Source organism: Molossus molossus, unplaced genomic scaffold (assembly GCF_014108415.1).
Source record: "Molossus molossus isolate mMolMol1 unplaced genomic scaffold, mMolMol1.p scaffold_m16_p_6, whole genome shotgun sequence".
Classification (NCBI taxonomy): Eukaryota; Metazoa; Chordata; class Mammalia; order Chiroptera; family Molossidae; genus Molossus; species Molossus molossus.
The window spans coordinates 46,216,840-46,505,197 of NW_023425399.1; the positions used below are offsets into that span (position 1 = coordinate 46,216,840).

The following is a 288,358-nucleotide window of genomic DNA, read 5'->3' on the forward strand; positions in this document are numbered from 1 at the left end:
CTCTTGCTTTGGTCTCTCCTGTTGTTTTTGATCTTCACTGAGGACTCTTTCTTAAATGGAGTCTGTGCAGCTTTCCCCCCCAACAATTCACTGTTACTATGCTGGAGCCCTGCTGATGTGGTGAAAAAGTGTGGGGGAGGGGAAGTGTTCTATAATCTTATAATTAAATCTCAGTCTGTTTTGGGACCCCTGTGCCTGGATGTGACCTTCACAAGTATCGATTAGCTCTCCCCCACCTTTTGGTGAGGCAAGAAAGCTAAAGAGGGCTGGAGTTGGAGAAAAGCCCTTGCCTCAGATTGGATAAGTCTCTGGTAAAGTTCTTCCCTCTGAAGAGTAGTGGGCATTTGTAGAGGAATGCTCTGGGTTTATTTCACAATAGTCACTTTCTTCCACCCCACTCCCACCAGATTCTTGACGGGATCTTTCTTGGCTTTTTACCATAAGAACCTGGTGGGATTCTTGGAGATAAAACCAACAGAAGTATGAATCCCCCTGAGACTTCAGTGCCCCCAGAGATTCTCACTTTTATGCTATTCCACCCTCAGCCTCCAGTAATTCATCAAATTTTCCACCTATGTGTTCCTGCTTGTGTACCGCCTTAGCACTTCTGCTCCAGGTAGGCTGATGATCTCATACGTGACTATCTGGATTCTCCCAGCTTGCCACATTTCATGCTGCCAGATAGCTTTGCATTCTCAATTTTCTAATGGGTCCAAGAAAAACAATAGATTTTCAGTTTGTTAACTTTTATCTTGTAAAGAGGAGATGGATGACTTTCAAGCTCTTTACATGTTGGAGTTGAAATGTGCTGAGCACTTAGTAGCCACTAAATAAACTGCGTATTAGACAGCAGAATTTTATGTATTTGTTTAAGAACTTCATTTTTTTATTTATTATTTTTGGTTCTGAGAGTTGCCAGCTTACATAAAAAAAATATTTAAATGAAAAATTAAAGCTGTCTTTAAAAAGTTAGACAGTTATAATAATGTAAAATAGAGACTTGCTTTGTTTTTTTTATGACATCAAAAGATCTTGTGGGAATTTTATATATGTGGGCAGATATTAAGATTTTTAATTCAATATAAGAAACTTCTAGCAAACTTATTCAATAGTGTTAGACATATAAGTGGTTGTTTATGAATTTGAAAATCCATTTCTAACTGTGAATTGATTTGGAAATGCACTGAGTTTTTCCTACTTCCCTGTGAAAGAAGCAGCTAAGTGACCACTCCGTGGGTATTATGATAGGTTAAACTGTCTTGGATGAAGGGTGGCTCTATGTAACCTCCATTGTGGAGATTGATTTTTCAGACAATGTGTTCTTTAAACTTCCCAAAGGAGAAAAAGTTCACTTCTCTTCCAAATTTTTGTCTAAATAGAGTTTAAATCCATTTACAAACGTGATGGTGTTGGCCTTTGAGGACACTGATAGTGTCTTGAACTCCATTCCAGGTTTGCAGCTAAGGCTTAGGCATGGAACTCCTCTGAAACAGGAGATTGTATATGAGTTACCAGCCCAGTCCATAGCCATGCACCTAAATGAGACCTCTTTGGGCAAATTTGCATGTACGTGTAGTGCTGGGCTATTGTGGCATTCTTACAAGTGTGTCTGTGAGGTAAAAAAGAGAATGTGCCTTGTGTACAAGCTTTTGTAAGTGACTTTTCCCTTCTGCAGGAACTTATCTGTGGGGAAAAGATCGACTCAAGATTTCTTTTTTAAATGTTTTGTATTGATTTTGGAGAGAGAAGAAGGGAGAAGGAGAGTAAAACATTGTTCAGCTGCCTCCTGCACATGCTCTTCTGGGGACTGAGCCTGCAACTGGGGCATGTCCCTGATGAGGAATTGAACCAGTGACCTCTCAGTGCACAGAATGAAACTCAGCCAGCTGAGCCACACCAGCCAGGGAAACTCAAGATGTTTTCAGATTTATCTCCATTCGGAAAAATTGCTATATGTGGTAAGCTTGCTGAAAAAATAAAGCTTGTATGTGGTATAGTTACTTTATACTGCTTTTACACTAAAATCTTTATTGCTAATGATATAACGGGAAAATGTTGGTCAGTTGTTTTACATCTAACTGTTTTATTTTGTGATTTTTTTTTTTATTCCTCACCCAAGGATACTGTTCTATTTATCATAAGATGGGAGGTGGGGAGAAACATCGATGTGATACAGTCACATCCACTGGTTGCCTCCCGCACGACCCGACCAGGGCTGGGGACAAACCGCAACTGAGGTATGTGCCCTCGACTGGAATCAAACCTGTGACTCATTGGTCCATGGGCCGATGCTCTAACTGCTGAGCCAGACCGGCCAGGGTAATTCTGTTTTATTTTGAAGAAACATTTATAGTCCCAAAGGTTAAAAAAAAACAACCAAATATTTCAAAAGTTGTTTTCAAGGGCTAAGACATGTTATTTTTAAATAATAATATTTCTGAATTTTATAATTCATGATATCAGAACTCTGTATTATTCATTGTTTTCTCCTCACCTCCCCCAACCAAGATGTATTCATGAATATATTTTTACGTGTTCCAGGAACCACTTATACTGAACTTCATTGAACTTATTAAAGAGCTGAGCCCAGAAAATGTAGGTTTTTGCCCAAGTTACATATTATGATTAGTGGTAGAGTTGATAGGTTTTATGTAAAGAGATCCTTTTTGATTCTTTCATAATTTTTATAAATTTTAAATTAAGGTATAAAATACATACATTGAAGTTCAGTTCTGTGAACTTTGACAAGTGCAAACACCACTACAATCAAGATATAGAATATTTCCATTAACCTAAAATATTCAATTGCACATTTTATTTTATTAAAAAAATTTTTTTTCTTTATTAATTTTTTTTGAGACAGAGAGGAAGGCAGAGGGAGAGAGAGAGAAAAACATTGATGAGAGAGAACATTGATTGGCCACCTCCTGCATGCCCCCCACTGGGGATTTGGCCCACAACCTGGGCATGTACCCTGACCGGGAATCAAATTGGCGACCTCTTGGTGCATGTCAACCTCTTGGGTTGATGTCAACCACTGAGCCACACTGACCGGGCTCAATTACACCTTTTAAAGTTTTATATTTTACTTTTAGGTCCATGATTCATTTCCAGTCAATTTTTGTGAGGATATAAGAAAGTATGGATCTAGTTATTTCACTTTTTAATTCATTTTTTTCCCTCCTTTCCTTCTTCCTTCCATTTTTGAGTGACTGTCCAATTATTCTAGAACCAATTGTTGAACTGCCTTTTTGTTTTGTGGAAAATCAATTCACTGTGTAGGTGTATAGGTAAAATTTCTGAGCTCTCACTTCTGTTTCATTTATCTATATGTCTATAATTCTCATAACTTTAAAGTTCGTCAGTGTGGTTAAAACCTAACACTGCCATTACTATCTCACTACTTACTTAAGCTGTGACATGTCAAAAATTACAAAGCAAAGCTTCATTTATGTGTGTATTCTTTTTACTTTTAAAAATGTCTCTTAGGCAACTGTAACTCATTGACATTTGTATTTCAGAGCTAAAATACAGAGATTATGTTTGGATTAACACCTTTGGTACTTACATCTGAAACTAATTATGTTGCCAGTATAATGAAATGAAAATGTTAGCATGTTTAAACCTGTAATGTGAAAAAATTTCAGATATAACAATGAAATTATTTATGCAATCCTGGTTTTCTCTGGTTTCAAAATTACTTCCTATTTTCTAGAAAAGCTGTTTTAATATTAAAACTATTCAAGAGTAAAACATTATTAAGAAAGTTGAGACATTTCTTTCCCTGAACTCCTAATAAAAGTCTCATTGTTTTTGTCTAATTTCATCATGCTTGGCCTGAATTTGAGTTGCAGAGTGTACTTCAGGACTGGGGTAATTCCAGCTTCTCCCTTGCCTACATCCAAAGCAAGACTTCTCTGGTTCCTTTGACAAGAGCTGTAGTCCACTAGGTATTCTGTTTCTAAATACTCCCTCTTTCTCCATGCCCAACTTTAGCTGTAGGTAGATTTTGTCTCTGTTGTTGGGATGGTGGCATATAGGGAGTAAGGGATGGAGCACCAGCCACTAAAAATTGTGCTCCTCCCCACACCTCAAGGGTCTTCAGTTCTAAATTGTATTAGTCACTTATTCCTGGGGATAACCGTGGCTGTGGAAGAGAGAGGAATGAGAGGGGAAGTTTTTCTACCCAGAGAACCCTGATCTGTTCTCTTCTCTTCCAAAGTGACTTATTTTCTAACTACCACTGGGTTGGCCTTTTGTAGCCTTGGAAATGTTCGCTATATGAGCATGGTCTCTCACAGATCATAGCTACCTCCTATTCTGTACCGTGCACATGGCTGAACACCAGATTCCAGAAAGTTGCAGCTGGGCTTAGAGATAGGGATAGTCACTGTACCTGCTAAGGGTCGCACTAGGTTGCTTTCACTATACCGTAGGGTTTGTCATTTCCACTCCTCTCTGATAAAATGAGTAATTCTTCTTACCATCCCCTCTGCCTAGGTCAGAGCACAACTCATTAAACCAGCCTTGAGGAGTTGCAGAGTTCCTCAGCACTTTGTACCACTTCCACTCCACCCTAGTGTTACAATGTACATTTTCATCTTCCTTTCTTGAGGGCATTACAGCCAGGGATAACTAGCTGGGTGATATTACATGAAAATGTATTCTAAGCCTTCTGGGTCAGTGACCTACCCTCATTGTGTTCATGATACCATATTTATAGTGACTGCTATATTGGAGGACATCTTCCTGTATCCTTAATGACTCAATCATTGGAGCAGCAGCTAGCTAGAGCCAGAGGAGAAGATGATTTTACCTGCAGGTCTCATCACTCTGCTTTGCTTTCCAAATTTGTCTTTTAGGGAGGCACCTGTACAAATGATCTCAGGATCTTTGGTCATGCCTACCTTTGCCTTCTTTTCTAAGGTGTGACTCCTAGAGTACTGGTTTAAAAATTTGCTATGTAGCTTTTAGATTCTTTCATGTATTTTTAAAAACACACATGGAGTTATATACAAAGACTGTACTCTTCTTTGTTTATTTAGTCTTATGTTGATGACATTTTCCATGTTCTCAGCTGCATGAGATTTTATTTTATTGTTACAGCATGGTTTACTTCACCAGACCCTTAACTGACTGAAATTCATGTTGCTCCAATTTCCAGATACTGTGAACAACATTTCCTATGAACATTCATATTTATACATCTTTGTGCATCTGAACAATGATTTACTCAGGATATATCCTTAGAAGTAGAATCAATGGAGTTTATATTTTGACACACACTACCCTTTAGAAAAGCAGTACCACTTATGTCACCCCCAGAAGTACACAAGAATCACCTTTTCCATACACTCTCGACAGCATTTGGTTTTATCATTCTTTTCATCTATCTTAGACCATACCCATACCAGGGAAAACAGTATTTTATTGTTTCAGTTTGCATCTCTTTGATTGTTAGTGAGGTTGAATATCATTTCATATACTTAATAGTCATTTGGATTTTTCTATAAAGTGCCTGTTCATATCTTTTTTCTACTGTAGTGTTCATCTTTTCCATATTGATTTGTAAGAGTTCTTTCTTTATATAGTAAAGACATTAACTCTTTGTCTTGTGTGTATATTGTAGTATTTCCCCTAGTTTGTTGTTTGTCATTTAATTTTGATTCTAGAGTATTTTGCCTAATAGACTTAATTTTTTTTTTTTTTTTTATAATCAAATGTGTTGGCATTTTCCATTGTGGCTTCTGGTTTTTCACTCTTTTCCACTCAAAGATTATGAAAATATTTAAATATATTTATTGCTTTTAGTAATTTTTAAAAATATTCTAAGCATGGAGAATCTATTTTATTAAAGGAAGGAATATTTTGTTTTCTTTTTAAAAAAATTTGTTTTCTTTATTGATTACAGAGAGAGAGGAAGGGATAGGGAGAGAGATAGAAACATTGATGAGAGAGAACATCAATTGGCTGCCTCCTGCATGCCCCCCACTGGGGATTTGGCCCACAACGTGGGCATGTGCCCTGACCAGGACCTCTCAGTCCATGGAACGATGCTCAATCCACTGAGCCACACCTGCCAGGCAAAATCAGCAGTGTTTTAAAAATGCTTTGTATTTTTATTAATGCCAACAGCATCCATACTTTGAAAGGTACCACAAATGTGTAGGAGTCACTAAACCTATTTATTCTGAAGCGGTTATTTTGTGTGCATGTGCTTTACAATAATATGCAGATCTCCAGAAGGATTATAGGTGTGGGAGGTAAAGGCCCTTTGGGACTTGACCTGGAAGCTCAACCCTTGTAAGGTGGGAAACATGAACATCTTCCGTCCCTTCTACTTGGTCACTCTCCATAGCTGGGATTGCTCCCCACTCTTTAACTTTCCTGCTTCGTTTTTTTTCCAGCCAGAAGCTATGAATGGCTTATTTGGAGCCTTTTACTAAAGATCAGTAGGTGAATCTATGAGAGTAGACCCTTATTTTTGGGATCTACTGATAAGAAATGATATAATATGATAGGTGTGTAACTTGCTGGAGCTCATTTCTTCTTTGTTTTAAATTTTGTTTTCTTTATTGATTTTAGAGAGAGGAAAGGAGAGGGAGAGATAGAAACATAGATGAGAGAGAATATCGATCTGCTGCCTCCTGCATGCCCCCATACTGGGGATTTGGCTCAAAACTTGGGCATGTGCCCTAACTGGGAATTGAACTGGTGACCTCTTGGTGCATGGGTCAACACTTAACCACTGAGCCACACCACCTGGGCACTGGAGCTCATTTCTATTTATTTATTGTTAATCTTCACCCAAGGATATTTTTCCATTGATTTTTAGAGAGAGTAGAAGGGAGAGAGGGAGAGAGAGAAACACTGAAGTGAGAGAGACATATTGACTGGCCACCTCGCAAATGAGCCTGACTGATGGGGCTGGGGATTGAACCTGCAACCCAGGTACATGCCCTTAACGGAAATCAAACTCACGACCCGTTGGTCTGTAGGTCAATGCTCCAATAGCTGAGCCAAACTGGCCAGGGCTGGAGCTCATTTCTAAATCTGACTCTTTAATGTTCTAGATGCTCCCTTACCAAACCAGTGCAATAACTACTATATTCCTCAATGCCAAAAATGGCTTATTTTTTACCTCCTTTGTTCTGGCAAAAATGGCCCTATGATTTCCAGAGGGTCCCCAGAGCATCTGCTATCTTAATCTGAGAGGAAAAAATTACTAATCAGCATTCAGTTTCCTGTGTGTATTTCTGTATTTTATACACCATGTCTTCGGTGTAGCTTACTTTTTTTCCATGTTTAAAAAAAAATTCTTTTTTTAAATTGATTTTCAGAGGGAGAGGGAGAGAGATAGAAACATTGATGAGAGAGAACATCGATTGGCCACCACTTGCATGCCCTATACTGGGGATTGGGCCCACAACCTGGGCATGTGCCTTGACCGGGAATTGAATTGATGACCTCTTGGTGCATGGGTCAATGCTCAACCACTGAGCCACACTGGCCAGGCAAGGGAAGGAATATTATAGGATGACTTCCCATGCTGAATGGGGAAGAGTAATATAAAGTCACTTCTTGATGGGTCTGTTGAAATAGAATCTTATGAGCACCACAGAAGTTGAGTAGAACCACAAGCCCAGTTTAATGACACGGATTGTGTCTATACAGTTGTTAGCACAATTGCCCCAACTATGTCATACGTAAATGAAAAGTAGAACTATGATTATCATATTATTAAGTTGAACAAATCTTTTGTTTCCAGCTTTGACCAAATATGTAACTAGCTTTATAATTTTTAGGCTACTAACCCAGTTGACCTAGATTTTTCTGTGTAAGTAAAAAGAGGACTGTCTAGCAATGTTATTAACTACTGTTGTAGTCACTTTGAGAAACAGAATGGACACCCTCTCAAAATTTGTTTCAGATATTGAGATTGATGATTCCACATAAACACCAAGAGGATATAAAAAGCTTAATTTTGTACATAATAGAGGTCTCTGGGGATAGCAGGGCAGGCATCCAAGGAAGTCTCAAGTGGCATGAGAGTAAGGAAAAGAGACTAGCATAGTTATTGTTGTCAGGGTGACTCTAGGGAGAGGGTTCCTGTGTGTGGGAAGGGACTTGCCTAGTTTAAATCTTCCTCTGATGATGTCAAAGGAGGGAGCACCCAGGCTTCTTATTGGTTGCCCAGATATGGAGAAAAGGAGGAGAGGGAGAGGTGTGGTTTAAAAGGTGATAGAAATCAGATTCCTTACAGTAACCACCAGCCATTGAACAGTCACATTTACATATCCTTAGGCTCCTAGAAGTGTTGAATGGTGGGAGCACCCACCTTTGATATTGAAGAGTTTACTCCCCCACTATGCTAATTTATGCCTAAAGGTGTTTATGTAATTGCTGATAGCCAAAAACAACCAACCAACCAACCAACCAACCAACCAACCAAATACCTTTAAAAAAATACTTGTGTCGGAACTCCATATAGTTATAATGTAGGTGTTCACCTAACCTGAGGGTCCTTGATAGCCCAGGCATTTGTGTTGAGACAGGTTTTAAATGACTTCCTCAGCTACATGGGAGTATATGACCTTATACTCCTCTAGCAATAGTGCCTCAGTGCTGAGTTTTTCCATTACATGGTGAGTAAGCTACTAATGTCCTATGAATCAGATGTCAGCAATGCATTTGTTTTTCAAGATATTACTGAAGTGCCTTTCACTGCATAAATCCTTTTTATTTCATTTTTTTCTGCTTGTTGGAATTTCAAACCAGAGATTTTTGAGAGATCAACAGGAATCTCAGAAGTTCATGGAGTTGAGGGATTACTTTACTAGACATATTTGGTAAATATAAAAATATTAACATAAAAACTTCAAAAAATAAAAATAGGAAAGTAACAGTCCTTGGTCCAGCTTTCCCAGATCCCCAGCCCCGATTCTTTTTGTTTGTCCGATATATATTTTTTTTTCAGATAGAGCTGGAGGGAGAGAGGGGGGAAGAGAGAGAGAGAATCATTGATGTGAGAGGGACACATTGAGTGGCTGCCACCCACACGACCCCAGCCAGGGCAGGGACAGACTGTGACTGAGGCATGTGCCCCCAGCGGTAACGGAACCCAGGACTCTCTGGTCCGAAGGCCAACGCTCCAACCGCGGAGCCAAACAGGCCAGGGCTCTTCATCCAATTTTAAAGACAGAAGCCCCATCCCCCTTTTGCCCCACCCCCCTCAGGGGACTGGTACAATAGTGGGTGTGACAGGGAATACAGAAGTCAAATTAGCATTATTTACTGGGCTCATGATTTGCAGTTTTCAATACTCAGAAACTGCAAATACCTCCCAACACGTGGGAAAACTATAACCTTAGGCAAAATTTCGTTATTTCTAGGGGTAATTAACCTATTATTGAGAGAATATCGAGGAAGGTCCATTGATAATAAAAATGGAATCATTTAGTTGCCTTAGTCAAGGGGCCTATATAAGAATGGAATCTGGTTGCCTTAACCTCGGGGCCCAGGTCATTCTCCACTGGTTTTCCTGACAAGTCAAATCGTTGACTCGACTTAGTTTTTTTGTGAGGTCGTTTATTAGACATGGCCCAAAGGCCAGGAGTAAACATAATATAGTGAGAGGGCTAACAATGGTGGATAATGGTGTTGTAAACCAATTTTTAGATTGTCGCCTTTTTCTTGTTCCTGGATATTTTTTTTAACTAGTGATAAACTTTCTTGAATAATTCCTGAATTATTTGCATAAAAATAGCATTTTTCTCCCAGTGCAACACATAATCCTCCTTCCTTAAGAAATAAGATGTCTAATCCTCCCCTGTTCTGTAGGACCATTTTGGCTAAGGAGTTTTTGGGTTTTTTTTAGGTGTTTTTTTGTTATGTGCCCTTAGTGGGAACTGAACCCGGGACTCTCTGGTCTGCAGGCAGATGCTCCAACAGCTGAGCCAAACAAGCCAGGGCTCGGTTAAAGAGTTTTCTAAGTGGCTGAGATCTATATCTGGAGACTGAGGTCCCTTAGATTCTGGTCATTCTTGATTAGGGCAGTAATACCCACAGCTGTAGATAGTTGGGGTTGGTCAGCGTTTCATTTTTTTTTTTTTTTTAATTTTTATTGTTGAATGTAGAATGTATTACAGATGTTCCTCATTTTTCCCCCATTGACGCCCTCCTCCCCACTCCTGCCCCTCTCCTGCCTTTTCTCACACTATTGTCTGTATCCATTGGTTACGCATATAAGTTCTTTGGTTTATTTCTTCCCACTCCCTGCAACACCTTTCCCGTTGAGGTTTGTCAGTCTAGCAATGAATTTGTACTTCTTAATCCCTTCACTTTTTTCACCCATTTCCCCCACCCCCCTCCCATCTGGCAACCAACAAAATGTTCTCTGTATCTATGAGAATGTTTCTGTTCTACCTGTTCATTTTGTTTGTAGATTCCATTGTTGATAGATATGTATTCATTGCCATTTTGTTTGTTCATATATTTTATCTTTTTCTTCAAAAAGACCCTTCATCATTTCATATAATAATGGTTTGGTGGTGATGAACTCCTTTAACTTTTTCTTGTCTGAAAAACTCTTTATATGGCCATCGATTCTAAATGACAGCTTTGCAGGATAGAGTAATCTTGGTTGTAGGTTCTTGCTTTTCATCACTCTGAATATTTCTTGCCACTCCCTTCTGTCCTGCAAAGTTTCTTTTGAGAAATCAGCTGACAGCTTAATGGGAACTCCCTTGGAGGTAACTAGCTGCCTTTCTCTTGCTGCTTTTAAGATTGTCTCTTTGTCTTGAACCTTTTGCATTTTGATGATGATGTGTCTTGGTGTGGGCCTCTTGGGGTCATCTTGTTTGGGACTCTGTACTTCCTGGACTTGTATGTCTGTTTCCTTCACCAAGTTAGGAAAGTTTTCTGCCATTATTGTTTCAAACAGGTTTTCCATTTCTTGTTCTCTCTCTTCTCCTTCTGGCACCCCCAAGATGCGAATGTTGGCACGCTTGAAGTTGTCCCAGAGGCTCCTTACACTATCCTCATTTTTTTGGATTCTTCTTTTCTTTTTGCTGTTCTGATTGGGTGTTTTTTGCTTCCTTATATTCCAAATTGATGATTTGCTTCTTGGCTTTACCTACTCTACTATTGAATCTGTGTAAATTATTCTTTATTTCAGTTAGTGCCTCCTTCATTTCTGACTGTGCATCCATCATTTCTGACTTGTCCTTTTTTATGCTCTTGAGGCCCTCACTAAGTTCAATGAGGTTCTCACTAAGCTCATTGAGCATCCTGATAAGCAATATTTTGAACTCAGCATCTGTTAGGTTATCTCCATTTTGCTTAGTTCTTTTCCTGGGGTTTTGTTCTGTTCTTTCATTTGGGACCTGTTTCTTTGTCTCCTCATTGTGGCTGCCTCCCTGTGTTTGTTTCTGTGTATAAATTAACGAGAGGTATGGGGCTAGTTGAGACCAGATGCTGCTCATTTGAAAGAATTTAGGAAAAACCTGAAGCAGGATCCAAGACAGGCCAATCCTATGGTTAAGCAAGTGGTAACAACTTGGGTGGGCCTGAAAGTTGGGTGGGGCGGGGCCTCAGGGAGTCACCAGGGCTGGGCTACCAGTGTGAGTTTGATTTCTGGAGTCCCAGATATGGTGGCTGTCTGCCGGCCCAGGGAAGGGCTCACCAAAGGAACAAAGGCCTCTGACAGCACGTTTGTCCCGGAGAAAGCCCTCTCTCCAGCCCTCGCTCCAGTGCCAAACAGCTCAGTTCTTCCCTGTATGTCTCTGGTGCCCCTCGAGCTGCCTCCCCTCCAAACTTAGAGGGAAAGAGTCCAATAAGTGTGTGCATGGGCCCTTTCAGAGGAGTTGCCTGGGGCTCCAGCCTCTTCAGCTTCCCTGAGCCTCAGTTCCTGCTGGTTTTTCCAGCCAGAAGTTATGGGGACTTCTCTTCCTGGCACTGGACCCCTGAGCAGGGCACCTGGTGTGGGACGGGGACCCCTCAGTCCTCAGGAAGGACCTTCCCAGCCGAGGGAGCCTCGTGATTTTTATCTGCCACACGTGGGTGTGGGACCAGCCTGTTGCGCCGCCGCCCCTCCTACCAGTCTGGAGGTGGCTGATGCTTTAATTTCATAGTTGTAGGACTTCCATTCAGCTTGATTTCAGGCAGTTTTGAATAATGGTTGTTCTGTAGTTTAGTTGTAACTTTGATGTGGTTGTGGGAGTACACGATATCGTGTTTACCTATGCTGCCATCTTGACCGGAAGTCCTGGTCAGCCTTTTAAAATTTATATGTGGATTCCTATTTCCAAGATAGCCTGTAATAAGAGATATTGTTTCACAACCCCAAGAGGGACAGAAATATTCATTAGCATTAATTCTTGCCACCTCCTGGGCAAATATAAATTCCCATCCCTTGTAATAGCCATTCTGCAGCAGATGTTCCACAGCTCCATGCTGGGGTGTCTTTTAGTTGTGGGCTGACCCCTCCATATGTGACCCAGACATCAGGGACCTTTGTGACCCCAACGGTCCCCTTAAGAGGTCACATAGATCAAGGTTGAAGACAGTTTTGTGTTTTTTTTTTAAATTTTCTTTGTGGTAACATTTCTTAAGATCTCCCCTGATACTCCATTTCTAAATTCTCAGTTCTGTAGGGACCCAGGTTTGTAAGGATTCCCCTGTACAGTCATAACCAGAAAAATCAGAGTCCCAATAAATTCAAGAGTCTTATCTGGAGAGGCCTAAACCGTCCATTTTGCTTTTTCCTTCCTCAGCCAGGAATGGTGCAGCCAAATCGGGATGCCATTGACCTTGATAGCCATTGGTGCAGGCAGGATGACAGTGTATAGTCCCTTCCAGGCTGGAGTTAGTCCCTGGGTGGCGAACTTCTTTATCCATATTGAGTCCCCATGCTGGAAAGGGTGCACAGGGTCCAAGGTGCACACAGGCAGGGCATCGCAGAAGTACTTATGGATGGCTTTATGGGTGGACTGAAGGGCCTGCAAGAACTGTAAGAGGGTGAGGGGGAGCAAAGTGGTTGTTTTCACCAGTTTCTAAAGTAAATTTGGTTAAGGTTTCCTTTAAGGTCTTGTTCATGTGTTCTTTCTGCCTGGAACTCTGTGGGTGCTAAGCACAATGGAGCTTCCAATTTATATTTAACCCTTTAGAAATATCCTGTGATCTCTTTGCTATAAAAGTGGGGCCATTGTTTGATCCAAGGCTCAGGAGTAGCCTAAACCTGTTACTCCCTTTACTACATCCCAGACTGTTACTCCATCACCAGGGGCAAGCTCTCCCTCTCTCAGGGTCCTATTTTCTTCCCTTCTTGTGTATTCCTTTAATGTCCTGTCTTTCTGTAATATGTATATCCCTTTCTTTTATTCTTTTCTATTTTTTTAATTTGCTCTGTATAATCCTTCTCTTTATATTTCTTTCCTCTACACAATCCTTCTTTAACTTGTATAGGCCCTTTGCGACTTTTCCAGGCCTTCCCCTGACATTAACCTGAGAGCTTGCTCAATCTATCTGCAGTCAGCACATTCCCCAGTTTTTCTTTTCTTCCTCCCTACTCAGACCCATACATTCCTGCTTCCCTCCACCTTCTCCCTTTCCTTGTGACCTTACTGGACATTGCCTGCCTCTCAGGAGTTCAGTAAGCTTGGTGTAACCTAAGTGGGTAGTCTGGTGCAGCTGGTTGACTGAAGTCTGACCGAGAGCCTCTGGGACTACCTACCTCCCATCAGGCAGTGTCCACCATCCATTGATATCTTTTATGGCTTGTTTTTGCTTGGCTAGGTCATTTTCTGACCTAGTGTATCTGGAGAGGTCCCACTGGTTTTAGGGCTGCCTCCTAAGCTTTCTGATCTGCAGCAGATTTTCCCATGCCCCACTGGAGAGCCTGGATTAAGGCTATGAGTTCAGCCCATTGGGCTGAAGTTCCCCTATTCAAGGACTGTGACAAGACAACATATAAATATCCTGTGATCTCTTTGCCCCAGCATACCTGATTTCTTCCTGGACATCGTCCATTAACAATACCTTATCTGATGATGGCAGTGGGACATCCTTGAGATCTGGGCAGGCTGTCTGCACTATGTCGATTACCTGCAGGCAGTCCTGTAGAGGTTTCTTCGGGTCATTGTCTGTAGGTAGGCTGGCAGGATTGATGGCCGTTTTGTGAAACTTGATGTGGGGCTGGCCTGGAGTGGCAGTGGCCAGCAATTGAACACTCACTGGAGAAGATCATGTCCGAGTAGGGGGTATGGGCACTCTGGCATGACCAGAAACAAATGAGTCACAGTATTTTTTCTAAAGTCTATAGTTCTCTTTGAAGTCCAGAACTAGGTTAGGGGCCCATTGGCTTGGTCAGCACTGAGTCTGCTGCACCAGTAACTACCAAGAAACTAACTAGTTTGTCCCCTATTGTCTTGTTATTCTTGGCTCCTGAGGGCTCAGTTGGAAGAAGTGATGGCCCTATCATTTTTCCAAGTTAAAGATTTTACTCTGTTCCTCTATACTTGACTTTGCCCTTGTCTTTTTATCTCTAATCGGGACTTAGACCTGCCATTCTTACCCTTCTTAGGGTGATCCTTCCCCATGGGCCCTGTTTCCCTTAAGGCTGCTGCTATCACCTTTGCTATTTTATTTTGTTTTTCCCTGGGGGTGTCACTATTATTATATACCCTTCGAGCTATTTCAACCAACCTGGCTTTTAGGCCTAACAGGAGAACACAGTGAGAAGTGTCCAAGGAAGCCCTCCCCCCTGCAGTATTTGGGTCCCACAGCAAGCGGAGGGATGGGAATATTTGCTCTGACCCCAGGTTTTCAAAAGGATACAGGAAAGTGGAGCATCATCCTAGCGTGCATATTACGCAGGGCAATATGTTTTCAACTCACCAGGAATACTTTGCACTCACTCCTGGGATCCCTATTTTCAACTCCCCAAGGTTCAGAGAAGCTTGTTGGAAACTTGCTGCCACCAATCCCAGGGCAGACAGATGAGCCAGCCAGGGCTGGCACCGAAGGAACACGCCCTTCCATGGCCTGACCGCCCTCCCCGGGGAACCCTGTGGCCTCTGGGTGAGTGCCTGTGTGCCTGCCCACCACCCACTGCCCCCGCTTCCCAGGATGAGAGGCTCTCCAAACCAGACCCCCGTCCCAATGTACGGTGCCATGCAGGATGCACAGGCTGGCCCACTGGCAGGGATGGCCCCTGAATCACGTATTACTCTGTTAACTGCCTGTAGCAACCAAGCTACAAAATCTTGATATGGCTCTTCAGGTCTTTGTCTAATGGATGTAAGATCTAGCAAATTTTCCCCTTTTGTTGGAAGCTCTTTCCAGGCCTTCAAAGCACAAATATTAATCACCACAAATATTAATCACAGCTGTAGCAGAAGACAGTGCAGGAGTATTTAAGGACTCATAGCCTTTTTCAGCTTTCCTCGAGTCTTTCACTACACCTTGCTTCCCCACCTTATTAGCTTTCTGATCAAGGCAGTCTCTAATTAGGGCCCAAAGAGTAAATGTTTGAGCCAGAAACTTGTTCGGGCCTTTTGCTGTATCTCTGCCTTGCAGGCACTCCCTTTGCCCAGGTTTCTCTTGGGGTCCAGTCTGGGGCGCACTACCAGTGTTTGTGCCCTAATGAGAACCTTCCTCAAATCCTTTTCTTTCTTTCTTTTTTTTTTTTTTATGAATTTTTATTTATTTTTTTGTTACAGATATTTTACCTTTTTACCCCATTGGCACCCCCTACCCCACCCCACCTCCGCCCCGTCCCCGGCTTAGTTGTCCATGTCCATTGGTCATGCATACATGCATATAAGTTCTGTGGTTTATCTCTTCCCACCCCCCCACCCCCCATCCCCTCTTCTGAGGGATGTCAGTCTGGGCCCTACTTCCATGTTTCTGGGTCTACTGTATTCCTCAGACTGTTATGTTCATTATATTCCGTATAGAAGTGAGATCATGTGGTATTTGTCTTTTTCTGCTTGGCTTCTTTCACTTAGGATAATACTTTCCAGGTCCCTCCATGTCGTCTCAAAGGATAAGAGATCTTTCTTTCTTTCTTACAGCTGCATAGTACTCCATTGTGTATATGTACCACAGCGTTTTTATCCATTCGTCTACTGGTGGACACTTGGGCTGTTTCCAGATCTTAGCTATTGTAAATAGTGCTGCTATGAACATGGGGGTACATATATTCTTCCTGATTGGTGTTTCAGGCTTCTTAGGGTATATTCCCAGCAGTGGGATCACTGGGTCAAATGGAAGTTCAATTTTTTTTTTTTTTTTTATCCTCACCCAAGGACATTTTTTTCCACTTTTTTGTTGAGGTAGAGTGGGAGGAAGAGAGAGAGAGAGAGAGAAACATCAATGTGAAAGGGACACATCGAGTGGCTGCCACCTGCACGACCAACCAGGGCCGGGGACAAACTGCAACCGAGGTACGTGCCCATAGCGGGAACCGAACCCGGGTCTCTCGGGACCGCAGGCCGATGCTCTAACCGCTGAGCCAAACTGGCCAGGGCTGGAAGTTCAATTTTTAATTTTTGAGGTAGCACCATATTGTTTTCCATAGTGGCTGCACCAGTCTGCATTCCCACCAGCAGTGTATTAGAGTCCCCTTTTCTCCACACCCTCGCCAACACTTGTTGTTTGATGATTTGTTGATGGCGGCCATTCTGACAGGTGTGAGGTGATACCTCATTGTTGTTTTAATTTGCATCTCTCTGATGATTAGTGATGTTGAGCATTTCTTCATATGTCTTTTGGCCATTTGTATGTCCTGTTTGGAGAGGTGTCTATTCAGCTCCTCTGCCCATTTTTAAATTGGGTTCTTTGTCTTCCTTTTGTATGAGCACTCTATATATATTGGGAATTAACCCCTTATCTGATACATCATTGGCAATGATGTTCTCCCATACAGTGGGTTGCCTTTCCATTTTGATGATTGTTTCTTTTGCTGTGCAGAAGCTTTTTAGTTTGATGTAGTCCCATGTGTTCATTTTCTCCTTTATTTCTGTTGCCTTAGGTGATGTATCAGTGAAAATTCTGCTCCGTATGATGTCTGAAATTTTGTTGCCTACATTTTCTTCTAGAATTTTTATGGATTCTTGGGTCACATTTAAGTCTTTTATCCATTTCGAGTTTATTTTTGTGTATGGTGTAAGTTGATAGTCTATTTTCATTTTTTTGCATGTAGCTGTCCAATTTTCCCAACACCATTTATTAAAGAGGCTGTCTTCACTCCACTGTATCCTCTTGCCACCTTTGTCAAATATTAATTGAGCGTATTGCCTTGGGTCCATTTCTGGGTTTTCAGTTCTGTTCCACTGGTCTATATGCCTGTTCTTGTGCCAGTACCAGGCTGTTTTGGTTACAGTCGCTTTGTAGTATAACCTGATATCTGGTATTGTGATCCCACCTACTTTGTTCTTCTTTTTCAAGATTGCTGTGGCTATTCGGGGCCTTTTTTGGTTCCATATGAACTTTTGAAGTATTTGTTCTAGTTCTATGAAATATGTCGTTGGTATTTTGATGGGGATTGCATTGAATCTATAGATTGCTTTGGGTAGTATGGACATTTTAATGATGTTAATTCTTCCAATCCATGAACAGGGTATGTGCTTCCACTTTTTTATATCTTCCTCTATTTCTTTTTTCAATGACCTGTAGTTTTCTGCAAATAGGTCCTTTACTTCTTTGGTTAAGTTTATTCCTAGGTATCGTAATTTTTGTGGCGCAATGGTAAATGGGATTGTTTTTTCAGTTTCTCTTTCTGTGAGTTCATCATTGATGTACAAGAATGCCGTCGATTTCTGTAGGAATAGAGGGATCATATCTAGACATAATAAAGGCCATATATGAAAGACCTACAGCCAACATCATACTCAATGGACAGAAACTAAAAACATTTCCATTAAGAACAGGAACAAGACAGGGATGTCCACTTTCGCCACTCTTATTTAACATTGCACTGGAAGTCTTAGCCACAGCAATCAGACATGAAGAAAAAATAAAAGGGATCCAAATTGGAAAGGAGGAAGTGAAACTGTCATTATTTGCAGATGACATGATATTGTCCATAGAAAACCCTAAAAACTCCATCAAAAATCTATTAGACTTAATAAATGAATTTGGCAAAGTAGCAGTATACAAAATTAACCTCAAATCCTTTTCTAAGAATGTTTACCAATGAGGTCTTCTGGGCACTAGGGCTGCTATCTATGATTAGACTAACCGTAACAAAGTTGAGGGAGACACAATAGGGAGGCAGACGAGGACAAAACCAAGGGAAGACACACAAGACAGAAATTTTTGCTTCGTCCACCTGGCCGCTCCCCGCGCAAGTTAGGACTCACATAGGCTCCATAGCAAGAGTCCTGGAGCATGGTCACTTACACACAATTACATTCACAGTCACACTCACACACTATTTGAATTTTCTTCCAGAAATTTCCTATCCTGAGTGGTGCCTATGCCACTTGGGAGGTGATCAGTTTCCCCTTCCATCCCATTTGTGGGTCTGAATAAACAGAATTTGCCAGATTTGAACCCCACCTTATGTCTTAAGGAGATTCCCAGGAGAGGAGAGGCTGCACCGCATCCAGCCCTATCATTCTCACCCAGATAGAGTGGTCATCCAGAACTCACCTCCAGAGGCTTTTATCAGGTCTTCTTCCATCTTTTGGGGATGTCTTGGTGTCTCCCAGCTGCTCATCAGAAACCCAAGAAGGATCTTCGGGGCCCGGAACTCAGGGTGTGCCTCCCCTCAGATCTATAGGGGTCTAGCAGACAGATCGGGAGAGGCTGCCCATCCTAGACATCTAGCCCTTGGTGTCCCCAAACACCAGGAATCTCTCTGGGGCCTCCAAATGTTGTAACAAGTCAGCGAGATAACCAGAGATGCACAGTTGAATTGTAAAGGAGCACTTTATTACACTGATGGGCTGGGAGTACAGCTTCCTCAGATCCTCAGCGCTCATTCTTCTTGCTCATCTGATTTTAAAGACAGAAGCCCCATCCCCCTTTTGCCTCGCCCCCCAGGGGACCAGTACAGTAGTGGGTGTGACAGTGATTGCAGAAGTCAAAATTAGCATTATTCACTGGGCTCATGATTTGCAGTTTTTTTTAAAAGGATTTTTTTGTTTTTTTATTTAATTAATTTATTTTTGTTACAGATGTTTCTCCTTTGATTTGCAGTTTCTGATCCGAAACTGCAAATACCTCCTAACATGTGGGCCAACTATAACCTTAGGCAAAATTCCTTTACATCTAAGGTTAATTAACCTATATTTGGAAAAATATTGAGGAAGGTCCATTGATGATAAAAATGGAGTCATTTAGTAGCCTTAGCCAAAGGGCCTACATAAGAATGGAATCTAGTTGCCTTAGCCTCGGAACCCAGGTCACTTTGTCACAAATCTAGGTTTGGGTATTAAAAAATATTGCATATATATTGTATATATATAATACTGCATATACATATATATATATACATATATAAAATTTTGGAATATATATATATATATGTATAAAAATTTGGAATAGCAATTCCACTTCTGGGTATTTGTCCAAAGGAAACAAAATCACTATCTACAAAGTATATCTGTACCCACAGTTTTATTGCAGCATTATTCATAATAGCCAGGATAGGGAAACAATCTAAGTGTCCATTGATGGATGACTAAATAAAGAAAATGTGATGCAATGGAATATTATTCATTCACAAAAAAGAAGGAAATCCTGCCATTTGTGACAACATGAATGGACTTTGAGGGTATTATGCTAATTAAAATAAGAAAGAGAAAGACAAATACTGTATGATCTCAACTTATATGAGATCTAAAACAAACAGAACAAAAAGCAAACTCATAGATAGAAAGAATAGATCAGTGGTTTACAGAGGCAATGGGTAGAAGTGGGTGAGATGAGAAAAGGTGTTAAAAAGGTACAAAAACTTCAGTTATGAGATAAGTTTTGGGGAAGTAATGCACAGCATAGTGACTATAGTCAACAATACTGTATTATATCCTGAATATATATATTGCTAAGATAGTAGATCTAAAAGTTCTTATCACAAGAAAACATTTTTTTTTTAACTATGTGTGGTGATAGATGTTAACTAAACCTATTATGGTAATCATTTCACAATACATACATATATCAAATTATTATGTGGTGCACCTAAAACTAATATAATGTATGTCAGTTATATCTCAATATTAAAAAAAACAAAAAACTACTAGAACTGATAAGTTAGTTTAGTTAAGGCCATAATAATGCTGTTGCAATAATCTGATTATTATTTAATAGAAAAGGAATAAATGGGAGACTGGCAGTTTAACACTCCACGTCTGTTCCCTGCTGATCAATGGGGGAAGAGACTGGTCAAAGGCAGTTTAGATGCATGACCAGTAAGGTCTGAGTGATGCTGGATAGTGCCTACCTGTTCATCACACCCGGGAGCTAGCAAGTGGCCAGAATAGGCATGGCTACTGCAAAGGTGAGAAACCTGAATGTTTAATCTCCTAGACAAAAGAAAGTGCACTCCCACCCCCAGCACTTGGCCCTCCTGCCCTCTTGGGATTCCTGTTGTAAGGGCAGCATTTCTTTGTATTTGCCTACATGGCTCATAGCCATGTGGACTCTATACAATGGACTAATGGACTGAATTTATACTGATGCTGATTTGGACCTGGTTTCATCATGGAATGGATACTCTGGACTCTGTCCCTGTCCCTGTTTCTAGTTCTACTGGATCCAGAGCTGCCCCTTTCCAGGACTAGGTTAAGGGAACTGGGATGTTACACCAGGAATATAACTCCATGCCAATAAAATCTGTTCATTCTCCTGTGAGAGTCTTACAAATGTTATTTTTTGAAGATATCATAAGAACCACCCCTTTCCCAGGAGTATTGAGGGAATTTGGCCCCCTGATCCCTTCGGTAACAATAGGATACAAGGTCAATAGAGAAATATCAGTTATATTCCTATACTACAAATGAATTAGAAGTTGATGTATTAAAAAGGTACCATTTACAATAGCACCAAAAAGAAATATTTAAATGTAAATTTAACAAAATATGTGCAAGATTTGTATGCTTACAGCTACAAAACACCGATGAGAGAAATAAAAGCTCTAAAGAAATGGAGAGATATATAATGTTCATTGAAAGGCTCAATATTGCTAAGATGTTACTTTTCCCCACATTGATTTAATACAATTTCAATCAAAATTTCAGAACTATTTATAGAAATTGATAAGCGGATTCTAAACATTTATAAAAAAAAAAAAAGACAAACAATCTAGAAAGCCATGATTTTGAAAAACAAACAAACAAATAAAAACACCAAAACAAAACAAAAGCCACAAAACAACAACAACAACATCAAAACCCCACCAAAGTTGGAAGGACCCAGTTTCTGGTTTCAAGACTTAAAAAACTACAGTAATCAAGACAGTGTGTGACTTTAGTGAAAAGATAGACACATAGATCAGTAGAACAGAATAAGAACTCCAGAAATAGACCCACACATATATTGTCAATAAATTTTTGACAAAAGTGCAAAGACAATTCAATGAAGAAAGGATAGTTGTTGGAAAAAGTGGACAGTCATATGTAATAAAATAAACTTTGATCCATACCTAGCACTCTACACAAAAATCAAGACATAACACAGATCATAGTCCAAAATATATGTAAAATTTAAACTATAAACTTCTAACCATTTCATTTTTTTTTTAATCCTCACCAGAGGACATTTTTGCATTTATCTTCAGATAGAGTGGGAGGGAGAGAGGGGGGAAGAGAGAGAGAGAAACATCGATGTCAGAGAGACACATTGATTGGTTGCCACCCACACGACCCCAACCGGGGCCAGGGACAAACTGCAACTGAGGTATGTGTCCTTAGCAGGAACCAAACCTGGACACTCTGGTCCTCAGGCCGATGCTCTAACCACTGAGCCAAACCGGCCAGGGCTAAACTATAAACTTCTAGAAGAAAACATAGGAGGAAATTTTTGTGACTTTGAATTAGGCAAAGATTTTTTGGATATGCATAATTCATAAAGAAAAAAGATAAATTGTTAAATTTATCCCAAAATATCCCTCAACTGGGGAATGTATAAACAAACTGAGGTACATTCTACAATGGAATACATACAACAACATGTGTGGATTTCAAATACATTATACTGAGTGAAAGAAGCTAGACTCAAAAGGCGACATCCTGCATGATTCCATTATATGTCATTCTGGAAAAGACAATACTATAGTTGACAGAAAACAGATCAGCATAAGATTCGAGATAAAATTCAACTACAAAGCAGTGGAATAAGGGAATTTTTTAAAAATAGAGGGTAATGAAATAATTCTGTATGACTATACATTTGTCAAAACTACACTTAAAAGGGTGATTATACTATAAGTAAATTATACTTAAATTTTTTTTTTTTTGGTATGTGCCCCTAGCGGGAACCGAACCTGGGACTCTCCGGTCCACAGGCTGACGCTCTAACCGCTGAGCCAAACTGGCCAGGGCTATACTTAATTTTTTTTAAAAAAACTTCTACAATGGGAAAAATTCATAAAAGTAGAATTGCTGAGTCATCTCATGTGCATATTTTTTTTATTCAAATGCAAAACTGCCTTCCCAGAAGGTGGTCCATTTAGATCCTCTTTCTCCATTTCTGCCAGATACCACCCATTCTGTGTAGCAATGGGTAAAAAATGATATCTTAAGTTTTCATTTCTAAAAATTTAAGGGAAGCTAAATATCTTTTATATATTTATTAGTTATGAATAGACTTAATTTTTTTCATGTCTGTTTATGTCACTTTTCTGATAAGGTATTTGTCAACTTTTTCTTTTTTGACTTATATGCCCTTTTTGTTTGTTAGGAACAGTAGTGTTTTGCCCTGGCCAGTTTGGCTCAGCGGTTAGAGCGTCGGCCTGCGGTCCAGAGACCAGGGTCCGGTTCCTGCTAAGGGCATGTACCTCGGTTGCAGTTTGTCACCGGCCTTGGTTGGGTCGTGCGGGTGGCAGTCACTCGATGTGTCCCTTTCATATCGATGTTTCTCTCTTTCTCTCTCGCTCCCACTCTATCTGAACAAAAAATGGAAAAATGTCCTCAGGTGAGGATTAATAACAAATTAAAAAAAGAACAGTAGTGTTTTGTTTTGTTTTTTATCACTTGACTTTAGCTTTGTTATTATGGACTCTGTTTTAAAATATTTTGTCACCTTTGACATGACAGGGAAGAACCTGGAGTAAGCGAAATACACCAATCAAAGAGAGGCAAATATCACATGATCTCACTTATTTGTGGAATATAATGAATAAAATAAGTTGATGAACAAAATAGACCCAGAGACATAGAAGTAGAATACAGACATCTCAGAAGAGGAAAATGGGGGGTCCGGGGGGAAGGAAGAGATAAACCAAAGAACTTGTATGCATGTATGCATAACCAATGGACATAGACAACAATGCTGGGGGTGGGGGTGGGATTGGGAGGAGGGTGTCAATGGGGGGAAAAGGAGAAAAATCTGTAGTAAAAATAAATTATAAAATAAATAAATAAAATAAAATATTTCACCAATGCCCTGTCTGGTTTTGCCCAACTGTTAGACTGTCATCCCATGGACCAAAGAGTTGCGTGTTCGAGTCTGGTCAAGGGCACATACCTCGGTTGCAGTTTGACCTCAGTCCTGTTCAGGGTCATGTGGGAGGCAACATGTCCCTCTCATGTAGATGTTTTTCTCTCTCTCTCCCTCCCTGCCACTCTATCTGAAGATAAGTAGAAAAATATCCTTGGGTGAAAAAGATTTAAAAAATTTTTTTTTTACCAATTAGTTATTGTCCTATTTTGTAACTTTTATAATTATTTTAGGGTAGCATCATCAAAGAATATGCTTATAATTACCTATGTGTTTTCTATAACCTAATATTTTATCAAATTTTATAAATGTTCCCTGGATGCTAGAGAAGTGGGTAAATTTCTTTGTCTTAACCTTAGAAGAGAGGGGGGGGGGGAGATGAACCACAGAACTTATATGCATGAATGCATAACCAATGGACATAAACAACAAAGCTGTGGATGGGGCAGGGTGGGAAATGGAGAGGAGTGTGCCAATGGGGGAAACAAAAATAAATTAATAAAAAATTTTCTTTTTCTTTTTTAAAAGAAGTTTCATTAGGTTTACAACAAAACTGAGAGGTAGGTACAGAGGTTTCCTATGTATTTCCTGCCCCCACACATTCATAGCCTGCCCCTTATCAACATCATTCACCAGAATGGTACATTTTTACCAAAGATGAACCTACATGGACACATCATAATCACTCAAAGTGCATAGTTTACTTTAGGGTTCACTCTTGGTGTTGTACATTTTATGTGTTTGGACAAATATAAAATGACATATATCCATACAGAATATTTTCACTGCCCTAAAAATTCTCTGTGCCTTTTCATCTCCCCATTCTCTCATCTCTGGCAAACACTAATCTTTCATTTTATTTTTTCTTTATTAATTTTTAGAGAGAGAGGAAGGGGAGGGAGAAAGAAATAGAAATGTCGATGAGAGAGAACATCGATTGGCCGCCTCCAGCATGCCCCCCACTGGTGATTTGGCCCACAACCTGGGCATGTGCCCTGACCAGAATCAAATGAGTGACCTGTTGGTGCATGGGTTAATGCTCAACCACTGAACCACACCCGCCAGGCAGCACTAATCTTTTTATTGTCTCCATAGTTATACCTTTTAAAGAATGTCATATAGTTGAAATAATGCAATATGTGGCCTTTTCAGATTGATTATTTAACTTAGTAATATGCATTTAAGTTTCCTCCATGACTTTTCATGGTTTGATAGCTAATTTCTTTTTTTTTTTTTTAATCCTCACCCGAGGATATTTTTTCGTTTTTTGTTCAGTAGAGTTGGAGGGAGAGAGAGAGAGAGAGAGAAACATCGATGTGAAAGGGACACATCAAGTGCCTGCCACCCGCACGACCCAACCAGGGCCAGGGACAAACTGCAACGGAGGTAAGTGCCCTTAGCGGGAACCAAACCTGGGTCTCTCTGGACCGCAGGCCGACGCTCTAACCACTGAGCCAAACCGGCCTAGGCGATAGCTAATTTTTTTTTAACCCCGAATAATAGTCATTTGTCTGGATATACTATACTTTACCTACTGAAGAACATCTTGCTTACTTCAAAGTTTTGGTGATAATACATAAAGTTTCTATAAACATTCATGTGGAGGAATGCAAGTATTCAACTTATTTGGATAAATATCAAGAAGCATGATTGCTGAATATTATGGAAGAATATATTTAGTTTTATGAGAAATCACCAATCTGCTGTCCAAAGTGGTTATACCATTTTTCATTCCCATCAGCAATGTATGAGATTTCCTGTTGTTCCACATCATTGTCAGCATTTGGTGGTGTCAGTGCTCTGATTTTGGTCATTCTACTAGGTGTGTATCTCATCATTGTTTTGATTTTCATTTTCCTAATGACATATGACGTGGATCATTTTTTTGTATGCTTGTTTGCCATCTTTATATCTTCTTTGATGAGGTGTCTGTTAAGGTCTTAGACCCATTTCTTAATTGGGTTTTCATATTTTTTAGTTGTAAGAGTTTTTTGTATATTTTGGATAATAGTTCATGCTCAAGTGCATCTTTAGCAAATATTTTCTCCCACTTTGTGGCTTGTCTTCAAATTTTCTTAACATTATCTTTTGCAGAGTGTTACTTTTAATGCTAATGAAGTCTAGCTTATCAATGATTTTTTTCACGGTTCACTGTCTTTGATCCTTTTTAAAAAATATGTTTTTTATTGATTTTTGTATAGAGAGAAAGAAAGGGAGAGGAAGAGAGAGATAGAAACATTAGTGAGAGAGAAACATCAATTGGTTGCTTCCTGCACACCCTCCTTTGGGGATTGAGTCTGCAACCCTGAGCATGGAATTGAACTGGCGACCTCTAGGTGCATGGGACAATGTCCAACCAGCTGAGCCACACCAGCTGGGCACTGTCTTTGGTCTTATATCTAAAAAGTCATCAGCACATAAAGAAAAAAATAAAAGGGATCCATATTGGGAAGGAGGAAGTAAAACTGCCATTATTTGCAGATGACATGATATTATATAAAGAAAACTCTAAAAACTCCATCAAATATCTACTAGAGCTAATAAATGAATTTGGCAAAGTAGCAGGGTATAAAATTAACATCACGAAATTGAAGGCATTCTTATTCACCATTAATGAATTCACAGAAAAAGAAACTTTAAAAAAATCCCATTTACCATTGCAGCAAAAAAAAAAAAAAAAAAAAAAAAAAAAAAAAAAAAAATTAAGATACCTAGCAATAAACTTAACCAAAAAAGTAAAGGATCTGTTTGCAGAAAACTACAGGACATTGAAGAAAGAAATAGAGGAAGATATAAGAAAGTGAAAGCACACACCTTGCTCACAGATTGGAAGAATTAACATAATTAAAATGCCCATATACCCAAAGCAATCTATAGATTTAGTGCAATCCCCATTAAAATGCCAACAACATATTTCACAGAACTAGAACAAACACTCCAAAAGTTTATATGCAACAAACCCCAAATAGCCATAGCAATCTTGAAAAAGAAGAACAAAATAAGAGGGATCACAATACCATATATCAGGTTATACTACAAAGCCACTGTAATCAAAATAGCCTGGTACTGGCACAAGAACAGGCATACAGATCAATGGAACAGAACAGAGAACACAGTGATAGACTCGAGACATTATGCTCAATTAATATTTGACAAAGGTGGCAAGAGCATAAAATGGAGTAAAGACAGCCTCTTTAATGGTGCTGGGAAAATTGGACAGCTACATGCAAAAAAATGAAACCAGACCACCAACTTATGCCATACACAAGAATAAATGCAAAATGGATCAAAGACTTAAATGTGACTTGTAAATCCATAAAAACCCTAGCAGAAAATGTAGGTGACAAACTTTCAGACCTAATATATAGTGGAATTTTCACTGATACAATACCAAAGGCAAGAGAAAGAAAAACATTAATAAATGGGACTACATCAAACTAAAAAGCTACACAACAGAAGAGACAAGCATCAAAATGGAAAGGCAACCCACTATATGGGAGAGCATAATTGCCAAAGATACATCGGATAAGAGGCTAATTTCCAAAATACAACTCAATAAAATAAAGACAAAGAACCCAATTAAAAAATGTGCAGAGGACCTAAATCGACACCTCTCCAAATAAGACAAAGGACCAAGAGACACACACACAAAAAAAATAAAAAATGTTCAATGTCACTCATCATCAGAGAAATGCAAATTGAAATAACTATGAGGTATCTCCTCACACCTACCAGAATGGCTGTCATCAACAATCATCAAACAACAAGTGCTGGTGAGGGTCTGGAGAAAAGGGGACTCTAGTACACTCCTGGTGGGAATGCAGACTGGTGCAGCCACTATAGAAAACAATATGGTGTTACCTCAGAAAATTAAAAATGGAACTGCTGTTTGACTCAGTGATTCCACTTCTAGGAATATATCCTAAGAAGCTTGAAACAAAGCAGAAAGAATATATGTACCCCTATGTTCATAGAAGCACTATTTACAATTGCTAAAATCTGGAAACAACAGCCCAAGTGTTAATCAGTAAATGAGTGGATAAAAAAAGCTGTGGTACATGTACACAATGGAATACTATGCAGCTGTAAGAAAGAAAGGTCTCTTATCCTTTGAAATGACACGGAGGGACCTGGAAGGTATTATGCTAAGTGAAATAAGCCAACCAGAGAAAGACAAATATCACATGATCTCACTTATTTGTGGAATATAATGAACAAAATAAGCTGATGAATAAAATAGACCTAGAAACATAAAATTAGGGTACAGACTGACAATCCTCAGAAGAGGGGTTCGGGGGAGAGGGAAGAAATAACAAAAAAATTATGTGCATATATGTATAACCAATGAACAGAGACAACAATGCCATGTGGAGGGGGGATAAGGAGGAGGGTGTCAATGGGGGAAAAAGGAGAAACATCTGTAACAAAAATAAATCAATACAATAAAATAAATAAAATAAAAATAAAGTAAAAAATAAAAAATAAATAAAAAGTTATCACCAAAGTTGTCTAGGTCTTTTCCTATTTTATCATCTAGAAATATTGTAGTTTTGCATGTTACATTTAGGTCTATGATCCAGTTTGAGTTAATTGTTGTGTTGGATGTAAGGTCTGTATCTAGATTCATTTTTAGGCATGTGGATGTTCAGTTGTTTCAGTTCCGTTTGTTGAAGAGACAATCGTTCCTTCATTATATTACCCTTGCTTTTTTTTTTTTTCTTTACTGATGTTAGAGAGAGAGGAAGGGAGAAGGAGAGGGACAGAAACACCAATGAGAGAAAACATCAATTGGCAGCCTCCTGCACATCCCCCACTGGGGATTGTGTCCCATAACCTGGGCATGTGCCCTGACCGGGAATCGAACTGGTGACCTCTTGGTGCATGGGTCGAAGCTCAACCACTGAGCCACACCAGCCAGGCTGCCCTTGCTTCTTTATCAAAGATACATTGATTATATTTTGAGAGTTCTATTTCTCGGCTCTTAAGTCTGGCCCATTAATCTATTTGTTTATTTCATAAATGCCACACTATCTTGATTATACTGCAGCATTGTCATAAGTCTTGAATTTGGATATTGTTAGTCCTCCAACTTTGTTCTTCTCTTTCTATATTGTGTTGGCAATTCTGAGTCTTTTGCCTATGTTCTTGCTTTATTGCATTAGCAAAGGCTTTCAGCATGATGTTGAAAAAGATTGGTAAGAGAGAACATTCTTTTCTTGTACTTGATCTTGTACTCACTATTAAGTATGATGTTAGCTGTAGAATTTTTGTAGATAGTCTTTAATCAAGTTTAGAAAATTCCCCTGTTTCTAGTTTACTGAGATTTTTATCTTGAATGGGTATTGGATTTTGTCAAATTCTCTTCCTGCATGAATTAAAATGATCATGTGATTTTTTTCTTTTTTAGTTTGGTGGTGATGAAAAAAAAATTAATTGATTTTCAAACATTAAATCAGCCTTTCTTATTTTACTTAAAATTTTTTAATTGAATTTACTGGGGTAGCATTGGTTAATAAAATTAAATATTTTTCAGGTGTATAAGTCTCTAATATGCCATCTGTATATTGTATTATGTGTTCATCACCCAAAGTCAAGTCTCCTTTCATCACCATTTATCTCCCTTTTACCTTCTTCTACATCTCCCCAACCTCCTTTCACTCTGGTAATAATCATACTGCTGTCTGTATCTATGAGTTTTTTGTTTAATCTCTGCACCTTTTTCAGCCAGCCTCCAACCCCCTTCCCCTCTAACAGCTATCAGTCTGTTTTCTGAATCTATGAGTCCATTTATATTTGGTTAATTTTTTCATTAGATTCCACATACAAGTGAAATCATATAGTATGTATCCTTCTCTGACTGGCTTATTTCACTTAGAATAATACTCTACATGTCCATTCATGCTGTCACAAAAGGTAAGATTTTCTTTTGTATGGCCAAGTAGTATTCCTTTGTGTAAATGTACCACTGCTTTTTTATCCACTCGTCTACTGATGAGCACATGGCTACTTCCAAATGTTGGGTATGTAAATAATGATGTAATAAACATGGGGTGCATATAGTCTTTCCAATTAGTGTTTCGGGTTTTTTTGGGTATATTTCCAGAAGTAGAATCACTGGGTCATAAGGTAGTTCCATTTTTCATTTTTTGAGGTAACTCCATACTGTTTTCCACAGTGGTTGTGCTACTCTGCATATCCACCAACAGTGCATGAGGGTTTCCTTTTCCTGGCCAACACCTGTTGTTTGTTGATTTATTGATGGTAGCCATTCTGACGGGTATAAGGTGGTATCTCATTGTGGTTTTAATTTGCATTTCTCTGGGTCACACTGCTTCGACCTGGCTCCTCACAGCTTCACCACAGGGGCAGGTGTGGAGGGGCTCCCTGTCTAACTACTGCAGCTGGGCTGAAGTACTCCAGGCTGGGCTTTCGCTACTGCCACTAAAGAGCCACCACCTGGGCTTGAGGAGGGAAGAGGAGTGGGGTTGAGAGCCTTGAGGCTCGAGTGCAGCATAGAGGGAATCTTCTTAAAGTTTTGACATGCACATATCTTGAGCAGGGGCCAATTTTTTTCCTTGATTTTTAAACTGCCTAGCCTACAGAATTAGAGAAGGAAATTTATAATCAAATGAATGGCATATTAAAAGATGCAGAAGACACCTTAGAGGACTTGCAGTCATATAGAGGAGGTGGCCAAGAAATTTGAGAGGCTATCCAGCATCCAGCAGATAAGAAGCTACAAGAGAAGGCACGGGGTTCTGTTGTTCCACTAGAAGGCAAATTAAATACATTTTATAAATTTTCTAGGAGGTTGGAAGCAGCTTGACAAGTATTCTGCCACCTGAAATCTAGTGTGAGAGTAGGCTCTTGCTAAGCAGCATGCAGAAATTCTTTATTTCACTTGTCGGTTTGATAAACTTAAGATGATATATCCTGCCATACAGAATGATTTCAGCTATTGTAGAAGAACCCTGAGTTGTATGAGAATTAATAATGTTCCAGCAGAAGGAGAAAATGAAGTAAATAATGAATTGGCAAATTGAATGTCTTTGTTTTATGCTGAGGCAACCCCAAAGCTAAAAAGCTCAAGTGATGCCACATTAAAATTTTATAAGAGAATAAAAATTTATCAATAGAAAATACCATGAATTATCTAAGCACCATGGCTATTGTATATAGAGTCATGCTGGAAACAACAGAATATAGAAGCAGATTTACAAATGAAGTTACAGTGTCATTCTGCTTGAGGGTAATGGTGGAAGTCATAATATTCTATGATAATGTACATCTGTGGGAGCATTTGCCAAAACTTCAAAGATTGATATGAAAGGTTGTATCAAAGTTTTTAAGAACCAATCTACTAATAGTGTAGAAGTTCTTCTCAATGCTCTCAGGTACACAACAAAGCATTTGAAAGATGAGACTAGCTCCAAGCAATTAAATCCATGCTGCAATGACACTTCTGGGATGAGCATTTGCTATAGTTGGAAGACAGATTCTGCAGTGACTGAGAATGCAGTTTTTAGTGATTGCAATTATTCTCACATTTACTTTTTTTTTACTTTTTATTTTTTATTGTTGCAATTAATACAGATGTCCATCTTTTTTCCCCATTGACCCCCTCCTTCCTGCTCCCACCCTGTTCCTGCTTTTCCTAACCTAATGTCCATGTTGATTGGTTGTGCATATATGTGTATAAGTTCTTTGGTTTACTCTTCCCACCCCTCCCAACTTCCATCCCTCTGAGGTTTATTAGTCTGTGTTCCCTACTTCCATGACTCTGGATCTCTTTTGCTCAACAGCTTATTTTGTTCATTATGTTCCACAAATAAGTGAGATCATTGGTACTTGTATTTCTCTGACTGGCTTATTTTACTTAGCATAATACTCTCCAGGTCCCTCAGTGTTGTCTCAAAGGGTAAGAGATCCCTCTTTCTTATAGCTGCATAGTATTCTATTTTGTATATATACCACAGCTTTTTTTTTTTTTTATGCATTCATCTACTGATGGGCACCTGGGCTGTTTCCAGATCTTTGCTGTTGTAAAAAGCACTGCTATGAACATAGGGATGCATGCATTCTTTCTGATTGGTGTTTCAAGCATCTTGGGATATATTCCAAGGAGTGGGATCACTGGGTCAAATGGCAGTTTCATTTTTAATTTTTTGAGGAAATATCATATTGTTTTCCATAGTGGCTGTACTAGTCTGCATTCCTATTAGTAGTGTGCTAGAGAACCCTTTTCTCTACATCCTCACCAGTATTTATTGTTTGATGATTTGTTGATGGCAGCCATTCTAAGCAGGTATGAAGTGATATCTCATAGTCTTTTTATTTGCATCTCTCTGATGATTAGAGATGTTGAGCATATTTTTATGTCTCCTGGCTATTTGTATGTGCATCAGATAATGGGTTAATATCCAAAATATATAAAGAACTTATACAGCTGAACAGAAGAAAGACAAATAATCCAATTAAAATGGGCAGAGAGGTCCCAGTTTGATTCCTGCTCAGGGCACATGCCCAGGTTGTCTGCTCAATACACAGTAGGGAGCATGTGGGAGACAGCTGATTGATGTTTTTCTCTTATATCAATGTTTCTATATCTCTCTCCCTTCCTCTCTCTCTATAAATAATAATAATAATAATAATAATAGGCAGAGGGCCTCGATAGTCACTTCTCCAAATAGGATATACAAGTGGCCAAGAGACACAAAAAAATGTTCAACATCACTAATCATCAGAGAAATGTAAATTAAAACTACCAAGAGCTATCACCTCACACCTGCCAAAATTGCTGCCATCAGTAAATCAACAAATAACAAGTGCGGACAAAGATGTGGGGAAAATGAACCCTAGTACACTGTTGGTGGAAATGCAGCCTGTGCAGCCACTGTGGAAAAGAGTAGGGAGTTTCCTCAAAAAATTAAAAATGGAATTACCATTTGACCCAGCAATCCCACTTCTGAGAATATATCCTAAGAATCCTGGAACACCAATCCAAAAGAATATATGTAACACTATGTTCATAGCAGCATTATTTGGAAACAGCTCAAGTGCCCATCAGTAGATGAGTGAATAAAAAAAAAAGCTGTGGTACATTTACACAATGAAATACTATGCAGCAATTAAAAAAAAAAAAAAAAAAAGATGGTCCTGGAAATTATTATGCTAAACAACATAAACCAGTCAGAAAAAAACAAAAATCCCTTATATGTGGAATGTAATGAATGAAATAAACTGATGAACAAATAGGTCCAGAGACATGAAGCATGCAATAAACTGACAGATCTCAGAGGGAATGTGGAGGGCAGGAAGAGAATAACCCAAGTATTTATATGCATATATGCATAGCCCATGAACACAGAAAATACTGTGGTAAAAGCCAGTAGTGAGGCAGGAGCCATGCAAAGGGGGACAAATTTAGGGAATATGGGGGACATCTGTAATAAAAATAAATTTAAAAAAACTGTGACGTATGCACTGGCCAGGTGACTCAGTTGGAGCATCATCCAGTACACCAAAAAAGGCTGTGAGTTTGATTCCCGGTCAGGGAACATACTTAGGTTGCAGGTTTGATCCCAATCAGGGCATGTACAGGAGGCAACTGATTGGTAATTCTCTCTCTCCCTCTCTTCCCTCCTTTCTCTCTAAAACATATCCTTGAGTGAGTACTTCAAAAACTGTGATTTGTATGTAGAGTATGATATATGCATGTTCATGTTTAAAGAATGACTGTTAATAAAATAAAAGTCAGCTTTCATTTTCCTAAAATGTTTGCATTTCTTTGATGATTAGGGATGTTGAGCATATTTTTATGTATCTATTAGCCATCTGTATGTCCTCTTTGAATGAGTGTCACAATATTCCAGCCCTCTGCTTATTTTTTATTGGATTGTTTGATTTTTTGGTGTTCAGTTTTTTAAAAAAAATCTTTATTGTTGGATGTAAAATGTATTACAAATGTTCCACATTTTTCCCCCATTGACCCCCTCTTCCCCACTCCCGCCCCCTCCCACCTTTTCCCACACTATTGTCTGTGTCCATTGGTTATGCATATAAGTTCTTTGGTTTATTTCTTCCCATCCCCCCCAACCCCTTTCCCTTTGAGGTTTGTCAGTCTAGCAATAAATTTGTACTTCTTAATCCCTTCACCTTTTTCACCCATTCCCCAACCCCCCTCCCAACTGGCAACCAACAAAATGTTCTCTGTATCTATGAGAATGTTTCTGTTCTATCTGTTCATTTTTTTTGTAGATTCCATTGTTGATAGATATGTATTCATTGCCATTTTGTTTGTTCATACATTTTATCTTTTTCTTCAGAAAGACCCATCATCATTTCATATAATAACGGTTGGGTAGTGATAAACTCCTTTAACTTTTTCTTGTCTGGGAAACTCTTTATATGGCCATTGATTCTAAATGACAGCTTTGCAGGATAGAGTAATCTTGGTTGTAGGTTCTTGCTTTTTATCACTCTGAATATTTCTTGCCACTCCCTTCTGGCCTGCAAAGTTTCTTTTGAGAAATCAGCTGACAGCCTAATGGGAACTCCCTTGTAGGTAAGTAGCTGCCTTTCTCTTGCTGCTTTTAAGATTGTCTCTTTGTCTTGAACCTTTTGCATTTTGATGATGATGGGTCTTGGTGTGGGCCTCTTGGGGTTCATCTTGTTTGGGACTCTCTGTGCTTCCTGGACTTGTATGTCTGTTTCCTTCACCAAGTTAGGAAAGTTTTCTGCTATTATTGTTTCAAACAGGTTTTCGATTTCTTGTTCTCACTCTTCTTCTGGCACCTCCAAGATGCGAATGTTGGCACACTTAAAGTTGTCCCAGAGGCTCCTTACACTATCCTCATTTTTTTGGATTCTCTTTTCTTTTTGCTGTTCTGATTGGGCATTTTTTGCTTCCTTATATTCCAAAGTGATGGTTTGCTCCTTGGATTTACATACTCTATTATTGAAGCTGTGTAAATTATTCTTTATTTCAGTTAATGCCTCCTTCAATTCTAACTGTGTATCCATGATTTCTAACTGGTCCTTTTTTATGCTCTTGAGGCCCTTCCTAAGTTCACTGAGGTCCTCACTAAGTTCATTGAGCATCCTTATAAGCAGTATTTTGAACTAAGTATCTGTTAGGTTGCTTATCTCCATTTCGCTTAGTTCTTTTATTGGGGTTTTGTTCTGTTCTTTCATTTGGGACCTGTTTCTTTGTCTCCTCATTTTGGCTGCCTCCCTGTGTTTGTTTCAGTGTATTACTTAATGAGAGGTATGGGGCTTGCTGAGACCAGATGCTGCTCGTTTGAAAGAATTTAGGAAAAACCTGAAGCAGGATCCAAGACAGGCCAATCCTATGGTTAAGCAAGTGGCAACAGCTTGGGTGGGCTTGAAAGTTGGGTGGGGCGGGGCGGGGCTACCAGTGTAAGCCAGGTTGCTGGAGTCCCAGATATGGAGACTGTCTGCCGCCCCCGGGAAGGGCTTACCAAAGGAACAAAGGGCTCTGACAGCACGTTTGTCCCGGAGAAAGCCCCATCTCCAGCCCTCGCTCCAGTGCCAAACAGCTCAGTTCTTCCCTGTATGATCTGGTGTCCCTCAAGCTGCCTCCCCTCCAAGCTTAGAGGGAGAGAGTCCGACAAGTCTGTGCGTGGGCCCTTTAAGGAGCTGCCTGGGGCTCCAGCCACTTCAGCTTCCCTGAGCCTCAGTTCCTTCTGGTTTTTCCAGCCAGAAGTTATGGGGACTTCTCTTCCTGGCACTGGAACCCTGAGCGGGGCACCTGGTGTGGGACGGGGACCCCTCAGTCCTCAGGAAGGACCTTCCGAGGGAGCCTCCTGATTTTTATCTGCCACACTTGGGTGTGGGACCAGCCCATCGCATCGCCGCTGCTGCCCCTCGCGCCGCTGCCCCTCCTACCAGTCTGGATGTGGCTGCTGCTTTAATTTCGTAGTTGTAGGACTTCCATTCAGCTTGATTTCAGGTGGTTTTGAATGATAGTTGTTCTGTAGTTTAGTTGTAACTTTGATGTGGTTGTGGGAGGACGCGATACTCTGTTTACCTACGCCGCCATCTTGACCGGAAGTCTGGTGTTCAGTTTTATACATTCTTTATAAATTTTGGATATTAACTGCTTATCAGATGTATCACTGGTGAATATGTTCTCCCATTCAGTGGATTGTTTATTCATTTTGTTGATGATTTTCTTTGCTGTGCAAATCTTTTTAGTTTGATGTAGTCCCATTAGCTTTATTATTATTATTATTATTTTTTATCCTCATCCAAGAAAATTTTTCCATTTATTGTTTAGATAGAATGAAACAGAGAGAGAGAGAGAGAAACATCGACACGAAAGGTACATATTTAGTGGCTGCCACCTGCACGACCCAACCAGGGCCAGGGACAAACTGCAACAGAGGACGTGCCCTTAGTGGGAACCGAACCCGGGTCTCTCTGGACCACAAACTGATGCTCTAACCGCTGAGCCAAACCAGCCAGGGCCCATGCCCATTAGCTTTTTAAATTTTCTTTTGTTTTCTTACCCGAGGAGACATATCAGAAAAAATATTGCTATGAGAAATGTCTGACATTTTACTGTCTGTGTTTTCTTCTAAGATTTTTATTTTTTTAAGTTTATTCTTGTGTATGGGTAATAAGATGTTCTTGTTTTATTATTTTGCATGTATCAGTCCAATTTCCCCAACACCATTTATTGAATAGACTATATTTACCCCATTTTATATTTTTACCTCTTTTGTCAAATATTAATTTATCATAAAAGCATCGGTTTATTTCTGGGCTTTCTATTCTGTTTCATTGATTTATATGTCTGTTTTGTGGCTGATACCTTGTAGTAGTTTGATATTAGGCAGCATGATTCTTCCAGTTTTGTTCTTCTTTCTCAATTGCTATGGCTATTTGGGGTCTTTGATGGTTCCATATAAATTTTTGGAATATTTATTCTAGTTCTGTGAAATTTACCATTGGTGTCTTGATAGGACTGTGTTGAATCAATAGATTGTTTTGGGTAGTATGGACATTTTAAGGTGTTAATTCTTCCTATCCATAACCATGGTATATGCTTACATTTATTTGTATCTTCTTCAGTTTCTTTCTTCCATGTCCTATAATTTTCCAAATACGATCTTTTACATTCTTGGTTAAATTTATTCCTAGGTCTTTTATTTATTTATTTTTTGATGCACGTATAAGTGTGATTGTTTTTTCAGTTCTTCTTTTCTGATAGTTCATTACTGGTGTATAAAAGTGCAATCAATTTCTGGATATTTATTTTGTATCCTGTTAGTTTACTGAATTTATTGATCAGTTTTAGTAGTTTTTTGATAGATCTTTAGGGTTCTCTATATACAGTATTATGCTATCTGCAAACAATGACAATGTTACTTCTTTCTTTCCAATTTGGGTGCCTTTTATTTCTTCTTCTTGTCTGATTGCTATGGCTAGGAATTCAAGTACTATGTTGAATAAGAGTGGTGAAAGTGGACATCCCTGTTTGTTCTTGATCTTAAGAGAAATGCTTGTAGTTTTTCTTTTCATTGAGTATGATGTTAGCTGTAGATTTGTCATATATAGCCTTCATCGTGCTTAGGTATGTTCCCAGTTCTCACTTTGCTGAGAGTTTTTGTCATAAACAGGTGCTGTATTTTTTTTTTTTCTTTTCTGATTTTAGAGAGAGAGGAAGGGAGAGAGGGAGAGAGAGACAGAAACATCAATGAGAGAGAACACTGATTGGCTGCTTCCTGCACGCCCCCCACTGGGGATTGAACCCACAACTTGGTCATGTGCCCTGACCAGAAATCAAACAGGTGACCTCTTAGTGCATGGGTCAATGCTCAACCACTGAGCCATACCACCTGGGCTGGGTGCTGGATTTTATCAATGCCTTTTCTGTGTTTAATGATATGACCATGTGATTTTTATTCTCTATTTTGTTATGTGGTGTATCACGTTTATTGATTTGTGGATATTTACCAATCTTGCACCCCTGTAATAAATTGTACTTGATCATGGTGTATGACCTTTTTAATGTATTGCTGGATCTGGTTTGCTAATATTTTGTTGAGGATTAACATCTATGTTCAACACAGATATCAGCCTATAATTTTCTTTCTTTGTAGTGTTCTTATCTGGTTTTGGAAGTAAGATAATGTTGGCTTTGTAGAACCAGCCTTTCATAACTGGAATAAAATCTACTCCGTCATGTTGTATGCTTTTTAAAATATTCTTTTGGATTTGATTTGTCAATATTTTGTTAGGATTTTTACTTCCATATTCATAAGAGATATTGGTGTTTAGTTTTCTTGTCTTGTAATGTCTTTTTTGGTTTTGGTATTGGGGTAATGGTGGTCAGAGAGAATGAGTCAGGAAGGGTTCCTGATGCTTTTATCCTCTGAAAGAGACTGCAGATAATTGGTGTAATTTTTTCTTTAAATGATTGCTATAATTCACCAGTGAACCCATCTGAGCCTGGTTCTTTTTGTTGTAGAAAGTTATTAATTATTGATTCACTTTTTAAAATGTAGGCATGTCTATTCAGATAATCATTTTTCTGTGTGACTTTAGGCAGATTGTGCCTTTCAAGGAATTGGTCTATTTCATTTAGGTGATCAAATTTGTGATCATAAAGTAGTTCATTGCATTACTTTATTATTATTATTATTATTATTGATTGATTGATTTATTTTTGTTGCAGATGTTCCCCCCCCCTCCCCCCATAGACACCCTTCCCCAACCCCAGCATTGTTGTCTCTGTCCACTGGTTATGCTTACATACATATAAGTTCTTTGGTTTATCTCATTTTTCTCCATACCCCCTTCTCTGAGGTCTGTCATTCTGAACTGTACTCTTTTCTATGTCTCTAAGTCTATTTTATTCATCAGCTTATTTTGTTCATTATATTCCACAAATAAGTGAGATCATGTAGCATTTGTCTTTCTCTGATTAGCTTGTTTTGCTTAGCATAATGCTCTCCAAATTCCTCTATGCTGTCTCAAAGAATAAGAGATCTTTCTTTTTTACAGCTGCATAGTATTCCATTGTGTACTTGTACCACTGCTTTTTTATCCACTCATCTACTAATGGACATTTGGGCCATTTCCAGATCTTAGCTATTGTAAATAGTGCTGCTACGAACATGGGGGTACATATATTTTTTCTGATTGGTGTTTCAGGCTTCGTAGGGCATATTGCTAGAAGTGGGATCACTGGATCAAATGGCAGATCAATTTTTAATTTTTTGAAGAAACACCATATTGTTTTCCATAGTGGCTGCACCAGTCTGCATTTCCATCAACAGTGTGCTAGAGTCCCCTTTTCTCCACACCCTCACCAGCACTTGTTTGATGATTTGTTGATGGCAGCTATTCTGGAAGGTGTGAGGTGATACCTCATTGTTGTTTTAATTTGCATCTCTGGTGGTTAGTGATGTTGAGCATTTCTTCATATGTTTCTTGGCCATTTGTATGTCTTTTTTTTGAGAGGTGTCTATTTAAGTCCTCTGCCCATTATTTATTATTATTATTATTTATTTATTTTTGTTACAGATGTTTCTCCTTTCCCCCCATTGACACCCTCCTCCCCCTCCCTCCTCACCCCATCCCCAGCTTTGTTGTCCATGTCCATTGGTTATGCATACATGTGTATAAGTTCTGTGGTTTATCTAATGCCCCAACCCCCTCTTCAGGGGATTGTGAGTTTGTACCCTACTTCCATGTCTTTGGGACTACCCTGTTCCTCAGACTGCTATGTTCATTATATTCCACAAATAAGTAAGATCAAATATAATATTTGTCTTTCTCTGCTTGGCTTGGTTCACTTAGGATAATACTTTCCAGGTCCTTCCATGTAGTCTCAAAGAATAAGAGAGCTTGCTTTCTTATAGCTGCATAGTACTCCACTGTGTATATGGACCACAGCTTTTTTATCCATTTGTCTACTGATGGACAGTTGGGCTGTTTATAGATCTTAGCTATTATAAATAGTGCTGCTATGAACATGGAGGTATATATATTCTTTCTGATTGGTGTTTTAGGCTTCTTAGGGTATATTCCTAGAAGTGGGGTCACTGGGTCAAATGGCAGTTCCATTTTTAATTTTTTGAGGTAACACCATAGTGTTTTCCATAGTGGCTGCACCAGTCTGCATTCCCACCAGCAGTGTACTAGAGTCCCCTTTTCTCCATACTCTCGCCAACACTTGTTGTTTGATGATTTGTTGATGGTGGTCATTCTGACAGGTGTGAGGTGATACCTTGGTGTTGTGTTAATTTGCATCTCTCTGATGATTAGTGATGTTGAGCATTTTTTTTATGTCTCTTGCCATCTGTATGTCCTGTTTGGAGCAGTGTTTATTTAGGTCCTCTGCCCATTTTTAAATTGGGTTCTTTATTTTCCTTTTGTTGAGTTGTATGAGCACTCTATATATTTTGGAAATTAACCCCTTATATGATGTATCATTGGCAATTATGCGCTCCCATCTTGTGGGTTCCCTTTCCATTTTGATGGTTGCTTCTTTTGCTGTGCAGAAACTTTTGAGCTCGATGTAGTCCCATGTGTTCATTTTTTCCTTTGTTTCTCTTGCCTTAGGCGTTATATCAGTGAAAATTCTGCTGCATATGATGTCTGAAATTTTGTTGTCTACATTTTCTTCTAGGATTTTTATGGGTTCATGAGTCACATTTAAGTCTCTTATTCATTTTGAGTTTATTCTTGTGTATGGTGTAAGTTGGTTGCCATTTCTCGGCCTGCTGGGATCAGTGCAATGCTATGAAACTGCAAGCACATGCTGCTTGGAGTGAGGGGGAGATTTGCAAGGTAGCAAATGCTCCAGAACTCTGGACATAGTCCCATTTATTTGCAGGCTGGTACCCCCAGGTCACAAATGGATTTCAGTAAATTATTTTCTTGAGATGGCATTACTGCATATACCCTAGCTTTGTCTCTTGCTTTTTACAGGCATAGACCTTGAAGCCAAAAGATAACAAACTTATTCACTTGCAAATGAAACGCTCAACACACCTGGGTGGCCAAGTCCCCCCCACTCCCGCCCCCCACCAGGTTTCCAAGAATGTATTAACACAAGGTTTAAAAACATCCATCTTATTCATCTTCTGACCCCTAACCCCACATCGGTGGTCTAGTTTTATTTTTCTGCATGTAGTTGTCTAATTTTCCCAACAGCATTTATTGAAGAGACTGTCTTGACTCCACTGTGTGCTCTTGCCACCTTTGTCAAATACTAATTGTGTATAATGTCTTGGGTTTATTTCTGGGTTCTCTGTTCTGTTCCACTGATCTATATGCTTGTTCTTGTGCCAGTACCAGGCTGTTTTGATTACAATGGCTTTGTAGTATAACTTGATATTTGGTATTGTGATCCCTTCTACTTTGTTCCTTTTTCAAGATTGTTGTGGCTATTCGGGGTCTTTTTTTGGTTCTATATAAACTTTTGAAGTATTTGTTTTAGTTCTTTAAAATATGTCATTGGTATTTTGATGGGGATTGCATTGAATCTGTACATTGCTTTGGGTAATATGGACATTTTAATGATGTTAATTCTTCCAGAGCAAGATAGGTGCTTCCACTTTTTTATATATTCTTCTATTTCTTTTCAATGTCCTGTAGTTTTCTGCATATAGGTCTTTTACTTCTTTGGTTAAGTTTACTCCTAAGTATCTTAATTTTTTTTTGCTGCAATAATAAATGGGATTTTTTTTTTTTTATTTTCTCTTTTTGCGAGTTCATTATATGTGTATAAGAATGCCATCTATTTTGTTGTTTTTATCCTTACCCAAGGAAATTTTTGCATTTATCTTCAGATAGAGTGGAGGAAGGGAGGGAGGGAGGGAGGGAGGGAGGCGGGAGGGGGAGAGAGAAAGAGAGAGAGGGAAACATCAATGCGAGAGAGACACATCAAGTGGTTGACACAACCCCAACCAGGGCTGGGGACAAACTGCAACTGAGGTATGTGCCCTTAGTGGTAATTGAACCTGGTCCACGGGCCAATGCTCCTACCACTGAGCCAAACCAGCCAGGGCAGAATGCCATCTATTTCTTGATGTTAATTTTGTATCCTGCTACCTTGTCAAATTTGTTTATTAAATCTAGTAGGTTTTCGATAGAGGTTTTAGGGTTTTCTATTTACAATATCATGTCATCTGTGAATAATGACAGTTTTACTTCCTCCTTTCCAATTTGGATTCCTTTTATTTTTTCTTCATGTCTAATTGCTGTGGCTAAGGCTTCCAGTACTATGTTAAGTAAGAGTGGTGAAAGTGGGCATCCCTGTCTTGTTTCTGTTCTTAAGGGAAATGCTTTTAGATTTTGCCCATTGAGTGTAAAGTTGGCTATAGGTTTTTCATATATGGTCTTTATTATGTCAAGATATGATCCCTCTATTCCCACATTGCTGAGCATTTTTATCAGAAATGGGTGCTGGATTTTGTTGAATGCTTTTCCAGCATCAATTGATATAATCATATGGTTTTTATCTTTTATTTTATTTATTTTGTTCATTATGTGCTGTATTACATTTATTGATTTTTGAATATTGTACCTTGCATCCTTGGGATGAATCCCACTTGGTCATGGTAACTAATTTTTTAAATGTATTGCTGTATCCCATTTGCTAATATTTTGTTGAGGATTTACTTTCCTCTTGGACTGCTTTTGCTGCGTCCCATAAATTTTGTGTTGTTGTGTGTTCATTTTCATTGGTTTTCAGCAAGTTTTTAATTTCTTCCTATATCTCCTTGGTAACCCATTCATTGTTTAATAACATGCTATGAAGCCTCCATGTATTTGAATTTTTTGTTGTAATTGATTTCTAGTTTCATGCCATTGTTTTCTGAGAAGATACTTTATATGATTTCAATCTTATTGAATTTATGGAAATTTACTTTGTGTCCTAACATGTGGTCTATCTTCGAGAATGTCCTGTGTGCACTTGAGAAGAATATATATTCTGCAGCTTTGATGTTTAATTGATATTTGCAGAACATATTGGTATTCTGCAAATACCAATTAAGTCCAGCTGATCTAATTGGTCATTTAAGGACTGTGTGTTCCTTTAATTTTTTGTCTAGAATATCTATCTTGTGGTGTCAGTGGAATATTAAAGTCACCTGCTCTGATTGTATTGCTATCAATCTCTCCTTTGAAGTGCTCCAGAAGTTTTAAACATATTTTGGTGCTCTTGTGTTTTGTGCATATATGTTTACCAGGGTTATATCCTCATAATGGATTGTTCCTTTTAATATTATGTAGTAACCTTCTTTGTCTCTTATTATGTCCCTCGTTTTGAAGTCTCTCTGTTGTGAGGTATATCTCTTGTAGAGAGCATATATATGGGTCTTGTTTTTTATCCAATTAGCTACCCTATGTCTTTTGATTGGGGCATTTAAGGTTATTATTGATATATTTTTATTAGTTGCCATTTTTATTTTATTCCTGTGTTCCTATCTCTCTCTCTACTTCTTCTTCTTACAGCAGTCCCTTTAGCATTTCTTGTAGTGCTAGTTTGGTGGTGATAAATTCCTTTAGCTTTTTCTTGTCTGTGAAGCTCTTTATTTCTCCTTCAATTTTGAATGATAGCCTTTCTGGATAGAGTTGTCTTAGATTCAGACCCTTGCCTTTCATTACTTTGTACCCTTCATGCCACTCCCTTCTGACCTGTAGTGTTTCTATGGAGAAATCTGCTGACAGCCTAATGGGAGCTCCCTCGTAGGTAACTTTCTGTCTTTCTCTTGCTTCCTTTAAGATTCTTTCTTTGTCTTTAATGTTTGCCATTTTAATTATGATGTGTCTAGCTGTGAGTATTTTTGGGTTCATCCTGTTTGGTATTCTCTCTATTTCCTGGACTTGTGTGGCTTTTTTTCTACACCAAACTGGGGAAGATTTCTGTCATTATTTCTTCAAACAGGTTTTCTATCCCTTTCTCTCATTCTTCTCCTTTGGGTACTCCTATTATGTGAATGTTGTTATGCTTTGTGTTGCCCCAAAGTCCCCTTAAACTCTCCTCCTGTTTTTTTAAATTTTTTCCCCCCATTTGCTGCTTTATTTGGGCATTTTTTTTCTACCTTGTCTTCTAACTCACTGATTTGATCTTTGGCTTCTTCTAATCTACTATTGAATCCTTCTAAGATATTTTTCATATCAGCTATGTTGTTCTGTATTTCCTCTTGATTTATTCATAGCTTCTACTTCTTTTTCTAAGCTGACGTAGTTCCCTCTGAGCTCTCTGTAATTCTCATCAAGTTGCTTGTAGTTCTCGCTGAATTGTTTGAGTACCCTTAACATCATTGCTTTGAATTCTTTTCTTTTTTTTTGGTACTTGCACCTAGCAGGAACTGAACCCGGAACTCTCTGGTCCACAGGCCGACGCTCCAACTGCTGAGCCAAACTGGCCAGGGCTATTGCTTTGAATTCTTTATCTGACAAATTGCTTTTTTCCATTTTATGTAGTTCTTTTTCTGGTGATTGCTCCTTTTCTTTTCTTTGGGTGTTATTTCTTTGTCTCCCCATTTTAGCAGTCTGGTAGCTCCAGACCTGGTGAGGGATGTTGGGATGTGTAGGCAGCTCAGTGTGTATCAAATAAGCCTGCTGTACCTCCCAGACTGTTCTGGTGCCCATCACCTCTTGCCTGTTGTGTGTCCTGAAAGATTGACTACTGTTAGCTGGTATTGGTTTGTCCTGGTAGGTGCTGCTGCTGGATTGCTTGGGCCTCTCTGAAGCTGTGTTCCCCTCTGGTCGCAGGTGCCACTTGCAGGTGTATCGCTCAGGCCTTCTTGGAGCCCTGGCTCCCTGCCTATCCTGTGGGCAGCTGGATAGCACAGGCCCCACTGGAGCCCCAGGTTCCATTGCTGGTGGCTGGGGAGCACTGCTGCCCGGTGGGGCTCAGCTCCTGTTCAGCCTCTGATGAAGCTTTTGGGGATGGGTCTCAGCTGCTGATCTGTGCTGCTGTTGTCTGGGGACAGATTTCTGCTCCCAAGCCTCTGTTGCTGGAGGTGTGTCTAGGCTCTGATCAGGCTGCTACTGTGGGGGATGGTGCTGGGCTTCCAGTCGTTTTCAGCTTCTGCAGCAGGCACTTTGACAGCACTGCTACTGTGCATTGGCCTGTGTTGACACAGCAGGGTCCACTGGTCCAATGGTGCCAGGTATACTGGTGGGCTCAGGTTGCTGGGCCCTAGCTGCTCCCACTGCCTCCTCTCAGATAAGACCAGGGGTCTTCCAAAATGGCAGGGCCTCCCAGGCAAGCAGGTATAAACACTCTGAAGAGCTGCTTCCTGCAGTAGCCGCTGCTCCCTGTCCATGGCACAGAAACATTCTGCTCTGTGTTTCTGCTCTGCTCGAGGTTGCTCGTCCACATTCACGTCCACTCACACTCTCTCTCACACTCGCTTACTCTCTCATGCACTCACCCTCCCTCCTGTCCTGCCTGCCACCATCTTTCTTTTTTATTATTTTTTTTTAGTTTACATGGGATCTATAGTGATGTCCTCTCTTTCATTTCTGAGATTAGTAATTTGTGTCCTTTCTCTTTTTTTCTTATCCAAGAGGCTTATTTATTTCATTAATCTTTTCAAAAACAAGCTTTTGGTTTTGTTGATTTTCTCTATTGATTTTTTGTTTTGAATTTTACTGATTTCTGCTTGAACACTTACAATCATCTCCTGCCCCCTGCTTATTTTAGATTTAATCTGCTTTTTCTTTAGTTTCCTAAGGTGTAAATTTAGATTATTCATTTTAGACCTTTCTTCTTTTTTAATATATGCATTTAATGCTATAGATTTCTATGTAAGCATTGCTTTCCATGCACCTCACAAATTTTAATAAATTGTATTTTTATTTTTATTTAAAAATATTTTAATTACTCTTCATATTTATTTTTTTACTCATATTTTATCTAGAAGTCTGTTGTTTAATTCCATGTATTTGGGGATTTTTTGGTTATCTTTCTGTTATGGGTTTCTAATTTAATTTCACTGTGATCTGAGAGGTGACATTGTATGATTTTGAATCTTTTAAATTTGTTACAGCATGTTTTATGGCCCAGAATGTAGTCTGTCTTGGTGAATTTTTCCATGTGAACTTGAAAAAAACAGGTGTTTTACTGTTGATAAATGAGGTAGTCTATAGATGTCAATTATGTCCAGTTGATTGTTTGGATTGTTAAGTTTAACTATGTCCTTACTGATTTCTGCCTGCTGGATCTATTTCTGATAGATTGGTGTTGAAATCTCCAACTGTGAAAGTGTATCATCTGTGTCTCCTTGTAGTTCTATCAGTTTTTGCATCATGTAATTTGATGCTCTGTTGTAAGATTTATACACATTAAGAATTGTTATGTCTTATAGAATTGTGCACCTGAAACCTATATAATTGTATTAACCAATGTCACCCCCAATAAAGTCAATGCAAAATAACTATTATGTCTTCTTGGAGCATTGACCCTTTTATCATTATGTAATTCCCCTTATTATCCCTGAAGACTGTTCTGTCTAAAATCAATATGGCTTCTCCTGCCTTCTTTTGGGGGCATGGTATATTTTTCTACATTCATTTACTTTTAATCTATATGTCTTTACATTTAAGGTGTTTTTTGTTTTTTTTTTCATACAAACTCATATACTTGGGTGGTATATTTTATCTACTCTGACAGTCTGTCTTTTAATTAGTTCATTTAGACCATTGACATTCAAAGTGATTGTTGATATAGTTGGATTAATATGTCCCATATTTTTCACTGTTTCCTATTTGTTGCCCTTTTTCTTTGTTCCTATTTTTGTTTTTCTGCCTTTTGTAGTTTTAATTGAGAATTTATATGATTGTTTTCTCTCCTTTCTTAGAATATCAGTTATACTTCTTTCTTTGTAAACTTTTCTTAGTTGCCCTGGAGTTTGCCATGTACATTTACAGTTAATTCAAGTCCACTTTCAAATAACACTATACCACTTCACAGGTATTTCAGCATACATAAGTTAATATAATGTATAATATAACTAATATATGTAATCAAATACATTGTTGCTATTATTATTTTCTTTCTTTCTTTTTTATTTTTCTTTATTGACCCTTAGAAAGAGAGAAGGGGAGAGGGAGAAAGAGAGACAGAAACATTGATGAGAGAAAACATCAACTGGTCTCCTGCATGCCCCCCACTGGGGATTGAGCCTGAAACCTGGGCATGTGCCCTGACTGGGAATCAAACTGTGACCTCTCAGTCTATGGGACGGCACTCAATCCACTGAGTCACACCAGCTGGGCAGCATTCTTCATTTCTTTTTTTCTTTTTTAAATATTCACCTAAGGATATGTTTTTATTGATTTTAGAGAGAGGAAGGGAGAGAGAGAGAGGGAGAAACATTATTGATTGCTTGCCTCCTGTATGTGCCCCAACTTGGGGACTGAATTCACAACCTATGTATGTACCCTGACTGGGAATCAAACCCACAAACTTTTTGGTGTATGTGAGGCACTCCAACCACCTGAGCCACCTGGACACAGTGAAAGCATTCTTCATTTCTGTTAGTGTTTTTTATCTCCAGCAATTATTTTTGGTTCTTTCTTAGGCTTTCCGTCTCTCTGCTTACATTTCCCATCTGTTCTTGCACACTACTTTATTCATTAGAGCATTTAGAGTACTAATCATAGTTGTTGTCTGATCACGCCAATATCCCTGCCATGTCTGATCCTGATGCTTGCTTTGACTCTTCAAAATTGTGTTTTTTGCCTTTTGGAATGCCTTGTAATTTTTTCTTGATAGCCAGACATAATGTACAAGGTCAAAGAAACTGCTATAAATAGGTCTTTAATAATGTGGTGATGAGGTAGAGTGGAGGAGAAGCTTTCTATAGTTCTATGATAAGGTCTCAATCTTTTAGTGAGTCTGTGCCTCTTGCCTGTGAACTTTATAAGTGTGTCTCAGTTTTTTTCTCCCCCCTTAGTTGGGATAGCACAGTGAGAGATAGCTGAACAGAACTCTCTTGCCCAAAGTTAAGCCCCATCCTGGGAGCAGTCTGTAGTGAGTGATTGATTGATAGATACAGGAATACAAAAGTCTGCCTGTTTTGCCTCAGTAAGAAACTATTTTGAAGGGCCATGTCAGCTCTAGAGTTTTTTCAGGATCTGTCAAGGCCTTTGCTGTGCCTACAATATGGTTCAGATTTTTCTTGTGCCAATTCTATTTCTACCATTCCTTTACAGGTATTATTTTTGAAAGTACTCCCCAGTGTACCTCCCTCATGCAACCCCTGTCTCAGAGTCTGTTTCTAGGAAACCTGACCTATGAAAATTACCTTTTGTCTACCTGATCTGTCAAAGATAGAGGGAGATTCACTAAAAGATTTTTTTTTTTTTTTTTTATCCTCACCCGAGGACATTTTTCCATTTTTTGTACAGATAGAGTGGGAGGGAGAGAGAGGAAGAGAGAGAGAGAGAGAGAGAAACATCGATGCGAAAGGGAGACATCGAGTGGCTGCCACCCGCACGACAGGGGACAAACTGCAACCGAGGTACATGCCCTTAGCGGTAACCGAACCCGGGTCTCTCTGGACTGCAGGCAGACGCTCTAACCACTGAGCCAAACCGGCCAGGGCTCACTAAAAGATTTTATCCTGCTCTTATTCTACTTCCTGCTGCCCCTTCTCATGTGAAAATTTGGTAAATTTATTGTTATCAATATAAGGTACAAATACATAACTTTTGTATTTTTTTTTGTTGCAATTCTAACAGAAAGTACAGGTTCATGAAAATAATTCATTTTGAATTACGCTCTTTTAGCTGCTCCGATACTCTTTGTTCATTTATTGTTTTGCCTTAAATTCTAATCTGCTTGATATTAATATTGTCTTCCTGATTTTTTATTCTTTGAATCTGTGTGATAGACATTGGCCTCATCTTTTGGCCTTTTTGGTGTCACATTGTTGTTACTAAGTTAGGGAATTTGTCTTTTAATTATTATTATAATTATTTGAATTTGTATATCTTGTCTTGCTTCTGTCATCTTGTTTTGTGTTTTCTGGTTTTTACCCTTTTTTCTTTTGCTCTTTGTAGATGATTCTGTGTGTGCACAGTGTGTTTTGCATTCATTTTCAGTGATCTGAAAGGCATATAGCCTGTTTTAAATACCAATCATAGTTGGCTTTTCATTGTCCAGACACAGTATTTAACCTTTATTTCTATAATCTTCAGGGACAACAGAAAAATCCCATATATTGAAGTCTTTTATATTAAGCAAAAGATTTAGCATAATATTATTCTATTCTCTCCTTGTTTCCATTTTTATGTTTTTGTGTTACTAAGTTTTAGATCCAAATAATTGGAACATATTAAAATTATATTTTATAATAATTTTTGAAAGGTAATGGTATAATTTTATTTTTGTTTATAGATTTTTGAGGTAACAAGTAAAATTTTTTCTATCATTTTTTTAATTGTGATATATACATCATATAACATTTTATTTTTTTAGAGTGGAAAGGAGGGAGGGAGGAGAAGAGAGAGAGTGAAGAAAGAAAAATATCAATGTGAGAGAGATACATAAATGGGTTGCCTCCTGCATGAGCCCCCACTAGGCTGGGAATTGAACCTGCAACCCAGGTACATGCCCTTGACAGAGAATCAAACCTATGACCCTTCAGTGCACAGGCCGATGCTCTAACCACTGAACAACACTGACCAACACTGACCAGGGCTACATCATATATTAATTTTTTTACATTTAATTTTTATTTTATAGCCAAATGTTTAGAATTTATTTTATTTATTTATTTTGGTGTAAACTACCAGTTTCCTATACCATTTCTTTTTTTTTTCTTCCCTTAACAAAGTTGAACTCAGGACTTATTTCAGTAGGTCTCTCTGCAAAAATTTAAAGGGTTAGATATACAATAACAGAAGAAAAAGTATACTAAATCAGGCAATATTCTGAATTGAGATATCTGGTTAGGAGATTATAAATATTACACATTTTTCTTTGACAGTGGTCATTCTTGTTTCAGGTCATTGATGATGGGAAACTGGTTTCAAAAGGATCCGGGATAGACTGTGTAAAATATTAACGGGTATGGGATCATTTAACAGATATACTCAATTTCAACAACACAGTTGAAAAAGAAACCAAAACAGTTAACTGGGATTTTGATTGGAATTGTGTTGAACCTATAGATTTGTTTGTGGGGAATTGTCATTCTGACAATATTGATTTTCCTAATTCTTAAACAATATTTAAGTCTTCTCTAATTTCTATCAGTAATGTTTTAGGATTTTCAGTGTATACATATTGCATAGACTTAACTAAATTTATTTCTAAGTATCTTATGGTTTTATTGCTATTGTAAATGATATATTTTAACTTTTGATCATTCTTAGTGTATGAAATACAATTTAATTTTGCATATTAAGTTTGTATCCTGTAATCTTGTGAAATTCATTTGTTAGTGCTAGTAGTTTTTTGTAGATTCTTTTGGAATTTTTACATATATGATCATATCTATTAATAAATACAGTATTATTTCTTCCTTTGCAATCTCTATGCTTTTTATTTTTTTTTCTTGCCTTACAGCAAAGATTAGGAAATCTAGCCCTAATAGAATATTGCCTGATTTGGTATACTTTTTCTTCTTTTATTGCATATCTAATCCTTTAAATTTTTGCTCAGAGAGACCTACTGAAGTGACACCTGAGTTCAATTTTGTTAAGAAAAGAAAAAAGAAAAAGGGATGGTATAGGGAACTGGTAGTTTGCATTAAAAATAATAATAATAAATCATAAACATTTGGCTGTAAAATAAAAATTAAATGCAAAAAAATTATTATATGATGTACATTTGAATAGAGATGATGAAGGAGATATCCTGGCCTTGTTTCCAGTCTTAATGGAAAATCATTCAATTTTTTATTAAGTGTTATGTTAGCTATAAGTTATCTGCTATTACTCTTCATCAATTTAAAGAAGTTTTTTTTTTTCTTTCTATTTTAAGGTTGCTGAGAGTTTTGTTTTGTTTTTTTTTTGGTTTGATTTTGTTTTTTAGAATTATTATCTTGAATAAATGTTGAATTTTGTTAAATGCTTTTTCTGCATATTTTAAAATTATATATGGTTTTCTTATTTATTCTGTTAATATGGTAAGTTACATTGATTATTTTAAAACAATATTTAGCTAGTCTTGCCTTACTGGGATAAAGCTCACTTAATTATAATATATTATCTTTTTATAAAATGATAGATTTCATAAACTTTTATGGAATTTTGCATCTGTGTTCAACTTTTCTATTTTTGGACACTTGAGTTTTTTCCCCATATCTCTTAGTCTGCTGGAGTATAACTCTCAATGCTTCTTTTTATAGGTGTGCTTTTAAAAATTATCATAATAGCCCTGGCCGTTTTGGCTCAGCGGTTAGAGCGTTGGCCTGTGGTCCAGAGACCCGGGTTTGGTTCCCGCTAAGGGCATGTACCTCGGATGCAGTTTGTCCCTGGCCCTGGTAGGGTCATGTGGGTGGCAACCCTCGATGTGTCTCTTTCATGTCCATGCTTCTCTCTCTCTCCCTCCTACTCTATCTGACTAAAATATGGAAAAATGTCCTCGGGTGAGGATTCAAAAAGAAAAAAATTTACCATAATACTATTAGCAGACATAAAAATAATCAATAAATCTATAAGAAATACCCAGTCGATATTTATATATAATATATATTTTAATATATATTTACATATATATGCTGTTATCTTTATTGTTGAGAATATTGCAGGTGTCCCCCTTATTTTTCCCCCATTACCCCCCTCCACCCAGCCCCCCACCCCAGGCTTTCACCACCCTATTGTCTGTGTACATGGACAATGCATATATGCATGTAAGTTCTTTGGTTAATCCCCCCCCACACCCCCCTTCTGAGATTCATCACTCTGTTCCATGTTTCCATGCCTCTGGTTCTAGTTTATTTATCAGTTTATTTTGTTCATTAGATTCTACATATAAGTGAGATCATGTGGTTTTATCTTTCTCTGACTGGTTTATTTCACTTGGTATAATAATCCCGAGATCCCTCCATGCTGTCTCAAAGAGTAAGAGATACTTCATTTTTACAGCTTTATAGTCTCCCATTATGTATATGTACCACAGCTTTTTTATTGACTCATCTACTGATGGGCACTAGGGCTGTTTCCAGATCTTAACTATTGTGAAAAGTGCTGTATGAACATAAGGGTGCATATATTTTTTCTGATTGGTGTTTCAAGAGTCTTAGGATGTATTCCTAGAAGTGGAATCACTGTGTCAAATGGCAGTTCCATTTTTTAAATTTAGAGGAAACTCCACACTGTTTTCCATAGTGGCTGTATCAGTCTGCATTCCCACCAGCAGTGCACTAGGGTTCCTTTTCTCTACATCCTTGCCAGCAATTGTTTGTTGATTTATTAATGGTAGCCATTCTGGCAGGTGTGAGGTGGTACCTCATTGTCCTTTTAATTTACATCTCTCTGATGATTAGTGATGTTGAACATGCTTTCATATATCTCTTGGTCATTTGTATGTCCTTTTTGGAGAAGTGTCTAGTCAGATCCTCTGCCCATTTTTAATTGGATTGTTTTCCATTTGTTGGGTTGTATAAATACTTTATATATTTTGGAAATTAACCCCTTAGCAATGTATCATTGGCAAATATGTTCTCTCATAGAGTGGATTTTCTTTTAATTTTAATGCTGGTTTCTTTTGCTGTGCAGAAGCTTTTTAGTTTATTAATTTTTTCTTTCATTTTATTTATTAATTTTTTTCCTTTGTTTCTCTTACCCTAGGCAATGTATTGGTGAGAATTCTACTACATGAGATGTCTGAGATTTTGCTGCCTATGTTTTCTTCTTTTAGATTTTTTTATGATTTCATGACTTACATTTAATTCTGTATCTATTTTGAGTTTATTCTTATGTATGGTGTAAGTTGTGGGTCTGCTTTCATTTTTTTGCATGTACCTGTTGAATTTTCCCAACACCATTTATTGAAGAGACTGTCTTTACTCCATTGTATACTATTTTTTTTCACAACTTCATGACACTCCATTATATGGATGTACCTATTCAACTAGTCCCCTATTGATGGATGTGTAGGTTATATTCAGTCTTTTGATATTCATGGTTTTCCTGATTACCTGAAAAATGAAATTTTTGTTCTTATGTTTTTTCTCAGCTGGCTAGCTTCTGTTTAACTTTTCAATTGCATTTCTTTTTTTAAAAATTTTTATTTATTAATTTTTTTTGTTGCAGATGTTTCTCATTTTTCCCCCATTGACACCCTCCTCCTCTTCCCCTCCGCCCCATCCCCAGCTTTGTTGTTTATGTTCATTGGTCATGCATACATGCATGTAAGTTCTGTGGTTCATCTCTTCTCCCACAAAAACCCCTCCTCTGAGGCTTGTCAGTCTGTACCCCACCTCCATGTCTCTGGGTTAATTTTGTTCAGCAGTTTGTTTAGTTCATTATATTCTACAAATAAGTGAGATCATGTGATATTTGTCTTTCTCTGCACAGCTTGTTTCACTTAGTATAATACTCTCCAGGTCCTTCTATGCCATCTTAAAGGATAAGAGGTCTTTCTTTCTTACAACTGCATAGTATTTCATTGTGTATATGTACCACAGCTTTTTAATCCACTCATCTACTGATGGGCACTTGAGTTGTTTCCAGATCTTAGCCATCGTAAATAGTGCTGCTATGAACCTAGGGGTACATATATTCTTTCTGATTGGTGCTTCAGGTTTCTTAGGGTATATTCCTAGAAGTGGGATCACTGGGTCAAATGGCAGTTCAATTTTTAACTTTTTGAGGTAACACCATAGCGTTTTCCACAGTGGATGCACCAGTCTGCATTCCCACCAGCGGTGTACTAGTGTCTCCTTTTCTCCACAATCTTGCCAACTCTTGTTGTTTGATGATTTGTTGATGGCGGCCATTCTGACAGGTGTGAGGTGATACCTCATTGTTGTTTTAATTTGCATCTCTCTGATGATTAGTGCATTTCTTACTTCCTCAAATTTGGGAGGTGGCAATGCACAGTAAGCAATATTGATATATAACACAGAATACATGGACATATCAAGAACCAGCGTATCCATCAATTATTCAGGTTCAGTGTGATGCTTAGATTGGATATAAATTTAGAAGGGCAGTTGCTCCTTCCTTCCTTCCTTCCTTCCTTCCTTCCTTCCTTCCTTCCTTCCTTCCTTCCTTCCTTCCTTCCTTCTCCAGCTCTTACTCTCTTTCTTCTTTCCTTTATTTTATATTGAGTATCTACCACATGGTACACTTTCTGCAGGTGATGCAATAGTGATAAAAAATTGGCATAAAGTATTATAGCAGAAACTGTTGGTGCCCTGCCCATATCTCCTTTGCACTTACTATCCCTGCTTATGTTGACCCTACAGCTTCCAACCACCAGCACCTTGACTTTTTTGCTGAAAGTTTTATTTAGCCTCAAGACTGAAATATGAGATGTAAATGCCTCCCCACCCCAGCAACCCACAAGCTATGCCAGATGGGGATTGGTTGGTATGTAAATCTCCAAGGGGGTACAACTCTGAGACATATTCTACATAGTATTCCAGAAGTCCCCAGCAGGGTTGAGCCCAGTGGCACGTGGAGACCTGCTCAGTAATGCACACTTTACTGACTTCCTTCTTTTCTCTGCTCACTTTCCCACTCCTAGAGGTGCTTCCTGGGATCATCATCTCCCAATAAACCACTTGTATTAAATCCTTATCTCAAGACCTACTTTTGGAGGAACCCAAACCAAAGTAAAACATTTGTGCTTATTGATTCTTCATGTCGAGTGAGAGAGACAAACCATCACGTATATGATCATAATTAATTCATATTAGGCATCACTGAACTTTTATTTGTAACTGAATGACTTTTTAAAAATTATATCTTGATTGTTGAATGTATTACAGATGTTCCTCATTTTTCCCCCATTGACCCCTTTCTCCCCACTCCCACCGCCTTCCTGCCTTTTCCCACACTGTTGTCTGTGTCCATTGGTTATGCATATATGCATATAAGTTCTCTGGTTTATTTCTTTCCATTCTCCAACCCCCCTTCCCTTTGAGGTTTGTCACTCTAGCAACCAATTCGTACTTCTCAATCCTTTCACCTTTTTCAACCATTCCCCCCTCCCCCCTCTCTCTGGCAACCAACAAAATGTTCTCTATATATGTGAGAATGTTTCTGTTTTGCTTGTTCATTTTGTTTGTAGATTCAATTGTTGACAGATATGTATTCATTGTCATTTTGTTTGTTCATACATTTTATCTTTTTCTTCAAAAAGACCCTTCAACATTTCCTATAATAATGGTTTGGTGGTGATGAACTCCTTTAGCTTTTCCTTATCTGGGAAACTCTTTATATGGCCATCGATTCTAAATGACAGCTTTGCAGGATAGAGTAATCATGGTTGTAGGTTCTTGCTTTTCATCACTCTGAATATTTCTTGCCACTCCCTTCTGGCCTGCAAAGTTTCTTTTGAGAAATCAGCTGACAGCCTTATGGGAACTCCCTTGTAGGTAATTAGCTGCCTTTCTCTTGCTGCTTTTAAGATTCTCTCTTTGTCTTGAACCTTTTGCATTTTGATGATGATGTGTCTTGGTGTGGGACTCTTGGGGTTCATCTTGTTTGGGATTCTCTGTGTTTTCTGGACTTGTATGTCTGTTTCCTTCACCAAGTTAGGAAAGTTTTCTGCCATTAGTTTCAAACAGGTTTTTGATATCCTGTTCTCTCTCTTCTCCTTCTGGCACCTCCAAGATGTAAATGTTGGCATGCTTGAAGTTGTCCCAGAGGCTCCTTACACTATCCTAATTTTTTTGGGTTCTTTTTGTTTTTTGCTGTTCTGATTGGGCGTTTTTTGCTTCCTTATATTCCAAATCAATGGTTTGCTTCTTGGCTTTACCTACTCTACCACTGAATCTGTGTAAATTATTCTTTATTTCAGTTAGTGCCTCCTTCATTTCTGACTGTGCATTCTTCATTTCTGACTGGTCCTTTTTTATGCTCTTGAGGCCCTCACTAAGTTTGCTGAGGTTCTCACTAAGATCATTGAGCATCCTTATAAGCAGTATTTTGAACTCAGCATCTGTTAGGTTGCTTATCTCCATTTCGCTTAGTTCTTTTATTGGGGTTTTGTTCTGTTCTTTCATTTGGGACCTGTTTCTTTGCCCCTTCATTTTGGCTGCCTCCCTGTGTTTGTTTCTATATATTACTTAATGAGAGGTATGGGGCTAGCTGAGACCAGATGCTGCTTGTTTGAAAGAATTTAGAAAAACCTAAAGCAGGATCCAAGACAGCCAATCCTATAATTAACCAACTGGCAACAGCTTGGGTGGGCCTGAAAGTTGGGTGGGGCAGGGCCTCAGAGAATCACCAGGGCGGGGCTATCAGTGTGAGCCTGATTTCTGGAGTCCCAGATATGGCAGCTGTCTGCCGCTCCAGGGAAGGACTCACCAAAGGAACAAAGGCCTCTGACAGCACGTCTGTCCCTGAGAAAGCCCCCTCTCCAGCCCTTGCTCCAATGCCAAGCAGCTCAGTTCTTCCCTGTATGTCTTTGGTGCCCCTCGAGCTGCCTCCTCTCCAAGCAAAGAAGGAGAGAGTCCGATAAGTTTGTGCGCGGACCCTTTCAGACGAGCTGCCTGGGGCTCCAACTGCCTCAGCCTCCCTGAGCCTCAGTTCTCTCTGATTTTTCCAGCCAGAAGTTATGGGGATTTCTCTTCCTGGAACTGGGTACCTGGTGTGGACGAGGACCCCTCACTTCTCCGGGGGGACCTTCCCAGCCAAGGTGTCCCCCTGATTTTTATCTGCCACACATAGGTATGGGACCAGCCCATTGCGCCTCCGCGCCTCCGCCCCTCCTACCAGTCTCAATGCAGCTGCTGCTTTAATTTCGTAGTTGTAGAACCTCCATTCAGCTTGATTTCAGGTGGTTTTGAATGATGGTTGTTCTGTAGTTTATTTGTAATTTTGATGTGGTTGTGGGAGGATGTGATACTGCGTTTTCCTACGCTGCCATCTTGACCGGAATTCCCCTGAATGACTTCTTTTAAGTGCTGTAGAAGACATTTTATTTTGGAAATGGCTCATTCATTGTTTAGAAGATTCATTTATTAAAGAATATTCGTTTTTTTTTTTAAAATAAAGCATGTAACCCATGCCAAATATAAGAAGTAGAAAAATATATTTACATGTGTTATAGGAAGGTAGTATTAAGTAAAAGTGAAAAAAAAAATAAATAGTTTCTGCCTTCTTTGATTTTTGAATTCTAAAGAAGACAGAATAAACAAAGATACAAAGAAGTTTGAATTTTGTGTTTTCCAATCCTGCTTTCTGTTTGTTGTGCTTTTATGATCAGAAAACACCTGAAAATGGTAGTGCTTATACAATCAGACTTGACAATAATCTCAGGAAAAGTATCTTCATGTTTCTTTTATAATAAATTCCAGAAACAGGTCAATGGAGAATCTTAAATGCTGCTGAGAACTACCAATTTTGTGACAATCATTGAAATTGTGCTGCATTATAGCCTCTTTGAGGACATACAAAGCAAGCAGGATATAAGTAAACTTTTTTTCTCATTTTAGCTTTGTTTTTTTTTTCCATGTTAATCAAACCCAGTGTTATTGAAGACAATATGGCATGGAAAAGTATATTTGATTTTTTGCCCCAGGTAATTATTATTTTACAGTTATCTGGCAAATTAAGTACCAATATTTAGCCAGTTCCCATATGTGAGACATTGTCCTTCTGTGGTATTTACAATATATTAAAACCTACTTAGCCAACATAGAATAATATAAAACATTCTATAATCAAAAATTGGATCACAGCTGCCTGGTCCTAAATGAGATGAGCTAGGGTTGTAAAATGGACTTTTATGGGGAGACTTTTATAATCATGAGTGATGATATGTAAACCTATCTTTTCAGAGGCAATGTAATGTGGAAAAGCGGTTATACTCAAAAGGCTGCCGCCACCTGCTTAGATGACCTTAGACAAATCTGTTCATGTCTTTGGGTCTCAATTTTCTTATCTGCAAATTGAAGGGTTTCTACTAGATGCTCTTCCCATCCCTCCCAATTCAAGATATAATCTACCTCCTCTGGAAGCTCAGATTCTGAAGAGGGTAGGAAAGAGGAAGACATTAGGATAGGTCATGGTGCCTGAACAGCAGTTGGGCAGGGCAGGTGTAAAAACCAAAGTGGAGCCCTGGCCAGATTGGGTCAGCAGTTAGAATGTTGGTCTGCAGACCAAAGAGTTATGGGTTCAATTCCGGTCAAGGTCACATGCCTTGGTTGCAGTTTGGTCCACAGCCCTGGTTAGGATCATGTGGGAAGCAAACAATTGATATGTCTCTCTCATGTCGATGTTTCTCTCTTTCTCCCTCCCACTCTATCTGAAAATCAATGGAAAAATATCCTCTGGTGAGGATTAAAAAACAAACAAAGTGGAAGCCAAGACCTATGTATGGAGCCAAAATTGAGTAGCAGAGAAAGGAGTGAAGAGCTGTTACTGGGCTGCTAACAAAGGTTCTTCAGAATAAGATCAACAGACTATGTTAGAAATGTCTCAGGACAACTAGCATAGTCGCAGCATGCAAAAATGAACATTCTTTAAAACATTTATTGGGAGCCTATCATGTGCTTGGGAGTTGATGTAAATAAAAAAATGAATCATACATAGCCCTGTCTTCTAGGAGTTTAAAATGTAGAGGGACAGGTATATACACCACTAACTAGGCTGTACTTTAGTTTGCATATAGCACTGAAACAGGAGTTTAAATCAAGTGCTGTGGGAGCTCAGAGAATTAAATCTTATTCAACTAAAACTAGCAGGAGAGATAAGAAAAGGCTTAGTAATATAACTAATATTTAAACTTGGTCTTGAGAGATAAGTAAGATTATCAGGTGGATAATTAAGGAAGAGGAGACAGAACAGCATGTGAAGTGGAGTGAAGAGTAAGACGACATGATGTGCCTGGTGTCCAAGAGAAGCTGAGTGTAACTGGAGCATGAGGAGTACTGCAGAAGTGGTAGGGGTGAAGCTAGTGATTGAGAAGGGTTTTAACTCTTGTGCTATGAATATGAGCCACAATCCAGTAAGAGTCTGGATGGTATCATTAATACCACCCACTCTAGCAGGTTTCTAGTAGTCAGCCAGGCTCAGACCCTGTTAAAAGCCAAGCAAGAGTGGAAGAGAGGATGAGTTGACAAAGCGAGGAAGGGAGAAGAGTTAAAGCAGTCTTGCAGTTCCAAGCTAAACTGAGTGATTATGGATTTTAGTGATTGAGATATGGACTACAGAAGAAGGTTTGAAGGGAGAGGGATGATTGATAAGATTTATTTGGTAAAATTGGGAACATTCATAAGAAGCTCATAATTAGGCTATTAATAATCTATTTCTGGAATTTGAAAGAGAGCCAGGCTGCATTTAACTGCTTGGGAGAAAGCAGTGGGACTGGATGGAATGCCTGGGAAAGAATAGTGAATGGAAAGAGAAGAAAGTGAAGATGTCTTGAGGCATAACCACCTGATGAGTAGTCAGTGAACATACTAGGAAAGATGAGAAAGGTAGGGTAAAAATAAGAGAGAGTTGTAATGTGGAACCCACAGGAATTAAGATTTTACAAGAAAGTTGGGGTTTTTTAAAAGCTCAAAGGAGCTCAAGATGGATGAGAAGTAAAAAGGTAATTGGAATTGGAACTTATATAAACACAAAATGAGAGAGTGAAGTCAGTGTAAGAATGAAATAGGAGAAGAGAAAAACAAGTTGTTACTTTAGGCGAAGCTTAAGTCTAAGTGACGTTTTACTCAGATATAATTTCAGACTTGCAGGAAGGTTGCAAATATAGTACAAAGAACTCCCATAAACCCACACTCATCATTCACCATTTGTTAACATTTTATCTCATTGCTCTCTCATTCTTTATCTTTATCTTTTTTAATGATTCGAGTTGCAGGCATCATGCCCCCTTTACATCTAAGTATTTCAGTGTGTATTTCCTAAGAACAAGGCCATTATTTTTCATGACAACAGTACAACTATCAGACTGAAAATTTTTATATAGATATAATACTGTTATCTAACTACATTCCATATTTAAATCTTAGTTATTTTATGCAAAATGTCCTTTATAGATGTTTTTTTCCCCATTCTGAATCCAAACCAAGATTGTGAATTTCATTTACTTTTTTTGTGTCTGTTTTGTCCCCTTGAATCTGGAACAATTCCTAAGACTTTGTCTTCCATGACATTAATATTTTTTGAGGAGTACAGACTTGTTATTTTATAGAATGTGTCTCAATGTGGGTTTGATAATGCTTCAACATTTGATCAAGGTTGCAAAATTTTTTTTTTTTCAGGAATACCTGAAAGGTGATGTTATGTCTTTCTTGGGGCATCATATCAGGAGGCATGTGATATGTTTTGCCCTGTTATTGGGAATATGAACTTAGATCACTTGGCAAGGTGATGTCTGTCATGTTTCTCCCCTGTAAAAGTAGCCATTTTCCTTATATAATTAGTAATTTGTGAAGATGTACTTGGAGAATATGTAACTATTCCACTTCTCATTATAAAATTATCTACTAGTTTTAGTATGCAGTGATGATTTTTGCCTGAATTATTACTTTGTTTACAAAATGTGTTTTTTTTTTCTAAAGAACTTGTTCCTTCTGCATCTATTAGTCGGTTTATTACTATAAAGAAGGATTATCCATTTATTTATTTAATTGTGGATAAAAAAGGTTTTTTTAAAAGGATGTGGGAAGACTTGGACTTACTTATAGATGGGATAAAAAGAGCCAATGGACTCTGGCCAGTTTGGCTTAGCTGTTAGAGCGTCAGCCTGCGGTCCAGAGAGACCCGGGTTCAGTTCCCACTAAGGAAACGTACTTCGGTTGCAGTTTGTCCCTGGCCCTGGTTGGGTTGTGCAGGTGGCAGCCAGTCGATGTGTCCCTTTTACATCAATGTTTCTCTCTCCCTCCCACTCTATCTGAACAAAAAAAATGTCCTCTGGTGAGGGAAAAAAAATAAAAAGGAGCCAATGGGTTAGGTAGAGACTATAGGGGATAATTGAAGCAACCAAGTCTAAAGATGGGGTGAGATTAAGAGTGCAGATTGAAGGAGCTGTCCTGGACAGGTGTGGGGACTATGCAATCTCAAATATGAAAGGGAACTTACACCTAACACCCCTCACTGCTTACATGGAGTATGTGGTGATGTCAACCACATATGTGACTGATTCTATGAAAATGTCATGATCCCTGCCCTTAGGTGGCTAGTGAGATAGACGATAAAGATTAACTTCAATCACAAATACTGCAGTGAACACTAGGTATAGGTCCACAGTTTTACATCCAAAACCTTTGAGGCCAGAGGTATTATGGAATCCAGAATTTAAGACAATATGGTACATATACCATTTACATAACACCTCCAGCAGGAATCTGGGGCAGCATATATTGATCACACCCAATTTTTACTTCTTAAGTGGAGTCAATATTTCTAGAGTGCAACATAAATTTTTACACTGACTATAGTTTCATTGTCAATTTAAGTTAGGCTACCAGAAGTTGCATCAAAATTACAAAAAGAAGGTTTGATTATTCAGAACACATTGTATTTCTGAACTGTGACTGAAGGAGTGTGGACCTGTGTAAATAGTCTTATGAGAGCAAGTACTTCCAACTTAAGGAGTCAAGGAGGCTTTGCAAAGGAGCTGATGATTGATTAAGATCTTGAAAAAGGTGTAGGCTTTTTTTTAAATCCTTACTCGAGGACATTTTTGCATTTATCTTCAGATAGAGCAGGATGGAGAGATGGGGAGATAGAGAGAGAGAAATATCGATGTGAGAGAGACACATCAAGTGGTTGCCACCTATATGACCCCAATCGGATGGGGACAAACCACAACTGAGGTAGGTGCTCTTAGCAGGAACTGAACCTGGGACTCTCTAGTCCATGGGCCAGCGCTCTAACCACTGAGCCAAACCAGCCAGGGCAAGTGTAGGCTATTGATTAGCAGAAAATGGGAATTGGAGGTAGGATAGAAGAAAGGACATTCCAAATAGAGGAAAGAATTTGACCAAAGTCAGGAAAGTCCCTGCTTGTCTGGGTAGTTAATTACTAGTAATCTCGGGTTACTAGACCATGGGTTGATGGGAGGAAATGGCAGAAGATGGGGAAAGGTGGGTTGGAACCTAAACTCCAAGAACACTAAATATCATTTTCAAGGTTTGAAATTTGTTTTACCATCAGTGGGGAGTGACATGGTCACATCCACCTGTTGTTAGGTGGAACCTGAATGATTGGGTTCTTGCTTAGTGCCAGTGCAGAGGATTGATTGGAATGGGTAGACTAAGACAGGAGGCAGTCACAGTCATGGAGTAGAGATTTGAGGAGAGCTTGTGCAAGCTCAGTCATGCAAGAATGTTGAGAGCGGTGTTGAGAGCCAAGTTAGAACCAATGAGACTTGAGTAATTGAATAGAGAGGGTGGAGGAAAGAAATATTCAAAAATTGGCTCTTGCCTGAAACTTGAAGATAGAACATAAGAGAGAGCATTGTGAATGATAAAGACTGAGGGTTTAGGTATTCATCTGCCTGGGTTTATACAACCCAGCTCCCATCTCCCACCTGTGAGAATTGCAGCCAAGAGATTACTTAACCTCCTCCTCCTCTGCAAATGGAAATAATAACATCTTACTGAAAGGATAATAGTGTGGCTTAAATGAGTAAATTCACATAAATACTAATCACAGGACCTGATACATAGGAAACATACCACAAATATTTGCAAATCTTGTTGATGATTTTGATGTTGACATTGAGTGGGATAGAGATCCCAAAAACATGTTTTAATTCTGGAATTGTCTGTAGATTGACTTGGAGTTATAAGGTCATTATATGAAAGTTCCTTTCTCATTTTTACCTCCTAGAATATTTAATATCCTTTGTTCTAAAAATTTTATGCAGAGTAAAACAAAACCCTGTTAACATTCCTCAAGATATAATAATAGAAAGATGTTTCCTGGTCTTAAGATAAGATATATGCTGTATTCCTCTGTCTATTATGACTGCTTTTAAAAATAACCAATCACCAAAACCCTGCTATTAACTGAGAGAAAAGGCTCTAGACGGGCACAGTAAAAAAAAAAAAAAAAAAAAGAAACTGCTCATGGATAGAATTTTATCGAAGTGAAATTTATAAAATTAGTCACAGATATTCAAAATGCTATCAATATCGCAAATGTCAAATAAAATTTTGAATTTCAGTCTGATCGGAGAGCTGCCTATAAATGAGGTTTTCACAAAAAAAGCTCTGTGTAGCTTGGCTACTTTAAATTCTTCAAAAGCATTGCTTAGTCTTCTGGATTAAAATATATGTATATTTATATATCATTGAATTCCTTCCTATCAAGAAATGTTCAGCTTTCCTAAGTCAGTTGACTTAATGTTCAGCCCTCTCTGAAGCACAAATGTGATAGAGGCCTTGTGAGTGATCATCCTTCAGAAAGCATTGTTGCAGGAAATGGTGAGAGTTGATACAGACATTGATCAACATGTGCCTGAAGTGGAACTTAACAAACTATTGATGGGAATGCAGACTGGTGCAGCCACTATGGAAAACAATATGGTGTTACCTCAAAAAATTAAAAAATTGAACTTCCATTTGACTCAGTGATCCCGCTTCTAGGAATATACCCTAAGAAGCCTGGAACACCAATCAGGAAGAATATATGTACCCCCATGTTCATAGCAGCACTATTTACAATAGCTAAGATCTGGAAACAGCCCAAATGTCCATCAGTAGACGAATGGATAAAAAAGCAGTGGTACATATACACAATGGAGTACTATGCAGCGGTAAGAAAGAAAGATCTCTTATCCTTTGAGATGACATGGAGGGGCCTGGAAAGTATTATCCTAAGTGAAACAAGCCAAGCAGAAAACAACAAATACCACATGATCTCACTTATATACAGAATATAACGAACATAACAGTCTGAGGAATACGGTAGACCCAGAAACATGGAAGTAGGGCACAGACTGACATCCGTCAGAAGAGGGGGTGGAGGGTGGGTGGGAAGAGATAAACCACAGAACTTATATGCATGTATATATAACCAATAGACATGGACAACAAAGCCGGGGATGGAGCAGGGGTGGGATGGGGAGGGGGGTGCCAATGGGGTAAAAAAGGAGAAACATCTGTAACAAAAAAATAAATAAAAACAATAAAAACAAACAAACAAAAAAAACTGTTGAAAACCTTCAAAAATCACTGACCACAATCAAGTACTTAATAAAGAGTTGTAGTTGCTGAGACTCTAGGTAGAAAATTCATGTAAAGATTGCGAGACATGTGGGAAAATGTCTCTGTGGCAGTTAGAGTCCATGTATATTGAGATATGTAAACTTGTAAGCATTTTAAATAAGAAACTAGTGTTATCTATAAAACATCTCTCTTCTGTGCCATGTTGATTGTATAATTTTTTTCAAGTATTGCCTTATCTTTAGCAAAGTGTTCTGCATTTGAAAGATTTAGTTTCTCGTAATTGAATATAATAAAAGTTTTCTGATATAAAGAACGATTATTATACTTTCTAGATTTGAAAATGTTTAAGAAGACTTTTTTTTTTCATTCTAGGATGTAATTCATACATACACCTATTCTATAAAGAAGCCAGTGGTGACACTCATTTATTTAATATTAGCAAATATGTGTACCTGCAATTCTCCAAGAATGAGTTGAAAACATCACTAGCATCAAGTGCAAATTCTAGGGACAGTGAATCTCCCTGAAACATAATCATTTTGGAAGATTACTAATATAAAATAGTAATAGAAAACATATAATACATTGTTATATATCCATATAGACCCCCGCATGATGAAGGAAATATATTCTCAGTGGCTTTAATATCAGGGAGTCCAAATAAGGCAAAACCTAAATGCTTTTGAAACTATTTGATAAAGGAATTATTATCAGGAACTCAAATACATCAGAAGAAAAGCTATATTCCACAAGCACTTTGAACATTTAACTTTTTACATTCTACACAAATAAATCAACATTAAGCTAGAATATCTATCACAAAGTTAAGTAGAGTATATCTGGTAATAAACTATATCTGTTTATGAAAAGTTAAGGTAAGGCCTGGACAAATAATCCAGTTCAAATAAGCAGCACTCTTCTTTCCTTTTTATCTGAAATATCCATGTAAATGTTCTTTTGGTCTTGAATTTGTTTCTTCATTATATTTTGCCTGTATAAATAGATCCTAAAAGAGATAATGAGTTAAAGTTGTTGAAATTAACATGCAAATACATACACATGCATGCCAACCAGGAAAAAAAATTAACTGAACTTTTGAGATCTTTAAGACTATTCATTTAACATCTATTTTGAAAATATTTTAGGTAACAGGAGTAGAGTATTTATATTTAAAAAACAAATCTCTAATCTTAACAAGAAATTTTAACAATAAAAAGAAATATAAAAGCATCAAATAAATGAAGATTCTCGTGTTTCTGGAAAGATAGCTAATTTAGGTAATGAGATAAAATTCTTGTCAAATTAGATAAGTTATTTAAGGTAATTTAAGATTTGTTTTTGAGGATGTTTAGAAGTAATTCTAAAGTTCATAGGAAAGAGATAAAAAGGCAGGTATTATCAAGCCACTGATATGAGATTCCCTATAAATGTAAAAGCATGCTTTAAAGTTACACTATTTAAAACAGAGTAGTTAAGACAGAGTAGATAGCTACATGATTGTACTTATATATGAAAACAACATTTTATAAGGGAAGCATAATCACAAAATAGGTGAAAAATAGATAATTCAATAAATGCTTTGAGAAATTTTGCAAGCTATTTGGGAGAAAATATAGATTCTTCTCTGCTAAAACCTTATATAAATTTTGGATGAATTTAGAATTAATTATAAAAGAAGTAAGTTATAGTAGTATTTGAAAAATATTGCTAAATATTTAACTGATATCTAGAAGAGGAGACATTTTTAGCATAATGGAAAAAAACAAAAGATGAGTATTTCAAAATAATTTTGTATATGTTTTTATTGATTCCAGAGAGGAAGGAGGAGGAAAAGAGAGATAGAAATATCAATAAAAGAGAAATGCCTATCTGCTGCCTCCTGAATGCCCCTACTGGGGACAGAGCCTACAATCAGAGCATGTGCCCTGACTAGGAATTGAATAAGCAGCCTCCTGGTACAGGGGACAACACTCAACCAATCGAACCACACTGGCTGGGCAAAAGATCAGTATTTTTGAATTTATAAATTTTTATCTTTATGCCTAAAAATGATAAATACTAAAAAGTAAACTAAATATATGGAAAATATAATTTCCAAATATGATGGCTTTAAATTGTTAAAAATTCATAGATTAGAATCCCTAGACACACATGGGTAAACAATAGATAATTTTGCAAAATAAGTATATATGACAAAGATGTGAAAAAATACAGATTTATCTGTAATGAAGGAAATGTCAATTAAAACGGCTATAAGATACCATTTTGTTTATGAAATTCTAAAAGATTGAAAATAGATATGCTATTAATGATGTGTTGACTCTGGGGCTTTCATAATGGCTGGTGGGAGTGTGAATTGGTATAACCAACCTGGAAAAGTACTGGGTAGTGTTTACCAAGAATAGGAAAACATTCATAGCCTTTGACCTGATAATTCCACTTCTAAGAATACATACTGAGAAATAATCCAAAATGCAGTCAGAAATACAGAGCTTTTCACAGCAGTATTATTATTGTTGTTTTATCAGCAAGTGTCATTATTTGGCTCATTAAAATACAACATATTGTGTTTTACCAAATACCAAATATTTTTTTAAAAATCAAAATTGCAATAGTTTGAAAATTTTGGCTTCTTTAAGACTTCCCTGGCATAAAAAACTGAAAACCTAAGGAAATCAACACTGTTTACAATCTTTCACATAATGCCAGTTAACATTTAAAAGTTAGAGTCCATGTGTCCCTCTTCATACTTCTTTAAATGCACTGTCAGTTGAGAGTAAAAGGTATGTTTAAATCTAGACTAGAAGGAATTCTTCTAACCAAAGACAAAGACATATCCAGGTATCAACTTTATTTATTTTATTTATTTATTTATTTATTTTATTTATTTATTTTTTTATGAATTTATTTATTTATTTATTTTTTTTTGTTACAGATATTTTACCTTTTTACCCCATTGGCACCCCCCACCCCACCCCCCCTCCACCCTGTCCCCGGCTTAGTTGTCCATGTCCATTGGTCATGCATACATGCATATAAGTTCTGTGGTTTATCTCTTCCCACCCCCCCACCCCCCATCCCCTCTTCTGAGGGATGTCAGTCTGTGCCCTACTTCCATGTGTCTGGGTCTACTGTATTCCTCAGACTGTTGTGTTCATTATATTCCGTATATAAGTGAGATCATGTGGTATTTGTCTTTTTCTGCTTGGCTTCTTTCACTTAGGATAATACTTTCCAGGTCCCTCCATGTCGTCTCAAAGGATAAGAGATCTTTCTTTCTTACCGCTGCATAGTACTCCATTGTGTATATGTACCACAGCTTTTTGATCCATTCGTCTACTGGTGGACACTTGGGCTGTTTCCAGATCTTAGCTATTGTAAATAGTGCTGCTATGAACATGGGGGTACATATATTCTTCCTGATTGGTGTTTCAGGTTTCTTAGGGTATATTCCCAGCAATGGGATCACTGGGTCAAATGGAAGTTCAATTTTTAATTTTTTGAGGTAGCACCATATTGTTTTCCATAGCGGCTGCACCAGTCTGCATTCCCACCAGCAGTGTATTAGAGTCCCCTTTTCTCCACACCCTCGCCAACACTTGTTGTTTGATGATTTGTTGATGGCGGCCATTCTGACAGGTGTGAGGTGATGCCTCATTGTTGTTTTAATTTGCATCTCTCTGATGATTAGTGATGTTGAGCATTTCTTCATATGTCTCTTTGCCATTTGTATGTCCTGTTTGGAGAGGTGTCTATTCAGCTCCTCTGCCAATTTTTTTAATTGGGTTCTTTGTCTTCCTTTTGTGGAGTTGTATGAGCACTCTGTATATATTAGAAATTAACCCCTTATCTGATACATCATTGGCAATGATGTTCTCCCATACAGTGGGTTGCCTTTCCATTTTGATGATTGTTTCTTTTGCTGTGCAGAAGCTTTTTAGTTTGATGTAGTCCCATGTGTTCATTTTCTCCTTTATTTCTGTTGCCTTAGGTGATGTATCAGTAAAAATTCTGCTCCGTATGATGTCTGAAATTTTGTTGCCTACATTTTCTTCTAGAATTTTTATGGATTCACGGGTGACATTTAAGTCTTTTATCCATTTTGAGTTTATTTTTGTGTATGGTGTAAGTTGATGGTTTAGTTTCATTTTTTTGCATGTAGCTGTCCAATTTTCCCAACACCATTTATTAAAGAGGCTGTCTTTACTCCACTGTATCCTCTTGCCACCTTTGTCAAATATTAATTGAGCGTATTGCCTTGGGTCCATTTCTGGGTTTTCAGTTCTGTTCCACTGGTCTATATGCCTGTTCTTGTGCCAGTACCAGGCTGTTTTGGTTACAGTCGCTTTGTAGTATAACCTGATATCTGGTTTTGTGATCCCTCCAACTTTGTTCTTCTTTTTCAAGATTGCTGTGGCTATTCGGGGTCTTTTTTGGTTCCATATGAACTTTTGAAGTATTTGTTCTAGTTCTATGAAATATGTCGTTGGTATTTTGATGGGGATTGCATTGAATCTATAGATTGCTTTGGGTAGTATGGACATTTTAATTATGTTAATTCTTCCAATCCATAAACAGGGTATGTGCTTCCACTTTTTTATCTCTTCCTCTATTTCTTTTTTCAATGACCTGTAGTTTTCTGCAAATAGGTCCTTTACTTCTTTGGTTAAGTTTATTCCTAGGTATCGTAATTTTTTTGGAGCGATGGTAAATGGGATTGTTTTTTCAGTTTCTCTTTCTGTGAGTTCATCATTGATGTACAAGAATGCCGTTGATTTCTTGACGTTAATTTTGTATCCTGCTACTTTGCCAAATTCATTTATTAAGTCTAATAGATTTTTGATGGAGTCTTTAGGGTTTTCTATGTACAATATCATGTCATCTGCAAATAATGACAGTTTCATTTCCTCCTTTCCAATTTGGATCCCTTTTATTTTTTCTTCATGTCTGATTGCTGTGGCTAAGACTTCCAGTACAATGTTAAATAAGAGTGGCGAAAGTGGACATCCCTGTCTTGTTCCTGTTCTTAATGGAAATGTTTTTAGTTTCTGTCCATTGAGTATGATGTTGGCTGTAGGTCTTTCATATATGGCCTTTATTATGTCGAGATATGATTCCTCTATTCCTACATTGCTGAGCGTTTTTATCAGAAATGGATGCTGGATTTTGTCGAATGCTTTTTCAGCATCTATTGATATGATCATGTGGTTTTTATTCTTCATTTTGTTTATGTGGTGTATCACGTTTATTGATTTGCGAATATTGTACCAGCCTTGCATCCCTGGGATGAATCCCACTTGGTCATGGTGAATAATTTTTTTGATGTATTTCTGGATCCGATTTGCTAGTATTTTGTTCAGGATTTTGGCGTCTATGTTCATCAGGGATATTGGCCTGTAGTTTTCTTTCTTCATAGTGTCTTTTTCTGGTTTGGGAATTAGAATTATGCTGGCCTCATAGAACATGTTTGGAAGTCTTCCTTCTTCTTGAATTTTTTGAAATAGTTTGAGGAGAATGGGTGTTAGTTCTTTTTTGAATGTTCGGTAAAACTCCCCCGTGAAACCATCTGGGCCTGGGCTTTTGTTTGCTGGGAGAGTCTTGATTATCTCTTCAATTTCCTTAGTTGTTATTGGTCTGTTCAAGTTTTCTATCTCTTCTGGGAATAGTTTTGGGAGACTGTGTGTTTCTAGAAATTTGTCCATTTCGCTTAGATTGTCGAATTTGTTGCCATATAGTTGTTCATAGTAGTTGTTAATGATCTTTTGTATTTCCGTGGTGTTGGTTGTTACTTCTCCTCTTTCATTTCTGATTTTGTGTATTTGGGTTCTCTCTCTTTGTTTCTTGGTGAGTCTAGCTAAGGGTCCATCAATCTTGTTTATCTTTTCGAAAAACCAGCTCTTTGTTTCATTGGTCCTTTGAATTGTTTTTTTGGTCTCTATGTCATTTATTTCTGCTCTGATCTTTACTATTTCCTTCCTTCTACTTGCTCTGGGGTTTTCTTTTTGTTTGCTTTCTAATTCTTTAAGTTGTGAGGTTAGACAGTCAATTAGAAATTTTTCTTGTGTTTTGAGGTAGGCCTGTAGTGCTATGAACTTCCCTCTCAGAACTGCTTTCACTGCATCCCATAGATTTTGTGTTGTTGTGTGTTCATTTTCATTGGTTTCCAGGAAGTTTTTGATTTCTTCCTTGATCTCCTTGGTGACCCATTCATTGTTTAATAACATGCTATTTAGCCTCCATGTGTTGAAATGTCTTTGCATGTTCTTGTTGCAACTGATTTCTAGTTTCATGCCATTGTGATCTGAGAAGATGCTTGATATGATTTCAATCTTCTTGAACTTGTAGAGATTTAGTTTGTGTCCTATCACGTGGTCTATCTTTGAGAATGTCCCGTGTGCACTTGAGAAGAATGTGTATTCTGTAGTTTTGGGGTGTAATTCTCTGTAGATATCTATTAAATCCATTTGGTCTAGTGCTTCATTTAGAGTCTCTGTTTCTTTGCTAATTTTTTGCCTGGAGGATCTATCCAGTGCTGTCAACGGGGTGTTGAAGTCCCCTGCTATGATTGTATTGTTGTCGATTTCTCCTTGGAAGTCCTCCAGAAGATTTTTAATATATTTTGGTGCTCCTATATTGGGTGCATATATGTTTATCAAGGTTATATCTTCCTGTTGGATAGATCCTTTCAATATTATGTAGTGGCCGTCTTTGTCTCTAGTTATGGTCTTCATTTTGAAATCTATTTTATCAGATATGAGAATTGCTACTCCAGCTTTTTTTTGCTTCCATTTGCTTGGAACATTTTTTTCCATCCCTTCACTTTCAACCTATGTGAGTCTTTTGTTGAGAGGTGGGTCTCTTGTAAACAACATATAGATGAGTCATGCTTTCTTATCCAATCAGCTACTCTGTGTCTCTTTATGGGAGCATTCAGTCCATTTACGTTTAAGGTGATTATTGATATGTACTTATTTATTGCCATTTTTGTTTAGTGTGGTTCTATTTTTCTTCCCATTTCTACTGCTAATTACAGCAGTCCTTTTAACATTTCTTGCAGTGCTGGTTTGGTGCTAATGTATTCCCTTAGCTTTTTTTTGTCTGGGAAGCTCTTTATTTGATCTTCTATTTTGAATGATAGCCTTGCTGGGTAGAGTAGTCTTGGATTCAGATTCTTGTTTTTCATGACTTTGATTACTTCATGCCATTCTCTTCTGGCCTGTAGTGTTTCTTGTGAGAAGTCAGCTGAGAGCCTTATGGGGTTCCCTTTGTAGGTAACCTGTTGCTTATCTCTTGCTGCTTTTAGGATTCTCTCTTTGTCTTTAATTTGGCATTTTAATTACTATGTGTTTTGGTGTGGGCCTGTTTGGGTTCTTCTTACTTGGGACTCTCTGTGCTTCTTGAACTTGAATGCCTTCTTCCTTCACCAAATTAGGGAAGTTTTCTCTCACTATTTTTTTTGAATATATTGTCTATCCCTTGCTCATTTTCTTCTTCTTCGGGGACTCCTATGATGCGATTATTACGTTTCCAGTTGTCCCATAGTTCTCTTAAGCTGTCTTCCTGTTTTTTAATAGTTTTTTCCTTTTGTTTTTCTGATTGTTTGATTTTTTCTACCCTGTCTTCTAATTCACTGATCCGGTCCTCAGCTTCCCCTACTCTGCTTTTTAAACCTTCCAATGTGTTTTTCATTTCGGATATGTCATTTTTTATCTCTTCTTGTTGGTTTTTAATTTCCATTTGGCTTATTTTCAGTGTCTCTATGTCCTTACTCATGCTGTTCAGCTTCCTCAAGATCATGTCTCTGAATTCTAGCTCTGTTAATATGCCTAATTGCTCCACATTGATCTCATCTTCGGTGGAGGTGTCTTGCTCTTTCATTTGGCTTCTGTTTCTGTGTTTCACCATTTTAGCTATCACTGTGGGCTTTGGAGCCTGTCAAGTTCTCCCTGTGGGTGTTGATGTTCTGCTGTTTGTGGCTCCCTCTCCTGTGTTTAGATGAGCGAGGGAGGACCCACATTGAACACCACTGTCAAGTCTTACTTTCCTGGTTAAAGTTGCCAGCCCAGGAAACGTACTGTTATCCTCTAGCTTTTTGCCTGGAGGCTAGCAGTCTAGGTTAATTGATGAGTTTTGGGTTGTCAGTTGATTGAAAAACTTTCTCTGGTGCTCAGCCAAGGGGCTTTCACGAGGGTGGGGCAGATGCTGGTCGTTAGTGAGCCTCAATTAGCACTTCAATGGCCCCCAGGGTGGGGTTGGATCTCCGAGGGAGGGGCTGCTGCCTCTCCTCAGAGCCCTGGGAAGGAGCAATGTGGCCACCGTCCTCAGTGGCTGCACTCAGCCAAAGCTCTGAGCGCCCTCCAAACCCCGAGTGTCCCGACACAGTTCCAGTCCAGTCCGCCCTCCCTCTGCCGGAGTCCAAGGTGAGTGGCTGTGGCTGTTTCAGCCTCTGTCCCGGCTGCGCTGTGGGGCCGCCTGGGAGTGTGACCCGAGGGCGCCGCTTACAGCTAAGGCCGCTGCCGAGCTGCCGACCGTGGGCTCCCAGCCCCGTCTCGCGCCTTTGCAAGCCTACCGGGATGGAGTCAGTGTCCCTCGTTGTATGGTCCTCACAAGCTGCTTTTCTGTTGGTTTTTCCCGTCGATTTGTCTGTGTTATAGTTGTAATTCCAGTTTGGTTCTGGGAGACGGTCTGTGTAGCTCCGTTCACTCTGCCGCCATTTTTCGGTTCCCCGGTATCAACTTTATTAAACCATAGGTCTTAAAGCATATTTAATGATATCTAAGAGTACATAAAATCTCATCATGATCATTTCTATAAAGTGTAATATTTCCTGTCTTCCCCTTCCTTTGGATTTTCTCTTTAACCCGAGATGGGAGAAAAATATGAGGTAGGAGTAAGTACCCCCAGTTTTTTCGCCTCCTGCTCCCTCCTCTCCCAACTGGAAGGCAGAGGACACAGGAGCCCAAATGATGTAGCTTATAAAAGTTAGTCTCCCAGGGCACAGAGTAGAGCCCAGCAGAAGAGGGTGGAAAATGGGCCTGGGTGTCGGGGTGGGGGTGGAGCACTCAGAGAATCCCCAGCACAGAGATGAAGAACAATTGTCTTTTCCTCTTTTCCATATAGACTGCACTGTCTCAAACTATGCTTCTGCCATTCATGGCAGAAAGACAATCTTTGTGTCAGTGACATCTAAACTCCAGGTTTCACTCTCCTTTTCCTTCTTAATCTAGAAGGGAGAATGAAGCCCCAAACAGAACCCAGATGGTGATGGACTTTGGAAAGGAAACTCACATGTTTGCTACAAAAGGGACCACTGACCTTTGAGAAGAAAGTGCTTATCCACAGTGCTTAAGGGAATAAGGTCTGAGACCTAGCCAAGACTCAAAATGTACCTTAATAATGATTATAGGTTACTTATATGTGGAATTTAATGAACAAACTGAAATACCAAGCTAAATAGAGACAAACTCATAGACAGAGAGTAGGTAGACAGTTCTGGTGGTGGTGGTGGGTTTGGGGTAGGAGTGTTGTGGGATGTGGAGGGATTGAGCAAAAAGAAATGGACAAGGACAACAGTGTGGTGATTCAGGAGGGGAGGTGGGTGGGTAAAGGTGTGAAAGGGCACAGAGGGGATAAATGGTGATGGAAAAAAATTCTAATTAAAAAAAGCAAATTATATGAAAGCAAATAATCTCTGGGTTGTGGGCTAGGGAGGTTTTTCATGAGAGGAGTGAGGCTCAGTCCCTAGTCTGGGCTCCCCAGTCTGGAGCATCAGAGCCAAGAACAGCAGCCCACATAATATCCTGCCGTGAAGGACAACAGGGCTTCTGGCTGCTGAGGAGACCGGACCTGGGCAGAAATAAAGCCACAGTTTTTTTGCTTTTAAAGAGTGTGTGTGTGTGTGTGTGTGTGTGTGTGTGTGTGTGTGTGTTAAAAAAGAAAGAAAAAAGCAAAACACCCTTGTCCTGGCTGGTTTGGCTCAGTGGCTGTAGCATCAGTCTGTGGACCAAAGTGTCTCATGTTTGATTCTGGTCAAAGGTACCTACCTGGGTTGTGGTTTGGTCCCAAGCCCTGGTTGGGGTCTTGTGGGAGGCAACCAATTGATGTGTTTCTCTCACATTGATCTCACTCTTCCCTCCCCTTCCCTTCCCTTCCCTCCCCTCCCCTCCCCTCCCCTCCCCTCCCTCCCCTCCCCTCCCCTCCCTTCCTCTCCCCTCCCCTCCCCTTCCCTTCCCTTCCCTCCCTCACACTCTATTTGAAGATAAATGGAAAAATATCCTTGGGTGAGGATTTAAAAAAGAAAAAAATCCCAGAGCACAGGATTTTTGTTTACATCTACTCACCTGAGGCTACAGTAGAGAGACGGTGGTGCAGATTAGAGGTGCCTGAGGAGAAGCTGGGGTAGTAAGTATTGGCGAAGGACGTGAAATGGTGGCCAGTGCCAGGTAACCTGAATCAGGTCCTGCCTCTCTCAGACGGAAGTGGCTATTTCTCCTGAGAGGTGCTGGCCCCTCCCAGAAGCCACAGCTCAGATAAAGGAAAAGACCCTGCTCTAGGTTGTTTAATCCAGAGATTGTGGTGGGCAAAACCGGAGGGAGGGTGAGTGTGTGAGAGAGTGTGACTGTACATGAAGGTGGATGACCAAACCCCTGCAGTGCAGAGATGCAGAGCAGAAGATTCCTGTGTTGTGGATGGGAGCAGTGGCCACCGCGGTAAGTGACACTTCAGGGTGCTTCTCCCTGCACTGCAGGGAGGTCCCACCATTTTGGGAGATCCCAGATCTTCCCTGGGAGGAGGTAGTGGGAGTGGCTAGGGCCCAGAAACCTGAGCCCACCAGTGCACCTGGCACCATTGGACCAGTGGACACCCTGTGTCAACACAGACCAGTGCATAGTAGTGGAGCTCCCAAGGTGCCAGTCACGGAGGCAGCAGACAGCTGGGAGCCCAGCACCATTCCCCATAGCAGCAGCCCAATCAGAGTTGAGATATACCCCCAGCAACAGAGGCTGGGGAGCAGATATTCATCCCCAGGCAACAGAAGCACAGACCAGCAGCTGAGACCCATGCCCCAAAACTACAACAAAAGCTGAGCAGGAGTTGAGCCCCATAGGGCAGCAGCACTCCCCCCCCCCCAAAACACCAGCAGCGGGACCTGGGGCTCCACAGAGGCCTCTGCAGTACAGTAGCTTACAAGAGCAGTGAGAAGCCAGAGCCCGAGAGAGACTGGTGTGATCCAGTTCCCTACCCACAGGAATTGCAGGGTGTGGCCTGTGTGAGGACTGTGTGACCCAGCAGGGAATGCATGATCTAGTTACCCACGGGGCCTGTGGGGTGCTGAAACACCAGAGAGGCCTGCCCAACCCAGCAGGGACTGTGCCATCCAGTTACCCATGGGACCTGTGGGGTGCTGAAGCACCAGAGAAGCCTGTGTGACCCAGCAGTGACTGTGCCATCCACTTACCCGCAGGACCTATGGGGGGCTGAAACACCAGAGAGGCCTGTGTGACCCAGCAGCTCATAACATAGGCATAGAGCTGGGTCCCCAAAGAGACTGTGCAATCCAGGTACCCATGGGACCTTCAGGGCACTGGGACACCAGGAAGGCCTGTGCAACCCAGCTCTGCACAAGATAGGCATAGAGGGTGTGAGAAATGGAGGCGGAGTGAATAGAAGCTATGCAGATGAGCTCCCAGGACCAAGTGGGAACTACAACTAAAATAAAGATAAATTCTCAAAAAAAAAAAAAAAAAAAAAAGCAACAGAAAAGCAGCAGGACAGAACCATATAACCAGGGACACTGGTAGGATCTGCAGAGGCACAAGAGGGTGGTGGGGTGAAAGCCCACAGACAGCAGCAGTCTTAGCTGTGAATAGTGCCCTTGGGGAATAAAGACCAAGCCCCATCCACAGTGTAGGGAGCCAGGACAGAGTGCTAAAATAACCACAGCCACTCACCTGGGGGCTATAGCAGAGGGATGGCACACTGGGCTGGAACTCTGTGGGGAGACCCGGGATTTGGAAGGCACTCAAAATTTTTGCTGAGTTGCGGCCACAAAGAACAGTGGCCCGTGTGCTCTTTCCCAGAGCTGTGGGTAATAGCAGCAGCTCCCCCTCCTCAGAGATTCAGACTTTCCCAGGTGAGGCAAAGAAATGCAAATTGAGGCTCATTAATAACCAGCATCTATCCCACCCTCTGGAAATCCTCTTATGCAGAACACCAGGGCTACATTCCAAGGCAATGTGTAACAGACTACTGGCCACCAGAAAAAAGCTAGAGGATAATTGAACCTTTCCTGGGCTTGCAAATCTATCCAGGAAAGTAAAACTTGACAGTGGTATTTAACGTGGGCCCACCCAGGCTCATCCAAACCCAGTAGAGGGAGTCACAAAGAACAGAACACCAACACCCACAGGGAAAATTTGGCAACCTCCAAAACTCACTGAGATAGCCAAAATGGTGAAACAAAGAAACAAATCCCAAATGAAAAAATAAGAGACCTCTGTCTAAGATGAGATAAATGAAATGCAGTTAGGCAGATTATCAGAGGTTGAGTGCAGAACCATGATCTTGAGGAAGCTCCACAGCATGAGTAAGGACATCAGCACCATAAGCAAAGATATAGAAACATTGAAAACCAACCAAGTGGAAATGAAGAATGACATAGGAGAAATAAAAAACACATTGGAAGGACTAACCCGCAGAGTAGAAAAAGCTGAGGACCGAATCAGTGAAGTAGAAGACAGAGTAGAAAAAATCAACCAACCAGGAAACCAAAAGGAAAAAACAATGAAAAAACAGGAAGATAGCTTAAGAGAACTGTGGGACAATTAGAAACATAATAATATTCGCATCATAGGAGTTCCCGAAGAGGCAAAAATGGGCACGGGTGAGAGAATATATTTGAAGAAATAGTGACAGAAAACTTTTCTAACTTGCTGAAGGAAGAAGGCATTCAAGCTCAAGAAACACAGAGAGCCCCAAGTAAGAAGAATGCAAACAGGCCCACACCAAGACACATAGTAATTAGAATGCCAAAAATTAAAGACAAAGAAAGAAACCTAAAGGCAGTAAGAGATAAGCAACAGGTTACCTACAAAGGAAACCTCATAAGGCTCTCACTCGCTTCTCAACAGAAACACTACAGGCCATAAGGGAGAGGCATGAGGTAATCAAGGTAATGAAAAACCAGGATCTGAATCCAATACTACTCCATCCAGCAAGGCTATCATTATAAGAGAAGGTAAAATAAAGAGCTTTCCCTAAAGAAATATATTAACACCAAACCAGCACTGCTAGATATGCAAAAAGAACTGTTGTAATTAGAAGAAACAGGAAGAAAAGTAGAACTAGTCTAAACAAAAATGGAAATAAATAAGTACATATCAATTATCACCTTAAATGTGAATGTTTTGAATGCTCTGATAAAAAGACACAGTGTAGCTGACAGGATAAGAAAGCATGACTCACATATATGTTGTTTACAAGAAACCAACCTCACAACAAAAGATTCACATTGGTTGAAAGTGAAGAAATGGAAAAAATTTTTTCAAGAAAATGAAAAGCAAAAAAAAAACAAAAACAAAAAAACAAAACAAAAACTAGGCCCTGGCCGGTTTGGCTCAGCGGTTAGAGCGTTGGCCTGCGGTCCTGAGAGACCCGGGTTCGGTTCCCGCTAAGGGCGCATAACTCAGTTGCAGTTTGTCCCCGGTCCTGGTCGGTCGTGCGGGTGGCAGTCACTCGATGTGTTCCTTTCACATCGATGTTTCTCTCTCTCTCTCTGTTCCTCTCTCTCCCTCCCACTCTATCTGAACAAAAAATGGAAAAATGTCCTCGGGTGAGGATAAAAAAAAACAAAACAAAAAAAAAACTGGGGTAGCAATACTCATATCTGATAAAGTAGATTTCAACATGAAGGCCATAACTAGAGACAAAGAAGGTCATTACATAATATTGAAAGGATCTATCCAACAGGAATATATAACCTTGGTAAACATATATGCACCCAATATAGGAGCAACAGCATATATTAAAAATCTGCTGAAGGACTTCAAAGGAGAAATCAACAGCAATACAATCATACCAGGGGACTTCAATACCCCGCTGACATCACTGGATAGATCTTCTAGACAAAAAATTAACAAGAAAACACAGACTCTTAATGAAGTGCTAGATTAAGTGGATTTAAAGGATATCTATGGAGAATTACACCCCAAAACTATAGAATTCACATTCTTCTCAAGTGCACATGGGACATTCACAAAGATAGACCACATGTTGGGTACAAAGTCTCTACAAGTTCAAGGAGATTGATATTGTTTCAAGCATCTTCTCAGATCACAATGGCATGAAACTAGAAATCAATTGCAACAAGAACATGCAAAGACATTTGAAAACATGGAGGCTAAATAGCATGTTGCTGAACAATGAATGGGTTACCATGGTGATCAAGGAAGAGGTTAAAAATTACCTGAAAACCAATGAAAGTGAACACACAATAAAACAAAATCTATGGGATGCAGCAAGAGCAGTTCTGAAAGGGAAGTTCTTAGCACTACAGGCCTACCTCAAGAAACAAGAAAAATTTCTAGTAGACTGTCTAACCTCACAACTTCAAGAACTAGAAAGAAAACAAAAAGAAAACCCCAGAGCAAAGACAAGGAAGGAAATAGTAAAGATCAGAGCAGAAAATAAATGACATAGAGACAAAAAACAAAACAAAACAAAACAACCCAAAGAATTAATGAAACAAAGACCAAGTTCTTTGAAAAGATAAACAAGATTGTTGGACACTTGGAAAGACTCACAGAGAAACAAAGAGAGAGCACCCAAATACACAAAATTAGAAATGAAAGAAGAGACTTCCTGTCAAGATGGCGGTGTAGGTAGTAAACGCGTTATCACATCCTCCCACAACCACATCAAAGTTACAACTAAACTACAGAACAACCATCCTTCAAAACTGCCTGAAATCAAGCTGAATGGAAGTCCTACAACTACGGAATTAAAGCAGCAGCCACATCCTGACTCGTAAAAGGGGCGGCGGCAGCGGCGGCGGTGGCGGTGGCGGCAGTGGCGCGGCAGGCTGATCCCACACCCAAGTGTGGTGGATAAAAATTAGGGGGAAACCTCAGCTGGGAAGGTCCTTCCTGAGGACTGAGGGGTCCATGTCCCATACGAGGTGCCCCGCTGAGGGTTCAAATGCCAAGAAGAGAGTCCCAATAACTTCTGGCTGGAAAAACCAGAGGGAACTGAGGATCAGGGACGGTGACAAGGCTGAAGCCCCAGGCAACTCCTTAAAGGGCCTGCGCACAAACTTATCAGACTCTCTCCCTCTAAGCTTGGAGGGGAGGCAGCTCCAGGGGCACCAGAGACATACAGGGAAGAACTGAGCTGTTTGGCACCAGAGCGAGGGCTGGAGAGGGGGCTTTCTCGGGAACAAACGTACTGTCAGAGGCCTTTATTCCTTTGGTGAGCCCTTCCCTGGAGCAGCAGACAACCACCATATCTGGGACTCCAGCATCCTGGCTCACACTGGTAGCCCTGCCCTGGTGACTCCCTGAGGCCCCGCCCCACCCCACCCAACTTTCAGGCCCACCCAAGCTGTTGACACTTGCTTAACCATAGGATTGGCCTGTCTTGGATCCTGCTTCAGGTTTTTCCTAAATTCTTTCAAATGAGCAGCTTCTGGTCTCATCTAGCTCCATACCTCTCATTAATTTATACACAGAAACAAACACAGGGAGGCAGCCAAAATGAAGAGGCAAAGAAACAGGTCCCAAATGAAAGAACAGAACAAAACCTCAAGAAAAGAACTAAGCGAAATGGAGATAAGTAACCTAACAGATGCTGAGTTCAAAATACTGCTTTTAAGGATGCTCAATGAACTCAGTGAGGGCCGCAAGAGCATAAAAAAGGACATGTCAGAAATGATCGATGCACAGTTAGAAACAAAGGAGGCTTTAACTGAAATAAAGAATAATTTACAAAGATTCAATAGTAGAGTACGTAAATCCAAGAAGCAAACCATTGATTTGGAATATAAGGAAGCAAAAAAATGCCCAATCAGAACAGCGAAAAGAAAAAGGAATCCAAAAAAATGAGAATAGTGTAAGGAGCCTCTGGGACAACTTCTAGCATGCCAACATTCGCATCTTGGGGGTGCCAGAAGGAGAAGAGAGAGAACAAGAAATTGAAAACCTGTTGGAAACAATAATGGCAGAAAACTTTCCTAACTTGGTGAAGGAAACAGGCATACAAGTCCAGGAAGCACAGAGAGTCCCAAACAAGATGAACCCCAAGAGGCCCACACCAAGACACATCATCATCAAAATGCAAAAGGTTCAAGACAAAGAGAGAATCTTAAAAGCAGCAAGAGAAAGGCAGCTACTTACCTACAAGGGAGTTCCCATTAGGCTGTCAGCTGATTTCTCAAAAGAAACTTTGCAGGCCAGAAGGGAGTGGCAAGAAATATTCAGAGTGATGAAAAGCAAGAACCTACAACCAAGATTACTCTATCCTGCAAAGCTGTCATTTAGAATCGATGGCCATATAAAGACTTTCCCAGACAAGAAAAAGTTAAAGGAGTTCATCACCACCAAACCATTATTATATGAAATGATGAAAAGTCTTTTTGAAGAAAAAGATAAAATATATGAACAAACAAAATGGCAATGAATACATATCTATCAACAATGGAATCTACAAACAAAATGAACAGGTAGAACAGAAACATTCTCATAGATACAGAGATCATTTTGTTGGTTGCCAGATGGGAGGGGGGTTGGGGGAATGGGTGAAAAAGGTGAAGGGATTAAGAAGTAGTAATTCATTGCTAGACTGACGAACCTCAAAGGGAACAGGGTTGGGGGGGGTGTGGGAAAAAATAAACCAAAGAACTTATATGCATAACCAATGGACACAGACAATAGTGTGGGAAAAGGTGGGCGGGGGGCGGGAGTGGGAAGGAGGGGGTCAATGGGGGAAAAATGTGGAACATCTGTAGTACATTTTACATTCAACAATAAAGAATAAAAAAAAGAAATGAAAGAAGAGAAATAATAACTGACACCACAGAAATACAAATGATTGTTAACAGACATTATAAACAATTATATGGCAACAAATTCGACAATCTAAGCCAAAAGGACTAATTTCTAGAAACACATAGTGTCCCAAAACTGAACAGGGAAGAGTAGAAAACTTGAACAGACCAATAACAACAAAAGAAATTGAAGATGTAATCAAGACTCTCCTAGCAAACAACAGCCCAGGCCCGGATGGCTTCACTAGGGAATTTTACTGAGCATTCAAAGAAGAACTAATACCCATTCTCTTCAAACTATTTCCAAGATTTCAAGAAGGAAGAGTTCCAAACTCGTTTTAAGAGGGCAGCATAATTCTAATTTCAAAACAAGAAAAAGACACTACCAAGAAAGAAAACTACAGGCCAATATCACTGATGAACATAGATGCCAAAATCCTGAACAAAATACTAGCAAATCGAATCCAGCAATACATCAAAAAAATTTTCACCACGACCAAGTGGGATTCATCTCAGGGATGCAAGGAAGGTACAATATTTGTAAATCAATAATGTGATATACCACATAAATAAAAAGAAAGATAAAAATCATTTGATCATATCAATAGATGCTGAAAAAACATTTGGCAAAATCCAGCACCCATTTCTGATAAAAATGCTCAGTATTGTGGGAATAGAAGGATCATATCTCAATATAATAAAGGCCATATATAAAACACCTACAGTCAACATCATACTCTATGGGCAAAAACTAAAAGCATTTCCCTGAAGAACAGGAACAAGACAGGGATGCCCACTTTCACCACTCTTATTTAACATAGTACTGGAAGTCTTAGCCACAGCAATCAGGCATGAAGAAAAAATACAAGGAATCCAAAATGGAAAGGAGGAAGTGAAAGTGTTATTATTCACACATGACATGACACTATATGTAGAAAACCCCAAAGAGTCCATCAAAAATTTACTAGACTTAATAAATGAATTTGGCAAAGTAGCAGGACACAAAATTAACGTCAATAAATCAGTGGCATTTTTATACACCAGTTATGAACTCACACAAAGAAAAGCTAAAAAAGAAAAAAATTTCATTTACTATGGTGGCAAAAAAATTAAGATACCTAGAAATAAACTTAACCAAAGAAATAAAGGACCTATTTGCAGAAAACTACAGGTCATTGAAAAAAGAAATAGAGGAAGATATAAAACAGTGTAAGCACATACCTTGTTCATAGATTGGAATAATGAACATCATTAAAATGTCCGTATTTCCCAAAGCAATCTATAGATATAATGTGATTCTCATCACAATACCAATGACATACTTCACAGAACTAGGACAAATACTTCAAAAAAGTTCATATGGAACCAAAAAAGACCTCGAATAGCCACAGTAATCTTGGGAAAAAAGAAAAAAAAAAGATCAAAGTTGGAGGGATGATATTACCAGCTTTCAAGTTATACTACAGAGCCACTGTAATCAAAACAGCCTGGTATTGGCATAAGAACAGGCATGTAGACCAGTGGAGCAGAACAGAGAACCCAGAAATGGACCCAAGGCAATACTCAATTAATATTTGACAAAGGTGGCAAGAGCATACAATGGAGTAAATATAGTCTCTTTAATAAGTGTTGGGAGAATTGAAGAACTACATGCAAAAAAATGAAAGTAGACCATAAACTTACACCACATGCAAGAATAAACTTAAAATGGATAAAAGACTTAAATGTGACTCATGAATCCATGAAATCCTAGAAGATCATGTAGGCAACAAAATTTCAGACATCATACGCAGCAGAATTTTCACTGATACATCACTTAAGGCAGCAGAAACTAAGGAGAAAATGAACACATGGGACTACATCAAACTAAAAAGCTACTGTACAGAAAAGGATACAACCATCAAAATGGAAAGTCAACCCACTGTATGGAAGAGCATAATTGTCAATGATATATTAGATGAGGGGTTAGTTTCCAATATATATAGAGTGTTCATACAACTCAACAAAAGGGAGACAGAGAACCCAATTAAAAAATGGGCAGAGGATCTAAATACACCTCTCCAAACAGGACATACAAATGGCTAAGAGACATATGAAGAAATTCTCAATATCACTAATCATCAGAGAGATGCAAATTAAAAGAACAATGTGGTATCACCTAACACCTGTCAGAATGACCGCCATCAACAAATCATCAAACAACAAGTGTTGGCGAGGGTGTGGAGAAAAGGAGACTCTAATACCCTGCTGGTGGGAATGCAGACTGGTGCAGCCACTATGGAAGACACTATGGTGTTACCTCAGAAAATTAAAAATTGAACTTTTATTTGAGCCAGTGATCCACTTCTAGGAATATACCCTAAGAATACTGAAACACCAATCAGAAAGAATATATGTACCCCATGTTCATAGCAGCACTATTTACAATAGGTAAAATCTGGAAACAACCCAAATATCCATTAGTAGACAAATGGATAAAAAACTTGTGGTACATATACATAATGGAGTACTATGCAGCTGTAAGAAAGAAAGACCTCTTATTCTTTGAGACGACATGGAGAGACCTGGAAATTATTATCCAAATGAAACAAGCCAAACAGAGAAAGACAAGTATCATATGATCTCACTTATTTGTGGAATATAATGAATATAACAGTCTGAGGAATGGGGTAGTCCCAAAGACATGGAAGTGGGGTACAGACTGACAATCCCCAAAAAGGGGGTAGTGGGGGAGAGGTAAACCACAGAACTTATATGCAGGTATTCATGAACAATGGACATGGACAACAGAACTGGGGACATGGTGAGGAGGGAGGGGGAGTTGGAGGGATAATCAGTGGGGGCTAAAGAGAAACATCTGTAACCAAAATAAATTAATTAAAAAAAAAAAAAAGACTCTTCTCTAGGTGATACAGCTATCTCCACCCTCAGGAACACACCCTGCATTTCTACCAGTGTAGAGGAGACAGTAGCAGTGGGCCAAACCTTTCAGTTTCACCAGGCTCTGTGAGCATCAGTGACTGGTTGGGCTTATAGGCATTCACCCCACTGCTTCAGTAACCTGACTGGTGCTTTCCCCTCATAGGAGAGCTAATAGAGACTTCTGGTTTTCCACTGATCACCCTGGACTGCAGATGAGGATATCTTCCCAACCGAGAGCAGGGAAATGTTCAGGATCACCTTTAGAGGAGCTCTAGCTCTGGAGCAGAGGAATACACACCACATTCCTTGAAGACTAAACATTACCTCCCCCTCATGGGAGACCCAGGGATTTGATATCCTCGAGTCTGAATAAAGCCCTTTCGGAAACAGAGTTTTCAGTGACTATGATTGACAGCTCTCTGGCAAGTGAAGGTGGATAGAAGCAGAGCCTATGGAACCTGGGGAAGTTTGCTGATCCACCTCGGGGCTTCAAGCTGCTGACAGATTGGCTTTAGAGTGCAACTTGGCCCCTTTCCTGTGCAGCGAAATTCTGTGAAGACAGGCACAAACTGTGGGTAGTTTGAAGCTCCAGTTTGCTAAAAGCAAAAGGAGTTTATAACTGTGGCTAGCATTTAAGTAGAGCAGGAGCCAAAAAGAGCACCCAGAAGGCACTAAAACTCTGCTGAGCCTAACACCACCTCACTTTTTTTGCGACAAACAATACTTCAATTTTTTTTGCATTGTTTTTTTTATCTTTCTTTTTTTATTGATTTGATACTATTTTAGTCTCTGTTTTTTTCCCCTTTTCTCCCTCTAGTTTTTCTTCTTTCTCATGAGTACACTTCTTTTTTCTTTTCTAATTTTCTGCCTTTCTGCTTTCTCTATTTTTTTTCCATAATTTTTTCTTTGACTTTTCTTTTATACCATTTTTATTCCCCTTTTTCTCTGTTTTTATTTTATTTTCTTCACCTCTGCCCTTTCATAATATATTTTCTGCCCCCTTTCTTCTGTCCTAGTATTTTTCCTTTTCACTTATTGTTCTTGTTATCTCCTTTCTTTTCTAATTCTCCCTTCTTTTCTTGCTGTTTTTGTTGTGGTTATAGGGGTCTTTGGTATGTTTTGTTATGTTGTGTTGCATTTAGTTTTGTTCGTCAGCACCTGCACAACATCTCACATGATGTGGTTGGGAGTGAGCTATACAATCAATCAGCCTGAGAGGTGATCCCATCCACGAAAGGGACAATAACATTCAAGAATCAATTATAGATTCCAAAATGGCATCACAGTAAATGGAAGTTACAAAGACCATCTCCCAGGACCAAACTGGAATTACAACTAAAATAAAGAAAGCATCGGGAAAAAGCAACAGAAAAGCAGCTTGCGAGTACCATATAGCCAGGGACACTCATCAATCCTGGTAGTATTGTGGAGGCACGAGAGGGGGGCTGGGAGCCCATGAACAGCAGCAGTCTGAGCTGTGAGCAGAGCGCTCGGGGTTAATCTCCCAAGCGGCTCCACAGTGCAGAGCTGGGACAGATGCTAAAATAGCCACAGCCACTCACCTTGGGCTCTGGCAGAGGGAGGTTGGACTGGATGGGAATTGTGTGGGGACATTCAGGTTTGCAGTGTTCTCAGAGCATTTGCTAAGCTGTGGCCACACAGGTCCGCAGTCATCTTACTGCTTCCCAGGGCTCTGGGGAGTGGCAGCGGCCTCTCCTCTCCATGGGAGATTCAACCTCACCCAGGGGCCATAAAATGCAAATTGGGACCCATTAACAATCAGCATCTGCCACACGGGAAATCCCCTTACACTGAACACCTGAGGGAGATTTTCAGTCAACTAAGAACCCAAGGCTCTTCAAGTAACCAAGATTAATAGCCTTCAGGCAAAAGCTAGAAGCTAACTGAACCTTTCCTGGGCTTGCAAATCTACCCAGGAAAGTACAACTTGACAGGAGTGATTAATGTGGGTCCTCCTTTGATCATCCAAATCAAGTAGAGGGAGCCACAAACAGCAGAATGCCAATATCCACAGGGAAAATTTGGCAGGCTCCAGAATCCACTGAGATATCCAAACGATGAAACAAACAAATCCCAAATGAAAGAACAAGAGACCTCTACCAAAGATGAGATAAATGAAAAGCAGTTAAGCAAGTTAACAGAGATAGAATTCCAAGCCATGATCTTGAGGAATCTCAACAGCATGAGTAAGGACATCAACACCATGAGTAAAGACATAGGAACATTGAAAATCAACCAATTGGAAATTAAAAACCACCACGAAGCAATGAAGAAGGACATAGCAGAAATAAAGAGCCCTGGCCAGTTTGGCTCAGCGGTTAGAGCATTGGCCTGTGGTCCGGAGGAGAAATAAAGAGCACATTGGAAGGACTAAACAGCAGAGTAGAAAAAGCTGAGGACGGGATCAGTGAATTAGAACACAGGGTAGAAAAAATCAATCAGAAAACCAAAAGAAAAAAAAAATTAAAAAACAGGAACACAGTCTTAAGAGAACTGTGGGACAACTGGAAATGTAATAATATTTGCATCATATGAGTCCCTGAAGAAGAAGAAAATGGGCAAAAGTTAGAGAATATAATTTAAAAAATAGTGACAGAAAACTTCTTTAATTTGGTGAAGGAAGAAGGCATTCAAGTCCAAAAAGCACAGAGAGCCCCAAGTAAGAAGAGCTCAAACAGGTTCACGCCAAGACACATAGTAATTAAAAATGCCAAAAATTAAAGACAAAGAGAGAATCCTAAAGGCAGCAAGAGATAAGCAACAGGTTACCTACAAAGGAACCTCCATAAGGCTATCAGCTGACTTCTCAACAGAAACACTACAGGCCAGAGGGAGTGGCATGAGGTAATCAAGGTCATGAAAAACAAGAATCTTAATCTAAAACTACTCTACCCAGCAAGGCTATCATTCAAAATAGGACAAATAAAGAACTTCCCAAATAAAAAAAGGCCAAGGAAATACATTAGCACCAAACCAGTACTGCAAGAAATATTAAAAAGACTGCTGTAATTAGTAGAAGAAATAGGAAAAAAAATAACAACACTAAACAAAAATGTCAGTAAATAAGTACATATCAATAATCACCTTTAGTGTAAATGGACTGAATGCTCTGATAAAAAGACACAGAGTAGTTGATTGGATAAGAAAGCATGACTCACATATATGGTTTTTATAAGAAACCCATGTCACAACAAAAGACTCACATAGGTTTAAAGTGAAGGGATGGAAAAATATCTTTCAAGCACACAGATCAGAAAAGAAACTTGGGGTAGCAATACTCATATCTGATAAAATAGATTTCAAAATAAAGGCCGTAACTAGATACAAAGAAGGCAACTACATAATTTTGAAAGGATCTATCCAACAGGAAGATATAACCTTGGTAAACATATATGCAACCAATATAGGTGCACCAATATATATTAAAAATCTCTGGAGGACTTCAAAGGAGAAATGAACAGCAAGGCAATCATAGCAGGGGATTTCAATCCTTCTCTGACATCATTGGATAGATCCTCCAGGCAAAAAATTAGCAAGGAAACAGAAACTTAAAATGCAGCACTAAACTAAATGCATTTAATAGATATCTACAGAGAATTACACTCCAAAAGTAGAGAATTCACATTCTTCTCATGTGCACATGAGACATTCTCCAAGATAGACCACATGTTATAACACAAACTAAGTCTCTGCAAGTTCAAAAAGATTGAAATCATATGAAGCATCTTCTCAGACCACAATGGCATGAAACTAGAAATCAATTGCAACAAAAACAATGCAAAGACATTTGAACAAATAGAAGCTGAATAGCATGTTATTAAACAATGAATGGGTTACTTAGGAGATCAAGGAAAAAATTAAAAACTTCCTGAAAACCAATGAAAATGAATATACAATAACACAAAATCTATGGAATGCAGCAAAAGCAGTTCTGAGAGAGAAGTTCATAGCACTATAGGCCTACCCCAAGAAACAAGAAAAATTTCTAATAGACTATCTAACCTCACAACTTAAAGAATTAGAAAGCAAGCAAACAAACAAAAAACCCCAGTGCAAGTAGAAGGAAGGAAATAGTAAAGATCAGAGCAGAAGAAAATGACATAGAGAGCAAAAAAAAAAAAAAAACAATTCAAAAATTAATGAAAGAAAGAGCTGTTTTTTTGAAACGATAAACAAGACTGATGGACCCTTAGCTAGACTCACAGAGAAACAAAGAAAGAGAACCCAAATACACAAAATCAGAAATGAAAAAGGAGAAGTAACAACTGACACCACAAAAATACAAAGGATCGTTAACAAATACTCTGAACAATTATATAGCAACAAATTCAACAATCTAAGCAAAATGGACGAATTTCTAGAAACACATAGTCTCCTACAACTAGACGGGGAAGAGATAGAATATTTGAACTGACCAATAACAACTAAGGAAATTGAAAAGGTAATCAAATCTCCCAGCAAACAAAAGCCCAGGCCCAAATGGCTTTATGGGGGAGTTTTTCTGATCACTCGAAGAACTAACACCCATTCTCCTTAAACTATTTTAAAAATTTCAAGAAGAAGGAAGACATTCACACTCATTCTATGAGGCCTGCATAATTCTAATTTCAAAATAAGAAAAAGACACTACAAGGAAAGAAAACTACAGGCCAATATCCCTGATGAACATAGATGCCAAAATCCTGAACAAAGTAGTAGCAAATCGGATCCAGCAATACATCAAAAAAATTATTCACCATGACCAAGTAGTATTCATCCCAGGGATGCAAGGCTGGTACAATATTTACAAATCAATAAATGTGATAAATCAATAAATGTGATATACCACATAGATAAAATGAAGAATAAAAACCACATGATCATATCAAAAGATGCTGAAAAAGCATTCGACAAAATGCAGAACCCATTTCTGATAAAAACACTCAGTATTGTGGGAATAGAGGGCTCATATCTCAACATAATAAAGGCCATATATGAAAGACCTACAGCCTCCATCATATTCAATTGGCAAAAACTAAAAGCATTTCTCTGAAGAACAGAAACAAGACAGGGATGCCCACTTTTGCTATTTTTATTTAACATAGTACTGGAAGTCTTAGACACAGCAATCAGACAAGAAGAAAAAATACAAGGGATCCAAATTGGAAAGGAGGAAGTGAAACTCATTATTTGCAGATGACATGATTTTATACATAGAAAACCCTGAAGACTCCATCAAAAATTTACTGGATTTAATAAATGAATTTGGCAAAGTAGCAGGATACAAAATTAATGTCAAGAAATCAACGACATTTTTATACACCAGTGATGAAGTCACACAAAGAGAAACTAAAAAAACAATCCCATTTACCATTGTGGCAAAAAAAAAAAAAAATTAAGATACCTAGGAATAAACTTTACCAAAAAAGTAAAAGACCTATTTGTAGAAAACTACAGGACATTGAAAAAAGAAATAGAGGAAGATATAAAAAAGTGAAAGTAGGACTTCCGGTCAAGATGGCGGCGTAGGTAATCACGGTATCTGTCCTCCCACAACCACATCAAAGTCACAACTAAACTATAGAACAACCATCATTCAAAACTGCCTGAAATGAAGGTGAATGGATGTTCTACAACTACAAAATTAACGCAGCAGCCACATCAAGACTGGTAGGAGGGGTGAAGGTGCAAGGGGCGGCGGCGGCAGCAGCTGCAGCAGGACGGGCTGGTCCCACACCCAAATGTGGCTGATAAAAATTGGGAAGACACCTCGGCTGGGAAGGACCTTCCTGAGGACTGAGGGGTCCCCATCCCATACCAGGTGCCCTGCTCAGGGTTCCAGTGCCAGGAAAAGAAGTCCCCATAACTTCTGGCTGGAAAAACCAGCGCGAACTGAGGCTCAGAGAAGCTGACGTGGCTGGAGCCCCAGGCAGCTCCCTAAAGGGCCCGCGCGCAAACTTATCGGACTCTCTCCCTCTAAGCTTGGAGGGGAGGTAGCTGGAGGGACACCAGAGTCATACAGGGAAGAACTGAGTTGTTTGCCACTGGAGCAAGGGCTGAAGAGGAGGCTTTCTCCGAAACAAACGTGCTGTAAAAGGCCTTTGTTCCTTTGGTGAGCCCTTCCCGGTGGCGGCAGATAGTCCCCATATCTGGGACTCCAGCAACCAGGATCACACTGGTAGCCCCGCCCTGCTGACTCCCTGAGGCCCCGCCCTGCCCCACCCAACTTTCAAGCCCACCCAAGCTGTTGCCACTTGCTTAACCATAGGATTGGCCTGTCTCGGATCCTGCTTCAGGTATTTCCTAAATTCTTACAAACAAGCAGCATCTGGTCTCAGCGAGCCCCATACCTCTCATTAAGTAATACACTGAAACAAACACAGGGAGGCAGCCAAAATGAGGAGACAGAGAAACAGGTCCCTCATGAAAGAACAGAACAAAACCCCAATAAAAAAGTAAGCAAAATGGAGATAAGTAACCTAACAGATGCTGAGTTTAAAATACTGCTTATAAGGATGCTCAATGAACTTAGTGAGGACCTCAGTAAACTTAGGGAGGGCCTCAAGAGCATAATAAAGGACCAGTCAGAAATCATGGATACACAGTTAGAATTGAAGGAGGCATTAACTGAAATAAAGAATAATTTACACAGCTTCAATAATAAAGTATGTAAATCCAAGGAGCAAACCATCGCTTTGGAATATAAGGAAGCAAAAAATGCCCAATCAGAACAGCAAAAAGAAAAAAGAATCCAAGAAAAATGAGGATAGTGTAAGGAGCCTCTGGGACAACTTCAAGCATGCCAACATTCGCATCTTGGAGGTGCCAGAAGGAGAAGAGCGAGAACAAGAAATCGAAAACCTGTTTGAAACAATAATGGCAGAAAACTTTCCTAATTTGGTGAAGGAAACAGACATACAAGTCCAGGAAGCACAGAGAGTCCCAAGCAAGATGAACCCCAAGAGGCCCACACCAAGACACATCATCATCAAAATGCAAAAGTTTCAAGACAAAGAGAGAATCTTAAAAGCAGCAAGAGAAAGGCAGCTACTTACCTACAAGGGAGTTCCCATTAGACTGTCAGCTGATTTCTCAAAAGAAACTTTGCAGGCCAGAAGGGAGTGGCAAGAAATATTCAGAGTGATGAAAAGCAAGAAACTACAACCAAGATTACTCTATTCTGCAAAGCTGTCGTTTAGAATCGATGGCCATATAAAGAGTTTCCCAGGCAAGAAAATGTTAAAGTAGTTCATCACCTCCAAACTGTTATTATAAGAAATGATGAAGGGTCTTTTTGAAGAAAAAGATAAAATATATGAACAAACAAAATGGCAATGAATACATATCTATCAACAATGGAATCTACAAACAAAATGAACAGATAGAACAGAAACATTCTCATAGATACAGAGAACATTTTGTTGGTTGCCAGTTGGGAGGAGGGTTGGGGGAATGGGTGAAAAAGGTGAAGGGATTAAGAAGTACAAATTCATTGCTAGACTGACAAACCTGAAAGGGAAAGGGGTTGGGGGGGGGGGGAAGAAATAAACCAAAGAACTTATATGCATAACCAATGGACACAGACAATAGTGTGGGAAAAGGTGGGAGGGGGTGGGAGTGGGGAGGAGGGGGTCAATGGGAAAAAAATGTGAAACAACTGTAATACATTTTACATCCAACAAAAAACATTAAAAAAAAAAGTGAAAGCACACACCTTGCTCATGGATTGGAAGAATTTACATCATTACAATGACCATATTACCCAAAGCAATCTGTAAATTCCATGCAATCCCCTTCAAAATACCAATGACTTATTTCACAGAACTAAAACAAATACTTTTAAAATTCATATTGAACCACAAAAGACCCCAAATTGTCACAGCAATCTTGAAAAAGAAGAACAAAGTAATTGGGATCACAATATTAGATATCAAGTTATACTACAAAGCTCCTGTAGTCTAAATAGCCTGGTTCTGGCACAAGAACAGGCATATAGACCAGTGGAACAGAACAGAGAACCCTGAAATGGACCCAAGACATTATACTCAATTAATATGTGATAAAGGAGGCAAGAGCATATAGTGGAGTAAAGACAGCCTTTTTAAAAAATGGTGTTGTCATGGGACTACATCAAACTCAAAAGCTTCTGCACAGTGAAAGATACAATCATCAAAACGGAAAGGCTACCCACTGTATGGGAGAGCCTAATTGCCAATGACATATCAGATAAGGGGTTAATTTCCAATACATATAGAGTGCTCATGCAACTCCACAAAAGGAAGACAAAGAACCCAATTAAAAACTGGGCAGAGGAACTAAATAGACACATCTCCAAACAGGACATACAAATGGCTAAGAAACATATGAAGAAATGCTCATCATCACTAATCATCAGAGAGATGCAAATTAAAACAACAGTGAGGTATCACCTCACACCTGTCAGAATGGCCGCCATCATGAAATCATCAAACAAGTGTTGGTAAGGATGTGGAGAAAAGGAGACTCTAGTGCACTGCTGGTGGGAATGCAGACTGGTGCAGCCACTATGGAAAACAATATGGTGTTACCTCAAAAAATTAAAAATTGAATTTCCATTTGACCCAGTGATCCCACTTCTAGGAATATACCCTAAGAAACCTGAAATACCCATCAGAAAGAATGTATGTACCCCCATGTTTATAGCAGCACTATTTACAATAGCTAAGATCTGGAAGCAGCCCAAATGTCCATCAGTAGACGAATGGATAAAAATGCAGTGGTACATATACACAATGGAGTACTACGCAGCTGTAAGAAAGAAAGATCTCTTATCCTTTGAGACTACATGGAGGGACCTGGAAAGTATCATCCTAAGTGAAACAAGCCAAATAGAGAACGACAAGTTTCATATGATCTCACTTATTTGTGGAATATAATGAACATAACAGTCTGAGGACGGGGGTAGTCCCAGAGATGTGGCAGTGGGGTACAGACTGACAATTTCCAGAAGATGGGGTGGTGGTGGAGAGATAAACCACAGAACTTATATGCATGTATCCATGAATAGTGGATACGGACAACAAACTGCGGAGGGGGCAGGGAGGGAGGGGGAGGGGGAATCAGTGGGGGAAAAAGGAGAAACATTTGTAACAAAAATTTATTAATAAAAATAAAATAAAATAAAAAAACTATATTATCATTATTTTTTAAAAAATAAATAAATAAAACACCTTTAAAAAAAAAATGGTGTTGCCCTGGCCGGTTTGGCTCAGCGGTTAGAGCGTCCGCCTGCGGTCCGGAGAGACCCGGGTTCGGTTCCCGCTAAGGGCATGTACCTCGGTTGCAGTTTGTCCCCGGCCCTGGTTGGTCGTGCGGGTGGCAGCCACTCGATGTGTCCCTTCACATCGATGTTTCTCTCTCTCTCTCTCTCTCTCTCTCTCTTTCTCTCTCTCCCTCCCACTCTGTCTGTACAAAAAATGGAACAATGTCCTCGGATGAGGATAACAACAACAACAACAAAAATGGTGTTGTGAAAACTGGAAAGCTATATGCAAAAAAATGAAACTAGACCATCACCTTACACCATACACAAGAATAAACTCAAAATGGTTAAAAGACTAAAATGTGACCTGTGAATCCATAAAAATTCTAGAAGAAACTGTAGGCAACAAAATTTCAGACATCATATGCAATAGTATTTTCACTGACACATCACCTAAGGCAACAGAAATAAAGAACAATGAACACATGGGACTACATCAAACTCAAAACTTTCTGCACAGCAAAAGATACAATCATAAAAATGGAAAGGCAACCCACTGTATGAGAGAACATAATTGCCAATGATACATTAGATGAGTGGTTAATTTCCAATATATAGATAGTACTCATACAACTCAACAAAAGGGAGACAAAGAACCCAATTAAAAGATGGATAGGGAGCTAAATAGACACCTCTCCAATCAAGACATACAAATGGCCAAGAGACATATGAAGAAATGCTCAATATCACTAATCATCAGAGAGATGCAAATTTAAACAACAGTGAGGTATCACCTCACCCCTGCCAGAGCGGCCACCATCAACAAATCATCAAACAACAAATGTTGGCGAGGGTGTGGAGAAAAGGGGACTCTAGTACACTCCTGGTGGGAATGCAGACTGGTGCAGCCACTATGGAAAACAATATGGTGTTACCTCAAAAAATTAAATATTGAACTTCCATTACACCCAGTAATCCCACTTCTAGGAATATACCCTAAGAAGCCTGAAACACCAATCAGAAAGAATGTATATACTCCCATGTTCATAGCAGCACTATTTTCAATAGCTAAGATCTGGAAACAGCCCAAGTGTCCATCAGTAGATGACTGGATAAAAAAGTTGTGGTACATATGCACAATGGAGTACTATGCAGCTGTAAGAAAGTATGATCTCTAATTCTTTGAGACAACATAGAGGGACCTGGAAAATATTATCCTAAGTGAAACAAGCCAAGCAGAGAAAGACAAATATCACAGGATCTCACTTATTTGTGGAATATAATGAATATAACAATCTGAGGAATAGAGTAGACCCAGAAACATGCAAGTAGGGTTCTGACTGACAATCCTCAATAGAGGGGGTGGTTGAGGTAGGGAAGAGATAAACCACAGAACTTATATGAATGTATGCATAACCAATGGACATGAACAACAAATCCTGGTATGGTTTGGGGGGAATGGGGAATAGGGTGTCAATGGGGAAAATAGGAGAAATATCTGTAACAAAATTAAATTAATAAAACATTTTTTAAAAAGAACCAATTATAATACTAGAGGCCAAATAAGTCACATAAAAGTCATTCCTAGAGTACCCAGCTCAGGAGTTCTAAGAGACTGCACCACTGGGTCTCACAAAACATTTACTACATAATGCCACCCCATGAAGACTGGGAGGCATAAAAGTTTGATCTAATACATAGAAGCAAATACAAAGAGTCAGAAAAAATAGTGAAACAAGGAAACAACCCCAAGTGAAAGAAAAGGAAGAAACTCCAGAAAAAGACTAATTGAAATGGAGGTAAGGAATTTATGAGATACAGCATTCAAAGTAATGGTTATAGGGATGTTCAAGGAACTTAGTGAGAATTTCAAGAACTGTAGTAGAAATTACACCAGCAGAAAACAAGAAATAGAAAACTTAAATAAGAATCAGGTAGAAATGAAGAATAACATATCTTACATCAAACCACATTGCAAGTATTTAAAAGTAGACTGAATGAGGCAAAAGAACAAATCAGTTATTGGAAAACGGTAGAAAATCACACCCAATTGGAGCAGCAGAAAGAGAAAAGAATTTTAAAGCAGGAGGATCACTTAATGGAACTTTGGAACAATATGAAATGTAACAAAATTTGCATCATTGCAGTGCCAGAAGGAGAAGAAAGTGAGCAAGGAATAGAGAACCTGTTTAAAGAAATAATGACAAAACTTCCCCAAGCTAGTGACAAAAAAATCAAACAAGTTCATGAAGCACAGAGAGTTCCAATCTAGATGAACCCAGAGACCCACTCCAAGGCACATTATAATCAAAATGCCAAATAATAGAGAGAAAGAGAGAATCTTAAAACCACACTGCAAGAGAGATACAGAAAGTTAACTACAATGGAGTACCCATTAGAATGTCAGCTGATTTCTCAATGGAAACACTTCAGGCCAGAATGGAGTGGCATAAAATATTCAAAGTAATGAAAAAAACAAACGACTCAAGCCCAGCACTACTCTATCTAGCAAGACTGTATTTAAAATTGAAGAAGAAATAAGAGCTTCCCAGACAAAAAAGGCTAAATGAGTACATAACCACCAAAACAGCAAAAATGGCAGTAAATAAGTACCTATCAAAAATAACCTTAAATGTAAATGAATTAATGCTCCAATCAAAAGACTGAAGGTAGCATAATGGATAAAATAAACATGATCCATATATATGCTGTCTAAAAGAGACCCACTCATAACAAAAGACTCACATAGACTGAAAGTGAAGGGATGGAAAAAAATATTCCAAGCTAATGGAACTGAAAAAAAGGCAGAGGTAGCAATACTTATATCTGGCAAACAGATTTCAAAATAAAGGCCATAACAAGAGAGGCTGTCTCTTGCACACCTCCTACTGGAGATTGAGCCCACAACCCAGGCATGTCTCCTGACCAGGAATCAAACTGGGACCTCTCAGTCCATGGGACTATGCTTAATCCAATGAGCCATACCAGCCAGGCCAGATGTCCCCCTTTTTCTCCCATTGACCCCTTACTCCCTGCTTGGTGCACTGGCCTTCACCACACTGTTATCTGTGTCCATGGGTTGTGCATATATGCATATAAATTCTTTAGTTAATCTCTTCCCACCACCACCCCCTTGGAGATTCCTCAGTCTGTTCTATGCTTTAGTGTCTCTGAATCTATTTTTTTTATTAGACTCCACATATAAGTGAGATCATGTGATACTTGCCTTTCTCTGACTAACTTATTTTGTTTAGCATAATACTCTTCAGGTGCCTCCACACTGCCTCAAAGTGTAATTGATCCTTCTTTTTACAGCTGCATAGTATTCCATTGTGTAAATGTACCACAGCTTTTTTATCCACTCATCTACAGAAGGGTATTTGGGCTGTTTCCAGATATTAGGTATATTGTAAATAGCACTGTTATAAATATAGGGGTGCATATATTCTTTCTGATTGGTGTTTCAGGCTTGTTAGGAATATTCCCAGAAGTGGGATCACTGGGTCATATTGCCATTCCTTTCTTAATTTTTTGAGAAAACCCCATACTTTTCTTCACAGTGAGTGCACCAGTCTGCATTCCCACCAGAAGTATATTAGCGCTCCCTTTGTTCCACATCCTTGTCAGCGCTTGTTGTTTGTGGATTTGCTCATTGTACCAAACTGACAAATTTGAGATGATACCTCATTGTCATTTTAATTTGCATCTCTCCGATGATTAGTGACTGATCATTTTTTTATATCTCTCTTGGCCATCTGTATGTCCTCTTTGGAAAAGAGTTTATTTAGGTCACTTGCCTAGTTTTAAATTGGATTGTTTGTCTTCCTTTATTTAAGTTGTGTGAGTACTTTGTGTATTTTGGAAATTAACCCGTTATCAGAGATATCATATGGTAGAATCCCTTTTAGTTTTGTTGATGGTTGTTTTTGCTGTGCAGAAGCATTTTATTTTGATGTACTCCCATTTCTTTATATTTTTCTTTTTTTCTCTTGCTCTAGGCAGTGTATCAGTGAAAATTTGGCTAGGTGAGATGTCTGAGATTTTGCTGCCTATGATTTCTTCTAGGATTTTTATTGTTTCACAACTTACATTTAAGTCCTTTACCCATTTCAAGTTTATTTTTGTGTTTGGTGTAAGTTGCTGGTCTGGTTTCATTTCTTTGCATGTAGTTGTCCAATTTTCCCCACACCATTTATTGAAAAGACTCTCTTTAGACCATTGTATGCTCTTGACTCCTTATATCAATTATTAGTTGAGCTAGTGGCATGAGTAGATTAAAGGTTCCCTGTTCTGTTGCATTGATCTATATGCCTGTTCTTGTTCCAGTAGCAGGCTGTTTTGATTGCAATTACTTTGTAGTGTAGTTTGATATCTAATATTGTGATCCCTCCTCCTTTGTTCTTCTTTCTCAAGATTGCTTTGGCTATTAGGGGTCCTTTTTGGTTTCATGTATATTTTTGGAGTATTTTTTCCAGATTTGTGAAGTATGTTACGGGTATTTTAATAGAATTGCATTGACTCTATAGATTGCTTTGGGGAATATAAACATTTTAATGATATTTATTCCTCCAATCCATGAACACGGTATATGCTTCCACTTGTTTATATCTTTCTCTATTTCTTTTTTTACTGTCTTGTAGTTTACTGAGTACATGTATTTTATCTCCTTGATTAATTATATTCCTAGGTATCTTAATTTTTTGTTGTTGCTGCTATTGTAAATGGGGTTGTTTATTTAGTTGTTTTTTTTTTTTTTTCTGAGAGTTCATTATTGGTGTATAAAAATGCCATCAATTTCTGGATGTTAATTTTGTATCCTGCTACTTTGCCAAATTTATTCATTAAATCTAGTAGATTTTTTGGTGGAGTCTTTAGCATTTTCTGTGTACAATATGTCATGTGTGAATATGACAGTTTTACTTCCTCTTTTTCATTATGGATTCCTTTTTTTTTTTTTTCTTTTTCTTGTTATCTAATCACTATGGTTAAAACTTCCAGTACTATGTTGAATGAGAATGGTGAAAGTGGACATCCCTGTCTTGTTCCTGTTCTTAAGTGGAACACTTTCAATTTTTGCCCAAGTATGATGATGGCTGTAAATTTGTCAAATATGTCCTTTATTACGTTGAGGTATGACCCCTCTATTTCCACTTTGCTCTGAGTTTTTATAAAAATGTGTACTAAATTTTGTCATGATTTTTCTGCATCTATTAATGTGATCATATGATTTTTGTCTTTTATTTTATTTATGTGATGAATCACATTTATAGTTTTGCAAATATTGTACCAGACTTTCATCCCATGGTAATTAATCTTTTAAATATATTGCCCTGGCCAGTTTGGCTCAACAGTTAGAGCATTGGCCCATGAACCAGAGTCATGGGTTTGATTCTGGTCAAGGGCATGTACCTTGGTTACAGTTTGGTCCCTGGCCCTGGTTGGGGTCATGCAGGAGGCACTCAATTGATATGTCTCTCTCACATTGATGTCTCTCTCGCTCCCCCTCCCACTCTATCTGAAGATAAATGGAAAAAATATCCTCAGGTGAGAATATATATATATATATATATATATATATATATATAGTTGCTAGATTTGATTTGCTAAAGTTTTGTCTAAGATTTTAGCATCTATGTTCATCAGAGATATTGGACTGTAATATTCTTTTTCTTTTTATGTCTTTATCTGGTTTTTTAATTAGGATAATGTTGGTCTCATAAAAAGATCTTAGAAGTCTTCCTTTCTCTTGTATTTTTGGAGCAACTTGAGGATACTAGGTGCTTGTTCTTTTTTGAATGTTTGGTAAAAGTCCCTTGTGAATCCATGCAGACCATGACTTTTGTTAGGTGAGAGTTTTTTTGTTTTTGTTGTTAATCGAATTACATTAATGTTATTGGCCTATTCGTGTTTTATTATTATTCCTGATTAAGTTTTGGAAGATTGTGTGTTTTTAGGAATTTGTCTATTTCTTCTCAGTTGTGCAACTTGTTGGCATATAGTTGTTTGTAATATTTTTTTGCAATCCTTTGTATTTCTGTGTTATCAGTTGTTACTTCATCTCTTTTGTTTCTAGTTTTAATTATTTTGGTTCTGTGTGGTTTTTGATGAGTCTGGCTAGAGGTTCATTGATCTTGTTTAGCTTTTCAAAGAACCAGTTGTTGTTTTAATGGATCTTTTTATTGTGTCTCTATGTCATTTATTTCCACTCTGATCTTTATACTTCCTTCTTTCTACTTTTGGTTTTTTGGTATTGTTGTTCTCCTTATAATTCTTTTACTTGTAGGGTTAGATAGTTTATTATAGATTTTTCTTGTTTCTTGAGGTATACCTATAGTGCTGTGCACTTCCCTCCGTACTGCTTTTGCTGTGTCCCATAAATTTTGGGTTGTGAGTGTTCATTATCATTTTTTTCCAGGAAGTTTTTAATTTCTTCCTTGATCTCCTTGGTAACCCATTTATTGTTTAATAACAGGCTATTTGTCCTTCATATGTTTGAATGTTTTTTATTTTTTTTATTGTAATTAATTTCTGTTTCACGCCAGTGTGATCCAAGAAGATGCTTGATATGATTTCAGTCTTATCAAACTTGTAGAGACTTCTTTTGTGTTCTAACATGTATCTATCTTTGAGAATGCCCCATGTGTATTTGAGAAGAATGTATTCTGCTGCTGTGGTGTGAAATGTTCTATAAATGTCAATTAAATCCTTCTGATTTAGTGTGTTGTTTAGCGTCATTATTTCCTTGACTTTTTGTCTAGAAGATCTATCCAGTGATAACAGTGGGGTGTTAAAGTCCCCTACTATAACTGTATTGTTGTTGATTCTCCCTTAAATTTCTCCAAGTGTGTGTGTGTGTGTGTGTGTGTGTGTGTGTGTGTGTTTTAAGATATTTAGGTGTTCCTATATTGGGTGCATATATGTTTAGCAGTGCCAAATCCTCTTGCTGGATAGATCCTTTTAGTATTATATAGTGACCTTCTTTATCTGTGTTTATGGCCTTTGCTCAGAAGTCTATTTTGTATAAACTCCCTTTGTGTTGTGTGTGTGTGTGTGTGTGTGTGTGTGTAAAGCTCTTTATTTTACCTTCCATTATGAACGATAGCCTTGCTGAATAAAGAAGTATTGGTTTCAGATCCTTGCTTTTCATTACCTTGAATACGTCATGCCATTCCCTTCTGGCCTGTAGTGTTTCTGTTGAGAAATCACCCCACAGCCTTATGGGAGCTCATTTGTAGGTAACATTATTTATCTCTTGCTGCCTTTAAGATTCTCTCTTTGTATTTAATTTTTGGCATTTAATTATGATGTATCTTGGCATGGACCTCTTTGGGTTCTTTTTCCTTGGGACTTTCTGGGCTTCCTATATTTCTGTGAGTTCTTCCTTCACCAGATTACAGAAGTTGTCTGCCATTATTTCTTCAAACAGGTTCTCTATCCCTTCTTCACTTTCTTCTCCCTCTGGTACGCTTATGATGGCTGATACTGTTAAATTTCATATTGTACAACAGATCCCTTAAACTGTCCTGTTTTTGAATTTTTTTTTTTTCTTTTTGGTTCTCTGATGAATGCTTTTTTCTACCCTGTCTTTTAATTCACTGATCCGAAACTCAGCTTTTCCTAATCTGCTGTTTATTCCTTCCAGTGTATTCTTTTTTCCTGCTATGTCATTCTTTATTTTACACTTTTTTTTGAGGTTTTCTTTCTTCTTTTTTTAAATCTTTATTGTTGAATGTAGAATGTATTACAGATGTTCCACATTGTTCCCCCATTGACCCCCTCCTCTCCACTCCCGCCCCCTCCTGCCTTTTCCCACTCTGTTGTCTGTGGCCATTGGTTATGCATATAAGTTCTTTGGTTTATTTGTTCCCACCCCCCAACCCCTTTCCCTCGGTGGTTTGTCAGTCTAGCAATGAATTTGTACTTCTTAATTCCTTCACCTTTTCACCCATTCTCCCAACCCCCCTCCCATCTGGCAACCAACAAAATGTTCTCTGTATCTATGAGAATGTTTCTGTTCTGCCTGTTCATTTTGTTTGTAGATTCCATTGTCGATAGATATGTATTCATTGCCATTTTGTTTGTTCATATATTTTATCTTTTTCTTCAAAAAGACCCTTCATCATTTCATATAATAACGCTTTGGTGGTGATGAACTTCTTTAACTTTTTCTTGTCTGGGAAAGTTTTTATATGGCCATCGATTCTAAATGACAGCTTTGCAGGATAGAGTAATCTTGGTTGTAGGTTCCTGCTTTTCATCACTCTGAATATTTCTTGCCACTCCCTTCTGGCCTGCAAAGTTTCTTTTGAGAAATCAGCTGACAGTCTAATGGGAACTCCCTTGTAGGTAAGTAGCTGCCTTTCTCTTGCTGCTTTTAAGATTGTCTCTTTGTCTTGAACCTTTTGCATTTTGATGATGATGTGTCTTGGTGTGTGCCTCTTGGGGTTCATCTTGTTTGGGACACTCTGTGCTTCCTGGACTTGTATGTCTGTTTCCTTCACCAAGTTAGGAAAGTTTTCTGCCATTATTGTTTCAAACAGGTTTTCGATTTCTTGTTCTCTCTCTTCTCCTTCTGGCACCCCCAAGATACAAATGTTGGCACACTTGAAGTTGTCCCAGAGGCTCCTTACACTATTCTCATTTTTTTTTATTCCTTTTTCTTTTTGCTGTTCTGATTGGGCATTTTTTGCTTCCTTATATTCCAAATCAATGGTTTGCTTCTTGGATTTATGTACTCTACTATTGAATCTTTGTAAATTATTCTTTATTTCATTTAAAGCCTCCTTCGTTTCTAACTGTGCATCGATCATTTCTGACTGGTCCTTTTTTATGCTCTTGCGGCCCTCACTGAGTTCATTGAGCATCCTTATAAGCAGTATTTTGAACTCAGCATCTGTTAGGTTACTTATCTCTATTTTGCTTAGTTCTTTTCTTGAGGTTTTGTTCTGTTCTTTCATTTGGGACTTGTTTCTTTGCCTCCTCATTTTGGCTGCCTCCCTGTGTTTGTTTCTGTGTATTACTTAACGAGTGCTATGTGGCTAGCTGAGACCAGATGCTGCTCATTTGAAAGAATTTAGGAAAAACCTGAAGCAGGATCCAAGACAGGCCAATCCTATGGTTAAGCAAGTGGCAACAGCTTTGGTGGGCCTGCGAGTTGGGTGGGGTGAGGCAGGGCTTCAGGGAGTCACCCGGGTATGGCTACCAGTGTGAGCCAGGTTGCTGGAGTCCCAGATATGGTGGCTGTCTGCTGCCCCAGGGAAGGGCTCACCAAAGGAACAAAGGCCTCTGACAGCACATTTGTCCCAGAGAAAGCCCCCTCTCCAGCTTCACTCCAGTGCCAAACAGCTCAGTTCTTCCCTGTATGTCTCTGGTGCCCCTCGAGCTGCCTCCCCTCCAAACTTAGAGGGAGAGAGTTCGATAAGTTTGTGTGTGGGCCCTTTAAGGTGCCGCCTGGGGCTCCAGCCGCTTCAGCTTCCCTGAGCCTCAGTTCCCGCTGTTTTTTTCAGCCAGAAGTTATGGGTACTTCTCTTCCTGGCACTGGAACCCTGAGCGGGGCACCTGGTGTGGAACGGGGACTCCTCAGTATTCAGGAAGGACCTTCCCAGCCGAGGTAGCGTCCTGATTTTTATCCGCCACACGTGGGTGTGGGACCAGCCCGTCTCACCGCTGTCTCTCCGTGGCCCCTCACGCCTCCGCTCCTCCTACCAGTCTCGATGCAGCTTCTTTAATTCCGTCGTTGTAGGACTTCCATTCAGCTTGATTTCAGGCAGTTTTGAATGATGGTTTTTCTGTAATTTAGTTGTAACTTGGATGTGGTTGTGGGAGGACACAATACTGCTTTTATCTACGCCGCCATCTTGACCGGAAGTCCTCATTTTACACTTTTTGTATTTCATAGTTTGTATATCTTTTTTATGCTATTGAGCATCCTTATAATCATCACTCTGAACTCTATTGCTGATAAATTGCTTTATCTCCATTTCATTTAGCTCTTCTGGAGAATTCTCTTGTCCTTTCATTTGGGGCTTGTCTTTGTCCTCCCATTTGGCTCCCTGTCTGGATTTGTTTCTATGTATTAGGTACATCTGCTATGCTTCCCTGTCTCGGTAGGGTGACCTTATGTGGTAGGTAACCTCTGGGACCCAGTGATGCAGTCTCCCTGATCATCAAGACCTGGGTGCTCTAATAATATACTTCGTGTGCTTTGTGTGGTGTGGGCTCTCTTGTTGTAATTGAGTCTTGATTGTAATTGGTCTGTTTGTGTGTGGGCTTGTTCCTCAAACTCCCTGACAGTGAGGCTCAACTCCCAACAAAGCAGCAGGCTACTGTGCAGTTGCTTGTCACATGAAGCAGTAATCACCTCAGCAGGGTTTTGAGCCTGCCAATGTCTCCCTGTGTATATACTGCTTGTGAAGCTTATTAGATCCTGCTTTGTTGTTGTCTGAAACTGGACACTGGGTTTTGGGGTTCTTCAGAGGTTCTCTGGTGTAAGCCAATGTCAGTCGCTGTTTGTGACTGGCTCTGAATATACTGTTTGGAGCTATCAGTGTTCCACATCTGTGTCTTCCTCTTCTGGGGATGTGTGCATATGGAATGGACCAACCTGTGCACCAAGGTCTGCTCTTGCTACCCCTTGGGCTAGGAGCAGGTCAGGCAAAGACTCAAAGCCCACAGAGATCTGCATCTGCTTGCAGGCTGACTGTTAGTCTCAGTCACTTAAGGAGCCTCAGACTATAGTCTTCAGCAGGGTGTAAAATCCAGAGAGTGTGGTGAGAGGTTTTCCAATGGGTGAGGCTATTGCTTCCCCTCGGGTTGAAGCTGATTGATGGTAAAACTGTGCCTGAGAATGATGGCTTCAGCAGCATGAGGAAATGACTCAGCACAAGTATCCTATTGACTGTTTTCTCAGCTCTCTCCCCAGAGCCACCAGCTTCAGACTCTCCTCTTGTAGCTCTAGTCCACTTTGCCCTCCCTCTGCCTGAGCCCAAGGTGAGTGACTACAGATGGAATTTAGTGCATTGGTCCTTTAAGAGGGTGCATGTGTTTCTAGCTGTCTCTCCCTGCCAGATACAACCTCCAGTGCTCTTCACAGCCAAAAGTTATGTGGGCATCTTTCCCAGTTCTGTTGCTCTGGGCTGGGGTGATCAGCTTGGGGTAGTGGTCAAGAAACAAAATGAAGATCTGTTACAAGTGAGAAAGGGTATATGATTACAGATTCAGAGAACATAAATTCTAAGATGATACTGTTTTTCATAACAATAAAAAAAAAACAGATGACAAATATTTTCTATAAAATAGGTGTGAAGTTGGATGTATTTCTATCACCATGTACCTCAGTTTTTATAGAAATATGGGGAATAAAGAAACAAGTTTAAAGATATCAATAAGGAATAAACAGGAAATATAGCGTTAACCCAGTTATCTGGGCAAATGAATTGCAGGAGAAAGAAAGGAATGGGGACTGACCTAAATAAAAGGTATAGAGAGATAGCAACCCAGAGGAAGTGCTGGTTCCTTTTTGGATCCCAGTTTGAACAACAACTATCAAAAGAAATTTTTGAAACAAGAGAGGAAATAATATTATGGACTGAGTCTCAAATACCAGAGATGATACTAAGGTGAGGCAAGCCAGGTGCCTCAGGATGCAAACTTTATGGAGGTGTGCACTCTCAGGTGTTGACCCTGTACTGGCATGGCCTTAAGATCAATGCTTCCCTAAATTTTACACCCTTGACTCCTCACTTGCCTCGCCTGAGTCTCATGAGTTTATGGCATTGTGGAACATAACAACATGTCCATATTTTTTAGAGATGTGGATTACAGGAGGGAGGAGTGAAATGACATGCCTACAACAAGAGGAACTGGTTATAAAAAAGGACAGACGAAGCAAATGTGGCAACATTTAGGTAATTGTGGGAAATGGGTAATGCCTGTATGATGATTCATTGTACATCTTCTTTTGCATGTTTAAACTTTTTTATAATAAACTTTGTTTTTAAACTGAATTACAGCAGTTTCCATGGCCACATAAATAATGACTTTACCCAAATAGTATTTGCTGACCTTTCAAATCTTTCTGTTACCTGGCATCCTTTATTCTTGGCCCACTGTCCCCTTTCTAGGCCTGAATGCAGACTATGTGACTCCCTTCCCACCACCAGGGGGAAATTCTGCTCTGCTAGGAAATTCAGGGCATCAATGCCCCAGGTTTCTCCTAGTGACCTGGACAGGATGAGAGCCACTGTGGATATATATACTTTACCTGAAACTTTAAAATAAAAAAGGGGTTTTTATGGCTTCCCTCAAAGTAACTGTGAGTTGAAGTGGGTTCAGGGACATAGTGTCAGACCTGTTGGGTAAAAATCTCAACTCTGCCCTCAACAAATTAACTTTTCTGAGTCTTGATGCCTTTGGTTTTGAAAATAGGAATATTAATATTTATCCTAAAAGGATTGCTACAAAGATAAGAGATAACATTTGTGATAATCCCTAGTACCCTGCCTCAGACATGGCCGAGGCTTTCTTTTTTAATTCCTTCCTTAAAGGAGAGAAGTTCTTGGCATCTTTTGGCTTTAGTTGTGCATTATAAGGGTGAGATTTGCTTTTTCATGGGATATAAATGCTGCCTTTCCTGAGAAACTCACTTATAGTCTGAATGATGTTGAGTTCTGTGTTCATGACCCCCTGGTCAGTAGAGTTTTTCTTTGGGAGGATTCTGGCAATATCTGTAACCACCATGGTTCACACCTCTTGAATTCCACCTCCTTCCCTCTTCCTATTTCAGTCCTCCGGGACTGGCCTCCTCACCCTAAGACCACCACTGTGCTAGACATTCTCACGTTGCCTGAGAAGTGTTAACTCGACAACTAAACAAGATGAGTCTCTCAGATAAAAAGTCAGTTTGCTGGTGTCTGAATTGCCCTCTAGATCTTCCAGTGAAATCTTGCTGAGGCTTCTATATGACCTTTGTATGAGTACCTGATAGCTTCTAAGAGATCCAGAGGATTCTGATGTGCAGTGTGTGTTGAGACTTAGAACCTGTTTTCTCAAGCCACTAATTCTTGGGCAACAAAATTGTTCTTACTTTACATTCTCTCTCATGCCTGCACAAAAATAAGGGCACACAATATACATATTAATTTGTGTGGTTCTGAACCTAATAATAATAGAGTTCATAAACAGGAGGTATAGACCTTAGCTGGAATAGTTTGAAATGGCTTCAAGGGGAAGATGGCCTTGGATGAGGGGAAACTTGGAAGCTGAACAGATAAAAGAAAAGGAAAGATGGAAGGCATTCACAAGCTTGACTTTCACTCAAGAACCTATTAGATTATTCTCTATAATTTGTCATCATAAACCTCCAGAAAAGCTATCAGATGGGTTGGTGTCAGAGTAAGCTGAAAAACAGATAATGCTAGAAAGCTCAGCCCACAGTTCAGTATCATTTCTGAGCATTTGTGAAGGTAAAGTGTACAAAACCATGGGCAGATTAGCCTCATGATGCTCTGAGATGGGCTTCATTTTTTATTATCATACAGAAGATAAACCAAGAGGTAACATGATATTTCTGCCATTAGTACAGCTCATATTTTTAATCTTTCTTATTACAATGAGCCAAGACCCTAAGCATGTACTTCGATGTGCAGGTTTCTCTCTATATATGTGCGTATGTGTTTTTAATGATTTTTAGAGAAAGAGGAAGAAAGAGGGAGATATAGAAACGTTGATAAGAAGAAACATGGATTGGCTGCCTCCTGCACATCCTCTACTGGGGAACAAGCCTGAAACCTGGGCATGTACCCTGATTGGAATCAAACTGACAACCTCTTGGTGTGTGAGTTGGTATTTAACCAAGGAGGAGCTTTCAGCCACTGAGCCACACTGGCTGGGCAGCAGGTTTCTTTCAACACTATGATTGAAGCAGCAGGGTGAGCAGTCGGTGGGGGCAAGGGAAGAGGAAGGATTAGTGGAGAAGTTCATGCTAGGAAGGAGTCTAAACTCATTGGACAGAGTGGCTGAAGTGCCACAGGCTGGGGCACATGCTTTGTCCTGAAACACCCCCTCCTCCCTTGAACATTCTCCTGGGAATCCTTTGATGCCAGCTCCAGACAGCAGGTGCTCCCACAACAGCAAAGACAATTTCAAAAATTCCCGGTGCCCAGCAAAGGACATCAGAATCTCTGGGTTGGGACCCAGGCATTTGTTTCTTTTTTTTTTATCCTCACTCGAGGATATTTTTCCATTTTTTGTACAGATAGAGGGGGAGGGAGAGAGAGAGAGAGAGAGAGAAACATCAACGTGAAGGGACACATCGAGTGGCTGCCACCCGCACGACCAACCAGGGCCGGGGACAAACTGCAACCGAAGTACGTGCCCTTAGCGGGAACCGAACCCGGGTCTCTCCGGACCGCAGGCCGACGCTCTAACCGCTGAGCCAAACTGGCCAGGGCGCATTTGTTTCTTTTAAAGCCCTCTAGTTAATCTAATATGCAGCCAAGGCTGAGAATCTCTGCTCTAATTATTAACACTGTAGTCCCAGAATCTGGCTTTATCTGTTTTTCCAAACCACCTTTAAAAATTACCCAACCTTCTAGAACCATGCCCAGAGATTCTGATATCATTAATGTGGGGTGGGCTGGCTCAGGCATTGGTAATTTTAGAAATCTCTCCAAAGTGATTCTAATGAGCAACCAAGTTTGCAAATCACTGTTCTAATTTTAAAGAGAGCAGCTAACAACTAAAGCCAAAAATCATCCCCCTACATCCTGCCCAAGAAGCTGCAGTAACAGCTCATCACACCCTCCTACAAGTAGCTCAACCCCCTCCTCTTCTGCTAATGAGTACTCTGGGCCTTGGGGAAAGGAAATGTTAGTGGGTCAAATATCTTCTTTCTCTTTTTCCCTGTTAGAATGAGAGTGTTACCTGCCCCCATGGCCAAATAAGGAGGGAGGCTGCCATAGGACTTTGATAAAGATGGGGCCTGCAAGAAAGGAGAATGCAAGCAGTTCTTAGCAGAGTGACTCACATATCAGGGGACTTGGGAAGACCTGCTGTTACTGGTTGTCCCCCATATCTACCCAAGTGCCCCATGAGTGCTGGTACATGGAACTTGCCTCATTGAGAGCTTCAGAACCACGTGTTCTCAGTCAGGGGAGCAATGACATAGGGGTGAGAAAATGCCAACTGAGGAAGAGGTGTGGTTCTTCCTCTCTCTTCATCCCAACATCCTTTTGTACCCTATGTGCTTCCTGCCCCTCCACTTCATGCAGTCAGGGTGCCTGCTAAAGCCCGCACTGGAGACAGGAGATGATATTTCAATAAAGTTTTATGGATTAAATTTAATAACTAAAATTAACTGATGAAGATTTTTTAAAAATTGAGATATAATTGACATAAAACTTAAATAAATTTATGGTAGATAAGGTGTTGATTTGATACGTTTATATATTTCAACATGATTACCACCATAGAATTAGCATCATCTCCATCACATCACATAATTATCATTTTATTTTTGGTGAGAACAGTTAAGATACAGTTTCTTAGCATCTTTGAAGTAGATAATATAGTATTGTTGACTAATCTCTAGCACTTATTCATCTTATAACTCAAAATTGTACCCACATCTCCCCAATTTCACCCCCCTCAGCTCCTTTTGACCACCATTCTATTCTCTGTTTCTATGAGTTTGGCTTTTTTTATATTCTACGTATAAGTGAGATGATACATTATTTGTCTTTCTCTGTCTGACTTAACTCATATAACATAATGGCCTCAAGGTCCACTTATGCTGTTACAATTGAAAAAAATTACATTTTTTTATGGTTGAACAATTTTCCATTTTATATATACACTACATTTTCCTTATCAGTTCATCCACTGATGGACACTAAGGTTGTTTTCATGTCTTGGCTATTGTGAACAATGCTGCAATAAACATTACAGATAATTTTCCCTATCCTATTGTCATTCCCTTTGGCTATACATCCAGAAGTGGGATTGCTAGATGGTATTATAGTTCTGTTTTCAATTTTCTGAGGAACCTCTATACCATTTCCATAGTGGCTGAACTACGGAAGTTATGTGATATACCTAAGATGTTCAGATCATAACAGGGTCATCTGATGTGGCCCAGTTGGAAGCAGAGGCTGGAGAAAAAAAAAATCACTTTCTATCTGTAGCCTATTGAGTAAGGGACTGCTTGATACATTGATTATACCTGAATCATGCCCCACCACCAGATTTTAAGGTCCTTGAGGGCAGGGAATGAGCCTAATTCATTTTTTTTTTTTTCTTTTCTTAAATCCTCACCCAAAGTCATTTTTCTATTTATCTTCAGATAGAGTGGGAGGGAGAGAGAGAGAGAAACATTGACGTGAGAGGGACACATTGACTGGTTGTCTCGCACATGACCCTGACCAGGGCTGGGGATAAACCAAAACCAAGGTACGTGCCCTTGATCAGAATCGAACCCAAGACTCTTTGGCCCATGGGCAGATAGTCTAACCGCTAAGCCAAACTGGCCAGGGCGAACCTAATTCTTTTGAAGCAACCAAAGGCCAGCTTTGTGTGTGTACACACACACACACACACACACACACATAACTTTGCATTAATATATAACATAAATGTGTTCATGTTATTGGTCTTAATAAGCATAATTCTAATGGCTACAAAATGATTTTTTAGGTAATTTAAAATTATTTATTTAAATATAACCTTATGTAAGATATTGAGTTTGCTTCCAGTTTTATTGTTATAAAAATGGCCCTGGCTGGTGTGGCTTGGTTGGTTGGAGCATTGTCTTGTACTCCAAAAGGTCATGGGTTTGATTTCCAGTCAGGGCACATACCTGGGTTGAGGGTTTGGTTGCCTGGTTGGTGTGTCTACATCCAATTAATGTTTCTCTCTCTCTCTTCCTCTCTCTAAAATCAATTAAAAAAACATGTCCTTGGGTGAGAATTATAAATAAATAAATAAAAATGCCACTTTTGCTATTAAAATATTGTGTTTTAGTGATGTGCCTTTTTATTATATTGAATTATTTAAGAGTAGATTTCCAGAAGTGGAGTTTTGGGGCATAGTGCTTGAAATCTTTTTGTTCTTGATAAAATTGTCAAATTTCTTTTCAAAGTGATTATACCAATGCATAATTCTACAATTTACAGCTTTTTTTAATGGTCTTGTGCACTTTTTATATTATGGAGAAAAGGATGGAAACCACTTGTTTGATGATATGCAGGGTGCCCTAAATAAAAATAGAATTTGTACATATTTGAAAAGAGGAGAAAAGGTAGAGTAAATGCAGTATAGGACTATCTCAGTAGTGTGTGTGTGTGTGTGTGTGTGTGTGTGTGTGTGTGTTGGGCAGTGTGGAGAATTGGAGCTTAATGTACCTAACAAATGATTAATCTTTTGCCTGAAAACAGGCTGAGCTGACCAGATGGTGAGTGGGGTGAAATCACTTTCCAACCATTGTATGGAAGATTTCTAACTCTTTGTCATCCACTCTGTTCCTAGGCAGTAAAGTCAATGGAGATGCTAGATTGCAAATTACAGTAGGCAAAACCCCATTCTCACCTTATTTCTTCATCACCTGCCCAGTAACTATTCATTTAGACTTCTGTTTTTAACACATGTATTTTCCCTTCACAATAAGGGAATGTCCTTTTGGGGGGGTGGGGGCTTTCTTCCTTTGCTGTAATCATGATGCACACAAATGTAATGGACACAGTGTCCCTTCATTTGATTTTCTTTTATTCTTTTCATTCTAAACTGCTGCTTTTCCTGAAGGAGAACTGTGTCACAAAAGAATGGAATTTTCCAGACAATATTTAATACATACTAGTTTTAAGAGACTTCATGTTTGCAAAAGGCTAATTAAGCAGCTTCCTCTAATGTGTAGACAACATCTATTACACAAAGTCACCATTAATGATAACACTGGGATCTCCTTTGAGACTGATTTTTATCCAGCTGCACATACCCATAAAATGCACCAGCAAAGAGGGCTACACATTTATCTGCAGTTCATAATGAGTGGAAAACATCACTTAAACCCAAAGCAAATCTTTGTTAACCTCTCAAATTACAGCCTTCATAAAAGCACTGCTAAGGACAGTATATCACTTCCTCACAGCCAACTCACCATCTCTATTTGGTACTTTATAAGATGCTCCAAGTTTGAGAGTTGTAATACAGAAGAAAGCTACACAACAAGAAACAGCTTTATGGCACCACCTGTAAATGACCAACATCCCCATTGATCTATCAGTTACACGTTTTCATGCCAAAGCTCTACTCATACAATATTTCCATTTGTACCAACAAATCTATGTGGAACCTAATTGCTCATTGACTCATTTTCTTTAGTCATCACTAATCAGAGGTATATTTTCAAGTCTTTGTCCCATCTAGTATATTTCATTATATGTTTTATCCCTTTCTGGATCTGTGTCCTTTGCAATGTAACTTTACAGTGCCTGGTGTACTTTTCCACATCTTGACTCTGGCCAAATGACTTGCTTTGACCAATGAGATGTTGGAAGATTAAACACAAGCAAAAGCTTGGACAGCAAGCTCTTGCGGACTCTTGCTCTTTTGCCTTGCCATCAGCACAAGAAGGACATACCTACCCTAATGTTGGTTCCAGGAGTAAAATGAGAATGGAGTAGAGCTGAGTCAGCCTGGCCAAGCCCAGGCTAGTCAGGTGGTGCCCAGACATGCAGATTGGCAAGTGAAGTAAATGCTTATTGTTATATGCTCCTGAGACATTTTGGTGTATTTATTAGGCAGCAATAGTGAACTAATATGTCATATGGCTACCATACTTATAGGCCACTTTTAAAAAATTAAATTGGAAATCATAAAGTTATGTTCAAGATGTACCCATTTTGGGCCCTGATTAGAAACTGAACCCCCAATTTCAAATTTTATAACTGTGGCTGTTTATACTTCCTTACTGGTACCCACTCCAGCTTTTCTTTCAAAAACTGCCACAGCTGCTTGAAGAGGCCAAGTAGAAGAGGGTTGCACTAGTGTCAGAAGGGTGAAGTTTGTAGCCCTAATCTTATAATGCTGCGACACAGCCTGACAGTAGTATATGCCCTAGTATCCTAGCCTGACACAGGAATGCTAATGAAGGATACAAATTTTCTTTTAAAGTTGGGGTGCAAGCCTTAGAACCTTCTAAATGCCTGCAATTAATGTAAATAACAGCACATCAGCTGAACCTTGGGATGTACTTAATTACCCAGTGTGGCGCAGTCTTCAGTCCTGCCAGTTGCAGGAGGATTACTTGTCTTTGGTGAACTCAGTAGAGAGTTTTTGAAAGTAAATTTGCTTAAACAATAAGAGTTTAGAATGGGCATAACAGGAGAATCACAAATAACTGCTACTGAAATGTAAACTACAACCAAACCTAAGCCTGCTCCAAACCAAGGACTGCTTCCTGGAAGAAAGGAAAGCACCAAATCTCTTGATTTAAGGTGTTATTAAATGTAATGCAAGTCATGAGGAGAACAGCAAGTTCTATTTAAAGTAATAGGCTTGACCAAAGCAACATGACTATCATCTCAAAGCTACATTTCCTGGCACAGGGCTGGGTGTTGGGGGACAGAAGAGTTTTGCTAATCTTTAGTTTCACTGACCCCAAATAAATGGAAATGAGGCAGCCTTGGTTCTTAGCTCACAAATTGTTTTCTTTTTAAAAAGCTTTTTTTTTTTTTTTTTTTTAGTGCTATAGGTAGATGGTAAAATATCATTAGAAGGTAGTAAAATAATGACAAGGAATTAAACCTTCCTCATTTGCCCTTTATTTATTGTTTTTCTTTATTGATTTTTAGAGAGAAAGGAAGGGAGAGAGAGAGAGAAACATCGATTGCTCACCTCCTGCATGCCCCACACTAGGGACTGGGTCCACAACCAAGGCATGTGCCCTGACCAGGAATTGAACCAGTAACCTTTTGGTGCATGGGTCAATGCTCAACCACTGAGCCACACTGGCTGTGCTTGCCCTTTATTCTTTTTTTTTTTTTATTGATTAATTTTTGTTACAAATGATTCTCCTTTTTTTCCCCCAGTGGTTCCCCCCTCCCCCTTCCCTCCCCGCCCCTTCCCCCGATTGTTGTCCATGTCCACTGTTCATGCCTATATGCATATAAATTCTGTTGTTCATCCCTCTCTCAGCTCCCCACTCCTTAGGGGATTGTCCTCAAACTGTTATGTTCATTATATTCCAGAAATCAGTGAGATCATATGAAATTTGTCTTTCTCTGCTTGGCTTGTTTCACTCAGGATGATACTTTCCAGGTCCCTCCATGTAGTCTCAAAGGACAAGAGATCTTTCTTTCTTACCGCTGCGTAGTACTCCATTGTGTATATGTACCACAGCTTTTTAATCCATTCGTCTACTGATGGGCACTTGGGCTGTTTCCAGATCTTAGCGATTGTAAATAGTGCTGCTACAAAGATGGGGGTACATATATTCTTTCTGATTGGTGTTTCAGGCTTCTTAGGGTATTGCCCTTTATTCTTAATCCCTTAGTTCACCTGAGGTGAGTGGGTATCTTGTTCTTTGAGATACAGATAGAATTATTCGAAATTCTATAAAAAATTGAATAACTCTCTGCATTATTTAGCCTTTAGGGTTTTGTGACTCCTAAAATAAAATTTAGAGATTATTTTCTCAATACTATTATCAAGATAATTGCTTAACTTCAAACTGACAAAGGGTAAAAGAGTTATGAGTGTCTTCTCCAAATATAGAAAGCCACAAAGTGTTTTAAAATATAGCTAATTATATTCATAGATAAAATTATGTATTGTGAAGGAAAAAGTATTGTAATATCTTCATATATACTAGCTACTATGGAAGAATATTGTTTGTCTACTACAAACCTCTTTTGTTTTCTTCCTTTATAAAAGAAGCTCAATTTTTTTTCCCAAATTTTATTAATTTATTTTTGTTACAGATGTTTCTCCTTTTTCCACACTAGACACCCTCCTGCCCATTCCATCCTCCCCCCACCCCCAGCATTGTTGTCTATGTCCATTGGTTATGCATACATGCATAGAAGTTATTGGGTTCATCTCATCTATCCTCCCTGCCCTCCTACTTTGAGGTTTGTCAGTCTGAACCATACTCCTTTCTATGTCTCTGGGTCTATTTTGTTCATCAGCCCACCTTGTTCATTATATTCCACAAATAAGTGATATCAAGTGGTATTTGTCTTTCTCCGATTGGCTTATTTTGCTTAGCATAATACTCTCGAGGTCCCTCCATGTCGTCTCAAAGGATAAGAGATCTTTCTTTCTTATAGATGCATAGTACTCCATTCTGTATATGTACCATAGCTTTTATATCCACTCGTCTACTGACGGACACTTGGGCTGCTTCCGTATCTTAGCAACTGTAAATAGAACTGCTATAAATATAGGGGTACATATATTCTTTCTGATTAGTGTTTCAGGCTTCTTAGGATATATTCCCAGAAGTGGGATCACTGGGTCATATGGCAGATCAATTTTTAATTTTTGAAGAAACACCATGCTGTTTTCCATAGTGGCTGCACCAGTCTGTATTCCCACCAGCAGTGTACTAGAGTCCCCTTTTCTCCAGACTCTCACCAGCACTTGTTGATGATTTGTTGATGGCGGTCATTCTGACAGGTGTGAAGTGATACCTCATAGTTGTTTAAATTTGCATCTCTCTGATGATTAGTGACATCGAGCATTTCTTCATATGTCTCTTGGCCATTTGTATGTTCTTTTTGGAGAGGTGTCTATTTAGATTCTCTGCCCATTTTTTAATTGGGTTCTTTGCCTTCCTTTTGTTGAGTTGTATGAGTACTCTATATCTTTTGAAAATTAACCCCTTATCTAATGTATCATTGGCAATTATGCTCTCCCATACAGTAGATTTTCTTTCTATTTTGATGGCTGTTTCTTTTGTTGTGCAGAAGCTTTTGAGTTTGATGTAGTCCTATGTGTTCATTTTCTCCCTTGTTTCTGTTGCTTTAGGTGGAAATTCTTCTGTGTATGATGCCTGAAATTTTGTTGCCTACATTTTCCTCTAGGATTTGAATGGATTCACCAGTCATATATAATTCTTACTCATTTTGAATTAATTCTTGTGTATGATGTAAGTTGATGGTTTTCTTTCTTTCTTTCTTTCTTTCTTTCTTTCTTTCTTTCTTTCTTTCTTTCTTTCTTTCTTTCTTTCTTTCCTTCTCTCTCTCTTTATTTCTTTCTTTCTTTCTTTCTTTCTTTCTTTCTTTCTTTCTTTCTTTCTTTCTTTCTTTCTTTCTCTTTCTTTCTTTCTTTCTTTCTTTCTTTCTTTCTTTCTTTCTTTCTTTCTTTCTTTCTTTCTTTCTTTCTTTCTTTCCCTTCTCCTTCTCCTTCTCCTTCTCCTTCTTCTCCTTCTTCTTCTTCTTCTTTTGCATTTAGCTGTCTAATTTTCCCAACATTTATTAAAGAGGCTGCCTTTACTCCATTGTATGCTCTTGCCACCTTTGTCAAATATTAATTGAGCATATCTGTGGTCAATTTCTGGGTTCTCTCTCTCTCTCTCTCTTTTTTTTTTCATTGATCTATATGCCTGTTCTTGGGCTAGTACCAGGCTGTTTTGATTACAGTGACTTTGTAGTATAACCCGATATCTGGTATTATGATCTCACCTGCTTTGTCCTTCTTTTTAAAGATTGCTGGGGCTATTTGGGTTCTATTTTGGTTCCATTTAAACTTTTGGAGTGTTTGCTCTAGTTCTGTGAAATATGTTGTTGTTATTTTGATGGGGATTGCATTGAATCTATAAATTGTTTTGGATAGTATGGACATTTTAATGATGTTAATTCTTCCAATCCATGAACAAGGTATATGCCTCCACTTTTTTTTATATCTTCCTTTATTTATTTATTTTTAATCAATAACCCGTAGTTTTCTGCAAATAGGTCCTTTACTTCTTTGGTTAAATTTATTCCTAAGTATCTTATTTTTTTTCCCTCAATGGTAAATGGCATCATTTTTTTTGTTTGTTTCCTTTCTGTGAGTTCATAAGAATGCCAAAAATTTCTTGATGTTAATTTTGTATCCTGCCACTTTGCCAAATTCATTGATTATATCTAGTAGATTTTTGATGGAGTCTTTAAGGTTTCTATGTCATCTTCAAATAAAGGCAGTTTTACTTCCTTTCTAATTTGGATCACTTTTATTTTTTCTTCATGTCTGATTGCTGTGCCTAAGACTTCCAGTGCTATGTTAAATAAGAGTGGTGAAAGTCGGCATCCCTGTCTTATTTCTGTTCTTAAGGGAAATGCTTTTAGTTTTTGCCCATTGAGTATAATGTTGGCTGTAGGTTTTTCATATATGGCCTTTATTATGTCGAGATATGACTTCTCTATTCCCACACTGCTGAGCATTTTTATCAGAAATGGGTGCTGGATTTTGTCGAATGCTTTTTCAGCATCTATTGATATAATCATATGGTTTTTATCTTTCATTTTGTTTATGTGGTGTATCACATTTATTGATTTGCAAATATTGTACCAGCCTTGCATCCCTGGGATGAATCCCACTTGGTCATGGTGAATAATTTTTTTAATGTATTGCTGGATCCGATTTGCTAATATTTTGTTAAGGATTTTGGCATCTATCTTCATCATGGATTTTGGCCTGTAATTTTCTTTCTTTGTTGTGTCTTTATCTGGTTTTTGAATTAGAATTATGCTAGCCTCATACAACTGGTTTGGAAGCCTTATTCCTTACTTAACTTTTTCGAATAGTTTGAGGAGAATGGGTGTCAGTTCTTTGAATGTTCAGTAAGAGTCCTCATAAAGCTGTCTGGGCCTGGACTTTTGTTTGCTGAGAGAGTCTTGATTACATCTTAAATTTTCTTAGTTGTTATTGATCTGTTCAAGTTTTATATATTTTTTTGGTTCAGTTTTGGGAGAGTAGGTGTTTCTAGAAATTTGTCCATTTTGCTTAGATTGTTTAATTTGTTGCCATATAATTGTTCATAGTATTTGTTAACGACCCTTTGTATTTTGTGGTGTGAGTTGTTACTTCTCCTCTTTCATTTGTGATTGTGTATCTGGGTTCTCTCTCTTTGTTTCTTGGTGAGTCTAGCTAATGGTCTATCAATCTTATTTATCTTTTCAAAGAATCAGCTCTTTGTTTCATTGATCTTTTGAGTTATTATGTTTTTTGTTTGTTTCTATGTCATTTATTTCTTCTCTGATCTTTACTATTTCTTTTATTCTACTTGTTCTGGGGTTTTCTTTTTGTTCGCTTTCTAGTTCTTTAAGTTGTGAGGTTAGATTGTCAATTAGAAATTTTTCTTGTTTCTTGAGGTAGGCCTGTAGTGTTATGAACTTCCCTCTCAGAACTGCTTTTACTGCATCCCATAGATTTTGTGTTGTTGCATGCTCATTTTCATTGTTTTCTAGGAAGTTTTTAATTTCTTCCTTGATCTCTTTGGTAACCCATTCATTGTTTAATATCATGCTATTTAGCCTTCATGTGTCTGAATGAGTTTGAGACAACATGGAGGGACCTCAAGAGTATTATGCTAAGTGAAATATGGCAATCAGTGATGGAAAAATACTACATGATCTCAATTATTTGTGCAATATAATGAACAAGGTGGGCTGATGAATAAAATGGACACATAGACATAGAAAGGAGTATGGTTCAGACTGACAAACCTCAGAGTATGGGGTGGGGGGGGGATAGATGAGATGAACCCAATAACTTCTATGCATGTATGCATAACCAATGGACATAGACAACAATGCTAGGGGGGTGGGGGCAGGATGGGGAGGAAGGTGTCTAGGGGAGGAAAAGGAGAAAGTTCTGTAACAAAAATAAATTAATAAAAATTGGGGGGAAAAAAGAAAGATAATACTCAAAAACAAACAAACAAAAAAAGAATAGATTGGGTTTGCTTAAGGCAAAGGTAAACCTTTTATTAGTGGGAAAATAGTGGAAGAGTAAATGGAAACTACATTGACTGTCTCCCAAGACCAAACTGAAATTTCAACTAAAATAAGGAAAAGTCATCCAGAATAATCAACTGAAGACCAGCTAGAGAGAACCCTTATAACCAGGGATGTAATAAAGAGCCCAAATCTAGTCTGGTAAGAGCTTGCAGAGAGAGGCAAATCTCTTGGATATTTGAGTCTTTGCCTAGCCTGCCTTTGTACCCAGGAGAATAAGACCAGACATTGGTGTTCAGTTTGGTCTCTTCCATAAATATCCAAATCCAGCAGAGAGAGCCACAATCTGTGGAACACTGATACCCACTGGAGATTTTGACAGGCTCCAAACCCTGCTAAGATAGCCAAAATGGTGAAACAAAGAAACAAATCCCAAATGAAAAAATAAGAGAATTCTTCAGAAGAAAGGCTAAATAAAATGGAGATAAGCAAGTTATCAGATATAGAATGCAGACTAATAATTATAAGGATGCTCAACAGCATGGAAAAAGATATAGAAAAATGAAAAACAACCAATTGAAAAGAAAGAATCACATAGCAGAAATAAAAAACACATTGTAAGGAATAATCTGCTGATTTAGAGGAAGCTGAGGATTAGATCAGCAAATTAGAAGACAGGGTAGAAAAAAATTACTTAACTGGAGAACCAAAAAGAAAAAACAATTAAAAAACAGGAGGACAGTTTAAGAAAGCTGTGGGACAATCTAAAACATAACAACGTGAGCATCCTAGGAGTACCAGAATAAGAAGCATGTGAGCAAGGGAATCTGTTTGAAGAAATAGTGGCAGAAAAATTCCCTAACATGGTGATGGAAAAAGACATGCAAACATAGGAAGCACAGAGAGTCCCAAGCAAGAAGAAACCAAAGAGACCCACACCAAGACACATCATAATTAAAATTCCAAAATTTAAAGACAAAAAGAGAATCTAAATGGCAGCAAGAGAAAAGCAATGGGTTACCTACAAAGGAGCTCCCATAAGACTGTCAGATGATTTCTCAAAAGAAACACTACAGGCAGAAGGAAATGGCATAAAACATTCAAGGTAATGAAAAACAAGTATTGAAACCAAAAGTACACTATCCAGCAAGGCTATCATTCAAAATAAAAGGTGAAATAAAGAGCTTCCCTAACCAAAAAAAAAAAAAAGAAAAGAAAAACTAAAGGAATATATCACCGCCAAACCAGCATCACAAGAAATGTTAAAAGAACTGATTTAATAAGCAAAAGAAGTAGATAAAAACATAGAAATAATAAATAAAAATGGCAATAAATAAGTACATATCAATAATAACCTCAAATGTAAATGTAATAAATGCTCCAATCAAAAAAACACAGTAGTTGAATAGGTGAAAAAGCATGACCCATAAATACGCTGTCTACAAGAGACTCACCTCAGAACAAAAGACTCACAAGAGATGAAAGTGAAGGGATGGAAAACAATTTTTCAAGAAAATAGAAACAAACAAACAAATAATATCTGGGGTATCAATACTCCAGCTGGTAAAATAGACTTCAAAATGAAGACCATGACAAGAGACAAAGAAGACCACTACATAATACTAAAAGGATCAATCCAGCATGATATTTCCAGGGATATCACCCTGGAAAACATATATGTACCCAATATAGAAGCACCAAAATATATTTAAAAACTTCAGGAGGACTTCAAGGGAGAGATAACAGCAATACAATCGTAGTAGGGGATTTCAACACACCACTGACATTACTGGATAGATCCTCTAGACAAAAAATTAACAAGAAAACAGAGACCCTAAGTGATGCACTAGATTACATTGATATTTACAGAGAATTACAGCCCAAACTGCACAATATACATTCTTCTCAAGTGCACATGGGACATTCTCAAAGATAGACAGCATGTTTGGGCACAAACTAAGTCTCTACAAGCTTAAGAAGATTGAAATCATATCAAGCATTTTCTCAGATCACAATGGCATGAAACTTGAAATTAATTACAATAAAAACAGTTAAAACATTCAAAAACATTGAGGCTAAATAGCATGTTATTAAATAATTAATTAGTTACCAAGGAGATCACGGAAGAAATAAAAATATCCTGGAGCCCTGGCTGGTTTAGCGCAGAGGTTAGAGCATTGGCCTGTGGTTGGGAGAGTCCTGGGTTCAGTTCTGGCTAAGGGCACATTCCTCAGTTGCAGTTTGTCCCCAGCCCCAGTTGGGGTTGTGTGGGCGGCAACCATTCTATGTGTCTCTCTCCATTGATGTTTCTCTCTTTCTTCCCCCCTGTCTCCCTCCCGCTCTATCTGAAGATAAATGCAAAAATGTCCTTGCGTGAAGATTAAAAAGAAATTCCTAGAAATCAATGAAAATGAACATACAACAACACAAAATATATGGGACACAGCAAAAGCAGTCCTGAGAAGGAAGTTCATAGCATCACAGGCCTACATCAAGAAACAAGAAAAATTTCTGATAGACTATTAAATCTTATAATGTAAAGAACTAGAAAGTGAACAAACAAACAAACAAACAAACCCAGAGTAAGTAGAAAAAAAGAAACAATAAAGATCAGAGCAGAAACAAATGACATAGAGACTACAGAAATGATACAAAAGATCAATGAAACCAAGAGCTGGTTCTTGAGAAGATAAATGATATTGATGAACCTTTAGCCAGACTCACCAAGAAACAAATAGAGAGGACCCAAATAAATAAAATTAGGAATAAAAGAGGAGAAGTAACAACTGACACTACAAAAATATAAATGATTGTAAGAAAATACTATGAACACCCTGGCCAGTGTGGCCAGTGGTTGAGCATTGCTGCATCCACCAAGAGGCTGCTGGTTTGGTTCACAGTCAGGGCACATGCCCAGACTGTAGGCCAAATGTACAATGAGGGGCACGCAGGAGGTGGCCAATCAATGTTCTCTCCCATCAATGTTTCCAACTCTCTCTTCCTCTTTCTTCCTCTCTCTCTAAAATCAATTAAAAAATGTTTTCTTAAAAAGAAAATATTATGAACAATTATACGCCAACAAATTGGACAACCTAGGCAAAATGGACAAATTCCTATAATCATGCAGTTTTCCAAAATTCAACTAGGCGCAGTCAGAAAACCTGAACAGACCAATAACAACTCAGGAAATTGAAGCACTAATCAGTAAACTTACAGCAAACAAAAGCCTGGGTCAGACAGCTTCACAGAGGAGTTTTACTGAATATTCAAAGAAGAACTATCACCTTTTCTCAAATTATTCAAAAAAATTCAAGAGGAAGAAAGACTTCTAAGCTCTTTTTATGAGGCCAGCATAATCCTAATTCCAAAACCGGATAAAGACACTACAAAGAAAGAAAACTACAGGCCAGTATCTCTGATGAACATAGATACCAAAATCCTCAACAAAATATTAGCAAATTGGATCCAGCAATATATTTAAAGAATTATTCATCATAACCAAGTGGAATTTATCCCAGGCATGTAAAGCTGGTGCAATATTCACAAATCAATTAATGTGATATACCACATAAACAAAATGAAAGATAGAAATCATATGATCATATCAATAGATTCTGAAAAAGCATTAGACAAAAATGCAGTAGCCATTTCTGATACACATGCTCAGCAAAATGGAAATAGAGGGATCATATCTCAACATAATAAAGGCCATGTATGAAAAACCTACAGCCAACATCATACTCAATGGGCAAAAATTAAAAGCATTCCCCTTAAAAACAGAAACAAGACAGGGATGTTCACTTTCACCACTCTTATTCTACATAGTACTGGAAGTTTTAGCCACAGCTATCAGTCAAGAAGCAAAAATTAATCAATAATTAAAAAAAAAACAAAAACAAACTTTCCTGTGATGCATGACTGTCACAGTGGAATATAATAAACATAACATTCTGAGGAACAGGGTAGACTCAGAGACATGGAAGTAGGGTACACACTGACAACCCTCAGAAGAGGGGTTGGTGGGTAGGGAAGAGATAAACCACAGAATACACGGACAACAAAGCTGGGGATGGGGTGGGACAGATGGGGAGGAGGGTGTCAATGGGGGAAAAAAGGAGAAACATCTGTAACAAAAATAAATTAATAAAAAAAAATGTAATCAATAAAGAAAAATAAAAAAATAAATAAACCACCCTGTACATACAAAAAAAAAAAAAAAAAAAGAAGAAAAAAATAAAAGGCATCCAAATTGAAAGGGAGGAAGTGAAACTGTCATTATTCCCAAATGGCATGTTATTGTACACAGAAACCCTAAAGACTCCACCAAAAATCTACTAGATGTAATAAATAAATTTGGCAAAGTAGCAAGATACAAAATTAACATTCAGAAACCAGTGGAATTTTTATATAACAATAATGAACACTCAGAAATGGAAACTGAAAAAAAATCCTATTTACCATTTCAACAAAAAAAAATTAAGATACCTAGGAATAAACTTAGCAAAGAGGTAAAAAACCTACTCTCAGAAAACTACAGGACATTACAAAAATAGAGGAAGATATTTAAAAAAATGGCAGCATATAACATTCATGGATTAGAAGAATCAACATCATTAAAATGTCCATATTACTCAAAGTGATCTATAGATTCAATTCAATCCCTATTAAAATACCAATGGCATATTTCACTGATCTAGAAAAATATTCTAAAAATTTATATGGAACCAAATAAGACCCCAAACAGCCACAGCAATCTTGAAAAAGAAGAAGAAAGTTGGAAGGATCACTATACTGGATATGAAGTTATAATACAAAGCCATCATAATCAAAACAGCTTGGTACTGGCACAAGGACAGGCATATAGATCAATGGAACGGAACAGAGAACCCAGAAATCAACCCAAGACAGCATGCACAATTAATATTTGACAAAGGAGGCAAGAACACACAATGGAGAAAAGACAGTCTCTTCAATAAATGGTGTTGGGAAAATTGAACAGGCACCACCAACTCACACCATACACGAGAATAAGCTCAAAATGGATAAAAGACTTAAATGTAAGTCATGAAACCATGAAAAGTATTGAAGAAAATGTAGGGAGCAAAATCTCAGAAATCACACGTAGCCAAATTTACACTGATACATTATGTAGGGCAAGAGAAACAAAAAAATTAAGGAACAGGACTATGTCAAACTAATAAGTTTCTGCATGGCAAAAGAAACCAGCATCAAAATGAAAAGGAACCCTCTGTATGGGAAACCGTATTTGCCAATGACACATCATGTTAGGGGTTAATATCTGAAATATATAAAGTACCTATACAACTCAATAAAAGGAAGACAAACAATTCAATTAAAAAATGGTCAGAGGACTTGAATAGATGCATCCTCAAATAGGACATAAGAATGGCCAGTAGATATATGAAAAAATGCTCAAGGTCACTAATCAAACAGATACAAATTAAAATGACTCTGAGGTATCACCTCACACCTGCCAGAATTTCTGCCATCAACAAATTATCAAACAACAAGTGCTGGTGAGGATGTGGAGAAAAGACACTACTGGTGGGAATGCAGACTTGTGCCACCACTGTGGAAAACAATATGGTGTGTCCTCAAAAAAAAAAAAAAAAAATGGAACTGCCATGTGAGCCAGTGATCCTACTTCTTGAAACATATCCCAAGAAGCCTGAAATACCAATCAGAAAAAATATATGCACCATATGTTCATAGCGGTGATATTTACAAGACCTAAGATTTGGAAACAGCCCAAGTGCCCATCAGTAGATGAGTGGATAAAAAAGCTGTTATACATTTACACAGTGGAATACTATGCAACTGTAAAAATGAAAGATCTCCTACCCTTTGAGACAACAGATGAATCTGGAGAGTATTATGCTAAGTGAAATATGCCAGTCAGAGAAAGACAAGTACTACATGATCTCACTTATTTATGGAATATAATGAACAAAATAAGCTGACGATCAAAATAGATCCAGAAACATGGAAGTAGGGAACAGATCTACAAACCTCAGCAGGAAGAGAAGGGAAGTAATAAACTCAAGAACTTATATGTATAACCAATGGACACAGACAATACTGTGGGGAAGGCAGGAGGGCATTGGAAGTGGTAAGGAGGGGTTTTATGGGGAAAAAAAGAGGAAACATCTGTAATATTTTCAACAATAAAGATAAACAATAGCTTGGCCAGTGTAGCTCAGTTGACTGTTGTCCCATGGACTGAGAGGTTCTGGTTTGATGTCCTGTCAGGGCACATGCCCAGGTTCTGAGCTCAGTCCCCAGTAGGGGGTATGCAGGAGGCAGCTGATCAATGTTTCTCTCTCACATCAATATTTCCCTCTCTCACTTACTCTCTCCCTAAAAAATCAATAAAAACATATTTTTAAAAAAGAAATATAATACTTAAATTTCAAACAACAGTAATAATATGTGGGAGGAAGTGTTGAATTTTATTCAGTGGGCAAAGTATGCTAAGGTCATTTTTGTGGTCTATAGGAAGTGAAAATATGGAAATACTTAGAAAATGTATAGTTAATTATGCATGGTAATATCTGAAGGGCTACTACTAAAAGAAAAAAGATACTAAATAAGTAGGGGATTAAAAGAGGCAATGTGTGCCCTGGCCAGTTTGGCTCAGCAGTTACAGCATCGGGCCACAGAATGATGAGTTGTGGGTTTGGGCACATGCCTCAGTTGTGGTTCATTCCCAGTCCTAATCAGTATTGTGCAAGAGGTGGTCAGTCGATGTGTCTCTCCCACATCGAAGTTTCTCTCTCTCCTCCCTTCCCTCCCTTCCACTTTATCTGAACATGAATAGAAAAATATCACCGGGAGAGGATTAAAATAAAAAAAAAGACAATGTGTAAAATTTATCAATATAATGGAAGACAGAAATAAAGAACAAAAAGCAAAGAAAAAGAATGCAAACATAAATATAATGTAGTAGATATCAGTCCAAATATTTTAGTAATCATATTATGTAAATAGAGATTAAAAATAAAAAAGACTTACTATTCAACTATTGACCCAAAGAAAGCTGGTGTAATAATAATACTAAAAAGTAAAACTTAAAGTGAAAAACCTAAATTGGGAGGATCATGATAAAATTAACAATCTGTAATAAAGATATAAAAGTCAAGAACTACATGTTCCTAACAACATGGCCTTAAAATAGATAAAGCAAAAACAGAATTACAAAGATAAATTGACAAGGAGACATTTTAGTGGGAATTTCTGATTTTCATGTCATGCCTAGGAAGACCCTCCCATTAACACAGTTATAAAATTCCATGCTTTCTCTGTGCATTTGTACTTTACCCATTTGCTGAAGCCTTGCTATTTTCAACTTCCCCATTGATCTTTCAGATTTGTGCTTCATTTGCACCTTGGACCTACAGTTTTGCTGAGTTGTTCTTGCTCATAGGTGTCAACTGTTTACTATGGGGACTCCAGCTTGTGTCTTCATAAAATTGAGCAGTGTGAACGTTACCTGTCTCTTGTATCCCCTTGTAACTGCCTTTTACACTAGCTCCCTTTTCTCACTGTCTGTCAGAACTCCCTCCAAGGAGTCACACCATTCTTCATCTAACTCACCAGCCCCCAGATCATTTTGTGGATTAAAGCTTTCACTCTAGATGCATTCATAGTTAATTCTCTTTTTCTCATATTTTAAAAGTATTTGATGTCAAATTTACTCTATTTGGTCCTATCATTTTTTTTTGGTTTGTCAATGATTTTATCAAGTGTCAGAGAATATGTTCTAACCAGGATGCCACTGTATCTGTAAACCCATGGGAAAGGGTCCTGTTAACTAATAACAAATTCTCCAAGTGGGCAGAGATGGGGAAGCTGTGTGTGTGTGTGTGTGTGTGTGTGCGCGCGCGCGCGCGCACACACGTGTAGATATGTATAACTTTCTCTTCTAACATGCTTTAGCTCAGGAGTAACAACTTGGTTCTCTTCTCCTTCATTACTCTATGTTTTGAATATGGCAAAAACACAAGCAGCAAACTGTCTGAAGTAGTAATTACTTGTGTAAAATGGAGTCTTACGTAAAATATTGAGGTTTTTTTTTCCTTTTTTCTAAATCAATTTTTATTTTTCAATTAACTTTGACATACAATATTATATTAGTTTTAGGTGTATACCCCAGTGATTATACATTATAAAACTGACTAAGTGATCATCCTGGAAAATCTTATACCCATTTCACACCATATATGGTTATTAAAATATTATTGACTATATTCCTTATGCTACACTTTACACTTTCATGACTATACTATATCTACTAAATTGTACTTCTAAATCCCTTTACCTTTTTACTTTTTCTCCCAACCCCCATCTTATCTGACAATCATCAAAAGGTTCTCTGTATCTATGAGTCTGTTTCTGTTCTGCTTGTTCATTTTGTTTGTAGATTCAATTGTTGACAGATATGTATTCATTGCCATTTTTTGTTCAGAAATTTTTATCTTTTTTTTTCAAGAAGACCCTTCAACACTTTATATAATAATGGTTTAGTGGTGATGAACTCCTTTAGCTTTTTCTTGTCTGGGAAACTCTTTGTATGGCCATCAGTTCTAAATGACAGTTTTGCAGAATAGAATAATCTTGGTTGTAAGTTCTTGCTTTTCATTACTCTGAATATTTCTTGCCACTCCATTCTGGCCTGCAAAGTTTCTTTTGAGAAATCAGCTGACACTCTTCTGGGAGCTCCCTAGTAGGTAACTAACTACTTTTCTCTTGCTGCTTTTAAGACTCTCTTTCTCTTGAACTTTTAGCATTTTTTAAAAAAGTGTCTTTATTAATTTTTAGAGAGAGAGGATAAGAGAGAGAAACATCAATGAAAGAGAACATCAATCGGCCACCTCCTACATGCCCCCACTGGAGATTGGGCCCACAACCTGGGCATGTGCCCTGACCAGAAATCGAACCGGTGACCTCTGGGTGCATGGGTCGATGCTCAACCACTGAACCATACCAGACGGGCTGAACCTTTTGCATTTTGATGATGATGTGTCTTGGTGTGGGCCTCTTGGGGTCATCTTGTTTGGGACTCTCTGTGCTTCCTGGACTTGTATGTCTGTTTCCTTCACCAAGTTAGAAAAGTTTTCTGCCATTATTGTTTCCAACAGGTTTTCAATTTATTGTTCTCACTCTTCTCCTTCTGGCACCCCCAAGATGCGAATGTTGGCACACTTGAAGTTGTCCCGGAGGCTCCTTACACTATCCTCATTTTTTTGGATTCTTTTTTCTTTTTGCTGTTCTGATTGGGCATTTTTTGCTTCCTTATATTCCAAAGCGATGGTTTGCTCCTTGGATTTACATACTCTATTATTGAAGCTGTGTAAATTATTCTTTATTTTAGTTAATGCCTCCTTCAATTCTAACTGTGTATCCATGATTTCTAACTGGTCCTTTTTTATGCTCTTGAGGCCCTTCCTAAGTTCACTGAGGTCCTCACTAAGTTCATTGAGCATCCTTATAAGCAGTATTTTGAACTCAGTATCTGTTAGGTTGCTTATCTCCATTTCGCTTAGTTCTTTTATTGGGGTTTTGTTCTGTTCCTTCATTTGGGACCTGTTTCTTTGTCTTCTCATTTTGGCTGCCTCCCTGTGTTTGTTTCCATGTATTACTTAGCAAGAAGTATGGGGCTATCTGAGACCAGATGCTGCTTGTTTGAAAGAATTTAGGAAAACCTGAAGCAGGATCCAAGATAGGCCAGTCCTATGGTAAAGCAACTGGCAACAGCTTGGTTCATCTTCTTAATAGAAAATATCCACCTACCTTGTAAATCAAAGGGGATAGTTTACCAAAAGGGATACTCAGTGAGCATTCTCCCCTCCCTTCCCTTTCCCCAGCCTCGATGTTCTTCTCCCCACAGGCATTAGTTGTGATCATTGTCTTATGTGGATGTTTTATATAATTTCAAACAAATGTGACTGGTTTTTATATGATAGCATACTGGAATGCTTCAACTTGCATTATTACAGTTCATCATATATCTTGTAGATTTTTTCACACTAGTTCAAAGGGAACCTCCTAATCGTTGTTGTTGTTTTTTAAGTAGTATAATATTCCATTTTAGGGATCTGCCAGCTTTCATCTAATTGGTGTCCTGTCGGTGGGCACTCTAGTTGTTCTTAGCAACACCATTCCTGAGAATGACCTTAGTGGAAGAGGGGTGATGCTATCTGCCAGATGAATGTCTAGAGTTGAGTGGAATCAATGGACCAGAAAACATAGTTCATTGCTGATTTGATAAATATTATCTATGTGAAATATTAGGTTCTATGACTTTAGTGGACTAGGGAGCTTGTTGCACACAAAATAGTTCTCAGAATACAAAATTTAAAAATTGTTGTATTAAGACTTGCAATGGTCTTTCCTGACAAGAACCTGTGCACCTTCTCCTTCTTTCTGTGGCCCTAAATAACACTGATTAAGTGTCTTCCACAGTCACACAGGAGACCTCAGGCTCTTCTCTCCAGTGAGGTTTGTGTAACTGCTGTATGGCTTTGGTTTATCTTGACTGAAAATTGGAGGCAACTTAAAAATTCAATGTTCAAGATGAATTAACGTGGTTCAGCCATTAGAAAAAATTGGTTTGAAATTTTGGGAAATATTTTTCATACATTAAGTGATGGAAAAGAGTAGCCTATAAAAATTGCCCTTATTTTATAGGGACAATAGTAGAAGAAAATATGCAATATTAAGATAGTTCTGGTAGGTAAAGAATGAAGGTAATTAAAGTTTTTATTATTACTTTTTAATTTAAAACTTTATTTGAGCCTGGGTGGTATTGCTCAGTAGATTGAACATTGTCCTATGGCCTGAGAGGTCCTGGTTCGATTCCTGGTCAGGACACAATCCCCATTAGGCAGTGTGTGTGTGTGTGTGTGTGTAGAGAGATATATAGATAGATATATAATAGATATGTATGTGTGTGTGTGTGTGTGTGTGTGTGTGTGTATAATGGCTCCCCTGCCCCTGAAGTAATTAAAAGTGAAAATTATGTACAAAGTAGTCTGACAATTCAGAAATAAATTTTAATTCATCAGTAAAACACAGAGTTTGTTTTAGTTCTTTGAGAAAAAGAAGGTAAATAAGATGAACCAGATCCACCATGTTTGGGGATGATAGTTAATTTTTGTTGACATGTATAAAAATACAATCCCTTCTTTACTTTAGAACTTTTAATATTGAATAAATACTTTTAATTTTTATTATATATTGACTAATTTTTACTTTAATCAGTCTCAAATTCCTTTTGGAAATTGGTGATATTTAAAATAGAAAAAGAAAATTCAGCAGTTTCACTCCTAGACATATATCCAATTGAAATGTATATATCTGTTCTACAAAATACATGGGCTAGAATGCTTATGGAAAAAATATTCATAATAGCCCTAAACTGGAATCTACCCCAAAATACCCATCTATAGTACAGTGGATACATAAATTGTGCTACATTCACATAATGCATGCAGCAATGAGAATGCAGGATCACACTATATGTAACTATAGAGGTGAGGTTCACAATTATAATCTTGAGTGAAAGAAGCCAAACACAATAAAATACATATTATATAATTCCATGTGGGTGGGTAGTGTCTGAGAAGGGGCAGGGCCTTCAGGAGTGTTGGGAATGTTCTCTTTCTTGATCTGGATGCTTGTTTCATGGGTGAGTTTACTTTGCAGAAATTCATCAAGCCAAACACTTGCCATATGTGTCTTTTTTTTTTTTTAGTGAATATTAAACTTTTAAAACATTAACACATAAATAAGCAAGCATCTGTTTATTCTCTGTCTTCATTCTTCAAAGGCCTTTACTACTGACAGTGTCCAAGATCACATCTTTAGTTTCTTCTGAAAGGTCCTTGTCTTTCATTGGCTCCTTTTCTTTGTATTCCTAAGAATCCACAGGATGCTGTCAAGCTCTACATGCATCCTGGTGGTCACTTGGTGCTGCTTGCATGAGGCTTCAACATCCATCCACTTTTTTGTGAAGTCTTGTTGTTTTTCCATCATGCAGCATTTCTGTCAGAGATGTTTTGTCTTAAAGGGTAGACCCAAAGCAACAGAAAATAAGACTGACACAACTAACTCAAAATGCTTGCAAACTTTTCTGAAGGAGAGATATAAAACTATAACATAGAAAAGGATGATTTGAAAGGGAATATTAGATACCACTATTCTTGTGTTCTATTGGGCCATGATCCTTCCTATAGGGTTTCCTCCTGGGCCTATCTCTGATGACCCACACATTTCATCTCAAAATTGAGATCCCCTTCACTTTGTCCTTCTTCTCCATGTCCTTGGTTGTAAGTCCCAGGAAAGGAAAGACCAGTTTCAGTCTTCATAATTTCAGTGGAAATGGTCTCTGTCTTTAATAAAGACTACACTTTTCAGCATTAAACAAGATATTAATAAACTCAATCTGGAAGGCTTTCATAATAATAGTGAAATAAGCATTTTTCTACCTCACATCAGCTTAATTAGAATGGGCTTACCAAATTCTTCCTCCTAGAACAAAGGGAAGGACCTCACCCTGAACAAACATCACTTTCGACTTTGGAGTCCAAAAGTTGTTTATGGCTCATCCCACCTCACCCCACACAAAGTTTGAAAGAGGTTGATTCCAACCCTCATAGAGGTAGTAACTGCAGATGTAGAAATAACAAGGAACTGAAGTGGAGCTTGAACTGCTACAATCTCATGAACAAACTTTAGTGCATGAGAAGTTGCTTCTTATGGATGAGTAAAGAAAGTGGTGTCTTAAGAAAGAAGCTATCTGATAAAGATGCTGTGATGGTTGTTGAAATGACAACAAAGGATTTAGAATATCACATAAACTTATTAGTAAAGGAGAAGCAGGGTTTGAGAGGATTGATTGAAATTTTGAAAGGAGTTCTACTGTGAGTAAAATGCTCCTACAGCATCTCAGGCTACAGAGAAAGAGTCAGTTGATGCAGAAAACATCAGTGTTGTCTTATTTTAGTAAATTTGCACAGCCAATCCAACCTTCAGCAACCCTGATCTGTAAGCAGCCAGCAACTTCAAGGTAAGACCCTCTTCCAGCAAAGATTATGACTTACTGATGGCTCAGATGATGGTTAGCATTTTCAGCAATAATATATTTTAAAATTAAGGTATGTACATTATTTTTTAGACAAAATGCTATTTTACATTTAATACACTATAGTATAGTGTAAACACAAGTTTCATATGCACTGGAAAACCAAACATTTGTGTGACTCACTTTATTGCAATATTCACTTATTGTGGTGATCTGGAATATCTATGAAGTATGCCTGCATAGAGAACTCACCTAGGCAGATAAGGATCATTCTGACAGCAAGAGGATTACTTCAGAATCAAGACTTTAGATTTGAACTGAGCTGGGCAGATCATGTTTTGAACAACCCTATTCTTCATCTCCTTTGTTTCCAAATATCTACTCATGAAAAATAAAAATGACCTTGACTTGCCCTGTGGGTTTGCAGTTCTTGAGCAGCCTTGACCCTTTACAGCAAGTTTTTTCCATAGAGTCTTTTATACTTTAGGGCAGAAGATTTCTTTATGTCCCATTTCCTGGCAAACAACCTTCACCTTTGACAATGTTTCTCCTGAAAAACCAAAAACAGAATAAGATACTGTACTTGAATGTGACTATTCAGAGCCATTGCGGAAACAGTAAAGCAGAAGTTTGTGGACACTTGTTTGTGATTCTTAGTTGTTTTGAAGGCAAGCTCTATGTCTTAAAACTTGAAAAAAGTTTCCAGTTAATAAACAGTGAAATAAATATCCACAAATGGAGATATAAACAGTACATTTAAAATGTACCTTATTTCAAAAATGGTGTCTGCTTCCCAAAAGCATATTCAAAATGAGTGGTGGGGTAGCATCCTGGGGTTGGTTGCTCAGCATCAGCTAACACTTTCACCCATCTTCTACCCACTCTCTGTTCATCATGTCATTTTGTAGCATTTCATCTTTGAGGATACCTTTAAAGTTTGGTTTAATGAGACCAAGCTTCAACTGTGAGAAATCACAATTGGGGTAAGAGGAGGGGACTCTGGGTATAGTTTTAGAGATCATTGGAAGTTATTATTAGGAAGAAATCCTCAAGGGCATGAACTCAATTTTGAAATACCTATACATCTTTTCAAAAGTGTCCTTGTGAATGAGAGAAATAGAAAATCACCAACACCATAGTAATACCTGTTCTACAGGCAAGATACCTCACTGGACGCCAAGATCAGAGGGCAAATGTTTGAAGGAAATAGGATATCTGCATATATTTCCCTCCTCTTCCAAGATATTTGTTGATTACAAAGGGAAAATAGTAACCTTACAGTGGAGAATCCTGGCAACACCACCTTATCCAATGACCAGGGTTAACATCACCAGTGATAAGATATATCGACATTATGTACCCTGGAAGCTTGTACTGAGATGACCCCAACATTACTAGAGTGGTATTCTTGCCCTAAATGCACAATTTGAGTCACAAGAGAAAACATCAGACAAACCCTAATTGAAAGACATATGCAAAGTAACTGATGAGTACTCTAAAGATTTCATTGGTCTTGAAAGACAATGAAAGAATTGCCTAGACTGGAGATGGCTAAGCAGACATGACAACTAAATGGAAAGTGGGTCCTGGACCAGAAAAAAAAAGTCAGTAGAAAAACTGGTAAAATTCAAATAAAGTCTGTAATTAGGAGTTTTGTTCCACTGCTAAATTTTTGGTTTTGCCAATCATTGTATGGGTAATAGGTGAACCTGGATCAAGGGCAGATGGAAACTCTCTGAACTATTTTTGCAACTTTCTGAAAGTCTAAGGTGATTTTATTTTATTATTATTATTTTTTAATCCTCACCCAAGGATATTTTTCCATTTTTTGTACAGATAGAGTGGGGGAGGGGGGAGGAACAGAGAGAGAGAGAGAAACATCGATGTGAAAGGGACACATCGAGTGGCTGCCACCCGCACAACCGACCAGGGCTGGGGACAAACTGCAACCGAGGTATGCGCCCTTAGCGGGAACCGAACCCAGGTCTCTCCAGACCGCAGGCCGACACTCTAACCGCTGAGCCAAACTGGCCAGGGCAGTCTAAGGTGATTTTAAAACACAAATTTAAAGAAAAAAATAATGAAAAAGTGTTATTTTGAACTGGAAGTCTCCAAATATAGGTAGTTGGTTTGGCAGGTTTTAGTGCCTGCAGATGTAAAGCCATAAAATTGCTTTCAAAAAATGATAATATAGAACTATTCAAAACATATTCTTCCCACCTAAAGAGAATAATTGAAATAAGAAAACAGTAAAGCTTTCCCTGAGATGAAAGGTGTCACTGTGTAATCCAGTGGAAGTAAACATATGCTGGGGTATTGCCAAATGTAATTACAGCTGTGTGGAAAAGAACTTTATATTTGTCCAACTGACATTTTGTCATAGAATATCCCAAATCCTGATCTTTCAAAACATAGTAAGAGAATTGGTGTATTCTTTGGTTAAACTTGTCTTAACTTCAGAAAGCTAGATAAACAAAGGCTGTTATAGCCTGGTTACAAGGTTTTAAGATTCACTCCTGTACTGACATTGAGGTGACCGGAAAATGTGTGTATTTTTACTTGAGAAACTTCTTTACTTTTCACAAAGCTGGTCCAGAACTTTTTAAAGAGTATACTCCCCCACTCTAAAGAATTCCTCCATAAGAACTGAGCATAGCCTGTTCCTCGGGTTCCTATTAAACTAGAGCTCTCACAGGCTACACATTTAAAATTCATTAGGTGACAAATGCTGGAAAGAAAGATCACCTCCTGGATTCATTGTTGATACACTTCAGAGTTCTTTCATCAAGATGATGATTAATAATCTATGTAAAAGTAACATTTTCCTTAACACCTGCAATTGCCACCATGCTTTGTGGATTTTAAAGCTTTTTCTCATTTTATTTTAGCAGCAACAGCAAACATTGATTGAGGGCCTAGGAGTGGGACTCTGAAATCTGTACTGAGTCACTGCAAGCCTGGCTGAAGAGTGGGATGAACGAAAGGACCAAACCCCACCATCACCTGAAAGAAAATCTAGAAATTGGGCACCAGACAAGACAAAGGAGATGAATTTTGGGTAGATGAAAAAACTTTTTGGGTTGAGGCAGAGGTGAGTGAACATGCAAATGATGACAGCCTCCCAGGCTCAGACTCACAAAACTTGGTATCTTATTGTACAGATAGCGAGGAGCTGCTTAACTTTAAAGCAAGAATGTGTAAAATTTTATTTATGAAGATCGATTTGAAATAATGTGTAGAACCAGTCAGAACTATGGAAGAAACTGAAGACAGGAAGACCAACTGGTAGTTAATAAAATTCTCACATTCATTGACAGCTTATATAACCAGGACCATGCTAAAGGCTTTATATGCATAATCACATTTAGTCTGCCCAGTGTTCCTGGGGACCAGGTCACTATTATCCCTGTTCTGCAGAACAAGAAAGAAAGAAGTAGAAAAAAATTCTTTTTATTGTTAATTACAACTGACATACAATATTATATTAGCTTGAGGTGTACACATAGTGATCAGACATTTGTATAAATTATAAGATGGTCACTTTGATAAGCCTAGTACCCATCTGACACCGCTATTAAATTATTATTCACTATATTTCCTATGCTGTACTTTACACTGCCATGATTGTTCTTATAACTGTCAATTTGTACTTTTTATTTATATTTTTATTATACTTTTTTGAATTTAATATAATAAAAATTTTTCTTACTTTATCCCCTTTTCTTTTCTTAATTATTTTTTTATTTATTTGTTTTTGTTACAGATGTTTCTCCTTTTCCCCCCATTGACACCCTCCTCCCCATCCCCACCCACCCCATCCCCAGCTTTGCTGTCTATGTCCATTGGTCATGCATACGTGCATATAAGTTCTGTGGTTTATCTCTTCCCCCCGCAAAACCTCCTCTGAGGTTTGTCAGTCTGTACCTCACCTGTATGTCTCTGGGTCAGTTTTGTTATTTAGTTTGTTTAGTGCATTATATTCCACAAATAAGTGAGATCATGTGATATTTGTCTTTCTCTGTTTAGCTTGTTTCGCTTAGCATACCACTCTCCAGGTCCTTCCATGTCATCTCAAAGGATAAGAGATCTTTCTTTCTTACAGCTGCATAGTATTCCATTGTGTATATGTACCACAGCTTTTTTGTCCACTCATTTAGTGATTGACACTTGGGTTGTTTCCAGATCTTAGCTGTTATATATAGTGCTGCTATGAATATAAGGGTACATATATTCTTTCTGATTGGTATTTCAGGCTTCTTAGGGTATATCCCTAGAAGGGGGATCACTGGGTCAAATGGCAGTTCAATTTTTAACTTTTTGAGGTAACACCATAGTGTCTTTTGTAGTGGCTGCACCAGTCTGCATTCCCACCAGCAGTGTGCTAGAGTCCCCTTTTCTCCACACCCTCAACAACACTTGTTTGATGGTTTGTTGATGGTGGCCATTTGACAGCTGTGAAGTGATACCTGATAATTGTTTTAATTTGCATCTCTCTGATGATTAGTGATGTTGAGCATTTATTCATATGTCTCTTGGCTATTTGTATATTTTGTTTGGAGAGGTGTCTATTTAGGTTCCTCTGCCAATTTTTAATTGGGTTCTTTGTCTTCCTTTCGTTGAGTTGTATGAGCATTCTATATATTTTAGAAATTAACCCCTTATCTAATGTATCATTGGCAATTATGGTCTTCCATTTTGATGATTGTTTCTTTTGCTGTGCAGAAGCTTTTTAGTTTAATGTAGTCCCATGTGTTCATTTTTTCCTTTGTTTCTCTTGCCTTAGGTGATGTATCAGTAAAAATTCTGCTGCGTATGATGTCTGAAATTTTGTTGCCTGCATTTTCTTCTAGAATTTTTATAGATTGACAAGTTACATTTAAGTCTTTTATCTATTTTGAGTTTATTGTTGTGTATGGTGTAAGTTGGTGGTCTAGCTTCATTTTTTTGCAAGTCGCTGTCCAATTTTCCCAACACCATTTATTGAAGAGACTGTCTTGACTCCACTGTATGCTCTTGTCACCTTTGTCAAATATTAATTGAGCATATTGTCTTGGGTCAATTTCTGGGTTCTCTGTTCTGTTCCATTGATCTATCTGCCTGTTCTTGAGCCAGTACCAGTCTGTTTTGATTACAGTGCCGTTGTAGTATAACCTGATATCTAGTAATGTGATCCCTTTTACTTTGTTCTTTTTCAAGATTGCTGTGGTTATTCGGGGTCTTTTCTGGTTCCATATAACCTTTTGGAGTGTTTGTTCTAGTTCTGTGAAATTTGTTGTTGGTATTTTGATGGGGATTGCACTGAATCTATAGGTTGCTTTGGGTAATGTGGACATTTTAATGATGTTAATTCTTCCAATCCATGAACAAGGTATATGCTTCCACTTTTTTATATCTTCCTCTATTTCTTTTTTCAATGACCTGTATTTTTCTGTGAAGAGGTCCTTTACTTCTTTGGTTAAGTTTAATTCCTAGATATCTTAAATTTTTTTTGCCTTGATGGTAAATGGGATTGTTTTTTTAGTTTCTCTTTCTGTGAGTTCATCATTGGTGTATAAGAATGCCATCGATTTCTTGCTTTCCTTTTTTTTTTTTTTTATCCTCACCCGAGGACATTTTTTCCATTTTTTATTCAGATAGGGTGGGAGGTAGAGTGAGGAACAGAGAGAGAGAAACATCAATGTGAAAAGGACACATCAAGAGGTTGCCCCCCGCACGGCCCTCAACACAAACCAACCAGGGCTGGGGACAAACAGCAACTGAGGTACGTACACTTAGTGGGAACTGAACCCGGGTCTCTCTGGACCGCAGGCCAACGCTCTAACCGCTGAGCCAAACCGGCCAAGGTGCCATTGATTTCTTTCTTTTATTTATTTATTTATTTATTTTTATTAATTAATCAATTAATTTTTGTTACAGATGTTTCTCCTTTGCCCCCCACTGATTTCCTCCTTATCTGATATATCATTGGCAATTATGCTCTCCCATATAGTGGATTGCCTTTCCATTTTGATGATTGTATCTTTTGCTGTGCAGAAGCTTTTGAGTTTGATGTACTCCATGTGTTCATTTTCTCCTTTGTTTCTGTTGCCTTAGGTGATGTGTCAGTGAAAATTCTCTTGCATATGATGTCTGAAATTGTGTTGCCTACAGTTTCTTTTACAATTTTTATGGATTCATAAGTCACATTTAAGTCTTTTATCTATTTTAAGTTTATTCTTGTGTATGGTGTAAGTTGATGATCTAGTTTCATTTTTTTTTTGCATGTAGCTGTTCAATTTTCCCAACACCATTTATTAAAGAGGCTGTCTTTACTCCACTGTATGCTCTTGCCCCCTTTGTCAAATATTATTTGAGTATATTGCCTTGGGTCCATTGCTGGGTTCTTTGTTTTGTTCCACTGGTCTATATGCCTGTTCTTGTGCCAGTACCAGGCTGTTTTTATTACAGTGCCTTTGTAGTATAATCTGAAATCTAGTAATGTGATCCCTTCAACTTTGTTCTTTGGCTATTCGAGGTCTTTTTTGGTTCCATATGAACTTTTGAAGCATTTGTTCTAGTTCTGTGTAGTATGTCGTTGGTATTTTGATGGGAATCGCATTGACTCTTTAAATTGCTTTGGATAATATGGACATTTTAATGATGTTAATTCTTCCAATCCATGAACAAGGTGTATGCTTCCACTTTTTATATCTTCCTCCATTTTTTTTCAATGTCCTGTAGTTTTTTACAAATAGGTCCTTTACTTCTTTGGTTAAGTTTATTTCTAGGTATCTTAATTTTTTTGCCTTGATGGTAAATGGGATTTTGTTTTTTCTCTTTGTGTGAGTTCATCATTGGTGTATAAGAATGCCATTGATTTCTTGACGTTAATTTTGTATCCTGCTACTTGGCTAAATTCATTTATTAAGTTTAGTAGATTTTTGATGTGGTCTTTAGGGTTTTCTATGGATAGTATCATGCCATCTGCAAATAATGACAGTTTTACTTTCTCCTTTCCCATTTGAATCCCCTTTATTTTTTCTTCATGTCTAATTGCTGTGGCCAAGACTTTCAGTACTATGTTAAATATGAGTGGCAAACGTGGGCTTCCCTGTCTTGTTTCCGTTCTTAAGGGGAATGCTTTTAGATTTTGCCCATTGAGTGTGATGTTGGCTGTAGGTTTTTTATATATGGCCATTATTATGTTGAGATATGATCCCTCTATCCCCATATTGCTGAGCATTTTTATCAGAAGTGGGTGCTGGATTTTGTTGAATGCTTTTTCAGCATCTATTGATATGCTCATAGGGTTTTCATCTTTCATTTTGTTTATGTGGTATATCACATTTTGATTTGTGAATATTGTACCATTCTTGATTCCCTGGGATGAATCCCACTCGGTCATGATGAATAATTTTTGTGATGTATTGCTAGATCTCATTTGCTAATATTTTGTTAAAGATTTTGGCATCTGTGTTCATCAGAGATATTGGCCTGTAGTTTTATTTCTTTGTAGTGTCTGTATATGGTTTTGGAATTAGAATTATGCTGGCCTCATAAAATTAGTTTGGAAGTGTTCCATCTTCTTGAAGTTTTTGGAATAGTTTGAGGAGAATGGGTATTATATCTTCCTTGAATGTTCAGTATAACTCCCCCATGAAGCCATCTGGGCCTGGGCTTTTGTTTACTTGAAGTTTCTTAATTACATCTTCAATTTCCTTAGTTGTTATTGGCCTGTTCAAGTTTTCTATCTCTTCCTGGTTTAGTTTTGGGAGGTTGTGTGTCCATTTTCCTCGATTGTCCAATTTGTTGGCATATAATTGTTCATAGTGTTTTGATGAGCCTTTGTATTTCTGTGGTGTCAGTTGTTACTTCTCCTCTATCATTTCTGATTTTGTTTACTTGGTTTTTCTCTTTTTGTTTCTTGGTGAGTCTGGCTAAAAGTCCATCACTCTTGTTTATTATTTCAAAGAACCAGCTTTTTGTTTCACTGATCTTTTGAATTGTTTTTTTTTAGTCTCTTTGTCATTTATTTCTGGTCTGACTTTTACTATTTCCTTCTTCCTACTAGCTCTGGGTTTTTCTTTTTGTTTCTAGTTCTTTAAGTTGTAGGGTTAGAAAGTCAATTAGGAATTTTTCTTGTTTCTCGAGGTAGGCCTCTAGTGCTGTGAACTTCCTTCTCAGGACTGCTTTCTCTGTGTCTCATAGATTTTGTGTTGTTGTGTGTTTGTTTTCATTGGTTTCCAGGAAGTTTTTAATTTCTTCCTTGATCTCATTAGTAACCCATGCATTGTTTAATAACATGCTATTAGGCTGCACGTGTTTGAATGTTTTTGTGTGCTTTTATTGTAATTGAGGTCTAGTTTTATGCCACTGTGATCTGAGAAGATACTTGATATGATTCAATCTTCTTGAATTTGTAGAGACTTGCTTTGTGTCCTAACATGTGTCAGTCTGTCTTTGAGAATGTCCCATGTGCACTAGAGGAGAATGTGAATTCTGCAGTTTTGGGGTAAAATGTTCTGTAAATATCAGTGAAGTCCAACTGATCTAGTTCGTCTTGTAAGGACTCTATGTCCTTGTTAATTTTTTGTCTAGAAGATCTATGCAGTGTTATCAGTGGCATGTTAAAGTCACCCACTTTGATTGTGTTGCTATTGATCTCTTCCTTGAAGTCCTCCAGAAGGTTTTAAAGATATTTTGGTGATCCCATATTTGGTGTGTAAATGTTTACCAGGGTTATATCCTCTTGTTGGATTGATACTTTCAATATTATGTAGTGAACTTCTCTGTCTCTTATTATGGTCCTTGTTTTGAAGTCTATCTTGTCAGATATGAGTATTGCTACAGCAGCTTTTTTTTTTTTTTTTCATTTCCATTTGCTTGAAAAATTTATTTCCATCTCTTCACTTTCATCCTGTGTGAGTCTTTTGTTGTGAGATGGGTCTCTTGTAGACAGCAGCCATATGGGTCATGTTTTCTTATTCAATCAGCTAATCTGTGTTTTTTGATTGAAGCATTTAAGCCATTTACATTTAAGGTAATTATTGATAGACAGTAATTAGATGCCATTTTAATTGTATGCCTGTGTTACCCCCCCTCCCCCTTTCTTCTTCTTACAACAGTACCTTCAGCATTTCTTTCGGTACTGGTTTGGTGGTAGTAAATTTCTTTAGTTTTTTTTTGTGAAGCTCTTTATTTCTCCTTCAATTTTGAATGATAGCCTTACTGGATAGAGTAGTTTTTGGATTCAGACCCTTGTGTTGCAATAGTTAGTACACTTCATGCCACTCCCTTCTGGCTTGCAGCATTTCTATTGAGAAATTAGTTGACAGTCTAATGGGAGCTCCCTTGTAGGTAACTTTCTGTCTCTCTCTTGCTTATTTTACAATTCTTTCTTTGTCTTTAATGTTTGCCATTTTTATTATGATATATCTAGCTCTGGGTCTTTTGGGAAGCATCTTGCTTAAAAGTCTCTGTGTTTCCTGGACTTGTGTGACTTTTTTCTTCACCAGTTTAGGGAAGTTTTCTGTCATTATTTCTGCAAACAGGTTCTCTATTCCTTTCTCTGATTCTTCTCCTTCCAGTACCCCTACAGTGTGAATGTTGTTACATTTTATATTGTCCCACAGCTCCCTTAAACTCTCCTCCTGCTTTTTAAACATTTTTTCAATTTGCTGCTCTATTTGGGTGTTTTTCTGTACCTTGTCTTCTAAGTCACTTATTCAGTATTCACCTTCTTCTAATCTACTATTGAACCCTTTTAAGGTATTTTTCATAACAGCTATGTCGTTCTTTATTTCCTCTTGATTTTTATGCATAGTTTCTACCTCTTTATGCATAGCTTCTACCTCTTTTTTTTAAGCTGAAGTAGTTCCCAATGAGCTCTTCATAATTCTTATTAAGTTGCTTGTAGTTCTCACCAAATTGTTTGAGCACCCTTAAAATGATTGCTTTTAATTCTTTATCTGACAAGTTGCTGTCTTCCATTTCCTGTGGTTCCTTTTCTGGTGCTTCCTCTTTTTCTTTCCTTTGGGTTTTGTTTCTTTGTCTCCCTATTTTAGCCATCTGGTTGTTCTAGACCTAGTGAGGGATGTTTGGATGTGTAGGCAGCTCACTGCCTATCAAATAAGACTATTGTGCCTCCCAGACTGTTCTGTTGCATGTTGCCTCTTGCCTGCTGTGGATCCTGGAAGACTGACTACTGGGGGCTGCTGTTGGTGTGTCCTGGTATGTGCTGCTGCTAGATCATGTGGGCCCCTCTGAAGCTGTGTTACCAGCTGGTCACTGGTGCCACCTGTAGCTGTATAACTCAGGCCCTGCTGGAGCTGCACTCCCTCCCCGTGCTGTGGGCAGCTCTGTCACACAGGCCTCACTGGAGCCCTGGATCCCCACTGCTCTTGTGGGCCACTTGTGTTGCACAGGCCCTTGTGGAGCCCCACATCCCTCCACTGGCAGCTGGGGAGTGTTGCTGCACTGTGGGGCTCAGCTCCTGCTCAGCCTTTGCTATAGTTTTTGGGGATGGGTCTCAGCTGCTGATCTGTGCTTCTGTTGCTTGGGGATAGATGTCTGCTCCCCAGTCTCTGTTGCTGGGGGAATATTTCAACTCTGATCGGGCTTCTACTGTGGAGGATGGTGCTGGACTCCTGGCCATTTGTGGTTTCCACAGCAGGCACCTTGACAGTTCCACTACTGTGCACTGGTCTGTGTTGACACAGGGTATACACTGGTCTGATGGTGCCAGGTGCATTGGTGGGCTCAGGTGCATTGGTGGGCTCAGGTTGCTGGGCCCTGGCTGCTCCCATTGCCTCCTCCCAGGGAAGACCCGGGATCTTCCAAAATGTTGGGACCTCCCTGCAGCACAGGGAGAAGCGCCCTGAAGAGTAGCTTACCACAGTAGCTGGCTGCTCCCCATCCACAGCACAGGAATCTTCTGCTCCGTGTCTCTGCACTGCCCAAGTTTTGTCAAACACCTTCATGTCCACTCACACTCTCTCACACACCAGCTTACTCTCTCACGCACTCACCCTCCCTCCGGTCCTGCCTGCCGCCATCTTTCCTCTCAATATCAATTTTTACTTTTTAATCCCTTCACCCATTCACCCATACCCCCAATGCTCTCCTATCTGGCAGCTGTTTGTTTCTTTAATGAGGTAGTGATTTTGAGTAATCAGCTCACCATCACAAAAGTAAGTTTGACCTAAACGCAGATCATTTGATCATAGAGCTGGGACTTTAAACCAGTACTCAGCATTCAGACAATAATTCTGATGGTAGTAATAGGGAAAATGCCAAGGGAAATGACCCTGTATTAAACATTTCTGGCAGAGAGGCACTGTTCTAGTTTCTTTGTACATATTTGGTTCTAAGAACAGGGTTGTCAGGTGGGCCTTCTTATCTTCATGAATGTAGACTATGATCAATGCTAAAGGCCTGGGTTCAGCACTCTAAATATGGGAGGCAGGGAGAAGTGAAATGTTACATCAGGCCTGTGTGGTTGAAGACCAGGGAGACAGATAGTGGAGAGTGAGGAAGGAGTACTGGTTTGATTTGTAAACCTGGAGAGCACTTCCTGGTCTTGGGGTGGGGGACTGTGCCCATTAGAAAAAGAAAAAGATGAATTTTCTTAAATTTTATTTAAGTCATGTTACCCATAATTTTTGAAGGATGCATTAAATTATAGAATTGTGTGAGCTTGCAATCATTAAGAACAAATAATCCAATTAAGTTGGTGGGTTTAGTTAGCCTTATCCTTAATTTTCTGAAGTCATATAAAAGGGAAGCATTTTTATGCACATAAATATCCTTTTGGTCCTGATCACTGTGGCCCAGTTGGTTGGGCATCCTGTGCACTGAAAGGTTACCAGTTCAATTCCTGGTCAGGGCACATGCCTGAGTTGTGGGCTTAATCCCTGGTAGGGAGCATGCAGGAGGCAGCTGATTGATGTTTTGCTCTTACATCAATGTTTCTCTTTCTCCCCCTCTCCTTTTCTCTCTAATAATAAATAAAAATATGCCCTGGCCGGTTTGGCTCAGCGGTTAGAGCGTCAGCCTGTGGACCAGAGAGTCCCTGGTTCGGTTCCCATGAAGGGCAGGTACCAAAAATATAAATAAATAAATAAATAAATAAATAAATAAATAAATAAATAAAAAATATTTCAAAAACATTTGGAATAGTTTGATAATTTTATGTCTCAAATTACTGCCTTATATTTTTCTGCTCAAATGTATATTTGAAAAGTAAGCCCTTTAGCTATAATTGCTGGAGTGATTATGCATGTAGAAATTATATTCAAACAGTGTAGAAGGTACAAAATGAACACAAAATATCCTAGTCCTACTCCTCAGAAATACCATATTTAATCATGTCTATTTTTGGTTCTTATGGTTATTCACACTGAATTTAAATTGTTTATTTACCCAGAAAGCTTATTTTGAAGCTTATTTAAAGCTTGAATTGTGTATAAAATGGCACAGCATATTGTGTTACTTTTACTAAGAGTAATTGATCTACCATACATTTTAGAAACAGGCAGTTTTGAACTTTTCAGCAGAGAGCTCTAAAATGTTGATTGTAAAAGTATGTTATTAGTATCTGACACAACCATAAAAAGCTTCATTACAAACACTACTAAACATACATTAAAATATTTGAATATCTTTCATGCCTTGAAAAATCTGAAGAACCTTTTAAATTTATGTGGTGTTAAAATGTTTTTTAAAATACCAGCTTTATCAGAATCCATTGTTATATTGTAGCATAAGTGTACATACTATAAATGCTGGGGAAACAAAAAGAAAAAAAAATCTAAGATGGGAAAAATTCCTGTTGGATGTAATGTTACCAGTTTATTATTCTGGGATCATTAACAAAGTGTTCGCTAACATTGCCTTCTCTTACTTATCAACCACACAGCTGAACTCAATCAGCATGATCTCCAACTTAACTGTCATTAAAAGTAAGGATTCAGATATGAATGAATTGCCTTGTATATTTTGTACCCTTTGCGCATTTGAACACTCTGGATTACTGGTGCAAGATAATTTTAATCCCATTTCATTTGATTAATTAACTCAGCTGCAATAATTGTTTCAGTCTCCTCCTGCACATGCCTCTCCGACTGCATTGCCCAAGTCTCCATTAGAGCTTTTCATTTCAACTGGTGGGTCTGGGGGGCACTTGACAACAATGTTCATAATTGCTTTGTCTAATTGTAAAGGATCAGGATGGTAAACCTTAAAAGGGTGTTTGCATGAAGAGTGGTATTTCAGTTTACCATGATACTTTCTCCTGTTGCTGATATCATGCCTAATATTATGAAATGTCATTATGCCCACAAAAAGGGATGAAATAGGAGTGGGGAAGTGTTAACATTGGAGCAAATGCTGCAGCCCACATGCCCATTAAAACAAAAATTCTGCCTCAGAGCCATATTGTTCTGTTACTTTCTCACCATGACTTACTGGGTAGTGGTGACTTCAGACGCTCTTACCCTGACCTCCAGGGAAGAAAGCAAGTCCTGGTTGGTCTTCTTGTCCTGATTCCCCTGAGCTGGCAAAAGGGGCAGCTGGTGGGAGAAAGGACAGGGGCGGCTAAGGGGACTCTGCTGAAATTAAGGAGCTCCCTAAGGGGTAGAATTAACATTTTAATTTAATTTCTTTTATAACCAATATTCATTCTTCTGAGAAGGGTTCTATAGGACTTTCCGGCCTGTCAAAGGGGTCTTTGGTAAACAAGAGATTAAGAACCCATGTGAGGTGGGTGAGCAGTGAGGCATTTCTCCCACACCAACAGACCCATTTCTCCAGACACATGGTCAGGAATCAACCAAAACTCTTAATTTAGAAAAAACAAAAGAACTTTCTATTCATGTGGAATTTTATCCAGCCTGAGACATCTGTGATTGTATGTGAAGGAATAAATATACAGCCCCACTCCCACTCCACTCCCTAACCCTTGCTTTTCATTTCAAAGTGAACTGGAGGTTTCATAAGAGCAGTTGAAGAGTTATGAACAATGGAAAATTACCATGATGTTAATTAGAAGTTTATGAGGTGCTAAGAAGGGCTAACTCATATTTTTCCTTTTATATAACAAATGTTGGTCTAGGTGTTCCCTGTTCAGTATGGGAGCACTGGCCACATGTGGTTATTTACATTTAAATTAATAAAAATTAAATAAAATTTAAAAATTAGTTCTGCAGTCACACGAGCCCCATTTCTAGTGCTTGACAGCCACATGTGGCCGGTGGCCACCGGTTGGAAAGCCCAGGCACAGGGCATTTCCCTCACTGAAGAACTTTCCAATGAAGAGGGTCCCGGAAGACTTCTTTATCTCATTTACTCTTCACTCCAGAGCCTGGCCTGGAACTGCCCCCAACTTTCTTTGTCCTCACTCATTCTGAGTATTTGCCCCCATTCCCTCACCTTACCCAGTCCTGTGCCACAAAAAAAAGGTGTGTGAGGAGATTCCTACAAGTTCAGCTCCACAATTTTAAAATGATCTGACACATTCACTAGCTTCTTGTGATGCCCTTTGAATTAGGAAGGGCAGGTATATACTTTTCAATTTGTTTTAACCAGTGGGAAACAGGCTCAGAGAGCACAAGTAACTTGTCCAAAGTTGCACATGACACAGGCCATCTTCCAATTTCTGGTAGAGGCTTCTTCTCATGGTTTGTGCTTTGTGAAAATCTACTATAGTCATGTGGTCTTAATTTTTAAGGTAGATAAGTTCAGTCTTTGCTGTGTCGCTACAGCAGGGTGTCGCTGTGGAGAGGAAGTCTGTTGGCAGCAGGGACCCAGCTTGGAGTCCCCTGCCTCTGCTGTGAGCCATCTGGCTGTGTGAACTGGAACAGACATTTCCCTCTTGGGGGTCTCAGTTTCCTCATCTGAAAAATTTGAGAGGTAAGATTTCTTCCAGCTCTAATAGTCAGCTTATATTTTGGATTACTTTTTACACATATGGACATATGACTTTTGATTATTTATTTCTCACATTATTCAAAGACTTTTAAGAAACTTTCCCAGCCCTTCTTTTGGGGCGGCCATAATTCTAGCAGGTAATTTCTATTGGTAATTTAATAGGATTATCTTTAGCAAGACGTGACATTTCATCTAGGCCCTTGCTGTCCCAAAGATAGCCCTGCACCAGTAGCAGCAGAAGCAGCCCCTGGGAGCTTGTTAGAAATGCAGAATCTCAGGCCTGCTGAATCAGAATCTTATCAAAATCCCAGATGATTCATTTGTGTCCCAAAGTTTGAGCAACTCTGATCCAGGCCCTGGGGAGATGAGAATCAATGCAACTCATCTACTAGAAACCTGCCTTAGAAGTACCAGGCATACACAGGAAGCTTGTCATTGCTCCAGGTACTCCCAGAATCTCCCCTCAGGGGTTTTCTAGTTAGGCTTTGAGCTCCTTCCCTAGGCAGGGATATATTCTCTCCTACCTCTGTCTCAGAAATGTGAGAGAATTCATGGAGAACCCTGAAGTCCACCTGCTTAGGGATTCACATCTGCTCTTACAGCCTTTTCTTCCATCTCGTTAAGACTGACTACAGCTCTCTGGTTGGAGCAGCATTTCCATGCATACCCCGTGTTCCTATGTGGCCTGGGAAGTTACAGATTAGAATACTGGGTTCACAGGGTACACTTGGAGTTAGGTGGACTCCAGGCAATGTGGCTGTGAGTCACTAAGTGGCTCAAAGGAATGCTGGCTTGATATCCCTGGAGTCCACCAGGGGCCTAGAGAAACACACTGTCTCTCACCATGCCTGGAGGAAGAGCAGGATTCCATTAGATCAGAACCTTAGGAAATGATTATTTCAACCTTGGTCAGAGGATGAGGTAGGATTCAGATTACAAAAGTCTAAGGCTAAGTGAAATTCAAGGTAGATAATGTCTAGGCTATGAGACTCCAAGTGCCTGTGTGTGTGAGCCTGCTCGGGCTGCCATAACAAAGTACCAAAGACAGAAGGGAGGAAACAATAAATGTATTTTTTCAGAGTCTGGAGGCTAAAAGTTTAAGAACAAGGAATCAGCAGGGCCAGTACCTTCTCAGGCTCCTCCTTGGCTTGTAGGTGGCTGTCTTCTTGTTGTGTCCTCACAGGGTCTTCCCTCTGTGTGTGTTGATGTCCTAATTTCCTCTTCCTATAAGGACACCAGTCATATTGGATTAGGGCCCACCCATAGGACCTTGTTTTAAAAATTACCTCTTCAAAAATCCTATCTCCAAATGCAGTCACACTCTAAGATATTGGGAGTTGGGACTACAACATATGAATTTGTGGGGGGCACAATTCAGTTTATAACACACCATCCCAAAAGCCTCTCCTGTGTAGTGACAATGGCTCTTTCTGCATATGGTACCACACACTGTGGCTGTGCTGTGTGTCCTCATGTCCTATGTTCTCGAGACAAAAGTCACCATGGAGGTTGGACTTTAGGGAAGCCAACTTCTCATGGGTGTTTTAGACCCAGAATCTGACCAATGGGATCTTCAAACTGGGTAGTATCTACCTGACCCTCTTGGGAAGTAGGAAAGTGCACTGTGCTCAGAGAAGCTGGGAGCTTCTTTCTGATGGAAAAATACCAAGTCACTGGCCTTGTGGCTGGATCCTGAGAGAGTGAGCCATAGTCTAGATCTGTGTGAGAGCAGCTGTACTTCCGAGGCTTGGCCATGCGGGGCCAGAGTGACTGGTTAGTCTCCTTGTTCCTTGTCACACAGTTGCCTGAACTCACTGATTCTTTGCTACCCCAAATTCCAATTAAGACAGAAAGGTATATGAATGGTGGACATTCCCAAGGAATACATGGGGAAAGGGAACTTTGGGATGAGGCATTAGCTCCTAGGTGCCCTCTGAAAGACTGATGTCAGATTCAGGATGAAGAAAAAAGCGAGATCTCATGTTTGTGACTCTCAGTTTGGGCTCCTCTAGAAGCAGATCCCAAGACAAGTTTCACATACAAGTAGTTAACAATGGAGAGGATCCCCAGAAGGAGCAACAAGGAAGTGGGAAGGTGAGACAAAGAAGGGAAAAAAGCCAATATAGGGTGTGTTAACGAGCAAACTGCCACGGAGGCAACTGGAGACCTGTGGAGGGTGACATAGAACATGTCTCCCAGTTTTCCCACCCATTCCAAGGAGCTGCAGTATTTATCCATCAACCTCATGTAAAACTAGTTGAAGACTGTGAACTTCCCAGCACTTGCAAACTGTCCCAGGGGTCTCACACCCTCTTGCTTCCCCTTTCGGCAGTGACTTGCAAGTGCTGTAGGCACATGTGGGAACAGGGAAGGTCCCTGGGTTGTGGGTATCCTGGTGCTGTGTGCAATGAACACTTCCTCCAGAGACATGTCTTTTCATGCTTGGAGGAGTTGACCATGTGAACTGGTAGAAGGACTGGACACTGTGGTCAGACTATCAGGTGTGTCTGATTCCTTATCAAAGAGACAGAAATTGAATTCCTTTGGCTTGACCTCATAAATCCAACTCTCCTATTTTATATTGGTCTATGCTGAGGCCATTCTTTTATGTTGTTGCTAGCAGAATTAAAAAAAAAACATGAAGAGGTCTGAAATTAAATACTTACGTAAACTGTTGTAAATCTTTCAGATTAGGGAGCTGAGCACTATACTCAAAAGAACATTTTAACTTATTTTATGTTTCCTCCACATCAGGTAAAAGAGAGGTAATTATTTAAAGATATAAGGTCAATTTGCAATTAAAATTTATTTTTCTTCTACCCTTGGTCATTCCAGGGGGAGAGAGGACTTGCTTTTGTCACCAAAACCAAACTAATAGTAAGCCATGGGCTCAGGAATGAGAATAGACTCAATGTGCCCCTCAGGTGGACCCCAGGACCTGTTCCCCCTCACACAGTATCTCGTGGGGTGTGTGTGTGTGTGTGTGTGTGTGTGTGTGTGTACAAGGTTCTTGAAAGAAGTCAATGGGCTGCCACACAGAACAGCCTGGCTGGGACCTGAGACTCATTGTTAATGGAAACTGGCAGTCCTGCCCCATGGGGAAGCCCACCACCCAGCTGCCTTCCAAAGAACAGGAGGAAGTCTTTGTTCTCCCCCACCTCTCCCTTCCCCTCTTCTCTTGAAATAAGATAGGACACCCTAGTAAATTCCACCTACACCCCCTAGACTTGTTCTTTGTAAGAACACTGTGTGTTCATATGAGCAGGTGCTTAAGTTCTCTTAGATTCAGTTTCCTCATCTGCTGAAGGACTGATTGAGTGTGACAATCAGATAAGTAGATACAGGAGTAGCAACTAGCAGGTGCCTGGACATAGTGGATACTTAATAAATGGTGGTGGTGCTGATTGTCTTTAGGTATGGGGGCTGAAGGCAGATAATTGTGGCTTTCTCTGTACTAGTTTATAAATAAAGACAAAAGTACCATAAGTGAAAACAAGCAGCAAGTAAAAGGCTGGATTTTTTTCATGAAAGTTTTCACTTGATACCTATAAATATTCTGGCAGGAGGGAAGATTTTTGGGTGATGGAAATGTTCTGTGTCTTGATTATGGTGGTGAAAGTTATAGCAGTGTGGGCATCAGCAGCCGTAAGGTTGGGGGCAGATTGGGCTGGGATGGCTAACTTTAGCCTCTTTCATCATGTTCTTGCGCCAAGTTCAAGGGAAGAAAGTTTTAATTAAATCTAGAATTAAGATTTAGCAACCTATCCTTCCTTCTCCAAAATAAATGGACAACTTCTGCCAACACAACACACCACACACACACACACACACACACACACACACACACACACACACACACACACACACCCCGCACACCTTAGCCCTGGTGTGAAGGACACGTACGTAAATCCTGTACGTGTTAAAACTGCACTCCATCCCGCAGGACAGTGCCCCAAGGGAAGTCTTTTCTTATCCAATCGCGCCACCAGGCCGCCGATTTGGGCACTGCAGATTTCCTAATCTGATATCGATCCGCTGGTATGGTAGTGGGAGGGTTTAAGAAAGTGAAAGGATCAATATTTGGAGTCACGAATGCCTTTGGTGGGAGGCAGTTTCACCTCTCGCATTCACTGAAAAAGCGGGAATTTTGGGCCTTATTTTGAGGGGACAGACACAAGAATTTAACCCTTTCGGTTCCTGGTCCGCTGCCCAGACCCATCCTCTCAGAAAGGCAACAGGACAGGGATGGAGGTAAGAGGAATGTACAATCCGTTCTCCTTTACAATCTCGGATACCCCTGCGCTCCAGTTGGGGCCTCAATACAAGGTCATCTTAGCTGAGGTGAGGGGCGTTTTCTCGCCTTCATTGCCAAGACCCAAAACCAGGAGTATGCGTGGCGTCTCCCCCTGGTGGTCAGATGGCACCACTGCACGGTTCGCGCGTGGCCCCGGAAAAGCGCGACGTGGCAGAGGGCTTCCCTTTAGCGCTTTTCTTTGCTGTCTGCAGTACATGAACCTGACTGGGAGTGGGAATGAGCAGGAGTAGCTGCGGTCTCGACTCGACGGTGGGCGACAGGTGAACGTCTTTTCTTCCTAGTGCTCCCTCCCTTCTTCCCCCCAACCAAAATCAGAATACTTCCGCATCATTCTCTCGATCTTTTAACCACCTGGACTCACCGCACCCTTGCAGAACTGCCCACCCCGCATTCATCCGTAGGAGTCCATATGTTCCTGAGGATCGCTCCGGATTGCGGAGATCGCTCCCCGGTACCCTTTGTGGAACGCTCCTCGTGGCCAGCTCGCTCATGGTCCACAGGACACGTTCACTGTTGTTTGCGCCCAAATATGATAGAAGCTGGGGTGGAGATGAGAAGTGGCACGTACGTGGAGAAAGAAGGATGTGGGGAAATTCAAAGCGAGTAAAAAGTGTTCCTAGGTGCAGATTGCCCCTGTCGACGTGCACATTCCAAGCCTCCCGTGTTCCGGCAGGACAACTGGGAACCCGTGGCTCCCGCGGGCAGGGGACTCGAAAAGTCTTATCCCCCTTGGTAGCCTTAGAGATGCGGCTAGAGCGCGGAGCTCCGGCGCCTCCTGGCGGTGGCGCGCGGGCCAGTAAGTTTCTCCCGCCTGAGCTGGTGCGTCTTTGGGACGTGGGGCCCAGGCATGAACCTGCATTTTCCCACTTGTTCGGGTGTTGGCGCCGAGGCCTATTCGTCTTTTTATTAACAACAATGCCCCGGGAAGAAAAGGAAAATTAAACCCTTTAAAAACTAGACTGGGGGGAAGGGGAGGGTAAGTGTGTGCCTGTGCGCTCGCTCTTGGGGGAGAGGGGGGGCGAGAGAGGGGAGAGAGAGAGAGAGAAAGAATTGGGGTATTGGTGAAAGCAATAAAACTCAGATCGCTTCCTTGGAGAGATAGCGGCGGCTATAATGTGCTGGGGGAATCAGGGGTTTATTTGAAGATCCTGGATAAAAGATGATATATCGACACAGTTTAGAGTGTCATTGCGTCTGGCCTCTCAGGAAGCCACAAGTACATATTTCCTGAAATACCAGCCAACACAATATCTAATCCACATGTCACTTAAGCATGGGAGGGGTACATCAGCATCTCACAAGGTCACGCCTGGTTTCCTAGTTCTGGGTGGGGAGACCACCCCTCCCCCCCCCCCCCCCCCAGCGCCAGGCAGGACCTGGATCTCCTGGATGCCCCTCCCCTGGCCTATGTCTTCAGTATAAGTAATCACTTAGACATGGGTCTTAATAAATATGTCTGAGACTGTCCTTATGTTCAGTAAATATTGGATTAGCTTTTCAATGACCAGGCTCTTGAAAAGGCTGGAGAAATCCACACCAGGTCTCAGCTAAGCCCAACAGTCAATAGGTAATAAAAATAAGTGATTTCCCTGGCTGGAGAGGGAGTCTGGAGTTGAGAAGGGGGTTCTTACTCTTATCAAGTTATTTGATTGTACTAAATATGACAGTAGTAATAACTAGGAAAAGGGGAAGTGTCCAAATTTTGGATTAGCTGTAATTTCCATCTCTGTTGTGCTCCTTAGGGCTGAGTCATTTTGCCCAAGCTGGGGGGGGGGGGGGCACACCTGGGTTCTGTTTTTATTTCCATGGTTCTCAGCATGAACTCTGTTTAGCTCGTATTTGTTTGTTTGTTTGTTTGTTGATGCTTATGGAAAATTTTGACCCAGTTACTGGGGAGGGACATGGCCCAAAAGATCTCCTACTGCCAGGAACTAACTTAGACTGCTTAGGTGAAGCAAAAACGGGCAACTTCCTTGGAAGCTTTGCTCTGTCTCTGTCAGTGAGTTTTGATAACAAAATGATGCTGGAGAAATTAATAATTAAAGAGGATGTCCCTTTCTCCTCCAACACGGGGTAAGAAGGATAAGGTGGAGATGGTAAAATAAGTTTCTTATCTGGTTTTCCATCACACCGAGATGCCAGCGGGATCCCTGTGCGTAATTAGAATGATGCGAAGTTGGTAACCGAGTGGTGCTGCGGAGTGGATGTGGCTTGGAACCAGCTGGGCCCAGGACTGAGAGGCCCCTTGGCCTCTCCGAGAGCCTTTCCATCAAAGCGTGCAATGGTGGCTCCGTGCGCCAGGGCGCCAGAAGGCGTACGGTGCGGTCACCAGAGGACTGGATTTTCATCTACCCCGGACCGGTGAAGCCCCAGAAGGACGAGCATCTCCCAGGCCCTGTGCACCCAGTCTCCTCCTGGGCCCGGCACAGTCCGACGGCTTCGACACGGGGCTCCCAGACGGGGAATGCCTGGCTGCCAGTTCTGACCAACCAGAGCGGGCAAAGTGCGCTCAATGAGTTCAAACACTGAAGGCCTAAGCCTTAGAGTTACAGTCCATATTTGGTAGAAAGGACGGGGATTGGGGTGGGGGTTCTCCGAGAGAGAGAGAGAGAGAGAGAGAGAGAGAGAGAGAGAGAGAGAGAAAGAGAGAGAAAGAGAGAGAGAGATCCAGCTCGCAGTGTGACGGGGGCCTACGCGAGGCTAGAGCCTTCTGAAGCCATCAAAGACAGGGGTGGCTTTTTTTCCCCTCCTCCAACCTCCTCCCGAATAGATATAGCACGAATTTTTAATGCGTCTTCCTTTCACAGACAACAATAAAGGGTTTGAAAGCTGGACACAATTTGGGTTTTGTGAGGGTCCCTCCTAGCGCTCCCTCGGCCCAGCTGGCCATATGGAATCCAGCATGGAGCCCGCGGATGACAAAGGGACCCAGTGACAGGCCCAACAAAACCCCAAGGAGACTTCTGCCTGACTCCGGGATTCACTGCCCGCGATAAGCGCGCTGAATGGTGCGGGGTGTATGGGGGGAGGGCGGGCCCCTCTCCCTCTTCCCTTCTCTCAGTCCCCTAAGATCCATTCTCTGTCCCTTTTTAATATGCACGCCTCTAACATCCCCAGCTCCCAGCTCTCCCATTGTGCGGCCCGCTGTAGATTGGGCGAAGATAGACTGCCAAAGCGGACCCGGCGCCGGGTGCGCTCTCAGGGCGCTGGGGTTAGGGCCACACAGGGCTCCACGGGCGCTTTTATTGACTCCATGGGGACCCGAGGACAGAGAGAGGCGGGTGCCAGGCCCACCTCCCTGGCTCCTTGCCGCTCAGTGCACATCCAAACGGCAGGCCTACAGCTTGGCCTCTGCCCTAAACGCAGACACAGTGGAAACCTGAGAGAATCTGGACTTTCTATGCAGCCTTCTTCCTCCCTGGAAGCCTGAGAGCTCCTATGATCAATCTTGGCCTCCAGAAGCCCTGAGGCCAAAGAATGTAGTCTTGGGGCTGTCCCACTTCAAGAGGCTCTAAACTCTCACCTCCCTTCCCTGTGGATTCCCGGTTTACAAGGAAGCTAAGAGTGGGATGTTAGTACCAGGGCAAATTGGGCATTCAACTATTGCACAACAAAAGAATAGCGGAGAATTCTCCTGGCCTTTACAAACAGCAAGAATAGTTTCTAAGCTAGTGTGGGAAACAATGGAAGACTCTTTAGCATTTAATAAAACCTGGGTAGACCCAAATGAACTTGCAGATGGGAAAAAATATTTAGGGGCATATTAGAAAGACTCCTGGGCCCTCAATTATACAAGGCGGGTGGGCAACGTGGGAATAATGTGTAATCAAGTCCCTGGGCGTGTAGCGTTGAGTGCTATTGACGCGCAGATAGATTTGGTCACACGGATAATCATGTTTGCTTTAGATATTGAATTAAATCTGATCATCAACTAGAGGGAGCGAGGAAGTCAGCTGGGAATGCTCTCTTTGCTTAGCATCCTCGCTTCGGCCTCCCCAGTCTATCCACCAAAGTGGAGCCGGGGAAGGAAGAAGAGGTGTATTTTCTCAAGGGTGTGGGCTTTCAATGCAGAGGCGTTTCAGAGCACCTGCTTGGCCTTGAGCTACAGAACCCCGGGTATTTTGGGGAATCCGTGAAATAGAAGAGATAGCTGTCCCCTCCTCGCAAGTCCGCACGACCTCTTAGACGCTCCCTTGCGCAGGCAAGTGTGCACCAGCATCGGTGAAGGATATCTCCTTGTGAGGAGGGTGGGATAGAATCAATTGTCTACCAGAAAAGGGCCGATGCGCCCTCCCCTGGAGGGACCCGGGGCTGTTTGCTCCTCTCATCCCAATCTTGGAGGCCTGAGCACCCCATCCCATCTTCAAACCCCCACTTTTTTTTTTTTTATCCTCACCCAAGGACATTTTTCCATTTTTTGTTCAGATAGAGCGGGAGGGAGAGAGAGGAAGAGAGAGAGAGAGAAACATCGACGTGAAGGTACACATCGAGTGGCTGCCACCCGCACGACCAACCAGGGCCAGGGACAAACTGCAACTGAGGTACGTGCCCTTAGCGGGAACCGAACCTGGGTGTCTCTGTACCGCAGGCCGACGCTCCAACCGCTAAGCCAAACCGGCCAGGGCAAACAAACCCCCACTTTTTAGCAAGCAATTCACCCCGCTCCAGGCCAAAAAAACTGGCCTGGGGAACTGAGCGCAGCCTAATGCTAGGAGATGAGGAGGATGGGGATCCAGTCCCAGGTCAGAAGACTTGCAACCCAGAAAGGATGGGGGTAGAAGGGAGGAGGGTGCCTCCGTTAGCAGAGATTGCCATTGACTCCGGCTCCGGCTCCCTGGCTCTCCAAGCCAAAGAGCCTAGAGGAGGCGCAGCACCCCATTCACTCCCCCTGCGCTTCTCTTTACAGCCAAAGCCTAGAGTTCCCCAAATCCTCCCCATCCCCCGCCCCCGGCCCAGTTCTAGGAGCGAGCTCCTAGGCCGCCTCTGGTCGCGGATTTTGAAAAAGGGGGGCAGGGGGACGGTTGAGAAAAAGCACACCAGCCTCAGCCTCAGCCCCCACCCCGCCCTTCTTAGCGCGAGGTAAATCAAATGCAACAAAGTGAAAGTCATCGAGTGTAGTGGCTTCAACAGCTTCTCAGGCTGAAGGAGCCACTCGTAGATTTGGGCGAGCGAGGGGGGCTTGCTCCCTCGCCTTTGCATTTTCCAAAGTCACTTTTTCTGCCAAAGCCAGGACGCTGCCACCCGGGATTTAGACCGCGCGCAAGCCCGGTGGAGAGGCAAGAGTGAAGGCGGGCTACCCTGAGCTTCCAGTCCACAGCTCGCAAGCGCTCGTTCCCCACCCAAGAGTATGAGATGCGAGGCCGGCCCGGGAGCCTCTCCTGCGCCCCGGGGACCCCTGGTCTGGTCCCCACTCCTTACCCAGAGGAGGAGCGTGGGTTACAGAGCTGCAAATGACTTGGCCAGGGTCCTTGCCAAAAGCCTAAGCCAGGCGCAGGGTGACAAAGTATGACAAACGGGAGGGCTGGGCATTTTTTTTTTTTTTAACACAGAATTTTTATTAAAATTATTATTTAAAAAATTGAAAGCTTTCAGAGCCTGGCGCTCATGGAACCACTGAGCTCCAAATCCCAGGGCCCAGGGCCCAGGCCCCAGACGATGGGGCATGGGGCTTCGCGCCTATACATTTCCTTTTTTTTTTTTTTTTTTTAAATAAAGAAATGTTTGCACTGAACAAAATAAAAAGAAAAGAAAAACAGAAGTAACCAAACATAACCAAACCCAAACAAACCACAAAGAAAGGAGTTGGTTGGGCCCATCCTGAAGGTCATTTTGGCAATACTCACCACCAATATTTACAACGAAAAGCGAAATCTGCCACCAGTTGTCAGAACGTTTGGCCATAAATATTTTAGCATTTTCTTATAAAAAGGAGAAAAAACCCTCTATATTTTAAAGTGTTCTCCACTTACTTTAGAAGAAGACTGTTGACAAAATTGCTACTCACGCAAACATATTTAACAAAATTCACAAAAGCAGGGGGAGGGGAAGGGAAGTTGGCCTTTTTCTCCTTCTGGAGTTAGGGCATTAATGCTGAGTCGATTTGCTCCGCCCGGGGAGAGGCAAAGAAGCGAAGCTGCGCAAACATTCAGCCCTCTCTAAAGGTTCAAAAGGAGAGAGGGACGGGGCACCGCTGTGGGGATGGAATCTGCCACTCTAAGGAGGTGCAGGCAACTTCCAGGCGCCTCCCCAACGGAGCCGACAGTCAACTCGACTCCATGATAATAATTACAATAATAATAACTACCATAAGGAACAAGTTCTCCTCGCCACGGCCGCTGCCGCCGGGGTGGAGCCTAGGCCTGGGGCCCCGAGTCTCGAAGGGGCGGCGCTCACCAAGTCCACTGCTGGGCCTGGACCAAGGGATGTGCTGTCGGGTACTGAGGGGTGCCGGCCGAGCTGTACTGTGCGTTGTACTGCATGTGCTGTAGAGACTGCGCGCTGTAAGCCGAAAAAGGGATGCCCGCCTGGAAGGTGGCGGCTGCCAGGTCCTGGGCTTTGAGCGCGTGGCACGGTTTTCCGTCCCTGACCAAAACAGGCACGGCTACACGGCGTGGTGAGGGCAGGGGCGTGACCTCCATACCTTTCTCCGCCCTGGCGCGCTTCATCTTGTAGCGGTGGTTCTGGAACCAGATCTTGACCTGTGTGGGCGTGAGGCGGATGAGGCTGGCCAGGTGCTCGCGCTCTGGCGCCGACAGGTACCGCTGCTGCCGAAAGCGCCGCTCCAGCTCGTAGGTCTGCGCTTTAGAGAAGAGGACCCGCCGCTTCCGCTTCTTGCCCGCGTCCCCCCCGCTGCCCGGGGTCTCCTTGTCATTGTCCGGTGACTCATCGGCTGAAGGCTCCGGAGACTTGGAGCTCGAGTCCTGGGGCGCCGCTCCAGCCGCCAGCCCATGCACTGAGGGAGAGAGAAGCGCATCAGGCATCTGGAGGCCGCGCGCCGGAGGAGCCAAACTCTGCGCGCCCAGATCCTCCGCGCGCCGTCGACCCTCCGCGCCCCGCAGCCAGACCCACTGCCTTTCCCTTGCTACCTCTCACCCCCTACTCCTGCCCTGTTCCACGTCTGAGGAAGCCATCGGCGTCCGCCAGGCTAAAGAGAAGTGGCAGGATCGGGGACTCGGGGCTTGTGTTATAGGGGTTCGCACAGTGTAGGTGCATATTTGGGTGCAATGGCGCGCGGAGATCATCAAGGGTTAAGAGCTTCTGCCCCTTTCAGCTGATTTCTTTCCGGAGAGGCGTGGGCGATTTTTAAAAGAAAAACTCCACAATCTGGGCATTAATCGGCTCAGTCATATAAGACAGGTGTTTGGGGACTTTCAGTTTTTGTTTTAGGACTTTTTTTTGACACCTCCGCTCCGCACAAAGCGTCCTCTAAGATCATTCAAGGGGCAGGGTGAGCTATTTATACCCAGACCACCAGGCGCCTCCCCCACCCTCTACCGGTACGCGAGGCTTGCTGGCTCGCTCCAGTGCTCTAGGCCAGGCTCTCCGGGCTGTCGTAATGGGAGCGGGAGCCATCAGCCCCGGTTGACTTCTGTAACCAGCTTTGGGAGTCATTCCCCTGCCCAGTTCTTCTTAATTTTTCTCTTTGAAAAAAATATGAGACCAAGTCATTTTACGGGACTAGGAGCTCTTGATGAGAAGGAAACGATTAAGGCATCCTAAATAGAATTTTTAAATCTTTGTAGAAGCGCAGGGTGAGAGATCCTGGCTTCAGGGGCTCCTTCCCCTTTCCCCCCACTGCGTCTAGCGACGCGGCCACAGGAATAGAGGTGGCCACGAACAAGGCAGCCAAGTTTCACTACTTACAGGAATACTGGAGGCCCTCGGTGCTGGCCAGCCAGCGCGTATATGGGTTGTCGCTGCTGTCGTAGAAAGGATTCTTCAGAGGCAGGCTCTGCATCGTGTCCAGGGCGCCCTGCCCTAGCGGCCCGGCCCTCTTGGCGGGCTCTGGCCTCTCGCCCTCCTCTTCCGGCCCTTCGGCCACCGAGCCGTCCTCATCGTTGGTGTCCGGCAGGTCCAAGATGTCCTTGACCGAAAATCCTGTCTTTGTGTTGGTCAGAGACATGGCTTGGGACCTCGGAATTTATGCCTCAAACTTGTAGCTTCACTTGGTCAATTCTTGGCGCTCCCCACTTGGGGCGGGGAGGGGGTAATGGGAGTAAGGGATTAGGGGAGGGGAGCGGGTGGAGCTTTAATTATTGATATAATTATTTTATAAACGAGAAAAAACTGTGGGGAAGTGGAGGGGGGTACAAAACCCAAAGCAGCGCCTACGTCTTCTCTGAAAAGACGCGGAAATGGACGCAGGGGGCTGGGCGGCCTGAGTTCGGGGACCTAGTTTGTAACTCCAGGAGGGGTGCCAAAGCAGCGTCAGCTCAGGGTTCGGCGGCCGCTCGGCGCGCGGTGGCGTCTGGTGGCGAGGAAAAAATGGGCCATTGCCCGAGCGATCAGTCCATATAAGGCTGGGCTCCACTCGCGAACCTGGGGAGAGGGGGGAAGGGGGAAGAAAGAGGGGGAGGGAAATAGAGAGGGAGGGACGGGAGGGAGTAAGAAAAGGGTGGAAAAAACGGGGGGGGGGAGATATTAAAACCCAAAGGTTGGACACGTGTGGGCGGGTCTTGGATGTCAAGTGGATGAAGACTGTATTTGCAGATTTGAAATTGTGGGTTTTGGGGAGCTCCGAGCTCCCAGCCGACGGCTCTCCAGAGCGAGATGAGAGGTGTAACGTGTCAATTAATTGCAAAGACGAGGCAAGCCCCCTTTTTTTCCCACCCAGTATTTACATACAAAGAACCACCGAGTCTCTGCGAGTCCGTACACTTGAAAGAGCCGTTTTAACAAATTGTATTTTTTAAAAAGTGGGGGAGAAGGCGAGAAAACTAAACAAACCGAGAGGAGGGGAAAAAAAATCCTCCTTAACATTCACTGGTTACTATCTCCCCGCCCCGCGCGCCGGCCCCCACAAGCTGGAAAATTGGCGATTTGTGGAGCTTTTGGAAAAGTGGGAGGAGGCGAAAACCGGGCCACGGAAATCTCTCCTTCCCATCTCTGGTGACTCCCTAAACAAGATCCGGTTCAAATGGCAAGAGCCCAACTTCTGTAAGCCTCCTAGGTCAATATTTTGGTTGAGGCTTAAGGATGAGTACTAGAAATGACAAGGCAACTAATTGATTCTAGATAATGCCGAAAAAGCCCGAAACCCAGATGAGAGATCGGCTGGGTCTGGCCGAAGCCACCACCAGGCGACAACACCCTCCTCCCCAAGCCACTCTTTATTTGCTAAAGACTTATTTCCTTCACTCCGCCTCCCCCTCCATCTCTTCGCGCCAGAGAAAGGCTGCTCAGTTCACTTGTGGCTTTGCAGGCGGCTCTGGGAGGGGGCGGGGTGGGGGTTGGGAATTCAAATTTAGGCGGGGTTGGTACCGGGGCCCCCACTCCTCCGGGCTGCATTCTCTCGTAGGAGGAGGGCAAGGCGGACGGCCCTGCAACCTTCTTGCCCCCTAATAAGTCACTCTCTCCAGCCCCTCCCTCTGCAGCCTCCAGCAGTTGTGGAGAGCAGGGGCGGGAGAGGGGGGGGGGGGCAAGGATTGGTGGCGCTGTCTAATGCCGGGATGAGGACCCCGAAAGCCGCAGGAGTAGGGAGTCGCAGGGCGGGCAGGTGATGCCACATTTTCCTCTTCCAAGCGAGTCTTTTGATTTCGTCCCCTTTTGGACTCCCCAGAGACGCATTTTGAGGACACGATCCAGGCTCCCAGCTTGCATTAGGTGTGGGTTACATTCTCAAACTCTCGACAGCCTGAGAACAGAACTTTCCTGGGACAGCACCACAGCACCTGTCTGTGGCGCCGCACTTCCACCCCCCCCCCTTCAGATTTTTTGGGTGGGTGGTGGGGGATTGCTACCTTTTGCAAGTCTGCACCCTACAGAGTTTCAGGAAGGTGCTTTGCCTGGCGGCAGGAGGGGCAAGTCAAAGCGGCGCATTTGAGTCCACGTCTCTCCCTTTCCCCCGCCCCCCTCAGCGGCCCCTGCAGCGCCGGACCTTCTGAGCGCGTCCGCGCCGAGTCCTTCTCGCGGGCAGCTGCGCTCGCTGCTGCGCCCGCCTCTGCACCCCTGTCGCCCCCGGGTTGCCGGCTCCCGGCGAGGGTGCCTCTCCCCGAGCCGCTCCGCGGCCTTCTGCAGCCCTCGCTGCCTCGCCTCTAGTATGTGACGTGGGTGACAATGGCTCAGGTTAGAGCGAGCTTCTTGTCGGCGCTTCCTGGGTGGTCGAACCCGGGCAAACACAAATACAAACCGATTGCTAAGCTGCGGACAATGAGCGAAATGTAGACAAATGTCCCGCTGCCGTTGGAAGCCTTTGTCCCTGCTCGGTTTTTGCATTTATTTCAGTGGTGAAATAATACATGATTGACGCTCTCTTTCAGTGTGTCCTAACTGTTTGGAATAAATCTAAGGTTGTTCCTAGTTGTCATGGCATTCAACCCTTTTCAATGGACTATCTCTTCATTCATTTCTGAATCCGTCCACAATATTAAGGAAACCCCTTCATGTCGACGCTCCCCATTCCTCTTTCTCTTCCTACTTTTTCTTTTCTCCATTCTCCCCCTCCTTCCTCTTTTTTCCCCTGCAAGAATCAGAACTGATTTGAATCGTGTTCCTCGAACCCATTACTTTTCGTGTCTATTTCTCTCTCCAGTCTGCCTTTCTTAGACTCCCTTCTCCTTGTCTTCCCCTCCCCCCATTCAGTGGGAGCTCTCTGCCCTGTCCAGTCCCAAGAGGAAAGTTGGTTCTCCAGGAGTGGAGGGGGTGGGGGTGGAGGCATGGAGGGTGGTGGTGCAGGGAGAGTGTGGAAATGGGGGCGGTGGGCCTGTCTTAGCCATTGTTACTCAGCTGCTGAATAAATAACTTGCCAAAAAAAAAATTCCTCAATCCAAACACTGAAGAAGAGATCCTCCTATGGTCCCTCCTCTTACACCTCTGTCCAAGGGAGAAGGAGTGGGTTGTCTCTTGAGAACCCCGGCAGGCTCCAGGAATGAGGAAGGGCCAGGCAAATTCTTGGATTGGGTGGAAAATGGTCTTTTGGCGAGAAGTGTCTATTTTTGCATGTCCCATGAGTTATCATTTGGGAGAGGAGTCCCCCTCCACCACCAAACGCCTTCCAGGGAGCCTGCTCCTTTCTTCACCGTGGAACCACCTGGTTCCATTTAGTTCCCAATTTCTCCATCCCTTCCCCCAGCGTAATGTACCTTTCTGCTTGGATCTAATTAGCACTGGACTGTGGATCAAGTCTCCTTTCTTCCGCTTAGGGGCCTGTACCTCAGAGCACATGAGAGACAACCGCTTTGCTGTGGGTATCCTGGCTCATGGGAATTGATCAAGAAGAGGGAATGCTGACAACGGCGCCTTGAAGTGGGCCCCAGCCAAATTCATCGAAGGCCAGTTTCTTCACGCCGCCTACACCTCGGCCTCAACAAATCCGAGATCTTCTACACGAGAGGGTCGCAGGGTCCCCTTCCAGGAGCACTTTCAGGGCCACACTTCCCTTGCCCGCACAGGCTGTCTCCTGGATCTCTGGCTTCCTACTCCACGGTCACCCAGCCCGTGCTCTCTTTTTTCTTCTTCACCTGGCCTTGAGGCAACAGGGCAGGGAGGGAGCTGGAGGTCGCTTCCGCCTTGCTTCCTGATGTCCCGCTCTGCGCCGGATCCGCTCCGCTCATTGTCTCTCTAGGGACCTTGAGAGTCCATTTTCCTTGTCTCTTCGTCGCCCGCGCGGTTCCCGCAACCGCTTCCAAAGCGCTGATATTTGCAATGGAAATGGAGCAGGGAGACCCCTGAGAGGCTCATAATTGAAGGGGAGAAACTCGGCTTGTTAGAGGAAGATCATAAAATCAAAGTTTCCCAGTAGTAGTCTTCGGACTCTGGGGTGGCCGGTGCGGGACCAGCTGGCCGCTAAGATCAGGTCTGGTGCTCAAAGCAAGCTTTCGGGATCTCCCGGATTTCCTGTGGCCAGAAGAGCGGGGCCAGGCACCAAACGCACCTTTCCACACAAATTAACCAGGTGATTGTATTCCGAGGACTCCACAAGAGGTCTCTATTAGTAGCACATCCCGGTCTTTTAGAGCCAGGGATCTCTTGTTCAGTGAGACCCTGCACATCCAGCAGGCTGAAAGGACCGGACCTCGCGCCCCTGCCCCCTGTCCAGAGTCCCCGCCATCCCCACCCAGTCGTTTCTGAACGTATTAGGGTCCCCTTCCACTGCAGTTGTCACTTGGATATGCTCTAGTCTGCCCAACTCGAATTCTTTAAAAAATTATTTTTTCCCTTTATTGATTCTAGAGAGAGAAGAAGTGACAGGGAAAGAGAGAGAAACATCAATGAGAGAGAACATCCGCTGGCCGCCTCCTGCATGCCTCCCCCCCCACACCCCCAAACTTGGGCATGTGTCCTTACCAGGAACGAATTGGTGACCTCTTGGTGCATGGGTCGATGCTCAATCACTGAGCCACATTGGCCGGACCTAACTAAAATTCTTTAGTAAATGCTTTCCAGGTTCTATTTGGCAGGGAGAAGACAATGTCCTGCATTCCATCAGGTCTGGATTTGGGCTTTGGGCTCTTTGGCCAGCATTGGGGGAGCTCGTGAGCGCTCTGCCCAGAGCTGTTTGCTGCAAACTTGGGGAGGAAATTGAGACGGATTCTAGAGGTTTGATCACAGAATGCTCTAGGCCAGGAGACAGGCTTGACTCTCTTTGGTGTACCACCTCCAGGGTTACCTAAGCAGCCTGAGGTCCTCTGCCCCTGGTCTTTATTTTCAGCGTTGGCGTTCCCTGTTCCTTACAAATCTCGAGCTCTGTATTCCTTCTTCCCACGTTTAGGATGGGCACAAAGGGAGTTGCAGGCCTTGAGGGGTGGTGGGAGAGGAGAGGAGAGGAAGAGAATCCTTTTACCCGGAGGTTAGAGGGAACCTCCTTTGGGAGGCTTCTGCGGCTGTTTAACTGTTCTCTGACGCTTAGGGCTCTGAAGAGACCGAAGCGCAGGCGGCTGGAGAGGGCGGCGGGGCGGCCGAACAATCAGCGGAGGCCCATGGTGGTGGTGATGGTGGTGAATGTACACAGGCTAAGTGTTCCCACTCGAGGACAAGTGGCCCTCCAAATCGACCCAGTGTTTACCTGTTTACTTTCCCAGGTAGCTCAAACACGAGCGTCTTTTCTGAGCTCTGGAGCCTAGGGTCGGCCCTGGTATGCCCTACCTTCCCATTTCTTCACTTTTTCACATCTCAGCTTTATGCCCCCTGTTGGGGGGAGGGGTGAGATTTAAATAGAGTCAAACAAGACAGAAAGGAAGATAATTTTGGCAAACGAGGAGAGGCCTGGGCACACCCAATGCCTAGGAGTCCAGTTTGGTGGGCCTGTGGATGAAGTGGGCTAGCTTGGGTGGCATCCATCCTCCCTCCACCCCCTCATCTGTTCTCCTCGGTTCTGAGCTTCAGGGCCAAATGGGAGGCGCTCTGCTCACATCCTTCCTCTTTCAGGTTGGTAAAAGCTTGCTGGGTAGGTGAGTCCTCCAGTGGACTTTTGGGCAGGAAAATTCCACAGGGGGGAGGAGTTAGTACCATAGGGGTGGGGTTTAAGGGTGGGTGGCCTTGAGGAGCCCAAAGCTTGGGCACCCCTAGGCAGTACCCCTTGCCTTTCCCACCCACAAAAGCGCTTCCAATAATTAAAAATAAAAAGTATTTTTTCTTTATCTGGAATTACTAATTTGACTCCTCCTCCTCCTCCTCCTCCTCCTTCTTCTTTTTTTCTCCTCCTCCTCCTATTATTATTATTATTGTTGTTATTGTTATTATTAAAAGAGGTTGAAAAGAACTCCTTTTCTGGTACAGTGTGTGGCTGAGCTCTCAGCACTACCCCTCCCCTGCACATCCCATCTCAGATAACAGCCTTCAAGTGGATTAGTTTATTGTGTGGTTAGCGCCAAGGTGCAAGCGTTTGTCTTCATTCACTCCCTAAACAAAGCGCGTTGCACCTTCCTGCTCCAGGAAGGATTAGCGGCGCAGACACAAAGGTTTTGTCGAAGGGGTAAGGTTTATTTTATCTCGAGCTGAAGAATCAGTGCGTGGCATGCACTCGAAATCAATGGGGGAAGGAAAACGTTGCCCAACCTGGTCTCTAAGCCCTGGCAGTAGAAAGGCTCATCTTTAAGATGTGCACTCCCCAAAACGGCCCAAAAGGCATCTCCAACTTCAGGTGGGGGGAAAAACGCTGCAAGAAATGGGGGTGTCAGCTCTGGCCTCTCAGATGAAATAAGTTGAAGAGTGTGGCCCAGGGTACTACCCCAAGCAGTAACCTTTCCTAACGAGAAACTGAAAGTGGGGCTTGTCTCCAGTGGGTTCAATGGAAGAAGAAAGCTGAGGTCCCTGGAAGTCCCTGCAGACTGTTGGGCAGCAGAGCAGAGCCACTGGGTTGGGGAGGCCTAAAGTCTTGTCAACTGCAACTTTAATGAGGCCAGACCATGGTAGGAGCTGGGCAGGAGAGATCCACAGCCATTGGACAGATGATCCAGAAAGTGAGGGCTAGTGTGAAGGAAAAGGAAATCTGGGCTCATTTTGGATTCAAGCTGAAGGTGAGTGTTTTCTTTTTTTGGCCCATATTGTGTTAACCCTTAAAGTTGCCCCAGGAGGGGAATTATGAGTGGGTGCATCCCAGAAAGACAGTCCTCTCAAGTCACCAAGAAGGTGTGAGGCAGGGAAGTTTTTCAGATCCAGAGACAAAGATCTGATTCTTTGTCTCAGGAAAGAGCCCCCCTTCTTTGGGGATCCAGGGACTCTATGAAGTCATGGAGCAAACTGATCCTCGAATCTGAGCCTGGTGTCGCTGTGCAATTAACTGTGGGTGCAGGATGCAGGCATCGGAGTTAGCTATCTCCTCCCTCTTCTTCTTTCAAGGAGAAATACATATTTCACCAATTATCAGCCTCAAAATAAATAAATAAATAAATAAATAAATAAATAAATGGCATATATCTCCCGAGGACATACCTTGTAATAGAAATTAGGATTTCTCTTTTTTATTAATCAGCCTCATTGCATGGGCAATGGGCATAAGGCCCCCCGCGGGCATATGTTAGGACTTTGATAAATGCACTTTAATGAGATTTTTGAAAATGCATCCAATAAAATAAAAGGCCAGAAAAGCCGTTTAACTTTCATGGATGTTAAATTGAACACCAAATGTGGCTCGGGGCGCGCTACAAAATGGAACCGGCCTTCCTCCAATATTTTCTTTTAAAACGCATTTCTAAGCCCCCCTTGGGCCAAATGAACCTGTCTCAACCAATCCACTGTTTATGGGGGAAACCAAACGCCAAGTTCCCCCGCTCCCCTCCCGGGGCAAAACCCTTTGCTTCATTCGTTCGCGCTGTTCTAATGATTAAATGTGTTACAATGAGATTACGCATCGTCAGTGTAGCCTTCAGGAACATTCGTCCAGCCAAGCCCTACCTTCCCCCACAAGGGCGATTTCAATGCAGGAGATTTGGGTTTCTCAAGGAAACAGGGCGCCGAAAGCACGTTCTTATCAGAATTTACTTCTTAACACGTGACATACTCGTTACCACTGCACTTCGAAATACAAGCGGCCTCTCCTAAAGGGTTAAAATTCAGCACTTAAAGCTGGCCTAGGCGGGCTGATGTTAAATGCAGTCATCGCCGGCTCGGGGAAGTCGAACTCTGCCTGCGATGGGAAGGGCTGGGGCCTGGAAGCACAAGGAACCGACCCATTAGGGTCCTCAATACGAGAAGAGGGGGTTCCTGAGGGATCTTCTCCTCATTTCTCTAATGTCAGCATCAGAGGTTTACAACCCTCCTCCAAATTCAACGCCTTCTTGCCACTCCAAGCACCACCAAAGTGGTTCCACGCATTGTGTGTGTGTGTGTGTGTGGGGGGGTGGGGTGGGGTGGAGGGGTGGGGGGCTGTGGAATGGAGAAGAGGGGTCGCCCCTCAGAGTCTAGGACCTCAGCTGACCCCACTGAGGCTCATTTCTGATTCTCTGGCGATCTCTACTGACGCAAACGAGAACTGTCCGGCTCCTGGCACGCCCGGGCGACACTCAACCCCTCTAAGTCCAAGCTGGAGCTGCCTCGCAGCCAACGACTCCTGAACACTGCTCCGGCCCCCCGCCCTATTCCTTCCGTATTCTCCTCCTCCTCACAGCACCCCACCTCTTGGCCCAGTTATGCCTGGGGAGAACCCCTTTCTCCACTAGGCACCTTTGGGACTTCTGCCTTTGCCTGAACCCCCAATCGTGAACACCCCACGACGCACAGGGGAAGACTTACCGGGAGAAGGTGGGTGCAGAGGCGGCCCCTTCCTTACAGTGGCGTGAGCTGCCCAGGATCCGGCATCTGGCAGTGGGGAGACTGCTGGCCAAGCGTTCAGCGCGCCCTCTCCGCCTCTAGCTCCCCAGCACTGCGGCGACAGCCCCCCCCCCCCACCCCGCCACCGCCGAATTTCCAGGCGCGTCTTTATCTAGCCCTCCACCTCCCAGACCCTTTTCAAAGGCGCTCCTCCCTCACCGCGTGCTCTTCAGGAGGGGCTTGGAGGACTGCGGAGATCCCCGCAATCCGCCCCCCCCCGCCCCACCCAGCCCAGGCCCCTGCTTCCCTCTCTTCTCAGCCCAGCGTCATCGCCACCCCCATCGCGGGGTAGGGGTGGGGGTGCGTCCTGCTCCTCTAGTAGTGCCGAAAAGTGAGCGGCGGCCGCACACTGGCCTTGGCCGGAGGTAAAACTTTTTCGGTCCGAGGGCGCAACGTGCGGGGACCCGCTCCTTAGCAAGTGACCCACATCCGGACCAACAAAGTCAGCTGAAGACTTCAGACGCCTAGCTTTGCCCACCTGCGGATTCCGGACTCTGAGGCTTGGGGAGCGAGCCGAATTAAAGCCACAGAAGTGAGGGGAGTCCCAACCCTGGCACTGCTTAGTGGGGACGGCAATGCCCGAGACTCCCAGGTCTGCAGTAGGGACAGTGCCAGGAGAGCATCCCGGTCCTGGCGGCGGCGGAGGCCAGCGTGGGGCCGGGGCAGGAGGAGCCGACGTTCCCAGCCTGACAGCGAGCGGCGACGCTGAGCTTTATTGCGGCTCCCAGTTCGCCGTGTTCCCCGCGTCCCGAAGGCCACTCGGCCACAAGCTGGAGCAGGAGACTCACCTGGAGCGCGGCTGCGTTGCGGGAGCTGGGCTCGGCGAGCGCGCAGATCTCTGGCCGCTCTGTATTCCGAGCCACAGGCTGCTGCGGGGTCGTGAGCGTTCGGGCAGTGGCGCGGCGCTGCGCAGCTCCGCTGGCGAGCGCCCCCTTCCCGGCCCCAGCTCCTGGACTTGCGGCCCCACCCTCCCCGCCCTGGCCCAGCAGCCGCGCAGCCCCAGCAAAGGGGGACGCTCCCCCGCACCGCACGCTCTGTTTGTTTTCTTGCCCAACTGACGTGAGTCAAAATATTGGCCATATGTTCAGCGGTAATAAATTGGGTATGAGCGCAAACACACTTGGGCTTCGATGGCTTTCAGCTGCCACAGGGCTGGGTTGGGGGAAGGGGTGTGCCACCTTGTGTAGGCTCTGACCCCTAAATAGGAGGACAGGTTCCATCTTTTTAGCGACCCTCAGAGCTGGAGATCTGGGACCTAGGTATCTCCTCTCCCTCGTCTCTCCTCCGTCCCTAGCGGTGCGTTGGACCTTACAGCTCGTGGAGAGCTGGGCTGCTGGTTTAACAAGGTTGCCATCCATAAATTGCTCGGTCGCTAAGACGCCATAAAACCGGAGGGCCAGATGTGGCACGTAATTTATGTGTGAAACCGAGTTTACACTAGATACGCCGATCCAAGGCTGATAGCACGACTTCACGGGAGGTAACAGACCTCTCTCCCTGGGCTCCGGGCTCCTCCTCCAGCACACTCTACCTCCAGATTGAAGGGTGTTGGTTTTTCTGGGAAAGGGAGACAGCTCTTGGCAGCCCAGGAAGAAAGTGATTTCAGTGCACTTGTGCCAAGGTGCCACCTGTCCAGGATTACAGGCAGCCCCTGTGATTTATTTCTGTAGCTTTTCTGTTTCCTTTCTTTCAAACGGCATGGGAGGCTGTTCTTTTCCCCAGGAGACTGTTACCTTCCCTGAGACTTTGCTCTGAACGTAAAGGTGGTATTTGAAAAATGAAGATGTTCAAGCCTGCTCATGGGTGGGGGTCTCTTGACACTGGAAGGGGGGATGTTTTGGAAGGAGGCAGAGATGGAGTGCTGCTGTGAGAGAGCTGAGACTATTTCTACCTCAAGCCTGACTGTGGACTCAGGTGTCACATGTTAAGCACCTTGTTTAAATCCAATGGCAGCCTACACACTCAGAGGGAATCCCGGCATTGAACGTGAAATCCCAGCGGCCCTGTATGTTTCAGGAAAGGGAGGTAAATAATGTGTGGTAATAGAAAACAATTGCTTCATTTTTCTCCTCCAGAAGGAAGGTGGACTCTGGAATCCATGTCCACAAACTGGTAACCTCACACTTTAGCACATGAATTCATTGAGTCATTGTCTCTCCTGTGCCATTATTTTACTATTTCTTGAAGTGAGCCAAATTCTCTCTGTGGTTAATAAGCACTGAGCCAGGCCCCCTACTTCCTTTTCATCTTCAAAACACCTGGGGTTCCCTGAATGACATCTTCCATCTGGCCAAAGAAAATAAGAGATTAAAAATGTTGCCCTACTGCAGGGAAAAACATAAGTATTTGACTTCACTATTACAAGTTACCCTGGGTTTGTGTTCACTGGATAACTGTCCTTAGGTAGCAGTTAAGGGTGGAAAAATGATGCTGTTGAAGTGGGGTGGGAAAGAAGGGGAGAATGGATATGCAGTGGAGGTGGCAAGGAGGAACTCATTCAACAGGTATAAAAAATAACTATAAAATAAACCTCTTAACCTTAAGTGCTAAGCACAAGCAATTCTTCTGGGTCTTAGAGTGAGCTCCCAGAAACCTTTCGTTATTGCAAAGAAATCTGGGACAAGCCTGAGGAGTTATCTTGGAAAATTACCACTACATTTCACTCTTTTTTCTTGGATTTTAAGTTTTGAGGTTAAAAAAATTTAAGAGTGTATTTTTGGGTTTACATCACCTCAAAGTGTAAATTTTGAGATTGCCAATGAATAGCTTCTTTGGGTAAAAATATTGCTTCATGCCGAAAATTAGACAAGGGGATTGGAAGGTTGACCTTCACATATGTAGCCCTCATGGGAATGAATGTCTTTGTCTAACAGTGCTCTGTAGAGAGGCCCATGTATTTATCCTGCCAATATCACCAATATCTGCTATTCAGTGAATAGAGATGAAAACAATGAATTTAGAGAGTCCGTGTGTAGCAGTTTCAGAGTGGAAAACTGAGAGACATGAAGCAAAGAGTATATTATCAGTATATTAGTTAAAAACAATAAATGTACCAGGGCATCAACTAGGTAATTGATAATAAAAATCCATTACAAAGGAGATGCAGTTGGGAGCAAGATTTAAATAAAATACAATGCTTAGATATAACTCACGTGCCTTCTCTTTGGGCTTATCTAGCAATCCAACGTTAAACTTGATACACTTAAATATCCTCAGATCCAAACAGATTTCATGCAGTATCTTCTTAGTTCCATAGTCATCTATGTTATCATTACCTCAGAGATATCCCTGTTTAACCCATGCACTAAAAATTCATGGATTTTTCACCCTGAAAAAACCTTCCTCCAAGAAGTTCCCTGAAGGTATCATAAGCTGCAAGGTGCTAATATTGTTACCCTCTATGAATGAGCAGTTCTCAGTACTTACAAGTAAAAGTCAAGCAAAACAGCCTGGCTGGTGAGGCTCAGTGGATTGAGCATCATCCCATGGGCTGAGAGGTCCTGTTGGATTCCCTGTCAGGGCACATGCCTGGGTTTCAGGCTTGATCCCAGTCGTGGGTGTGCAGGAGGCAGCCAATTGATGTATCTCACACCGATGTTTCCATCTCTCTTTCTCTCTAAAATATCAGTAAAAACATATCTAAAACATAAATAAGTCAACCAAAACAAATAACATTAGATTGCTTTGAACCAAATTAGGATATCATTGTATTGTCTTCAGAAGAGTTATACAGTGGTTCCCATAGAGAAAGTTTCTCTCTCCTTACAGCTGCTTGGGCCTCTATGCAGTCCAGCCAACCAAGGAAGATAGGTACCTTGCTCACGCTCTACCTTGGCATCATGCATGGTGGCAAGAGTGGCTGTATATGGAGGTAAGATCTGAAATGGACTCCAAGGAATGTCAGTGCCCACCACTCCTGACAATGGGGGGCTGTAAGAAAACTCCATGCATCTGCAGATATCATTAGAATGCAAAATGGAGTGAGGGGCAGAGTTTGCAGATGGGCAGTGCCCCTTCTTCAAGAGTCCTCAATCAGTGAGAGTGTCAGCTGAGATCATCTGACATATTTAAAAGCAGACCTGCTTCTTTTCCTCCAGTGTATCCCTTAGCAGACCCAGAAGGCAAACAGCACTGTCCTATGCTGCTCTTAGGCCCTCAGAGGCTGAGAATAATAATAGCTTCCTCTTATCTCCTGCAGAAAATCTGGGAGAGCAAATACAGCAGGACATAGATCATTTGGTTAAAGCATTGGTAGCAGCCAAGGAATTTGGCAATATGTGTTTAATCTTCAAGAAGTAAAAATCAGCCCTGGCTGGTTTGGCTCAGCGGTTAGAGCGGCGGCCTGCGGTCCTGAGAGACCCGGATTCGGTTCCCGCTAAGGGCGCGTACCTCGGTTGCAGTTTGTCCCCAGCCCTGGTCGGTTGTCGGAACACATCGATGTTTCTCTCTCTCTCTCTGTTCCTCTCTTTCCCTCCCACTCTACCTGAACAAAAAATGGAAAAATGTCCTCGGGTGAGGATAAAAAAAAAGAAAAAGAAAAAAAAAAAGAAGTAAAAATCAAATGCACCCAAAAGTATGAAACTAGATCAGTGGTTGCCTAGGGTTGAGGACCATGGAAAGGCTGGGGAGTGATGGCTAAAGAGTAGGAGATTTCATTTTGGGGTAATGGAAATGTTTTAAAAATGATTGTGCTGATGGTTGCATAACTCTATGAACATACTAAAAGCCACTGAATTGTATATACTAAATTGAGTAAATTATGTGGTATGTGAATTACATCTCAATAAAGCTGTTTTTTAAAAAAGGAGGCATCTGGTTTTTCATCTGGGCTTCAAGGTGCTTGCCTAGAAGCTAGGAGGGGATGGAAGAGTTGGGGGAAGACAAGTGTTCCTAGAGTTGTTTTTCCTTTTTCCAATTTTTGTTGAGTATTTTCAAACACACAGAAAAGTTTAAAGGATAGTAGAGTAAACATTTGTATACCCTCTACTTGAATTCAGCAGTTGTTAACATTTGTCACATAAGCTTCATCATAGTATAGAAATACATGTTCTTTTTGTTAAAGTATTTGGCATTGAGGTTATAGACATCATGGCACTTCCCCACTGAATATTTTAGCATGTGTCTCCTTTTAGAAATTCAACATAATTACAACATCATCACCACACTTATGAAAATTACCAGTGATTCTATAATTTATTTAATATTCATTCCTTATTCAAATTTCTCAAATTTTACTCCCTAAAATGTGTTTTTGTAGTCAGTTTATTATTTTTTTTTCAGACCCAGAACCTACTCAAGGTTTACCCACTGCATTGTTACATTTTATTGTTATTATTTTGTAGTTTTTATGTCCATATTCTCTTATTTAAAAAAAAATTTTTTCTTTATTGATCTTTCAAGAGAGAGGAAGGGAGAGGGAGAGAGAAATAGAAACATCAATGAGAGAGAACATCTATTGGTCGCCTTCTGCATGCCCCCCACTGGGGATCAGGCACACAACCTGGGCATGTGCCCTGACCAGGAATCGAACTGGCAACCTCTTGGTGTAGGGTCGACGCTCAACCATTGAGCCACACCAACCGGGCCATATTCTCTTATTTTATAACCATGTCGGCCCTTGTTTTCCTCCCTCCCTCCCTCCCGTCCTTCCTTCCTTCCATCTTGTCTTTTCTCCTTTCTGACACTGACTCTTGAGAACCTATACCATTTGTAGAATACTCCCACACTTCTGGTTTTGCCAAACTGTTTTCTCCTGGTGTCACTGCCTTTGCTCCTCTACCACCTGCATATTCACAAAATGGATGTTAGATCTAGAGTCTGCATTAGGCCTGTGCTACACAATTGTGATAGGAATGCCACATGTGCACTGTGTTACACTGCATCTCATTAAGAAGCAAATCATATCCCCCTATTAGTGAAGCTAAGTTTGATAACTTGGTTTAGGTGACTGCTAGATCATCCCATGTGAATTAGTAAGTGATTGGTAAGCAATCTGAGAGATAAGTGATGCTTTGAAATTGTTTCAATATTCTTCATCACTGTGTACATATTCCCCAATAAATTTTCATCCAGTGGTTTTTAGCATCCATTGCCTGAATGCTATTGTTTAGTCCACATGACTTGCTGGTATTTTTCTGTAAATAAAAGCTTCCTATTTATGACCCCTATCATGGGCTCATAGAATTAAAAGTTTTAACATGTTACAATGAACACCATTCTTTTGATGTTTAAATCATCTCAATTGTTTAGTGCACAGCAATGCACTAGAAAGTGCTGAGGGAAAAGTCAGACACAGAAAATAACGAAAAACTTTGAGGAGCCCATGAGCCCAAGCAATTCTTAGTGGTTCTCAGCAACTCAAGTTATCACAGAAGACTTTTGTGTATATTTCCAACCAACAATAAATGGTTCATCACCATTCCAAATTTCCAGGGTGCTCAAATTTGTTACAAATGAAAAATAATCAAAATATGGAATGTTTTGATATCAAGTATTATATCATTGAAACAAGGCCCATGTGATTACAGTGGCTGGCAAATCTGCAGGCTGAAGACCCAGGGAAGAGCTGGTATTGCAGTTCAAGTCTGAAGATTATCAGGCTGGAGAATTCCTTCTTGCCCATCTTTTGTTCTATTCAGGCCTTCAACTAAATGGTGAAGCCCACCTATATTATGGAAAGTAATCTGCTTTACTCAAATACCACTTATTTAAGCATTAATTTCATCCAAAAATATCATCACAGAAACATACACAATCAACTGAGCCACCCGACGAGAGCTGGATCCCTAAATCTTTAATTATCTTAGTTCTGTGGTGTACTTTAAAACAATGTTGATCTCTGTCTTGATTCTCTGAATGAATTAAGAGACCTGCCAACATTTTAATTGACTTTTAGAGAGAGGACGGGAGAGAGAAACATCAATGTGAGAGAGGGACATCGTTGAGAGGCACTTGCTCCCACAGGGGATTGGACCTGGGTATGTACCCTGACTGGGAATTGAACCTGCCAACTTTTGGTTCTGAGGACAAAAGCCATACAGGCCAGGGTAGCCTGCCAACATTTTAAAGGCCACATGACTGCCTTCTTTCCAAATAGGGATATTGCATTCCAAGAACCTTGAAAATTTGGGTAAGCCATGCTTAAAATTCCCCTAATTTTTGTAAAAGAATGATGAGCACTGTAAAATGGGCATCAACAACAATTTTGGGCCATTTTGGTTAGTTACCACTTAACTTCTAGCCAGTTTAGGAGATTCGATCCCAGAAACATGTATTTTATTATACACTTACTGTGTCTCTGGCACTGTGCTAAGGTTCTTTATGGGCATCACTTCACTTAATTTTTACAACTTCCCATGAGTTAGAAAACATCAATTATTATTTTTATTTTAAAGATAAGAAAACTGATGTTTAAGGACATTACATATAGATTCTGGAGACATAGTGCATGGTCCTAAATCTCTTCTCTTTCTTAATAACTTCAGCAAATTATGTAATCTCTTTGAGCCTCATATTCCTCCTGTGTAAAATGGAGGTTGTAATAGAACCTGTTCTGAGTGTTGTGAAGATGAGATGAGGTAACGTATATAAAGTGCAGTTTGCTGGTGCCTGGTACATAGTAGACACTCTGTAATTTCTTGGTTTACTTGCTATAATTTTTAGTCCGGGTTACAGAAAAGCTGGGATTTCAGTCTGGATCTACCTGACCCCAGAGGCCATGCTCTTGACCATCACATCATATCACAGTACTTGCTCACTGTGTGGCAGCTAGATGTTCCAGACAGCATTTCTTTTTTTTTTTTTTTTTTTTTTTTTTTATCCTCACCCGAGGACATTTTTCCATTTTTTGTTCAGGTAGAGTGGGAGGGAGAGAGAGGAAGAGAGAGAGAGGGAAACATCGACGTGAAGGGACACATCGAGTGGCTGCCACCCGCACGACCAACCAGGGCCGGGGACAAACTGCAACCGAGGTACGTGCCCTTAGCGGGAACCGAACCCGGGTCTCTCCGGACCGCAGGCCGACGCTCTAACCGCTGAGCCAAACCGGCCAGGGCAAGACAGCATTTCTTTTTCTCAAAGGAAGCTCTCTTGGTTTTTCTCCTCCATTCCCTTTTCTTTAAATCCCCCTACACCCTGTAATGTTCTCTTTCTCTTTAATTCATGGTCCATTCTATGGGTGGCAATGAGAGACACTGTCTTGGCTGCTGGCATTCAGGATTAAATAAACAATGAACTCATGGATTGTTTTATTACATTCCAGTAAAAGGATGCAGCAGATCGACTCTGGGAAATTGAGATAGAAAATCATGTCACTTTCAAGAAACATTCATTTAAAGAAGTATTGCATTTGAAATGTAAGCTAAGTGTCATTCTTTGGTTTCTGGTTGGAGGGTTTATCTCCATGGTGTATTTTTCCTATGCACGGTCAAGAGTAGGACTTGGTTGAATCAAATCCTGTGGTTAGGTGAGGCCAGCTCTTATCACCCTGGGTTCTCTGTAGATTAACTCCCTATCTACCCTACTGCATGAATCATTGTCCATGCTCCCTCTTACTCCTTTGTCCTATATTCCTCTTGAGGGTGATGAGGTTCCCACTAAAGAAGTTAATGCCTTAGCATTGCTTGGAGAAGAAACAACTGGCTTTGGTTTTCCTAGAGGGCATTTGACCTCACTGCATTTTAGAAGTAAAACACATTAGAACAAGATGTGGACAGTAGGTGAACTGGCATTTCCTTTAATTATTCTGGATACTCGATTGCTGGCTCTGTGACATGTTAGCATATTAGAAATAGGAGAACGAAGGTAGGACATTATACTAGGTTATACTTTTCTTATCCTGAGCAGCTTTCCATAGGTGATGGCAATCCAGTGGTTGAATTACAAGTTTGCTTTTGAGTCCTTTAGTGTTTTCTTGGAGAAATTAATATTTATCTGGTTCTGGTGAGTTTTGCTTTTTGGGTGATCTTTTTGGAAAAAATGTATCATGGCTGATATCACAGTAAAAATGTGATAAGGCTTGGGCAATCACAGCAGCAGAGAAAGAATTTATTACATTCAAATCACAAAATTGCCATCTAGATTATGGTTGTCAGATTTTAACCCATGCTGATGTTGCTGTTGGAAAAAAAATTCATAGATCTCAGTGATTCTTTGCCACTTTTCAGTTTCAAGGGGAAGCATCATAAAAGTGAATTTGATAGAGGATTTGGCAATGAGGAAAAAGTTTCCTTTTTTATCTTGTCAATTTAAAAATCATCTGAAAATTTATAAATCTTATTGGGCTTAAGGTTTAAAATTACTTGCATATGAACTTTTATATTGTGGGGATTTTACTTCAGAGGAAATGGCATGACCATTTTTCCCTTCTCAGAGGGAATAGAATGACTTTCATTTCTTCTACTATTATTCAATCAATCAATCAATCAATCGATCAACCAATTAACAATCTCTTTTTATATATAGACTATGTGTTTACTTGGTGTATTAGTTTGCAAAGGGTACAGTAACAAATACCACAACAGGGTAGTTTCAACAATAGAAATTTATTGTTTCACAGTTCCGGAGACTAGAAGCCCCAAATCAAGATGTCAGCAGGGTGGATTCCTTCTGAAGGTGGTTAGAGAAGGATCTGTTCCAGGTCTCTGTCCTCTCCTTGGCTTGTAGATGGCCATCTTCTCCCTGTGTCTCTTTATATTGTTTTCTCTCTGTGCCTGTCTGCCCATGTTTCCAAATTTCCCCCTTTTATAAGGACACCAATCACATGGGATTAGGGCCCATCCTAATGACCTAATTTAACTTGATTACCTCTGTAAAGACCCAACTCCAATACCGTCACATTCTCTGGTTAGAATTTTAGCATATCTTTTTCAAAAAAACACAATTGAAACTGCAACACTTGGGATGGGTTTAGGGTGGGAGTGATGAAGATCATGTCATGGAAGTCCCAGAGCCCCAAGCCATGCCCTGTGGTACAAAAGGTTAATCTAATTCTCTAGTGCCTGCCTCTGAGTATAAAAGCTTTGGGGTTGGGTGTGCAGTTAATAATTGGTATTTGGCATTCAAGGTATATGACTTCCCCCCCAAGATATATGACTTCTAAATTAATAAAAATCATAAGTTAGAATAACAATCCCTCTAGGAAAATGGGCCTATATTAAATAGCTTAGGAAAAATAAGAAAGTTACCGAGGACTGTTCTTCCTGCTGATAAAGCAGCAATACATTTTGTATATTTGAATTCTGCCTGCTATCTCTTGGCCACATTTTTTTTCTCATTCTTAGTTAAAAAAATTTTTTTTTTTATATTGAAGTATCTAACTCTATGTCTCTGTTAGACATCTAATTCTCACTGAATTAATGGGAGATTTTAGGCCTTTGTGATAACTGCCAGTGAATATTAAGATGTAATTACAGTGCCTTAATGTTTATATGCCTTATGGCTTTTAGGTGCTCTCAGCATATGGAGCATGGTCCCATTACAGAGGATTACAGACTCCTATTACCATCACTTGGACTTGAGTTGCAAATATCACTACTTCCATCCTGGAGGAGGAAAACCCAAGCAACAGAATAGGAAAATCTGTTGTCTAACACCACAAAGAGGGTAGTAAGAGCCATATTGTCTCTTTGTTACGTCCTTTATTATGGAGCTGTCTCTATCTAGATTGTCTTCCATAGCAATCTTTATGTTCTATTTTAGCATCCCCAGTTACTGTTTGTGTACATTGCCTGGTGTCTGGGGCAGGAGCCGTTCTGGATGAATTGAGAAGAAAAACAACAAAACTTCTATTATAATGCACTGTTTATTATTGGATCAATATGATCGATGCCCACCTGTCAGATCTGTAACATTATCTGGGAACCAGCAGATGGAGCTGTTACAGATAGCATTCAGAGGTTTGTTTATTCTCCTGAGCACATGTTTCCATTTTGGGGAAATACCACTTCATTGTTAGAGCAGAGGGGTTGTTTGTAGCCAGATGTTGAACATGGGTTTTCTTTTGTCCCAAGTCTGTAGAACTGGAAGATCATTTAGGTGGAAGGCCAAGGTTTTCATTTGGAAAAGATATGATGACAGTCTTGTACTGCCTTCCCTATGCCTCCTCATGGCAGGAAGGAATGTTTACTATGTACAAGGAGAAAACTAGATATACTGCTTTCTGGAAAGCTCACACTAAAAATCACAGAACTGTTTACATATGGCAGATTACAGGGGGAAAGAGAGACCTTGTAAACACAGCATCAATATTATTAGACCCCAAAAGGATGCATATGCAGAATGCCCCTTGGGATTTGCAGGGACTCTTTGTCCAGGCAAGTATCCAGTACTATTTATTCCAGCTGGACAGACAGATGCCTCTGACTTCCATTATGGAAGGTGGAGGTGGGTTACTCTTTCCATCTTATGCTTTTGAGAATATGTAGAAAAAACATAAAATGTATCCTTGTTCTCTTTAATAGGTAGGTGTTTATTTCCTGGGAGAGTAATGGAAACCTATTAATGTTTTTCAAGTATATAAAAGACCACCACCAGGAAGAGGGGAACTCTGGCTTTCTAGCTCTGGTGTGATCAGAAGGAAAGGAATTTGTTTTGAAGCAACATGAAGGACGTGGAGTGACAAGATGTTCCAACAGCAAAGGCTGCTAAATATTAAAACATGTTCCCATGGCCTCTTCCTCTAGGATGTTTAATAAATACTGATTTTGAAAATGATGTCTGAAGAATCTCAGATTGTGTGTCAGACAAGGGGGGGAACACCTTCTGGGGTGGTTTATGAATTATGAGTCTTTAAAGCCCACTTACTAATTTTTTTTAAGGAAAGATGGTATAAAGTTCACCAACTGCAACTACTTTTTTAAATGTTCAGAGCTTTAAAATTTTTTTTCCTTTTTAAACCCACAATATATATAATTAGTGGGATCTTGGATCAAATGTTCATTTTATTTTCTTCTAGCCTATAATATTTTAAGATTAAAAGTTTAGCCCTGGCCAGTTTGGCTCAGCAGTTGAGCATCGGCCTGCGGACCAGAGAGTCCTGGGTTCAGTTCCCGCTAGGGGCACGTACCACACACACACACACACACACACACACACACACACACACAACGTTTATATCATAGCCAAGCCTGTGTGGCTCAGTGGGTGAGCATCGACCCATGCAGCAAGAAGTTACTGGTTTGACTCCTGGTCAAGGCACATGCCCATGTTGTGGGCCCAGTCCTCAGTGAGGGGCATGCAAGAGGCAGCCAATCAATGTTCTCTCTCATCAATGGTTCCATCTCTCTCTCTCCCTTCCTCTCTCTCTAAAATCAATAAAGAAAAAAATTTAAAAAATTATACCATAAAAAATTCTTGAAGAATTGGGTTTTTATGGTTATAACAATTAAAATTTAATTTAGACCTAATATAATTTCTTGATTCAAATTGTAGTTGGAAGTATTTCTAGAATGTATTTGTCCAAGTTCTTCCAAAGTCATTATAGTATACTAAAAGTAATTGATACTTTTATTTATTTATTTAAAAAACATTTTTTGTTGTTGTTGTTAATCCTTACCCAAGGATAGTTTTCTAGTGATTTTTAGAAAGAATGGAAGGGAGGGAGTGGGACAGAGAGAGAGAAACATTGATGTGAGAGAGACACTTCGATTGGTTGCCTCCTGAACAACCTTGATCAGGGCTAAGGATAGAATCTGCAGCCCAGGTATGTGCCCTGACCAGGAATCAAACCTGCCACATTTTGGTGTACAGGACAACACTCCAATCATCTTAACCACACCAGCCAAGGCAATTGATAATTTCAATATGTATTCTAGGATCTTGAAATTTCTGGGCTTATTGTAGAGTTTGGGAAGACAAACAGTGTGGATAGACTGGATTCTAATACAAAGGAGCAACTTGGAATTTCTCCTTGGAGTGGGCAATGTGATTCTTTTATTTTATATATTTATTTTTTAATATATATATTTTTTCCTTTATAGATTTTATTTTATTTTATTATTATTTTTTGGTGAGAGTTTATTTTTTATTTTTCAGTTACGGTTTACATTCAATATTATTCTGTTTTAGATTCAGATGTACAACACCGTGATTAGACAATCATGTTCTTCATAGAATGGCCCCCCCAATATTTCAAGGATCCACCTGGCCCCACACATAGTTATGATATTATTGACCATATTCCCTAAATTGTATTTACATCTCTGTGACTATTCTGTAACTACCTACCAATCCATACTTCTCAATTTCCTCACCTTTTTCACCCAACCCCCACCCATCTCACCTCTGTCAACCCAGTTTGTTCTCTGTATGAGTCTATTTTTAACCACGAGGATATAATTAGGTTAAAAAAAGTTTCTTTTTTTTTTCTTTTTTTTTTTTTCAAATCTTTATTGTTGGATGTAAAATGTATTACAGATGTTCCACATTTTTCCCCCATTGACCCCCTCCTCCCCACTCCCACCCCCCTCCCACCTTTTCCCACACTATTGTCTGTGTCCATTGGTTATGCATATAAGTTCTTTGGTTTATTTCTTCCCACCCCACCCCAACCCCTTTCCCTTTGAGGTTTGTCAGTCTAGCAATGAGTTTGTGCTTCTTAATCCCTTCACCTTTTTCACCCATTCCCCCAACCCCCCTCCCAACTGGCAACCAACAAAATGTTCTCTGTATCTATGAGAATGTTTCTGTTCTACCTGTTCATTTTGTTTGTAGATTCCATTGTTGATAGATGTGTATTCATTGCCATTTTGTTTGTTCATATATTTTATCTTTTTCTTCAAAAAGACCCTTCATTATTTCATATAATAACGGTTTGGTAGTGATGAACTCCTTTAACTTTATCTTGTCTGGGAAAGTTTTTATATGTCCATCAATTCTAAATGACAGCTTTGCAGGATAGAGTAATCTTGGTTGTAGGTTCTTGCTTTTCATCACTCTGAATATTTCTTGCCATTCCCTTCTGGCCTGCAAAGTTTCTTTTGAGAAATCAGCTGACAGCCTAATGGGAACTCCCTTGTAGGTAAGTAGCTGCCTTTCTCTTTCTGATTTTAAGTTTGTCTCTTTGTCTTGAACCTTTTGCATTTTGATGATGATTTGTCTTGGTGTGGGCCTCTAGGGGTTCATCTTGTTTGGGACTTTCTGTGCTTCCTGGACTTGTATGTCTGTTTCCTTCACCAAGTTAGGAAAGTTTTCTGCCATTATTGTTTCCAACAGGTTTTCGATTTCTTGTTCTCTCTCTTCTCCTTCTGGCACCCCCAAGATGCGAACGTTGGCACACTTGAAGTTGTCCCAGAGGCTCCTTACACTATCCTCATTTTTTTGGATTCTTTTTTCTTTTTGCTGTTCTGATTGGGCATTTTTTGCTTCCTTATATTCCAAATTGATGGTTTGCTCCTTGGATTTACATACTCTATTATTAAAGCTGTGTAAATTATTCTTTATTTCAGTTAATGCCTCCTTCAATTCTAACTATGTATCCATGATTTCTAACTGGTCCTTTTTTATGCTCTTGAGGCCCTCGCTAAGTTCACTGAGGTTCTCACTAAGTTCATTGAGCATCCTTATAAGCAGTATTTTGAACTCAGTATCTGTTAGGTTGCTTATCTCCATTTTGCTTAGTTCTTTTACTGGGGTTTTGTTCTGTTCTTTCATTTGGGACCTGTTTCTTTGTCTCCTCATTTTGGCTGCCTCCCTGTGTTTGTTTCAGTGTATTACTTAATGAGAGGTATGGGGCTCGCTGAGACCAGATGCTGCTCATTTGAAAGAATTTAGGAAAAACCTGAAGCAGGATCCAAGACCGGCCAATCCTATGGTTAAGCAAGTGGCAACAGCTTGGGTGGGCTTGAAAGTTGGGTGGGGTGGGGCGGGGCCTCAGGGAGTCAGCAGGGCGGGGCTACCAGTGTGAGCCAGGTTGCTGGAGTCCCAGATATGGCTTCTGTCTGCCCCCCCCCGGGAAGGGCTCACCAAAGGAACAAAGGCCTCTTACAGCATGTTTGTCCCCGAGAAAGCCCCCTCTCCAGCCCTCGCTCCAGTGCCAAACAGCTCAGTTCTTCCCTGTATGTCTCTGGTGCCCCTTGAGCTCCCTTCCCTCCAAGCTTAGAGGGAGAGAGTCCGATAAGTCCGTGCGCGGGCCCTTTAGGGAGCTGCCTGGGGCTCCACCCGCTTCAGCTTCCCTGAGCCTCAGTTCCCGCTGGTTTTTCCAGCCAGAAGTTATGGGGACTTCACTTCCTGGTACTGGAACCCTGAGCAGGGCACCTGGTGTGGGATGGGGACCCCTCAGTCCTCAGGAAGGACCTTCCCAGCTGAGGTATCCTCCTGAATTTTTATCCGCCACACTTGGGTGTGGGACCAGCTTGCCGCGCTGACGCCCCTAGCGCCACTGCCCCTCCTACCAGTCTGGATGTGGCTGCTGCTTTAATTCCATAGTTGTAGGACCTCCATTCAGCTTGATTTCAGGCGGTTTTGAATGATGGGTGTTCTGTGGTTTAGTTGTAACTTTGATGTGGTTGTGGTAGGATGCGATACCGCGTTTACCTACGCTGCCATCTTGACCGGAAGTCTCACTATTTCTTTTCTTTTATTTGCTCTGCATTTTTCTTTTTGTTTTCTTCTAGTTCTTTAAGTTGTAGGGTTACAGAGTCAATTAGAATTTTTTTTGTTTTTTGAGGTAAGCCTGTAGTGCTATGAACTTACCTCTGAGGACTGCTTTCACTGCATCCCATAGATTTCATATTGTTGTTTGTTCGTTTTTATTGGTTTCAAGGAAGTTTTTAATTTCTACCTTAATTTTGTTGGTTACCCATTCATTGTTTAATAACATGCTATTTAGCCTGTACATGTTTGAATATTTTTGTGTGTTTTTGTTTTAAGTGAGTTCTAGTTTCATGCCATTGTGATCCGAGAAGATCTTTGATATGATTTTAATCTTTTTGAATTTGTAGAGACTTACTTTGTGTCATAACATGTGGTCTATCTTTGAGAATGTCCTGTGTGCCCTTGAGAAGAATGTATATTCTGCAGCTTTGGGGTGAAATGTTCTGTAAATATCAGTTAAGTCCTACTGATCTAGGTTGTCATGTCAGGACTTTATGTCCCTGTTCAGTGTTTGAGTGGAAGATCTATCCAGTGGTGTAAGTAGGGTGTGAAAGTCACCCACTAAGATCATATTGCTATTGATCTATCCCTTGAAGTCCTCCAGGAGTGTTTACATATATTTTGGTGCATATATGTTTTGCAGGGTTATATCTTCTTGTTTGATTGATCCTTTAAATATTATGTAGTGACCTTCTTTGTCTTTTATTATGAACCTTGTTTTGAAGTATATCTTGTCAGATATGAATATTGCTTCACCAGCTTTTTTTTTTTTCATTTTCATTTGTTTAGAAAATTTTTTTCCATCTCTTCATTTTCATCCCGTGTGAGTCTTTTATTTTGAGGTAGGTCTCTTATAGACAGTATATGTATGGTTCATGTTTTCTTATCCAATCTGCTACCCTATGTCTTTTGATTAAAAAAATTAAGCCATTTACATTCAATGTTATTATTTATAGATTGTTATTTGTTGCAATTTTTATTTTATGCCCATGTTCCTCTTTCTCTCTCTCCCTTTCTTCTTCTTCTTACAACAGTCCCTTCAGTATTTCTTGCAGTGCTGGTTTGTTGGTGGTAAATTCCTTTACCTTTTATTTTTTAATCTGTGAAGCTTTTTATTTCTTCTTTGATTTTGAATGATAGCGTTACTAGATAGAGTACTCTTGGATTCAGATCCTTGCATTGCATTACTTTGTACACTTCATGCCATTCCCCTCTTGCCTGCAGTGTTTCTATTGAGAAATCAAATGTCAGTCTAATGGCAACTCCCTTGTAGGTAACTTTCTGTCTCTCTCTTGCTTTCTTTAAGATTTTTTTTGTCTTTAATGTTTGCCATTTTTATTATGGCGTGTCTTGCTGTGGGTCTTCTGGGGTTCATCTTGCTTGGAACTCTTTGTGTTTTCTGGAATTGTGTGACTTTTTCCTTTACCAGTTTAGGAAAGTTTTTTTTTTTTTTGGTCATTATTTCTTCAAACAGGTTCTCTATTCCTTTCTCGCATTTTTCTTTTTCCAGTACACCTATGATGTCAATGTTGTTATGTTTTGTATTGTCCCACAGCTCCCTTAAACTCTCCTTCTGCTTTTAAATTTTTTCCTCATTTGCTGCTCTATTTGGGTGTTTTTTTCCACCTTGTCTTTTAAGTCACTGATTTGGTCTTCAGCTTCTTATAATCTACTATTAAATCCTTTAAAGATATTTTTTTCGTAATAGATATGCCATTTTTCATTTCCTCTTGATTTTTATGCATAGTGCCTACCTCTTTTTTAAGCTGAAGTAGTTCCCAGTGAGCTCTTCATAATTCTTATTAAGTTGCTTTTAGTTCTCACCAAATTGTTTGAGCACCCTTATAATCATTGCTTTGAATTCTTTATCTGACAAGTTGCTTTCTTTTAGTTTCTGTAGTTCATTTTCTGGTGATTCCTGTCTCTTTTTCATTTGGGTGTTATTGTTTTTTGTGTCACCATTTTAGTAATCTGGTAGTTCTAGGCCTGGTGAGGGATGTTGGAGTGTGTAGGCAGGTCAGTGTGTATCAACTAGGTCTGCTGTGCCTCCCAGCCTGTTTTGGCGTATGGCACCTCTTGCCTGCTGTTGGTCCTGGAGGGTTTATACCTGGTGATTGTTATTGGTTTGTTGTGCAGGTCTCGGCTCCATGATGCTGCTGCTTGGGCTGGGGCACCACTCCTGATCAGTGTCTGCTGATGCTGTGTGGTTGGGTTTAGCTGCCGATATGTGCTGTTGCTGCCTGGGGTACGTGGGTTCGTCTGGTGCACTGCTGGAATGTGTAGGTCCTTCTGGTAAGTTGCTGGGTGGGTCCAGCTGATGTTCTGCTGGGGTTTGTGAATCCAGTTGGTATTCTGCTGGGGTTTGTGGGTTTCACTGGTGTGCTTCTGGGGTTCATGGGTCCCTCTGGTGTATTGTTGGAGTACACTGCTGACTGGTGGGGCTCAGCTCCAGATTAGTTGCTGCTGGGGGTGAGTGTCAGCTCCTGGTTTGCACTGCTACTGCTGCTGCTGTTGCAGGGGGGTGCTCTCAGATCCAAATCCTTTACTGCTGTTGGGGGCTAAGAATGCTTGGCACCTGGGACTTTGCTGCTTCTGGGGGGGTGGTGCACCGTTCCAACTTAGCTGCTGCAGTTGTCAGGGGAAGGTCTCAGCCACCCTAGCCCTGCTACTTGGGCTGGGTACCACTCCTGATCATCCTTTGCTAATGCCACTGGGGATGGGTTTCAGCTGCTAATCTCAGCTGCTAATGCCTGTTGAGGGTGGGGTTCTACTCCCACCCACTATTGCTGTGGTGAGAGGTGCCAGATTCCCAAGCTGGTGCTAGTGTCGCCAGGAGCCTGGGCAAGCCATCCAGAGCATAGGCAGGCCACTGCTGCTGTTGGGGGTGGAGCTCCAGCCCGCGGCCAGTTTCAGCTATTGCAGCAGGCACCTCAATAGTGCTGCTACTGTGCACTGACCGTGTTGATACAGCTGAATTCAGTGGACCAATGTTGCAAGGTGTTCTGTTGAACTCAGGTCGCTTGGCCCTAGCTGCTCTCTGTTTCCTCAGTCCAAGAAAGACCCGGGATCTTCCAACATGGTGGGGGCCTCCTGGCCATGCAGGGGAAGTTCGCTGACCTGCCGTTTACCGCGGTCATCAGCTGCTTTCCTTCCACAACACAGGAACATTCTGCTCTGTGTCTCTGCCCTGCTCAAAGTAGGTTGTCCACACTCACATTCACTCACACTCTCTCACACTGCCATACATTCACCCTCGCTTCAGTTCTGCCTGTCACCATCTTTTTCTCCAGAAGTTTTAAAATATGTTTTGGTGCTCCAATATAGGGTGCATACAGTTGTCCCTTGCCACTTCGTGCTTTGACATTTGAGGCTTCACTCTATCGCAGTTTTTTCAAGTATATTCATTAAAAAGTTGATCGAGACTGTAAAAATGATACAGCATGCACTCGGTTGTCTGAGTCAATTATACACCCCTGTATTACAATTATAATTAAAATTATTGTATGTATGGACTGTAGGCCTATGTATTCAAGCACCCCCACAAATCCTTCAAGGCCAGGATTTGTGCAACCATTCGACCATTCCTTGTGTGTGGGCAATAACTTTTCCAAAAAATTGGGTGTGGTGAAACCAAGCCAATCAGAACATGTTGTTCACTGATTGGCTATCCTATCCTCTTTTTATCCTGGCCACTGATTGGCTCAGCCTCATGGAAGTTTGTTTCTCTCATACACACTTCTATATCCCTACACATTGAAAGCATCTTTGCTCTTGTGTTTGCAGTTTCTAAGAACCTTTTATTTTATCCTCACCCGAGGACATTTTTCCATTTTTTGTTCAGATAGAGTGGGAGGCAGAGAGAGATAGATAGATAGAGAGAGATAGATAGATAGATAGAGAGAAACATCGACGTGAAAGGGACACATCAAGTGGCTGCCACCCGCACGACCCAACCAGGACCAGGGAAAAACTGCAACCGAGGTACATGCCCTTAGTGGGAACCGAACCTGAGTCTCTCAGGACTGCAGGCTGACACTCTAACTGCTGAGCCAAACTGGCCAGGGCTCTGGGAACTTTTATTTAAGCCCTATGATGGATCCTAAATGTGCTGCTTCTTCTAAGCCTTCTGACAATAAAACTAAGGGCCAGAGGAGAATGTTATCATCCAGGAGAAGGTGAAACTCTTGGATATAATCAAAGATGGCATGAAAATTGTGGAGGTTGCTCACCATTATGACTGGAATGAGTCTACCACTCACTCCATCCATAAAGATGAAAAGAACATCTGTGTAATGGCTACTGTCTCTTTCAACAAGGAAGCAAAGTGTGCCGTGACAAGTCATAAGTTTGCAGTGAAAACAAAGTCTGTCCTAGTCATTTGAATCAGTGACAACTGCAAGAAAAACATTTTGTTGGATTTACTGGTCATCTGGGAGAAGACAAGGCAGCTCTCTCAGTGCTTTATGGAAGATGAACTTCAACCAGGACCCTCTTCTGCAACATTCATGGATTTCACAAAGAACAAGGGTTGGTTCGAGAAATTCCAGAAGAGGTATCATCTGAAGAGTGTCATTCTCCATGGAGAAGCTGCCTCTGCTGACCAGTCTTCAGCAGGGGACTATGTGAACAACATGTTCCAGAAGATTCTTGAGGAGGACGAGTATCATCCAGCACACGTAGATGAGCTGCTGGAGACACATTCAGATCCCTTAACTGATGAAGATCTGGTGAAGATGACTAAGTCTTCTAGTGAAGAAGAGAAAGAGCAGCCAGAGGTTCCTGGAGGTCAGGAGGAGGAATTTGGCCTTACATTTGAGCATCTCTCGCAAGTCGTGAGAACTATTAAGGTAGTACAGGACAGGATTGGCTAATGGGACCCACAAATGATGCATGCATTGTGGTTCTGAAATGCACTTGATGGAGCGATAGAACCGTACAAAAGCCGCCTCATGCATATGAAAAGACAGTGCCAGCAACTGCCTATCATGATGTTCTTCAGCTGTGCACCCAGACACCCACTGCCTATTCCTAGTACTCCTTCAGTGTAAGAAGATGATGACGCACCTGATAAAGATACTGCACCACCTGAAGACTCTCCTACTGAGGCTGTGCCTTCAGAGGAGCAGTAACCTTGCTCTTCTTTGCTGTGCAGTACATCTCTTCATCTTCATTGCTTCATCATCAAACAAGTTGCACTATTTTCATAGGCTAGTGGTTGTATGTAAGAACTGTGTGTGTTTGTAATTAAATGTACAATAATAATATAATATTTGTAACATCTAATATGTTTATTTTCTCTTATTTTGTCTAATATATTGGGTAATATGAGTGTAATGGTGACTAAAGGGTGTTATTTCATGTCTAGAGGGCTCTAATAATGTTAAAAATGTATTTAGAAGGTCATAAACAGGTTTTCTTTAACTGCAAAAATATTGGATTTATAAATAAAGAACCCTACTTCTCAGAAATTTATTTATTGCTGTATAGTCTGGAACTTATTAACTGTGATAAATGAGGGCCGACTATATATGTTTTCTAAGGTTATATCTTCCTGCTGGATGATTCATTTAGTATCATGTAGTAGCCTTCTTTGTCTCACATTATGGCCTTCATTTTAAAGTCTATTTTATTAGATATGAGTATTGATACCCCAGCTATTTTATTGTTTACATTTGCTCGGAAATTTTATTCTATTCCTTCATTCTCATCCTGTGTGAGTCTTTTGTTTTGAAGTGGGTGTCTTGCAGACAGCACATATATGGGTCATACTTTCTTATCCATTCAAGTACTTTGTGTCTTTTGATTGGATCATTTAATTCATTTATATTCAAGGTTATTACTGATATGCAATTATTTATCACCATTTTTATTTACTATGTCTATGTTTCTTCTCTCTATTTCTTCTGCTTATTGCTGCAAGCCTTTTAACATTTCTTGCAATGCTGGTATGGTGGTGATATATTCCTTTAGCCCTTTTTTTGTTTGGGGAGCTCTTTATTTTATATTCTATTTTGAATGATAGCCTTGCTGGATAAAGTAGTCTTGGTTTCAGACCTTTGTTTTTCTTTTTCTTTTTCTTTTTTCTTTTAATCCTCACCCGAGGACATTTTTCCATTTTTTGTTCAGATAGAGCGGGAAGGAGAGAGAGGAAGAGAGAGAGAGAGAGAAACATCGATGTGAAGGGACGCATCGAGGGGCTGCCACCCGCACGACCAACCAGGGCCGAGGACAAACTGCAACCGAGGTACGTGCCCTTAGCGGGAACCGAACCCGGGTCTCTCTGTACCGCAGGCCGACGCTCCAACTGCTGAGCCAAACCGGCCAGGGCAGACCTTTGTTTTTCAATATCTTGAATACTTCATGCCATTCCCTTCTGTCTCATAGTGTTTCTGTTGAAAAATTAGCTGACAGCTCTATGGGAGCTCCTTTGTAGTTAACCTGTTGCTTTTCTCTTGCTGCCTTTAAGATTATCTCTTTGTTTTTCACTTTTGGCATTTTAATTATGATGTGTCTTGGCATGGGCCTCTTTGGTTTCTTCTTGCTTGAGACTCTCTGTGCTTCATGAACTTGTATGCCTTTTTTCCTTCACCAAGTTAGCAATGTTTTCTGCCACTATTTCTTCAAACAGATTCTCCAACCCCTGCTCATTTTCTTCTTCTTCTGGTACTCTTATGTTGTAAATGTTGTTATATTTCATATCGTCCCACAATTCTCTTAATCTATCCTCTTGTTTTTTAATTGTTTTTTTTCTTTTTGGTTCTCTGACTGAGTGATTTTTTTTACCCTTTGTTCTAATTTTCTGATTCAATTCTTGGCTTTCTCTAATTTGCTGGTTATTCCTTCCAAGGTGTTCTTTATTTCTGGTGCATCATTCTTGATGTCCGATTGTTTATTTTTCATTGTTTCTGTATATTTTTTCATGCTGTTGAGCATCCTTGTAATCATTACTCCGAATTTTATATTTGATAACTTGCTTTTCTCCATTTTATTTAGACCTTCTTCCTGAGAATTCTCTTGTTCTTTCATTGGGACTTGTTTCTTTGTTTCACCATTTTGGTTGTCTCGGCAGGGTTTGGAGCCTACCAAAATCTCCCTGTAGATACACATTTGTCACAGATTCTGATTCCCTCTGCTAGGTTTGGATGTTTATGGAAGAGACCATGCTGCACACTAATGTCTGGTCTTATTCTCCCAGGTGGAGTCCAAGGCCAGACAGAGATTCAAATACTCCAGAGATCCACCTTTGTCTGCAGCCTGATGTTTGTCTTAGTCACTTAATGAGCCTCAGATTGTAGTCTTCATTTGGAGCTAAGCTCCCCTACAGTTGGCACGGTGAGGAGATTTTGAGAGGGTTGGGCAGTTGCTTACCCCCAGGCTAATTCTGCTTAGAGAGAAAAACTCTGCTTGAGAAAGATGGTTCCTCCAGTGTAGGTTAATGACTCAGCACAGGGAACCAGTTCTCAGTCTTCACAACTCAGTCCCCAGAGACCCAAAACCCATTGACTATGAGCAAGGCCCAAGGCTCAAAGTACCCAGAGACTAATCTTTGCCTGCCAGCTAGCTGGTAGTCTCTGACAGTTATTGAGCCTCAGGTTGCAGTTCTGTGCTAGGCACTAACTCCTCCCAGAAGGTGGAATAAAATTTCAACAGGTGGGGCAGTAGCTTCCCTGCCCACCCTCCACTCCCTGGGCTATAGCTGCTTTAATGGGAGAGCTCTGCCTGTGGGTTAATGGCTCAGTACAGAGGCCCAGGCAGCTGCCTTTACAGCTCAGACCTCAGAGCCATGAAACTCATCAGCTGTGGGCCTGGTCCAAGGCTCAAAGCATCCAGAGTCTCGTTTCTACCTGCCATCTGGCTGGTAGTTTCTGACTGTTAATGAGCCTCAGTTTGCAGCTCTGTGCTAGGCACTAACTCCTTCTGGTGGTGGTAGGAGGTGAAATTCCAATGGGTGGGGCAGTTGCTTCACCCCTGGGCTAAAGCCATGTTGATGGAAAGAGTCTGCCCAAGACTCAAGGTTTCTGTAGTGTGGGGAATGACTCAGCATAGGGTTCCTGATGCCTCCTTCCCATCTCTTTCCCCAGTACCATGAACCCCTGACTCTCCTCATGCAGCTCCAGTTCAGTCAGCCCTCCCTCTGCTGGAGCCCAAGGTGAGTGGCTGTAGCTGAAATTTAGAGCACTGATCCTTTAGGTAGATGCCTTTTTTCCCAGTGCCTCTCCCTGCCAGACAGGACCTCTGCTCTGGTGTTTTTCAGAGCCAAGTGTTATGTGGGCACCTTTCCCTGTTCTGCCACTTTGTGCTGGTGAGCTAGCTTGGAGTTTAAATCCTAGACTTCTCAGAGGGAACTTCTCACAGCTAAGATAGCCCTCAGCTGCTACCTGTGGGAGCCCTCTCATGACTCTGCACCTCCTACCAGACTTAATTTGGGCTCCTCTTTATGTCCCTGGTTATAAAAGTTCTCTCCAGCTGGTTTTCAGTTGATTATTCCAGATGACTTTTCTTTGTTTTAGTTGTAATTCCAGTTTGGTCCTAGGAGACAGTTAGTATAGCTTCCATTCACTCTGCCACCATATTTCCTCCCTTCCAAATTTTTACTATATTAAATATTGCACCCAAAACATTCTTGAATATACCAATATTTAAACTAATATAGGCATATTTATTTAGAATAGTCCCCAAGAAGTAGATTTTCTGGGTTAAAAGTCTGATTTCAACATTTTAAAACATACTGCCAATCGAAGGCACTTGTTATGCACCTACTTGTCCTGTCAGTTATTAACGTAGCTCTTAGAGAAAGTGGATCTTAAACAGGCTGAATAAAAAATCTTCAAGTGTTCCAAACGTCTCACTTTAGCATTTGAAAAGAACTCTCTGCCTTCCCATAAATGTGCCTTTTACACTCTCCCTCTCTTCATTGCCTGGACTGGCATGTATTAACCACAGACTATGGGCTGGGGCATCTGCAGGAGAAGAAGTATATCTAGAATATCACTGATCTGGCACTTGCCCCATGAAAATCAATTCTGCCTTATATTTTGCTGATTGGATAAAAGATGGAAAAAACTTTCATTGTCCTTTCTTTTTTTGTGTGTTAATCCTCACCTGAGGATATTTTTTCCATTGAATTTTAGAGAGAGTGGAAAGGTTGGAGGGAGGGGGAGAGACAGAGAGAGAAATATCGGTTACCTCCTGCACTTGATCCAACTGGGGCAGGAATTGGGCTCAGATGGAACCTGCAACCCAGGTACATGCCCTTGACCTGTGGCCCTTCACACACCAACCACTAATTCCATCTGGCCAGGACTAACTGCCCTTTCAAAGTAATATTTTTTTAATCGTCACTCAAGGATATTTTTTCCATTGATTCTTAGAGAGAATGGAAGAGAGAGAAGGAGGGGGAGAGAGAAACATCAATGTGAGAGAGACACATCAATTTGTTGCCTCCCACACATAGCCGGGTACAGGAGCAAACCTGAAAACCAGGTACATGCCCTTGATTGGGAATCAAACCCCAGACACCTTGGTGCATAGGCCAACATTCTAACCACTGAGCAACACCAGCCAGGGCTAAAGTAATTTCTTAAGTTATTCCAAAAAGAAGAGGATATCAGGGTAGTGGTGGTGCTGGGCAAAGATTCCATTAGACTTACACCCAGGTGGAGAGAGTTCTACATATGTGGGAAATCCTCTGGATCCAAGGAACACAGGATGAATGCAACACTGTGACACTGGGGAATGGGACAGGAATTGGAATGAAGTGCAGTTGGGGATCTGAGAAATTGGGACAAGCCTTATATATGAGATGTCTAGAAAAGTGAGGAACCCATTGGAGAGGTGTTTTTTTTGAAAGCAGAGAACTGAGAAAATGGCATTGTAGAAAGGATGAGACTGTACAGGAGGCACCAGAAAAAAGTTCCAAGAAGCAAAGAAAGTGACAATACCGGTAGACAGGATGATGGCAATTTTATAACTACACGTGATCTGAGATCAGTGTGGTCTGCTTGGTTTTAGTTCACTTATCCTCAACTCAAATGCTGCTCTCTGGTATCATTTATTGCCATGCTTTCCTACTTGGTACAGATATTACTTGTGGTACAAAGTAGGTAGGTGTGTGTATCTAAGCATACGTGTGTGTGTGTGTACCTGCACACACAGGCATTTTCCTGGAGAATTATCTTAATGCATGATTTGTAAGCTTGGATTCTCAAAACATAGGAAGGCCCAAACAAAGAAGAGAAGTTGCCTAGATGTCAGCTCTGATATGCCGTGCCAGTTGCCTCTACTAGCAGCCAGTTTTCCCAAATCCAAAGATGTGTATAAATATAGCATCTTGCCAGTTATGTAACAAAATGGGTAAGGGATCCCTTCATTTTCCAAAGTGGCACATAATGATACACAAGTACTTGGCACAAAACCATACTCTAGAGATTCTAAGGCACTTTTTGATGATGGAAACCAAATAGAAGCTGAGGCATTAACCTTCCTACTCCCACCTTCCTCAGCCAGCTGAGCAGAGCCTCAGAACACACACACCTGTGTGGAACAGATGGTGCCCTGGTGCTATTGTTATTTTACCATCTGGCTGAATGGCAAACTGCATGGTCAAGGGCAGTGTGTAGATTAAAGCAGTTAGAGAGGATTGTGTCTCCCAAGAAAGGGTTCCACCATCTTGATGGAGTCAAGTATGGCTCTTTATCACAGAGGAAGTGAGGACAGCTGAGATTTTTCAGAATCAGTATTTATATAATGATTCTTAGTGGATGATTTCAGAGCATTGCCTGTATCACTGCATTGTCTGAGCTTCCTGCTAGGAGGACGACTGCTGCTTGTCTGGATCTTGAATTTCCATTACCTACAACAATCAGAGCTGCCATCTTGCACACATGAAGGTCATATACATTTTTATTTGCTATTTCCAAAATATGACTACTTTGCAAAACTATTTGGATGAAACAGGTCTGATTGACAAACTCACACACTGTGTATGAGGAATTGGGAGGCATTACTTCTTAACATTCAAAGACAGCCACATGTTGGAAACTCATACTCTAGCAAGGCTGAAATCTATTATTATATCAGAGTATTAGCATTGTTTGGTATAGAATAACTTAACTGTAATGACACACTGAGAAATCAATATGACACCAGAGTCAGTGTTCATTTTCTTAAAGATGAACTGGCTGATGGATTTAGCAATTTTTTAACATAAGGAATAAGCAAATTTCAAAAGTAAATTAATCAGAAACTGGTAAGCAAGTAATAGATTTGTAGTGCATAAATGATTTTGGTTTAGCTTGGTATTATCACCATATTGTTCTAGAGTATATATTATGGTCTTTTACTTTGAGTACAAATTATTCTACATGTTCTACAGTTGCACACATTTGTAATATTTTGGTAACTTGTCACTCATCAGCAAGAAACTCAAGTTTTCTTTTCTTAAAGGACACTCAATTTAGTATTGCTTGACAAGGTTGTATGAGAAGTTGAAGATGCAGATAAAACAAAAAATAACATCCTCCTCTAAGATTCCCTACTTTTTATCTCAAAGTAGAAAAAGTTTAATTTTTTGCTGTTAATAATAAGAAAATTATATGCTTTAAGAAAGTAATTTAAATAATTAAAAAGTATAAAAAGGCGAAGACACCTATGCAATTCCACCCCACAGAAATAACAATTATTAATGTTTCTTGATTTTAAATGCATAGATATAAGTACATATGTATAAATAAAATAAATAAAGTTATTCTGTATCCACTGCTAGGCTCCTTTTTCATTTGACTAAATCTTTAGGATGCCTTTTTGTATTAGTAAACATAGACTTGGCATTAAAAAAGATGTTCCATTATTTAGTTTACTAATCCCCTGCTGACAGATATTTTAGTTGGTTTCCAATTTTCCACTTTTATAACAAACATTACAGTCATTATTTTGTACACATATTGGTGCAGATTTTAAATTATATTTTTAGGATAAATTATTACAGGTACTTTGATGTTTCTTCCAAAATATTTTTAAGCAAAATACCTAGGTTTTAGGGTATAAGCCACTTTTGATAATTCATATGGTGGATTAACCAGAGTGATACTGAATTCCCAGCTCAACTTATCTGGTTCCCAGGAGTTGTGGTAGGCAGACTTCTATGGTGGTCCCCAAGATTCAAGCCCCTCTGCTGTATATCCCTGTATGATCCCTCCCCTTGAGTATGGGCATGACTGTGAATATAATGGGATGTTTCTCCTATGACTGAGTTATTATCAGTTAACTTTGAATTCATCACAGGGGAGATTATTTGGTTCGGCCTGGGTGATCAGGAAGGAAGCCAACAGCCAAATTGGGATTTTCCTGGAGACCACATGGCCAAGAACCTAGAGTGGCCTTTAGTAGTTGAGATGGGTCCCTGATCAAAGACATCAGCCCTACAACCACAAGGTACTGATTTCTGTTGGTAAATTTGGAAGTGGACCCCAAACCTCAAATGAAAATTGTAGCCCCATGCTAACATCCTGAACAGGGGACCCAGTCAACCCATAGTTGGGTTAAATTTGTCATGTTGAAGTAGCTAGGTATATGATAATTCATTACACAGTAATAGAAAACTAATATTATACATTGAACTGAGGCAAGGCTCTGCCATAATGTTTTAGATTTTGCTTGTAGCTGTCATATCTGGTGAAATGAAACTTTCCCAAGTACCCACCCTCTACAGAAATGTGATGGACCAGCCTGAGGTGTGAGCTCAAAGCTTAGTGGCCATGGCCTTCTTCCTGAAGATCATAGTTAAGCAATGCAGTTCATAGTCTTGCTCTTCAGGAGGACTTCTCTGAAGAAGAAAAATCCAGCGTTGCCCTTCTACCTCTTAGAACCTAGACCAGCTGGCTAAAGGGCCTTTCTTAGAGATTCCTGCTACTCTAGCAGTTTTAAATTATTTAACTGACTTTTCCCAAGATATAATAATTAATAAATATCAGTATGAGTTCATGGGTTCTTATTTTATTCAAAGAATTAGAAGCTGTTATTATCATTCTGATGCTCAGATTATCATAGTTTTCTCAGTAGGTGTCCTTCAGGCTGGTTCCTGTGTCCTTTTGGCACATCCTCTCATTTTTGAGCCCTTCTTTATGTGTATTTCAGATCCATCTTGTACTTTCTCTAGAATCAACCATTTCTACAAGAAGCCCTGGTTCCTTTCAGTAGTTAGAAACCAAGATCTGAGAAGTAGAGGTGCTCATGGCTTCTAGGCCTTTCTGAGATATAAAATTTATTTCCCCCCCTTTTTTTCCATCTTTTCTTTTTCCTTTCCTCCCTAGCTGCCTTTCATCCTTCCTTCCTTCTCTCTCTCTCTCTTTTCTGTCTATCCAGCCACCTATTTATGTTAAACACTACAAGTTCATCCTGAAATCTCCTATCCCATTCTGTCACCAGAGAGTTTACTATATCTAACACCCTTCCCCAAGAGTGGGAAACCTGGCTCCCATTATTTGCTCATTTGCTTAATTACACATAGTACAAAAAAAGCTTCATTATTGTAAATACATACCACTGAGAGAATAAGACTTCAATTAGAGTTCAATATTTATCTATAGTTCTTTTTGGATTTAGACAGAGAGTAAACAGAATACTGTATTTATTTATTTTTTTATTCTTCTTTTCTTCTGGTTATGTTATTCATTTGAAATACAATCAGGTACATTTGTTTTTGTTTAGTTTATCCTCTTTTAATTTACTTTTTAATAATTTTCAAATTATCCTTATTATCCATATTAGGCAGCAAATGTCTTAATAAGAGTTTACCCCCAGAAGACCTGCAGAAGTCTTTTTAGCTATGAAAATGAAGTTCTAGATACAAGGACCCCCTTGGATTCAAATGGAGTCCTACATGGGACATATGATGGCCCCATAGCTACTCTAGTTAAGTTACCCAAATCTGTTTGCTCACCATGCAACACAAGAAGAAATCAGCTGTAGAACTGATCTTATCCCTAAGAGCGTCCTATGGCAGAGAGACACACCTTCCTGTGGATTACTTCTGATTACAAAACACAGTACCCCAATGTCTCCTCCCTATACTTCTATGTTGATCTTCATCAAAGTATAGAGAGCAAGGCCTGCAAAAAAATACAAGGGGAAATGAGAAAAACATGATGACCTAAAGTAGCTCTGTCAAATCTCTCTCAATCCTATGGATTATGGGGAACAAAAAATCAAGAATACTGGATTAGATCCTGGGTTAAAAATGATATTGCTTTGAAGAACAGTATTGGGATAACTGATTAAATGTGAATAAAGATAATATTAGATATATTTGATATTATACAAAAACATTGTGTCAATATTTAATTTTCTAAATTTAATACTTGCTCTCTGGTTACATAAGAGATGGTTCTTGATCTTCAGAGACACAAGCTGAAAAAACTAAGGAGTGAAGGGTCATTATAACTGTAACTTACTCTCAAATAGTTCACATACAACTCACAAAAGCAAAATGGCAGAGTTTTAGTAGTTGGTGAAAAGTACATTTGTTGATATTATTGTTGCAAATTTTCTGCAATTTTGAATTTTTTCAAAAGTAAAATATTACAGATGATGTATTATAGAATCCTACATTTAAACTTTTATCATTTTATCAACCAATGTCATCAAATAAATTTCATTAAAATATATTTACAAAAAAGTAAAAATATTGACAATTAATGATTTAGATCCATTTAACATATGATAGACTGGCTGCATTATATATCTGTAATAAATCTTCTATACTTTTATGCAGATACCATGTAATAATCACACATAAAAATGGACATTTTAAGGCACAAAGAAAACCCCTATAAATTCAAGAAAGTAGAAACTCAACACTCTCATTATTAAATATGAAAGAATAAAACCAATTTCATTGAAGAGGTGTCTATTTAGTTTCTCTGCCCATTTTTTAATTAGGTTCTTTGTCTTCCTTTTGTTGAGTTGTATGAGCACTCTATATATGTTGGAAATTAACCCCTTATCTGATATATCGTTGGCAATTATGCTCTCCCATACAGTGAGTTGCCTTTCCATTTTGATGATTATATCTTTTGCTGTGCAGAAGATTTTGAGTTTGATGTAGTCCCATGTAATCATTTTCTCCTTTGTTTCTGTTGCCTTAGGTGATGGAACAGTGAAAATTCTGCTGCATATAATGTCTGAAATTTTGTTGCCAACATTTTCTTCTAGGATTTTTATGGATTCATGAGTCACATTTGAAGAAATGCTCAACATCACTAATCATCAGAGAGATGCAAATTAAAACAACAATGAGGTATCACCTCACACCTGTCAGAATGGCCGCCATCAACAAATCATCAAACAACAAGTGTTGGCAAGGGTGTGGAGAAAAGGGGACTCTAGTACACTGCTGGTGGGAATGCTAACTGGTGCAGCCACTATGGAAAACAATATGGTGTTACCTCAAAAAATTAAAAATTGAACTTCCATTTGACCCAGTGATCCCACTTCTAGGAATATACCCTAAGAAGCCTGAAACACCAATCAGAAAGAATATAAGTACCCCCATGTTCATAGCAGTACTATTTATAATAGCTAAGATCTGGAAATAGCACAAATGTCCATCAGTAGATGAATGGATAAAAAAGTTGTAGTACATATACACAACGGAGCACTATGCAGCTGTAAGAAAGAAAGACCTCTTATCTTTTGAGACAACATGGAGGGACCTGGAAAGTATTATCCTAAGCGAAACAAGCCAAACAGAGAAAGAGAAGTATCATATGATCTTACTTATTTGTGGAATATAATAAACATAACAGTCTGAGGAATGGGGTAGCCCCAGAGATGTGCAAGTGTGTTACAGACTGGCAATCCCCAGAAGAGGTGGTGGTGGGGGAGAGATAAACCACAGAACTTATATGCATGTATGCATGTATGCATGAACAATGGACATGGACAACAAAGCTGGGGACAGGGCAGAGAGGGGAATCAGTGGGGGGAAAAGGAGAAACATCTGTAACAAAAATAAATTAATTAATTAAAAAAAAGAGTAAAACCAAATAAATGAGTATTCTGTTCAAGAAGTTAAAAAAGAGACCAACATACTTACATGGCAGGGGAGATAACATGATCATGAAGGTGGTTTTCCAAGGGCGAGGTTTATTCCTTGCACTCTGGATGTGCTGATGCCTGCAATTTCTCAAATGTGGGACAGAATTTTTGCTCTGCTGTGGCAAGTAAATAAATAAATAAATAAATAAATAAAGCAGAAGGGTGGAACTAAAATGATAAAATCAGAAATAAGTGTATCAGAAAATAAAAAACCAATCATATTAAACAATAAACCCAGGCACTGGTTCTTTGAAACAACCAATGACATAGACAAAATATAGCTGGTTTAATTTAAAAATACAAAATTAGACATTAATTCCACATAATGGAGATTTAACAAAATCTTTTCATGTAGTTCACTCTATTGATAAAGCAATGAAGAAAAATTATACTGGAATCTCTAGAGTTGTCAAAAGTTATTTAATAAACTTCAATGTTCTGTGCAAGTGATGGGCCTTCAGGCTTTTGGTTGCATCAGTCATATACAAAATTCACCTAAATCCACCTCTAGATTCTTAAGGGCTGAGTAAGCGGTTGCAAGGGGCTACCCAGGTTAGAGTGTATTTGCCTGAACCAAAAAAATTGTAGGAGAGAGGGGTGAGGGCACGAGCCTTCAAAAAAGTGGGAATCTTCAAGAGCTCCAGGATCTTCCTAAGAGAGTAAGAAGTCCCATTTAACATTTGCCAGATGAAGGGAAGAAGACACTGGCTGAGCAAGCATTGTTGGCTGCTTTGTCCCTTACCACACTCATACAGGTGTACGAGGGGAAGGAAGGTGGGTTCAAAACAGCACCTGGTGGGTCCAAAACAGCACCCAGTGGGTTGAGGAGGAAGTGAGCATAGATGCACCAAGACTGCAGAGACTACCCAAATCCTCCCCTGAAGGCAGGAAAAAGATGGGTAAAAGTCTTATTGCTACCAAAGTGAAGGCTTTGATTGACATCTTGGATTAAGCAAACTAATTTTTGACCCTGGACTGTGTTTGTGGCTTAATGTCATCACAAGACTTCTCCCTAAGAATGAGCTGGAAAAGTGAAGCTAAGTTTTCACCCATGCTAGAGAAAAATTTCCCACTGAATAAAGTTTACAGAACTATTGGGAAATAGAAATAAAGTGTTTTGATAACACCTTTGTCTCAACTTATCTCTCTCTTTTCATATTTTTTAACATCATCAACAGCAAGAAGAGACCAGGTGATAACTCCAACCATGTTCTTGGAAATCTCTAACTAGATAACCAAATTTATCAGGTACATATTTTGCTTTTTATGTAACTGCACATGACAATTTTACTAAGCATTCTGCCACTACATAATGAGGGTTCCCTTCCCCTAGTTTGTAATAACAATTTCCTTATTTCCTTTGAGCCCTCATTAGCATCATCCTCAAAGTCCAGATTTCTGCTAACCACTCTGTTTTAGGCTTTTTCTATCAATTTGCTCAAAATTCTTCCAGCTTCTAGGATATATATATATAAATAAACACTGTGAAGAAGGCTTACTTGTCATATGAAAAACTTGAACCATTTTGCTTTGTTCTTACTTTGGTTATCTATTGCTATATAGAAAACTGCTCTCAGAACTTAGTGGCTTAAACACAACAACATTTTACCTTTTTTTTTTTTTAATGTTTTTTATTGATTTTTTTATGGAGAGAAGAAGGGAAAGAGAGATAGAAACATCTATTGGTCTCCTCCTGCATGCCCCACCCTGGGGATCAAGCTTGAAACCCAGGCATGTGCCTTGACCAGGAATGGAACCAGGACCTCTCAGTCCATGGGTTGATGCTCAATCCACTGAACCACACTGGCCGGGCCCATTTTACCTTTTATGTTAGGAATTCAGGCCTGGCTCCTGTGGTAATTCTGCTTTACTTAGCATTGACTGGAATCACAGGGTGCTGTTCATCTGGTGGGTACTTTGGTCTGGAGTGTCCAAGACATATTCACTCACATGCCTGACACCTTGGAGAGGACAATGAGAACATTGGACTGAGCGTTAGGTAGACTCAAGTTCTCTCTGTTGTCTCTTCAACAAAGTAGCTGGACTTCCTACATGGTGGTTCAGGGTTCCTAGAATGAGTATTCCATGACACAGGAAGTAGGACAAATACTTCATGATTCCACTTACATGAGGTATCTAAAGTAGTCAAACTCATAGAAACAGAAAATAGAATGGTGGTTGCCAGCGGGTGGGGGAGAGGAGAATGAGGAATTGTTTAGTGGGTATAGAGTTTGTTTTGAGAGATGCATAGTTTTGAAGATCTGGCACAATGTAAATATACTTAACACTATTGAATGGTACACTTAGAAATTAGTTAACATGATACATTTTATGTGTGAATTTTTTAAAAACCACAATAAAAAATAAAAAAATAACTTGATCAAATTTAAAAATATGAAGTATTCTCATTCAGAGCTCTGATCACATACTGTAGTTCACATTCATGTCACTTCTGTGCCTTTAGCTCAGGGAGTCCTGCTTTTCAGTGAGGATGGGATCAGGAGATCCCCTGAAAGGGGGAAAAGAGTAATGTCTGGAGATGACAGGGTTCCCATCTTAGGAAAGCCCAAGTGTAGTCTCCATAGGTTGGCTGGAGCAGTAAGCCATTCCACGTTTGTCAGAGGACTTGCTTTACATCATTTGATTTAACCACTTGACAGCATAGGTGCTAGTGGAACTCAGTGCCTTAAATACCACATGCTTGTCATAAAATAAAAATCTTATAGTTGCCAACCATTTTGTCAGGTTTCCTCTGAGAATTTGCAAATGCTCTTCATTTGGCCCTGTTTCCATACTGAAGAGAGAGGTAATTTTCTTATCAAGATTAACTAACAATCAAAGTTTCTTTCCACACCATCTTAGGGCTCATCTGTGGTGGATGTTTTCAGAGCAACCAAACTGCAGTCTGTCTTCCCCACACCGTCTCATGTGAAAGCCTGAGCAGGCTGTCTTTCTTCCTTTTTCTCATAGTCATGTCCACCAACGAGAATGTTAATTCACCAGCTGCACTCCTTAACCGATTCAAGAACAAGGGGAAAGACAGTACAGAAATGAGGTGTCGCCGAATAGGAGTTAATGTGGAGCTGAGGAAAGCTAAGAAGGATGACCAGATGCTGAAAAGTAGAAATGTAAGCTCGTTTCCTGATGCTGCTGCTTCTCCACTACAGGAAAACCGCAACCATCAGGGCACTGTAAATTGGTCTGTTGAAGACACTGTCAAAGGCATAAATAGCAACAATTTGGAAGCCAGCTCCAAGCTACTCAGGCTGCAAGGAAACTGCTTTCTTGCAGAAAAACAGCCACCCATAGACAACATAATTTGGGCTGGTTTGATCTCAAAATGTGTGTCCTTCTTGGGCAGAACTGACTGTAGTCCCATCCATTTTGAATCTGCTTGGGCCCTCACTAACATTGCTTCTGGAACATTAGAACAGACCAAAGCTGTAGTAGATGGAGGTGCTATCCCAGCATTCATTTCTCTGTTGGCATCTCCCCATGCTCACATCAATGAACAAGCAGTATGGGCTCTAGGAAACATTGCAGGTGATGGTTCAGTTTTCCGAGACTTAGTTATCAAGTACAGTGCAGTTGACCCACTCTTGGTTCTTCTTGCAGTTTCTGATATGTCATCTTTAGCATGTGGTTACTTACGTAATCTTACCTGGACACTTTCAAACCTTTGTCACAACAAGAATCCTGCACCCCTGTTAGATGCTGTTGAGCAGATTCTTCCTACTTTAGTTAGTCTCCTGCATCATGATGACCCAGAAGTATTAGCGGAACAGCTGTTGGGCCATTTCTTACCTTACTGATGGTCCAAATGAACAAATTGAAATGGTTGTGAAAACAGGAGTTGTGCCCCAACTTGTGAAGCTCCTAAGAGCTACTGAATTGCCAATTGTGACTCTTGTGCTAAGAGCCATAGAAAATATTGTCACTGGGACAGATGAACAGATTCAAGTTGTAATAGATGCAGGAACACTTGCTGTCTTTCCTGGCCTGCTAATAAATTCCAAAACTAATATTCAGAAGGAAGCTACATGGACAATGTCAAACATGACAGCTGGTCGCCAGAACCAAATACAGCAAGTTGTGAATCATGAATTAGTCCCTTTCCTCATTGTTGTTCTCTCCAAGGCAGACTTTAAGACACAAAAGGAAGCTGTATGGGCTGTGACCAACTATACAAGTGGTGGAACAGTTGAACAGATTGTATACCTCGTTCACTGTGGCATAATAGAACCATTGATGAACATCTTAACTGCGAAATATACCAAAATTATTCTGGTTATTCTGGATGCCATTTCAAATATCTTTCAGGCTGCTGCAAAACTAGGTGAAACTGAGAAACTTAGTATGATGATTGAAGACTGTGGAGTTTTGGACAAAATTGAAGCTCGGAAAAACCATGAAAATGAGTCTGTGTACAAAGCTTCACTAAAGTTGATTGAGAAGTATTTCTCTGTAGAGGAAGAGGAAGAGGAAGAGGAAGAGGAAGAGGAAGATCAAAATGTTGTGTCAGAAACTACCTCTGAAGGCTATACGTTCCAAGTTCAGGATGGCACTCCTGGGACCTTTAACTTTTAGATTGTACAGCTGAGGCATCAAGTTGTTTGTTGTGTACTATGTTTGGTATAAGTTTATCTTACTGTTTCTCTACTAAGAACTCTTTTTAAATGTGGTTTGTTATGTAGTACTTTTTACAACGAAACTATACTTGAACAGTTCCAAACTGTACATACTGTATGAAGCTTCTCCTCTCAATAGGTTTCTTATTTCTATGTGGAATTTCATATCTTGAAGTGTCCTGTAAATAAAGATTAAATTCCACCAAAAAAAAAAGTTTCTTTCCACGGGTTCCTCCCCTCTTCTATGTCAATTTGTTACATAAATTAAGTGTTGGTGTCTGTCAGAAATGAATTCTGCTGCAAGTGACAGAACACCTGATTGCTGGGCCAGATATAAGTAGGGCTTTTCCCCCACATAACAAGAGACTTTGAGTAGGTAGTTAAGGTTGGGCAAGGCTGCTTCTGTTTCAGCGCCATTTGGATTATGAACCAAATGGCTGCTATTCCCCCTTTTCAGGCCTCATGTTTGCTTTCCAGTCAGGGATTAAGGGGGACTCACTAAAGAGCAAAGACATGTATCAGATATCTGTGTATTCATCAGGAATGTAAAACTTTTCTGGAAACCTAACCTTGTAGATATCTCACTGGCTACAACCAGAATCTTGTCATATAATCACCTCTAGCTTGACACATAGTAAGTCAGCTGCAATCAGCCACTTTCTTAAAGTGGTGCACGTTCATCTAATGACCACTCTTTGTATAACATTTCCCTCCAGAATATCACAAGCTGGAAATGGAGCTTCACCCTGATGGAAGGGAAAGTTTGTGGGGGCTTCTCTGAGCTGCCCTCCCCCCATGTCTACCAGTCACTTCCCAGGTCTTACTCCCAACAATTTTCCTTACAGTGACTTATCTCTTAAAGACAGAAGACATATTTTGCATATCTTTATATACCCTTAGGCATAGCGTGGTCTTGCATTTGGTTTGTGCTTTATATTTGTTAATTTTTCTGAAATACTTAGACTTCTTTCCTTTTTTATATGAAGACATTTCCAGACTATTTCAGGTCTGGTCACTGAGAATGGAAAATGGGAGTACTTGTATCAGAACATAAGAACACTTGACTTTTCTTCATGATGGCAGAGAGGGTGACATCACTTGATATAAGTTCCTTTTTATGGCTTGTTGCTTTATTCTCATGCCTTACCCTTTGTCCTCCATTTCTTGCTGGGTCTCTGTTGGCAGGTGCCCCCACATATACTTAGTAGCTAACTTGGTGATACAATAAGCTAAAAAATACACACCCTCTAACTTCCACCTGATGAAAATCACAAGGTTTTTAAAATAGCTTTTGATGTATATTTGTCCCTTTCTGCTTACTCAGAGAGTAAGGAGAGTTATAGAATTGTCAGGAGTTACAGAATGGTCTGCATGTTGACAAAGGACAGGAATAACTAATTTAGTACTAAACTTCTACCAGGGTTGCAGGGAGGGCCTGCCTCTCCAGGATATGTACCTTTTGTTCTGGGTCCTAATGAGCCCTCTGGAGCCCGCAGAGCTGCCTAGCATAGGTGGGACCCAGGTGACTCTGCTGGGGTGATTTTTCCCAGAGCTTCCGGGTGCTACAGGCTGATTTGTATGTTCTCATTGTAACAATTTCTGAAGCCTCAATTTCTGAGGTCTTCTAAGACACACTGTAATTTCAGGATTGACAATGATGTGACAAGAGTGAAAAGAAAACATATTTAGGGAAAGAGGAATTTCTCTCAACCTTTATTTTGACATTCAGCAGTAGGAGATGGATGTTTAAAATTACTCTTGATAAGAAACTATCAGTGGGAGTTATTTTGTTTCACAGATACTCGGCAGGTCAAACCATACTCAAATTGAACAAATATTCTCAAATTAAGTACAGGGAATAGTAAAGCTGAGTAACTCATGTTATAGAAAGGAAAAGAATTGTCAGGAGCCCATGTGCTGCCACAGCACTGCGGTGAGCTAAATTCGCCTCGGAGCAGACAACTGGGGAGGTCACTGTGGTAATTAGGCATTGACTGGTTTAGTTTAGGGACTTGGAGCTGACTTAAACCCACCACCCAGGCCATGGAGAGGGCTGGGACAACTTGAACTGGATGAGCAAGTCACTTTAAGGACCCTTCAGTTTCAAATATATGTCACCCGTCACTTAATCTCGCTGAGGCCTTGGTTTTCCCATCTATAAAATGGGATGGTAATAGCTTCATTGTTGCAGTGAGGAGAGAAAAGGTGATGTACATGAAACTGCTTCAAAAACTGTGGTTTATTATGTAGTCTTTTTTTTTTTTTTGATAAATAATATCTGCTATAATAATAAAGGTAGTAAATATGCCTCTGCAAATTATTTTTAACATTTTATACAGCTGTGAGATATATAAATATATATTTATGTATTTTGTAAACAATATTTATTATGTAAACAATTATTGAGCACCCACTGTATTCTGGGCATTTTGCTTGGTGCTAGATATATAACACCAGACAGGCAAAGTCCATATAATGCTTTGTTGTGATATCCTGCCCCATATTGCCTGGTACTATTTATAAATCATTTTAAGAATCATGGATTTTTTTCAAAAATAGAAAGAATTAGTTTTACTGTTATACTTTATTAAAATATTTATTTTATTGCTATATAATAATCTCGTTCGGTAACTCATGCACAGAACTAAAGATTTAAGTAGTAAAGAAAGGGGCAGTCTTTACATGAATTGATAAGGTATTCATAGGCATTCTCCAAAAAGCAGACACAAAAACTAGGATTTAAGTGTAAGAGGTTCATTTTGGAGGACAAATGTGTGGACACATGAAAATAACCAGGGGGCTGTGTTTGTCTCAGGTATGTTTGGAAAGGGAAACTCTGCAGCCAAGCAGATAGGGGCTAGCTGTACACCTCAGAGATTTTCAGCTACATTTACTGTATTTGTACTCACTTGCTGATATGGTGGAAACACCTCAGTTGTGATTGGACCACTAAAATAAAACTGCAAAATAGTTGATGGAGGTTGAGTATAAAAAGCTCCAACATAGATCAGGGGAAACCTTGATATGGTAAGGTGATCCCATTTGCAAGAGAATGAATTAGAAATGAGCTTGTGACCTCTTTCTGGCCAATGAGATGTGCAGGCTGGCTTGGTGGGCAGGACCTGGTGGTTTGGGGAAGATTTCCTTTCTTTTTTTTATATCTTTTTTTTTGGTAGCAATCCCTAGCTGAATTCCACTGATCTATCTTACATGTGAAAGCACATATTTTCTTTACTGTTGAAACCATTTTGAACTGGATTTTCTGTGACTTAAATTCTGAAAGCATCACAGCTGATATGCTATTATTTTTTGAGATCTACAATGGGTTAACTGGTATAATAAGCATTATTTCATTTAACTTTACACATATACTCTAGAGGCAGGTACTGTTATCTTTAGAGATGAAGAAATGGAAGTCCATGAAAATGAAGTAACTTGTTGAAGGTCACAGAAAATGACAGAGCTAGGATGTGAGCCCAGGTTATTCAACTCCAGAGCTTGAGCTCTATAATCATGGCTAAATTCCTTTCTAAATAAACCAAAATTTTCACAGTAGGACAAATTTTCTTATTAAACAATAAGTTGGAAGAAAATAACTGATACATGAAAACCATCATATTATAAATTAAAAGCAATTGCCCATGTAAGAAAAACATTTATAACATACAAATATATGAACATATGATAGACAAAAAGTTAAAAGCCTTAGTATATATAAAATACCTTACAAATAAAAAGATTTGTAAAGATTTTCAATAGAAAAGGGAAAATTGAAAAAAAAATTATATTTCCAGTAGGAAAATGGAAAAGGACCTTGATTTGTGATTCACAAAAGGGGAAATACAATTGACAAATAAATAAAAAGGTAACTTTAATCGAAGACATAAAAAACCCCACAGAACCAATGTGCATATAAAATTGGTGATGATGAAAGAAAAAAGTATTTATAGCTAGTACTAAGAAGAAAGCAGTAAAATCAACATTCTCATACACTGTGTGTATATAAATTGGTATTTGACACATCTTAAATTTTAAAAAATGTTTTTTACTCAGTTATTTCATCTTCTAGGAATTTATCCTGATAAGAGTTGTGTTCAATACTTTGTGTTCAAAGAGATGCAAGCAGTAATTATAATATCAAAACTGAGTCTAATCTGAATGTTCAACAATAGAAGAATAGCAAAATAAAATGTGGCTTGGTATGCTAGTCTATCACGTGACTTGTAAGTAATCCCATATACCACAGGGAGGCTATAGGGGATGAAACTCAGTACCATCAATTTTCCAGACTCCTCTGGTTTTTCATCCTCCATCCTTCAGAGTGTGTCTTTTGTCCTCATGTTTTTGCCTGATGAGGCAAGATGGCTACACCACTTTAAGCTTCACATTGCTTCACAACAAGTAGATTAAATGAAGAGGTCAGGAATTATGTTTGCATCAGGAAAGCTACATTTCCCCAGCAATCCCTAGCTGACTTCCACTTCTACCCCATGAACCAGGCTGTGCTTGGTTAGTATTTTTGCTAGGTTCAATGCCCCTTTTTTTCACATGCCTATTCTGAGTTCTGTTTTATTGACCAATGCATTTTTTCCCCCTGCAACACTGCCACATTTTAAATCACAGTAACTTTATAGTATGCTTTGATGTTTGGCAGGACAAGTCTTCCACATTGTTCTTTAAAAGAAAACATGGACTTCTCTTCACATTTAGTGTTCCAGATAAAGTTTAAAATTAAAATTTAACTATTTTTTATATTTTTATTATAATGGTGCTGAATTCATAATTAATTTGGCAAATATAACATGATATAACAGTTGCAAAATAGTCCCAAGAACATACTATGGTTTACTTGGCTACTTACTTGTTTTAGATCTTCAATCTGTTTCCATTCAATTCATTTTAAATAGCACTTTAAAGAACATCCTTATACATACATTTTGCAATAATCTCTGATAATTTTCTCACTATAAATTCTTACAAGTTATTCCTATAAAGTTATTGGGTCAAAGTATGTGCAGATTTTTAAGGCTTTTTACTCATATTGTCAAATTGTCCTCTAGAAAGGCCTACTCCAGTATGGTTTATGAGGAGTGTTGGTGTTTCTGCACTTTTTTTCTTTATCTCATCCCTCCCCCTGACCCCCCTTCTCTGAGGTTTGTCAGTCTGAAACATATTCCTTTCTATGTCTCTGGGTCTATTTTGTTCATCAGCTTGTTTTGTTCATTATATTCCACAAATAGGTGAGATCATGTGGTATTATCTTTCTCTGATTGGCTTATTTCGCTTAGTATAATACTCTCTAGGTCCCTCCTTGTCATCTCAAAGGATAAGAGATCTTTCTTTCTTACAGCTGCATAGTACTCCATTGTGTATATATGTACCACAGCTTTTTTATCCACTCATCTATTGATGGACACTTGGGCTATTTCCAGATCTTAGCAATTGTAAATAGTGCTGCTATGATCTTAGGGGTACATATATTCTTTCTGACTGGTATTTCAGGTTTCTTAGGGTATATTCCTAGAAGTGGGATCAGTTCAATTTTTAATTTTTTGAGGAAACTATGTTTTCCATAGTGGCTGCACCAGTCTGCATTTCCACCAGCAGTGTACTAGAGTCCCCTTTTCTCCGCACCCTCACCAGCACTTGTTGTTTGATGATATTTCTGCACTCTTCACAATACAGTGCCAGCCAAAACTTTTGTGCCAGCCTGGTATGTTATTTTAATTTATTTTATTTTAATATTACTGGGTTTTAAAAATATGCTTAATATATTTTATTATTATAATCATATAAAAGTAGTGTTTTGTAAAAATGGCCCTACAGCAAAAAACCAGAGAATATTGTTCTATTTTGTTTGTCTACTTGGTAGATAATAATTATAGTGAACTGATGAGAAAGTAACCTTGGGTTTTGGTGGGTCTATAGCAGAGAATCCCACTGGAAAGACAAGGGCCTCTGGGACTGACTGGTAGAGGGGCCAGAGAAGGTGAAGAGAGACTCTCTTAGGTAGCTTTATTCAGCTTTACTCCTACAGGTGGCATTGCTGGGCCCTGGCTGCTTTTTTTTTTTTTTTTGATATGTACCCCTAACGGGAACCGAACCTGGGACTCTCTGGTCCGCAGGCCAATGCTCCAAACGCTGAGCCAAACCGCCAGGGCGGGCTCTGGCTGCTTTTAAAGGCCAGGATGACTTCTGAGGCTAGAGCTCTAAGTCATCCCAAAGGAATAAATGGGCATGCTTAGAATTCAAATGCCAACATAAATGCTGTTGAAAATACCTTTCTGTGGCTGACTACCACTCTTGTTTATTTAAAAAAAAAATTAATTGTAGTAAAATACATGTAACATAAAATTTACCATTTTAGCCATTTTTTAAATGCACTCTTCAATGACATTAAGGACATTCACATTGTTTTGCAACCACCACTACCATTTATCTCCAGATCTTTTCCATCATCTTAAACTGAAATTCTGCCCTTATTAAAGAATAAATCCATATTTGTTCTAGCTCCAGGCACCAGCAACTAAACTTCTACTTCTTGTCTTTATGAATTTGACAACTTTAAGTACCTTATACAGGTGGAACCATACAGTATTTGTCTTCTTTAAATTAATTAATTCATTTTTGTTACAGATGCTTTTCCTTTTTCCCCATTGACACTCTCCTCCCAACCCCCCCCCCCCCCCGCAGCATAATTGTCTATGTCCATTTGTTACTCATACATGCATATAAGTTCTGTGGTGTACCTCTTCCCTTCACCCCTTTCTGAGGTTTGTCAGTCTCTACTCCACATACATGTCTCTGGGTCCATTCTGTTCATCAGTTTGTTTTGCTCATTATATTCCACAAATAAGTGAGATCATGTGATATTTTTCTTTTTCTGATTGGCTTATTTCACTTAGCATAATACTATCCAGGTCCCTTCATGTCATCTCAAATGATAAGAGATCATTCTTACAGCTGCATAGTATTCCATTGTGTATATGTACCACAGCTTTTTTATCCACTCATCTATTGATGGACGCAGGCTGTTTCCAGATCTTAGCTATTGTAAATAGTGCTGCTACAAACACGGGGGTACATATATTTTTTTCTAATTGGTGTTTCAGGCTTCTTAGGATATATTCCTAAGAGTGAGATCACTGGATCAAAGGAAGTTCAATTTTTAATATTTTGAGGAAACATCATATTATTTACTACAGTGGCTGCACCAGTCTGCATTCCCACCAGCAGTGCACTAGAGTCCCCTTTTCTCCACACCCTCGCCAACACTTGTTTGATGATTTGATGGCAGCCATTCTAACAGGTGTGAGGTGATACCTCATTGTTGTTTTAATTTGCATCTCTCTGATGATTAGTGACATTGAGCATTTTTCATATGTCTCTTGGCCATTTGTATGTCCTGTTTGGAGAGGTGTCTATTAGGTCCTCTGCCCATTTTTTTTTTTTTTTTATCCTCATCCAAGGATATTTTTCCATTTTTTGTACAGATAGAGTGGGAGGGAGAGAGAGGAAGGGAGAGAGAGAGAAACATCGACGTGAAGGGACACATCGAGTGGCTGCCACCCACACGACCAACCAGGGCCGGGGACAAACTGCAACCGAAGTACGTGCCCTTAGCGGGAACCGAACCCAGGTCTCTCCGGACCGCAGGCCAACGCTCTAACCGCTGAGCCAAACTGGCCAGGGCCCTCTGCCCATTTTTTAATTGGGTTTTTTGTCTTCCTTTTGTTGAACTGTATGAGTACTCTATATATTTTGGAGATTAACCCATTATCCGATGTATCATTGGCATTTATGCTATCCCATATACTGGGTTCTCTTTCCATTTTGATGCTTGTTTCATATGCAAAACTATGAAGCTATACCACCAACTTATACCATATACAGAATAAACTCAAAATGGATAATAGATTTAAATGTGACTTGTGAATCCATAAAAATCCTAGAAGAAAATGTAGGCAACAAAATTTCAGGCATCACATGCAGCAGAATTTTCACGGATACAGTGCCTAAGACAAGAGAAACAAAGGAAAAAATGAACACATGGGTCTACATCATAGTATTTGTCTTTTTTTAAATTTATTTTTTATTAATTAATTTTTGTTACAGATGTTTCTTCTTTTCCCCCCACTGACTCCCCCCTCCTCTTCCCTCCCTGCCCAGTCCCCAGTTTGTTGTCCATGTCCACTGTTCATGCATACATGCATATAAGTTCTGTGGTTAATCTCTCCCCCACCATCCCCTCTTCTAGGGATTGTCAGTCTGTACCCCATTTCCACGTCTCTGGGACTACCCCATTCCTCAGACTATTATGTTCAATACATTCCACAAAGAAGTGAGATCATATGATACTTGTGTTTCTCTGTTTGGCTTGTTTCACTTAGGATAACACTTTCCAGGTCCCTCCTTATAGTCTCAAAGGATAATAGATCTTTCTTTCTTACAGCTGTGTAGTATTCCATTGTGTATATGTACCACTGCTTTTTTTATCCATTCGTCTACTGATGGACACTAGGGCTGTTTCCAGATCTTAGCTATTGTAAATAGTGATGCTACAAACATGGGAGTACATACATTCTTTCCAATTGGTGTTTCAGGCTTCTTAGGGTATATTCCTAGAAGTGGGATCACTGGGTCAAATGGAAGTTCAATTTTATTTTTTGAGGTAACACCATATTGTTTTTCATAGTGGCTGCACCCGTCTGCATTCCCACCAGCAGTGTACTAGAGTCCCCTTTTCTCCACACCCTCACCAACACTTGTTGTTTGATGATTTGTTGATGGCGGCCATTATGACAGGTGTGAGGTGATACCTCATTGTTGTTTTAATTTGCATCTCTCTGATGATTAGTGATGTTGAGCATTTCTTTCTTTTTTTTTTTTTTATCCTCACCCGAGGACATTTTTCGATATTTTGTTCAGATAGAGTGAGAGGGAGAGAGAGAGAGAGAAACATCGACGTGAAAGTGACACATCGAGTGGTTGCCACCCACACGACCCAACCAGGGCTGGGGACAAACTGCAACCAAGGTACGTGCCCTTAGCAGTAACCGAATCCGGGTCTCTCCGGACCGCAGGCCGACGCTCTAACCGCTGAGCCAAACCGGCCAGGGCGAGCATTTCTTCATATGTCTCTTGGCCATTTGTATGTCCTGTTTGGAGAGGTGCCTATTTAGTTCCTCTGCCCATTTTTTAATTGGATTCTTTGTCTTCCTTTTGTGGAGTTGTATGAGCACTCTATATGTATTGGAAATTAACTCCTTATCTGATATATCATTGGCAATTATGCTCTCCCATACAGTGGGTAGCCTTTCTATTTTGATGATTGTATCTTTCGCTGAGCAGAAGCTTTTGAGTTTGATGTAGTCCCACGTGTTCATTTTCTTGTTTGTTTCTATTGCCTTAGGTGATGTATCAGTGAAAATTCTGCTGTGTATGATGTCTGAAATTTTGTTGTGTACAGTTCCTTCTAGGATTTTTATGGATTCATGAGTCACATTTAAGTCTTTTATATATTTTGAGATTATTCATGTGTAGGGTGTAAGTTGATGGTCTAGTTTTATTTTTTCTGCAAGTAGCTGTCCAATTTTCCCAGCACCATTTATTAAAGAGGATGTCCTTACTCCACTGTATGGTCTTGCCACCTTTGTCAAATATTAATTGAGCATATTGCCTTGGGTCTATTTCTGGGTTCTCTGTTCTGTTTCACTGGTCTATATGCCTGTTCTTGTGCCAGTACCAGGCTGTTTTGATTACAGTGGCTTTGCAGTATAACCAAAAATCTGGTATTATGATCCCTCCAACATTGTTCTTCCTTTTCAAAGAAGATTCCTGTGGCTATTCGAGGCCTTTTTTGGTTGCATATGAACTTCTGAAATAATTGTTCTAATTCTGTGAAGTTTGCCGTTGGTATTTTGATGGGGATTGCGTTGAATCTATAGATTGCTTTGGGTAATATGGATATTTTAATGATGTTAATTCTCCCAATCCATGAACAGGGTATGTGCTTCCACTTTTTTATATCTTCCTCTATTTCTTTTTTCAATGACCTGTTGTTTTCTGGGAATAGGTCCTTTATTTCTTTGGTTAAGTTTATTCCTAGGTATCTTAAAGCCCGTCACAGTGGGCTTTGGAGACTGCCCAATTTTCCCTGTGGGTGTTGGTGTTCTGCTCTTTGTGGCTCCCTCTCCTGGGTTTGGAGGAGCCAGGGAGGACCCACTTTAAACACCATCATCAAGTCTTAGTTTTTCTGGTTAGTGTTGCTAGCCCAGGGAATGGTAGTTACCCTCTAGCTTTTTTTTTGCCTGGAGGCTATTACTAGATGTCACCCGAAGACCCTTGGTTTCTAAGTTGCCTGAAAAACTCCCTCAGGTGCTCAGTGTAAGAGGATTTCCTGAGGGTGGGGCAGCTGCTGGTTGTTAATGGGCCTCAATTAGCATTTCAATGGCCACCAGGTGGGGTTGAGTCTCTGAGGGAGGGTCCACCGCCTCTACCCAGGGCCCTGGGAAGGAGTAAAATGACCACAGTCCTGCGTGGCTGCACTCAGCAAAAACTCTTAGCACCCTCCAAATCCCGAGTGTTCCCACACAGTTCCAGTCCAGTATGCCTTCTCTCTGCCGGAGCCCAAGGTGAGTGGCTGCTGCCAATTTTTCCTCTGTCTAGACTCTGCATCATGGAACTACCTGGGACTTTTAACCCGAGGGCGCTGCTTCCAGCCAAGGGCGGCTGCAGCTGTGGCACCAGCTGAGGGCATTGCTCTCAGCAGAAGCCACAGGACTAAGCCGCGGTAGCGGGACACTGCCCAGGTGGCAGCAGCTTCCAGCAGAGTCCCCTGGTCCCCGTGAGTCCGTATGGCACCAGCCGAGAGCTTAGCACGCAGAGTTCGCAGGACTCAGCCCGGGTTACAGCGGAGGCGGCAGCAGCTTCCCGGCGAGTCTTCTGGTCGCAGCCAGTTGGTGCCAGTTTGTGCAGAACCAGCTGAGGGCTTAGCAGGCAGCAGAGTTTGCAGGACTTATGCTGGGTCGCAGCCGAGGCGGTAGCAGCAACTTCCTGCCGAGTCCCCAGTTCCCCGCCCAGGCCGCTGCGGACTGTGGGCTCCCGGCCCCATCTCGCGTCCTCGCAAGCCTACCAGGATTGAGTCATTGTCCCTGGTTTTGTTGTCCTCCAAGGTGTCTTTCGGTTGCCCCTTCCGGACGATTTGCCTTTATTTTCATTGTAAATCCAGTTTGGTCCTGGGAGATGGTCTGTGTAGCTCCATCCACTCTGCCGCCATTTGTCCTATGAATTTGACTTCTTAATCCCTTCACCTTTTTCACCCATTCCCCCAAACCCCCTCCAAACTGGCAACCAACAAAATGTTCTCTGTATCTATGAGAATGCTTCTCTTCTACCTGTTCATTTTGTTTGTAGATTCCATTGTTGATAGATATGTATTCATTGCCATTTTGTTTGTTCATATATTTTACCTTTTTCTTCAAAAAGACCCGTCATCATTTCATGTAATAACGGTTGGGTAATGATGAACTCCTTTAACTTTTTCTTGTCTGAGAAAGTTTTTATATGTCCATCAATTCTAAATGACAGCTTTGCAGGATAGAGTAATCTTGGTTGTAGGTTCTTGCTTTTCATCACTCTGAATATTTCTTGCCACTCCCGTCTGGCCTGCAAAGTTTCTCTTGAGAAATCAGCTGACAGCCTAATGGGAACTCCCTTGTAGGTAAGTAGCTGCCTTTCTCTTGCTGCTTTTTAGATTCTCTCTTTGTCTTGAACCTTTTGCATTTTGATGATGATTTGTCTTGGTCTGGGCCTCTTGGGGTTCATCTTGTTTGGGACTCTCTGTGCTTCCTGGACTTGTATGTCTGTTTCCTTCACCAAGTTAGGAGAGTTTTCTGCCACTATTGTTTCCAACAGGTTTTCGATTTCTTGTTCTCGCTCTTCTCCTTCTGGCACCCCCAAGATGCGAACGTTGGCACACTTGAAGTTGTCCCAGAGGCTCCTTACACTATCCTCATTTTTTTGGATTCTTTTTTCTTTTTGCTGTTCTGATTGGGCATTTTTTTGCTTCCTTATATTCCAAATCGATGGTTTGATCCTTGGATTTGCGTACTCTATTATTGAAGCTGTGTAAATTATTCTTTATTTCAGTTAATGCCTCCTTCAATTCTAACTATGTATCCATGATTTCTAACTGGTCCTTTTTTATGCTCTTGAGGCCCTCCCTAAGTTCACTGAGGTTCTCACTAAGTTCATTGAGCATCCTTATAAGCAGTATTTTGAACTCAGCATCTGTTAGGTTGCTTATCTCCATTTCGCTTAGTTCTTTTATTGGGGTTTTGTTCTGTTCTTTCATTTGGGACCTGTTTCTTTGTATCCTCATTTTGGCTGCCTTCCTGTGTTTGTTTCAGTGTATTACTTAATGAGAAGTATGGGGCTAACTGAGACCAGATGCTGCTCGTTTGAAAGAATTTAGGAAAAACCTGAAGCGGGATCAAAGACAGGCGAATCCTATGGTTAAGCAAGTGGCAACAGCTTGGGTGGGCCTGAAAGTTGGGTGGGCGGGGCGGGGGCAGAGCCTCAGGGAGTCACCAGGGCGGGGCTACCAGTGTGAGTCTGATTTCTGGAGCCCCAGATATGGCTTCTGTCTGCCGCCCCAGGGAAGGGCCCACCAAAGGAACAAAGGCCTCTGACAGCACCTTTGTCCTGGAGAAAGCCCCCTCTCTAGCCCTCACTCCAGTGCCAAACAGCTCAGTTCTTCCCTGTTTGTCTCTAGCGTCCCTGGAGCTGCCTCCCCTCCAAGCTTAGAGGGAGAGAGTTCGACAAGTTCGTGCGTGGGCCCTTTAAGGAGCTGCCTGGGGCTCCAGCCGCTTCAGCTTCCCTTAACCTCAGTTCCTGCTGTTTTTTCCAGCCAGAAGTTATGGGGATTCTCTTCCTGGCACTGAAACCCTGAGCGGGGCACCTGGTGTGGGACGGGGACTCCTCAGTCCTCAGGAAGAACCTTCCTAGCCGAGGTATCCTGATTTTTATTCTCCACCCTTGGATGTGGGACCAGCCTGTCGCACCACCGCCACTGCCACCGCCCCTTGCACCTCTGCCCTTCTTACCAGTCTGGATGTGGCTGCTGCTTTAATTCCGTAGTTGTAGGACTTCCTTTCAGCTCCTTTTTAGGTGGTTTTGAATGATGGTTGTTCTGTAGTTTAGTTGTAACTTTGATGTGGTTGTGGGAGGACGGGATACCACGTTTACGTACGCCACCATCTTGACCAGAAGTCTTCCGCCTGAGACTTTTAACCCGAGGGCACTGCACCCAGCTAAGGGCAGCCGAGTCTGTAGCACCAGTCGAGGGCGTGACCCCCAGCCGAGTTTGCAGGACTCAGCCGGGGTCGCTGGATGCAGCCGAGGTGGCAGCAGCTTCCAGCCTAGTCCCCTGGTCCCAGCCGAGTTTGCTGGTCCCAGCCCTGGCAGCTGAGGACCGTGAGCTCCCAGCCCCCTCTTGCATCCTCGCAAGCCTACCAGGATTGAGTCAGTGTCCCTGGTTATGTCGTCCTCCAGGCTGCCTTTCGGTTGCCCCTTCCTGACGATATGTCTTTATTTTCGTTGTAAATTCAGTTTGGTCCTGGGAGACGGTCTGTGTAGCTTCCATTCACTCCGCCGCCAATTTTGTATTTGTCTTTTTATAACTGGCTCATTTTATTCAGCATAATGCCCACAAGGCTCATCCATATTGTAACATGTATCAAAACTTCCCCCTTCCTTTTTAAGGCTGAATAATATTCTCGTTTACTTATAAGGTCTCAATTGGTGCATTATAAGGCTTCTAAATTCATGGCCTTCTTAGGTGCCTGGGTTGTGCTGGGAATCCACCCTAAGACAGAATCTATCTGGGAAATCTCATGATGTGAAATTTGTAGCCTTCCATCTTAATCACTCTTCTCTACATCTGTGCCTCTTGTGTACCCAAGGGAATCAGGTCCTTTATGAGTCACCTCTGAAGAGCTTGGTGGGCCAAGAAGTGTCCTTGTATTTCCTCTGAGCCTGATCAGAAACTACACCTGTATAGTTTTTCTGTGTAATAGATTCTCTGTCTCTGGAGTGGTGGTAGGGTTTGTTACAGTATAGAAATAGCAAATATAGGTAGAAAAGTAACCATAAAAAATATCTATTACTAAGTGGAAATTGGCTTTAAAAATGTAGAGTTTGGAGAAAAAAAATGGCGGTGAAGTGAATGGAAGCTACACAGACCATCTCCCAGGGCCAAACTGGAATTACAACAAAAATAAAGACAAACAGTCAGGAAGGGGCATTCGAAAGGCAGCTTGGAGGACCACATAACCAGGGACACTGACTCAATCCTGGTAGGCTTGCGAGGACGCGAGAGTGGGCCGGGAGCCCACGGTCCACAACGGCCTGGTCTGGGACCTGCAGTGGCCTCGGCTGGGACGTGTGTCCCTGGCTGGAACCTGCTGCAGCCTCGGCTAGGACCTGTGGCCCTGGCTGGGACCTGCTGCGGCCTCGGCCAGGGCCTGCAACCTCGGCTGGGTGCTTTGCCCCCAGCTGGGAGCTGCAGCAGCCTCAGCCGCCCTTAGCTGGGGGCAGCGCCATCGGGGTAAAGTCCCAGGTGACTCCACAGCACAAAGCCTGGACAAAGGCTAAATTGGCAGCAACCACTCAACTTGGGCTCTGGCAGAGGGAGGGCCGACTGGACTAGAATTGTGTGGGGACACTACGGATTTGGAGGGTGCTCAGAGCTTTTGCTGAGTGCAGCCATGCAGGTCATCTTACTTTTTCCCTGGGCCCTGGGGAGAGGCGGAGGCTTCACCTCGGAGATCCAACCCTACCGGGTAGCCATTGAAATACTAATTGAGGCCCATTAACAACCAGCATCTGCTCCACCCTCCGGAAATCCTCTTACACTGAGCACCTGAGGGAGTTTTTCAGGGAACTCAGAAACCAAGGGTCTTCAGGTGACCGCTACTAATAGCCTCCAGACAAAAAAGCTAGAGGATAACTACCATTGCCTGGGCTAGCAACTGTAACCAGGAAAGTTAAGACTTGACAGTGGTGTTTAAAGTGGGTCCTCCCTGTCTCAACCAACCCTAGGAGAGGGAGCCACAAACAGCACAACACAAACAACCACAGGGAAAATTTGGTAGGCTCCAAAGCCCATTGTGATAGCCAAAATGGTGAATCACAGAAACAAAATCCAAATGAAAAAATAAGAGTCCTCTACTGAAGATGAGATAAATGAGGTGCAGTTAAGCAAGTTAACAGAACTAGAATTCAGAGCCATGATCTTGAGGAAGCTCAAAAGCATGTGTAAGGACATGAACACCATGAGTAAATACATAGAAATGTTGACAATCAATCTTGGAGATTAAAAACCACCAAGAAGAAATGAAGAATGACATATCAGAAATGAAAAACACATTGGAAGGTCTAAAAAGCAGAGTAGGGGAAGCTGAGGACCGGATCAGTGAATTAGAAGACAGGCTAGAAAAAATCAACCAATCAGAAAACCAAAAGAAAAAAATGATTAAAAAACAGGAAGACAGCTTAAGAGAACTGTGGGACAACTGGAAACGGAATAATATTCGCATCATAGGAGTCCCTGAAGAAGAAGAAAATAAGCAAGGGTTAGAGAATATATTCAAAGAAATAGTGACAGAAAACTTCTCTAATTTGGTGAAGGAAGAAGGCATTCAAGCTTAAGAAGCACAGAGAGCCCCAAGTAAGAAGAACCCAAACAGGTCCACACAAAGACACATAGTAAGCAAACTGCCAAAAATTGAAGACAAAGAGAGAATCGAAAAAGCAGCAAGAGATAAGCAACAGGTTGCCTGCAAAGGAAACCCCTTAAGGCTCTCAGCTGACTTCTCACAAGAAACAGTACAGGCCAGAAGGGAATGGCATGAAGTTATCAAGGTCATGAAAAACAAGGATCTGAATCCAAGACTACTCTACCCAGCAAGGCTATCATTCAAAACAGAAGGTCAAATAAAGAGCTTCCCAGACAAAAAAAGGCTAAGGGAATACATTAGCACCAAACCAGCACTGCAAGAAATGTTAAAAGGACTGCTGTAATTAACAGTAGAAATGGGAAGAAAAATAGAACCACACTAAACAAAAATGGCAATAAATAAGTACATATCAATAATCACCTTAAATGTAAATGGACTGAATGCTCCCATAAAGAGACACAGAGTAGCTGATTGGATGAGAAAGCATGACTCATCTATATGTTGTTTACAAGAGACCCACCTCACAACAAAAGATTCACATAAGTTGAAAGTGAAGGGATGGAAAAAAATCTTCCAAGCAAATGGAAAGGAAAGAAAAGCTGGCGTTGCAATACTCATATCTGATAAAATAGATTTCATAATGAAGGCCATAACTAGAGACAAAGAAGGCCACTACATAATATTGAAATGATCTATCCAACAGGAAGATATAACCTTGATAAACATATAAAACCCGATATAAGAGCACCAAAATATATTAAAAATCTTCTGGAGGACTTCAAAGGAGAAATCGATAGCAATACAATCATAGCAGGGGACTTCAACACCCTGTTGACAGCACTGGATAGATCCTCTAGGCAAAAAAATTAGCAAGGAAACAGAGACTCTAAATGAAGCACTAGACCAAATGGATTTAATAGATATCTACACAGAAGTACACCCCAAAACTACAGAATTCACGTTTTTCTCAAGTGCACATGGAACATTCTCAAAGATAGACACCATGTTAGGATGCAAACTAAGTCTCTACAAGTTCAAAAAGACTGAAGTCATATCAAGCATCTTCTCAGATCATAATGGCATGAAACTAGAAATCAATTGCAACAAGAACATGCAAAGCATTTGAACACATGGAATCTAAATAGCATGTTATTAAGCAATGAATGGGTCACCGAGGAGATCAAGGAAAAAATTAAAAACTTCCAGGACATCAATGAAAATAAAGACACAACAACACAAAATCTACGGGATGCAGCAAAAGCAGTTCTGAGAGGGAAGTTCATAGCACTACAGGCCTACCTCAAAAAAGAAGAAAAATCTCTAATAGATTATCTAACTTCACAACTTAGATAACTACAGAGCAAACCAAAAAAAAAAACCAAAAAACCACAGAGCAAGTAGATGGAAGGAAATAGTAAAGATCAGAGCAGAAGTAAACGAAATAGAGTCCAAAAAAACAATTCAAAGGATCAATGAAACAAGGATCTGGTTTTTCTAAAAGATGAACAAGATTGATGGACCCTTAGCTAGACTCATCAAGAAACAAAGAAAGGGAACCCAAATACACAAAATCGGAAATGAAAGAGAAGTAGTCACAACTGACACCAAAGAAATACAAAAGATCTTTAACAACTACTATGAACAATTGTATCACAACAAATTTGTCAATCTAAGCAAAATCAACAAATTTGTCAATCTAAGCAAAATGGACAAATTTCTAGAAACATAGTCTCCCAAAACTGAACTTTGAAGAGATAGAAAACTTGAACAGACCAATAACAACAGAAGAAATTAAAGATATAAACAAAACTCTCCCAGCAAACAAAAACCCAGGCCCGGATGGCTTTATGGGGGAGTTTTACCGAACATTCAAAGAAGAACTAACACCCATTCTACTCAAACTATTTCCAAAAATATAAGAAGAAGGATGACTTCCAAACTCATTTTATGAAGCCAGCATAATTCTAATTCAAAAACCAGAAAAAGACACTACAAAATAAGAAATCTACAGGCCAATATTCCTGATGAACATAGATGCCAAAATCCTGAACAAAATACTAGCAAATCGGCTCCAGCAATACACCAAAAAAATTTTCCACCATGACCATGTGGGATTCATCCCAGGGATGCCAGTCTGGTACAATATTTGCAAATCAATAAAGTCATACATTACATAAAATGAAGAATAAAAACCACATGATCATACCAATAGATGCCAAAAAAGCCTTCGACAAAATCCGGCATCCATTTCTGATGAAAACACTCAGCAATGTGGGAATAGAGGGATCATATCTAGACATAATAAAGGCCATATATGAAAGACCTACAGCCAACATCATACTCAATGGGCAAAAACTAAAATCATTTTCCTTAAGAACAGGAACAAGGCAAGGATGCCCACTTTTGCCACTCTTATTTAACATATTACAGAATGTCTTAGCCACAGAAATCAGACAGGAAGAAAAAATAAAAGGGATCCAAATTGGAAAGGAGGAAGTGAAACTGTCATTATTTGCAGATGACATGATACTATATGTAGAAAACCCCAAAGATTCCATCAAAAATTTACTAGTCTTAATAAATGAATTTGGAAAAGTAGCACGATACAAAATTAATGTAAAGAAATCAATGGCATTCTTATACACCAATGATGAACTCACAGAAAGTGAAACTAAGAAAATCCCATTTACCATTGCGGCAAAAAAATTAAGATACCTAGGAATAAACTTAACCAAAGAAATAAAGGACCTATTCCCAGAAAACTACACATCATTGAAGAAAGAAATAGAGGAAGATACAACGAAGTGGAAGCACATACCCTGTTCATGGATTGGATGAATTAACATCATTAAAATGTCCATACTACCCAAAGCAATCTATAAATTCAATGCAATCCCCATCCAAATACCAATGGCATATTTTACAGAATTAGAACAAGTAGTTCTAAAGTGCATATGGAACCAAAAAAGACCACAAATAGCCACCCCAATCCTGAAAAAGAAGAACAAAGTTGGAGGGATCACATGACCAGATTTCAGGTTATACTACAAAGCCACTGTAATCAAAACAGCCTGATACTGGCACAAGAACAGGCATATAGACCAGTGGAACAGAACAGAGAACCCAGAAATGGACCCAAGGCAATATGCTCAATTAATATTTGACAAAGGTGGCAAGAGCATACAGTGGAGTAAGGACAGCCTCTTTAAAAAACGGTGTTGGGAAAACTGGACAGCTACATGCAGAAAAATTAAACTAGACCATCAACTTACACCCTACAGAAGAATAAACTCAAAATGGATAAAAGACTTAAATGTGACTCATGAATCCATAAAAATCCTAGAAGGAACTGTAGGCAACAAAATTTCAGACATCATACGCAGCAGAATTTTCACTGATACATCACCTAAGGCAATAGAAACAAACAAGAAAATGAACACATGGGACTACATCAAACTAAGAAGCTTCTGCTCAGCGAAAGATACAATCATCAAAACGGAAAGGCTACCCACTGTATGGGAGAGCATAATTGCCAATGATATATCAGATAAGGGGTTAATTTCCAATATATATAGAGCGCTCATACAACTCCAGAAAAGGAAGACAAAGAACCCAATTAAAAAATGTGCAGAGGAACTAAATAGAAACCTCTCCAAACAGGGCATACAAATGGCTAAGACACATTTGAAGAAATGCTCAACATCACTAATCATCAGAGAGATGTAAATTAAAACAACAATGAGGTATCACCTCACACCTGTCAGAATGACCGCCATCAACAAATCATCAAACAACAAGTGTTGGCGAGGGTATGGACAAAAGGGGACTCTAGTACACTGTTGGTAGGAATGCAGACTGGTGCAGCCACTATGGAAAACAATATGGTGTTACCTCCAAAAATTAAAAATTGAACTTCCATTTGACCCAGTGATCCCACTTCTAGGAATATACTCTAGGAAACCTGAAACACCAATCAGAAAGAATATATGTACCCCCATGTTTGTAGCAGCACTATTTACAATCGCTAAGATCTGGAAACAGCCCAAGTGTCCATCAGTAGAAGAATGCATAAAAAAGCAGTGGTACATATACACAATGGAGTACTACGCCGCTATAAGAAAGAAAGATCTCTTATCCTTTGAGAATACATGGAGGGACCTGGGAAGTATCATCCTAAGGAAAACAAGCCAAACAGAGAAAGACAAGTATCATATGATCTTACTTATTTGTGGAAGAAAGTAAAAAGTACATTCTGAGGAATGGGGCAGTCCAAGAGACATGGAAGTGGGGTACAGATTGACAATCCCCAGAAGAGGTGTTGGTGGGGGAGAGATAAACCACAGAACTTATATGCATGTATGCATGAAGAATGGACATGGAAAACAAAGCTGGGGACATGGCTGGGAGTGTTGGGGATGGGGGAATCAGTGGTGGAAAAAGGAGAAACATCTTCAACAAAAAATTAATTAATAAAAAATGTAGAATTTGAGTATGTTTTCTTTTTCTATAATTCATGTACACTGCTTGGGAAAGGCAAGCCACTGATATGGAATGACCATTTTGTGGTAAATTCTAGTCCTGCACAGGGTTTTAAAAAAGTAGGAATATTTTTGCCTCCTCCTCCTCCCATGAAGCTGTAATAGTTTATTTATGTAGCTCTCAACTTAGGTATGAATTTTAAATTAAACACTTATAGTGTTATCAATTAATGTATGAAAAATCTATCTAGCGATAGGAATGAGCTGGCTTTAAACCTGGGTGGAATTGAATGCATGTAAAAGGGGTTCAACAATGTGATCTTCATGTCTTGGACTCCTGGGAGATTTTCCTTGAATCGGTTCATGTAGTCAAAAGCTTTACATTCTTGTCTGAAGGACAGTTGAGATAATTTTAATTATAATGGAGACTCTATGCTGCAAAAGTCTTAAAAAGAATGGATACACAACAGGCCAGCTTTGGAGCCTGCATTAGCGTGCACCCCCTCTTGTCTGCAAGCCCTGTCTACCCTCATCAAGACTCGAGATAACTATGAAAAGTGAAGTGATGCTGTAAGAGAGGCCACCAATGTTAAGCATGTTAGCATTTTCATTATGTCTAAAAGTGGAAAATGGAACAAATAGAACAGGTTGCGCATTCCCCCCCCCCCCCACTGTAATGTATGCCAGAATGTCACAAGAACTCATTGTCTGCAATGAATACAAAAATATGGGCAATTCAGACTGAACAATGAAAACATCAGTGATTCCATAAAAGCATCCCACTTTCATTAAGTTCATCTGGTATGGCTTTATCGTTACTTACTTTTTTCCAGTGAGGCTGTTTCTTGAATAGTATAATCTTTAAAGTTTAAGCTGCATCTAGAATTGCTTCTTTTCCCTCCTACTTCTTTCTTAGTCTAAAATGCAAGAAATACAGAGTAAAATTAAGTGAAATCACTGTATTTGTTTTTTCTGCCTCTTCTCTCAGGTCAAATGCTGTTGTGATTTTGATGCAAGCATCCTAATAATTTTCACTAGAAGTGAATACAAGGATTTCAACAGTGTGTTGATCAATGATACTGTCAGGCTTCTAGACTTCAAAGAACTGGTTCAGAAGCCCTGGCATTGGTTATGAGCATGAGCAGACACGAGTCCCTGTCCACTCCTGAGCCTGAGACCTGCTGGGCCACCAGGGCAGGCAGTCCAGGAGCCAGACAATACAGTTGGAGTATCTTTTCTGTTTCCCTGGGTCTCCTGCTCCTAGAGGAAGGGCCTTCAGGATGGAGCACTTCAGGACTCGGAAGTGATTTTGAACTCGAGCTGAGATATTCAGAGTGAATGAGCCTGCTGCAAAGATGAGATGTTTGGCTCTCTTTGTGATTATAGGGGTGGGGTTAAGAGACAAAGAGTGAAAGGAGAGGACATTTGAGTTTTTGGGTATCTTGGTCATGTTTCTTTCTGCCCCTCATTAGAAAAAAAAAAACAATGGTGAAAACCTCTCCTCTGGTTCATTCAACTCTGGCCCTCAAAGACCAAAGCTGGAACAAATCAGGATTGCTTTTGGCATTAGGCACAATACATGAGGCCATTAAAATAATTGTCCATCTGATCAAAGAATCAGAACCTGTGGGTTGGCTCATATACATATCTACACAGAACTTCATGATTTTAACCCAAAAGAAAAAGAGTCATTTCCAATCCAAAGTTTTGTTTGCCTTTGTAATACTTGTTTTCTTACCACATAGTGCTTATCTTTTTTTCTTTGTTGATCCTTCTTACTCTTGACTCATTAAATATTGAGATGTCCAAGATGGGCCTTAATCCTCTTTTCTTTCTCTCTGTGAAAATTACTCCCAAGGGTTTTCTTAGGCATTAAGCTTGATCTTGGGAGTTTAAGGTTGGAGGCCCAGTAACTATCACAGCCACCTACCTGGGAGTGTAGGAAGAAGGTGAAGGGAGGTAAAGGAGAAAGTAATGACTGAAGAAAGAAGACTAAAAATATAGATTGGATTAGGGGTAAGAGTAAAGGAAAGAGAAGCCAAAGCAGGGAATTCTCAGAAAACATGGGAAATGCTTTTCTAAAAGAGAGACTTGCTCACACTGCTCCCTTTCCAGAGCCTTTCCTGGCTCTCCCAATGTCAGTAACAAGAAGAATGTGCTAAATCTCTTTATCCAATCACAAGATTCCAAAGGTCAGGTCCCAATCTTTTTCCCAGGCTTCCTCCCAGTGCTATCCTGTGCCTGATGCTGGGACTACACTCAGCTCTTCCTTTCTGTGAGAACTAGTTCACCCCATTACCTGCATCCTTGAACGGAGAGAATCTTCTTTATTCTCTCAAGTTCATCTCAATTGCCATCTCTTTCAGGGCAGCAGTCCTTCCCTCAAATAAAATGTAATGTCTTCCTTCTCCTAAGGCCAAGATCCCTCTCATAAGACATTAGAGTGTTCTGCCTTGTATCTTTCCATGCTCCTTCCAAGATGGTATAAACATTTTATCCCCAACTTTGTTATCTGCTACCAGTGTGGAGTTACAGAGCCACACTAAAGTTATCTAGTCACACAATTTATTGCTTGATGCACTTTCTCATCAAGCTCCTTACTGCCTGCCTACTGAAGGAAGTCTGTGTGTGACCAAGTCAGCTGTTTTTTTTTTTTTTTTGCAAACATACAAACTTACAGAGGTAGGCACTCAACCCATAAGCTTAGGTGTGCAAGAAATAGAAAGTCTTTTTTATGACTGTATTTATTTTGTATTTGGGTCCTCATTTCATTGGGTGGCAGTCAATTAATTTCAGAATCTTTAGAAATTCCTGCTTTCTCAAGTCTTGTTCCTAAGATCAGGGCTTTTATGATGCTGAAGCTGGTGGGATGGGGGCTGTACTGGTTCTTCATGTAGCCTTCTGCCTGAGGACATTTTGATGTTTCTTCACTGCATGTGGGCATGCAAAGTCTTTGCAGCCATCTCAGGTTCTACACCACTCAGTCACTCATGGGCTCACAGGCATTGAGGTTATACTGGTGAGGCTGTTTCAGGTCCGCTTACTGTACTCACAACAGGTACTGCTGCCTTCTCGGGATCTCCCTAAGACTGGAGCACATCCTCCTTCTGTTCTAGGATCCCCAAAGCTCTCTGAGGTTTTTGTCATTCCCTCATACCAGGGCAGGGCTCAGGGCCCCTTTTAGGGACCCATCTGGGCATCCAAGATCTCAATCACCTTCCTCCTTTCCCCATTTCAGTTCATCTGTAAGTATAGTCCAAAACCTGTTGTCATTACCAGATTCTTTTCTGTTCTCTGGAGACCCTCAGGGGAAATATATATATATATATTTAACGGTCTGGATGGACCACAGTTTATTTCTCCATTCACCTATGGAAGAACATTTGGGTTGTTTCCAAGTGATTATGAATAAAAATACTGTGAACATTTGTGCATATGCTTTTGTGTGAACATAATTTTTCATTACTCCCTGGTAAACACCCAGGAAAGGAAAACTGGGTCATTTGTTAAAGGAAAGTTTAACCTAATAAAAAACTGCAAACTGTTTATGTATGAAATTTCAGTTGTTCTGTATCCTTAGCACTTGGTATTGGCAGTTTTATTGACTTTAGTCATTCTAGTAGGTGTGTAGTGGTTTTATTTTGCATTTTCCTAATGGCTACTGATGCTGAGCATCTTTTTTGGGGACGTTTTGGCTATGTGCATATCTTGATTGTTAAGTATCTGTTCAAATCTTTTCCTCAAAAAATTGAGATGTGGCCCTGACTGGGTAGGTTAGTTGGTTAGAGTGTTGTCCTGATACACCAAGGTTGTGGGCTTGATCTCTGGTCCGAGCACATACAAGAATAAACTAAATGAATGCATAAATAAGTAGAACAATAAATTGATGTTTCTTTCTCTCTCTAAAATCAATAAATAAAAAATTTTAAAAGATTGAGATTTTTTCTGTATTTTATTATGTATTTTTTTCATTACCATTTACTCCCATACCCTCTTCCACCTCCACCCACTCACCCAACTCCTCCCCAATCACAATCACCAAACTGTTGTCCATGTCCATGAGTTCTTTCTCATTTTTTTCTTTTTTGCTGAATCTTTCCACATTCCCCAAACACCCTCCACTCCCAAGAGCTTTCTGCCTGTTCTCTATCTATGAGGTTGTCTCTATTTTTCTTGTTAGTTTAGTTTGTTCATTAAATTCCACATATGAGTGAAACCATATGGTACTTGTCTTTCTTTGACTGGCTTATTTTACTTACAACAATGTTCTACAGAATAAAAAGAAAGAAAGAAAGAAAAAAAAAACAACAACAACAACACAAAAAGCTCCACAAAAAAACCCTCAAATAAACAAAAAACATTGTTCTCCAGGTCCATCTATGCAGTGGCAAAGGGTAAAATTTTCATTCATTTTACAGCCAAGTAGTATTCCATTGTGTAAATGTACCATCGCTATTTTATTCACTCATCTACTGATAGACACTTGGGTTGCTTCTAAATCTTGGCTGTTATAAATAATACTGCAATGAACATAGGGGTGCAGATATTCTTTTTATTTAGTGTTTCAGATTTCTTCAGATATATTCCCAGAAGTGGAATTACTGTGTCATAAGGCAGTTCCATTTTTAATTAAAAATAATTTTTTTTCTTTATTGATTTTAGAGAGAGAGGAAGGAAGACGGAGAGAGCAGTAGAAACATCAATAAGAGAGAACACCAATTGGCCACCTCCTGCATGCCCCCCACAGGGCATGTGCCCTGACGAGAAATTGAACCAGCGACCTTTTGGTTCATGGGTTGACATTCAACTACGGAGCCACACTGCCAGGGCCCATTTAAAAATTTTCTTTCTTTCTTTTTTTAATTTTATTTTTGTTACAGATGTTTCTCCTTTTTTAACCTATTGACTACCTCCTCCCCATACCCCCCGCCCCATCCCAGGCTTTGTTGTCCATGTCCTTTGGTTATGTGTACATGCAAATAAGTTCTGTGGTTTATCTCTTCCCTCCCCCCACCACCTTCTCCTCTGAGGGTTGTCAGTCTGTACCCTACATCCATGTTTCTGGGTCTACCCTATTCCTCAGACTGTTATGTTCATTATATTCCACAAATAAATGAGTTCATGTGATATTTGTCTTTTTCTGCTTGGCTTGTTTCACTTAGGATAACACTTTCCAGGTTCCACCACATCGTCTTAAAGGATAAGAGATCTTTCTTTCTTACAGATTCATAGTACTCCATTGCGTATATGTACCACAGCCTTTTTATCCATTTGTCTACTGATGGACACTTGGGCTGTTTCCAGATCTTAGCTATTGTAAATAGTGCTATGAACATGAGGGTAAATATATTCTTTCAGATTGGTGTTTCAGTCTTCTTAGGGTATATTCCTAGAAGAAGGATCACTGGGTCAAATTGTACTTCAATTTTTAATTTTTGGAGGTAACACCATATGGTTCTCCATAGTGGCTGCACCAGTCTGCATTCCCACCAGCAGTGTACTAGAGTCTCCTTTTGTCCACACCCTCACCAACACTTGTTGTTTGATGATTTGTTGATGGCGGCCATTCTGACAGGTGTGAGGTGATACCTCATTGTTGTTTTAATTTGCATCTCTCTGATGATTAGTGATGTTGAGCATTTCTTCATATGTCTCTTGGGCATTGGTATGTCCTGTTTGGAGAGATGGCTATTTAGTTCCTCTGCCCATTTTTTAATTGAGTTCTTTGTCTTCCTTTTTTGAGTTGTATAAGTACTTTATATATTTTGGGAATTAACTCTTTATTTGATGTATTATTGGCAATGATGTTATCCCATATAATGGGTTGCCTTTCCCTTTTGATGGTTGTTTCTTTTGCTGTGCAGAAGCTTCTTTGTTTTTTTGATGTAGTCCCATGTGTTCATTTTTCCTTTGTTTCTGTTGCCTTACGTGATGTATCAGTGAAAATTCTGCTGCGTATGATGTCTGAAATTGTGTTTCCTACATTTTCTTCTAGAATTTTTATGAATTCATGAGTCACATTTAAGTCTTTTATCTATTTGGAGTTTATATCTGTGTATGGTGTAAGTTGACGGTCTAGTTTTATTTTTTTTGGATGTAGCTGCTCAATTTCCCCAATACCATTCATTAAAGAAGGTGTCTTTACTCCATTGTATGCTCTTGCCTTCTTTGTCAAATATTAATTGAGCATAGTGTCTTGGGTCTAATTATGGGTTCTCTGTTCTGTTCCACTGGTCTATATGCCTGTTCTTGTGCCAGTACCAGGCTGTTTTGATTACAGTGGCTTTGTAGTATAACCTGATATCTGGTATTGTGATCCCACCTACATTGTCTTTTTTTTTTCAACACTGTTGTGGCTATTTGGGGTCTTTTTTGGTTCCATATGAACTTCTGAAGTATTTGTTATAGTTCTGTGAAATATGTCATTGGCATTTTGATGGGGATTGCATTGAATCTATAGATTGCTTTAGGCTATATGGACATTTTAATGATGTTAATTCTTCCAATCCATGAACAGGGTATGTGCTTCCACTTTTTTATATCTTTCTCTATTTCTTTTTTCAATGTCCTGTAGTGTTCTGCAAAAAGATCCTTTAGTACTTTGGTTAAGTTTATTCCTAGGTATCTTAAATTTTTTGCTGTGATGGTAAATGGGATTGTGTTTCCAGTCTCTCTTTCTGTGAGTTCATTGTTGGTGTGGAAGAATGCCATCAATTCATTGACATTAATTTTGTATCCTGCTACTTTGCCAAATTAATATATTAAGTCTAGTAGATTTTTGATGAGGTCTTTAGGGTTTTCTATGTATAATATCATGTCATCAGCAAATAATGACAGTTTCACTTTCTCCTTTCCAATTTGGACCCTTTTTATTTTTCTTCATGTCTGATTGCTGCAGCTAAGTCTTCCGGTACTATGTTAAATAAATGTGGCAAAAGTGGGCATCCCTGTCTTGCTCCTGTTCTTAAGGGAAATGCTTTTAATTTTTGCCCATTGAGTATGATGTTGGCTGTAGGTCTTTCATATATGGCCTTTATTATGTCTAGATATGATCCCTCTCTTCCCACACTGCTGAGAGTTTTTATCAGAAATGGATGCTGGATTTTATCAAATTCTTTTTCAGCTTCTATTGATATGATCATGTGGTTTTTATTTTTCATTTTGTTTATGTGGTGTATTATATTTATTGATTTGCGAATATTGCACCAGCCTTGCATTCCTGGGATGAATCCCACTTGGTCATGGTGAATAATTTTTTTGATGTGTTGCTGGATCTGATTTGCTAGTATTTTGTTCAGGATTTTGGCATCTATATTCATCAGGAATGTTGGCTTATAATTTTCGTTCTTTGTTGTGACTTTTTCTGGATTTCGAAATAGAATTATACAGGCCTCTTAAACAAGTTTGGAAGTTTTCCTTCTTGAATTTTTTGAAATAGTTTGAGGAGAATGGGTATTAGTCTTCTTTGAATGTTCAGTAAAACTCCCCCATGAAGCCATCCGGGCCGGGGTTTTTGTTTGCTGGGAGAGTCTTGATTACATCTTCAATTTCTTCTGTTGTTATTGGTCTGTTCAAGTTTTCTATCTCTTCCCAGTTCAGTTTTGGGAGACTATGTTTCTAGAAATTTGTCCATTTTGCTTAGATTGTTGACTTTGTTGCCATATAATTGTTCACAGCAGTTGTTAACAATCTTTTGTATTTCTGTGCTGTCAGTTGTTACTTCCCCTCTTTCATTTCTGGTTTTGTGTATTTGGGTTCTCTTTCTTTGTTTCTTGGTGAGTCTAGCTAAGGGTCCATCAATCTTGTTTATCTTTTCAAAGAACCCGCTCTTTGTTTCATTAATCCTTTGAATTCTTTTCTTGGTCTCCATGTCATTTATTTCTGCTCTGATCTTTACTATTTCCTTCCTTCTACTTGCTCTGAGGTTTTCTTTTTGTTTGCTTTTTAATTCTTTACGTTGTGAGGTTAAACAGTCAATTAGAAATATTTCTTGTTTCTTGAGGTAGGTCTGTAGTGCTATGAACTTCCCTCTCAGAACTGCTTTTGCTGCATCCCATAGATTTTGTGTTGTTGGCTCTTCATTTTCATTGGTTTCCCGGAAGTTTTTAATTTCTTCCTTGATCTCCTTGGTAATCTATTCATTGTTTAATAACATGCGATTTAGCCTCCATGTGTTCCAATGTCTTTGCATGTTCTTGTTGCAATTCATTTCTAGTTTCATGCTATTGTGATCTGAGAAGATGCTTGATATGATTTCTCTCTTCTTGAACTAGTAGAGTTTTAGTTTGTGTCCTATCATGTAGTCTATCTTAGAGAATGTCCCATGTTCACTTGAGAAGAATGTGAATTCTGTAGTTTTGGGGTGTGATTCTGTGTAGATATCTATTAAATCCATTTTGTCTAGTGCTTTATTTAGAGTCTCTCTGTCTTTGCTAAATTTTTTTTTTTTTTTGTCTAGAGGATCTATCCAGTGGCTAGAAGATATATCCAGTGGTGTCAGTGGGGTGTTGAAATCCCCTGCTATGATTTTATTGCTGTCAATTTCTTCTTTGAAGTCCTTCAGAAGATTTTAAATTTATTTTGATTCTCCTATATTGGGTGCATATACATTTATCAGGTTATATCTTTCTGTTTGTTAGATCCTTTCAGCATTATGTAGTGGCCTTCTTTTTCTCTGGTTATGGGGTTCATTTTGAAATCTATTTTATCAGATATGAGTATTGCTACCACAGCTTTTTTCTCCTTTCCATTTGCTTGGAAGATTTTTTCTCATCCCTTCACTTTCAACCTATGTGAGTCTTTTGTTGTGAGGTGGGTCTCTTGTAAACAACGTATAGATGAGTCATGCTTTCTTATCCAATCAGCTACTCTGTATCTTTTTATTGGAGCATTCAGTCCATTTACATTTAATGTGATTATTGATATGTACTTATCTATTGCCATTTGTGTTTAGTATGGTTCTATTTTTCTTCCTATTTCTCCTGCTAATTACAGCAGTCCTTTTAACATTTATTGCAGTCCTGGTTTGGTGCAAATGTGTTCACTTAGCCTTTTTTTTTTTTTTTTTTGTCTGGGATGTTTTTTATTTGACTTTCTATTTTGAATGACAGCCTTGCTGGGTAGAGTAGTCATGGATTCTGATTCTTGTTTTTCATGACCTTGATTACCTCATGCCATTCTCTCCTGGCCTGTAGTGTTTCTTTTGAGAAGTCACTGAGAGCCTTATGGAGTTTCCTTTGTAGGTAACCTGTTGCTTATTTATTGCTGCTTTCAGGATTCTCTCTTTCTTTTTAACTTTTGGCATTTTAATTACTATGTGTCTTGGTGTGGGCCTGTTTGGGTTCTTTTTACTTGGGGTCTCTGTGCTTCTTTAACATGAATGCCTTCTTCCTTATCCAAGTTAGGGAAGTTTTCTGTCACTCTTTCTTCGAATATATTCTCTAACCCTTGCTTATTTTCTTCTTCTTCGGTGACTCCTATGATGTGAATATTATTACGTTTCCAGTTGTCCAACAGTTCTCTTAAGTTGTTTTGTTTTTGAATAGTTCTTTTTCCATTTGGTTTACTTGATTGGTTGTTTTTTTCTACCCTGTCTTCTAATTCACCGATCCGTTCCTTAGGTTCCTTTACTCTGCTGGTTAGTCCTTCCAATGTGTTCTTTATTTCTCATATGTCATTCTTGATTTCTTCTTTGTGGTTTTTAATTTCTAGTTGGTTATGTCCTTACTCATGCTGTTGAGCTTCCTCAAGATCATGGCTCTGAATTCTAGCTCTGTTAACTTGCTTAACTGCTCCACATTGATATCATCTTTGGTAGAGGTCTCTTGTTCTGTCATTTGGCTTTTGTTTCTGTGTTTCACCATTTTGGTTATCACAGTGGGCTTTGAAGCCTGCCAAATTTTTCCTGTGTGTTGGTGTTCTGCTCTTTGTGGTTCCCCCTTCTGAGTTTGGATGAGCAAGGGAGTACCTACGTTTAACACCACTGTCAAGTCTTACTTTTCTAGTTAGAGTTGCTAGCCCAGGAATGGTACAGTTATCCTTTAGCTTTTTTGCCTGGAGGCTATCAGTAGCAGTCACTTGAAGAACCTTGGGTTCTTAGTTGAGTAAAAGGCTCCCTCAGATGCTCAGCATGAGGGGATTTCCCCAGATTGGGGCAGATGCTGGTGTTCAGTGAGCCTCAATTTGCATTTCAATGGCCCACCTGGATGGGGTTGAATCTCTGAGGGAGGGGTCGCTGGCTGTCCCCAGAGCCCTGGCAAGGAGTAAGATGGCTACCATCCTGCATTGCTGCAACTCAGAAAAAGCTCTGAGCCCCTTTTAAATCCCAAGTGTCCCCACACAGTACCAGTACAGTCCACCCTCCCTTTGCTCGAGCCCAAAGTGAGTGGCTTTGGCTATTTTAGTGTCCCGGCTCTGGGCTGTGGAGCCGCTTGGGAGTTTAGCATGAGGGCACTGCTCACAACTCAGGCTGCTGCTGTCTGTGGGCTCTTAGCCCGACTCTTGAGCCTCTGCAACTCTACTAGGATCGAGTCAGTGTCCCTGGTTATATGATCCTCACAAGCTGCTTTTCTGTTAATTTTTCCCATCAATTTGTCTATATTTTAGTTGTAATTCCAGCTTGGTCCTGGGAGATGGTCTGTGTAGCTTCCATTCACTTTGCCGCCATTTTGGTATCTAAAAATTTTAAAGGTAACTCTATACTGTTTTCCACAGTAGCTGCACCAATTTTTATTTCCAGCAATAGTGTACAAGGTTCTTTGTTTTTTCTTCTACATCCTCACCAACATTTGTTGTTTGTTGACTTATTGATGATAGCCATCCTGACAGGTGTGAGGTGATAGCTCATTGTTGTTTTCATTTGCATCTCTCTGATGATTAGTGATGGTGAACATCTTTTCATATATCTGTTAGCCATCTGCATGTCCTCTTGAGAGAAATGTCTGTTCAGTTTCTTTGCCCAGAAATCACTTGCATTTTTATACACCAATAATGAACTCTCAGAAAGGAAAACTAAAAAAATCCCACTCACAATTGCTTCAAGAAGAATAAAATACTTAAGAATAAATTTAATCAATGATTTAAAAAACCTGTACCCAGAAAATTATAAGACACTGAAGAAAGAAATTGAAGAAGATGCAAACAAATGGAAACATATACCATGTTCCTGGATGGGAAAAATTAACAATATTAAAATGTCCATACTACCCATAGTAATCTACAGATTCAATGCAATTCCTATGAAGTATTTATATGATCCACATAAGATCCTTAATAGCAACAGTGATCTTGAGAAAGAAGAACGAAGTTGGAGGAATCATGGTACCTAATATCAAATCATACTACAAGGCCATAGTAATCAAAACAGACATATAGATCGATGGAACAGTATAGAAAGCCCAGAAATAAACCCACAACTTTATAGCCAATTAGCATTTGACAAAGCAGACAAAAACATACAATAGGTTGAAGATAGTCTATTCAATAAATGGTGCTTGGAAAATTGGACAGATATGTGCGAAAAAGAAAAGAAAAGAAACTAGACCACTTTCTTACACGACACAGAAGAATAAACTGAAAATGGATAAAAGACTTAAATGTTAGACTCAAAACCTTAAAAATCCTAGGAGAAAACATAAGCAGTAAAATCTTGGACATTTCTTTCTTTCTTTCTTTTTTTTAAAATCTTTATTGTTGGATGTAAAATGTATTACAGATGTTCCACATTGTCCCCCCATTGACCCCCTCCTCCCCACTCCCACCCCCCTCCCACCTTTTCCCACACTATTGTCTGTGTCCATTGGTTATGCATATAAATTCTTTGGTTTATTTCTTCCCACCCCCCCAGCCCCTTTCCCTTTCAGGTTTGTCAGTCTAGCAATGAATTTGTGCTTCTTAATCCCTTCACCTTTTTCACCCATTCCCCCAACCCCCTTTCCATCTGGCAACCAACAAAATATTCTCTTTATCTATGAGAATGTTTCTGTTCTACCTGTTCATTTTGTTTGTAGATTCCATTGTTGATAGATATGTATTCATTGCCATTTTGTTTGTTCATATATTTTACCTTTTTCTTCAAAAAGACCCGTCATCATTTCATATAATAATAGTTTGGTAGTGATGAACTCCTTTAACTTTTTCTTGTCTGGGAAAGTTTTTATATGTCCATCAATTCTAAATGACAGCTTTGCAGGATAGAGTAATCTTGGTTGTAGGTTCTTGCTTTTCATCACTCTGAATATTTCTTGCCACTCCCGTCTGGCCTGCAAAGTTTCTCTTGAGAAATCAGCTGACAGCCTAATGGGAACTCCCTTGTAGGTAAGTAGCTGCCTTTCTCTTGCTGCTTTTAAGATTCTCTCTTTGTCTTGAACCTTTTGCATTTTGATGATGATTTGTCTTGGTCTGGGCCTCTTGGGGTTCATCTTGTTTGGGACTCTCTGTGCTTCCTGGACTTGTATGTCTGTTTCCTTCACCAAGTTAGGAAAGTTTTCTGCCATTATTGTTTCAAACAGGTTTTCGATTTCTTGTTCTCGCTATTCTCCTTCTGGCACCCCCAAGATGCAAATGTTGGCACACTTGAAGTTGTCCCAGAGGCTCCTTACACTATCCTAATTTTTTTGGATTCTTTTTTCTTTTTGCTGTTTTGATTGGGCATTTTTTGCTTCCTTATATTCCAAATCGATGGTTTGATCCTTGGATTTACGTACTCTATTATTGAAGCTGTGTAAATTATTCTTTATTTCATTTAATGCCTCCTTCAATTCTAACTGTGTATCCATGATTTCTGACTGGTCCTTTTTTATGCTCTTGAGGCCCTCCCTAAGTTCACTGAGGTTCTCACTAAGTTCATTGAGCATCCTTATAAGCAGTATTTGAACTCAGCATCTGTTAGGTTGCTTATCTCCATTTCGCTTAGTTCTTTTATTGGGGTTTTGTTCTGTTCTTTCATTTGGGACCTGTTTCTTTGTCTCCTCATTTTGGCTGCCTCCCTGTGTTTGTTTCAGTGTATTACTTAATGAGAGGTATGGGGCTTGCTGAGACCAGATGCTGCTCGATTGAAAGAATTTAGTAAAAACCTGAAGCAAGATCCAAGACCGGCCAATCCTATGGTTAATCAAGTGGCAACAGCTTGGGTGGGCCTGCAAGTTGGGTGGGGTGGGGCCTCAGCGAGTCACTGGGGCGGGGCTACCAGTGTGAGCCAGGTTGCTGGAGTCCCAGACCTGGCCACTATCTGCTGCCCCCGGGAAGGGCTCACCAAAAGAACAAAGGCCTCTGACAGCACATTTTTCCCAGAGAAAGCCGCCTCTCCAGCTCTCGCTCCAATGCCAAACACCTCAGTTCTTCCCCACATGTCCCCGAGACCCTTGAGCTGCCTCCCCTCCAAGCTTAGAGGGAGAGAGTCTGACAAGTTCGTGCATGGGCCCTTTAAGGAGCTGCCTGGGGCTCCAGCCGCTTCAGCTTCCCTGAGCCTCAGTTCCCGCTGGTTTTTCCAGCCAGAAGTTATGGGGACTTCTCTTCCTGGCACTGGAACCCTGAGCGGGGCACCTAGTGTGGGACGGGAACCCCTCAGTCCCCAGGAAGGACCTTCCCAGCCGAGGTATCCTCCTGATTTTTATCCGCCACTCTTGGGTGTGGGACCAGCCTGTCCCGCCGCCGCCGCCACCGCCCAAACGCCTCTGCCCCTCCTACCAGTCTGGATGTGGCTGCTGCTTTAATTTCGTAGTTGTAGGACTTTCATTCAGCTTGATTTCAGGTGGTTTTGTTTTATTTTTATTTTTTTTATTAATCAATTTTTGTTACAGATGTTTCTCCTTTTCCCCCCACTGATTCCCCCTCCCTCTCCCTCCCTGCCCTTTCCCCAGTTTGTTGTCCATGTCCACTGTTCATGCATACATGCATATCAGTTCTGTGGTTTATCTCTCCCCCACCACACTTCTCTTTAGGGGATTGTCAGTCTGCTTCACACTTCCGCGTCTCTGGAACTACCCCATTCCTCAGACTGTTATGTTCATTATATTCCACAAATAAGTGAGATCATATGAAACTTGTCTTACTCTGTTTAACTTGTTTCACTTAGGATGATACTTTCAAGGTCCCTCCATGTAGTCTCAAAGGATAAGAGATCTATCTTTCTTACCGCTGCGTAGTACTCCATTGTGTATATGTACCACTGCTTTTTTATCCATTCATCTACTGATGGACACTTGGGCTGTTTCCAGATCTTAGTGATTGTAAATAGTGCTGCTACAAACATGGGGGTGCATATATACTTTATGATTGGTGTTTTAGGCTTCTTATGGTATATTCCTAGAAGTGGGATCACTGGGTCAAATGGAAGTTCAATTTTTAATTTTTTGAGGTAACACCATATTGTTTTCCATAGTGGCTGCAGCAGTCTGCATTCCCACCAGCAGTGCACTAGAGTCCCCTTTTCTCCAAACCCTCACCAACACTTGTTGTTTGATGATTTGTTGATGGCGACCATTATGACAGGTGTGAGGTGATACCTCATTGTTGTTTTAATTTTCATCTCTCTGATGAATAGTGATGATGAGCATTTCTTCATATGTTTCTTAGCCATTTGTATGTCCTGTTTGGAGAGGTGTCTATTTAGTTCCTCTGCCCATTTTTTAATTGGATTCTTTGTCTTCCTTTTGTGGAGTTGTATGAGCACTCTGTATGTATTGGAAATTAACCCATTATCTGATATATCATTGGCAATTAGGCTCTCCCATACAGTGGGTAGCCTTTCCGTTTTGATGATTGTATCTTTCGCTGAGCAGAAGCTTTTGAGTTTGATGTAGTCCCATGTGTTCATTTTCTCCTTTGTTTCTATTGCCTTAGGTGATGTGTCAGTGAAAATTCTGCTGCATATGATGTCTGAAATTTTGTTGCCTACAGTCTCTTCTAGGATTTTTATGGATTCATGAATTACATTCAAGTCTTTTATCCATTTTGAGTTTATTCTAGTGTAGGGTGTAAGTTGATGGTGTAGTTTCATTCTTCTGCAAGTAGCTGTCCAATTTTCCCAGCACCATTTATTAAAGAGGCTGTCCTTACTCCACTGTATGGTCTTGCCACCTTTGTCAAATATTAATTGAGCATATTGCCTTGGGTCCATTTCTGGGTTCTCTGTTTTGTTCCACTGGTCTATATACCTGTTCTTGTGCCAGTACAAGGCTGTTTTGATTACAGTGGCTTTGTAGTATAACCTTATATCTGGTATTGTGATCCCTCCAACTTTGTTCTTCGATTTCAGGCAGTTTTGAATGATGGTTGTTTTGTAGTTTAACTGTAACTTTGATGTGGTTGTTGGAGGATGTGATACCGTGTTTACCTACGCCGCCATCTTGACCGGAAGTCCTTGAACAATTCTTGCGGCAATATTTTTTTCTGATTTATCTCCTAGGACAAGGAAAGCAAACAAAATAAACAAGTGGTAATACATCAAACTAAAATGTTTTGTACAGCAAAGGAAACCATCAACAAACGAAAAGACAGCCTACTAAATGGGAGCACATATTCACCAATGATATATCTGATAAGGGGTTAATATCCAAAATTTATATAGAATTTATAGAACTCAACACCAAATAGAAAATCAGTCCAATTTAAAAATGAAGCGATATTTATTTTGATGCCAGCTCTTTGGAATTTTTTAAGTGAATTCAGAAATTGAGATTTTTACAGAGTTTTGATTTTTTAAAATAAGACCCACTTTAAAAAATTTAGGAACTGCCTGGCTGGTGTGGCTCAGTGGTTGAGTGTTGACACATGCTCCAAGAGTTTGCCAGTTTAATTTCTGGTCAGGCCATATGCCCAGTTTGTGGGCTAGATCCTCAGTGGGGGCCATGTAGGAGGCAGCCAATTGATGTTCTCTCTCATTGATGTTTCTATCTCTCTCCCTCTCCCTCTGTCTCTAAAATCAATTAAAAAAAAAGAAATTTAGAGAGATTATGTGGCTTCTCCAAGGAAATCCAGTATTGGTTTTTCAATCCCAAGTGTTTTGAATCGAGATTTAATGTTCCTGCCACTAAACGAGGTTAACTCTAATAAACAAACAAGGAGCACAAACTGGGAAACAGAGAGATCTCATCTTTGGCCCCATTTTGTCAATATTTCTTTACAGTTATTCTGAGAATCCCAGAGATGCTGGAATCCAAAAATCCAAATGGGTGAAACATTTTTACTCTCATCAGGATTTACCGAGCAATGAGCCATGTAAATGTCACACTCAGAAATAGACTCAAATTAACATAGAAGAATGATAGTTACCAGGGGCCAAGGGGAGGAGAAATGGGAAGTTAGTGTTTAATGGATGCAGAGTTTAAGTTTTGCAAGGTGAAAAGAATTAATAGGAATGAATGATGGTGATGGTGACACAATAGGAATATAATTAATACCACTGAACTGTACACTGAAAAATGGTTAAGATGGTAAATTTTATGTTATGTGTATTTTACCATAATTAAAAAATGTAAAATAACAACAATGAAAAGAAATAGACTACAAAGAAATGAAAACAGGCATTTTACAATTTTCACACCAATTATGCAACATCTGAAATGTCTCTCTATGCAAAACAATCATTGTATCATTGTGCTAAAAGCAGATGAACCCTATCTGGAGACAGTCCCTTAGGAATTTTGCACTGTCCTCATCAGTGACTGAAGTTTCCTTAGAGTTTTATGCCTACAAGCAACATTTTGCATTTGGAACCGAGGGGTACACAGAGATGTGACATGCTATCATCGTTCATTAAATGCAAGTCTGAGAATTCCGCATAGACGTGGTTAAAATAAATATATGGACCCTTAAGGAAGGGGGTTGGACAAAGCATTTTGTTTACCTTTTCAGTGTGAAGGTGGGTCCAATGGGGATAAGAATATTTTTCATGGATGTGGGTCAAAGTTATTTTGAGCAGATATATCAGACTTTACCAGGACCCAAGGCCCATGGAAAGCTGGGTTTAAGCACTAAAGGTCCTGTCTGAAATTCACTCTCTCATTATCAAGAAAACCACGTGTGTCCCTGGTTGTCCTTAAGAATTCGTGTTCAAGGTCGGATGGATACTCTGTGATTTTGAGGGCTCTTTCAAGTCCACTCTTCCTATGTGATCAGGAGAAGCCATCAGTTCTCACATGCTCAAGCTGAGTTGGGTTTATATAACTGGCTGCAGCTGTTCTTCACTGGAAAATATTCACATATTTGGGGCCAACACTCATTTCTTTATCTATGATAATGGGAAAGTTCCAAGTTGTCTGGATGGATTTCCTCCTCTCCCCCACCATGGATAATTTTAAAAAAGAGAACCCTTTATAGTTGTCCAAATAGTGAGTGCTAAGTGGACAGAATCAAACATTTAAGCCAAATGATATAATAAATATAATAATAAAGTTTCCCTTACAGCACTGGGGGTGGGGGTAGTGGGTTTTGCAATGTTTGGAATGGGATGGGCCTTTCTACCTTTGAACACATGGAGGCTTCTGTGCTATAGGATGGCACGTCCTCGAATTCAATCACCCCTGCAAAACTTTCTAAATGTTTGCTATATTGAAAATCATCTGTATTTACTTTGTGTTTTTCATTAATAGACTTTAAATCAATTTTTTATTTACTTTGCTATAGCTAGTGGTTCTCAAACTTAAGTGTGCATCAGAATCACCTGAAGGTCTTGTTAAAACACAGATTGCCTGGCCCACTCCTAGGGTTACCTAGATCTGGGAAGAGCAGGTAATTTGCATTTCTATCAATTTCCCAGGTGATGTTGATGATGCTGGTGTCAGGGCCACATTTTGACAACTATTATTCTAAACAATAGTATTTTAGAAATCATAGATTGGACACAGCAATTTTGTTGCTTTTTCAATATACATTAACTAAAGACGGAACAACATGAACAGTTCTTCTGGGGACCAGCTGAAATTATCCTGTGTGTCACTGACTGTCCCTTGTATGATGGCAAGAGCACTGAATGTGGATTCAGAAGACTTGCAAGTGAAAATCCAGTACTGTGTCCTGGCTAGTGTGGCTCAGTTGGTTGGAGCACTGTCTTGTGCACAGAAGTGTTGTGGGTTTGATCCTGGTCAGGGTGTATGTGGCAGGCAACTGATTGGTGTTTCTCCCTCTCTCTCTCCCTCCCTCCCTTCTTCTCTCTCTGAAATCAATAGAAACATATCCTCAGGTGATGATTAAAAAAATACCCCTCCTGGCCGGTGTAGCTCAGTGGTTGAGCATCAGCCCATGCACCAAGATGTTACCCGTTCAATTCCCCATCAGGGCACATGCCCAGGTTGTGGGCCTAATCCCCAGTGGGGGTCAGGCAGGAGGCGGCCAATCGGTGTTCTCTCTCATCAATGATTCTACGTCTCTCTCCCTCTCCCTTCTTCTCTCTCTAAAATAAATAAATACACAGCTGAAAAAAAAACACCCCTACCACCACCCTCCCCCCCAAATATATATTTATATATATATTGGAGAAGCACTAATCTCCTTAAGCCTTAGTTTCCTTATTTATACAAGGGGAGAACTCACAGAACTATTACCTTTAAATCCAAAGCAGAGGTATGTATCATGGCTATAATGGGGCTCATAATGAAGTGGAAACAATCATTAAAAAACGAACAAACAAACAAACAGGTAATATGATGGTTTAGCATAGGATTGCAGAATGTTTGTTGTTTCAGAAGGGCCAAACTTTGTGGAGAATTGCAAACATATATTTGGAGGAGGAATTTCATGTGGAAAATGAGAGAAAATAATGTTAGTGAGGTGACTAGGATTGAGGTGTAAGAAAAAAAGAGAATGAAGAAGTTGATTGAGTCCAGAAATAAGAGTTTTAGATTTGATGTAATTCATACACGAAGTCAGCTGCAGAACAGGAGGGTGACAAATTGTGATATGTGAGACTGGGTTTAAGCAGAGACTGGAGGTCAGGAAACAAAGCAGGGGCCTGGAGGACTCAGTCTAGAGGCAGAGGAAGGCTTTGCCTGGGTATTTCCCCTGGGAAAAGAAGGAAGGAAGGAAGGAACAATTTAAGACATCTCTCAGACAGAGCAACTATTTTAACTTGGAGGTGATTACACACCAGCATTTCAAGGTTGGGAAGATGGCTGGGGTAGGGGAGACTTTGGCAGTAAAGAGACAACTGTGGAACATGATGATATGGGGGCAGAATGTCCCTGGGAATGATGCCATGCTTAATGTCAGATGCTAAAGAAACACACCGATATAGAATTTTCACATGCAACCTTTCCCCACCTGCCTTCCATAAAACACTAATCCATGTAATATTAATGGGATGTTTTGAATTTTAAAAAGCAGTGGGAGTGTTGGTGAGCTTCTCATAAAAATGCTATGTATAGTGATGCTCGTTGCAGTGAATCTTGATGCACAGAGCACAGAAGCACATTAAAGGCTATATGGTCTGCAGTTAAAAAAAAAAGAAATTGATTATAAGGTAGCATTCATTCAAATATCCACAAACACCTTGAAGGACTAATGCTCCCAGGTAGTGTGGGATCAAACAGAGATAAGAAATCATCTTTTCATCTCGTAGCTCATGTTCCTAGAAGGCATTCACACAGTCCGGCCGGTATGGCTCAGTGGTTGAGCGTCGACCCATGCACCAAGAGGTCACCAGTTTGATCTCGGTCAGGGCACATGCCCAGGTTGTGGGCCTGATCCCCAGTGGGGACCATGCAGGAGGCAGCCAATCAATGTTCTCCCTCATCGATGCTTCTATCTCTCTCTCTTTCTCCTTTCCTCTCTTTGAAAATCAATAAAGAAAAAAAAATAATAATAAAAGACATTCACACAGACTTTGTACTTCACAAAGCAAAGATTTGGAGGTCAAAGGAGAATTAACTGGCCATTTCTACAACCCTCCAAATTAGGTCAGGGCTTCCCCAGGTTAGAAGTCCAATGAGAAATTCAGCCAAAGAAGTGCCTCTAGTCAGTGTTTGTTTTAACAACATAGAGCCACAGACAGAGGTTAGATGATAAGTCTTAAACAGTTGCTTCTTGGTCTGGTGTGAAGTTTATTGAGCAACTACTATGTGTTAGGCACTACTCGCTCAGTGAACAAGGATGTGTAAAATATTGCCTTAGTTTGGTAATACACAGAAACAGACCCTAAAACAAGGAGTCAAGCACCAGTAGCTTAGTTAGGAGGTGATGCTATGCAATGAGTTAGGGAGTGGGAAGGTAAGGCAGGGAGGGAAGGCAGGCAGTACAGAGTGCCTGATTGAGCAGCTTTGCTGTGATGCTCTTGCAAATAGTATAGAACAAGCATTTTAGTGTCATTCCACCTGAGAGGGGCAAAGGGAGCTGGGCACCTAACCACCAAATCTACATTGTTCTGGCTTGAGGACTGATTCTGGGCAGGAGGAGAGGGTGCCTAAGATCAGAGCAGATGGTCCTGGGAACAGAAAGCTATAGGTGTTTACAGATAGCAGCCTTGTTGTGTAGACATGAGTGCCCAGAGCATATGGGCAGGGTGTGAGCATAACTGCTACAGATGGAAGATAATGCTCGTATAAGAAAAATGGTGTCCTCCAGGAGCTAATGGGGTCTCTACAGGGGCTGAGACCAGAAACAGCACAGAGACCTAGGCTGTGCTATAGGTTTCCAGCTGACTGCATCTCATCAGAGATCTTTTTTGGACTCTGACCTCCTGTTCTCATACTAAGGCATTTAAGCTGTGGCCAGTGTTTATATAAGTTACTTCCCCCTGAGTTCACTGGAGCAAAACACTGTCCTTGTAGGCAAACATTGCCCATGTCCCTGGTTTGGGACAGACTGCACCAGCAGTATGTCTGGCTCTTTGCCCTTTGGGGCCAGTGGAGTATCCTGATAAAGGCTGTGGGTCTGGCTTGGACTGTGGGGTCCAACCACAGGGTGCTTCTGTGCAAATGAGAGAACTGCTTACCTTAGAACAGGGGTACACCTTCAGCTATATATAGCATGCCATTTGATGACATCTTTTCTTGGATATGACAAAATTACTTTCAGTAGTCATTTGGTAATAATGAGAATTAGTCATTATTTATTTATTTATTTTTCTTAGATTTAAAATGAACATTTAAAACAAAAGAATAGCCCTGGCCTGTTTGGCTCAGCGGTTAGAGCGTCGGCCTGCAGTCCAGAGAGACTTGGGTTCAGTTCCCGCTAGGGGCATGTACCTCTGTTGCAGTGTGTCCCCAGCCCTGGTTGGGTCGTGCGGGTGGCAGCCACTCAATGTGTCCCTTTCATGTCAATGTTTCTCTCTCTCTCTCTCTCTCTCTCTCTCTCTCTCTCTCTCTCTTTCTCTCTCTCCTTCCTGCTCTATCTGAACAAAAAATGAAAAAATGTCCTCGAGTGAGGATAAAACAACAACAACAAAAACTAATAAATGTCCGCCCTGGCCAGTTTGGTTCAGTGGTTAGAGCATCGGCCCATGGACCATTGAGTCTGTGGTTCAGTCCAGTCAAGGGCACATGCCTAGATTGCGGTTCATCCCCCGGCCCTGGTTGGGGTTGTCTGGGAAGCAACCAGTTGATGTGTCTCTTTAAAGTCCATGTTTCTCTCTCTCTTTCTCTCTTCCTCCCACTCTATCTGAAGATAAATGGAAAAATATCCTTGGGTGAGGATTAAAAAAATAAAAGGAATAAATGTCTACTTTAAAGATATTATTCAAATTAGTACAATTCTTCAGATTTGAATTAAATTGTGCACTTTCCAAACTAAAATAAGTCACCTCACATTCTGTTACTTTGTCTTGAATTTAAGCACATAGAATGAAATAACTGACATAACAATTGTTGCTTCTTTGCCTTTGTAACCACTGCACTATCATGGTTTATTTAAAATCCGATCCAGGTGTTGGAGACTTGATTCTAAAGCAAAGTGAGCTCAAACAATTCCAAGCCCAGAACTCGTGTATACAAAACAGCCTGTAGCTGAGTACACATGGGTTAGGGGCTGACTGTATAAGAGAATCAACTTTTGTGTACAATACAATGTTTGTTAAAGGATAAGTAATAAAAACGTGCCAATTTGAAGTTTACACACACATATAATAAAAATTCATCAGTAATCAGAGTCATTATTGAGGTCTTTGATCAACAAAAGATTTTTTGTTTCCCTAGAGGAGTGTTTTTTTCCCTGATGTTGTTTAGAGTTGCTGGGCCATGATGATAATAAAAAGCAGAGCACTCTTCATCAGCTTTAGTATTGTTTTTAACTTTTCCACAGACAGTGGCCCTACTGCCCTGCCCGACGTGTATCACTCACTGACTCACAGGGCTGTTGTCAGGATCAAGTCGACTAAAACAATAAAGCACTTAGCAGAGGACTTTGAGTTAACTATTACTTATTTTTTTAGAAGACACAGATGCTACTTCTAAAAAAAATCCAGAAGCACTTCAACAAGGCTGCCCATGAGCCACAAAAATCCTTATATTAAAAGGTAGAATTCATCAAGATATCCTCTCCCGCAAAAGCAATATTGGAAAACTTGACATATAACAAGAATTATCACAAAACTATAATAGTTAATCAGTGTGATATTGGCATAAGGATAGACAAATAGAGTCCAGAAACAGATTCACCAACATATCAAAACTTGATATATGACAGTTCCCTGGGTAAAGTATGAATTATTCAGTAAATGTGTTGGACCAACAGTTTATCTATGTGGAAAAGAATAAAGTTAAATTTCTATTTTACATCCAACTTGAACTTAATTTCAGAAGAATGAGATAAAAATGAGAACAGTAAAACTTACACAGTTTTCAAAGAAATTATAGGATGTCTAATCTCAGCATAGGAAATGTTTTCTTATACTACACAAAAATAATTCTAGCCACATGAAAAAAATTGAATAACTAAAAGGTGAAGAAATATAAGAAAAGATTCCCTGGGGCATTTGTAATCAATGAATTGTACATTTAGATGACAATGAGATATCATTCTGTACTCCTTGAAGCAGCATAAATAAAAACAATCTAATATGAAGTGTTGGTGAAGACGTGATTTTCTAAGAAAAGTTCAACACTGCTGGTGGGTGTGTAAATTGGTACAATCATTTTGGGAAATAGGTACCATGCTAGAAAATGAATTCTGCATTTCTTATGGCCTAGCAATTCCACTCCCAGTATATAACCCAAAGACACTCTTGCACATCAGACCTGGAGACAGGAACAAAAATACACATAGCTTAATAGTTTCATATAAAAAATGTTTTTAATGTAAAATGTAACACATGGAGAGAAGTGAATCTTCTATGTAACCACCACTAGATAACATAAGAAAACATTGCGCGCCCCAAAACATGCATTTACCTTCTAGATAACTACTCCGCAGGTAACACTCCTAACTCCTATTGTAATAAATTCTTTGATGTTAGTCATAGTTTAATCAGCTAAGTATGAATCTCTAAGCATATAGTTTTTTTGGCCTGTCATTGAATTTTCTGTAAAGGAAACTGTTAAAAATGATACTATGTATTACTTTTCTTTTTTATTTATTTAATTAATTTAATTTTGTTACAGATGTTTCTACTTTTCTCCCCACTGATTCCCGCCTCCCGCTTCCTCCCTGCCCTGTCCCCAGCTTTGTTGTCCATGTCCATTGTTCATAAATATAAGTTCTGTGGTTTATCTCTCCCCCACCACACCTCTCTTTAGGGGATTGTCAGGCTGTACCCCACTTCCACGTCTCTAGGACTACCTCATTCCTCAGACTGTTATGTTCATTATATTCCACAAAGAAGTGAGATCATATGATACTTGTGTTTCTCTGTTTGGCTTGTTTCACTTAGGATGATACTTTCCAGGTACCCCATGTATTCTCAAAGGATAAGAGATCTTTCTTTCTTATAGCTGCATAGTACTCCATTGTGTATATGTACCACTGCTTTTTTATCCATTCGTCTACTGATGGACACTAGGGCTGTTTCCAGATCTTAGCTATTGTAAATAGTGCTGCTACAAACATGGGGGTACATATATTCTTTTTGACTGGTGTTTCAGGTTTCCTAGGGTATATTCCTAGAAGTGGGATCACTGGGTCAAATGGAAGTTCAATTTTTAATTTTTTGAGGTAACACCATATTGTTTTCCATAGTGGCTGTACCAGTCTACATTCCCACCAACAGAGTACTAGAGTCCCCTTTTGTCCACACCCTCGCCAACACTTGTTGTTTGATGATTTGTTGATGGCGGCCATTCTGACAGGTGTGAGGTGATCCCTCATTGTTGTTTTAATTTGCATCTCTCTGATGATTAGTGATGTTGAGCATTTCTTCAAATGTCTGTTAGCCATTTGTATGTCCTGTTTGGAGAGGTGTCTATTTAGTTCCTCTGCCCATTTTTTAATTGGGTTCTTTGTCTTCCTTTTGTTGAGTGAGTTGTATGAGCACTCTCTATATATTGGAAGGTAACTCCTTAGTCTGATATATCATTGGCAATTATGCTCTCCCATACATTGGGTAGCCTTTCCGTTTTGATGATTGTATCTTTCGCTGTGCAGATGCTTTTGAGTTTGATGTAGTCCCATGTGTTCATTTTCTCCTTTGTTTCTATTGCCTGAGGTGATGTGTCAGTGAAAATTCTGATGTGTATGATGTCTGAAATTTTGTTGCCTACAGTTCCTTCTAGGATTTTTATGGATTCATGAGTCACATTTAAGTCTTTTATCTATTTTGAGTTTATTCTTGTGTAGGGTGTAAGTTGGTGGTCTAGTTTCATTTTTCTGCATGTAGCTGTCTAATTTTCCCAGCACCATTTATTAAAGAGGCTGTGCTTCCTCCACTGTATGGTCTTGCCACCTTTGTCAAATATTAATTGAGCATATTGCCTTGGGTCCATTTCTGGGTTCTCTGTTCTGTTCCACTGGTCTATATGCCTGTTCTTGTGCCAGTACCAGGCTGTTTTGATTACAATGGCTTTGTAGTATAAGCTGACATCTGTTCTTCTTTTTCAAGATTTCTGTGGCTATTTGAGGTCTTTTTTGGTTCTATATAAACTTTTAAAGTATTTGTTCTAGTACTGTGAAGTGTGTCATTGGTATTTTGATGGATATTCCATTGAATCTATAGATTGCCTTGGGTAATATGGATATTTTAATTATGTTAATTCTTCCAATCCATGAACAAGGTATGTGCTTCTACTTTTTTACATCTTCCTCTATTTTATTTCAATGACCTGTAGTTTTCTGTGAATAGGTCCTTTATTTCTTTGGTTAATTTTATTGATAGGTATCTTATTATTATTATTTTTTTTTGCAGAGATGGTAAATGGGATTGTTTGCTTAGTTTCTCTTTCTGTGAGTTCATCATTGGTGTATAAGAATGCCATCCATTTCTTGACATTAATTTTGTATCCTATTACTTTGCCAAATTCATTTATTAAGTATAGTAAGTTTTTGATGGAGTCTCTGGGGTTTTCTACATATAGTATTATGTCATCTGCAAATATTGACTGTTTCACTTCCTCCTTTCCAATTTGGATCCCTTTTGTTCTTTCTTCCTGTCTGTTTCCTGTGGCTAAGACTTCCAGTACTGTGTTAAATAAGAGTGGCAAAAGTGAGTATCCTTGTCTTGTTCTTAAGGAAAGTGCTTTTATTTTTTATTCATCAAGTATGTTGTTGGCTGTAGGTTTATATGTGGTTTTTATTATGTCGAGATATGATCCCTCTATTCCCAGATTGCTGAGCATTTTCATCAGAAATGGGTGCTGGGTTTTATTGAATGCCTTTTCAGCAACCATTGATATGATCATATGATTATTATTTTTCATTTTTTTTATGTGGTGTATCACATTTATTAATTTGCAAATATTGTACCAGCCTTGCACCCCTGGATGAATTTTACTTGGTCATGGTGAATTAGTTTATTGATGTATTGTTGGATTCAATTTGCTAGTATGTTGTTCAGGATTTTGGCATCCATGTTCATCAGGGATATTGATCTATAGTTTTCTTTCTTTTTAGTGTCTTTTTCTGGTTTTGGAATTATAATTATGCTGTCCTCGTAAAGTAAGTTTGGAAGTCTTTCTTCTTCTTGAATTTTTTGTAGCAGTTTGAGGAGAATGGGTGTTAGTTCTTCTTTGAATGTTTGATAAAATTTCCCTGTGAAGCTGTCCAGGCCTGGGCTTTTGTTTACTAGGAGAGTCTTGATTACATCTTCAATTATTTTTTTGTTATTGGCCTGGTCAAGTTTTTGATGTCTTCCCCATTTAGTTTTGGGAGACTATGTGTTTCTCTAAATTTGTCCATTTTGCTTAGATTGTTGAATTTGTTGCCATATAATTGTTCATAATATTTGTTAATGATCCTTTGCCTTTCTGTGGTGTCAGTTATTATTTCTCCCATTTCATTTCTGAGTTTGTATATTTGGGTTCTCTCTCTTTGTTTCTTGGTGAGTCTATCTAAGGATCCATTAATCTTGTTTATCTTTTCAAACAACCAGCTCTATGTTTCATTGATCCTTTAAATTGTTTTTTTGGTCTCTATGTCATTTATTTCTGCTCTGATCTTTACTATTTTTTTCTTTATACTTGCTCTGGGGTTTTCTTTTTGTTTGCTTTGTTCTTAAGTTGTGAGGTTAGATAATCTATTAGAAATTTTTCTTGCTTTTTGACGTAAGTCTGTAGTACTATAAACTTACCTCTCAGAACAACATTTGCTGCATCCAATCGATTTTGTGTTGTTGTGTGTTTATTTTCATTGGTTTCCAGGATGCTTTTAGTTTTTTTTTTTTTTTTTTATCTCCATGGTAACCCATTTATTATTCAATAACATGGTATTTAGCCGTCATGGTTTCAAATGACTTTGCGTGTTTCTGGTGCAGTTGATTTCTAGTTGGCATGCCATTGTGATAGAGAAGATTCTTGATATAATTTCAATCTTCTAGAACTTGTAGAGACTTAGTTTATGCCATAACATGTGTTCTATCTTTGAGAATGTCCCATGTGCACTTGAGAATAAAGTGAATTCTGCAGTTTTGGATGTAATTCTCTGTAGATATCTATGAAATCCTTTGATTAGTGCTTCATTTAGAGTCTGTTTCCTCGTTAAATTTTTGTCTAGAAGACCTATCCAGTGATGTCAGCAGGGTGTTGAAGTCCCCTGCTATGATTGTATTGCTGTTTATTTCTCCTTTGAAGTCCTCCAAAAATATTTAATATACGTTGGTGCTCCTAAATTGCCTGCATATATGTTTACCAAGGTTATATCTTCCTGTTGGATAGATCCTTTCAATATTCTGTAGTGGCCTTCTTTGTATCTAGTTATAGCCTTTATTTTGAAATCTACTTTATCAGATATGAGTATTGCTACCCCAGATTTTTTTTGCTTTCCATTTGCTTGGAAATTTTTTTTCCATTCCTTCACTTTCAACCTATGTGAGTCTTTTGCTATGAGGTGGGTCTCTCGTAAACAACATATATGTGAGTCATGCTTTCTTTTCCAGTCAGCTACTTTGTGTCTTTCTATCAGAGTAATCAAACCATTCACATTTAAGGTGATAATTGATATATACTTATTTTTTTGCATTTTTCTTTAGTGTGGTTCTATTTCTTTTCCTATTTCTTTTAGTTATTACAACAGTCCTTTTAGCATATTTTGCAGAGCTGGTTTGGTGTGAATATATTCCCTTATCCTTTTTTTTTTTGGTCTGGGAAGCTCTTTATTTGACCTTCTCTTTTGAATGATAACTTGGCTGGATAGAGTAGTCTTGAATTAAGATCCTTGTTTTTCATGACCTTGATTAGTACATGGCATTCCCTTCTGGCTTGTGTTTCTGTAGAGAAGTCAGCTGAGAGCCTTATGGGGTTTCCTTTGTACGTAACCTGTGGCTTCTCTCTTGCTGCTTTTAGGATTCTCTCTTTGTCTTTAATTTTTGGCACTTTGATTACTATGTGTCTTGGTGTGCGCCTGTTTGTGTTCTTCTTACTTGGGGCTCTCTGTGCTTCTTGAACTTGAATGCCTTCTTTCTTCACCAAATTAGGGAATTTTTCTGTCACTGTTTCTTCAAATATATTCTCTTATCATGCGAATGTTATTACATTTCCAGTTGTCCCACAGTTCTCTTAAGCTGTCTTCCTGTTTTTTAATTGTTGTTTTCCTTTCGGTTTTCTGATTGGTTGATTTTTTCTACCCTGTCTTCTAATTGGCTGATCTGGTCCTTAGCTTCCACATCTTTGCTGGTTAGTCTTAGCCACAGCAATCAGACATGAAGAAAAAAATAAAAGAAATTCGAACTGGAAAGGAGGAAGTAAAACTGTCATTATTTGCAGATGACATAATATTATACATAGAAAACTCTAAAGACTCCATCAGACTATACTTAATAAATGAATTTGGTAAAGTAGCAGGATACAATATTAATATCAAGAAATCAACAGCTTTCGTATACACCAATGATGAATTTACAGAAAGAGAAACTGAAAAAACAATTCCATTTACCATCACTGCAAAATAAATTAAGATACCTAGGAATACTCCTGAAAATGGCAGCGGAGTGAGTGGAGCTACACAGACCATCTCCCAAGATCAAACTGGATTTACAATGAAAATAAAGGCAAATCGTCAGGAAGGGGTAACCGAAAGACACCTTGGAGGACCACATAACTAGGGACACCGACTCAATCCTGGTAGGCTTGTGAGGATGCGAGAGGGGGCTGGGAGCCCACGGTTCCCAGCGGCCAGGGCAGGGACCAGAGGGCTCTGCGGGAAGTTGCTGCTGCTGCCTCGGCTGCAACCCCGCCTAAATCCTGCGAACTCTGCTGCCTGCTAAGCCCTCGGCTAGTGCCGCAAGGAGTGGCACAAACTGGCTGGGACCAGGGGAGTCAGCTGGACGCTGCTACTAAGGCTGAGTGCACAAACCCTGCGTGCTAAGCCCTTGGCGTGTGCTACTAAGGCTGAGTCGCACAAACCCTGAGTCGCATAAACCCTTGGCGTGTGCCGCACGGACTGGCGGAGACCAGGTCACTCTGCTGGAGGCTGCTGCCACCTCAGCCGTGTCCCGCTACCACGGCTCAGTCCTGGGGTTTCTGCTGAGTGCAACGCCCTCGGCCGGTGCCACAGCCGCAGCCGCCCTTGGCTGGAAGCAGCTCCCTCAGGTTAAAAGTCCCAGGCGGCTCGACGACGCAAAGTCTAAACAGCGGCTAAATTGGCAGCAGCCGCTCACCTTGGGCTCCGGCAGAGGGAAGGCAGACTGGACTGGAACCGTGTGGGGACATTCGGGTTTTGGAGGGTGCTAAGAGCTTTGGCTGAGTGCAGCCACGCAGGACTGTGGTCATTTTACTCCTTCCCAGGGCCCTGGGGAGTGGTGGCGGCCCCTCCCTCAGGGATTCAACCCCACCTGGTGGCCATTAAAATGCTAATTGAGGCCCATTAACAACCAGCAGCAGCCCCACCCTCGGGAAATCGTCTTACACTGAGCACCTGAGGGAGTTTTTCAGGCAACTCAGAAACCAAGGGTCGTTAGGTGACCACTACTAATAGCCTTCAGGCAAAAAAAGCTAGAGGATAACTACCATTCCCTGGGCTAGCAACACTAACCAGAAAAGCTAAGACTTGACAGTAGTGTTTAAAGTGGGTCTTCCCTGGCTCATCCAAACCCAGGAGAGGGAGCCACAAACAGCAGAACACCAACACCGCCAGGGAAAATTTGGCAGACTCCAAAGCCCACTGTGATAGCCAAAATGGTGAAAAACAGAAACAAAAGCCAAATGAAAGAACAAGAGACCTCTACGGAAGATGAGATAAATGAGGTGCAGTTAAGCAAGTTAACAGAACTAGAATTCAGAGCCATTATCTTGAGGAAGCTCAACAGCATGTGTAAGGATATGAGCACCATGAGTAAAGACATAGAAATATTGAAAATCAACCAGTTGGAAATTAAAAACTAACAGGAAGAAATGAAGAATGATATATCAGAAATGAAAAACACATTGGAAGGTCTAAAAAGCAGAGTAGGGGAAGCTGAGGACCGGATCAGTGAATTAGAAGACAGGCTAGAAAAAATCAACCAATCAGAAAACCAAAAGGAAAAAAAACGATTAAAAAACCAAAGGACAGCTTAAGAGAACTAAGGGACAACTGGAAACGAAATAATATTTGCATCATAGGAGTCCCTGAAGAAGAAGAAAATAAGCAGGAGTTAGAGAATATATTCAAAGAAATAGTGACAGAAAACTTCTCTAATTTAGTGAAGGAAGAAGGCATTCAAGTTCAAGAAGCACAGAGAGCCCGAAGTAAGAAGAACCCAAACAGGCACACACCAAGACACATAGTAATCAAACTGCCAAAAATTGAAGACAAAAAGAGAATCGTAAAAGCAGTAAGAGATAACCAACAGGATACCTGCAAAGGAAACCCCATAAGGCTCTCAGCTGACTTCTCACAAGAAACAGTACAGGCCAGAAGGGAATGGCATGAAGTAATCAAGGTCAGGAAAAACAAGGATCTGAATCCAAGACTACTCTACCTTGCAAGGCTATCATTCAAAAGAGAAGGTGAAATAAAGAGCTTCTCAGACAAAAAAAGGCTAAGGGAATACATTAGCACCAAACCAGCACTGCAAGAAATGTTAAAAGGACTGGTGTAATTACCAGAAGAAATGGGAAGAAAAATAGAACCACACTCAACAAAAATGGCAATAAATTAGTACATATCAATAATCACCTTAAATGTAAATGGACTGAATGCTCCCATAAAGAGACACAGAGTAGCTGATTGGGTAAGAAAGCATGACTCATCTATATGTTGTTTCAAGAGACCCACCTCACAACAAAAGACTCACATAGATTGAAAGTGAAGGGATGGAAAAAAATCTTCCAAGCAAACGGAAAATAAAATAAACTGTGGTAGCAATACTCATATCTGATCAAATAGATTTCAGAATGAAGGCCATAATTAGAGACAAAGAAGACCACTACATAATATTGAAAGGATCTATCCCACAGGAAGATATAACCTTGATAAACATATATGCACCCAATATAGGAGTACCAACATATATTAAAAAACTTCTGGAGAACTTCAAAGGAGAAATCGATAGCAATACAATCATAGCAGGGGACTTCAACACCCGGCTGATATCACTGGATAGATTCTTAGACAAAAAATTTCAAGGAAACAGAGACTCTAAATGAAGCAATAGACCAAATGGATTTAATAGATATCTACAGAAACTACACCCCAAAATTACAGAATTCATATTCTTCTCAAGTGCACATGAGACATTCTCAAAGAATGACCACATGTTAGGGCACAAACTAAGTCTCTACAAGATCAAGAAGATTGAAATCATATCAAGCATCTTCTGAGATCACAATGGCATGCAACTAGAAATCAATTGCAAAAAGAATATACAAAGACATTTGAACACATGGAAGCTAAATAGCATGTTATTAAACAACGAATGGGTCACCGGGGAGACCAAGGAAGAAATCAAAAACTTCCTGGAAAACAATGAAAATGAACACAATACAACACAAAATCTATGGGATGCAGCTAAAGCTGTTCTGAGAGAAAAGTTTATAGCACTACAGGCCTACCTCAAAAAAGAAGAAAAATCTCTAATAGACTATCTAACCTCACAACTTAAAGAACTAGAGAGCAAACAAAAAGAAACCCCCAGAGCAAGTAGAAGGAAGGAAGTAAAGATCAGAACAGAAATAAATGACATAGAGACCAAAAAAACAATTCAAAGGATCAATAAAACAAAGAGCTGGTATTTCGCAAAGATAAACAAGATTGATGGACCCTTAGCTAGACTCATGAAGAAACAAAGAGAGAGAACCCAAACACACAAAATCAGAAATGAAAGAGAGATAACAACTGACACCACAGAAATACAAAAGATCGTTAACAACTACTATGAACAATTATATGGCAACAAATTCGACAATCTAAGTGAAATGGACGAATTTCTAGAAACACATAGTCTCCCAAAACTGGATCAGGAAGAGATAGAATACTTGAACAGACCAATAACAACAGAAGAAATTCAAGATGTACTCAAGACTCTCACATCAACCAAAAGCCCAGGCCCGAATGGCTTCACGGGGGAGTTTTACCGAACATTCAAAGAAGAACTAAAACCAATTCTCCTCAAACTATTTCAAAAAATTCAAGAAGAAGGAAGACTTCCAAACTTGTTTGATGAAGCCAGCATAGTTCTAATCCCAAAACCAGAAAAAGACACAACAAAGAACGAAAACTACAGGCCAATATCCCAGATGAACATAGAAGCCAAAATCCTGAACAAAATACTAGCAAATCGGATCCAGCAATACACCGAAAAAATTATCCACCATGACCAAGTGGGATTCATCCCAGGGATGCAAGGTTGGTTCAATATTCCAAATTCATAAATGTGATACACCATATAAATAAAATGAAGAATAAAAACCACATGATAATTTCAATAGATGCTGAAAAAGCCTTCAACAAAATCCACCATCCATTTCTGATAAAAACGCTCAGCAATGTGGGAATAGAGGGATCTTATCTAGACATAATAAAGGCCATATATGAAAGACCTACAGCCAACATCATACTCAATGGGCAAAAACTGAAAGCATTTCTCTTAAGAACAGGAACAAGGCAAGGATGCCCACTTTCACCACTCCTATTTAACATAGTACTGGAAGTTATAGCCACAGCAATCAGACAGAAAGAAAAAATAAAAGGGATCCAAATTGGAAAGGAGGAAGTGAAATTGTCATTATTTGCAGATGACATGATACTATAAATAGAAAATCCCAAAGAGTCCATCGAAAGTTTACTAGACTTAATAAATGAATTTGGCAAAATAGTAGGATACAAAATTAACGTCAAGAAATCGATGGCATTCTTATACACCAATGATTAACTCACAGAAAGAGAAACTAAGAAAAAAATCCCATTTATTATTGCGGGAAAAAAATTAAGATACCTAGGAATAATCTTAACCAAAGAATCACAGGACCTATTCGCAGAAAACTACAGGTCATTGAAAAAAGAAATAGAGGAAGATATAAAAAAGTGGAAGCACATACTATGTTCACAGATTGGGAGAATTGACATCATTAAAATGTCCATATTACCCAAAGCAGTCTATAGATTCAATGCAATCCCCATCAAAATACCAACGGCATACTTCACAGAATTAGAACAATTACTTCAAAAGTTCATATGGAACCAAAAAAGGCCTCGAATAGCCATAGCAATCTTGAAAAAGAAGAACAAAGTTGGAGCGATCACAATACCAGATTTCAGGTTATACTACAAAGCCACTGTAATCAAAACAGCCTGGTACTGGCACAAGAACAGGCATATAGACCAGTGGAACAGAACAAAGAACCCAGAATTGGACCCAAGGCAATATGCTCAATTAATATTTAACAAAGGTGGCAAGAGCATACAGTGGAGTAAGGACAGCCTCTTTAATAAATGGTGCTGGGAAAATTGGACTGCTACTTGCAGAAAAATGAAACTAGACCATCAACTTACACCCTACATGAGAATAAAGTCAAAATGAATAAAAGACTTAAATGTAACTCATGAATCCATAAAAATCCTAGAAGAGACTCTAGGTAACAAAATTTCAGACATCATACGCAGCAGAATTTTTACTGATACATCACCTAAAGCAATAGAAACAAAGGAGAAAATGAACACATGGGGCTACATCAAACTCAAAAACTTCTGCACAGTGAAAGATACAATCATCAAAACGGAAAGGCTACCCACTGTATGGGAGAGCATAATTGCCAATGATATATCAGATAAGGGGCTAATTTCTAATACATATAGAGTGCTCATACATCTCCACAAAAGGAAGACAAAGAATCCAATTAAAAAATGGGCAGAGGAACTAAATAGACACCTCTCCAAACAGGACATACAAATGGCCAAGAAACATATGAAGAAATGCTCATCATCAATAATCATCAGAGAGATGAAAATTAAAACAACAATGAGGTATCACCTCTCACCTGTCAGAATGGCTGCCATCAACAAATCTTCAATCAACAAGTGTTGGCGAGGATGTGGAGAAAAGGGGACTCTAGTACACTGTTGGTAGGAATGCAGACTTGTGCAGCCACTATGGAAACCAATGTGGTGCTACCTCAAAAAATTAAAAATTGAACTTCCATTTGACCCAGTGATCCCACTTCTAGGAATATACTCTAAGCAGCCTGAAACACCAATCAGAAAGTATATATGCACCCCCATGTTTGTAGCAGCACTATTTACAATAGCTAAGATCTGGAAACAGCCCAAGTGTCCATCAGTAGATGAATGGATAAAAAAGCAGTGGTACATATACACAATGTAGTACTACGCAGCTCTAAGAAAGAAAGATCTCTTATTCTTTGAGACTACATGGAAGGACCTTGAAAGTATCATCCTAAGTGAAACAAGCCAAACAGAGAAAGACAAGTTTCATATGATCTCACTTATTTGTGAAATATAATGAACATAACAGTCTGAGGAATGGGGTAGTCCCAGTGACGCGGAAGTGGCGTACAGACTGACAATCCCCTAAAGGGTATGTGGTGGGGGAGAGATAATCCACAGATCTTACATGCATGTGTGCATAACCAATGGGCATGGACAACAAAGCCGGGGATGGGGTGGGGGTGATGGGGAGTAGGGTATCAATGGGGTAAAAAAACGAGAGACATCTGTAAAAAAAAAAAAAAGAATGATATAAATTTCTTGACGTTAATTTTGTATCCTGCTACTTTGCCAAATTCATTTATTAAGTCTAGTAAATTTTTGATGGAGTTTTTGGGGTGTTTTATTTATAGTATCATGTTATCTATGAATAATGCCAGTTTTACTTCCTTCTTTCCAGTTTGGATCCCTTTTATATCTTCCTCCTGTCTGATTGCTGTGCCTAAGTCTTCTAGTACTATGTTAAAAAAGAGTGCCTAAAGTGGACAATCTTGCCTTATTCCTATTCTTAAGGGAAATGCTTTTAATTACTGCCCACTGAGTATGATGTTGGCTTTAGGTCTTTTATATATGGCCTTTATTTTGTTGAGGTATGATCCCTCTATCCACAGATTGCTGAGCATTTTTATCAGAAATCGGTGATGGATTTTGTTGAATGCTTTTTCAGTGTCTATTTTTATGCTTATATGATTTTTATCTTCTATTTTGTATCTGGGGTATCACATTTATTGATTTGCGAATATTGTACCAGCCTTGCATCCCTGGGATGAATCTCACTAGGTCCTGGTGAATAATTTTTTTGATGTATTGCTGGATCCGATTTGCTAGTATTTTGTTCAGGATTTTGGCGTCTATGTTCATCAGGGATATTGGCCTGTAGTTTTCTTTCTTTGTAATATCTTTTTCTGGTTTTGGAATTAGAATTATGCTGGCCTCATACAATCAGTTTGGAAGTATTCCTTCTTCTTAAATTTTTTGAAATAGTTTGAGGGGAATGTGTATTAGTCCTTCTTTGCATGTTCGGTAAAATTCCCCGTGAAGCCGACCGGGTTGGGTTTTTGTTTGCTGTGAGAGTCTTGATTATATCTTCAATTTCTTTTATTGTTATTGGTCTCTTCAAGTTTTCTATATCTTCCCAGTTTTGTTTTGGGAGACTATGTGTTTCTAGAAATTTGTCCATTTGGCTTAGATTGGTGAATTTTTTGCCATATAATTGTTCATAATATTTGTTAACAATTCTTTGTATTATTGTGGTGTCAGTTATTATTTCTCCTCTTTCATTTCTGATTTTGTGTATTTGGGTTCTTTCTTTGTTTTTGGTGAGTCTAACTAAGGGTCCATGAATCTTGTTTTTCTTTCCAGAGATCCCACTCTTTGTGTCATTGATCCTTTGAATTGTTTTTTTTTTTTTTTTTTGGTCTCCATGTCATTTATTTCTGCTCTAATATTTACTATATCCTTCCTTCTACTTGCTCTGGGGGTTTTCTTTTTGTTTGCTTTCTAATTCTTTAAGTTGTGAGGTTAGGTATTTTATTTAAACAGTTCAGATTTTCATGCCTAATGCTGCAGATATTAATGTGACACTCCATCACACTAGATTAAACATATCATTATAAACTTAACTTCTTTTATAATTATCAGGTGTATATTTTCTAAGTTTTAAAGTGTGAGAAACAAAATCAAATGACTATTTTAAGCATCAAAAATATTTATCAGGACAGCTTCATATTTGTGTGAGAATGGCATGGCATTTGCACATCCCCCTTAAAAATTTCTAATGTTCATTTTATAAACTTTGACAAGATGATATTATTTTAATTAATGACTATATTTATTTTTGGGTAGTAAGATGTTGTATTCTTTTCTAACATAACAGGTACAAAATAGGCTTACCAAGAAAATATCCCTCGTATTATTAGAACAAGCTCTGTCTTTTCTTTTTGTTTTAAAATTAAATTAAATTAATTTTTTTTTTTTTTTTTTTGTGGTACGTGACCCTAGCAGGAAGCAAACCTGGAACTCTCTGGTCTGCAGGCTGATGCTCAACCTCTGAGCCAAACTGGCCAGGGCCATACCCTGTATTTTAGTATAATAGGTAGTATAAAAATTATGTTAGTGAAGGTCTATTTGGAAGTGATAAATCCTGTAAATAGGTTATTAAAATCTAACTTAACAACACAAGTTAATCTTAATAGTCTTTATATGCATTCTAAATAAAAAAAGAGAGGAAAATTATAAAAAGTATAATAAAGTTTTTTTAAATTTAATTTTTTATTTATTAATTTGTTTTTGTTACAGATGTTTCTCATTTTTCCCCCATTGACACCCTCCTCCCCTTTTCCTCCACTGCACCCCCAGCTTTGTTGTCTATGTTCATTGGTCATGCATATATGCATGTAAGTTCTTTGGTTTATCTCTTCCCCCACAAACTACTGTCCTCCTCTGTGGCTTTTCAGTCTGTATCCCACCTCCATGTCTCTGGGTTAATTTTATTCAGCTTGGTTGATTTTTCTAACCTGTCTTCTAATTCACTGATCTGGTCCTCAGCTTTTTCTACTCTGCTGGCTATTCCTTCTAATGTGTTCTTTATTTCTGCTATGTCATTGTTCATTTCCACTTGGTTGGTTTTCAATATTTCTATATCTTTACTCATGGTACTGAGCTCCTTACTTATGCTGCTGAGCTTCCCTAAGATTATGGCTCTGAACTCCACCTCTGATAACTTGCCTAACTCTTTCATTTATCCCATCTTCCATAGAGTTCTCTTGTTATTTCACTTGGGATTTGTTTCTGTGTTTCACCATTTTGGCTGTCTCAGTGGGATTTTTAGCCTGCCAAATTTTTACTGTGGGTGTTGGTGTTCTGGTGTTTGTGGCTCCCTCTACTGGGTTTGTTTGAATGGGAGGATCCATGTTAAATCCCACTGTCAAATCTTACTTTCCTGGGTGGAATTGCAAGCCCATGAATTGTTCATTTATCCTCTCACTTTTTGCCTGGAGGCTATTCTTTTCAGTTACCTGTAACTTTCAACTGAATGAAAAACTCTCTCAGGTGTTCAGCATAAAAAGATTTCTAGAGAGTAGGGAAGATGCTGGTTGTTAATGAGCCTCAATTTACATTTCTTTGGCCTAGCTGTGTGAGGTTAAATTTCCAAAGGAGGGGCTGCTGCTTTTTCCCAGGGCTCCAGAAATGGGCTTCCTGAACAAGTTGGCCACTGTCCTATGCGGCCATGACTCAGTACAAACTCTCAAAGACTTCCAGATCTCCAGGGTTCCCACACAGTACCAGTTCAGTCTTCCCTCCCTCTTCCAGAGCCAAGGTGAGTGGCTGCTGTCCATAGGCTCCCAGCTCTCCCTCTCATTCCTTCCCAGAGCTACCAGGCTCAATTTAGTGTCCTTTTTTGTGTCCCTGGTGTTATGGGTCCTCTCCAGCTGCTTTTCTGTTGCCTTTCCCCAACGATTTATCTTTATTTTAGTTATAATTCCAGTTTGGTCCTGGGAGATGGTCTGTGTAGCTTACATTCACTTTGCCACCAGTTTAGAATCTTCTCAAGTTCTTTAGTTTGATGTAGTTCCATGTCTTATTTTTTTCCTTTGTTTCTCTTGCCTTAGGAGTTGTATCAGTGAAAATTCTGCTGCGTGTGATGTCTGAAATTTTGTTGCCTACATTTTCTTCTAGGATTTGTATGGATTCATGAGTCATATTAAGTCTTTTATTAATTTTGAGTTTATTTTTGTGTATGATGTAAGTTGATGGTCTAGCTTAATTTTTTTCATGTAGCTGTTCAATTTTCCCAACACCATTTATTAAAGAGGCTGTCTTTACTTTATTGTATGCTCTTGCCACCTTCTAGCTACATACATTTTAAAGACTTTATTTCCTCAACTAATTTTCAATTTTACCTCATCAAAAATCAAGCAGCAATATCTATCTGGATCTCTTTAAGGAGACTTCACCTAAGTCCATTAATCTTTTTATCTATCCTCAAACTCCACTATGCTGCTTTAATTAATTTAGTATTATTTTAAGTCTTGATATTAAGTAGAGCAAATCCACTCTCCCCCCTTTTTTTCAGGAGAGTCTTGACTGTTGTTGGGGTTTTTCATTTCCGTATAAATTTTAGAATCTGCTCATTGGAATTTCAATATAAATGGCAGTGAATCTATATATCAGTTTAGGGTAGCATTGGTATTTTTATGATATTGAGTCTTTCAATCCATTAATATAATGTTGCTCTCCATCTATTTAAGTGTTTCTTAATTTCTCTCAATAAAATTTTAGTTTTCTGCCTAGTGGTCTTGATATTGTTTGTTAATTTTATTCCTAGGTTCTTGACATATACATTTGATGTAGATATAAAAGATATATTTTTCTTTTTCATATTTATATCTCATTTATTTTTATTTTTTTACTTTTAATATTATTTTGTATTGGTTTCAGGTGAACAGTTTAGTGGTTAGACAATCATATACTTTATATAGTGTTCCCCTGGATATTTCCAGTACTCAACTGACACATTACATAGTTGTTGCAATATTATTGACTATATTTCCCATGTGTACTTTATGTCTCCCAAACTATTTTGTGACTACCAGTTTGTACTCCTTAATCCCTTTAATTTTCTTCCCATTCCCTCAACTCCCTCCCCTCTGGCAATCACGTCTGCTCTCTGTGTCTATGAGTCTGTTTCAATTCTGTTTGTGTGTTTGGTTTATTCTTTAGATTCCACATATAAGTAAAATCATATGGTATTTGTCTTTCCCGTTCTTAAGGGAAATGGTTTTAGTTTCTGCCCATTGAGTATGATGTTGACTGTAGGTCTTTCATATATGGCCTTTGTTATGTTGAGATACAATCCCTTGATTCCCACACTGTTGAGCATTTTTATCAGAAATGGATGCTGAATTTTGTCAAAGGCTTTTTTGGCATCTATTGATATGATCATGTGGTTTTTATTCTTCACTTCGTTTATGTGGTGTATCACATTTATTGATTTATGAATATTGTACCAGCCTTGCATCCCTGGGATGAATCCCACTTGGTCATGGTGAATAATTCTTTTGATGTATTACTGGATTCTAATGGCTAATATTTTATTCAGGATTTTGGCGTCTATGTTCATCAGGAATATTGGGCTGTAGTTTTCTTTCTTTGTAGTGTCTTTTTCTGGTTTTGGAATTAGAATCATGCTGGCCTCATAAAACAAGTTTGGAAGTCTTCCTTCTTCTTGAATTTTTTGATATAGTTTGAGGAGAATGGGTGTTAGTTCTTTTTCAAATGTTTGGTAAAACTCCCCCGTGAAGCCATCCGGGCCTGGGCTTTTGTTTGCTGGGAGAGTCTTCATTACCTCTTCAATTTCCTTAGTTGTTTTTGGTCTGTTCAAATTTTCTATCTCTTCCCGATATAGTTTTGGGAGACTATGTGTTTCTAGAAATTTGTCCGTTTTGCTTAGATTGACGAATTTGTTGCCATATAATTGTTCATAGTAGTTAACGATCTTTTGTATTTCTGTGGTGTCAGTTGTTACTTCTCTTTCATTTCTGATTTTGTGTATTTGGGTTCTCTCTCTTTGTTTCTTGGTGAGTCTAGCTAAGGGTCCATCAGTCTTGTCCAACTCTTTGTTTCATTGTTCCTTTGAATTGTTTTTTTGGTTTCTATGTCATTTATTTCTGCTCTGATCTTTACTATTTCCTTCCTTTTACTTGCTCTGGGGTTTTCTCTTTGTTTGCTTTCTAATTCTTTAAGTTGTGAGGTTAGACAGTCAATTAGAATTTTTTTCTTGTTTTTTGAGGTAGGCCTATAGTGCTATTTATTTCTCTTAGCATAATACCCTATAGGTCCACCTATGCTGTTGCAAATAGTAAGATTTCCACATTTTATTATGGCCAAGTAATATTGCTTTGTGTATATGTACCACCACTTTTTTATCCACTCATTTATTGATGGGCACTTGGGTTGGTTCCATATTTTAGCTATTGTAAATAACACTGCAATGAACATAGGGGTGCATATATTCTTTTGAATTAATATTTTGTGTTTCTTCAGATAAATACCCAGAAGTGGAATTGCTGGATCATAAGGCACTTTTATTTTTAATTTTTGTGGACCCTCCATACTGTTTTCCATAGTAGCTGCTCCAAACTGTATTCCCACCAACAGTGCCCAAGGATTACCTTTTCATTATGTCTTTGAGAACACTTGTTGTTTGTTGATTTATTAATGATAGCCATTCTGACAGGTGTGAGATGATATCTCATTGTGGTTTTAATTTGCATTTCTCTGATGATTATTGATGTTAAGCATGTTTTCATATGTCTATTGTCCATCTGTATGTCCTGTTCGGAGAAGTGTTTATTCAGGTTCTCTGCTCCTTTTCTTCAAAAAATATGTTTTTATTGATTTTTTAGAGAGAGAAGAAAGGAGAGAGAGAGATAGAAACATCATTGTGAGAGAGAAACATTGACTGACTTCCTTCTGCACGCCCACCACTGGGGATTAAGCCCACAACCCGGGCACATGCCCTGACCGGGAATCGAAACAGGACCTCTCAGTCCATGAGATGATGCTCAATCCACCGAGCCACATTTGCCAGACTCTGGTCATTTTTTAATTGGGTTATTTGTTATTTGTTATTTTGTGTGTGTGTGTGTGTGTGTGTTGAATAATATGAGTTCTTCATAAATTTTGGAATTAACCCTTTATCAGATGTATCATTGGCAAATATGTTCTCCCATTTAGTAGGTTGTCTTCATTTGTTGATGATTTCCTTTGCCGTGCAAAAACATTTTTCTTTGTTGTAGTCCCATTTGTTTATTTTTACATTTGTTTTCTTTGCCTAAGGAAATATAGCAGAAAAAGTATTGCTGAAAGAAGTGGGAGAAAGAGAGAGAGAGAGACACGTCAATGTGAGAGATCAGGGACAAACTGCAACCAAGGTAGGTGCCCTTAGCAGGAACCGAACCTGGGTCTCTTCAGTTCGCAGTCTGGTGCTGTAACCACTAAACAAAACCAACCAGGGTAAAATATCTGAGATTTTAATGCTTATGTATTTTTCTAAGATTTTTATGATTTTGAATCTTATGTTTAAGTCTTTAAGAATTCATTTTATGTTTATTATTGAAAATGGTGTAAGAAGGTGGTCTAGTTTCATTTTTTTATTGCATGTATTTGTGCAATTTCCTCAGCACCATTTATTGAATAGACTGTTTTTATCCTGTTGTCTGTTCTTCTTTGTCAATTTTTTAAAAGTATTCACCTGAGGGCATTTTTTTCTCTCGTTGATTTTAGAAGAGGGGAAGGGAGAAATACACACACACACACACACACACACACACACACACACACACAGATACTCACAGAGACAGGGAGAGAGAGAGAGAGAGATCAATGTGAGAGGCTGCCTCCTGTACATACCCTGAATGGAGATCCATTATGCCACCTAGGCATGTGCCCGGGCCGGAATCAAACCCTGAAGCCTTTCAGTGCATGGAATGATACTCTAATCAATTGAGCCACACTGGCCAGGGCTTCCTGAGCATACAGGTGTGGGTTTATTTCTGGGCTCTTTATTAGTTCCATTGATCTATATGTCTGCTTTTATGCCAGTACCATGCTGTTTTGATTACTATAGCCTTGTAGTACAGTTTGATATCAGGTAGTGATGAATTGTATTTAATGCTATTCTAACATAAAACCAACTTTGCATTCTTAAAATAAACTAAATTTATAGTTGTCTTCCTATTATATATCACTGGATTCAGATTACTATTTTTTGTTTAGATTTTTGTATCTACATTCACACATTATATTCATCTGTAATTTTCTTTTCTTCTATTATGAATTTTGGTATCAAGTCTATGTTAGTTTCTTTAAGACAAGTGGAAGAATATACCCTCTTCTGTTTTCTGAAGAGATTATAAAGAATTAAAGTTATTGCTCACTTAATGTTTTGTAGAATTTACAAATATGAAATCTCACCTCATTACTTAATAAAGGTCATCCCCAAAATTTCATTAAAATTTACACAATTACATAATTTCAATTTTACAAAATTGAAATTAAAATTACATAATTATTAAATTACAATTACACATAAGTTATAATTTTATAAAAATTACATAATAAACTACAAAATTACATTATAAAACCTGTGCTAATTCAGACTTTGTAGTCCAGTATGAACTCCATGGCTCTGTTGACTGGCTGTCATTGTGTGCTACTCACTTGACTTCTCCGATCTTTCAATGTTCTTACCCATCATATAGGTTTGCCTATGGTTCTTCTATCTCTTGAAGATGTCAGGAATATTAAATGCAACAATAATATGTAAAGTAGTTAGCCCTGAGCAGGGTACACAATAGATATCCAATAAATGATAATGATTTTTATGATCATGTGCAAATAATTCAATTATCCACTCAAGCATTTATTGAGCACCCATTGTGGGTCAGGCATAGTGAAGGGCATTGGGGATACAACAGGAGGGAAAATTGAATGTGGCCTTCAATGTATGTGGAACAAGGATTCAATGGATGTTCTGTCCCCTTTGGGAAAATACTGAGGCCAATGTTTATGGAACCACCTTGAGAACATCTTTGGTGGTGGATGGGCAAGAGTAAATGGAAGCAGCTATTTCTGCCAGGGGGCTATCAGAGTTTAATATTGAGCTCTTTGGGGATCTACTGGGGCAATTCTATGTGAGGGCTACTTATTTAAGAAATGAATGAAGGTGTCTTGCTTTTCTTAACCCGGGTTTTCTGGTTGCATTTCTTTACACAGACTAAAGGCTGCACCCAAAGATCTGTTCTCCATTACCTCTGTCTTTCATAAAGTCTCCTCCTCCTGCTGCAGGGGGATTACTAGGAAACAGGTGCACAGAACTACTGAAGACCCCAGCAAACTAAAAACTGAATCTAGGTGGCCTGAGGACTAACCCTGTCCCAGTGGCACCAGAGTTTGTACAATCAGTAAGTCTCAGGTGGCCCATGGACTCCTCCAGTATTTCTGGGAATCTTTGCCCCAATGCCTCCTTTTCTGCTTTCCATGAGCTTTGATTCTCTGGTACATGTTTCCCAGATGGTTTTATGGGAAATGCACTTATTTGGTGTAGTAATGAAAAGCAGTGGCCAGAGAACAAATATTCAATGGGCAAGAATTCTTTGGTAAGTTAAAAAATTCAGGCTGTGGAACCGAAAAATGGCGGCGGAGTGAACGGAGCTACACAGACCATCTCCCAGAACTAAACTGGAATTACAACTATAACACAGACAAATCGACGAGAAAAACCAACAGAAAAGCAGCTTGCGATGACCATACAATGAGGGACACTGACTCCATCCCAGTAGGCTTGCGAAGGCGCGAGACGAGGGCTGGGAGCCCACGGTCGGCAGCTCGGCAGCGACCTCAGCTGGGAGCAGCGCCCTCGGGTCACACTCCCAGGCGGCCCCACAGCGCAGCCGGGACAGAGGCTGAAACAGCCACAGCCACTCACCTTGGGCTCCGGCAGAGGGAGGGCAGACTGGACTGGAACTGTGTTGGGACACTCGGGGTTTGGAGGGCACTCAGAGCTTTGGCTGAGTGCAGCCACACAGGACTGTGGCCACATTGCTCCTTCCCAGATCTCTGAGGAAAGGCAGCAGCCCCTCCCTCGGAGATCCAACCCCACCCTGTGGGCCATTGAAGTGCTAATTGAGGCTCACTAACAACCAGCATCTGCCCCACCCTCGTGAAAGCCCCTTGGCTGAGCACCAGAGGGAGTTTTTCAATCAACTGACAACCCAAAACTCATCAATTAACCTAGACTGCTAGCCTCCAGGCAAAAAGCTAGAGGATAACAGTACGTTTCCTGGGCTGGCACTTTAACCAGGAAAGTAAGACTTGACAGTGGTGTTCAACGTGGGTCATCCCTCGCTCATCTAAACACAAGAGAGGGAGCCACAAACAGCAGAACACCAACACCCACAGGGAGAACTTGACAGGCTCCAAAGCCCACAGTGATAGCCAAAATGGTGAAACACAGAAACAGAAGCCAAATGAAAGAGCAAGACACCTCCACCGAAGATGAGATCAATGTGGAGCAATTAGGCATGTTAACAGAGCTAGAATTCAGAGCCATGATCTTGAGGAAGCTGAACAGCATGAGTAAGGACATAGAGACACTGAAAATAAGCCAAATGGAAATTAAAAACCAACAAGAAGAGATAAAAAATGACATATCCTAAATGAAAAACACATTGGAAGGTTTAAAAAGCAGAGTAGGGGAAGCTGAGGACTGGATCAGTGAATTAGAAGACAGGGTAGAAAAAATCAACCAATCAGAAAAACAAAAGAAAAAAACTATTAAAAAACAGGAAGACAGCTTAAGAGAACTATGGGACAACTGGAAACGTAATAATATTCGCATCATAGGAGTCTCCGAAGAAGAAGAAAAGGAGCAAGGGTTAGAGAATATATTCAAAAAAATAGTGAGAGAAAACTTCCCTAATTTGGCGAAGGAAGAAGGCATTCAAGTTCAAGAAGCACAGAGAGTCCCAAGTAAGAAGAACCCCAACAGGCCCACATCAAGACACATAGTAATTAAAATGCCACAAATTAAAGACAAAGAGAGAATCCTAAAAGCAGCAAGAGATAAGCAACAGGTTACCTCCAAAGGGAACCCCATAAGGCTCTCAGCTGACTTCTCACAAGAAACACTACAGGCCAGAAGAGAATGGCATGAAGTAATCAAAGTCATGAAAAACAAGAATCTGAATCCAAGACTACTCTACGCAGCAAGGCTATCATTCAAAATAGAAGATTGAATAACGAGCTTCCCAGACAAAAAAAAGCTAAGGGAATACATTAGCACCAAACCAGCACTGCAAGAAATGTTAAAAGGACTGCTGTAATTAGCAGTAGAAATGGGAAGAAAAATAGAACCACACTAAACAAAAATGGCAATAAATAAGTACATATCAATAATCACCTTAAACGTAAATGGATTGAATGCTCCCATAAAGAGACACAGAGTAGCTGATTGGATAAGAAAGCATGACTCATCTATATGTTGTTTACAAGAGACCCACCTCTCAACAAAAGACTCACATGGGTTGAAAGTGAAGGGATGGAAAAAAATTTTCCAAGCAAATGGAAAGCAAAAAAAAGCTGGGGTAGCAATTCTCATATCTGATAAAATAGATTTCAAAATGAAGACCAGCCCTGGCCGGTTTGGCTCAGCGGTTAGAGCGTCGGCCTGCGGTCCGGAGAGACCCAGGTTCGGTTCCCGCTAAGGGCACGTACTTCGGTTGCAGTTTGTCCCCGGCCCTGGTTGGTCGTGCGGGTGGCAGCCACTCGATGTGTCCCTTCACGTCGATGTTTCTCTCTCTCTCTCCCTCCCTCTCTATCTGTCCAAAAAAAAAAAAAAAATGGAAGGATATCCTCGGGTGAGGATGAAAAATAAAAACAAAATGAAGACCATAACTAGAGACAAAGACGGCCACTACATAATATTGAAAGGATCTATCCAACAGGAAGATATAACCTTGATAAACATATATGCACCCAATATAGGAGCACCAAAATATATTAAAAATCTTCTGGAGGACTTCCAAGGAGAAATCGACAACAATACAATCATAGCAGGGGACTTCAACACCTCGTTGACAGCACTGGATAGATCCTCTAGGCAAAAAATTAGCAAGGAAACAGAGACTCTAAATGAAGCACTAGACCAAATGGATTTAATAGATATCTACAGAGAATTACACCCCAAAACTACCGAACACACATTCTTCTCAAGTGCACATGGGACCTTCTCAAAGATAGACCACATGATAGGACACAAACTAAATCTCTACAAGTTGAAGAAGATTGAAATCATGTCAAGCATCTTCTCAGATCACAATGGCATGAAACTAGAAATCAATTGCAACAAGAACATGCAAAGACATTTCAACACATGGAGGCTAAATAGCATGTTATTAAAGAATGAATGGGTCACCGAGGAGATCAAGGAAGAAATTAAAAACTTCCTGGAAACCAATGAAAATGAACACACAACAACACAAAATCTATGGGATGCAGCGAAAGCAGTTCTGAGAGGGAAGCTCATAGCACTACAGGCCTACCTCAAAAAACAAGAAAAATTTCGAATTGACTGTCTAACCTCACAACTTAAAGAATTAGAAAGTAAACAAAAAGAAAACCCCAGAGCAAGCAGAAGAAAGGAAATAGTAAAGATCAGAGCAGAAATAAATGACATAGAGACCAAAAAAACAATTCAAAGGATCAATGAAACAAAGAGCTGGTTTTTCGAAAAGATAAACAAGATTGATGGACCCTTAGCTAGACCCACCAAGAAACAAAGAGAGAGAACCCAAATACACAAAATCAGAAATGAAAGAGGAGAAGTAACAACCAACACCACGGAAATACAAAAGATCATTAACAACTACTATGAAAAACTATATGGCAACAAATTCGACAATCTAAGCGAAATGGACAAATTTCTAGAAACACACAGTCTCCCAAAACTATTCCCGGAAGAGATAGAAAACTTGAACAGACCAATAACAACTAAGGAAATTGAAGAGGTAATCAAGACTCTCCCAGCAAACAAAAGCCCAGGCCCAGATGGCTTCACGGGGGAGTTTTACCGAACATTCAAAAAAGAACTAACACCCATTCTCCTCAAACTATTTCAAAAAATTCAAGAAGAAGGAAGACTTCCAAACACGTTCTATGAGGCCTGCATAATTCTCATTCCAAAACCAGAAAAAGACACTACGAAGAAAGAAAACTACAGGCCAATATCCCTGATGAACATAGACGCCAAAATCCTGAACAAAATATTAGCAAATCGGATCCAGAAATACATCAAAAAAATTATTCACCATGACCAAGTGGGATTCATTCCAGGGATGCAAGGCTGGTACAATATTCACAAATCAATAAACGTGATACAGCACATAAACAAAATGAAGAATAAAAACCACATGATCATATCAATAGATGCTGAAAAAGCATTCGACAAAATCCAGCATCCATTTCTGATAAAAACGCTCAGCAATGTGGGAATATAGGGATCATATCTCGACATAATAAAGGCCATATATGAAAGACCTACAGCCAACATCATACTCAATGGACAGAAACTAAAAACATTTCCATTAAGAACAGAAACAAAACAGGGATGTCCTCTTTCACCACTCTTATTTAACATTGTACTGGAAGTCTTAGCCACAGCAATCAGACATGAAGAAAAAATAAAAGGGATCCAAATTGGAAAGGAGGAAGTGAAACTGTCATTATTTGCAGATGACATGATATTGTACATAGAAAACCCTAAAGACTCCATCAAAAATCTATTAGACTTAATAAATGAATTTGGCAAAGTAGCAGGATACAAAATTAACGTCAAGAAATCGACGGCATTCTTGTACATCAATGATGAACTCACAGAAAGAGAAACTGAAAAAATCCCATTTACCATCGCTCCAAAAAAATTACGATACCTAGGAATAAACTTAACCAAAGAAGTAAATGACCTATTTGCAGAAAACTACAGATCATTGAAAAAAGAAATAGAGGAAGATATAAAAAAGTGGAAGCACATACCCTGTTCATGGATTGGAAGAATTAACATCATTAAAATGTCCATACTACCCAAAGCAATCTATAGATTCAATGCAATCCCCATCAAAATACCAACGACTTATTTCATAGAACTAGAACAAATACTTCAAAAGTTCATATGGAACCGAAAAAGACCCCGAATAGCCACAGCAATCTTGAAAAAGAAGAACAAAGTAGGTGGGATCACAATACTAGATATCAGGTTATACTACAAAGCGACTGTAACCAAAACAGCCTGGTACTGGCACAAGAACAGGCATATAGACCAGTGGAACAGAACTGAAAACCCAGAAATGGACCCAAGGTCAATACGCTCAATTAATATTTGACAAAGGTGGCAAGAGCATACAGTGGAGTAAAGACAGCCTCTTTAATAAATGGTGTTGGGAAAACTGGACAGCTACATGCAAAAAAATGAAACTAGACCATCAACTTACACCATACACAAAAATAAACTCAAAATGGATAAAAGACCTAAATGTGACCCGTGAATTCATAAAAATTCTAGAAGAAAATGTAGGCAACAAAATTTTGGACATCATTGGAGCAGAATTTTCACTGATACATCACCTAAGGCAACAGAAATAAAGGAGAAAATGAACACATGGGACTACATCAAACTAAAAAGCTTCTGCACAGCAAAAGAAACAATCATCAAAATGGAAAGGCAACCCACTGTATGGGAGAACATCATTGCCAATGATGTATCAGATAAGGGGTTAATTTCCAATATATATAGAGTGCTCATACAACTCCACAAAAAGAAGACAAAGAACCCAATTAAAAAATGGGCAGAGGAGCTGAATAGACACCTCTCCAAACAGGACATACAAATGGTCAAGAGACATATGAAGAAATGCTCAACATCACTAATCATCAGAGAGATGCAAATTAAAACAACAATGAGGTATCACCTCACAACTGTGAGAATGGCCGCCATCAACAAATCATCAAACAACAAGTGTTGGCGAGGGTGAGGAGAAAAGGGGACTGTAATACACTGCTGGTGGGAATGCAGACTGGTGCAGCCGCTATGGAAAACAATATGGTGCTACCTCAAAAAATTAAAAATTGAACTTCCATTTGACCCAGTGATCCCACTGCTGGGAGTATACCCTAAGAAGCCTGAAACACCAATCAGGAAGAATATATGTACCCCCATGTTCATAGCAGCACTATTTACAATAGCTAAGATCTGGAAACAGCCCAAGTGTCCACCAGTAGATGAATGGATAAAAAAGCTGTGGTACATATACACCATGGAGTACTATGCAGCGGTAAGAAAGAAAGATCTCTTATCCTTTGAGACGACATGGAGGGACCTGGAAAGTATTATCCTAAGTGAAAGAAGCCAAGCAGAAAAAGACAAATACCACATGATCTCACTTATATACGGAATATAATGAACATAACAGTCTGAGGAATACAGTAGACCCAGACACATGGAAGTAGGGCACAGACTGACATCCCTCAGAAGAGGGGATGGGGGGTGGGGGGGTGGGAAGAGATAAACCACAGAACTTATATGCATGTATGCATGACCAATGGACATGGACAACTAAGCCGGGGAAAGGATGGAAGGGGGGTTGGGTGGGGGTGCCAATGGGGTAAAAAGGTAAAATATCTGTAACAAAAAAAAAAAAAAAAAAAGATGTTGCCACAAAAATAAATAAAAAATAAAAAAATAAATAAAAAATTCAGGCTGTGCTTCTGATAAATTTGTGTTCATGTAAGTATTAGGACAGTGGTCCTCAAACTTCAGCATGCCAAAGTATTGCTCAGAGGGTGTTTAAAATTACATATACCTGGACCCCACCCTCAGAGACTCAGACTCAGCTTATCTGAAGTGCTAACAAGATTATGTTCATATGTTAGAATCACATTGAAAGCTCTAAAAAATACTGATGCCTGGCTCCACCTGGAAAACTCTAATTCAGTTTGTCTGAGTAGGGACCTGTGAACCTGAGAAAGAAGACACCTACTAAGAAGGACTCCTGGTACCTAACTGTGCTCAAATTGAAAACACACACACACACACACACACAGACACACCAAAAACAAAAACCAGAACCTAGCAGCCATTTCTACCACAGGGTCTTCTCCCATAAACTGCACCTCAGAAGGAAGCTTGTACTGAACTGCCTGCCTGAAATGTGTTTCTGCTATTTGAGCCATCCCTTAAAGAGGAGTTTCTGGAATCCTGTATCAACCAAGAGAACTGAGATTTTACCTGTCCAATTGGAGCTGTGCAACTATAGCCCCATCAGTATCTTCACCGACCAATCAGAGTGGCTTTATTCTGGTTAATTAGGAAAGTCAATGCCTTTTGGACCAATCAAAATGTGAGAGTTTGGAGTCTTCATTTCCATGAGAATGGACCAATCAGAGACCAGGGCCAGGGACTTCTGTCTGTATAAGCCAATTTCCCTCTTTTCTGAGAGCAAACTTTCCCTTTAGTTTTCAGGTGGAGATGTCTTGCTGCAGTGGAGGACAGGTGGTTTAGACCAGAGCAGAACTATTTAGCTGGAGAGGGTCTTTGCCCCAGGGTCACCTTGCAGCCATGCTGTTCCACAACCAGCTGTTCTACAGCCATGCTGTCATGTTGTATCACAATTTTGCTACTTACACTGACTAAAGTTACCCCAAAATGGAGATTTCTATTGGCATTGAAGTTGACAGGCCATGGCACTGATATCACTTTTTTTTTGTTAATTTTTAATTTTTTTTTTTGTTACAGATGTTTCTCCTTTTTTACTCCATTGGCATCCCCCCCCCCCCATTTCCCTTGCTCCATCCCCAGCTTTGTTGTCCATGTCCATTGGTTATGCATTCATGCATATAAGTTCTGTGGTTTATCTCTTCCCACCCGCCCCACTCCCTCTTCTGAGGGATGTCAGTCTGTGCCCTACTTCCATGTTTCTGGGTCTACCATATTTCTCAGACTGTTATGTTCATTATATTCCATATATAAGTGAGATCATGTATTTGTCTTTTTCTGCTTGGCTTATTTCACTTAGGATAATATTTTCCAGGTCCCTCCATGTCGTCTCAAAGGATAAGAGCTCTTTCTTTCTTACAGCTGCATAGTACTTCATTGTGTATATGTACCACTGCTTTTTTATCCATTCGTCTACTGATGGACATTTGGGCTATTTCCAGATCTAGCTATTGTAAATAGTGCTGCTAGGAACATGGGGGCACATATATTCTTTCTGATTGGTGTTTCAGGTTTCTTAGGGAATATTCCTAGAAGTGGGATCACTGGGTCAAATGGAAGTTCAATTTTTAATTTGTTGAGGTAACACCATATTGTTTTCCATTAAAGAAGCTCCTCAGATGATTTTAATGGGAGGTCAGAGTTGAAGACCACAAATATTTAAAACTTGCCCTTTACTATCCTAAATGAAATTCACAGATAGTATAACCTACTTATATATACCATTAAAAAAATAAAATGGTGTTCTTTTTGTAACATAAAGGTAATAAAAAATTACTTTTGGTAAATTTATATAAAATATTTATATATATTTATAAATATATAGTTAAATTAATTCATGGGCACAATTCTCTAGAAAACATAATGGAGTGGTCAGGTGTTTATCCTGTCAGAATGTGACCATCAGAGCCCCAAATCCAGACCAAGCCTAGAGTGTGATGCCAGTCACTCAGACACCATCAGCCTCAAAAATTTTGGTAAAGTTCCTGACAAAACAAAGCACCTTGACTCACCCTGTGTCTGGATTTCTGCACAAGTCACACAAATTGAACCAGGTAATAAATAGCACTTAGGATCCAATGTCAGATAGAATTAGGGTCTAGGGTAGGGAATTATAGACAGGTTGCTCCCAGACATGCATGCGTATCAGGCTGAATTTGGGCATTTCTAAACTCTCATCTGGACAAGCAAGCAAGCAAGCAAGCAAGCAAGCAAGCAAGCAAACAAACAAATAAAACCTTTCATCTTCCCCTGCCTGCCCCAAACCCTACGAGTCTCTTCACTATAATTGAACAATCACAAATGCTCCCCCACATTCTCAAGATGTCCCCTTGAATATGGACACAGAATGAAGGAATGAAGAGAGCTCAGAGAAATGAACTCAGATGCCAGGTGTACTTTCTACACGGGAGCAGCACCATGCAGAACATGACCTTGGGCGAATCTGTGACTCTCAGAGGGCTGACTCCCATCCCCCCAAATATCCATTCCTTTCAAGGGAGTAGCGAGAGAAGGGCTGCAATCTGCCTTCCACATCCAACTTCCCTGAAAGGTTAGGTTTAGTTCCGTTCCCCCTCCCAGAACCTGCCAAGGGCCGCTTAAAGGAAAACGGTAAAGGAACTTCCTTCACACCCACTGCACCGGTGACCATTCCACACTACCCCCACCAATAAACCTGAGAACATTTAGCAATCTCTAGTTCCCTCTAGTGGCCGATATTTATCATTCCAGGTACCTAGGTATTAATTTTTATTGTTTAAAAACGCATACAAAGAGACTTTATGCTAAGTGAAATAAGGCTGACACAAAAGGACAAACACTGCATGATTCCTTTTATATGAGGCACCTAGAGCAGTAGGAATCATAAAGGGAGAAAGAAGAATTGGTGGTTGACAGGGACTGAAGGGAGGGGGGGATCAGGAGTTATTCTTTAATTGGTATAGAATTTCAGATTGGGAAGAAGTAAAAGTTCTGGATATGGATGGGATGATGGTTGCAAAACAGTATATGTGTACTCAATATCACTGAATTGTATATTTTAATACAGTGCCTGCACATGCACACATCCCTACACAGGTAAACTTTATTTTTTAAAAAATAATTAATTTATTTTTGTTACAGATGTTTCTCTTTTTCCCCCCACTGATTCCCTCCTCCCCCTCCCTCCCCACCCTGTCCCCAGCTTTGTTGTTCATGTCCATTGTTCATGCATACATGCACATAAATTCTGTGGTTTATCCCTCCCCCACCACCCCCTCTTCTGGGGATTGTCCATCTGTACCCCACTTCCATGTCTCTGGGACTACTCCATTCCTCAGACTGTTATGTTCATTATATTCCACAAATAAGTAAGATCATATGATACTTGTCTTTCTCTGTTTGGCTTGTTTTGCTTAGGATGACACTTTCCAAGTCCCTCCATGTCATATCAAAGGATAAGAGATCTTTCTTTCTTACACCTTCATAGTACGCCATTGTGTATATGTACCACAGCTTTTTGATCCATTCATCTACTGATGGACACTTGGGCTGTTTCCAGATCTTAGCTATTGTAAATAGTGCTGCTATGAACATGGAGGTACATATATTCTTTCTGATTGGTGTTTCAGGCTGCTTAGGGTATATTCCTAGAAGCGGGATTACTGGGTCAAATGGCAGTTCAATTTTTAATTTTTTGAGGTAACACCATATTGTTTTCCATAGTGGCTGCACCAGTCTGCATTCCCACCAGCAGTGTACTAGAGTCCCCTTTTCTCCACATCCTCACCAACACTTGTTGATTGAAGATTTGTTGATGGCAGCCATTCTGACAGGTGTGAGGTGATACCTCGTTGCTTTAATTTGCATCTCTCTGATGATTAGTGATGTTGACAGTTTCTTCATATGTCTCTTAGCCATTTGTATGTGCTTTTTCGAGAGGTGTCTATTTAGGTCCTCTGCCCATTTTTTAATTGGGTTCTTTGTCTTCCTTTTGTTGAATTGTATGAGTACTCTTTATATTTTGTAAATCAGCCCCTTATCTGGTGTATTGTTGGCAATTATGCTCTCCCATATAGTGAGTTCCCTTTACATTTTCCTGCTTGTATCTTTTGCTGTGCAGAAGCTTTTTAGTTTGATGTAATCCCATGTGTTCATTTATTCCTTTATTTTTCTTGACTTAAGAGTTGTATCAGGCCCTGGCTGGTTTGGCTCAGCAGTTGGAGTGTCGGCCTACAAACCAGAGAGTCCCAGGTTTGGTTTCTGCTAGGGGCACTTACCAAAAAAGGAAAAAAGGAGTTGTATCAGTGAAAATTCTGCTATGTGTGATGTCTGAAATTTTGCTGCCAACATTTTTCTTCTAGGATTTTAATGGATTCACAAGTCACCTTTAAATCTTTTATCCACTTTGCGTTTATTCTTGTATATGGTGTAAGCTGGTGGTCTAGCTTCATTTTTGTTTGCATGTAGCTGTCCAATTTTTCCAACACCACTTATTAAACAGGTTGTTTTTAATCCACTCTATGTTCTTGCCCTCTTTGTTAAATCTTGATTGAACATAATGTCTTGGGTCAATTGCTAGGTTCTTTGATTTGTTTCATTGATCTATATGACTGTTCTTATGCCAGTACCAGGCTGTTTTGATTATAATGTCTTTGTAGTGTAACCTGATATCTGGTATTGTGATCCCTTCTACTTTGTTTTTCATTTTCAAGATTACTGTGGCTATTTGGGGTCCTTTTTGGTTCCATATAAATTTCTGGAGTATTTGGTCTAGTTCCATAAAATATGTCGTTAGTATTTTAATGGGGATTGCATTGAATCTATAGATTACTTTGGGGAGAATGGACATTTAATGATGTTGATTCTTCCAATTATGAACAAGTTATATGCTTCCACATTTTTGTATCTTTCTCTATTTCTTTTTTCAATGATCTGTACTTTTCTGCGAATAGGTTCTTTACTTGTTTGGTTAAGTTTATTCCTAGGTATCTTAAGTGTTTTTGCTGCAATGGTAAATGAAAGTTTTTTTTTTAGTTTCTCTTTGTGTGAGTTCATTATTGGTGTATAAGAATGCTGTTGATTTCTTGATGTTAATTTTGTATCCTGCTACTTTGCCAAATCATTTATTAGCTCTAGTAGGATTTTGATGGAGTCTTTGGGGTTTTCTAAGTATAGTATCATGTTATCTGCAAATAATGACAGTTTCACTTTCTCCTTTCCAATTTGGATCCCTTTTATTTTTCCTTCTTGTCTAATTGCTGTGGCTAAGACTTCCAGAACTATGTTAAATGAGAGTGGCGAAAGTGAGCATCCCTGTCTTGGTCCTGTTCTTAAGGAAAATGATTTTAGTTTTTGCCCATTGAGTGTAAAATTGGCTGTAGGTTTTTCATATATGGCCTAAGATATGGTCCCTCAATTCCCACGTTGTTAATAGTTTTTACCAGAAATGGGTGCTGGATTTTGTCAAATGCTTTTTCAGCATGTATTGATATGATGATATGGTTTTGATCTTTTATTTTGTTTACGTGGTGTATAACATTTACTGATTTATGAATATTGTACCAGCCTCGTATCCCTAGCATAAATCCCACTTGGTCACGATGAATAATTTTTTAATGTATTGCTGAATCCAATTTGCTATTATTTTGTTAGGAATTTTGGCATCTGTGTTCATCAGGGATATTGGTCTGTAGTTTTCTTTCTTTGTAGTGTCTTTCTCTGGTTTAGAAATTAGAATCATGCTGGCCTCATAAAACGAGTTTGGAAGTCTTCCTTATGAATTTTTGGAATAGTTTTAGAAGAAAAGATATTAGTTCTTCTTTGAATGTTCAGTAAATCCCCAACCCCCACACCCAGTGAAGCCATTTGGGCCGAACTTTTGTTTGCTGGGAGTTTCTTAATCACATCTTCAATTCTCTTAGCTGTTATTGGACGGTTCATGCTTTCTATCTCTTCCCAGTTCAGTTTTGGGAGACTGTGTGATTATAGAAATTTGTCCATTTTGCCTAGAATGTCCAATTTGCTGGTGTATAATTGTCCATAGTATTGTTAATGATCCTTTGTATTTCTGTGATGTCAGTTGTTACTTCTTCTCTTTCATTTCTGATTTTGTTTGAGTTTTCTCTCTTTGTTTCTTGCTGAGTCTGGCTAAGAGTATATCAATCCTGTTTATCTTTTCAAAGAACCAGCTCTTTGTTTCATTGCTTTTTATTTATTTATTTATTTTTTATTAATTAAATTTTGTTACAGATGTTTCTCCTTTTTCACCCACTGATTCCCCCCTCCGCCTCCCTCCTTGCCCTTTCCCCAGTTTGTTGTCCACGTCCACTGTTCATGCATACATGCATATAAGTTCTGTGGTATATCTCTCCCCCACCACCCCTTCTTCTGGGGATTGTCAGTCTATACCCCACTTCCACGTCTCTGGGACTACCCTGTTCCTCAGACTGTTATGTTCATTATATTCCACAAAGAAGTGAGATCATATGAAACTTGTCTTTCTCTGTTTGGCTTGTTTCACTTAGGATGATACTTTCCAGGTTTCCTCATGCAGTCTCAAAGGATAAGAGATCTTTCTTTCTTACACCTTCATAGTACTCCATTGTGTATATGTACCACAGCTTTTTGATCCATTCATCTACTGATGGACACTTGGGCTGTTTCCAGATCTTCGCTATTATAAATAGTGCTGTTATGAACATGGGGGTACATATATTCTTTCTGATTGGTGTTTCAGGCTTCTTAGGGTATATTCCAAGAAGTGGGATCACTCAGTCAAATGGCAGTTCAATTTTTAATTTTTGAGGTGACACCATATTGTTTTCCATAGTGGCTGCACCAGTTTGCATTCCCACCAGAAGTGCACTAGAGTCCCCTTTTCTCCACATCCTCACCAACACTTGTTGATTGATGATTTGTTGATGGCGGCCATTCTGACAGTTGTGAGGTGATACCTCATTGTTGTTTTACTTTGCATCTCTGTGATGATTATTGATGATGAGCATTTCTTCATATGTTTCTTACCCATTTGTATGTCCTGTTTGGACAGGTGTCTATTTAGTTCCTCTGCCCATTTTTTAATTGGGTTCTTTGTCTTCCTTTTGTTGAGTGAGTTGTATGAGCACTCTGTATGTATTGGAAATTAGCCCCTTATCTGATATATCATTGGCAATTATGCTCTCCCATACAGTGGGTAGCCATTTTGTTTTGATGATTGTATCTTTCGCTGTGCAGAAGCTTTTGAGTTTGATGTAGTCCCATGTGTTCATTTTCTCCTTTGTTTCTATTGCCTTAGGTGATGTGTCAGTAAAAATTCTGCTGTGTATGATGTCTGAAATTTTGTTGCCTACATTTTCTTCTAGAATATTTATGGATTCATGAGTCACATTTAAGACTTTTATCCATTTTGAGTTTATTCTTGTGTAGGGTGTAAGTTGATGGTCTAGTTTCATTTTTCTGCAAGTAGCTGTCCAATTTTCCCAGCACCGTTTATTAAAGAGGCTGTCCTTACTCCACTGTATGCTCTTGCCACCTTTGTCAAATATTAATATTGCCTTGGGTCTATTTCTGGGTTCTCTGTTCTGTTCCACTGGTTTATATGCCTGTTCTTGTGCCAGTACCAGGCTGTTTTGATTACACTGGCTTTGTAGTATAACCTGAAATCTGGTATTGTGATCCCTCCAACTTTGTTCTTCCTTTTCAAGATTGCTGTGGCTATTCAAGGCCTTTTTTGGTTCCATATGAACTTTTGAAATAATTGTTCTAATTCTGTGAAGTATGCCATTGGTATTTTGATGAAGATTGCATTGAATCTACAAATTGGTTTGGGTAATATGGACATTTTAATGATGTTAATTCTCCCAATCCATGAACAGGATATGTGCTTCCACTTTTTTTTATATTCCTGTGTTTTTTTTCCAAATCTTTATTGTTGGATGTAAAATGTATTACAGATGTTCCACATTTTTCACCCATTGACTCCCTCCTCCCCACTCCTGCCCCTCTCCCACCTTTTCCCACACTATTGTCTGTGTCCATTGGTTATGCATATAAGTTCTTTGGTTTATTTCTTCCCACCCCCCCAACCCCTTTCCCTTTGAGGTTTGTCAGTCTAGCAATGAATTTGTGCTTCTTAATCCCTTCACCTTTTTCACCCATTCCCCCAACCCCCTTCCGAACTGGCAACCAACAAAATGTTCTCTGTATCTATGAGAATGTTTCTGTTCTTCCTGTTCATTTTGTTTGTAGATTCCATTGTTGATAGATATGTATTCATTGCCATTTTGTTTGTTCATACATTTTATCTGTTTCTTCAAAAGGACCCGTCATTATTTCATATAATAATGGTTTGGTAGTGATGAACTCCTTTAACTTTTTCTTGTCTGGGAAAGTTTTTATATGTCTATCAATTCTAAATGACAGCTTTTCAGGATAGAGTAATTTTGGTTGTAGGTTCTTGCTTTTCATCACTCTGAATATTTCTTGCCACTCCCTTCTGGCCTGCAAAGTTTCTCTTGAGAAATCAGCTGACAGCCTAATGGGAACTCCTTTGTAGGTAACTAGCTGCCTTTCTCTTGCTGCTTTTAAGATTCTCTCTTTGTCTTGAACCTTTTGCATTTTGATGATGATGTGTCTTGGTGTAGGCCTCTTGGGGTTCATCTTGTTTGGGACTCTCTGTGTGTTCCTGGACTTGTATGTCTGTTTCCTTCACCAAATTAGGAAAGTTTTCTGCCATTATTATTTCAAACAGGTTTTCGATTTCTTGTTCTCTCTCTTCGCCTTCCGACATCCCCAAGATGTGAATGTTGGCACGCTTGAAGTTGTCCCAGAGGCTCCTTACACTATCCGCATTTTTTTGGATTCTTTTTTCTTTTTGCTGTTCTGATTGGGCATTTTTTGCTTCCTTATATTCCAAATCGATGGTTTGCTCCTTGGATTTACATACTCTATTATTGAAGCTGTGTAAATTATTCTTTATTTCAGTTAATGCCTCCTTCAATTCTAACTGTGTATCCATGATTTCTAACTGGTCCTTTTTTATGCCCTTGAGGCCCTCCCTAAGTCCACTGAGGTTCTCACTAAGTTCATTGAGCATCCTTATAAGCATTATTTTGAACTCAGTATCTGTTAGGTTGCTTATCTCCCTTTCGCTTAGTTCTTTTCTTGGGGTTTTGTTCTGTTCTTTCATTTGGGACCTGTTTCTTTGTCTCCTCATTTTGGCTGCCTCCCTGTGTTTGTTTCAGTGTATTACTTAATGAGAGGTATGGGGCTCGCTGAGACCCGGTGCTGCTCGTTTGAAAGAATTTAGGAAAAACCTGAAGCAGGATCCAAGACCGGCCAATCCTATGGTTAAGCAAGTGGCAACAGCTTGGGTGGGCATGAAAGTTGTGTGGGGCGGGGCGGGGCCTCAGGGAGTCAGCAGGGTGGGGCTACCAGTGTGAGCCAGGGTGCTGGAGTCCCAGATATGGCTTCTGTCTGCCGACCCCGGGAAGGGCTCACCAAAAGAACAAAGTCCTCTTACAGCACGTTTGTCCCCGAGAAAGCCCCCTCTCCAGCCCTCGCTCCAGTGCCAAACAGCTCAGTTCTTCCCTGTATGTCTCTGGTGCCCCTGGAGCTGCCTCCCATCCAAGCTTAGAGGGAGAGAGTCCAATAAGTTCTTGGGCTGGCCCTTTAGGGAGCTGCCTGGGGCTCCAGCCACCTCAGCTTCCCTGAGCCTCAGTTTCTGCTGGTTTTTCCAGCCAGAAGTTATGGGGACTTCTCTTCCTGGCACTGGAACCCTGAGCGGGGCACCTGGTGTGGGATGGGGACCCCTCAGTCCTCAGGAAGGACCTTTACAGCCGCGGGAGCCTCCTGATTTTTATCCGCCACACTTGGGTGTGGGACCAGCCCGTCACGCCACCGCGCTGCCGCCGCTGCCGCCGCCACCCCTCGCGCCTCCGCCCCTCCTACCAGTCTGGATGTAGCTGCTTTTTAAAAAAAATTCCGTAGTTGTAGGACTTCCATTCAGCTTGATTTCAGGTGGTTTTGAATGAAGGTTGTTCTGTAGTTTAGTTGTAACTTTGATGTGGTTGTGGGAGGACGCGATACAGCATTTACCTACGCTGCCATCTTGACCGGAAGTCTATTTTTTTTTTTTTCAGTGACCTGTAGTTTTCTGTGAATAGGTCCCTTATTTCTTTGGTTAAGTTTATTTTTAGGTCTTAATTTTTTTTGCCGCAATGGTAAATGGGATTGTTTTCTTAGTTTCTCTTTCTGTGAGTTAATCATTGGTGTATAAGAATGCCATCGATTTCTTGACGTTAATTTTGTATCCTGCTACATTTCCAAATTCATTTATTAAGTCTAGTAAACTTTTGATGGTGTCTTTGGCATTTTTTATGTATAGTATCATGTCATCTGCAAAGAATGACAATTTCACATCCTCCATTCCAATTTGGATCCCTTTTCTTTTTTCTTATCCCTTTTATACCATGGTGTTTAGCTTCCATGTGTTCAAATGTCTTTGTATGTTCTTCTTGCAATTGATTTCTAGATTCATGGCATTGTGATCTGAGAAGATGATTGATATGATTTCAGTCTTTTTGAACTTGTAGAGACTTAGTTTGTGTCCTAACATTTGGTCTATTTTTAAGAATGTCCCATGTGCTCTTGAGAAGAATGTGAACTCTGTAGTTTTGGGGTGTAGTTCACTGTAGATATCTATTAAATCCATTTGGTCTAGTGCTTCATTTAGAGTCTCTGTTTCCTTGCTAATTTTTTGTCTAGAGGATCTATCCAGTGATGTCAGCGGGGTGTTGAAGTCCTCTGCTGTGATTGTATTGCTATCAATTTCTCCTTTGAAGTCCTCCAGAAGTTTTTAAATATATTTTGGTCCTCCTATATTGGGTGTATATATGTTTATCAAGGTTATATCTTCCTGTGGGATAGATACTTTCAATATTATGTAGTGGCCTTCTTTGTCTCTAGTTATGGCCTTTATTTGGAAATCTATTTGATCAGATATGAGTATTGCTACCACAGCTTTTCTTTGTTTTCTGTTTGTTTGGAAGATTTTCTTCCATCCCTTCACTTTCAATCTATGTGAGTCTTTTGTTGTGAGGTGGGTCTCTTGTAAACAACATATAGATGAGTCATGCTTTCTTATCCAATCAGCTTCTCTGTGTCTTTTATGGGAGCATTCAGTCCATTTACATTTAAGGTGATTATTGATATGTACTTATTTATTGCCATTTTTGTTTAGTGTGGTTCTATTTTTCTTCCCATTTTCCTGGTAATTACAGCAGTCCTTTTAACATTTCTCGCAGTGCTGGTTTGGTGCTAATGTATTCCCTTAGACTCTTTTTGTCGGGGAAGCTCTTTATTTGACCTTCTATTTTGAATGATAGCCTTGCTAGGTAGAGAGGTCTTGGATTCAGATCCTTGTTTTTCATGACCTTGATTACTTCATGCCATTCCCTTCTGGCCAGTAGTGTTTCTTGTGAGAAGTCAGCTGAGAGCCTTATGGGGTTTCCTTTGCAGGTAACCTGTTGCTTATCTCTTGCTGCTTTTACGATTCTATCTTTGTCTTTAATTTTAGCAGTTTGATTACTATGTGTCTTGGTGTGGACCTGTTTGGGTTCTTCTTACTTCGGGCTCTCTGTGCTTCTTAAACTTGAATGCCTTGTTCCTTCACCAAATTAGGGAAGATTTCTGTCACTATTTCTTTGAATATATTCTCTAACCATTGCTTATTTTCTTCTTCTTCAGGGACTCCTATGATGCGAACATAATTCCGTTTCCAGTTGTCCCACTGTTCTCTTAAGCTGTCTTCCTGTTTTTTAATTGTTTTGTCCTTTTGGTTTTCTGATTGGTTGTTTTTTTCTAGCCTGTCTTCTAATTCACTGACCCGGTCCTCAGCTTCCCCTACTCTGCTTTTTAGACCTTCCAATGTGTTTTTCATTTCTGATATGTCATTCTTCATTTCTTCCTGTTGGTTTTTAATTTCCATCTGGTTGCTTTTCAACATTTCTATGTCTTTACTCATGGTGCTCATATCCTTACACATGCTGTTGAGATTCCTCAACTCCATGGCTCTTAATTCTAGTTCTGTTAACTTGCTTAACTGCACCTCATTTATCTCATCTTCCGTAGAGGTCTCTTGTTCTTTCATTTGGCTTTTGTTTCTGTTTTTCACCATTTTGGCTATCACAGTGGGCTTTGGAGTCTGCCAAATTTTCCCTGTGGGTGTTGGTGTTCTGCTGTTTGTGGCTCCCTCTCCTGGGTTTGGATGATCCACTTTAACACCATTGTTAAGTCTTAGGTTTTCTGGTTAATGTTGGTAACCCAGGGAATGATAGTTATCCTCTAGCTTTTTTTGCCTGGAGGCTATTAGTAGAGGTCACCTGAAGACCCTTGGTTTCTGAGTTGCCTGAAAAACTCCCTCAGGTGCTCAGTGTAGGAGGATTTTCCAAGGGTGGGGCAGCTGCTGGTTTTTAATGGGCCTCAATTAGCATTTCAATGGCCACCAGGTGAGGTTGAATCTCTGAGGGAGGGGCCGCCACCTCTCCCCAGGTTCCTGGGAAGGAGTAAAATGTCCACAGTCTGCCCTGGTCGGTTTGGCTCAGCGGTTAGAGCGTCCACCTGCGGTCCGGAGAGGCCCGGGTTCGGTTCCCGCGAAGGGCATGTACCTCGGTTGCAGTTTGTCCTCGGCCCTGGTTGGTCGTGCGGGTGGCAGCCACTCGATGTGTCCCTTTCACATCGATGTTTCCCTCTCTCTCTCTTCCTCTCTCTCCCTCCCACTCTGTCTGTACAAAAAAAATGGAAAAATGTCCTCAGATGAGGATTAAAAAAATAATAATAAAAAATGTCCACAGTCCTGCATGGCTGCACTCAGCGAAAGCTCTTAGCACCCTCCAAAACCCGAATGTCCCCACACAGTTCCAGTCCTTTCTGCCTTCCCTCTGCCGGAGCCCAAGGTGACTGGCTGCTGCCAATTTATCCTCTGTCTAGACTCTGCATTGTGGCACCGCCTAGGACTTTTAACCCGAGGGCGCTGCTTCCAGCCAAGTGCGGCACTGGCTGTGGATCAAGCTGAGGGCATTGCACTCAGCAAAAACCCCAGGATTGAACCACAGTAGCGGGGCACTGCCGAGGTGGCAGCAGCTTGCAGCAGAGTTCCCTGGTCCCCGTGAGTCCTTGCGGCACCAGCCGAGGGCTTTGCACACAGAGTTCGCAGGACTCAGCCTCGGTAGCAGCGTCCCGCTGAGTCCCCTGGTCGTAGCCAGTCCATGCCAGTCCCTGCAGCAGCAGCCGAGGGCTTAGCAGGCAGCAGAGTTTGCAGGATTCAGGCGCGGTCATAGCCGGCAGCAGCAAGTTCCCGCCAAGCCCCTTGGTCTCCGCCCAGGCCGCCGGGGACTGTGGGCTCTCGGCCTCCTCGTGCGTCCTTGTAAGCCTACCAGGATTGAGTCATTGTCCCTGGTTATGTTGTCCTCCAAGGTGTCTTTTGGTTGCCCCTTCCTGTAGATTTGGCTTTATTTTCATTGTAAATCCAGTTTGGTGCTGGAAGATGGTCTGTGTAGCTCCATTCACTCCGCCGCCATTTTTTCTCCAGCACCATTTATTAAAGAGGCTATCCTTACTCCACTGTATCCAATATTTGCCACCCTTGTCAAATATTAATTGAGCATATTGCCTTGGGTCCATTTCTGGGTTCTCTGTTCTGTTCCACTAGTCTATATCCCTGTTCTTGTGCCAGTACCAGGCTGTTTTGATTACAGTGGCTTTGTAGTATAACCTGAAAGCTGGTAATGTGATCCCTCCAACTTTGTTCTTTTGTTCCAGATTGCTGTGGCTAATCGAGGTTATTTTTGGTTCCATATGAACTTTTGAAGTAATTGTTCTAATTCTTTGAAGTATGCCGTTGGTATTTTGATGGGGATTGCGTTGAATCTATAGATTGCTTTGGGTAATATGGACATTTTAATGTTGTTAATTCTCCCAATCCATGAACAGGTATGTGCTTCCACTTTTTTATATCTTCCTCTATTTCTTTTTTCAATGACCTGTAGTTTTCTGCGAATAGGTCCTTTATTTCTTTGGTTAAGTTTATTCCTAGGTATCTTAATTTTTTGCCTGAATGGTAAATGGGATTGTTTTCTTAGTTTCTCTTTCTGTGAGTTCATCCTTGGTGTATAAGAATGCCATCGATTTCTTGACATTAATTTTGCATCCTGCTACTTTTCCAAATTTATTTCTTAAGTCTAGCAAACTTTTAATGGAGTATTTGGGGTTTTCTATGTATAGTATCATGTCATCTGCAAATAATGACAATTTCACTTCCTCCTTTCCAATTTGGATCCCTTTTATTTATTCTTCCGGTGTGATTGCTGTGGCTGAGACTTCCAGTACTATGTTAAATAAGAATGGCAAAAGTGGGCATCCTTGCCTTGTTCCTGTTCTTAAGGGAAATGCTTTTAATTTTTGCCCATTGAGTATGATGTTGGCTGTAGGTCTTTCATATAAGGCCTTTTTAATGTTAGGATATAATCCCTCTATTCCCACACTGCTGAGCGTTTTTATCAGAAATAGATGATAGATTTTGTCGAAGGCTTTTTCGGCATCTATTGATATGATCATGTGGTTTTTATTCAATTTATGTATGTGGTGTATCACATTTATTCATTTGCGAATATTGTACCAGCCTTGCATCCCTGGGATGAATCCCACTTGGTCATTGTGGATAATTTTTGGTGTATTACTGGATTCTTTTTTGCTAGTATTTTGTTCAGGATTTTGACATCTATGTTCATCAGGAATATTGGCCTGTAGTTTTCTTTCTTTGTTGTGTCTTTTTCTGGTTTTGGAATTAGAATTATGCTGGCTTTATAAAACGAGTTTGGAAGTCTTCTTAAATTTTTAAAAATAGTTTGAGGAGAACGGGTATTACTTCTTCTTTGAATGTTCGGTGAAACTCCCCCATGAAGCCATCCGGGTCTGGGCTTTTGTTTGCTGGCAGAGTCTTGAGTACATCTTCAATTTCTTCAGTTGTTATTGGTCTGTTCAAGTTTTCTATCTCTTCTTGATCCAGTTTTGGGAGACTATGTGTTTCTAGAAATTTTCCATTTTGCTTAAATTGTCGAATTTGTTGCCATATAATTGTTCATAGTAGTTGTTAACGATCCTTTGTATATCTGTGGTGTCAGTTGTTACCTCTCCT

At 40.1% G+C, this 288,358-nt stretch overlaps 2 protein-coding genes and 2 pseudogenes across 2 annotated transcripts; 3 read left to right on the top strand and 1 right to left on the bottom strand.

The window, feature by feature from the left end:
* Nucleotides 1-1,403: 1,403 nt before the first annotated feature.
* LOC118619186 lies at nucleotides 1,404-151,035 on the top strand (annotated as a pseudogene).
* A 5,762-nt stretch (nucleotides 151,036-156,797) lies between these two features.
* NKX2-2 (NK2 homeobox 2) lies at nucleotides 156,798-158,578 on the bottom strand. The gene is made up of 2 exons (XM_036245820.1): nucleotides 158,292-158,578; nucleotides 156,798-157,380 (listed from the first exon to the last, which is right to left on the bottom strand). Exons 1-2 carry the CDS (start codon nucleotides 158,548-158,550, stop codon nucleotides 156,818-156,820), a joined length of 822 nt encoding a protein of 273 aa, XP_036101713.1. The 5' UTR covers nucleotides 158,551-158,578; the 3' UTR covers nucleotides 156,798-156,817.
* A 39,993-nt stretch (nucleotides 158,579-198,571) lies between these two features.
* Nucleotides 198,572-198,701, top strand: LOC118619497 (annotated as a pseudogene).
* A 2,852-nt stretch (nucleotides 198,702-201,553) lies between these two features.
* On the top strand, nucleotides 201,554-203,176 carry LOC118619092 (importin subunit alpha-1-like). The gene is given in 4 exon segments (XM_036245786.1): nucleotides 201,554-201,824; nucleotides 201,827-201,867; nucleotides 201,869-202,363; nucleotides 202,365-203,176. Coding segments are annotated over 4 exon segments (1,611 nt in total). The 3' UTR covers nucleotides 203,169-203,176.
* The last annotated feature ends 85,182 nt before the right edge of the window (nucleotides 203,177-288,358 follow it).

Bases quoted from the DNA above. Each gene is read 5' to 3' on its own strand.
- NKX2-2 (XM_036245820.1), bottom strand. From the start codon at position 158,550: ATGTCTCTGACCAACACAAAGACAGGATTTTCGGTCAAGGACATCTTG. The intron at 157,381-158,291 runs GTAAGTAGTGAA...TCTCTCCCTCAG, and splicing joins CGAGGGCCTCCAGTATTCCT to TGCATGGGCTGGCGGCTGGA.